Consider the following 288,358-nt stretch of genomic DNA (forward strand, 5'->3'; position numbering starts at 1 on the left):
AAATGACCCAAAGTCACACTCAGGCAGTCTGACCTAGAACATGTGCTTTTGACCACTAGGCTTAATTGCCTCCAAATTTTCAGATTATGGTCCTTTGTGCACATAGGTTAAATGAAAATTCTAGCAGCATTGCTTGTGAAAGGTAAAATTTTTCAAACGATGAAAAATTCCAACAAGGTTAATTAGGAAAGAACCAAAGCCCTAGCATACTACTATACTGTTGCTGACCTTTATAATATCAAACAAAATCCATTTTCTCAGAGAGACCCTGCATAACTTGAATTTTGTTTTTTCTGAATCTCTACAATTAATTCAGGTCCTCTTAAATGCTATTGAGGTGGCGTTTTGGCATGGAAAACCAGAAATATTCAGGGATACAACCCCACAATTAATCACTTAGTTCAAACCCAAATCTCAAACTTTATCACTGAAATGTGACAAGCACCCCTTCCAAGGACAGCGTAATCAAACCTCCAGAGAGCATAGGAAAAAAAAATTTCTTACCCCTTCGTTCAGAGCATGTGTAACAGAGACACTTCCAAGTTTTTACTAAGCTCATTTGTGTCCCTCCTGAGCTGTCCTTCCTAGTTTGGCACAGGTCTTGTATGTTTTGACTAGAAGAAGTTGGGGGACAGCGATGTGCATTACTTACCCGTCTTACCCACCTCTCCTGTGGTATCCAGTCTATGTATTGAAAATGGTGGTGTCAAATGGTGGAAGGAGCCCAGGCTTCTCCTGAATGACTGCCAATCTATTGGACTATGATGTGAAAGCAATTAGTTTTTACCAATTTAAGTCACTGCAGTCTGAGGATATTTGTTACTGGACCTTTGTTTTTTGAGGTGGCGTTTTGGCATGGAAAACCAGAAATATTCAGGGATACAACCCCACAATTAATCACTTAGTTCAAACCCAAATTTTTGTTCACCTACAGATTTTTGTTTGTTTGTTTTAAGCAAAGGCAAAATCAGATCAAGAAGACCTAGCCTGGAGCAGAGGCAGGCCAAGTTAGATCCGTAGGGAAGCAGGAAAGAGCAACAACCTCTGGATAGCCTCCGTTGTCATGACATTTTACCTACCTTCTCATCAACATGATCTAATTTTTCAAAAATTTATTCAAGAGTGGGCATTCCTTTGGCTTTGTTTCTGCTTCTCAGGTTAGGGTAGTAAACCTATACTGTGTTGGAGGAAAGGGGGGAAAAAAACAAGAAAGAAAACGAAAAAGGAATTGCTGAAAAGGGTCTCTACCCATAATTGCTAGGCCTATGGAAGAAGTTACCCCATTCCATGTGCTGAAATCAGATCGTTACAATCAGTTCTCTTACTCCTAGTGTGGGAAAGAGCCGCACAAAGGACAACAGGGAGAGAATGAACTTGTGCTCACTCTCCTGGGATGGTTGGTGATCACTGAGACAGAATGCCATGATGAAGTTCCGTGCACTGAAGCACATGAACAGGCTAAACCAGATTTCACCTCCCTCAGAAGAAAACACTAAAGCTTCTTAAAAGCACCATTCACATACCATAGCAAATATGTTCATTGTAGATCACTTTTAGCTGTTCATTAAGCCAAATCCCCTGGGGACATTTTATGCCAATGCTTTGGAAATTAGTCTTTGTTACTTTATGTAATAGAAAACAATAAAGCTCAGTGCCTGGTATACTTTTCTGTAATTTGAAAGCGGGACTCCCAACCTCAGGTCCTATCTCCAGGTCTCTCAATGGCCTCAGAGGTAATGATGGGAAACTGCACTATTTTCATTTTATCAGAAAACCTTATAGAAATGGGACATTTAACTTAAATCTCTATGAGCTAACTAAAGTACAAGTTTCTGGGTTATGACTGAGATTACATCAGTTCAGCACAATAGTTGATTGTCTCAAAGGATAATTGATTATTTCATGCTATTTAGAAACTCTGAATAATGGTCATTTAATGTTCTTGATTAGTTTAAATGGGATAAATTAATCATCCAATAAGACTTTCATAAGGAAGGACCTCTAAGAAATGGGCTCCATATAGGAAAAATGATTAACAACAGTTTAAGAATCTAGCCAAAAAGTGGAAATAACCCACATGTCTATCAACTGACAAATAGATAAATAAAATATAGTACTTATAATGGAATATTATTCATCCATAGAAAGGAATTAAGAAATGATACATTTTACAATATGGATGAATCTCAAAATGCATTATGCTTAGTGAAAGAAGCAAGTCACATTCCATTTATATGAAATGTCTATCAGAAGCAAGTCTGTAGAGATAGAAAGTAGATTAGTGGATTCCTAGAATTAGGATAAAGAGAATGGGATATGACTGATAATAGGTATGAGCTTTTCTTGAGGATGATAAAAAATTAGATTATGGTGTTTGTTTTAATCAGCCTTTTTTGCTGCTATGAGTAAAGGACCAACAGAACAATTGTAGAGGGGGAAAGGTTTATTTGAGGATTCACAGTTTCAGAGGTCTTAGTCCACAGAAGGCTGGCTCCATTGCTCTGTGCTCCAGGTTAGGCAGAACATCATGGCAGAAGAATGTGGCAGAGGGAAGCAGCTCTCATGATGATCAGAAAGCAGAGAGAGTCTCTACTTGCCAGGTACAAATATATACCCCAAAGCCTCGCCCCGATTCCCACCTCGGTCCAGCCACACCCCACCTGCCTCCAGTTATCACTCAGTTAATCCCATCAGGGATTAATTCACTGATTAGTTTAAGGCTCTCACAACCCGATCATTTCCCCTCTGATCCCTGTTTCATTGTCTCACATGTGAGCTTTTGGGGGATACATCTAAATCCTAAGTGTTTGTTACACAACTCTGTAAATATACTAAAAATTATTGAATTGCATACATAAATAGGTAAATTTTGTGATATATAAATTATATATCAATGGAGCTATTAATAATTTCCAGAATCATTCATTGAATTCCATATTTTTTATTTAACTTTGCCCCAAATTTGCCTGAATTAATGAAATCTAATAACCTGGGAATAACATTAGGATCTTATCTTGGAAATTGACAACAAAAGCAAATAACAATGGTATATTTTCCCTCAAGAGAGATTACTTGAACTTCAGCCCTCTCTTCCCTCTTGTACTCTGTTCCTGACTGGACCCTGAAGTTAGACTGTGGCTCAGGAGAAGCTGTTCCTCCCAAGAAGCTGTTCCTCCCAGTGCTCAGTAGGCATGAAGGGCTCAGAGACTTCACACATCTTCACTTCCTTGGAGATAAGAAGTCCTGTGGTCCTTCAGCTACCCCCAGGCCAACCCTCCCCTTGGGGATTTTCTCTTTCTGTCTGCAGTCAATCTTACCTTGTACTAGATCTATACATTTGATATCTTTCCTTGTTTCCCTTTGAGTCACTTAATAAATTTCTACCAAAGTCATCAAACGGCACAAAAGCAATCTCTTTATTGTTAAGTTGTAAGTTAACTGTGAAAATTTCAGAAAATATATAAAAGTATAAAGAGGAAAATATAACCACCTAGTAATAATCTTTAACACTTTGGATCATTTCTTTGTAAGATTTTATGTGTGTGTGTGCGTGTGTGTGTGTGTGTGTGCACGCACACGCGCGCATATTTCTTTCTAAGGTCTTTTAATACCTATATATGTACACATGTATTTTAGCTAGTTGAGATCATACTCTAAATTCATTTTTTTATATTCTAAGAATCACGTAACTAGTCTCCTGTTGGTAATGGCTGCTAAAAACCTAGAGTCAAAAGCACAAAACCTTACAACATTCACGTTGTAACAAAACACTTCTAGTTAAATTTTGCTTTTCTATTCAAATTTATTCTGTCCTACTTTCCATGTTCTCTTATTTCTATATTTAATTCAATTTTGTTATATGTATTTCTATAAAACACTCGAAAGGGTTTCTAAAATAAACAAAATTTTTCCATCATAACTACTGTAATTTGAATCTTGGATGTCCCCCAAGTGTTGAAAGACTGGTCCTTAGGCTCTGATGCTATTGGGAAGCAGTGAAACCTTTAGAAGGTGGAGCCTAGTGCAAGGATGTGTACCATCTAAGGATATTTTGGAATTTTAACTTCTTCCTTTCTCTCTTTGTTTCCTAGTCACCATGAAGTAAACAGTCCTCCTCTGATGCACACTCTGGCCATGATGTACTGTGCCACCACAGGCCCAAGGCAACAGAGTCAAGTGACCATGGCCTGAAACCTCTGAAACCATGACCTTTCCTCCTTAAGTTGATTATCTCAGCATTTTGTCATAGAAACAGAAAGTTAACCAACACTTTTTAAGTTCATAGTACAGTAATGTTAAGAATATTCACATTGCTGCAAAACAGATCTCCAAAACTTTTTCATCTTGAAAAAAATGGAAACATAGTCATGTGACCTTCTTGTCTAATGCCTCTTTGCCTCACTCTTATAAGGAGCTTTGTCATGGGATTTAGGACAATCTGGACAATCTAGGATGATTTCCTCAGCTCAAAATCCTTAATTTAAATTTGCAAAGGAGGTCTTAAAAAAAAAAAAAAAAAGGCAACCTTCATAGGCTCTGGGGACTAGGATGTGAACCTATCTTTTGGGGGTCCACCATTTAGCCCACTACACTTTACTTCTAGAATCTTGTCTCTAGCAATTGTGTTAGGGGCTTCATTATTCCCTGTTCACAAGTAAAGACATTGAAGTTTAGAAAGAATAAATATTGGCAAAGCCTCCTGGATGGAGCACCCTGAGGCTCCCTGATGCCTACAGACAATGCTGGCAGGATCTGTCTGTGCCTGGTCTGTCTATACAGTATAAATTAGTCTCAGACAATAGTATTCTCCTTGTGTACCTGCCAATCTTGACCTAAAAGAAGTAAAATCTTTGCTAGAGGAGTATTCAATCTAACTTAACAAGTGGTACTGTCAAGTGATTAGATGTACTTTTTCACATTCTATTCCAAATAGGTATCAACAAAACCTAAATCTAGATATCATGCAATGTTCCAAAAGTGACTTTTTTCCATTTTCTTATCTCTTTAAAAAGGACACATTTCTTTAGCTTAGTCCAGTTCATTCTCGAAATACTTGTTGAGTATCTACTATCATTTATGATATCATATCCCTTAATGTCCTTTTTCTCTGTTGTGGACATTTTTATTTCAGGGTAAGGATATATCTGAACTTACGCAAAAATAAGGCATAAAAATATTCTGGCATTCTCTACTTCCTAGATAATTTTAAAATCCAATTTATTAAATATTAGTTTTTATTTTGCTCCTTGCTTAAGTTTTTTAGATTAAGTAGCATTAAGAGTTCATATAACTGTTATTTATAAACATAATTTTTTACATAAAGCTATTTTTACAATTCAGATATAGGAATGGTTTGCAACAGGATCTGAGTAAACATTCAGTCAAGCCTATCAAAACTGTCATTAAAAGAATACCATGCTGCCTTTCAAAGGGAGCCTCTCCTGCTGAGGATGAGTTTCAGATACATCTCACATGGTTAAAAAAGTTGATAGTTCAGAATCACAGCACCTTTTAGGGAAGGGATAGATTTCTTGATAATATTGTGTGCTTAAGGAAATAATGTATTTAATGAACTCATACATGAAAATAGCATCTGTTATCGCTGATTAGGGATACTTAGTGGAAATGTAAAAACTGAAACGACATTAATTTGGTCACACCGGAAAAGATCAGCCAAAAAGACTCATGTTTAGATGCTTTAAAATGTAAATAGTGCCCATCAGGGGACCCAGCCCTACTTCATATGTGTTTTCAGATGAACAAGTAAGGGAAATTTGCACTAATTCTATAGGGGCATAATTAAAAATAATTAGATAGAAAAACTCCACATATTTTATAAAATAACTTCAAGAAAACAGAAATGATTTTACATTTTCAGAAACTAGTGATTGTGTATCACAGGGTTGGGGATCTGAAGTCCCAGTGATGTAAACTTCCTTCCTTGTGTATACCTGCCAATTTATTGGGGAAAAAAAAAAAAAAAAAAAAACTTACAAAGGCTTTCTCCAGGGAAGAAAAGGTATGTGTTTAATGACTCAGTCCTTAGCAACCATAAAAAGTATGCTAGTATAACTGAAGTGTATACATAATGTGAATAGATAGATACCTTATGATGAAAATAGGTAGAATGGTGATCACCTGGCTTTTGTTACAGTAACAAATAGTGTCCACATCTCTGAGCAACCACAGTCCTTGTTTCTTAGTTACATGTGGGCTGCTGGTTGACTGGGCTGGTGCTGATCTTGCTTAGGGTCTCTGTCTTCTCCTCTGGGATCCAGATGGAAGCAGCAGCCAGTATCCAGGACATGTAATGCTCATCGCAGAGGGCAGAAGTCGAGGGAGGCAGAGCCAAAACACACAAGGGGATTGAGATTTTCTGCTGAGACATAGCATACTTCTCTAACCTCACATTTCATTTACAAAAAAAAAAAAAAAAAAAAAAAAAAATCCAGAGTCAACAGGGCAAGAAAGTACATTGAATTACAAGCAAATATGGTAAGATGGAGAGAATTTTAAAATGGTGAACAAATAAAATAGTCTATTTCCCTGTGGTAGAGAAAACAATAAGATTAAATGACTGAATGTATATTTTTTTAAAAATTTTTTTTTAAATTATAGATGGGCATAATACTTTTATTTTATTTATTTATTTTTATGTGGTACTGAAGATCGAGCTGAGTACCTCACACATGCTAGGCAAGCTCTTTACCACTGAGCTATGACCCCAGCCCCTGAATGTATATTTTCAAAGAAAACGATATGATTATTAAACACTTAGGCAATTCAGACAGAAAACTCCAGCCAGTAACAGGTGGACACAAGTTTTATGGAATCCGAAATATGCAATTTTTATGATTCTTTTTAGGAAAATATGATCAAATAACATTTATACAAAATCAGGGGCCTTGAAACTTAAGCTCAATTAGTTTTAAGGTTAATTTTACTTTCATTAGTTTGTAATTGTAAAAATGCTAAAAAAGTCTAACTCCGTTGATCCATAAAATTGTGGCAAAAAAAAAATTCAAAACTTGGATTAGAACTATTCCTTGCAAATAAAACTATTTTTAATGGAAGAATTATTTATTCATTTGGACTGTAGAGAATAATAATATAATTTTCTGACCTCCTGAGGTCACCTAAGTGACTAAGAGGGACAAGGAAATTCATGGAGGTCCTTCTCTGAAGAAACCCAAATCTCTATGTTTTTATATATTCAAAGAATCTAAATTGATTGCCATGGTTAAATACTTGATGACCTACTTCATAGTGCTGTTTTAACAAACCTCAGAAATGATTCCTGAAAGTATAATCTTTGTGGTGCTATTGAATTAATTTTGAAAAGGATGTATGGACTCCTAAGCCAAAAAACAGCTGATATATACATACAAGATTTTTGCTAAGAATTAACATGCATTTTTTTTCAGTTAACACAAAAGTAATTTGTCTTATAAAATTTCCACACTCTTAGATATTATTGTTAATAGGGGAAATTATAAATGGTGTGGTTTTCAAACCAGGTGAGCTGAAAATAAACAATAAGAAAATAACAATAAGGGTTTAAATATGTTGGGGTACATAATGGCAGACCCCCATCCAGTCAGTACATTAAAATATGAGGAAAAGTTGAAAGATAGAAGCAAGAACAGCCTGTACCCTATGTCTCTATCATTCTACTCTTTACTTGGTGTGGTCACCAATAAAATGGTTTTCCCCAAAACTTTCATCCTAATCTCTAGGACCTATGAATAATGTTCCTTAAATGGCAAAGGAATTTTATAGATATGTTTAAGTTTACGCACCTTGAGATGGGAAATCCTTGAATATTCAGGTCAGCCTGATCTAATCACATAAGTCCCTAAAAACAGGCCCTTTTCCAGCTTTGTTCAAAGAAAGACACATTTCAACAGAAGGGTCAGGAAGAATGGACCTGCAGAGCTGGCCTCCAGAAAAGAACACAGCCCTGCCAATGAACAGATTTTAACCTGGTGAAATTCGTACTAGACTTTTACATAAAGAAATGTATGATAATTAATTTCTGTTGTTTTAAGCTACTAAATTTTTGGTAATTTGTTACTGTAGCATTAGAAAGCTAGCACACTTGGTGAAGCAGGGAAGTGAGTGACCCAATGATATGTGCGGGTGATGTCCTTAACTTCCTGGTGCAAATGCTCCAGGGAGATCCAAGTTCCCTCAAACCTCAGTGCCAAGTGTTCATCTTTGACTTTCACCCAAGTTTCTGAGGCTATCCCAGGTACATGCACTACCACTGTGCCCTGGCTCACCAGGCATTATTTTTCAACCCAGAAATCTCTTTTAGTTACTCTTTCAGTTTCCTCAATCTCTGTTTGTGAAGTGACATTTCAGATCCTCTTAGTTTGATTATTCTGCATGAGGTAAAGTGGCAAAATATACTTTAGCAACCTCATGGGCCACATTCTACAGCGTGATCAAGCTGTTTGCAGTGAATTGGGGAAACAATTTGGGAAGTATGTTTATTTTCTATTGGTACAGTGACAATTTGGCTTGTTCATATTGTTGAAATAACATATAATGTGAAGTTCTGTGGTCTTTGAAATATGGACATAGTTTAACTGTCAAACTGCATTCTGATTAAATCCACTTAAACCTTGTTGCAATACATGGCTATAATTTTGTTCTTGGCTGGACAGACTGCTGTGCAAAACAAGTATTTGTCTAACTCCAAAGGGGATACTCAGGAAGAAACCATACAAAGAGCCTTTAATTAAAAACAAAGGCAAAAGTGAGTCATTTGGGAGAAGTTAGAAAAAAGATATAGAATGTATGCAAAGGAAAGGAATGAATTGATTCCAAAACATTGTTTAAAATCATTTGAATGGAAATGGTCACTGACTAGACGTGAGAAACAATCACATAAACTATTTTGAATGGTTTTCTTTGCACATAAAATAGGGCAGAAAATGGATTCAAATAGCAGTGAAGGTGTGAAAAATAAATGGAGTAAATCTTCTGAGAAAGGAGCAAAAAGTCCTCCTGGAAACAGACACCGTGGAAGAATAAAGCCATTTGCCAAATAATGGGCAAGAATGATAAGCTTTGTATTAACTGACATTATGAAGTTATTATATAATATTTTAATATGCTTTAATTCATATTCTTTTTTAATATCAGAGGATTTAGCAATGTTGAGAAGAGTGTTGAGCAGCATCCTCATGGAGTTTAATCTCTGGATTTCAGCCATGCATCACTGAACAAACAGGATATTTTGCTAATGCAGCATTACTTTGCCCCAAATATTGACTATTTGTAATATACAGTCATTAAAAGGAGACACCAGTTTATTGACCCAATTTACATACCAGAGATTTGCAAAATAGAAGGTAAACTAGAGATATTTATCCATGTCCACTTTCTTTCCACAATAACCCAAGTAAGAAGCAACAAGAATGTATTATGTATTTTCCTTTGAGAACAGCTAAATATAACAGAGAATACTGGACTTGGTGCCAGAACACCTGGGTTCTAGTCCCCACTTCTCTGCTTCTGGCAATGGGAGAATGGGAGCACCAAGAGACCTCCCAGAGCCCTATTTCCTACCTGAAAAACAGAGATAATGTTACCTATTTTTTGTCTGATTGACAAAATGAGGTAACATGATACACTGCAACATGAAAGTGCTTTTGTAAATTTTTTAGAGTTCTATATATTGAAGTCTATATATATCATGAAAATATCAGTTCAGCTTAAATGTATATTGTTTTAACTTTCGGTGGAATTTTAGTTAAACTTAACCTCATGATAGTTTGGGATCTAGTCTTTTTCATCAACTGAGGTATGTGTGTTTACTGCATTGTCCATCACACACGAATATTTGGAAAATAAACCTTATCTTCTCCACCGTTTTGTGTGGAGCCAGCTGAGGTAAACTTGCTATTGTTCCCAAGTTGCCTTAAATTTCTTGTTGACAATCAAATCATGTCTTCATTGAGGTGAACAAATATCAAATTCACTGATTTAGGGATTAGCAAATATTAATCACTTATGTGTATGTTACTATATGAGGTACTTATTCAGTAAACTCAGCAAAATGAGCAGTTTGATTTTGTTTTTCCTCTTCTAAACTGACTAGCTCTTTGTCTGAGTTAATCAAATCAACCAGTAGGTTTTGGCTTCTGTAGACACAGCTTAAATGTCACTTTCTATCTTCAAGTTGCTATTCTGAGAATTGGTGATGTGTAGGTGGAAAACACTTTACTACTCAGAAATAGAGTACTATACAGTAAGGCTTATTAAACAGCTATTTTCATTTTGTAGGCTTATTTCATTTAGCTCTTTATTATGGAAAATTTTAAACATGAGCTAAACATAATTAATAGTATAATGAATCTCTACACATAAAGCAGCTTCGTCATTTAACAACTCATGGCCAATCCTGCTTTGTCTATTCTCCCACCCATCCCTGCCCTGCCACATATTATTTTGGAGTAAATATCACATAACCTATAATTTTATCCTTAAATGCTTCAATATATATCTCTAAAATATAAAGATTTCTTAAAATAACCACAATAGCATTACCCCATTCAAAACAAAATTAGCAATTTCTTAATTGTTATGTCATTTTTATAATGATCAAAGATTTAGTTTGTTAAAATTTCTAATGGTTTTGTAAATTTGTGATTTATTTGTAGTTTGTTTAAATCAGTGTCTAAAGAAGATCTATGCACTGTGATCTGTTGGTATACCTCTTAATCTCTAACTTTTTCTTTATTTCCCCCTTTCGTTTTTCTGGAGAAACTGAATCTTTTGTCCTGTGCCTTTTCTATGGCCTGGATTTTACTGAGTGCATCCTATCACAGAGTTATATTTTTCAGTCTTGACTGTTTCCTGAACATTAGTAGTCAGATCTAAAACTGTGCTGTTCAATATGAATCCACATGTAGCTTTGCTTTTAAAATAAGCTATTTTAGAACAGTTTTATATTTACAGAAAAATGTGAAGATCATACAGAAAGTTCACACCCAGTTGTCCCTACTATTAATAGTTTAGTTTGACACATTTGTTATAATTAATAAACAGATATTGGCACATTTTATTAACTAAAATACATACTTAATTTAGGTGTCCTTAGTTCTTACCTAATGTCTTTTTTCTCTTTCAAGAGAGGGAGGGGGGTATGAAAAATGGTGGAATGAGACAGACATTATTGCCCTATGTATGATTACACGAATAGTATGAATCTGCATTGTGTACAACCATAGAAACGAAATTATGTACCCCATTTGTGTACAATGAATCAAAATGCAGTCTGTAAAAAATTAAAAGCTAAATAAAAATGATAAAAAAAAGGATCCCACCCAGGATACTACATTGCATTTAATAGCTGTCTTCTTAGACTCCTCTTGACTGGGCCAATTTTTTAGACATTCCTTTTTTTTTTGATGACCTTGACAGTTTTGAGTACTGGTAAGATATTTTGGAGAATGTACCTCAACTGAGATTTGTCTGATATTTTTCTCATGATCAGACTAGGGTTATGGATTTGGGAGAGGAAGACCACGGAAGTCATCAAATCATATCAAAGATACATACTTATCATTGTTGATATTAGCCTTGATCACCTGGCAGGAGTGTGTTTGCCAGACTTCTCCATTATAAAGCTACTCTTGTTTCCCTTTTTCCACACAGTGCCCTTTCAAAGGAAGTCACCATATGAAGCCCACATTTAAGGAGTAGAGAATTGTGCTCCACCTCTTTTAGATGAAATGTTTACATAAATTGTTTGGAATTTGGCAGGAGAGATTGGTTCTTCTCATCCACTTATTTACATACTAAGTCATTTATTTATATTGGTATGAACTTGTGGATGTTTATTTTATATTTCAGAGTATAATCCTATGCTGCTTTGTTATTCAAATTGTTTTAGCTTTGGCCATTAGCTCTTTTATTTGGCTCCTATGTCCCTTTGTCGTATTCCTTTGGCGTACATTCTTTTTTTTTTTTAAATTGGTTTATAATCTTCCCATCATTCTTTTTTTTTATTGTATACAAATGGGATACATGTTGTTTTTCTATTTGTACATGAAGTCAAGGCATACCATTTGTGTAATCATAAATTTATATAGGGCAATGATGTTTGATTCATTTTTTTCCCTTCCCCCCCACCTCTCCCACCCCTCTTTTCCCTCTATACAGTCCTTCTTTCCTCCATTCTTACCACCCTCCTTATCTCTAACCCTAAACCTAACCCTAACCCTAACCCTAACGCTAACCCCTCCAACCCCCCATTATATGTCATCATCTGCTTATCAGCGAGATCATTCGTCCTTTAGTTTTTTGAGATTGGCTTATCTCACTTAGCATGATATTCTCCAATTTCATCCATTTGCCTGTAAATGCCATAATTTTATCATTCTTCATTGCGGAGTAATATTCTATTGTATATATATGCCACAGTTTCTTTATCCATTCATCAACTGAAGGGCATCTAGTTTGGTTCCACAATCTGGCTATGGTGAATTGAGCAGCAATGAACATTGATGTGGCTGTATCTCTGTAGTATGCTGCTTTTAAGTCCTTTGGGTATAGGCCAAGGAGTGGGATAGCTGGGTCAAATGGTGGTTCCATTCCAAGCTTTCTGAGGAATCTCCATACTGCTTTCCAGAGTGGCTGCACTAATTTGCAACCCCACCAGCAATGTATGAGTGTACCTTTTTCCCCACATCCTCGCCAACACCTATTGTTGCTTGTGTTCTTGATAATCGCCATTCTAATTGGGGTGAGATGAAATCTTAGGGTAGTTTTGATTTGCATTTCTCTTATTACTAGAGATGTTGAACATTTTTTCATATATCTGTTGATTGCTTTTAGATCTTCTTCTGTGAAGTGTCTGTTCATTTCCTTGGCCCATTTGTTGATTGGATTATTTGTATTCTTGGTGTAGAGTTTTTTGAGTTCTTTATAGATTCTGGAAATTAGCACACTATCTGAAATATGAGGGGCAAAGATATTCTCCCACTCTGTAGGCTCTCTCTTCACATTACTGAGAGTTTCCTTTGCTGAGAGAAAGCTTTTTAGTTTGAATCGATCCCAGTTGTTGACTCTTGCTTTTATTTCTGGTGCTATGGGAGTCCTGTTAAGGAAGTCTGATCCTAAGCCAACAAGTTGAAGATTTGGACCTACTTTTTCTTCTATAAGATGCAGGGTCTCTGGTCTGATTCCGAGGTCCTTGATCCATTTTGAGTTGAGTTTTGTGTAGGGTGAGAGATAGGGGTTTAATTTCATTCTGTTACATATGGTTTTCCAGTTTTCCCAGCACCATTTGTTGAAGAGGCTATCTTTTCTCCATTGCATATTTTTGGTCCCTTTGTCTAGTATGAGAAAATTGTATTTATTTGGGTTTGTGTCCATGTCCTCTATTCTGTACCATTGATCTACCTGTCTATTTTGGTACCAATATCATGCCGTTTTTGTTACTATTGCTTTGTAGTAGAGTTGAAGATCTGGTATTGCAATACCCCCTGCTTCGCTCTTTCTACTGAGGATTGCTTTAGCTATTCTAGGTTTTTTATTCTTCCAGATGAATTTCATAATTGCTTGCTCTATTTCTGCAAGGTACATCATTGGGATTTTAATTGCAATTGCATTGAATCTGTATAGCACTTTAGGCAGTATGGCCATTTTGACAATATTAATTCTGCCTATCCAAGAACATGGGAGATCTTTCCATCTTCTAACGTTTTCTTTAATTTCTTTCTTTAGTGTTCTGTAGTTCTCATTGTAGAGGTCTTTCACCTCTTTTGTGAGATTGATTCCCAAGTATTTTATTTTTTTCGATGCTATTGTGAATGGGGTAGTTTTCCTAATTTCTCTTTCTGAAGATTCATCACTTATGTATAAAAATGCATTGGATTTATGAGCATTGATCTTGTAACCTGCTACTTTACTGAATTTACTTATGAGTTCTAAAAGTTTTCTGGTGGAATTTCCAGGTTCCTCTAAATATATAATCATGTCATCAGCGAACAGGGATAGTTTGAGTTCTTTTCCAATTTGTATCCCTTTAATTTCTTTGGTTTGTCTAATTGCTCTGGCTAGAGTCTCAAGGATGATGTTGAATAGAAGTGGTGAAGAGGGCATCCCTGCCTTGTTCCAGTTTTTAGGGGGAATGCTTTCAGTTTTTCACCATTTAGAATGATGTTGATCATGGGCTTAGCATAGATGGCCTTTATAATGTTAAGAAATGTTCCCACTACCCCAATTTTTTCTAGTGTTTTGAGCATGAAGGGATGCTGTATTTTATTGAATGCTTTTTCTGCATCTATTGAAATAATCATGTGATTCTTAACTTTAAGTCTGTTGATATGGTGAATGACATTTATTGATTTCCTGATGTTGAACCAACCTTGCATCCCTGGGATAAAACCCACTTGATCGTGGTGCACTATCTTTTTAATATATTTTTGTATGCGATTTGCTAAAATTTTGTTGAGAATTTTTGCATCGATGTTCATTAAGGATATTGGTCTGAAATTTTCTTTCCTCAATGTGTCTCTGTCTGGTTTAGGTATCAGGGTGATATTGGCTTCATAGAACGAGTTTGGGAGGGTTCCCTCCTCTTCTATTTCATGGAATACTTTGAGGAGTATTGGAATGAGCTCTTCTTTAAAGGTTTTGTAGAACTCGGCTGAGAACCCATCTGGTTCTGGACTTTTCTTTGTTGGTAGGTTTTTGATGACCTCTTCTATTTCATTGTTTGAGATTGGTTTATTTAAGTTGTGTATGTCCTCTTCGTTCAGTTTAGGTAATTCTTATGTCTCTAGAAACTTGTTGATGTCTTTGAGGTTTTCTGTTTTGTTGGAGTATAGATTTTCAAAATAGCTTCTAATTATGTTTTGTATTTCACTCGTGTCTGTTGTGATATTTCCTTGTTCATTCTGAATTTTAGTGATTTGAGTTTTCTCTCTCTTTCTCTTTGTTAGTGTGGCTAAGGGTTTATCAATTTTGTTTATTTTTTCAAAGAACCAACTATTTATTTTGTTAATTTTTCCCATTGTTTCTTTTGTTTCAATTTCGTTGATTTTGGCTCTGATTTTAACTATTTCCTGTCTTCTACTACTTTTGATGTTGGTCTGCTCTTCTTTTTCTAGGGCTTTGAGCTTTAGTGTTAAGTCATTTATTTGTTGAGTTTTACTTCTTTTGTTGAATGTGCCCCATGAAATAAATCTTCCTCTAAGTACTGCTTTCATAGTGTCCCAGAGATTTTGATATGATGTTTCTTTGTTCTCGTTTACTTCTAAGAATTTTTTTATTTCCCTCCTGATGTCTTCTGTTATCCATTCATCATATAATAGTGTATTATTTAATCTCCAGGTATTGGAGAAGTTTCTGTTTTTTATTCTGTCATTTATTTCTAATTTCAATCCTATGATCTGATAGAGTACAAGGTAGTATCTCTATCTTCTTGTATTTGCTAAGAGTAGCTTTGTGGCATAAAATATGGTCTATTTTAGAGAAGGATCCATGTGCTGCTGAGAAGAAAGTGTATTCGTTCTTTGTTGGATGGTATATTCTATATATGTCTGTTAAGTCTAAATTGTTGATTGTGTTATTGAGATCTATGGTTTCTTTATTCAATTTTTGTTTGGAAGATCTATTCAGTGGTGAGAGAGGTGTGTTAAAATTGCCTAGTATTATTGTGTTGTGGTCTATTTGATTTCTGGAATTGAGAAGGATTTGTTTGATGTACGTGGATGAGCCAATGTTCAGGGCATAGATATTTATGATTGTTATGTCTTGCTGATTTATGCTTCCCTTAAGCAGCATGTAATGTCCTTCCTTATCCCTTCTGACTAGTTTTGGCTTGAAGTCCACATTATCTTAAATGAGGATGGATACTCCAGCTTTTTTGCTGTGTCCGTGTGCATGGTATGTTTTTTCCCATCCTTTCACCTTTAGTCTATGGATATCTCTTTCTATGAGATGAGTCTCTTGCAGGCAGCATATTGTTGGATTTTTCTTTTTAATCCAACCTGCCAGTCTATGTCTTTTGATTGATGAGTTCAGGCCATTAACATTCAGGGTTATTATTGTGATATGATTTGTATTCCCAGTCATTTGACTCATTTTTTTTTTTTTTTTTGACATGATTTGGTTTCTCCTTTATTTGGCTATTCCTTTAGGCTAGTTCCTCCCATTGCTGATTTGCATCGTTGTTTTTCATCTCTTCCTCATGGAATATTTTGCTGAGAATGTTCTGTAATGCTGGCTTTCTTTTTGTAAATTCCCTTAGCTTTTGTTTATCATGGAAGGATCTTATTTCGTTGTCAAATCTGAAAGTAAGTTTTGCTGGGTATAAGATTCTTGGTTGGTATCCGTTTTCTTTCAGGGCTTGGTAAATGTTGTTCCAGGCCCTTCTAGCTTTTAGGGTCTGGATTGAAAAATCTGCTGATATTCTTATTGGTTTTCCCCTGAATGTAATTTGATTCTTTTCTCTCGCGGCCTTTAAAATTCTGTCTTTATTTTGTATGTTAGGCATTTTCATAATAATGTGCCTTGGTGTGGGTCTGTTGTAATTTTGTATATTTGGAGTCCTATAAGCCTCTTGTACTTGGTTTTCCATTTCGTTCTTCAGATTTGGGAAATTTTCTGATATTATTTCATTGAATAGATTGTTCATTCCTTTGGTTTGTTTCTCTAAGCCTTCCTCAATCCCAATAATTCTTAAATTTGGCCTTTTCATGATATCCCATAATTCTTGTAGATTCTGTTCATGATTTCTTACCATCTTCTCTGTTTGACCAACTTTGTTTTCAAGATTAAATATTTTTTCTTCAATGTCTGAGGTTCTGTCTTCCAAGTGTTCTATCCTATTGGTTATGCTTTCTATGGAGTTTTTAACTTGGTTTATTGTTTCCTTCATTTCAAGGATTTGTTTTTTTTTGTTTTCAGTATCTCTAACTCTTTATTGAAATGATCTCTTGCTTCCCGTATTTGGTCTTTTAACTGTTGATTGGTGCGATCATTTAATGCCTGCATTTGCTCTTTCATCTCTTCCTTCAATGCCTGCATTTGCTCTTTCATTTCCTCATTTGCTTCCCTGATTGTTTTAATTATGTACATTCTGAACTCCCTTTCTGACATTTCTTCTGCTGTGCTGTAATTGGGTTTTATTGATATAGTATCTAGGTTTGTTTGGGACATTTTCTTCCCTTGTTTTCTCATATTGGTCAGATGTCAGTGGGACCCTGAGATATTGCAGATTTCCTCTATTGGCTTATAGTGTCCCTATAGATTTCCAGTGTATCACCTTCCAGCCTTCAGTCGGAGGGGGTCGGGCTGCTTGGGGAAGTCCCTGGCTGCCCTGTCCTGGTCCCTGAAGCCACTTGTGGGCCAGAGCACACTGCGCTGGCTCCGGGACTTGGAGCTGGTTCTGATCAGAAAGGTTCTCACTGGGGGGCCTGCTCCGAGATGCTGGAGAAGCTGGCCGTGTGGGAGGGACCCACCACCGGAGTGCACAGGGCTACCTGGGGAAGACTCTAGCTGCCCTGCCCTGCTCTGATAAGCCACCTCTATCCAGGCCTGCCGCCCAGGCCGAGCTTTACCCGGTGGGGGAGACTCACCCGTGGCTCTATTTTAGTCCGAGTCTCTCAATGCCTCCCCTTCTTGAATCCTGGGTTCTGGAGCGACTGGAGATGCAGTCACCCTCTAGTCTGCCATCTTGGATCACCTGGTGTACATTCTTATTTTCTGGCACTGTAAAATTTTTAAGGCTCATCATATATGTTTCCTGGCATACTAGAATCAGTCATTTCTACAAGGAGACTTGATTTCTTTTTATTGGAGAATGGTATTAGATCTATGGACTATGTTCAACAAAGTATTTTTAAATCATTCTTTTATTGCACTTTATTGATCTTAGAAATTTTTGGTTTTGTTTTAGTTATTTTAAATTTTTGATTTTTATAGTTTCAATTTTCAAGTCATCTTTAGTCTAAGATTTCTGCCTATATTGAATAGTAAGTCTTCTATTCTAAAACAAGGAAGTTATACATATATTTTGTATCCCTATACCTTCTTATTAAATTCAATGTCTGAAAATTTGAATTTTTCTACTTTATGCCAACTTAATCACTTCAAGTGTCTATTTGATTAAGTGATGCTAAATGTCTATGACCTTTGACTGTTTTTACAAAATTTTAGTGGATAGATTAAATATTTTGACAGCATGTAATCATAAAGTGCCTAGAGAAAGTGGATTACATGGCAAATATAATAAGGAATGATTATGTTTAGTCCAGTGGACATCATACAGTAAAATGCATTAAGACAAAGGTGAACTTCTAGAGTGAACTTTCTGAATATCTCGGTAGGCCAATAGCTAAACTTTTCATTATGAAATTCATGAAGTGCTTGTTAAAAAAATAAGGAAAAAATTATATAATACTTAAAAATTAAGAAAAAATTTTCAGGGATTGTCATTTCTACATAAAATATGCTAATTACCTCCTTTTATTTATTGATTAAATGTGTCTTTATAGAATTTTATTTTTCATGGATGGTTTTATGAAAGTTATACATTATGTTCCATAGTCAGGTAAACCTAGCAAAACAACCTATCAATATTTGACATTGGGCAAGTCATGAATCTTTCTATGTTGCTCCCTCCCGTGTAAAAATAGGTTGTTAAGATATATTGGTTCATATATGTAAAGCACTTAACATATATATGTAATACACTAACATATATGTGTATGTATATGTATAGACAGATATGTATGTATATAAAAATATATTGCTCTCTACAAAATATGTACAACCTATCCCTTTCAAATGCTCAATAACATTTGTCCCTTTATCATCTTTAATATTTTTCTCTCTATATACTTTACTATTGTTTTTATTTAGGAATAATTAAGCATTAGAGACTTTACTAATTCAGAGTAACTTTACCATTCAGTGAAAATGGTGAAATTTTGATGTAGTTAATGTTTTTTTCCAAATCAGCACTGTGATGGGAATATTTTGTTATAAGCTAATAATCTTTTCCCTTTTACATTTCTCAGTGTGTGAACTTCACTCTTCTGCCCTAATCTAGGGTTATATTTTAGCTGGAATACAAAAAATAAAGAGAATTTTAATATTCAGTTATTAATATCCAAAGCGGGCATTTGAAATTAGGTGGGGGGCAGGGGGGGTGGAATCCAAGTTTTGTTGAAAAAGTCAGCAATTTTCCAAAATTTTTTAGTTCTATGTTGACTTTGTTCATGGAAGATACCAGATGCCAGATATGTACAGAATTCAGGATAAGATCTAAGCGAAGACCTTACAACCTATAAAGAACAGTGAGGGGAGAGACTGGCTTCTTTTTTGATCTAGGAGAGAGTCACAACAAAGACAAGAGTGATAGAAGTAAGAAGTAAGCCCCATTCCCAACCATCCCTTCTCAGCGGAATCTTTGCCAGATGGGTGGTAAGTGAGATACGCTGGGGAACATTAAAAGCAGAAGGCCTTTCCTTTGCTGCCTCTATGGAATTCTGGTAGGAGACATGGAGTCAGTGGCCCAACAATGTCACTTGGAGAGAACTGTGTAAATCAAACAATCTGCTTCTTGGCTCTCCCGACCTGTGTGCAGTGAGCAGGAGATCCAGAAAGGCCTCTGCATCCTGGTGGGGAGAGGGGATATCCAGAAACACCCAGTGGACTGACAATATCTACTGAAGCACTGAGGCAAGTGAACCAGTGGTGGATGCAAACTGGCCACCAGCAATTGTCAGTTACGAACCCAGGAACCAGACTAGCCTCTCAACTTCAGAGACCAGTGAGGTCTTCCCCAAGATTACCTTCTCAAAACCACTGTCCCCATTCCCTCACATGACATCATGAAAATGTCTTAGAATTGAGTAAGGGAAAGAGAAAATCTTAAATAATTAGCATTTACCTAAAATAAATTGAGGGTCTCCAAAGAAATTGTTTAAAATACACATATACACATACACACAGTTATCATGAGTCCTTAAATTTAAAACACACTATCTAGCAGATGAGAAAGAGAAATTTAGTTGTGAGAGACAAAGTTGCTAAATTTACAACCCTGCTAGAAATATGAAAGGATTTGAAGTTGATGAATGCCTTCCTTTCCCAGGCTGCTGTGAGGATCAGATGGAACGGTTAATGGGAAGCAATACTGGAAAGTGAAAGTGCTCACTGCAGTTAATGATGATGGCAGCCACATGTCCTGTTCTGAGCATGCTGGGTCAGGACCAAACAAACAGCAGGCTCATAAGCTCCAGGCCAGAAGATGAGGGCACAGACAGGAAGCCAACTTCCGGCCAATTACAAGGTGTCAAGTAGAAGAAACTAGGAGCCAAGAGCAGCAGATTCAGAAAATCTGTGGAAGGGAAGCCAAGTGGCAGCAGAGGACCAAGTCTGAGCACAGTCTCCCCATGTGGGGTGGCACCATGGGGGCATGTTCTCCAGGAATAACAGGGCCTAGCACCATCTGATGTTTTCCTTAATTAAATGTATGATGTGAAAGACTGAATAGCTAAAAACTGATTCACTGAGATATGCAACAGAGTGTGCCTATAAGTCCCATGGAGGGAGACTTGAATTAAAATTAAGAATCACTTCATCAGGGTAGAAACATAGTAGACGTCTAAATCACGAAACTAGGTGAGATCAGGATAATTAACTTATGGAAATTTTTTTCCTCAAAGTTTCAATGTAATGGAAGAATCTCTACAAGAATGTAGAAAAAATAGATTCTGATGGTCTATATGTGAATTTATTCATATTTATGGTAAATAATGCCTACCAGGTTCTTTGATAGATAATAAAGAGGTCCTTGCTGACAATCCAATAGGAAAACCAATACACAGACAAATCTTTAAAATAAGTATAATAATAGGAGGTGGGGGGAGGGGAGTATAGGAAAAATGGCTAAATGAATGTGAATGCCTAAGGAGCTGCTGATAATAGTAACACCTAAGTTGAGCTGAAGAAGGAATGGACAGGGGCTAGGTGAGTAGGAGAAGGTGCTCAGGCTGAGAGAACATGGACAAAGTCTGGAAACCAAAGACACATGTACCTTGTAGGAACTGAGTGTGGTTCAGCGTTACCTGAGGACAGGCAGAAAAGTAGTAGGGGATGAGCAGGAGAGGTGAGCAGAGGCCACCTGAAGCAGACAAGGGGGACAGAAGGAAGAGAATGGATGCAAGAGATATTTGGTAGGTAGAAGTGACGGAACTTAAAGATACAAGTGGGCTTCAAGGGAGATAAAGAAGAGTCTGGAACTAGCCCAGTTTTCTGACTTGAGCAGCTGGTAGTGCATTTCACCTGTTGAGGCCATGCTGGTGACACAGTGAACAGTTGTTTGGGATGAAGGGATGTACAGTCAGCTGGGACATGCTGAATTTGACATTCCCACAAGAACTCCAAGTAAAGCCCTAGAGAAGCAGTTGGCTGTTTGAGTCGAGGGTTCTAAAAAGAGATCTGGCCAGAGATGCAAATTTGAAGTTGTCAGCATAACTCAAGATGCCTGATTATTGAAAAACAGGGACAATGTTTTTCTCTTTGCCTAAGTATAGCTGTACAAACTGGTCTTTATTTTACAATCTCATTACCCTTTAAAAAAAAGTTTAAAATATATTTGAGGTATGAATCAGGAATGTAAGTCCAGATATTAGTGGGCACATGGTAATTAAAAAAAAATCAGTTTACTGATTTAAAATGTTAGAGTTTTTTGAATGAATGACCTATTTTTTAACAAAAATAAGATAAGATGTAGTCTTATTTTAACTTTACATATATTGTTCTTTTACAATTTAAATCCTTTAATTTATTTAATTTATTATTAGAACCTAATTTAGTTATCTTTTAAAGCTGCAGGTCAAATTTTAATCATTTCTTCCAAAATTCAATCACTTTAAGATCGTTTCTTTACTGTGCATCTTCGTCTAAGCACACTTGAGCACAAACTTTTATTGTCAATAAATTATAAAAAATAATAATAGCGTGGAGCAACCATGATTGGTGTGGTTAGAGCCTAATTTTATAGCTGTGTGTAGTATCTTGCAGTTTAAGACTGGCAAAGTGCCATCATCTGGCAATGTCTTGGAAGATTTTATACTGCAGCAGGGTCATAACAATTATAAATATGCTGAAGAGACAGTGATTGTTATGCAACCTCAGAGGAAGGAATTATTTCTTATAAGAGTCTAGAAATAATTCCAAAGGAAAAAATTCAGGCCTCAGATTTAAGAGTTTCATTATTTAACAGAGATGGAAAGTTCTCTTCCACATGATCCCTCAACCTAGTGTGTGCTGTGTGACTCTATTGTGAAATTTTATATTCCATGCTATTTAAGTGTTAATGATTTTAGTCCCAATATTCTTTATCAATTAAAAATAATTTTTAAAAAACAAAACTAGCTTCATGAAAATGTATCTCCAGGTCCTGTGTGTACTATATTTATAGTTATGTAAATAAGTGCTACTAATAGAACCAAAGATACTGAAATTGAATAAGAAATTGTATAACTTTTTTTTTTTTTTTTTTTTTTGGTACTGGGGATTAAACCCAGTTCTTAATCACTGAATGATATCCCAGTCCTTTTTGTTTTTTAATTTTTATTTTTTTATTTTGAGGCCGTAAGTCACTTACGGCTTTGCTCAGTTGCTGAGGCTGGCTTTGAATTTTCCATCCTCCTTCCTCAGCCTCCTGAGAGGCTGGGATTACAGGGATGCACCACTGCACCTGGCACTGAAATTGTATAGTTTTTTACCTTAAATTTGAGGAGGAAACTGTAACAGGTTGTCCTATAATAGTATATTAATATATTTTCCTTCAGTTTTTCTTCAAATTCATAATTGTACTTGAGAAACTAGAAGCAGTGACTTTCACCCGTATTCCACTTGGGAATTATTACAAACCAGCATTATACTCTTTTTCTTCAAACAAAATAACCACACTTCTTAATTTTCAGATTTTTCCCAGTTTTATCCAAGTATTCATTTCCAGTCAAAGCTTTTTTCATAAAGGCTGAATTTGGGGGCAATTTAACTTGAGCAGTGGGTGGGGGATAGGGAAAGAAGCTATAAAAAGGAAATGGTGATGTCATTTTAGGAAGAATATTTATAACTGTGGGTACTAATTTATTCTTTCAAACTGGCTCAGTATTTCGAATTGGTCTAAAATAGATCAACCCTACTAAATTTATACTGGATGATTATTTGTTTAGCTATTACAAATGTGTAGAGAGGTGGCAAAGTTAGACTGTGGAGTCTGACTTGTCTGGGTTCAATTCTCAAACCTGCTGCAGGCTTGCTACCTTACCCTGGGCTGATTGCTTAAACTCGCTTTCATTTTCTCATCTGTAGAACAGGAATAATTATTGTACCTGCCTAAACAATAAAGTGGTACCTGGAAAGCAATTGGAATCATGCTTAGTAAAAGCAAACACTAAGTATTACCCTCTGGGATCACCCTGTTTTTATGAAGTGATAACTTTAGGAATGCTATTTCTTGATTTTTTTTTTCTTTCATCTAGTATGCCTTGCCTTTCCTCTCCTCCCTCCACTCTCACTCCCATCTCCTAGACTGTCTTTCATTTCCATGGCCATTCTCCATTGCCCAAGAGTGTCTTCATAAAGGTTTTCAACAAATGTTGAATGAATCAATTAACATATTCTATTTGTTTTTGAGTCCCTCCCTCCCCCAAACCATCTCTGCTTCTCTAATTCTGTCCTGCAGAAGTGTGCTCTCCTCCCTGCTCCCATAAATAACCCCTCTCTACAGTTAGCACATTGGGACAGGCTGATTTATGCAAGACTTGCTCTTTTCCTCAGGTTTCTTCAAGTTCATAAGGTCTTTTTTGTTGCATAGGACTTGCTATGAACTGGAATCTGTGAACTTCTTGAGAGTAGAGGTTCTTACCTTGTCCCCTAACACTTGATGCACAAAAGTCCTGGCAAATGACTGATTGATTGACTGAATGACTGAACTAAATAAATGAACTCATCCAAACTCCTCAGCAGAGGATGGATATTCTCCTGCTACTAAGCAGCTTCCAGGAATTATAAACACTCTACAGAGTGGCCTGACCCTGGGAAAGGGTGGCAAAAACCAGTAGCAGAGAATTCTGCCTGCTGTCATTAAACCACAGAATGAATGTTACAGCTGGGACTTATTGTATTCTCTCTCATTTTATGAATGAAGAAACTAAACCCTGGGAAAGGTTCAGTTAGCCAAGATCTCCAAGCACATTAGAGAAACAATGGGGTGTCTCCTGGCTTGTAGGCCATACATTGAAGTGTAAAGAACTCATCTAAATTTGCATGTTGCATTGAAAGTTTAGCAGTAATAAGTGGATGGAGGAAGGAAATAGGGTAAATAAGGAACATCCTTGTTTTTCTTACTTATTATGTTTAATGAAAGTCTTGCTAGTTACAACAGCCTCCCATATGGATATTTTAGCCATTAATTATTAAAGTCGTAAGTGGCAATTACAAATAAAATATTGTGGCAGTTATGATATCCTACATTTGAAATTCTAAGAACACACACTGTTTTTGCCTGCCCTAAAACTTTTCCCCTTTTTGGTAGCCACACTTAGCTTTTCCTTTGGGAATCTATGGCTTCCCAATTTGCCAGCCTTCTTTGTGGTAATGTCAGTGAAAATGTCCAGTCTACCCCCATCAAGATATGACCTTGTGAACTTCGTTAGGCTGATCAGAATCTCCCCTGGAAATCCGAATGCTAAACAAAGTGACACTGAGACAGAAAAAGGGCAAGGTGGATTCATTCTAATGAACTTTCTGAGGACACTGTCCACTGATTCCTCCCACCTAGATACTTAGAACTACTTTAGGATGGGTCCTTCTGTGGTTAGTTACTTATTGGTTTCCCTTCTGATTCTGTAAGCTAATCCATATTCTTCCAACAGATTTGTTTAAGTAGGCAGAGACTGTTCCCATTGTTTGCAATCTTTTTACCATGGAAATCTATATGTGTCTTAAAGATGATCTGGAATTTTAATATTCAAATGAGAGTTTTCTTTGCATGTTTAAAATTGTCATAACTCTTATAAAAATATATTCAATATTACAATTATGCATTTTGAAATTTTGGTTTCTTTATTAACTGACCTGACATATATTTCCCTTACTATTTAATATTTAAATTAACTAGTTTATTTATGTAGGTAATACTAAACCAATAAAGCAGATCATATTCATAAATTAGAGAAAATATGTAATTATGACTTAATTTATTCACATTTATTATATTAAGCTATAAATACCTTCTATTTTATGAATACTTAGATGCTTGCAAAATTCTGTGTAAATCATATGTTAATGATTTTACTATAAACTGTAGTTGTTCATTAATTTTAAGTTCCACTTAATAAATTAAACTAGAAAGTTCATAAAAAGTTCATTTAAAAAACATTTATGAAAAGCCTTTAAGAATAAACTTATAAGAATAATCATCTATTTTCTCTGAAAAATAATGATTTTTTTAAAGAGTATGAAATGAAGTTTCTCAACAAATATTCAGGAATTTTATCCCTACTTACACATATTTCCTATTGATTGCAAAATTTTAAAAAGTGTAACTATATAACTTTTCTCAGATGAATGTGTATTTTGCAGGTAGAATGTCAGTTACATCAAGCATTGGAAATAATTCTGAGGTACTATTTAGAATGGTAGCAAACAATTACCTAAAAATGTATTTATAACAGTTATACATATAACTCTAAACAATTTTCTAATAATGTATCAGCTTTCCTCTATTCTTGGTATTCTCTCTTTTTCTTTTCACTTATTTATTTTATTTTTATTAGTGCATTATAATTATACATAATGGAATTATACATGCACACAATATAACAATATAATTTGGTCAATTTCATTCCCAAATGCTTGCTATACTCTTGAATTTAAAAATACGCAACCAGAGGCAACACTAGTTTGTTCTGTTTCATTTTATTATTTTTGGTACTAGGAATTGAACCAAGGGGTGCTGAACCACAGAGCAACATTCCCAGCCCTTTTTATTTTTTATTTTGAGATAGTTGCTCAATAAGTGTATTTTGAGACAGTTGCTGAGGCTAGCTTTGAACTTGCAACCTTCCTTCCTCAGCCTCCCCAGTCTCAGAGTCTACAGGCTGGTGCCACAACACTCAGCACTAGATTTTATTTCTTCCTCAAGACAGGAGACACTTGCATTAAATATTTATACCTAAGAGGAAAGATAAAAGAAACACATGTCTTCCCTTTTTGAGGTTGTTTTCCATTGCCTTTCACAACCTGACCTATGTAGAACAGGTTGAAATGCATATCTTTAGCAAGGGTTGACACTGAAGTTATGTGGGTAATAGTTATTTAGCAAGTACTCTCTGATAACACTTAACAAAATAGTATTTTGCATATTAAAATCTTTAAGAGGACAGTTTTGCTTTCCTTAAATTCTGGACTTCTTGATTTGCAGAAGAAAATACACATATATATGTGCACACATGCATACGTACATTTGTTTGTGTGTTCCATTTATATACTTATTCAGTATTCCTCTTCCTCTCCTGCTTTCAACTGAGGGAAGAAGGTTACTTTTCTATTGATTCCAATATTCTTTCAGTTGTAAGGTACATGTTGAGATTTATAAAAATATACATGAAACTATTAATTTATGGTTACCCTTGATGGAGGAATTTGGGGGACAGGGCTAATGGCAAGGAAGGGTAGAAAAAGAAAAATTTTATTTCTGTCTCAGGGCCCTCATACTATTTGGATTTTTTTAACAAACCTGAATTACTTTTATAATTAAAAATAAATTTGAAAATGTTTGAAAAATATTGTTACTGTTACAAAATCCTATAAAACTAGAAAAATGTGTATTTTGCATTCATTCACATAGCTTCTGAAGTTTGATATTTTAAATTTTGATCAAGTCCTTTATCATCCTTTTGATAGATGAATAATTTAGTAGTGTTAATAATGATAATGGTGACAGCCAGGACTTGTGTCAAATGTTTTACATCTATTGTTTATTTCACTCTTGCGAAACCCTGTCAGTGGAGGCAGAGCTAGGTTTTGGGAGGCTTGACATTTGTATGATATAAGGGAGGGTGGATCTTCAAGAATATGATATAAAATTGTCATGGCCCCATAGGCTTCCTAATTAATACAGCTCTTCTCATTAATCATGTATAAGTTTCATTTTACTTATAAGAAACTGAGGTCTAGAGAGATAACTTACTCCAAATCACACACATAGCCAAGCAAGATAATTGCAATATTTTGTCATTTTAAGAAATCTCCTCATATCTCAGTGATGTATAACCTGAAATATTTTTAGTAGAGAATTGTAGAGAGAGTCCAACTGCAGCCCAGCTCTTATTGCTATGAATCTCCTCTTCCCTGAATTACTTGCTCCAGTAAGACACATAGAGGAAAGAGAGGAGGAAACTGGAAAAGAGGAGGGGAATGTGGAAAAGTGAGCAGGAGAGACAAGGAGGGAGGGGTTAGAGAAGCAAACTGTATCCATAGCCATGAGCCAGATCTCTTATGGCTGCCTAGTGGCTCCCATTGACTTTCTGGAAAAGGCAAGGGGAGACATGAGTCCAGCTATCTGAAGCAATGAGGGTGGTTCCTGGTTGAGATACACCCATGAAGACTTACATTGGGTAGAACAGAAGAAAAGATGACCATGTTATCATTTTGAAGTCAAAGAACATAAGAGAAATAAGAGAGCTCCAAAATAGTGCTGACCGGGGACTTGGTGCAAAACAGAGTTGAGGTAGCTGACACAGTGATTGCATCTAAAAGCAGCAGGGAAATTTGTACTTGGAAAAAAAGCAGGCAATCTCCCAAAAGATGTAAGTGGAAGGAAGTATATTAGGGAGTTTCCAATCTTATTTGAGATGCTACATATTTTCAACTTTCTTGCATTGCTAATAAAGGCAATAAGATCTTTGAGGGTTATCCCTTAGGACCATCCACTCCAAGGCAGCCCTGAAGTGCAGGTGATACCATCTAATTGCTATTTATCCTTAGAACCTTCACAAGGTCTTGCATGGGGTCTTTATACTATATTCAGGGACAGTGTTTGAATTAATCAATCAATAGATGAAACTCACCAGAGGAGATAACCTTAAGGGTAAACTCCTTAGGAACCAAAATGTTTTCTTACACTTCTCCCTACTGTTTTCCACCTCTCTGTAGGAAATCCCTCCCCTCTAGGAAATTACTACACATGATTGGAGTTCCAAAGTAACCCCTGAGAGAGAGTTCACTCTCCAGGTCTATGAAGATGCCCAAAAACCATAGGAATGGAAAGACAAAGGCAGGGAGGTTTTCAGAAATAATCAGATTTAAAGGTGTGTATGAAAATATGTAGGTATGAACATACACAGCTTTTTCCTTTTTGCTTTTACATGTCTTTCTTTTCCCTGAAACACTTCTTTTCACTCTGTTCTCCATTTAGATGGCATCTACTTATGCTGCAGGTTCCCAGTTAAACATCTCATTTTTGGTGAGCCCTTCCCAGACTCTGGGCCAGGTTGGGTCCCATTCCTTTATATTCTATCAACTTAGTATATTCGCTACATTGCATTTACTTGTTGAACATTTCTCCTCAGCTGTCTGTAAATTCCTTGAGGGCAGGAATATTTCCTTGTCTTCTTTACTCCTTTGATCTCAGGTAAGTCCTACCCCAAGAATCCACAGGACTCAGTTATCTCTATTTTCTCTCCACATTTTCTCTCCAAAACCTAGAGAATCTTGTAGTCTGGGAGGGGTTGAGAAACCTTCTCTTCTTACACTTCCTGCTTTTTCCAAATGTTTTGTCTTTGCTGAGGCCTAAGTTTTTGAAACCCAAAAGCAAAGAATTAATCCCTTTGTTCTCTAAATTCTGCAGTTTCAATCCCTCTGCCAACGCAATGGCAGATGGAATGGCAGAGAAGGAAAGGGTATAGGAATGTTTATGTGGGGGAGGAAGCCAATCAAATGTTATCTCAACTGTCAGTCTGCCTCACATTTATAGCCAGCACTTGACCAAAGGCTAACTGACATCTGTTCTCCATGACTTCTGAGGTGGATATTATGCTGCACTGCCCAGATTCCTACCTTACGTCTCAAGGTTTTATTCTCCCCAAACCTAGGAATTTTGCATGAGAATTTCTCTTAGCTGAAGAGAGCTGCCTTGCCCAGTTTTAAGCCTCTTCCCTAGGCATCTTACATCCAGAGTAAAGGCTGGCCCCTGGTCCTTACCTAATCCCAGGAGTTGGCTAATGTCTCAAGGCTACATCACAGACCATCTTCTTGGTCCTATCCTCCTTCCTTCCTTTCCCGTATAAGTGCTGATCCCAGGCATAGGCCCCAATAAACTTTCTGCACAGAAATTTCTACCTAAGAGACAACTTCCTGGGAGTCCTGTCCTTCAACAGCTACCTTTAGATTCTACATGTCTCTCTATATATCTTTCAGATCCAGAAATCTAAAAATGGTGGGGGGAATGTTAGGTTGCTTGGAGACTTCCCTCCAAAAATCACATGGGAAAAAATTCTACTTTATTTTCTGTTAATTTTAAAGTTAGAATACAATCAATGGAGATACTATTCGTGGGAGAGGAAGGAAGATAGTGGAAACAGAAATATTACATTTGCTTATTTCTAGGTCGAAAAGGAGAAAGAGAGAACAATTAAAACTAAGAAAGATGTTTGATTTGTAAGTACAGTTTTTAAGTATACATTATGAAATTTTACAAAACTCCCTAAAAAACACAACTTTTCTGGAAGAATAGAGCTGATGTTCATTGTGAAAACTGTGAAATAACATATTCTAAGATTTTAATATCAATAGATTTTTCACTAGAAAATTGAAGAAAACAATCAAGCTGAAAACCAGGTGTGGTAGTACATGCCTATAGTCTCCACTACTCAGGAGGCTGAGGCAGGAGGAGCACCTAAGTTCAAGAGTTTGAGACCAACTTCAGCAAAACATAGCAAGACACTTTCTCAAAAAAAAAAAGAAAAAAAGAAAAGAAAGAAAGAAATTTAAAAATTCAAGTTGGAAAAAAAAAAAAGAAAAGGTAATATTACTTTTTAGTGAGAATTGGAAGGATTTTAGAAGTTATACAATCTAAAGTTGTGAACAGTGCCAGAATATCTCCTGTGAGTTATTTTGTTTTTGCTTAGAGCACCCAGTTATATTTCTAGTTTTAATTTTATATTTCCCTGTTTAGACGTTTAATTAATAACCTTTGCCAAATATTAACTTGAGGGCCCATGCACTGCATTTGGTTTTCTTGTTCTTTGTGTTAATATTGATGCATTTACCTATCTTTTATTTAATTTTCCCCTGGGATCTATTACATTTAGTTGATACAGTGTCTGAAGTAGATAAATTGATTTACTTTGGTTTGCCTTCAGACTCATATTACACTTAACCCACGTTTATGATAGTTCAGAAGGTTTCTCCTCTTTGCTGAAGAACTACAAAACAGAGGTGGACAGTGTCTGAGTAATGTAGTATTAATTACTCCCTTGAGCATTGCCTCCTTATGAATGATGCTACAAAGAATGCATCTGTAATTTTTTCCCTCTGTGTGTGTATGTGTGTGTGTGCATATGCATGCTCATTAAGGGCAAAAGCTAGAATGTCCCCATTGCCATACAGTTTATTTATTTTATTTTGCCTTTTTATGAACAGAGTAGAAAAATTTATTCAAATATAGAAATTAAAACAAAGTTATAATGACCACTCCGTGTTTCCTTTGTCCCAGGCCCCATGCAGTGTATTTTAGACTCTTTTGACTCATAACCTTGTAAGCTATATTTTAAATGCTCACATTTTATAAATAAGAAAACTTAGGCTCAGGGAGATTTAAATAATTTGCTTAAATTCATATGGCTGGAAAGTACAGGTAATTTGATTTTCTTTAACCAGTTTTTCAAGATTTAAAGGTTTTTACTTCGGATCTTGACTGACTTCTCTAGAAACAGTTTCTCTACCCTCAATTTTCCCTCTTTAACCCAATTGCATAACTTTTCCCTGTCTTCATATACATGCTTCATGCACTCTTTTCCATTGCCAGGTCTCTTCCCCCCTCCCAACTACCTCTCACTTCTTCCCCGCACCGTCTTTCTTTTATCTCTCAGACCTTCCTAACTGGATGATGAGCTGCCAAATGAAATCACAGGAGGAAAAGATAAAGCATCTCGATTTCTCTTAAGCCTTTGCTCTCTTCAACTTCCTTGTCAGTGAGTATTCAAGTTCTCCAGTTTCCCCAGGCAGGCCAGCTCTAAAAATAGCCCACCATGTGTACAGCACTGGGTGGCATTTCCTGGGATACGAGAATCTGAGCAAGAACAACTGGTAAGAAGAGACGGCCAAATTCTGCAAGTGAGCGTGGGGACGCCCTATACCTCTCCCACTGCTGCGATGCTCAGACTTCCTCAGGAATTTATTCAGTCACTCCCAGACACAGATCAGAAGAAACTAGTGCATTCCTTCTCTCAGTTGAGAGTGGCATGACTTATCATTGTTTAAGGGCAAAAAAACAACAGTAGTCATTGAGTTAGAAATGTCATTCCAGGCTGGTGGGTCAACCATTCATTGTTCCAACTAAGCCGAGATGTTTGATGAAGAGTAAATGTTCATTGAACTGCTTAAGAACTACATGTTTATTCTCTATGTTCATATATGAATACATGACCAGTGTAATTCCATATCATGTACAACCACAAGAACGGGAAGTTAGACTCCATGTATGTATGGTATGCCAAAATACATTCTACTGTCATATATAACTAAAAAATAAAAATGAAAAACATGTTCAAAAATATTTAAATAAGATATATGAAAAAGTGTTCAACATCTCTAGTAATAAGAGAAATGCAAATCAAAACTATCCTAAGATTTCATCTCACCCCAATTAGAATGGCGATTATCAAGAACACAAGCAACAATAGGCATTGGCGAGGATGTGGGGAAAAAGGTACACTCATACATTGCTGGTGGGGTTGCAAATTAGTGCAGCCACTCTGGAAAGCAGTGTGGAGATTCCTTAGAAAGCTTGGAATGGAACCACCATTTGACCCAGCTATCCCACTCCTTGGCCTATACCCAAAGGACTTAAAATCAGCATACTACAGAGATACAGTCACATCAGTGTTCATTGCTGCTCAATTCACCATAGCCAGATTGTGGAACCAACCTAGATGCCCTTCAGTTGATGAATGGATAAAGAAACTGTGGCATATATATACAATGGAATATTACTCCACCATGAAGAATGATAAAATTATGGCATTTGCAGGCAAATGGATGAAATTGGAGAATATCATGCTAAGTGAGATAAGCCAATCTCAAAAAACTAAAGGACGAATGATCTCACTGATAAGTGGATGATGACATATAATGGGGGGTTGGAGGGGTTAGCGTTAGGGTTAGGGTTAGGTTTAGGGTTAGGGTTAAGGAGGATGGTAAGAATGGAGGAAGGAAGGACTGTATAGAGGGATAAGTGGGGTGGGAGGCGTGGGGGGGAAGGGAAAAAAATAATAACAGTATGAATCAAACAACATTACCCTGTGTAAATTTATGATTACACAAATGGTATGCCTTGACTCCATGTACAAATAGAGAAACAACATGTATCCCATTTGTTTACAATAATAGAAAAAATATTTAAATAAATATAACTATTTACCTTATACTTAACTTTTTATTTGTTATAATTATTTAAAATATAATTTTAAATAATTGCATATTGTTGAAGGAAAATTTTCTTTCATACATAATATTTTGGGAACCATTTTAGAAAGAACATTACATTAAAAAACAAAAAACAAAAAACTTCCTGCCAGGATATAGGTGAAAACAAAACAATAGATACATAAGTCCATACTGTTCCCAACTCACTATTGTAATAAAATTACTTTTTTTCCACAATGAGCACTACTTTGTCATTTTCCTGATTACAGAAAAAATACATTTTTTTCCCTAAAAGTTCCATTTGATATAAGGGAAAAAGTAAAAATTACACAAAATCCTCCATGGTAAGAAAACCAAATTTCATGACAATCCTTTCTTGCATATACCCAGGTCTAAGACAATCAATTAATTTTCCTCCTTCTCAGAATTCTGATATAAAGCCAGTTGGGGCCAATGAGATGTGAGAAGAAACTTGCTGAAAGCTTCTTTCCTCAGGCCAATGGAGGAAATTAGCTCCTTTTCTCCTGGTCATTGTCTGTGTAGGTACCATTTTCAGAAAAATGGGTAGGATCATCTTGCTACCAACTTCAGGAGGAAACAATTCAAAAAATTGAGCAAAGATGAGAGAATCAGAGAAAATGAACTGAACAAAAACACTGAGCTGAGTCCACCCTACCTCTGGACTTCCAACCCTAGGAACCCATAAATCCCCTGATTGTTTAAGACTGTAGGAGTCAGATTTCTTGGTACTTGTAGCTAAATGCATCCAAACTAACGCAGGTGGGGTTTTTTGTTGTTTTTTTAATGCCATAAAAAATTTTTGCTTAACATTTGTGTAGGATTAATCATGGATCTTTAGAAATAATTTCTGGGTTTCTAACTTGCTTTAAAAACTATCCCCTATAGGAAATGATAAATAAATAGGTATGTTGACTCTGATTTAAACATTACACAAAGTATGCATGTACCAACATCACATGGGACCCCATAAATACTTATAATTTTTATGTTTCTATGTATTAGTTAAAAAATAAATTAAAAATCTATAAGTAGATTACATGTGTGGTCTTCTAAATTTTATCATTTTGAAATTTTAGAATTCTATTTTTTAACTTTCAAGACGAATGCAATTGTTTTACAGATCCTATTAGGTAATGTTCCAACCAATTTTGTTCAAATGATTAATTGTGCTACTTACTAATATGTAAATAAAATGTGCCCATTTTCCAAATAAACTATTCTCTCCCCTTTAATACCACCCTTATCCTGTACTAAGTTCCCATTTATTCTGCAATGTTGTTCAGCTTATTAATCAATTAGTCTATCCCTAAGATAATACCCAATCATTTTGATTATGCTGTTATAGCATTTTAATATCTGGCAAGAATTCTCATCATTATTTTTCACATTCTTTTATTTCTTAGTTTCTCTTGGACATTTATTCTTCCATGTAAAAATGTAGGATAATTCAATTTTCTAAGACCATAGAGATTTTAATTGAAATTTCATTAAATATGTATAACAATTTAGGCAGAATTGATATACTTGTAATTTTAATATTTCTCATTCAAGAGCTGGGTATGTGATTTTATTTTTTTAGCTTACAATGTAACCCTTCAATAAGACTATCATTGTTTTCCTACAGGTCCTGTAAACTTTCTTATTACATTTATTTCAAAATATTTAAGGTCTTTGTACTATTACATATGTGTGTGTATATATAAATACACATATATAGTTTTTTCATATTTCTAATTTTATTGGATCAATTCTAGTAGAAAGTCACACATTTATTACATATACAGGCATACTACTAAATTCTGATGTACTATCTCTAAAATGGAATCTCCAGTGATGTTTGGTCTTGGATTTTGCATTAAGTAATATTTATTGTATTTGGGTGACTTCCTCCTATTCCTATTTATTACGGTTTCAGTAGGAATGGCTGCTGAATTTAACCCAATGTGTTTTCAGCATCTATTAATATGGTTTTAAGCAATTAATATACTGTGATAATAGATTATGGTGTTGAAAGGAGTCCTGACATGAGCCATCTTTGCATCTTGGCAATATATTATACTAGGTCATTGCTGATACACTGTCAGGTTTTATTTTCTAATTTTTTTATTAAGAATTTTGCATATACGCTTATAAGTGAAACTGAGCTGTTACTTTCATTTTCTATATTATTATCTAACTTTAATGTTAGTATTATGCCAGCTTTGTAAAGTGTATTAGCAAACTCAACATTTTGTGTGATTTGGACTAATTTAAATAGCATTGTAATTATTTCTCAAAACCTTGTATGTGATTAAATGTACTTATTTTTGTTTACATGATGAAAGAGCTCCATAGTCAGCTCTTGATTGAAACTTAGAATATATCGACTCTAAAAATACTATAAATGGACATGTGAAGTTGAGATGAACAAAAATTAAAAGCAAATCAATTCCCCATCTCCTACCCCATGGTGATAGCTCAGGGTTCGGGCTCTTCCCTCCCTCTTTAGGAAACACACTCTTCTACTCCCATCTGCCCTTACTGGTTCTGCCTTTTTCACAAGATGACTTGGTCAAAGTACCTCTGGAGTACCTCATTCACACATAACCGCAGATTTTACTTAATTGCATCTTCTTTCTTCTTCACCTCCCAGCATTGACTAACTCGTGGTTTTTCTTGGTACAAAGTTCCCTGAAACCTTTTAGAGGAGAGGTTATTCATTTTCTCATGCCCTTTGGGTCTCAGTGACAAACTGTAGGGGTAGAAAAATGTTCTGGAGGACTAAATACCATCCTGAAGCTCTTGCCCGGGTTCTGCACTCTTCACCCAACCTCACGGTCATTACTTCTTGACCTCACTACAGCAACTGAGCAGGTCCTACTAGCTCAGAAACTTCTCTTTGGCTCTCCTTAATAGCTTTGAGAATACACAGCACCCACATCGATCATCTGCCAAACCCCCACCTTAGAATTCCTTAACTTTGTTCCCTTTCCATTACACCTCAACGACCAACCTGTCACTATAATGACTTACCCTTGAGCACTTTATGTCAGCCACTATTTTAAGAACTTTATGTGTTGTAACTCATTTAATCATCACAAAGACCCTTTGGTGTAGGTTAAAATTTCCTATGAGGAGACTGAGGAAGACCAAAAATGTGACTAATTTGTCTAATGCCACATAGGTCATAAGGGACAGAACTGCTAGTGAAACATAGACAACCTGCTCTTAACCACTACATTATATTACTGTCTCTATATGAATTGCTCCTGTTTTTAACCACTTACACACTCATGCTCCTGCTAATTGTCCTTCAATCTCACAAAAACATCCAGTTTCTTATAGAACCTTAGTTCTCCCAGCCTTCTGGCTTCATTTTCCTTCTGTGCAATCCAGGTCACTTCAACTACCCTTTCCCAAATTTTCTTAATTATCTAGGGTTCACCTCTTCATACAGTAACTTATTTTCCAAGCTCTACCATATACACAACCTTTCATTTTTTTCTTGCCCCTTTCAGGATGGAAATCACTGCTGCAGAAGATGACTGACTCTGTTCTAAATTTATGAACTATAGACCCAGCTGGGCCTATTGCTCATACCACTGCTTTGCAGTTTTGTCTTTCTATCTAACTGGTTGTTTCCCATTCCTTTCAGTAACAATTGCCCTATAATTCTACTTTCTTCAACAATTGCTCTATACTTCTACCTTCTTCATTCTTCCCACTCACCTTCTCAGCAGAAGTCTTAATGTCTAACATCACAGGCCATCATGAATAAATTCCTTCAACTTCCTCCTTTTCTGTCTCCAAATTTTCCTATATTTTTCCTACATGTTGCAGAGGAAGAAGTGTCGCCACTTTTCTCTTAACCTATGACCTTGAATTCATTTTCTGTCTCTTTTGACTTGTATGGTCATTACAAATTGATATATCAGTTTGTGTTTTGGTCAAGAGCAGCTATGCTACACTGAAGTAACAATAACAACAATAACTAAATCCAGGGGCTTAATTAAAAAAATTTAAACTTGATTCCCTCTACCAAATCCTTTATGGATCTGGCTAACTTTCAAGAAAACTATCTTTGTTGTGACTCATGAATTCAGGCAGCTGTGATCTTGCAGTTCCCCATGTCAGCAAGAGGCCCCTTTGGTTCCCAGGACAGGAAAATAGAGACTCTGGGAAATCACACTGGAGCTCTTCACTGCCTCAGCCCAGAAGTAACACATTAAATATTTGCCCACAATTTATTCGTCTGAACTATTCATTTGATTTGCCTAACATGGGAGCGGGGGCTAGAAATGGAGATTTCCTTGTACATGGAAAGGAGAATATAAAACAAATTTGAGGATTATGTAGAATAATTTCTTTTACCTTGTGTATCTCTCTCTCTCCTCTCCTTCCTCTGTGTCTGTCTGTCTTTCTCCCTCTCTCTCCTCTGAAATTTTTGCCTCTATCACCAATTCTGCCAGAGTTTAAAAACACTTGAAAGGTGCCTTTCATAGATCCTGGCTCCACTCCACTAGACTTTTTGCCCTCCCTTTTACACAAAATTGTCAAATAACCACAATCTAATTTCTGCTCTTCTTAGATCAAGTGTGCTCCCAGACCCTTGAAAAAATGAATTAGTCATTTTCTCCCCTTCCTCGTCATTTCATCTGTGTACCTTCCCTAACACATTCCCCACACTCCGGCCACATTGCACTGCTTGATGTTACCCACATGGCCCATTGTCTCTCATGAGATTCCAGCTTCCTCCAATATAAATTCTCCTTCCTACAATACGCTTTCTACATCCCTGGCCTCTGTAGCATTCCTGATCATTCTTTAAATCCAACCAGAATTTTATCTTCTCTCTCTACTTTCCAGAAGTATTCCAGATGGAAAGAAGGCAATTTGTAAATAACTATTTGAACACATATCATAGTATATCATAATTATTTGTGTGATTACTTGACTTCCACATAAACTATGAGATGATTGAAGAATAATTTTATCTTATTTATCATATACTCAGAATCTTGCATCGTAGTGCCTGACACATAGAAGGCTTTCAGTAAAATGTTTGTTGGCTAGATGACTGAATAAATCAATGTGTAGTAAAAGTTCTGAAAACTGTTAGTGGAAGGTGCATGCTACAGTGTTTGAGGTATTAACATAGTATTATATGCTAGAGTACTGGGGGTTTTTTAAAGAGAAAACTATGTATAATTATTAATATTTGAAAGTTGGTAGCAGAGTAGCATGAAAGAAACAATTACTAATACTATTATGAAAATTAGTAATTATATACTATTATACTATAAACTAAAACTATTATAATATTTTTATATATGTAATGAATACAATATGGCACAAAACACATGCTAAACAAACTATCCATTGCAAGGAGCAGAAATATGTTTCAATATTTGCAATACAATGCCTTACAATAAAGACCAGGGTGCTCTGTCATATCTCCTGTGAAAGGTAAAAAGTTTATAGCATCAGTAACATAGAAGTGAATTTTAATATGCATTCCTGAGATGTTTTGAATGAATATGTTCCCTCCAACATATAATATTAATACTGGAAAAGAGTTGACTAACTAATAATAGTAAAGTCAACTAAATGTTTAAAAATGGTCATTTTAAATATTCTGAGGAAGTTTATAATTATTTTTCAGAGTTCTCTAAATTTAAATGTGAAATAGATGAGAAGGCTTGGCCTATGAATAAAACTAAAATACTTAGACATTATTTCAACTATTAATGTTGGGTGTTTCTATAATGCTTCTTCACATGATGGGTGCATTCTATCATTTGCATTAAATTTCAAGACAAAAGTTATTCTCTTCTGAGTCTTTCTTTTACTCTAAAATATATTGAAATAGACAAGGGGAACTTGGCCAAATAAAACAATGTTTTATTCACTTACTTATCAAGTGTTCATAAGTCATACTACATACAATTTAGTCAGAGAGAACCTCGCTTTTATTAGAAAACATTTTTTTAAACTAGGAATCTTTTATCACCTGTCTCCAAAATGGAGATTATCAGTAGGTTTTCTTCATCCATAGTAAGCTGGTCCATACTCTGGGACTGTTTGAAGGCAGTTGGGAAGGAGACAGGGAGCACTCACAAGGGGCAGCTAAGCATGCAGACACCCAGCCAGGTGTCCTGAAACGAGAGTCAGAAACCAAAAGGAGCCAGGGTGCTCTGGGTTAATACAGGTACAGAAAAATCCACAGGCCAGAGTCAAGGATCAAAGGCAATTGGGAGGCTAATGGTCATGGAGGGGGGAAAATGAGAAACAAGAAGAGTCCAGGTAGCCAAGGTTGGAGACAAAAACCAAGGAGAGCAGACAGCCCTTTGGGAATGTATTTGTGCCAGAGGGGCTACTCAGATAGCAAGAGTGCCTGTTCGGAATTCTGCTGGACATCTCATTCTGCTTCTACTTTTGTTTATGCTTAATCTCTCCATCCCAGTGTGTTTGATCCTGGGTCTTGAAGGGCAAAAAGAATGGCTTCTGACATTTTAACTTTAACAAACATTTTCTTTCTCTTTAAGAAAAAGTGCAAAGTTCTTAACATTTCAAAATCTAAAGGTAAAAACATGCAACTGATAATATTTTTTTTAAATGAATTCTTTAAAAAATTCACAGAGCCTTTTTTCTCTATAAGTTGTTTCATATTCCTTCCTACACTGTACATATTTCCCCACAGAGACAGTAGCCATGGACTTGTTAATCATTCTGTACGCTCTAGTCCCTCTCATTGATTAATTAATTCTACTGGTAGAAAAACATGGAAAGTATTCAAATCAACTTATTGCCATTTTGCTTATTTTGTAAAAGATTGTGGTACATTAAGAGAACTCACATATAAATCTATACAACTAATCTTACAGATAATTGTGATCCTGGCAAATTGAAACTTCAGATTTGTTTCCAGGAGGAAACTAGTGCCAAGGATTCTTCCATGGTAGAGATAAGCTTCAAGAGAATTCCCTCCTAGATAACAAAGAAAAAATATCCCAGGTGGTAACTATAAATGTCTGGAGAGAAGTGGATATCAGCTTTTCTGGGTGAAACTGGCAAACTGAAGTTGCAATGATAGATGCCTTCATTGGGCATCTATTCTGTACTAGGAACTGTACTTGAACTCTTATTTTAATCATCATCCTAGATCCTGATGATTAAGATTTACTACATTTACTACCAGTATGATTTAAGTGAACACAGAAGCTTGGGAAAGTTTAAAAGTTTATCAAAGGAAAAACTCATAAAACTATTGATTATAGTTAGGTTGCAGAATATAAGATTAATATATGAAAATCAATTACTGTCCTATATACCAACAATGAAAAAGTAGAATTTGAAATTAAAAACACAATACCATTTAATTAGTACTACACCCAAATTAAATGCTAGATTAAATCTGACAAAGTATGTACAAGATTTACATGAGTAAAACTACCAAACTCTGCTGAAAAAAAATTTAAGAAGAGATAAATAATGGAGATTTTAGTCCATGCTCATGGGTAGGATCTCAATATTGTCAAAATTCAGAATACCAATAATACCAATTGCTGGTGATAGCTCTCCTCATTCAATCTATATATTCAAATCAATCTCTGTCAAAATTTCAGAAGTTTATTTGTGAATGTTGATAAATTGATTCTAAAGTTTATATGGAGAGTCACAATGCAATGTTGAAGAAGAACAAAGTTGGAAGACTGAGACTACCGGACCCCACAAACTCACTATAAATCTATAGTAATCAATACAGTATGGTGTTGGTAAATGATTGGACAAATAGATCAATGGACCAGAATAGAGAGCCTAGATATAAACTCATATAAATATGATCTTTGGTAAAGATGCAAAGTCAATATAATGAAGAAATGGCAGTATTTTTAACAAATGGAATTGGATCAACTACACATTATTATATAAAATAAATAAATAATCTAGGCACAGAATCTACACTCCTAACAAAAACTAGCTCAAAATGGATTGTAGACCAAAATGTAAAATGTAAAACTATGAAACTCCTAGAATACAACATAAGAGAAAGTCCAAATTTCCTTAGGTTTAGCAATGAGAGTTTAGATATAACACCAAAAGTACAATCTATAAAACAAAAAAATTGATAAACTGAATTTCATTGGAACTAAAATTTCTGCTCTGCAGAAGACACTGTCAAGAGAATAAAAAAAGAAAGAAACTGTACACAGGGAGAAAATATTTGCAAAAAGTTGATAAAGGATTGTTATCTAATATATACAAAGAACTCCTAAAACTCAACAATAAGAAAATAACTTGATTAAAAATGAGTCAAAGTTTTTAACAAATATCTCACAAAGAAAGATATACAGATAGCAAAGAAGCATATGAAGAGATCCTCTGCATTGTATGTCATCAGGGAACTATAAATTAAAACTGCAATGAAATACCACTATATACATTTTTAAATGGGCAAAATGCAGAATACCAATAATACTAATTGCTGGTAAGATATGCAGCAGCCATAACTCTCATTCGTTACTAATGGGAATGCAAAATGATAGACACTTCAGAGAACAGTTTGGGTGTTTCTTATAAAACTAAATACATGGGCTAGGATTGTGGCTCAGTGGTAGAGCACTTGCCTAACACGTGTGAGGCCCTGGGTTCCAAACTCAGCACCACATAAAAATAAATAAATAAATAAATAATATAAAGGTATTGTGTCCATCTACAACAACAAAAATAAATTAAAAAAAACTAAATATACTCTTACCATATGATCTAGCAATCACATTTCTTCATTTTTACCAAAAGGAATTGAAAACTATGTCTACTTGAAACCCCACATGCAAGTGTTTAAAGCAACTCTATTTGTAATTGCCAAAAATCTGAGAGCAACCAAGATGTCTTTGAGTAGGTAAATGGATAAATAAACTGTGGTACATCATGAAAATGGAAAGTTGTTCAGCATTAAAAAGGAATGTACTATCCAGCCATGAAGAGACAAGGAGGAACCTTAAATACATATTAGTAAGGTAAAGAAACCATCTGAAAAGGCTGCATACTATACGACTCTAACTATATGATATTCTAGAAAAGGCAGCATTACATAGACTAAAAAATCAGTGGTTGCCAGCGACTGGAGGAAGGAAGGGATGAATAAGAAAACAAAGACAATTCTTAGAACAGTGAAACTTTGTGATACTATGATGGTGGATACCTGTCATTTTACATTTGTCCAAACCCATAGAATGCACAACACCAAGACTGAACATAATATAAACCATGGCCTTTGAGTGATGATGTGTCCATGTAGATGCATCATTTATAACAAATGTGGTAGGGGATGCTGATAATGTAGAAGACTAACCCATGTGATGGGGATGGGGGTATCTTTGTGCTCCTGCTCAATATTGCTGTGAACCTAAAACTGCTCTAAAAGTAAAGTTTATGTTTAAAACAATGTTTAACAAAGATATTGATACTAGAGAATAGTGCAATCAGAAGTTAACCTCTGACTCTAAAAGTCATGATTTTCATCTTGGTCATTAGACTTGTACTCTAAGCTTCAGTTTCTTCAATAGTCAAGAAAAATAGGAAAACTTGGTTATTAATCTAATGCAGACCCTGGCACATCCATACAGATTCAGTGTGAATAACAAAAATACTAGACAGCCTCTTCCAAGAGTAGGAAGTGCAGTAAACTCACACTAATCTTCAGACAGTGGCACTACCTCTCTAAGAAGCCCTAAGAAGTATTGGTTAAGGGCACAAGGCCTCCATTTCCTCATCAGTAATGTGGAATGCTCAAAGGGTTGTTGTGAGGAGGCAATGACATGGTGTGAGGGAAGTGTTCAGCTCAGAACTTACACGTAGCAATCACTCAAATGTGTTACACATTATCTACACCATTATTATCACCGGCCCTTCTCCATTACATCAACTCCTGATTACAATCACAAGAGTCAATATGGCAGTTAAGGAAAGCAACAAAAAGAACCAGCATATTTTATTTATTGTATTAGTTTCATTTTTGATCACTTGTGGAAACTGCCATGAGTCTCAGTTTCTCGGATGAAAAATTGAATACTGGTTCTTCCTGTAAAGAGTTATGTAGCTTAAATGGCACATCTCTCTGAAAACAGGTTTTAAAAATATAAAACTATTAGGTAATTGTAAGTTGTTCTTTAAAAATAATGGTTTGCTTATCCCCAATTATCTGGAGTATTTTGCTTTGGAGGAGCCACCCTTCCAAGTAGAGGCCACTGCAGATGGATGGTGATTCTTAAAAACTTACGTCCAAGTTTCTTGGTTCTGAAAATATGACTGGCCAGATTTTTGAGAATCAACTGTTTGTTAAAGGACTACCTGTAGGCTGAACATGGGGATTTAGAATGCCTTATTTTGCTTCCATTCCCATTCTTAGATTTCATTGAACTATGAATATTAGAGTCCAAGAACAGACATCTTTGATTTGTGCATAATTTGGGCCACATAAAATTTCCCTAATAAGAACCAAAAACAAAAAGCTCAGTGCCAATTCATCTAAGAAACACTTCTCTCTCTCTCTCCCCCCCTTCTCTCATTTATTAAAAGATGTTAAAGAGAAATAATATGCAAATATTTAGATGCAATCTAGGTTTTGATTTTGTAATTTGAATTGAGTCTATATGCCCAAAGTAAAACTGGAAAAAGAGCATGAGATATATTTCTAATATTGCCAGTCCTGTGGACCTCTGTATATAAATCAAGTTATTGTTGAATTAAATGACCCATTGTTTAGGATTGGGTGACTGGGAGTGAAAGTCCAAGTCATATTGTATATGTACATCAATAGTGAAATTTTATAGCTTTAATGAATAAGAAGAAGTGAAATATTTTACTACTTTCATCAAACTTTCAAAAGATCATACTTCTACTCATATTATTTATTATGATGATGATGCTTTTTATAAAGATCAAGTATGAATAACCTAAAAAAAGAAAAAAAAGTAAGCTGTTCCAAAGGGCATAACATTTAGAAACAACATATGGTTCCTGTGGTTGAGAATAAGTTTTTTACATCAGCCAAAGACATTCACAGAGAGATGAGAGATGAGGAAATAGGATCATGGGCAAGAGGGAAAAGCTTGCCATCTCTCTTCCCTCTGCTCTTTATCATCTTTGCCTGGATGAATGCAATTTTCACTTTATTCCACTTCTAGATATAAAAATAAAAACAGACAATGTTGCCTTAAAATGCAAGGTCTTCTAATGCATTCATCTCTTATTTAATTATTATATTAAAGTTTATTAATTTGGAAGGGTACACTATATTATAAAATGTAAATACTGCCTTAATTCATTCAATAAGCACACACTGGGCATCTTCCCTGCCAAGGCAAGGCCCTAAGTGACAGTACCTATTTGCTATTCATTATCACAACCTAGTTTCAAGGGGGAAGACAGACTGAACCTGGCTCCATTTTTAGTCTTGCTCCCTCTGATCTTTTTATTACCCCAAATAATTAGAAGATCACATTATACACCTGCTAAAAATCCTTTAACAGCTTCCCTGTTAGGAGAATAAACTATAGACTTGGTTTCTTTGATACAGTCCTATATAATACAGTCCTATATAATTGTGGCCTCTACCTCTCCGTTTCAGCTCTTGCCAGCAAGGTCCACAGACCTTCTTTCAGATTCTCACATCTGCGTAACTTCTTTTCACCTCAGGGCTTTATACATGTCTCTCCCCTGAAACAACACACACACCTTTCTCATTTTTCAATTTTCAACTTACATATCACCTCCTGGAGAGATTTCCCCTAAAACTCACATGTAAAGTAAGTCACTTCACACGCTTTCTTTTAAAACCTATTGTTTTCTTCATCAGATTTACTACAGTTTGTAAACATGTCATTTGCTTCTCCATTTTTATATTTCTCCCACTAGATTATATGTTCCATGAGGGCAGTAATGATAAACAGTATGATATTTGTCTTAGTAGATATGCAGTAAGTATTGTTGAATGAATAACTTAAATAAACAAACAATAAGGAAAGAATCTCAAGTCAGCATTTACACAAACTCATGAAAGCTTAGTATTCAATCTAGATGTAGATTTTAGGAAAGGTTTGATGAGAATGGAATCAAATTTACAGCAAGATCTTTCAACAGATGTGAAATAATCTAGCTTGCTAGGCCATATGTTCCCAGGAGAATTTTCTTCACTGATTTTAGTGATATGAAATTTTAAAAGAAGATCCTTTGTGACCACCATCCTACTCCCTCTGAATGCATAGGAGTGGTGCGGATCTGTGCAAGGAGCTTCAGGTAGGCAGGGTGTATTTTATAGGAGAAGTAAATTGAAATTTTCTGTGAGTGACACGTTTTCTAGCTAAGACCTAGAACCCAGGTTTCCTTCCAATTCCTTCCTGCCCCATTCTTACTACACTACTTCCTGAGAGTAGCAAATCACAGACTATTCACAGACACTTACGTATGGACTTTCTTACAATATGTTCTTTGATTTTCAGGTAGGGCATCTTATGCATACCTAGGCAGGAGGAGGTAAGGTATTTGCTTTTAAATTGTGCATGTTCTTTTTAAGCACTTGGAATTGTATTAATTTGCATCAGCAAGATTATCTGTTTTAAAATCTCAGTGTCATTGTCAAAGACTGAATACACTGACTTCAGACCCCATATACAGTCCTCTGTCTCATGTGTTGGTAAAAGTTTTGGAAGTAGAAGTATCTATGCATTTATCTTCATGTCCTTAAATTTCTATCAAACCATTATTTACAGATTGAACATACCTATAAACTACACAAAACTACATATTATTTGTCTTATATGCTAACAAAATTATTTTCTTTGTCATGGTTAGATTTCTGGTAATCAATTTTTAATTATAATTTCTAGAAGTAAGTAGGTAACAGAATTATAATACTTTAAAAGAGAATCAGTTGAATTAACTAAGTAAGGCACTTGCTTCCCACAAGATTGAATTAGGCCATATGAAAATTTACTTTACATAATCTTTTCATGACTTTGCATTTAATTTCAAAGTTAATATAGCTAACCTCTAATTTTAAAGGAATGTAGACATGAATTTATTATTTTCCCTTTGGAGAACTTCTTGACAAAAAAAATGGGTTGCTTTACTATTTAAATCTTGTTTTAGCAGTGGTGGGAAGTTCCAATAACAGCTTTCTCCAAGGATTTGAGGTTTGGCATTAACCTTAGTAGGTGTTGATTTACTTTTTAACTAGTTCCCATGGGAGGGATTTGGGGCTCGTTCTCATCACAAACCTAATAATTTTCTAGGAACAATGCCACTCCTTACATATATCATATGATTGGTGAGAAAAAATAATTTCTTTAACAAATATTTATTAAAGGTTTGCTGTGTGACCACTATTATAGTGGGTGTGGAAGAGGGAGAATTAACTAAGAAGGGAAAACAGGTATAGGAATCTCATTTCAATGAAGAGCTAGCTATAAAACAAGTATATAGAAGATATAAAGTTGGTGCAAAGTTCTGGAGCCATGGAGGTTTTCTAGAAAAGACACTTAAGCTGGGGTTAGAAGTGAAAGTAAGAATTTGCCCAGTCATATAAGGCCAGAGGGTGGATAGAAGGAAATTAGGAGAACTGGCATCTCAAGCAGAAGAAACAGTAAAATAAAAGTCCCAGGGTAAATGACAGACTGCACATTGCTCAGTTTGAATAGGTTTGGATGAATTGCATGGTATGAGAGGTAGTTAGTCAACAGGTGTTTACTGAGAGGTTACTAAGAACCAAGCATCCTGCTTGATTTTAAGATTCCAGAAATGAAAATAGCAGACCCTCAAAGAGATTACAGGTAATCTCAGAAGACAGATATTAAACAATGATTTCCATGTGTTATGTCCTTCAAGGAAGAAATAAAGGGTGCTATGAGAGAACTTAACCAAATCTGGAAGAACAATAATTTTGAAATACCAATAAAACTTCCACTCCCTCATGTTTGCTCACTTCCTCCATTAATGCCTCCTTTTCCTTTCTCCATTCCCCAACTCAAGTAGCTGATTTCATTACCTAAGAAGTATTCCTTGGCATTATGAAGAAAAGAAAGTCTTTAAGGCTTTCCCTGACTTCATCTTCACTGGTCTAATAATTGAAAACATGGAAATGGATGATTAACCTAGAGAGAGCAAAGGATGCAGAGTGAAAAAAGAGGAGGACCCAGTAGAAAGCTGACAGAGAGGGAGGGTGGGCACGTGAGAAGCAGGGGTGGGCAAGGCCCAGCTTATAAAGGACCATGAGAGGTGAGAGTTTTTTTTCCAAATGACTCCTTATCCTCAACAGGTCCTTAGTTACCCCTTCTTTATTGTCAAAACTAATTCATTCCTCTTGCCACTCCTCTATGGACACTTCGGAAAGTTCCATGTTTCCTTTGTCAACCCTTTCTCTGCCCACATTGATGGCTAATATGACTTAGCGAACTTAACTATGGGTCCTGTAGAGCCACACTGAAAGGATTTTCTTCCCCTACACCTCTTTTTTTATTTACTTTTCTCCATTAAACATTTTCATCAGTTTTATCGAAGTATAATTTACATAGTCGAGTGTAAGTGTATATTTCAGTGAGTCTGGACAGTTAGGTATGGAGTATAACCACCACCATAAGCACAATGTAGAACTTTTATCACCTCAAAGTTACTACACGACCCCATTACAGTTAGTTTTTTCCCTCTATTCCCTGGAAAGCATTGATTGATTCATTTGCTGACAATAAAGTTCAGCCATTTCTAGAATTTCATGTGATGAAATAGTACAATATGTAGTCTTTTGTATGTAACTTCGTTCACCAGTCATAAAGTTTTATAGAACTATCAATGTTGTATCAGTAGTTTGTTTCTCTATTGTTGAGTAGCCCATAGTATGGGTATACTACAACCTGTTAATTCACTTACAAATTAATGGTATTTTGATTATTTCCAGTTTTAGACTATTTGGGATAAAGCTTTATAAAACATTCCTGTACAAGTCCTTATGAAGACATGTGTTTATCTCTCTTAGGTAAATCCTGTTAGCAGAACTATTGATTCATATGAAAACGGCATGCTTGATGTTATGAGAAACTGCAAATTCTTTTACAAAGTAATTATATCCCTTTTCCCCTCCAACAGTATGTGACAGTTCCAGTTGCTCAACATTCTCAACAAAGCTTGTCAGTCTTTAATTTGAGCCATTCAAGCAGATGTGTAGTGGTAGCTCATTGTGGTTTAATTTGCATTTTCCTAATGACTAATGATGTGGAACATTTTTATGTGCTTATTTGCCCCTTGTATTTCTTTTTAGATGAAGCATTTTTTAAATCTTTTGCTCCATTTTTAATTGAGGATTTTGTCTTATTTCTAAGTGATAAGAGCTTTATATATTTTGGATATGTCTTCTCTCAGTTTGTGATTTCTCTTTTTATTTACTTAACAGTGACTTTTGAAGAGCAATGTTTTTTTTAATTCTGATAAAGTCAAATTTATCTTTTTTGTCTTTTCATATCCTAGTTAAGACATCCTTGCCAAATCCAAGGGCAATAAAAATTTGTCCTAAATTTTCATCTAGAAGTTTTATACTTTTAGCTCTTACACATATGTACATGATCAAATTTGAATTAATTTTTATATATGCTGTGAGGTAATGACCTCAATTAATTTTCAGATGAATATGCTATAATTCCAGGATTATCTGTTTAATGCTTATCCTTTCCCTGTTGAATTACCTTGACCACTCCACAGAAAATTAATTGATCACTTATTTGTATGTTTATTTCTTCACTCTTTATTGTGTTCCACTAATTTCATACTCCATTATCTCTTGATTATTATGAAATCAAGATGTATAAGCCCTTCTAGTTTCTACTCCTTTTTTCAAGATTGTTTTTGTTGTTTAATATGCTTTGCATTTCCAAATATATTTTAGAATAATTTTATGAATTTCAACAAAAGAAATGTGCTGGATTTCAATTGTAAATATACTCAATCTATAGATTGATTTGGGGAGAATATATATCTTAACAACATCCAATCCATATAATTTTTAGTTTCCAATTATTCATTGATAATATATAGAAATTAAATACAATGCTTTTATGGTAACTTTCTTGCCCTGCATCCTTCCTAAATTCACTTATTAGTTCTTGTAGCTTACTTATAGATTCCATTGAATTTGTTATATACATGATGATATAATCTGCAATTAACATTTTTATTTATATCTGTATGACTTTTACTCATGTTTATTGCTTTACTGCATTTATTAAAACCTCTGATATGATGCTTAATAGGTGTGGTGAAAGTGGATATCCTCACTTTATTCCCAATCTTAGGGGAAAAGGAGGCAAATCTGTCACCATGAAGAATTATGTTTGCTACAGTTTTTGGTAGTACTCTTTAGCAGATTCAGTATGTTTTCTTTACTCCTTAGTTTTCTGGGAATTTTATAATGGCTGGGTGTTTAACTTTGTCAAATAATTTCTTCTTTTTCTATTAAAATAACTCCTAACATTTTTCTGTTTCTTAATATGGTGAATTGCACTAAATTTTCTTTCTATGCCGAACCAACCTTGCATTCCCAAGATAAACACCACTTGGCCTTGGCACATTGACTTTTTTAGTATATATATTACTACATGCAGTTTACTGATATTTGTGATGAGGATTTTTTATACCTAAATCCTTAAGAGATACTGGTCTGCCAGAGTTCCTCACCCCTTGTAAACAAAATATGTTTATGTCATATTTTTACCAGGGTACTGACAGCCTTATAAAATTAGTAAGTGTTCTGCCCACTCCTACTTTCTGGATGAGTTTGTATATAGAGTTTGCATTATTTTATCTCTAAATTTTTGCTATAATTTGCTAATTAAGTCATCTGGCTCTGGAGTTTTGGAGTGTAGTTTTTAACTATAAATTTGTTTTCTTTAATAAACAATAGTTATTTCAGATATTCTTTTTTTCTGGAGTAAACTTTGATATTCCTTCAAAGAATTTGTTAGTTTCATCTAAGTTCCTAATTGGTAGGCATAAATCTGTTCATATGTTCTTATTAAACCTTAATATAGGTATGTTCCAGGCTGATGTCTATTTTGTATTCCTGATATCGTTAGTTTGTGTTTTCTTTCTTCTTCACCAACCTGGCTCTTCATTTTCTGAAAGATTCAGCTTTTAGAGTCATTAATTAAAAATATTGTTTTCCATTTTACTGAGTTATACTCTTAGCTTTATTATTTTCTTTCTTCACTTTACTCCTCTTAAGAAATCTTTGTTTTGTAAGGTGAAAGCTAGATTGTTGACTTAAGAATTTTCCTCATTTCTAATTTGAGAATTTAAAACTAAAATTTCCTCTAAATACTACTTTCACTGTGTCGCACAAATGTTGATATGTGTTCATTTTTACTCAGTTCAAAATATTTACTAATTTCATATATGACTTTCTCTTTAATCCACATTTCATTTATAATTATGTTGTTCAAGTTCCAGGTATTTGAGGATTTTCCAGCTATCTTTCTATTACTGATGAGTAGCTCAATTCCATTGTGGTTAGAGAACATACTTTGCATGACTTCAATTATTTTAAATTCGCAAGGGTTTGCTTTATGGTCTAAAATATGGTACATGTTGGTAAACATTTCATGTCCACTTTAAAAGAACAGATATTTTGCTCTTTGGGGGTGGAGTACTTTAGGTCAAGTTGGTTGATAGTGCTGTTTAGGTCTTTCCTACTGATTCACTTCCTAATTTTTCTATCACCAAGAAAGAGTGTTAATATATCTAAATATAATTGTGGTTTTGTCTATTTCACCTTTCAATTCTACCACTTTGTTTTATGCATTTCAAGATCCATTATTAGATACATATATATTATGTTGTCTTTATAGTAAATTGGCCTTTGATCATTATATAATTTTTATTTTTCTTATTCTGAAGTCTTTATCTGACATTAATATACTTGATCTATCTTTCTGGTGATTAGTGTTTTCACACTATTGTACATGTTTTCCCATCATTTTAGATTTTCTTCCTCCTTTTATGTTTAACTTATCTGTGTCTTTATATTTAAAGAGGATTTTTTGTAAACAGCATTTAGGAAAGTCTTGTTTTTTATCCAATCAGAAAGTCTCTGGCATGCAATTTGAGTGGTTAGAACTGCACTGAGCAATAAGGTAGCCCCTAACCACATGTGACTATAGAAACTTGAAATATGGATAATCTGAAATGAGATGTGTTGTAAGTGTAAAATACACATAGAATTTTAGTAAGTTTGTGTAAAAAAGAATGTAAACTGTCTCATTAATAACTTTATGTTGACTATATGTCAAATAGTGTTTTGTATAGATTCTGTTGAATAAAATATACTATTAAGAGTAACTTTATCTCTTCCTTTCTTTTTTTGAGACCAGGATTTAACCCAGGGGCGCTTAACCACTGAATCATATCCTAAATTTCTTAGAACCTGGTGGCTGCTCTTGGACTTGTGATCCTCTTGCCTCAGCCTCCCAAGCCACTCAGATTACAGACATGTGCCACCTTGCTTAGCTTATCTGTTTCTTTTTTTAATGTGGCTACTAGAAAGTTTTAAATTACTGCTTGGTGTGGTAGAGCACACCTGTAATCCCAGAGACTAAGAGACTGAGGCAGGAGGATGGCAAATTTGAGGACAACCTCAGCAACTTAGTGAGGTCTTAAGCAACTTAGTGAAACCCTGTCTCAAAATGAAAAATAAGAAATAAGAAGGGTTGGGGATGTGGCTCAGTGATTGTGTCCATGGGTTAGATCCCCTGTACCCCCCAAAAGAGAAAGTTTTAAATTAATTACCTTGTTTGCTTTATACTTGTTGGACAGCATTGATTTAGATTATTTTCATTTTGTGTCATTGGTGCGATGATATATTTAAAGTTAGCCATCTTGCTGGTTGTGTTCTATTTGTCTTATTTGTTCTTTTTTTACCCTTTCTCTGCTTTTGAATTAATTTGTCATTTCTTTTTTCTCTACTATTGGCTGATTATTTATGTATTTTTTAAAATTCAAAAAATTCCTAGGGTTTACTATGTGAATTTTTAATTCACCACCAGCCATCTTTAAATAATATTCTATTTTCAGTGGAGTGTAAGAATCCCCATAAAATAACAAATTTCTGCTTCTTTGCCAGCTTCATTTCTGTCATTTCCTTTTTTTTTTTCCTTTAAATAGTTGTTTCTTAAAATAATTTAGATGAGGGAAACGCCTTTTGCTGTTGACATTGTTTTGGTGCTGGGGATTCGGGCCAGACCCTTCTGCATCCTCAACATGTGCTCCTCCACTGAGCCCCACCCTCAGGTTGGACATGCCTTTTACATTAAACTTCATTTCAACTCTTCCTGAACTCTTCATTTCTTTGCATCTATCAAGGTTTCTCCATATATCATTTCCTTCTGCATGAAGAACTTCCTTTAATATTTTTTATTGCACAAGTCTACTAATACTTTCAGCTTTCGTTTTTCTGGGTAAAAAGTCTTTATTTTGCTTTTTTACTTTTGAAAGATATTTTTTCTGGGTATAAAAACCAAGTAAAATTGTTTTTCCTTCAACAATCTAAAGATGTCACTCTACTGTATTATTACTCGCATAGTTTTTTGTATGTAAAGTCAGCTTTAATTATCATCTCTATTCTTACATGTGTGACAGAAATTTCTTTTCCCCTTGAGGACTTCAAAATTGTTTCTTTTTGGTTTTACACATTTTGAAATTCCTCACGTGACCTCCTAGGTTGTTTTCCTTTTCAAATAGAACCTTAACACTTTATTGACAGTTATATTCTTTGCCTAATTTCCAACTTTTAGTCATCTGAGCCTGATTTTGTAAATTACTTTGTCTTTTCACAACAGACTGGTTTTTTCTTATGCTTTTTGTGTGTCTTTTAATTTTTATTGAGTACTAGATACAGTGCAGAGAGTAGTCAGAATTTAGATAAGGTTTTTTATGCATGTAAATCATCAACTCTTTTTCAACTGGACCATAAGTGTTGGGGTTGATTCAACCTAGTCAGAAGTTGAACTGGATTTTGGTTTTGTTGTTATGATTAGTCTTCACCAGTTTCAATTTCATCTAGCCTTACCTTGTGGTTAGGCTTTGGGATACTATACTGAATGGTTGTTTTGTTTTGTTTTTCAATGTTCCTGATCTTCCTTCAACATTAAGCTTTCCCTGCACAAGTATGCTCCATTGGAGATCATTCTCCACAATCTTGCCTCTTTTCCAGTGGTAGCCTACTATTGCTTGTTATTCAGAGCTTGCTGTGTGGGGGACAGAAGAGTCTCTGTTGTACTGATACAAATCAAGTTTGGTCATACCCTGGGAGCCTTTGTTTTTGGGGTACAGCTTTTATGTGTCCTATCCTTATGTCATGACGGATAAACTCTGCCTTGTGTTCTTAATTAGATTTGTTCAGCAGTTTCCTGAACCTCTCTTATGAGAAAGGGTATTTTTCTTTTATCTATGTAGTAGCCACAACACTACTTTATCTGAGAACTGGGAGAATCTGGATTTGCTCCTTCCATCCTTGTGACTTAAGGCTTTTATTCCATGAGGGTATGGGATCCAGGAGGTGCTCATGTCTTTTCCAGCAGCACCTAATTAATCCCTTTCAGTAAATATGTACCACTGAAAGAAGTTCTTTCTGGTCTTGTGTCCTGATGGAAACCCATGGTAAAGAGTTTGCAAGTTGGTGCAAACTTCCCCGGTGTTTGTGGCTCCCACACTCAACATTTTTACAAATTTCTTAAAATTTTAAGTGATCATCTTTTTCCCATGCTGTGCCACAGATGAGCTAGTGTTTATACATCTTCCCTCTCCTTGAGTGGCTAATCTGTTTTTGGCTTTCAAGCCTCTTTGTTGTCCTGTAATCTTAGTGCTCTTATGAGCTCAAGAAAATTTGTGAGTGTGTAACTCATTGTTTTTCATTGTCATAGTAAAAACATCACTCTTCCCAGCTTACTACATCCTAAAAGAATGCAAAACTTCATCTTCACTAGTGGAAGATATTTTTCTTGGTGTGTTAGTCTAGATTAAACATTTTCATTTCTTCTGGTATTTTGATGAATTTCCTTTGTTATCTTCAGACTTGGATGGTTTCTGATGAAAAGTCTGTTACCATTTTTACCTTCATTCCTCTGACCATAATATCTTCTTTCTCTGGGTGCTTTTCCTTTCTATGTTTTTTATTGATGCATTAAAATTATACATAGCAGTGGGATTTGTTGTTACGTATTTGTACACGCACAAAACAGAACAATAAAATTGGTGAATTTTGTTGCCCAGTCCCTCCCCTTTTCTTCTTTCCTCCCTCCCCTTGGTTCCTTTCCAGTATTCTGCTGGTTCTTTGGATGCCCATTATTTTCTAAAATATTTTTTGTTTTGCTCTCCCCTTCAAATATTAAAGTTATGCATATATTATGGTTTGATATCATTTCACAGTTCTTTTATTCTGTATATTTTTTACTCTTTTCTATTTCATTTTGAATTGCTTCTATTGCTGTGTCATCAAGTGTGCTAATCTTTTATTCTGCAGTGTAATATGCTATTAATCTCATTCACTTTCTTTTTGTTTCAAATTACATATTTTTCATAAGTAGTTCAATTTTTAAAATATCTTCCATTTATTTCATCAAGATCATATGTCCCTATAATTTCTTGAACATATAAAATACATTTATAAGTTATATACATTTATAAACATGTCAAAATGAGCCCCACTATTATGTATAAGTACAATGCATTAATTAAAACATTTTTAAATACATTTGTAATAGGTATTTTAGCATATTTGTCTGCTAGTTATATCATTTCTCATCTTTGGGTCTGTACATGTTCATTGTATTTTCTTGATTTGTGCATGCTTGCTTGATTGGATGGTGACATTATTAATTTTATTTGTTAGATGCTGAATTTTGTTGTACTCGTTTAAATATTGGGCTTTGTTGCTTGGAATCATTTTGATCCTTTCAAGATTTGCTTTTAAGCTTTGTGAGGCAGATGTAGAATAATATTTAGTCTAGGGCCAATTTGTCCTCATTATTGAAGTACTGTCCTTCTGAAACTCCGCTTAATGCCCAGGTATTAGAAGGTTATTATACTCTGGCTAACTGACACACAAACTGTGGCTTGCCCATGTGAGCCGGAGGACTGTTTGTCCTATTCCTTCCCAAGGGTGTCAATTCAACTTAGGTAGTTGCTTCCATGCATTCACAGACCAGGACTCAGCCTCAGAACTTATGAGGAACCCTTGGAAGATCTCTGGAGCGCTCTTTCTCTCACTCTAAACTTTTGCCTCTTCAGTATTTGCTTCACAAATTCCAGCAGCCTTCATCTCTCTTAACTCCAAGCTCTGTCTCTTTAACTGAGCGAGACTGCCAGAGTTTGTTTGCTTTTGCCTTACTATGGCCTGGAAACTCTTTAAAGGCAGTGGCTCAGTCAAAAGGCTCATTTATTAGTCTCTCTTCTCTCAGGTTCAATGTCCTATTGTCTAAATGTCTGAAAAGGTTTTCTTTCCCATTTTCTAATTGTTTAAAGAAAGTGATTAAATATACTCACTTTTACTCTGTCATTTGTAGAAATAGATGTAGCCTATTTAAAGGTTTTAAAGTAGATAGAAAATAGTAAAATTTAGTGGTTAAATCTTTCTGAGGGGCAAATGAAGTATTAACTGGAAGAGAGTGAAACTAGAGACCCAAATCAAGTTAGAGTGCTAATAGTCCCAGGAACAGATAGCAGGAGCATGAATTCTTGGCAGTAGACACTGTGTGGATAAGAAGTCATGGATATTATAAATATTTAGAGCAACAGAATCTAGTGACTGAGTGAGTCTGGGAAAATCAGATGAGATAATGAACAGAAGATCATTTTCAAACATCTATTTAAATATTCATTTAATAACTACTTGTGTGCCCAGTCTGGTAGGTTAGCAGACTACAAATATATATAAGACATGGTAACTGGGCCGAGAGAATTAACAGATTTATAAATATAATCATAAGCCAGTGCAGGGACTTCCCTAATGAAAGTATAAACAAGGTGCTGTATTATACAAACAATAGAGCAATTAGCAGTTGAGGGTAGCCAAGGAAACTCTGAAAGAGGAAGTCATATCTAAGGTAGTTCTGCAAAGACAATGGGAGCTTTTCAGGCAGGTAAGAAGAAAGAACTTTTTGGGGAAAAAAAGCAATAATTTGAGAATGGTGATTTCCAAGAACTAAGACTGTGAAAAAAAAAAAAAAAGATTAGAATAAGTTGTGTGATCAAGGTGTGTAAATATAAAAGTATACTACTACAAAAGCAAGATATAATTATACATTTCCAAGGATTATTCTATAGACATGTGCATGTATCATGAGAAATGTGGAAATAAGTTTTGCTTATGCCATATACTCAAAGCAGACTCTGTCATCAGTTACATAGCACAAAAGAAATCAATATTTATGCCTACTTCCAATTCAGGCTACAACAAATGCAATTACTTTAAAATGTCTGCACTCATGTACCAAGACAATGTTCAAACAATCCATGTACTTTAAAAGAAATAGAAATAAATATTTGAAATGGCTATAAGAAATAAAGAAAATGTTATACAGCATTCATTATTTTAAAGTTCCCTGTATGTGGGTGAATTCCATTGGAAATCATTGCTACACATCAAAATAATGTGTTTTTCCTGCTGTTGTTATTTGCCTCGTATCCCCTAGAAACATATAGAGGTCCTTCTTGATATTTTAGTTTTAAACAATATGATGTTGATTTTGACTTAATCTACCTGTTTTCCATTTGTAATTTATTTCCTCGTGTTCCTGTCCTCCTTTAGTCCACACCTCCTGCTTAACCCTCTCAGGAAAATAAGCCTCTGATTTGTTGTGGTGTGTTAGGTGTTTAGGCACTTGGCAGTGCAGAGGGGTGTCACTGATTCTCAAAAAGCATTTGGCCAAATCTATAATGGCCCAGTATTTACCTCCACCAGCAGAGATGCCAGACTACAATGCCTGATCCTTGGAGGTTGGGGTGAGTAGGAAATGGATGTGGGTTCTGCATTGTAAAGCAGGTTTCCTCTCTGCTCTTCCTATTGCAACCCCAGCTTTCCTAGGTCTAGTGAGTCAGCTGCCATGCGTCCTTCTTCTTTCTAGCTTCCTCTGTTCTGATGGTATTGTTTGGTTCTTGTTCTCTTTGACCTTGAGGGTTTATACATTGTTTTAAAAATCCATTTACTATTACTGGAGGGGTCCTTCAGGAGGGACCTGAAAAATGCATGTGTTCAATACTTCCTCTTTAACTGGAAGACTTTCAGCTCATTCTTTTTTAATATCTATGTTTGTGTATTTTATAATGTACATAATATATTTGCACAATGATACATGTGTATAATTTATAAATCAATAAATACCTACATATTACATTGCTCAGTTTAAATTATTTTTTTCTCCTTCTTACAAGTAGTAGTATGATTATAAAGGGTTGAAATATCCTGCTCCATCTGACCTCTAAAGGGTGTTGTTTTCCAGGGCTCAAAGTTTGGCATTTTTGTGTCTTTATGTCATATTCCTCCAAGGTAATCTCATTTAGTTAAAATGCTGTTGACTTCAAAACTGATATATTGAGCCCTAATCTCTAATCTCTTCATTTAGCTCCAGATGTCCAGATTTCCACTTGATATCATCTCTAGGATGCCTAATTAACTTTCAAAACCGAATTCTTGATGTCCATACCCCCACACCCATCACAAATTGCATCTCACCCAAGCCTCATTCAGCCCAAAGTTTGTATCAAATTTGATTCTATTATGATTCCAAAACCTGAGAATACAACAGTAAACAAAATCTGAAAAGACTATTGTCATACAGCTTACATTCTGTAGAAGGGCAAAGAGACAACAAACTGGGGGAGGAATATATATATATATATATATATATATATATATATATATATATACACTCACACACACATATATGTATACATATATATCTTATGGTTACATTTATTTACATTTATCTAGGTTAAGTGCTAAAATAAAGCTAATAAAGAGAAATGGATAGTCACGAGGAGGAATGTGCGCACACGTGTGGATGGATGGATGTGTATCATGTCTTCTTTAGAGCTTCTAAAATTTTGTCATTAGCATACCCTCTTTTGTGCTCTCTGTCTTTGTGAGTTTATGACATAAAATACATTCATTAATTACCACTTAGAGGAGTCTGAGGAAGATGTTGAGAGAAGGCATGTGTTCAACCCTCCATCTTTACCTGGAAGTTGAAGAGAGTTAAGGAAAGGTCTTCATGATAAGATGATATTCAAGTGAAGCCAGAAAGAAGTGAAGAAATAAGCCATGTAAATATCCTAAAGAAGAGAATTCCAGCCAGAGGGAGTATAAAAGACCCTAAATGAGGAGCGTGCTTGCTGTGTTCAAGGAACAGTAAGTCTAATGTTGTTGAAATGGAATTGAGAAGTGGGATGTAAAGGCAAGCCTGTCACAAAAGAAGATTGGAGTAGTGGCAAGGGGCCAGATCAATTATTGGAGTCCACAATGGAACTTCAATTTTTATTCAGAGTGAAATGAGAAACACTTGGAAGATTTTAAACAGATATTATTAAGAATACATTTTAAATAAATCACTCTTCTGTGACATCCTATAAAGAGACAAAATCTGAAACAGGGACATCAAATAGGAGCATGTAGGCAAGAGATGATGATGAACTGGAATGGTGGCAATGGATGGACTGAGGCCAAGCATGGTGGCACACACCTGCATTTCAGTGAGGCAGGAGGATTGTAAGTTCAAGGCCAGCCTCAGCAACTTAGTGAAATCTTTTCTCAAAATACAAAATAAAAAGGATTAGCTCAGTGGTAAAAAGACCCTAAATAAATAAATAAAATAGATAAAATCCCCAGTGTAAAAAAAATAGATATGTTGAGAAGTAATAGGATACTGCGTATGCTTTGAAATTAAAGTCAATAAGATTTTATTTTTGTATTGAACAATAGAAGGGTCCAGCATATTCCAAGATTTTGACAGGAGCAAAATGAAGTTATTTTGTTGTTGGGATGATACACACTGCAGATGGAATAGATGTGGCTGGGGCAGGAAGAACCAGGAGCTCAGTTGGATGCTAGGTTTGAGATAGTTATAAAGCAGTGAGATGGTGGTGTCAAGTGGTTGTTGAATATGAGCCTGATGTTTGAAGGAGAAGTCAGGTGGAAGATACTAATGGGAACTAATCAGTGTTTATATAGTACTTACAAAATTTGATTGAATAACAAAGGAAGTAGTATAGCTAGAAAAAGTGGATAGGTCCAATGACTCATTTACTGACTGGGAACACCAGGAAGAACCAGCTGAAGAGACTAAGAAAAGAGTGGCAAGTAAAAGAAGGGAACCAAGAGAGGATGGTGCTTGAATAACAAGTGAAGGAAGCATCTGAGAAGATGGGTGTGATCTACTTAATCTATTAAATTCTGTGAGAAGATGAATAAGATGAAGTCTGAGAAATGATCACTAGATTGACAGTATAGAAGTACTTGATGACCTTGACACAGGTAATTGTAGTGGAATGAAAGGAGTTAAATGTCTAATTGGAGTGCCACAGATACTGGCTGATAATTCAGGAAGAGTCATCTGCTGGAGTAATGTTTGGAGTAGAACCAAAAAAAAAAAAAAAAAAAAAAAAAAAATGGGTGCAGGGGGACTCCAGAGCTCAGATGAAGATAGTCTCTTAGGTAAGAGAAATTCATCCTTTGCAATTAGAGAGAAGGCAGGAGGTTCAGTTTGCAGTAGATTGGCAGAGGTGATCAGAGATGTCGAAGCTCAAGTTTAGTTGAATTAGGAAATAAGGTAATTATTAGTTGAGAAAATGAAGATCTGAGCAGTGCCTGTAGGTTGGAGAGATCAGTCACCTTGGACATGAGGTTTTTTTATCCACCTATGTTGCATTGCTCAGGTACAGGTAAGGAGTCAATAGAAATTTAGATTTGACCAGACTTAGGGTTTTTCCAAGATAGTTTAATGGAGAAGTGCAAGGGAACTGAAGGTGTGGAAATGTGGTGACTAGAGTGATGGCCTTCTCAGCAAATGCCCATTTAATCATTTGGTTGCTGTAGTCAAAAATCTCATAATCGTCCTTGATTCCTCTCCTCCTTTATTCCCAAACATTCCATCAGCAGATCTTATTGCTATCTATCTCCAGGGTATAACTGAGATATATTACCTTTTCTCAATCTCTATGAGTGCCATTTTGGCTAGTCAGTTGCCTCCTCATGGGTGCCAGTGAATAGACCATCTGTCTGACCACTCTGCCTCCACTCTCACCACTTAGCAATCCACCCTTTACATAGCAGCCAGAGTGAGTTTCTAAAGTCTTAACTAAGGCCCTTACTCCTCTACCCATTTCTCAAGGCTCCCCTAGTACTACTTTTTCTCATGGCCGCCCTATCACAGACACACTGGCTGCTTCTCTAGTTCTCAAACATGCAACACTTTTTGTCTCAGAAAGAAGAATTTCTTTCTCTATCTAACCTAGACAGGTCTCTCCTTAGCTATTTACCTGACCACTTTTACTCATTGCTCATGTCTCAGGTCAAGTTGTAACCGCCTCAGAGAACACTTCACTGAGCATGGTATTTATAAAGTGCCTCTGTACACATACTCTATGTCACATCACTTCAATTCTCTTAGCATTCTTAAATAATCCGATTTTACCTTTATTTATCCCTTCATCTGCATACAGCAACTAGAAAGAGAACAGAAACTTTGTTTCTTTCATTCTTATCTCTACACCTAGAGTACAGGTTCTCAAAGTTATTCATCTCAGGGAGTTCACACGCTTAAAGATCACTCAGTCAAGCAGCTCAGGAGGCTGAGGCAGGAGGATGGCAAGTTCAAAGACAGCTTCATCAACTTAGTGAGACCCTAAGCAACTTAGTGAGTTTCTGTCTCTAAATAAGAAAATAAAAAGGACTGGGGATGTAGCCGAGTGGTTAAGCACCCCTGGGTTCAATCCCTGGTTACAAAAAAAAAAAAAAAATTCACTCAGAACCCAAGAAGTTTTTTTGTTTATGTGTACTATTATTTGGTATTAGAAATTAAAATAAATTTCAAAAATATTTATGCATTCCTTCATTTAAAAATAATAATAAACCAATTGCATATTAACAAATAATATTTTTATGAAGAATAATTCTGATTTCTAAAACAAAACAATAGAAGAGTGGTATTATTCTTCACTTTACAAGTCACTTTAATGTCTGATTTAATAAAAGATGTTTGGATTTTAATATGTTTTCCACATTCATTTGTTGTGAATTGTTATGATATGGTTTATGGTCTTATGAAGAAAATCTGCTTTTATATGTATAGTGGGAAATATTAATAGATTTTAATGTAATATTAATAGACTTTTCAGATATTATGTATATCTTCTTTGATACTACACTAAATCTCAACAAGTGTCAGTTACATAAATGTTAGTTGCAATGTGGAATCTTAAATCATATCAATTAGCCTTTTCACTGTGCATAAATTAATTGGTCTATATTGAGATTTGAACAGGTCTTTTACTTATGCATGATTTTGTAAATTCATGTATTCATCACTAGGAAAATATTGATTCACTAGTTTATAACATGTTTGCAAATATTGACACTTTTTTAAATATGATATTAAAAATCCTGTTTTGATCTCATTAGAAAAGTCTTAAAGTATTAGAAAGCTGTCAAACTCATAGTAATGCATAAAAAATTTTCTGAAATTCTAATTTTCATTTAAAATTTTTGATTTTTTTATTGGCACCAAATATTGTCACTTGTTTCTTTTGAAATTACAGATTTTACTTTTTCATTTTTTGAAAAGTCATTTGCAAAATACCCAAGTCTAAATAATCTCAATTTGTCAGCCAGTTGTTCTCTCAAGTAAAAATGATGTTCCATTAAAACGAATGGCTAATTGAGCCTTCAAATGATAAAAGTGTTTTTCACTAAGGTGAGTATTATGCTTCATCATGCATAGTTTCTATTTTATCGTGAAATATTAAAAATATGTAGAATCAAGATCTGAGATTTAGGGCTGGGGAGATAGCTCAGTTGGTAGAGTGATTGCCTTGCAAGGAAAAGGCCCTGGGTTCGATCCCCAGCACCGCAAAAAAAAAAAAAAAAAAAAAAAAAAAAAAAAAATCTGAGATTTAATTGATAATATTTAATGCTTCAGCAAGGATATTCTTCAATAAATAAAGCTGATATTGTTATTTACTGTGAATGTATGTCAGTTAAGTATATAATCATCATTGGTACTGCTTGGTGACACTTCCTTGATTAATACTAAAATATAAACAGTTTGATCACCATTGCTTTTACACAATCAATGCAAGTGAACACAGTGGAAAAAGAAAAAAAATCTTAGAATTGTTATGAATATTGTTCTTATCTCACAGATGCCTTGAAAGGGTCTCAGGATCCTAGGCATCCCTAGATCATACTAGAATACATGGTAGCCTGGCACATGGTTAAGAAATCATAAAAATACTGTAATACGAATGAGGGACTGGATTATTCTACTACTTAGGCTTATTATTACTGATAAGGCAAGTTCTTATTTTCAAAGCAACTAACTCTTAGATTTTATCATTTGGTGAGATGCATTTTATAAGAGAAAATAAGAAATTATTTAATCAAAAGTGTATATCCATCTTACATGAAGCTGTGTAGACACTGCATAGGTTAAATTAAACAGACTTTTTTCTCTTGAGAACTTATAAGCACTACAGACTTAAAGGGTCTAAATAGGCCTAATATTGAACATGTGCTTTAAATTACTGAATAATGTCAACTTGTAGAGGGGTAGTCGTGTATTAGATAAGACATCATCAATGCCTCTTTGGAGAAAACTTAAAACCTTCCTAAATGACATTAAAGAAGATTTGAATGAATGGAAAGCTGCATTTAGATAGAGTGACTTAATGTTAAACAATCAACTATCCCTAAATTACTCTATAAATTCACTGCAAACCCAATCTAAATGTCAATTGTAATAGATAAATAGATGAATGGAATAGACAGAGAAAACAGCTCTTCTATAGAGGAAACTCCTCAAATGAACAAGACTGAAAACCTAGAAAGATAGGGAAAATGGTAAAGTTTGTGAATTAATAACAATTATATTATCCCAGTAAATATAGAAGAAAATCATTAGTGAGATACTACTTTATACCAATCAGATGAAGAAAATTTTCCCAGGTTGATCACACTAAATGCTGATGGAGAAACAAGAATGCCTTCCTACTTGACTGCTGCCATTTTGGAGAATAACCTGGCAAAGTAATTGCCCATATCCTGTATGATTATCTGATCCCCTCCTAAAGGGAAAGGGAGAGAAAGAAGCCTTACAAAAAGTAGCATGTAAAATAATACATTTTTTCACAACATAGTTTATGACGTGAAGAATTTGAAACCACCTTGTTGTCTGCCACTACAGGAACATGTAAAAAGGCTGTGGAACATACCATGAATACTACACAACAATTAGAAGCAACACAGGTCTTAAAAACATAATGCTGGTGAGAGATCAAGATGGCAGATTAGAGATAGGCAGCACTTTCCAGCTCCTCTGAAGCTCAGAATCAAAACAGCTGGAGAATAGCTTCTCAGTGAGTTGGGTAACTAAGGGAAAGCATTAAGTTTAATATAAGACAGTCAGACACTGGGAGACACCCAGAGATTCTGGTTATTGGAACAAAAGATCAAAAAAGTGTATAAGCACCAAGCCTATGCCATTGGTGCTGAAGTCTCATGGGGGAGAGATAACACAAAGGGAGAGAGACACAGTAAACAAAACTGGCAAGAAACAGCTATGGCACAAAGCAGCAGTCTGAACTTACCTGATCCTGGAGATACATAGCAGGCCAGTGCTTGAGAAGTGCTCTGTATTTCTCAATTTATAAGCATGATGCTATATCTGGGAGCCAGCTTGTGAAGGCCACCCTTGACCTAGCCACTTTGTGAAACATAAATCCCTACATTTTTCTCTTCTCTGGAAATAACAGCAAATACTACCACACTGTCCTGGCCAGCATTTACCTTGTGGCCCAATGTGGTCACAGCAGAGCATCACTGAAGAAGACCCATAGAAGAATATACATAGTGAGGTCACCCTCAGAGCCTGGTCTCTTCCATTGCCCAGGCAAGTGGCACTTCTCCTGCACCAAGGACTCCCCAGGTGCACACAGAACTACTATATGCACCAGGAAGGGATCTGGCCGCTGGGTCAGGGATACCCCAGTGCCACCTGCTAAGTGCTCTCACAGGCCCATTGTTTCTGAGGCATGCTGCATAGATATCAGAGCCACCAGGATGTGCCAGAGAAGGACCAGAAAAGGATCATGTGAAAGAGCACTGGAGTCTGAGCACCTCAAGTTTTGTGAAAAGCAGGATGCTGATCTAGATGTGAGAAAAATTAAATATACAGTAACTCCTTCTTCCATGTGGATCATGTTGGCTCAGCCACTTACTTCTTGCTTAGAGGCATACAGAGCATGTGCCAACACAGCTGGGTATCTGCCAGGCCTCTATACCTGACAGATTCCAAAACTGGAAGTCCCAGAAAAAAGGTATCTTGGCAAGGAAAAAGTTTAGTCTTTTTTCATTTGTTTTGCTTTCACATATATTGTGTTCTATGTTGTTTTGTTTTTTCTTATTTGTTTTTTCATACTTTGATCTAATTTTATGGATTTTTAAAATTCTTTAATTGAACTTTTCTCTCCTGTCTCAATTGTATTCCCTTCCATTCTCTTCTTTCTCTCTCTTGTTATTTCTTCTTCCTTCTTCCCTCTATCCACTTTTGATATTTTAATAATGGTTTTACTTTCATAAATGCCTATTTTTTGGACTATTCTATATTATTACATCCCTTTCTTCTCTTTAGTTAGTAGAGTTGTAAAGATGATTTTAATTAAGTTTTTGTTGTATGTTGATATCTGGTTTGCTTTTAAGTTTGTGTTACTGGTGGTCATTCTTCTCAAAGCAGTGCAGGGAATTGATCTTAGTGCTTTGAACACATTGGGTGAGTATTTTGATGCTGAGACACAACCCCTGCCCAGAGCACATAATAAAGAAAAAGCTACTCACCCAAAAGAACTTCACACGATAGGACAAGAGATACCCACTCCAATGTGAACATTTCAACACAGAAACACAAGAAACATTTAAAAGAAAAGTTCTAAGATGCCTCCAAAGGTTCATAATTCCCCAAAAAACCAAATTCATAAATATCAGAGTGAATGAAATGCCAGACAAATAATTCAAAAAATTGATCAGTAAAATGATCAATAAATTCAAACCAGATATTAAATAGCTATTATAATTAAGGAGCATAATGCAGAATCTGAAAAGCATTCAGTAAAGAAATAGAGCCTGAAAATCTATTTCCAAACAGAAATCTTGGAAATGAAAAGCTCAGTAACTGGGCATGGTGGAGCATTCCTGTAATCCCAGTGGTTCAGGAGCCTGGGGCAGGAGGATTGCAAGTTTAAAACCAGCCTCACCAACTTAGTAAGGACCTAAGCAATTTAGAAAAACCCTCTCCAAAAATAAGAAATAAAAAAGGGCTGGGGCTATGGCTCAGTTGTTAAGTGCCACTGGTACTTAAAAAACTTAAAAAAAAAAAAAAAAGAAAGAAAGAAAAGAAAAAGGAAAAAAAGAAAGCTCAGTAAATCAAATAAAAAAAATCAATTGAAAGTCTTTCTAATCCACTATATCAAGCATAAAAAAAGAATTTCAGGGATTGAAGGCAAGATGGATGAACTGGAATATTCAGAGAGTAATAGAGAAAAGAAAATAAGAATAGAACATGTAAGATTTGCAAGACATTGAAAGATCAAACTTAAGATTCGTAGATCTTGAGAAAAGAGTAGAGATAGAAGCCAATGGCACAGAAAACTTATTCAGAGAAATAAGAGCAGATAATTTACCTAAATTTGCCAATGAGATGGACATTCAGGTACTGGAGGCATTTCCACCCCCAAATAGACATCACTAAAAAGAAACTCTCCATAACACATTTAGTTAAAAAGCAAAAAAAAAAAAAAAAAAAAAAGGAAAGAATATTAAAAACTGAACCAACTCATTTATAAAGGTAAATAGGAAAGAATATTAAAAACTGTAACCAAAATTCATTTATAAAGGTAAACCCATCAAAATATCAGAATTCTCAGAATAAACCCTAAAATCCAGGAGGGCATAGAATGATGTATTTCAAGCCCTGAAAGAAAACAACTGTCAACCTAGATTATTATATATAGCAAAACCATCCTTCAGAATCAAAGAGGAAATAAAGCTGGGTTCAGTGGTACATGCCTATAATCCCAGCAACTTGGGAGGCTGAGGCAGGAGAATTGAAAGTTCAGTCAGCCTCAACAACTTAGAGAGGCCATAAGTAACTTAGACCCTATCTCAAAATAAAAAATAAAAGGAGTTAAGGATGTATCTCATTGGTTACACACCCCCAGGTTCAATCGCCAGTACCAAAAAAACAAAACAAAAACAGGAGAAATAAAGACTTTCCAAATTAGCAAAAACTAAAAGAATTTATGACCACAATGCCAGCTTTGCAGTAGATGTCTAAAGGAATCCTATGCACAGAAAAGGAAGATAAACACAACCAGGAGGGCACAAGAAAGGATAAATTTCATTACAATAGTAGATAAACAAAGGAGAATTAGTAATGAATCAAACATTAGAAAAAATACAAAATGATTAAAAATCAACAACAAAACAACAGAGTAAACTGTACTGTAGATCAAAACGAATGTTTCATCTGAAAAAAGCAGAATGTGCACTCTTTTCAACAGTTCACAGAACGTTCTCCAAAAGTAGATAAAAAACTTAAGCCATTAGCCAAGTCTTAACAAATACAAAAGTAAATGAAATAATTTCTTAAGTCTTATCAGATCATAATGAAATGAAGTTAGAAATCAACAGCAACAGAAACTATACAAACACATAGATATTGAACAATATGCTTTTGAAAAACCAGTGGATAATTGATTAAATCAAGGGTGAAATTTAAAATTCAAATTTAAAATAAAATTTGGGAGCTATGGATATAGCTCAGTTGGTAGAGTGCTTGCCTAGTGTGCACAAGGCCCTGGGTTCAATCCCCGGCACCACTGGAAAAAAAAAATGTAAAAAATAAAATTTGATTTTCTAGAATCAAATTAAAATGGAAGTACAACAAAGCAGAATCAGTGGGATATAGTGAAGTATCTTAGATACAGTTGTAAGAGGAAAGTTTATAATGGTGCTTTAAAAAGTCAGAGATCTCAAATAAAAAACTTAATGATATATCTCAAGGTTTTAGAAAAGCAAGAACAAACCAAACCCAAAACCAGTGAAAGGAAAGAAATAATAGATATCAGAGCTAAAATTAATGAAAGAGAAACTAAAAGAACATTGCAAAGGATCAATGAAATAAAGAGTTAGTTCTTTGAAAAAATAAAGAAGATTGATAAACACCTCACCAAACTAACCAAAAGAAAAAGAGAAAAGATCCAAAATTATAACATTAAAGATGAAAGAATGGATATTATAATGGATCCCATTGAAAACAGAGGACCATTGGGGAGAATTTTCTGAAAACTTATATTTCAGAAAATTGGAAAACCTAGAAGAAATGGATAATTTCCAGACAAATAAAACCTACCAAAATTGAATCTAGATAAAAGAAAACCTAAACAGATCAATGACAAACAATGAGATTGAAGCAGTAATAAAAAGTCTCCCAACAAAGAAAAGCCCAGGACTGGACAGATTCATGACTGAATTTTAAAAGACCTTTAAAGAACACTAATGATCCTCAAACTATTCCATGAAATAGAAAGGGAAGGAATGTTGTCAAACTCCTCCTACAAAGCCAGTATTTACCTGATACTAAAACTGGAGAGCAACACAACAACTACAACAAAAAGGGAAATTATAAACCAGTATCCTTCATGACAGATTTATAAAATTCTCAGTAAAATATTTGAAAACTGAATTCAACATTAAAAGGGTCATACATCATGATCAAGTTGGTTTCACCCCAGGAATGCAAGAATGTTCAAGATATATTAATTGATAAGCATAATACAGCACATAAATAGAATGGAGGGAAAAAAACACACGATAATCTCAATAGATGCAGAAAAAAAAACCTTTGACAAAACTCAAGATCCCTTCATGCTAAAAGCTCCAAAGAAATCAGGTGTAAAAGGACCTTACCTCAATATAATAATAACTATATACAACAAACCCAAACCCATATGATACTAAATGGGGGAAACTGAAAGCATTTCCTCTAAAACCATGAACAAAATAAGGACATCCACTCTCACCACTCTTACTCAATACGGTCCTTGAAATTTTAGTTAGAGGAATTAGGCAAGAGAAAGAAATAAAAGGGGCACAAATAGGAAAGAAAGAAGCCTAATTATCACTACTTGCAGATGATAAGATGATATACTTAGAAGACCCTAAAGACTTTGTTGGAAGACTTTTAAAATCTGACAACAAAGTCAGCAAAGTAGCAATATACAAAATCAACATACAGAAATAGATAGCTTTTTTATGCACTGATGATGAACCTGCTGAAAAAAGAAACCAGGAAAACAATCTATTCACAGTAGCTATTAAAAAATACCTAGGAATAAACTAACGAAGGAGGTGAAAGACCTTTACAGTGAAAATTACAGAACACTGGAAATAGAAATAAAGAAAACACTAGAAGATGGAAAGATCTCACATATTCATGGATTGGGAGAATTAAATATTGTCAAAATAGCCATATGACCAAAAACGATCTATAGATTCAATGCATTCCCTGTTAATATACCGTTGACATTCTTCACAGAACTAGAAAAAAGTCATCCTAAAATTCACATGGGAGAACAAAATACCCAGAATAGCTAAACCAATCCTGAGTTAAAAAAGCAATACTGGCTGTATCACATTACCCGATTCCAAAATATATTACAGAGTCATAGTAACCAAAACAGAATGGTATTGGCATACAAACAGACACATACACCAATGGATTAAAATAGAGGACACAGAAATAAACCCATGCAGCTACAGCCATATGATTCTTAACAAAGGTGTCAAAAAACATATGTTAGGAAAAAATGGACTTTAACAAATGGTGCCAGAAAACCTGCATAATCACATATGGAAGATTGAAACTAAATCCCTATCTTTCACACTGAACAAAAATCAGTTGAAAATTGATCAAAGACCCAGCATAAGGTCTGAAACTTTGAAAATGCTAGAAGAAAACATAGGGGAAACACTTCAAGATATAAGCATAGGCAATGTCTTCATGAATAGAACTCATATAAGGAGTTCTATGAGGAAATAATAGCAGGAATCAACAAAGGGGATGGCACAAAGTTAAAAGCATCTGCATGGCTAAAGAAACCATTAACAGAGTGAAGAGAGCCTACAGAATGGAAGGAAATTTTTGCCAATTATTCTTATCACAGAGAATTAATAGAATATACAAAGAAGAAAAAAATTAACACCAAAATAATAATCTAATCATCAAATGGGCAAATACACTGAACAGATGGTTCTTAGAAGAAATAAAAATGACCAACAATTATTTGAAAAACTGTTCAATATCTTCACCCATCAAAGAAATGCAGGTCAAAACTACAGTGAGATTCCATCAAAATAGTCAGCAAGTATACAAATAATAATAAATGCTGGTGAGGATGCAGGGAAAAAGGAACCCTTAGACACTGTTGGTGGGAATGTAAATCAGTACAGCTACTATGGAGATCAGTCTGGAGTTTCTTCAAAAACTATAAATAAAACTAACATATGATCCAGCTGCACCATTTCTTAGTATATACCCAAAGGAATTAAAGTCAGTGTATTATAGAGATACCTGCATACCCATGTTTATCACAGCATAATTCATAGCCAAGTTATGGAATCAGTCTAAGTGCCTGTCAACAGATGAATGGATAAAGAAAATGTGATATACATACATAATGGAGAATTAGTCAGTCATAAAGAAGAATGAAGTCATGTCAGTTGTAAGAAAAAGAATGGAATTGGAGATTATCACATTAAGTGAAACAAGCCAGATTCAGAAAGACAAGTATTACATATCTTCTCATATGTGAAATCCATCAAAAAACAAAAAAACCCACAGAAACACAAAAGTAGGAGGGATACTATTGAAAAAGAGAAAGGGAATCAAGGAAGAGTGAAATTGAGGATAAAGAAGTAAGGAAGGTGGTGGAACTTATGAAAATATGTTATATACTTGTAGGAATATGCCACAATGAATTCACTGTTCTGCATAATAAATCTGTACTAATTTTTAAAAATGTTCTATAAAGAACTCAAAAAACTCTACACCAAGAATACAAATAACCCAATCAACAAATGGGCTAAGGAAATGAACAGACACTTCACAGAAGAAGATCTACAAGCAATCAACAAAAATATGAAAAAATGTTCAACATCTTTAGTAATAACAGAAATGCAAATCAAAACCACCCTAAGATTCCATCTCACCCCAATTAGAATGGCGATTATCAAGAATACAAGCAACAACAGGTGTTGGCAAGGATGTGGGGAGAAAGGGACACTCATACATTGCTGGTGGGGCTGCAAATTAGTGCAGTCACTCTGGAAAGCAGTGTGGAGATTCCTTAGAAAACTTGGAGTGGAACCACCATTTGACCCAGCTATCCCACTCCTTGGCCTATACCCAAAGGACTTAAAATCAGCATACTACAGAGATACAGCCACATCAATGTTCATAGCTGCTCAATTCACAATAACCAGATTGTGGAACCAACCTACATGCCCTTCAATTGATGAATGGATAAAGAAACTGTGGTATATATATACAATGGAATATTACTCAGCCATAAAGAATGATAAAATTATGGCATTTGCAGGCAAATGGATGAAATTGGAGAATATCATGCTAAGTGAGATAAACCAAACTCAGAAAACCAAAGGACGAATGATCTTGCTGATAAGTGAATGATGACACATAATGGGGGGTGCGAGGGGTTAGTGTTAGGGTTAGAGTTAGGGTTAGGGAGCAGGGCAAGAATGGAGGAAGGAAGGACTGTATAGAGGGAAAAGAGGGGTGGGAGGGGTGGGGGGAAGGGAAAAATAACATAATGAATCAAACAACATTACCCTATGTAAATTTATGATTACACAAATGGTATGCCTTTACTCCATGTACAAACAGAGAAACCACATGTGTCCCATTTGTTTACAATAAAAAAAAAGTTTGTGAAAATGGAAAAAAGTTGTTTTTATGAAATTTGAAAATATACACATATGAAATGACACTACACATTACCAAAGATACATATAAATTTAAGAATATTTACAAACATATTAGAACAGTTATTCATTTGGACATCGATTTATTTATTTGTTTATTTTTTAAACTAGGAATTGAACTCTGGGATTCCTTACCACTGAGCTATGTCTCCAGCTTTTTTTTTTTTTTTTTTTTTTTTTTAATTTTGAAAGAGGTTTTTGCTAAGTTTCTGAGGCTAGTCTTAAACTTGCAATCCTCCCACTTCAGCTTCCTGTCTCCAGGATTGCAGGCATGTGCTACCATGCCTGGCTAGAAAGAAATCAAAATTTCTTTTGTGCCTTGCTCATTCAAAGATACTATGCTATAGACCAATGAGTCTACATCTATCCCACCTTACAGAAGGAAGGAAGGAATTACACACATTGTAGAATGGTAACATGTAGAATAGTATTCATGTAGTTTGCATATTTAAACAAGTATGATTAGGAAATTTTGCTACATACCTCTTTTATGATTGATCAGGAGAATTAGTCAGAGAACTGTAGAGTTCTTGAGATATGAAAGAAGATCTCAATCATTTAGATTACTAGTTCCCTGATTGAAACATCCCTGACAATACCAAATTGATTTGTGTCAATTTTTCTTTAAAAGTCATTAGCAAAGTTTCCGGTCTAATACCTAAGTCTTTGATCCACTTTAATTTGACTTTTGTGCAGAGTGAGAGATAGAGATCTAGTTTCATTCTTCTACATATGGATATTCAGTTTTCCCAGCACCATTTGTTAAAAAAGGCTATATTTTCTCCAACATATATTTTTGTCACCTTTGTCAAGTATGAGATGACTGTAAGTTTGGGGATTTGACTCTTATTCCATTGGTCTTCATGTTTATTTTGGTGCCAGTACCATGCTGGTTTTGTTACTACAGCTCTGTAGTGCAATTTCGGATCAGGTATTATAAAGCCTCCTACTTTATTTTTCTTGCTTAGTATTGCTTCGGCTATTCTGGATCTCTTATTCTTCCAAATGAATTTTAGGACTATTTTTTTCTATTTCTGTGAAGAATGTCTTTAGAATTTTGATGGGGATCCATTCAATCTATAGATTGCTTTGGTAATATGGCCATTTTGAAAATATTAATTCTGCCTATACAAGAAGATGAGAGGGGTTTCCATCTTCTAAGGTCTTTTTCAATTTCTTTCTTCTGTTTTCTATAATTTTTATTGTAGAGATCTTTTACTTCCTTGGTTAGATTTATTCCCAAGTGATTTTTTTTTTAGGTTATTGTGAATGGGATAGTTTTTCTGATCTCTTTCTCAACAGAATCACAATTGAAGTACAGGAAAGTTCTTATTTTATGAATGTTGATTTTGTATCCTACTAGTTTGCTGAATTCATTTATCAGTTCTAGAAGTCTCCTGGAGGAGTTTTTTGGGTCTACTAATTATAAGATCATTTCATCAGAAAGATATTTTGACTTTTTCTTTCCTATTTCCCTTTAATTTCCTTCTGTTGACTGATTGCTCTGGCTAGAGTTTCAAAAACTATGTTGAATACAAGTGATGAGAGTGTACATCCTTGTCTTGTTCCTGATTTTAGAGGAAATGCTTTCAGTTTTTCTCCACTCAATATGATGTTGCCTCTGGGTTTGTCATACATAATCCTTATAATGTTCAGTTAAGTTTCTTCTGTCCCTAGTTTCTCCAGTGTTTTAAACATGAATAGGTGCTAGATTTTATCCAAGACCTTTTCTGCATCTATTGGGATGATCATATTATCTTTGTTCTTAATTCTATTCATGTGGAAGATTAACCATAAACTTTGCAACTGCTAGAAGAAAACAGGGTCAATACTCCAACATATTGGGGTAGGCAATGACTTCCTTAACAAGACCCTTAAAGCTCAAGAAATAAAACCAATAATCAACAAGTTGGATGACATCAAAATTAAAAGCTTCTGCACAGCAAAGGAAACAATTCAGAACATGAAGAGAGATCCTAGAAAATGGGAGGAAACCTTTGCTAGGTACTCCTCTGACAGGTTATTAATATCCAGAATTATACAAAGAACTCAAAAAGCTTAAAACCAAAAAATCCAGTAAACCAATCAATAAGTGATCAAAGGAATTAAACAGATATTTCTCAAAAGAAGAAACACAAATGACTGACAAATATATGAAAAAAATGTTCAACTTCCCTAGCAATTAGGGAAATTTGAATCCAAACTACACTAAAACTTCATGTCACTCCAGTCAAAATGGCACTTATCAGGAATATAATAAATGCTATTGAGGATGTGGCTGGAGGAGGTGAGGTACACTCATACATTGATGGGACTGCAAATTTGTACAACCACTCTGGAAAACAGAATGGTGATTCCTCAAAAGAACTAGGTAGGGAGATATCTCACTCCTCAATATTTATCCAAAAGAACTAAAATCAGCATACTATCATGACACAGTCACATCAATATTTTTAGTACTGCAACTCAAAATAGTCAAGTCATGGAACCAGCCCAGGTACCCATCAGTAGATGAATGGATTAAGAAAATGTGGTATATATACACAATGGAGTTTTACTCAGCCATAAAGAAAAGTGAAATTATGGCATTTGCTGGTAAATGAATGGATCTAGAGAGCATCATGCTAAGTGAAATAAAACAGACTCAGAAAATCAAAGGTTGAATGTTTTCTCTCATATGCATAAACTAGAGCAAAATAAGTAGGGAAAGGAGGGAGGGGGTCAGATATCACAAGGATATAGGGAAGACTAGTGGAGTAGAAGGAGGAGGAGGGATGGGAAAGGGGAGGAAATGCAGAGTGAATTTGGCAAAAATTATGCTATGTGCACAGCAGTGAATTTCAACTTAATGTATATCAATAAAGTATCAATTAAAAATAAATAAATGGATGAAAATAAGACCAGTACAGTATAAGGAGATGAGGGAACATGGAAGGGAGGGAAAGTGGGACATTAGAGAATGAAATGAAATAAATTAAATTCCATGCATATATGATTATGTAAAAAATGAACTCTACTATTATGTATAACTATAATGCACTAATGAAAGCATTAAAAAAAGTCTTCAGCAAAGGAGACTCCACCTCTTCTCTTAATAGACTCTTTTAATATTTAACTAACAACCCTATCAGTAAAATCTTTCTTATGTCCTTACTGTATTTCCAGTTATTTTCAAGTCTTTTCTCAGAGGAAATGAACAAAAGTTGGTCTACCTCTTTCTTATGGTAATGCTTCAAGAATTAAGAGACAATTATTGTTTCTACACTAATTAATTCCAACAGCTTCCTTCTTTTCTCATGGGCCTGATTTATTCATCAAGGTGAGGAGATATAAACTGGGTGAAATAGTACCTCCATGATGGCGCAATGTTTGCCTAATTGTCAGAGATATTATTTCTAACTATTTCTGCCATGAGTCCTCAAGAATAACAACTAGTGACTGGGCAAGCTTATTGTTACAATTTGGATATGAAGTGTCTCCCAAAAACTGATGTGTGGAAGGCTGAGTCCCCAACACAGCAATGCTCATTACAATGGACTACTGGACATGGTGGAAACTGCAGGAGGTGGGACCCAGTTAGAGGAAGTAGGTCACTGGGGGCATGTCCTGGAGGGGTATTTCTTGTGCCACCTCCCACCCAGGTTTCTGGCTGACTTGAGCTAAGCATCTTTTCCTGTCCTTTACTACATTCCTCTGCTCTGATGGTCTGAGCAGAACCAAACAATGGAGCCCACCTACAATATACCAAAATCTCTGAAAGCATGAGCCAAAATAAAACTCTTTCTTTTAAACTGTTCTTGTCAGATATTTTGGTCACAATGACAAAAAACTGACTAACACACTCACCAACATTTTTCTTTGTGAATTTTAATAGCAGTCTTTTATATGTATAAATGTTACTATTTCAAAGCACTGTCTTATTTAATCTTCCAAAAACTCAATAATGACAGGAAGGCATCATTCTCTTTGCATAAGTGAGTAATGTGAAGTTCAAAGAGGTTAAGGAAACTCGGCTGTGGTCACTGAGCTTACAAGTGCAATAGGTAGGGTTTCCCCATCTAAGCATGTAGGCGGCATGCAAAGAGCCTGAATGGGAGGCTATATAGAATAAGAGCAAGAGCATAATTTGTGGCCAGAGAACTTAGATTCAACCTCTAGCTCTGCCTTTGGCAGCCATGTGACCATATCAGGATAATAATAGGCTTGATGTGAGCATTGTGGTGAAGGTGTAATGAACTCCATAAACTTTGGTTTTTATGTTTTTCTTGTTCTGATAAGTTGCAAACATCTGACTTTAAAAATTTATTATAATATAACTTTCCTTTTCTTTCCTGTTCCCACATGACCATTTTATTCTTCTTGACATTATGTTCCTTCTTATTGTTATTAGTTGTTTGGTTTTTCTTCCTTTTTCTCCTAGAGCAACACTTCTTTTATTTTTTTTAATATTTGTAGTTGTAGATGGGCACAATACCTTTATTTTGTTTATTTAGCTTTATTTGGTGCTGGGGATTGAACCCAGTGCCTCACATGTGCTAGGAAAGTGCTCTACCACTGAGCCACAACATTTCTACCACAGCCCCAACATTTCTTATATACTCTACTTTTTAGATACCATTAAAAAATTAAGAAATGGAACCACCATATGACCCAGCTTTCCCATTCCTCAGTATTTATCCAAAAGAACTAAAATTAGCATACTATAATGATACATGCATATCAATGTTTATAGCAGTGCAATTTGCAATAGCCAAGTTATGGAACTAGCCTGGGTGTCCACCAACAGAAGAATGGATTTCTTAAAATTTGGTGTATGTATATATACATACATACACACACACACACAATGGAGTATTACTCAGTTATAAAGGGAATGAAATCATGGCATTGCTGGCAAATGGATGGAACTAGAGAACATCATGCTAAGTGAAATAAGCCAAACTCAAAAAGTCAAGGGTCTAATGTTTTCTTTCAGATGCAGAAACTAAAGAGAGAGGTGGGGAGAAGGAATAAAAAAGGGATCTCATAAAAATAGAAGGGAAACCAACAGAATAGAGGAAGGGAGTTGAGAGAGATGGAGGAAAGGAGGGCATGGGGAAGTACTGGGGAATGAAATCTATCAAATTATGCTATGTCCATGTACAAATGTACCACAATGAATCCTGCTCGTGTATATCATTATAATACACTAATTAATAGTAATTTTAATAGATGGAAGATCAGAAGAGTTAGCAGACTAGGGAAGGGAGGAGAGGAGGGAAGGGAAGTTATTGTGGAATGAGATTGATCAAATTATGTGTGTGTACAAATATGATATAATGAATCCCATTATTGCGTATAATTATAATGTACCAATGAAAATATAAAAATGATACAAATAAGTAATTAAAAACAGGAAGTATTCACTCTGACACCTTCATCCTTTCCACCATATGATCAATCTAGTTTCAAAATATTTATAAATGAACCTAAAAATGAAGTGTTAGATTTTTTTACTCTCATATGGTTTTGAAGCAGTGATAGATGGGGCAAATTACCAGAGAATCTAGGAAGAAATATTTTTATATCAATGTAATTTTTGCAAGTCTATTGACTTTTTGAAACTTTAAAAGTTAGCATTAGCAAATTTTCATAATGTGTCAGTGAACTGCTATTGTGATGTCTTCCTTGATTGAACATAATCATTATACTCATATCCCAGATTTTTCCACCTGGAATGCCACAAGGTCTTCATAGATGATAAATAATGCGTAAACTTTGTTTGTGCTATGTAGGGGATATGTGGAACTTTCTGCCTAACACTCCTTTTCTAGAAAATTCCCTCTTTCCATCCACATAACTAACATTGGTCCAGGGCATCTCTCCACATTTCCAAAGTTCCCTCTGACTTAACTAGATTCCTGACTTCTTATGATTTTGTTGGTGTTCAGTATTTCCTCAGATTACATGAACCAACTTAATTCTCCTGTTACCTGAATGTGGAAAAGTTGATAATTACTCTTACCCATCCAACTAATATCTGTTTGCATGGTCTGTCAGTTGGGATGCTGAGCTGAGTAGGTCAAGTGGGAAAGCCTAGAGCAGGAGTTAATGACCTGGTAAAAATAACATTAAGCTGGCACAACAAATATCTCTCATCATTGAAAGATACAACAAATTTACCTAGTGAGTATAACAGAGTACATGGTTAAGGCATTAGCAACCTAGTATAGAAAGAAAAACCAAGGGAGCTTTCTGAGAGCTTGCTCTGAGATATTTCTATACAGTTGCCATTGATCATATTACAATTATTCATTGTATCTTCAAGCCTTTAGCCCTTTGCTTGTGCTGTCTTAGTTGTAACATTCAAAATTGTGACAGGAATATAAAAGACTGATATACAAAAGAGAAAAAAAATTTTGGAGACAAATTGTATTTCCTCAATTCTAGGTCATTTCTCTTCAATTAATGTGTCTAGGTTAGAATATATTTTACAGCGATATTTTCTTAAAAATTCATCAGCCATCGAGGAAAATAAGATTCAGTTGTCAATGTCTATGCATTTGTGAACTTGTGAATAAAAGGGATCTATTCAATTTGGTTATGTGCTGTTTGAATTTTAAGTTAAATTGGGATCTTATTTATGTAAAGTGAAAGGCTTTCACTAAAGCATTGAACATCTATCCATCAAAGCTTCCAGTTGGCTTTTTAGTAAAGCAAGTTTTAATTTACAAAAAAAAAAGAAAAAAAAACTGTGATTTTACTCAAATAAGATGTGCAAGGAAAAGAGTGATATTCTTCAATATGCCTAGAAATTCTTTTATCAGCACTAACGATGCTATAGAGGTCAAGGTTTGAGCATGGCTTATGAAATACAGTGAGTTATCATGATATCATCTATAAATGACAGTAGCCTAACATAATTCTGAAAAATTCTTAAATATCAGAAAAACTGAAGATTTACTCTAAAGTTATGATTGCTGAAAGAAAAAAAATCTACATAACTATATGGATAAAATAATAATATTGTTAGATTTCCCCCTCAAAAGTTACTGTAAAATGAATGAAGTGTGTCAAAACTGCTAGCAATGTATAATTGAGGAATTCATGTATTCTGAGTGTGTGCTTCTATCAGATCACAAGTTAAACTAGAATATGTTTTTCAAGTACATGTGTCTAAAAATTGTAGTGTTGGATTAACTACACCCAGGACTAATTGAATTGTTTGACAAATATTATTTCTTCACTCTCAAAACACTCCAGGACATGATTAGGTTATACACATTTTTGACTGAAGGCTCTGTAAGTTTCTACTGCATATTTTTAAGTTATCTTTTTTAGAAAAAGTATTAAAAGTTTTTATGAGATGTTTCCACCAGGAAGTCTATTAAGAATAATTGATGGCATTAAATTAGTTTCATTGCCATTTTAGGGGCTCTTTTTAAAACACTTCTGCAGATTGGAAACTGATTGGTATTAAAATGAGCAGAAATCTCCACCTTTAATACATTTAAAATGACACAGCTCTGTAAAACTGGAAAACATTTTGTTTTGAGGCTACTGATAACTAAGATGGCAAGAGCATCAGTATGCCAATAGAAAATTTATCTAGCTATGAAATGGTTCTTATATATCGTATCTTTTCTTCCATTATCAATTGACCTGACTGAGAATATTTAGGTGATCTTTAGTTCAAAGTTAAAACAGTGTTGAAGCTTTTTATTTTAGGATCTATAATTTTATTGGATTCCATAGCCTCTCTAGAATTTGTATTCTATGTTGAATACATAGCTTTCTTGTATCTTTCATATTTTTGATTTTACAAATAATTGTGTCATGATATGCTAATGTTAATATGACCTTTTGTAAAGCAAAGTTTCATTATGTAAAAATATTTAATTTTTAAAAAGCAATTGAATATTTTTGCTTATTCAGACCCTAGTAAGAAGCAGTGTAGAGTATTTTAGATCAATACTAACAGAGCAGATGCAATTTTTTTGATCTGCTTAAGTTTCAGAGATGGACCCTCAAGATAGTAGTCATATCATAAGATACTGCAACTTGTTATTACCACCTATGCCGCGAGGGGCCTGCCGTTGATCCAGAGAAGACACATGGAAGCACGAATCCACTGCTTCTACTTATAATTATTATTGTGGCCCACAAATTAATAGAATACATTTAAAGCATTTCCTACAATCATATACTACTTTTTAGATTGTAATTGCTGGTATTAAATTTAAATTCATTTAGCTAGACAGAAGGTTGAGGTGGTAGGATCACAAGTCAGAGACCAGCCTGGGCAACAAGTTAGCAAAAAGCTGCATTAAAATAAAAATGAAAAGGGTTGGAGATGTAACTAGAATACTTTCCTAGCAAGCACAAAGTCCTGAGTCTAATCCCCAGTACCACCACCAACAACAAAAAGAAAAAGAAAAAGAAAAAAAGAAAGAAATTATTTACTTTAGAATCCTGGTATTTTATATCAATATTGCATAGATATATTTTCTCCTTTGAGGAAGACAAAATTTCAACCAACACAATGGGGTATAATGGAAAATTAATTAAGTAGGTAAGTAAATTTATAAAAAACATAGAAAAGATAGTTTTTCACCAAAAAAAGTCACGTTAGAAAAACACAGACTCTGTAACTCTGTTTATGATATTGCATAATTGACAGGTTAAATATTCCCCCCAAACATTAATAATGTAGTAAAATGCTTCAGTGATCAAATAAAGTACCTTCAATTGAATTTTTTTTTTTTTTTGTATTTTGGTATATTATTGACTCTGCTGTCAGGAGAAAACAATTTTTTTGGTGTGCGTTATTTAATTCTTGCATTGAAGAAAGTGAAATGGGAAACTGCCAAATAGAAAACAAAGTATAATTTGAATCAGAGACATGGCATGAACAAGAAAAAATATAAAGGGATAACGAATTTCCGGGAATCAAAAATGACACCAAAGGAAACTTTTAATCAAAAGATGGTGCTTCAATAGCTAAACTATGGAACCAACCTAGATACCCTCCAACAGATAAATGGATAAAGAAACTGGTATATATACATAGTGGAATATTATTCAGCCTTAAAGAAGAATGCAATTATGGCATTTGCAGGTAAATGGATGGAGCTATAGAATATCATGCTAAGTAAAATAAGCAATCCCAAAGAACCAAAGGCTGAATGTTTTCTCTGATATGTAGATGCTAATTCATGATAAGGTGGAGGGGGAGGTGAAAGGAGGAAGAAGAGAGGTATTTTGGACTACACAGAGGGGAGTGAAGGGAGAGGAGGGGGCATAGTGGTAGAAATGATAATAGAATGAATTAGACATTTTTACCCTATGTGCATATGTGATTACATGACCTGTATAACTCTACATCATGTACAACCAGATGAAAGAGAAGTTACATTCCATTTACATATGTTGTGTCAAAAAGCATTCTACTGTCCTGTATAACTAATTAGAACAAATTTTTTAAAAAAATTTTAAAGACGTTGCTTACCCGAAATTAACCCATACATACATAGTCAGATAATTTGCACAAAAGGCCCCAAGAATACACAATGAGTGAGGTATAATCTCTTCATTAAATTTTTGAGAAAATTATCTACACGCAAAAAACCCCCACAAAACAAATGCAATTGAACGCCTGTATTACACCAAACACAAAAATCAACTCAAACTAGATTAAAGATTTAAACATAAGACCTGAAATCTTAAAACTCTCAAAAGAAAACAAAAGGGAGATGTGTGTGTGAATGTGAAGGTAGGAAGGAAGGAAGGGAAGAAAACCTAAGGGAAAATTTCCATGACTTGCAATGATTTTTTGTTTAATATGAGACCAAAAGCATAGGCAAAAAAACCCCAAAATAACCAAATGGGATAATATCAAAGTAGAAAAATTTCTTCCCAGGAAAGAAAATAATTTTAAATCTGAAAAGACACCCCACAGAGTGGAAGAAAATATCTGAAATCATATCCATACTATAAGGATCATACTATAAGGCATTAGTATCCAAAATATGTAAGGAACTCTTATAACTCAATAGCAATAAACCAATTAATGGACAAGGGACCTGAAAAGACATTTTTACAAAAAAGACATACAAATGGTCAATAGATATACAGGAAGGTACCGAACACCACTAATTTTCAGGGAAATGTAAATCGAAACCATAGGAAGATATTGCCTTACTCATATTAGGATACAAAAGTCAAGAGTCAAAAGATAGGAACTGAGGATGTGACTCAGTACTAGAGTGCTAGCTAGCCTACCATGTGCATGAGGTCCTGGGTATGATCTTCAGCACCACATACACACACACCCACCCACACACACACACACACACAAAAGTCAAAAGTTAACAAGCATTGGCCAGGATGTAGAGAAAAAGGAAGCATTTCTCTTATATTGTTGATGACAGTGCAAATTAGTATAGACATTATGAATAACACTACATAGTTTCCTCAAAAAATTAAAAATAGAACTCCTGTATGATCCACCAATCTCACTTCTGGGTATACAAAAAAAAAATGAAATTACTATCTCAAAGAAATATCTTCATGCCTATATTCATTGCAGAACTATTCATTATAGTCAAGATACGGAAACAATCTGCAAATTTGTCACAGATGAATGGATAAAGAAAATGTCACACACAGAGAGGAATATTATTTAGTCATAAAAAGGAAATCCTTCCATTTACAGTCACATGGATGAACCAGTAGACATGCTAAGTGAAATAAGCAAGATACAGAAAGACAAATATTGTATCATCTAACTTATAAATGGATTCTTTAAAAAGTGAATTCACAGAAACAGAAAGTGTAAGAGTTATTACCAGGGGATCAGGAGTAGGGGAAATAGGAGCTGTTGGATAAGGGGTACAAACTGGCATCTATCTAGAGACTTAATGTACAGCATGGTGACTATGGTTAATAATGTATATCTAAAATTGGCTAAGGGAGTAGATCATAAGTATTCTCACCACCAAAAATGGTATGTGGGTGATATATATATTAATTAACCTTATTTTGATAATCATTTCATAAGTATACACAAAACATCACAGTGTATAACATATGTAAATTTTATTGGTAAATTATATGTTAAGTAAATTATACATTACCAGTAAATTTTACATTACTAATAAATTTTATTGGTAAATTACATGTTAAAAGTTACTTAATAAGAACTGTTCAAAAATAAGAAAGTGGACTTTACCATGAACATAAGCTCTTTTAGAGGTTTTGATTTGTTAAAAATGACAGAAATAATGACCCTCCCCCAAACGAATCATGATAAAGTGAATTTTTATAGAATAGTTTAAATCACTAACCCACATTCTGAGATCTGGTGCTATTTGTCCAGAAAGAAATATAGCAAAGAAAGAGCCTACTGGTATAAAGAGTAATGTAAATTTTTTAAAAATCATTCAAGTCCTGATATAGAGTACAACTGATCTTATCAATTTGGCTTCATGATTTAGCATAAACAGCTAGTAAGCTAAAACCCAGTGGCTTTCACTTAAAACCCAGTGGCAACTTTGTCTTTAAAAAAAAAAAGTCTGTTTCCTAGAAATATTATATAGCCTTAAACGAAAGTTTCACTTGAGTATGTTTTTATTTTTTAATAGGAAAAAAAAGAAATAAAAACCAAATTCAAGATAGTTATATTTTGAAGCCACCAAAAGAGCTTATTATTATCAGCTACGATTTGGAATACGGCAAGAGATCAATGAGCCAATAGTGTCTTCTCTGAGACCTGAATGAGCTGGATTTCAAATTTATTCTCGTGAAATAACTGTATAGGAGTGCCATTCTATAGCACTTTGACAATTGGCCTGGTTGTCCTTTTTTTCCACTCTGAAAAAAAGATTACTTTAGCAATAAAAAAAATTATTTTTTAGTATTATCAGTTTGAATCCTGCATGTTCCACAAAGGCCCTGATGTGTTCAATGCCTGATCCCCAAGGTGGCACTATTGGGAGGTGGTGAAACATCTATGAGGTGGGACTTTGTGGGAGGTCCTTAGGTCACTGGGGTGTGTTTTTGAAGGGAACTGAGAAACCCTGGTCTCCTCTCTCATCTTTTTTCTGGCTGATGAGTGATTTTGTTCTGCTATGTGTCCCCACCTGGATGTGCTGCCTTGCTGCAGGCCCCAAACAATGAGGCCAGTGGACCATGGACTGGAACCTCCAATGCTCTGGACCAGAATAAACCTTTTCTCTTTTCAGTTAATTATCTCACTTATCTCATTAGCATGATAAAAAACTGACTAATAAAAGTATCAAATAAAAGCTGTGGATTTCAGTACAGGAAAAGATAACATGTATGGAAACATTTGTGTACAATTTCAAGATATTTGCAGCCTGTCCAAAGTTCCTGGGTACCTGGTGTTGGATTAATCAACTATTTTACAGTGGTACTATGCACCTGCTGTCAGCACAGTCTTTTCCCTGCCACTAAAGTTTGTATAACTTCTGTAATATGATATTCTTACCTTCAAGAGGATACAGTACTTGCTGAAGGATAGAACAGTAGAGAGGAGCTTTGCCAGCCTGTAGCCAACCCCAGAAGGTACACATCATCCCACAAAAGGAATGTATAAGCCCTAGGTATTAGAAAGTATGTCTCGCACAGCCCCTGAAGGAGTCAAACCTAAAATTTGTCTAATGTTCAAATTTTGTTACCTGATTTTACACTACTTTTGATAGATAAGCATATGCTTTATACAAGTAAATGCAGAAGAACTTCTAAGCTTTCTATTTTAAATGGTTAAAAAACATTTTTATGACATTCCAACTCACTCTGGTGGGGGAAAAAAGGACACAAAAGAAAATATGAAAAGAGAGAGAGAGAGAATATGGCTGGTTTTCGAGTCTTTCTGCAAAGAATAGTAGTACAGTGGTGAAGAAGAATTAGGCACAACAGTTAAGTCTTTTGCTTAGATTTTTTTTTTTAACAATTAAGGAATGCATTCACCAAAGAAAGTCTTACTGTCAAATTGATCCCAATAGCTTACACTGAAGACCTTTTATGAAGCTGATGGGTGAAAATTATATGAGTCAAGTATTGAGCTGAATAAAACAGTAGAAAGCTTCCTTTCTACTCCTCCCAGAGGAAAGTTGTATTGTTTTAGAGTGTCAAAGTCTTAAGGTATTACTAAGAAAAAAATAAGCACAATGTAAGAGTTGTTCAAATTTGGGTAAGATAAATATTTTAAAAGTTGAAGTATGAACTGGTGTTTCCAGCCAAGTCAAAATGACAGGGACTGAATTTACTTTCCTTCCTGAAACAAATTTTAAAAATATAAATACAAATACATTTTAAATATAAATATAAATACATTTAAAAAAATAAAATATATGAAGGATAGGTTTTCTAGAAACTGGACATCAGGCAATGAATAACAGTGATTCTAAGAGAGCAGAAACAAATGAGATGAGCACCAAAATTGTCCTAATTTATTGTCTAGAAATGTTTCCAGACTGTGGTGCAGAATTGAGGAGTCCAAATGGAGGCTGGCATTGTCCCTAAGTTCAAAATGGGAGTTAGAAGTTCAGAGAGACCAATGCTGTTACAGTTTGAAGGCATGGAACTATAAAAAATTGCATAAACTAACAAAGCTCATGCATGAAGAAATATCTTTTTTTTTTTTCTTGGTGGTTCTGGGAATTGAATCTAGGAGTGCTATACCACTGAGCTATATTCCCAGACCTTTTTATTTATTTCAAGATGCTAAGTTGCCCAGGCTGGCTTTGAACTCATGATCTTTCTGCCACAGTCTCTGGAGTGGCATCTGCCACCCTTCCCAGCTAAAATGATTTTATTTCTCTTTTTGGTGGTGCTAAGGATTGAACCCAGGACCTTCTTCATGGTAAGCAAGTGCTCTAACACCAAGCTACATTCCTAGTCCAGAAATAGAGCATTTTAATAGTTACATATCTATTTAAATAGATTCATTTTTTTTGCTAAAAATATTTCCATAGAGAAAATATCCAGTCCAGATGACTTTGTAGGTGAATTCTAGCCAAACATTTAAGGAAAATAACAATCATTTAGAAAACTGCTGGAAAATTAAAAGGAATGAAATACTTACCAACTCATTCTGTGAGGCCAGCTTTACTCAATTCCAATAACCACCCAAAGGCTCTATAGGAAGAAAAAAACACACTTATGTTTTTATAAACATATATGGAAATGTTCTTATAACAAGATTGTGGCAATTAAACCAAAAAGTGAACTTCAGTGGATTTCCCAAAAATGTAAGATTGGTTTAACAGTGAAAAATCCTTCAAGGTAATTCACTGTATTAATAGACTAAAAAGGAAAACCATGTGATCATATCACAAGGTGCAAAAAAAAAAAAAAAAAAAAATTGAACAAAATCCACACCCATTCTGATTAAAATTCTCAAACTAGGAAGAAAATGCCCTTAACCTGGGAAAGAGCCTCTATGAAAGCCCACAATAAATACCAGACATTATGGTGAAAAATGGAAGGGCTTTACCCTGATGTCCACAAAAAGGAGAGTGTGTGCTCTCAGCATTTTTACTCAATCTTCTTATTGGAGTTCAGAGTAAGAAAAAGAAAGAAAAGCCATGTAGATCAGAAATAAAGAAGTAATTCTGCTTTTTTAACATGTTTATCCTATGTGGAACATTTTGTTACATCACAAAAAGCCTGTTAGAACTACTATAGTTCAGTAAGTTTGCAGCATAGCAGATCAGTATACAAAACTCAATTGCTTTTCTGTATGCTAGTAATTAAGAATTTAAAAAATTATTTTTATTGTGTTTCTTACAAAAAAGCAAAAGAAATCCACTGGCCTGAGAATGGATGTAACCATGGATGCTATTCACTACAAGCCATTCTCAAATAAGAAAAGTCCATGCTTATGCTAGGATGACATGAAAACTGCTCATCTGGACTAGTGGGTGAGTGAAGTACCTACTTTTGGTCACTCAATTTGGGTTTTCATAGCAAGGGAGTTCTGAAAAGGAAGTATCCCTGGAGTGAGCTTTTAAAGAGAATAATATAGGTACTTCAGGGCATAATATGACCTAACCTCAAAAGTTATGCATCACCATTTCTATTATTTGGAGCAGCCAGAGTCTATGTAGATTCAAAGGGAAAGAATGCAGATTCCAGTTTTCTTGTTTTTTGGGGTATTGGAAATTGAACTCAGGGGCACTCGACCACTAAGCCACATCCCCAGCCCTATTTTGTATTTTATTTGGAGACGGGGTTTCACTGAGTTGCTTAGCCCCTTGCTTTTACTGAGGTTTTGAACTCGCTGTCCTCCTGCCTCAACCTCGAGCGCTGCTGGGATTTCAGGAGTTACCAGATTCCAGTTATGATGGGGGAGTAGCAAGGTCACATTGTAGAAAAATATGTGGAATGAAGATATCTTGGCATGTCTCTTTGGAGATACAACTTGTTACTAAGAACAACAAATAAGTTGTTTGTTTTAAAATCAGATATAATAAAAAGTAAATGATAAATTAATGGAAATGGTGTCTGGTTTCCATTGATTTGTTAGTGGGAAATGAGGCATTTATGTTTTAAGGCTGATTTTCCCAAACATGAGATATTTAACTGTCCCATAGCTTACTCTCGGAAGCTAGTTCACTCATTCTGGCTCATTATTAGCCATAAGCAAAGGGTAGAATTCAAATTGCAAGACAGATAGTAATGATCACCACTTTCCATTGTGGGTAGAGAAGGAGGACTTATTTTTCAGTGTTTCTATTGACAAGTTTCTTGAGATAACCTATGCATTATTTAAAAGGTTAATGATACAGTACATCCAATTTCTTATTCCCACATATCTAAAGTGGGTTTGGTTTATTTTATTCTCCTAGCTTATTTGCTATGCCACAGTAGTTTGATTATTCTTCTTAATCTATATGAGGTCTTCTTTTAAACCTTCCTATATTAAAAAAAAATTATAGTGGATCAAAGACTTAGGCACTAGAACAGAGACCCTGTGACTATCAGAAGAAAAAGTAGGCTCAGATCTTCACCATGTTGGCCTAGGATCTGACTTCCTTAACAAGACTCCTAAATCAAGAAGTTAAATCAAGAATCAATAAATGGGATGGGCTCAAACTAAAAAGCTTCTTCTCAGCAAAAGAAACAATCAATAATGTGAAGAGAGAGACTACAGAATGGGAGAAAATCTTTACCACAAGGGCCTCAGATAGAACATTGATCTCCAGGATATATAAAGAACTCAAAAAACTTAACACCAAAAATAATAATAATAATAATAACCCAATCAATAAATCGGCTAAGGAACTGAACACACACTTTACAGAAGAAGATATACAATCAATCAACAAATATATGAAAAAAATGTTCAATATCTCTAGCAATTAGAGAAATGCAAATCAAAACTAAGATTTCATCTCACTCTAATCGGAATGGCAATTATCAAGAATACAATGTTATAAATGTTGGCGAGGATGTGGAGAAAAAAGTACACTTATACATTGCTGGTGAGAATACAAAACGGTGCAACCATTATGGAAAGCAGTATGGAGATTCCTCAGAAAACTTGGAATGAAACTACCATTTGACCCAGTTATCCCACTCCTCAGTTTATACCCAAAGGACTTAAAATCAGCGTATTACAGTGATGCAGCCACATCAATGTTTATAGCAGCTCAATGAGTAATAGCTAAACTATGGAACCAACCTAGGTGCCCTTCAACAGAAGAATGGATAAAGAAAAATTTGATATACACGTATATATAATATAATATATTATATATGTAATATATAATGTAATATTATATATATATATATATATATATATATAATGGAATACTACTGGGATTATCATGCTAAGCGAACTAAACCAAACCCCAAAACCAAAGACTGAATGTTTTCTCTGATATGCAGATGCTAATTCACCATAAGCAGGGTGTGCTAGGGAAGAATAGAGTTACTTTATATTAGGTAGAGGGGATGAAGGGAGGGGAAGGGGTATGGGGGTTAGAAGAATAGTAGAATGAAACAGACATTATTACCTCGTGTACATATATGACTACATGACTGATGTGATCCTATAATATGTACAATCAGAAAAACGAGAAATTATACTCCAATTATGTATGACCTACCAAAATGTATAAATGCATTCTACTGTCATATACAACTACTTAGGACAAATAAAAAATAATTTAAAAATTCAATAAAAAACATTTATTATTTATTTAACTATGAATTAAGTACTTTGCTTATGCTAGAGGCATGGCTGAATGTTACCTACCTTCCTTCCTTGTGGAAAATAGGTATCAAGCAAATAGTTGGTTAGAATATGGTAAAGGCTATGAGGAACTGAAAGATGGATGCCATGGGGGTATGTAATGGGAAGTGCAATCTAGTCTTTGAGGTAGTTTGTGATAATGGGAGAGAACAATATGTTATGGAGAGTAAGGTTCATGTATAGGAAAGATCACAGTGCCTTTAAAGAACAGAGAATGATATTTGGCACCTTTTATATGCTTATTGGCCATTTGAATTCTGTCTATTGTAAAATCATTTTCAAGTCTTTTATCCCTTTGTTTATTAGGTAGTTTAGTTATTTTTTTAAATTGATTTATAAGAGTTCTTTAAAATTATATTTGGAACTGGGCACAGTAGCAGGAGACTGAGGCAGGAGGATCACAAGTTCAAAGCCAGCCTCAACAATTTAGCAAGGCCCTAAGAAACTTAGTGAGACCATGTCTCTAAATAAAATATAAAAAGAGTGCTGGGTATATGGCTCAGTGTTTAAGAGCCTGTAAATTTAATCCCTGGCACCCCACCCCACCCCCGGGGAATATATATATATATATATATATATTCTGGAGCCAGGAATGGTAGCATATGCCTATAATCCCAGTGACTCAAAATGCTGAGGCAGGAGGATTACAGATTTGAGGCCAGCTTGAGCAACTTAGGGAAACCTCGTCTCAAAATAAAAAATATAGAAGGGCTGGGGGGTGTAGCTCAGTGGTAGATTACCCCTGAGTTCAATCTCCAGTACCACAAAAATAAAAAAATAAAAATATATTCTGGATACAAGTCCTTATCAGAGGAAGGACTGATAAGTATGTTTCAAATACATTCTCCCAGCCCGTAGCTTACTTTTTTTTTTTTTTTTTTTTTTTTTACTGTTTGATTTTGTTTTGTTGATGAACAAAAGCTCTTAAATTCAGTCAGTAATATAATTTATCTCTTTTATTTTTATGACTGGCACTCTTTGTGTTCTGTTTTCTCACCTACCTCACAATCATAAAGACATTTGTCTTTTCAAAGAAACTTTATGATTTTAGTTTTGCCATTTAGATCTAACGATCTATATTAAATTAATTTTTAAAATGAAAATACAGTTACACCAGAACAATTTATTTTAGAGAACTCCATTTTCTCCATTTTACTGAATAATGGGCAACACAATTGAAAATCAAGCAACTGCACATGTATAGGTCTACTCTCTGGGCTCTGTTCCTTACTTTGTTCATGCTGGTAGCTTTATGGTTGGTCTTGAAATCTAGTAGTACAAGTCTTCCAACTTGCATCTTATTCTTCAGTATCATCACCAGTATTCTAGATCTTTTGTACTGTCACATAAGTTTAGAATAGCCACATGACTTTTTCACTAGGGAAATGCCAATTAGAGGCATAATGAAATTCCACGTCTACTAATATTGCTAAAATTAAAGACTGAAACTAGTAAGTGTTGGTAAGAAAGTGGAACAATTGGAACTCTTATAAATTGTTGGTAGCAGGGTAAAAATATACAACCACTTTGAAAACCTTTGGGATTATCTACTAATGCCCCCACACAAAAAAGAACTACCTTCTAATGCATCAATTCCATCCCCATGCATATGCCCAAGAGAAAAGAGCACATATTTCCACAAGGACTTGTACATAATAATCATTCATATAATTATGGTTATTCACAATAACCATTTTATTCATAGTAACTACCAACTAGAAACAAACCAAATGTCCATCTATAGGAAAATGCATAACAAAATTACAGCATATTCATACAATGAAATACCATACAGTGAAATAAAAGCATAAACTATGAATATGTGTAGTAACATGGATGAATATCTGAACAGTATGTTTGGGGAAAGAAGTTAGGCACAAAAGAAAACAATACTGTATGATTCATTTACATGAAAATCAAGAACAGGCAAAATTAATCTACAATGATAAAATTTAGATAGTGGTTTCCTTGTAAATGGTATTGAAAGAACTCTGCATGATATAAATTTGTTATATTTTTATGTGGGTGGTAGTTATATAGGTATACACATTGATAAAGTTTCAGCACACTATACCATTAATATTTCTGTATCACTTTATATATATTATTCCTTAATATAAAAATAGAGAAAATTGCAGTAAGACTGAAGAGAAATCAAAATGGAAGAATGAAATGAAAATAAGCTAGAAAACAATATCAGATCATGTAGAGCCCTGTAGAGAATATAGAGAATATTCTAGATCATGTAGAGAATATTCTACCTTCTGATGTGAGAATGATAATGAAAACATGAAATTGGTTGTTAAAGGAATTATAAGCACTAGTTGACCATCCTTGATGTTAACTAAGCTGGGCACATCTAACCTGCCACTAAATGGTGTGTTAGAGTCTTTTTGTTTACAGGTGGCAGAAACCAAACATAATCTTTCTTAAGCAAACAGGATAATTTATCATATGAATATTGGGCTGTTTCACACAACCTAAGGTTGGAAACTTGTTTCAAATAGAACAAGAGACTTGAAGAATGTTTGGTCTGGCACTTTTCACTTGGAGGAAAATTTAATAAGTAGCAAACATAATCAAGTAACTGATTAGTTTATACAGAAGACAGGGTTTGATTGTCCAAGTGAACCACTCTATTCTTGAGTCAAATCAAGGATTTTTTCTTGCCCATAATGACAAAACTAATAATTTATAAGAATTTATCAATACTTATAACAATACTAAAAGGTAAATGTTATCCTTCCCATTTTATAGATGTGGAAAATATAACTTACAGGAGTTGAATTACTCAAGTATAGGCAAGTATCTGCACAGTAGCAATATTAGGGTTTAAATTATTCTTGCATCCAAAATCCATATTACTTTTATCATCATGAAACAGTAGCAAAAAGTAAATTTCAGTTTGGAAATTTTGGAAAAATTAGTAATTTTCTATATATTTTCTGCACTTTATATCTATTCAAGTTTTAGGGACTTTAAATTGTTATGTTAAAGAACTATACACTCAAGGTCACTAAAAATATAGGTAATTCAGGATTAGCCTATGTTGATATATAAGTCTTCTCAAAGATTTTTAAAGTCTCTTCAAATGTATTCTGAAAGCACATTCAGAATCAATGTTGCAAATGCCTAACAGACTGGGACTTGATGTTGTGGATGAGGTAGACATTAGAAAATACCATTTTTAGTCAAGTTAGTAGCAAAGTCAGTATTCTGACAGTAATGTCAAAAGATCTGTGGAGAGGCATACTCACCCCTTTATATCACCTGCAAATAGAGACATCCTGGAGCCTTTCTTGATTTCTTAACAGATTTAAATTTTATGGAGTAAGGCCTCCCATTTCAAATCTTTTGAACCAATGATACTACTTCCTTTGTCTGCTCTGAAAATACAGTAGGATGTCAACAGTTCTAAATCTCTCCAATTTCAAGTTTTAAGAAGTGTTTGAAGAAAGGTACACTCATACATTGATAGAGGGACTGCAAATTAGTACAACCACTTTGGAAAGTAGTATGGAGATTTCTCGAAAAACTAGAATGGACCATGTGACCCTACTTTCCTAGTCCTTGGTATTTTTTCCAAAAGAACTAAAATCAGCACACTATAGTTATAGAGCCACATCAATGTTTATAGCAACACAATTCATAATGGCCAAATTATGGAACCAGTCCAGATGCTCATCAATTAATGAATGCATTAAGAAAATGTGGCATATATACACAATGGAGTTTTACTCAGCCATAAGGAAGAATGAAATTATGGCATTTACTGGTAAATGGATGGAACTGGAGAATGCTTGCTAAATAAAATAAGACGGACTAGGAAAATCAAAGGTTCAATGTTTTCTCTCATATGCAAAAGTTAGAGTAAAACAAGAGGAACGAGGGGGGACTGAATATCATAAAGATACAGGGAAGATCAGTGGAGTAGAAGAAAGATTGAAAGGGAGGGAGGAGGGACGGAAGAGGGAAGGAAATGCAGAATGAATTTAACAAAATCACATTATGTGTATGTATATGTATGTGGTGTATTTCCATAGAAAATTTTGCCTTTATGAATATATAGAAAGCACCAATAAAAAATGAATAAACAAATAAAAGGAAGATCAGTAGAGTAGAGGAAGGAGAATGTGGGAGGAAGGAGAGGAAGGGAAGATGGGGGCTGAAATAGAGTATATCAAATTCTATGCATGTATGATGTTGTCAAAAAGAAACCAACTACTATGTATAATGTCTTAATCTTTTTAAAAGTGCTTGCAGGATACAACAATACCTATGTAGTATTCTTGCCCAAAATCTTTAACATTAATCAAATCAGGAAGAAACAATTAGTGAAACTCAAACTGAGCAACATTCAACAAAATACTTTTCCTGGACTCTTAAAAAAGACTACCAATACCGTGAAAGATGAAAATAGGCTCAACAACTGTTCCAGACTAAGGGGAAATCAAGTTCTATCAAGTAAATGTGGTGTGAGATAATTCTTCAGTCAATATTAGGTATTCCTTTCTTCTTCCATATGAGAAAGTATAAAAATAGTAAGAGCTAACATTTATTAAGCCCTTAATATGTACTTAGTTCTGCACATGGAAAAAGGTTTGTGCATATTAATAATTAGCCCAAGAGTCAGGAGATTGTCTAAGTGAGGACTCTGGAGCAAGTACTCCTAGTTTTGGTTCCTGTATTTACAAATTACTAACTCCATGATATATGACAAGTTACTTTACCATTCTATGCCTCAGTTCTCTCATCTTTAAAGTGAGGGTATAACAGTACCTTTGGGGGTTGGGGGAGGTTTCTGAGGATTGAATGAGACAAACACTTAGAAAAGTGTATGACATGTACTAAGTATCCAATCTATGATAGGTTTTATTATAATTAATACTATTAATACACCAGTCCTGACTTAGGTAAAAAAAAAAAATATATATATATATATATATATTTATATATATTTATATATATATATATATATATTTATATATATATATGACTTAACCAGGGGAGCTCTACAAACATGTTACTTAAATTATTTGTGGAAAAACGATAAAAACAAGTTGAAATAATTTCCCCCCAAGGCCACTCAGTAAGAGATAGAATTAGGACTTGATTCTTATCTTTAATTTCCCCCAATTTCTCTCCAAGCTGATTTCTTACAGAGATTGTTTGAATAATCTCTGATATGGAACCTGTCGAAAAGCTTTTTGAAAGTTTAAATATAAACTTGCTCTCTAGATTTACTTAGTCATGCTTATTTATTCCCTGAAACAACTCTAGTGAAACCAACAAACATCATTTCTCATGCAGAAATCGTGTTGACTCCTTCATGATAAGTTATTCTCTTTTGATGATTTGGCTCTGCTGTTTATATAATCTTGGAAAAATCGCAGAGGCTGTGAGCTTGGACAAATCATCTAACCTCTTTGAAAGAGGATTTGGACTAGACAATCTCTAAGGTTATTTCTAGCTCTATTTGGTGGTCCTATGTGTGGAATTGCCACAGTGGTAAGCAAAATGACCTAGACTCTTTTTGCCAGTAGGTACACAGGGCCCTGCTGATGCACCATTCCACGTACATGGTATCCTATTTACTAGATATTTGTTTACCTCTGATTCTTAAGTATTCAAAATATAAGGTGGAGATAAAATATATGTAAGAAAATTGTACTAAATATTTAAGCGGCAAAAGACAATTTGAGGTGGTGGAGGAAAGAGAAGTGATGTCCATCACTTTAGATTAGGACCACAAATTTGCCACTATTAGGTCCATAATATGCTTTTATTTTGTATTCTGTGACCTTCTTTCATCAATCATAGCATTCCTTCATTTTATATTCAAATAATACCATTATGAAGACTGAAAGGGTAGAGCGAATATCCAAATGTCACATGATTTTCTGTTGCTTCTTTTAAATACAATGCATTCTTTGTTTCCTTCATTTCAATGGGAAAACTATCAATGGTTTCATGTGCCACTGCTGGTCTTGTGAAATCATAGCAAACTAGGGTCATTGTTAGGAATCACCCTAATATAACTCTAGAAATGACCATGGTTTATTTACTTGACACACACATTCTGAGGAAAAAAAAAACTCCACTGAATTTATTAAGTTCCTACTGTATATTCTGAATTACTCCATATCATGGGGATACAGGATTCCAAAATTTAGGGATCATCCTAAAAATCTCTTAGTTTAGTGATTCAGAAAAATATAAAGTTAAAATATATCCAAATGCTGTGCTACTCTAGAGATATATAGAAAGTTCTTTGGAAGTACTAGTTGTTTGCTCTCTGGGAGGAAAGGGGTAAAGTAAGGTTTCCCAGAGAGGTGATGATTACCTGCTTTGGAGTGAAGATTCCAGAAATAGAGTCCAGTATGGGCAAAAAATAAAACAGACATATTTGGAATACTAAATATTTTCATGTAGAAGGACTGTAAAATGATTGTGGTCAAGTAGATAGAGTTGAGTGTAGAGAGTTTGATGGGGGTAGGTAACTAAGGATCTCCCATGTCATACTAAAGATTGACTGGGAGTCATAGAGAAGCACCATGGATTGCTTAAACCCATTTAGCAGTTGAGTAATACAATTCTATTTGTTAGCACTTTACAAATTCCAATCACCAGAGAACTTCTTAAAAACGGTTCCAATGACCTGACCAGCCGATCAATTTTCATGGCTTTAATGCAAAGTCTAGAATATGATACTACACTCAACAAGTGTATAATATGAGATAGTAAATAAATAGTTCCATCAATCAATAAAGAAAGTAAGGAATTTGCTTCTGGAGTACACACCAAACTTTTTACAGGGGTACCAATGAGATTTACTTTAAACTTTCAATCAGAAAGGGGGTTAGTTGGGGAAGATAGATAAAACCAGATTGTCAAAATGTGGGTAATTTTAAGTACTGGAAATTAGGTGCCTGTGGGTAGGGGTTGTCATCTTTCTATTCTCTTTACTTTCTAAAATGTTTGAACTTTTTCCAAAATAAAGAGTTGTAAAATTTTTCTCCTAATTTAAGGTAACTTGATTTCTAGAAAGATATCTTAATAGGAGACAAGTAAACTTTTCTTTTTTCTTTTGCAGTTTTGGGGATTGAGCTTGGGGCCTTGACCATGCTAGGCAAGTGCTCTACTATTGAGCTACATCCCAGCCCAAGATTACATTTTTAAACAACTACAATATGTTTGTAACTTTAAAAACTAAAAGGAAAGGAAAAACTCTCTATATCATACAATTTTCTGAGCCAATGCAACTCAACTCTAGTTTGTAAGTTTTAATATAATTGGGGCTTAGAGGACTTCTTGACTCAAACCTCTCCAGGTTCAGTCATACAACAAAAGCTAACTTGTTAGAAATCAGTAATTAGTTTTGAAAATATGAAAATCATACCCTCACTCAAAGTGTTTTTTAAAAAACTGCATGAATCTATAGCACACTCAAGTGATTATTTCGCAAATTTTGTGTTAATTTGCAGTTGCTAAAATTAATTTGGTAGACTTGATTCCTGCTAGAATTTGTAAAATATATACATTTTGTACCAAAATCAATTAAGATACAAAAACAGTCTATATGTAATAAGTACATTCATTGTCTGTATTTTAAGGCATATGAATTTTTTGTAGTTAAACTGAATTCTAAGTACATTGACACGTCTCTTGCAGTCCATTCAATAAATTGAGTTATTGTTCCTAAATAAAGTCAGATTTTAATAATTGATTATTTCTGGAGACTGGCCAGACTATCACTGAAACCTCTGCTTTCCACTTGTAGCCTGAAACAATCTGGGACCTGAAACTAATCTGCTGCCTCAAATTAGCTCTTATACCTTGGATTAGCTCTAAGTGAGTTGTGTATCTCTGTGTGGAAAAAAGTGAATAATGTGGGTCAAACTTCAGCTGACACACAAAGAGGAAATAAGAATGTTGCCATGAAGATACCATAATATTAAGAATAGTTGGGCTGGGGTTGTAGCTCAGTGGTAGAACACTTGCCTGGCATGTGTGAGTTGCTGGATTTGATTCTCAGCACCAACATATAAAGAAATAAAGGTCAATCAACAACTGAAAAAGTGTTAAAAAAAAAAAAAAAGAATGGTATATGGGCACAGTGACAGATGTTAGAGATTGACTTGATGCTTTTGTCAACTCAGTTTTGCCCAGGCAAAAGAAACGACTTCATAGAAATAATGGGTCACCTGAACTGTGACAGATGTTCTTACTTATTTTTTTAACATTTAGAAAACAATTTATATTAAAATATTTTTAACATTTAGAAAGGGAAACAGGAAGATAAAATAATGAAAAAGAAAATAAATGGGGTGATTGAAAGAGGAAATGACCTTTTGTAATTATTATTCTAATAGAAAAATGCCTTTTAATAGTCATTAGGGGAAAAGATCTTCACTACTGAGCCATGGAAATTTGCCATCAAGTGTACAATACAAATTGCTTTTTAATTTTTTTTTTTTTTTTTAGGTATAATGGGATCTGGACCTGAAAATTAAATGAGTTTCCCAATCTAAATATATTAAAGAAGTGAAGTTAAGCAATATTAATCAGAGAGAGGCTTCAGTCAATATAAGTCCTGGGAACTTCACAAATTAGAGTCTGAGAGATGCAAAATAATTTTTACAAATACAGTACATTCTCTGACTAAAATCTTATATCTGAAGAGGCCATGTTTACCTTGACTTTAGCAAAGGTGTTGAAATAAGAAAAATTTAATAATACAAAAATGGATATATTGCACAAGCAGAAAATGCTTCCTCTTTAGCACTTGATTTGTTTTTCCTTACTGAAAAGCAGAGGAAAGAAGGAAGACTTTTCCTCCTTTTGATACCAATTGAGTAAATTGTTTCTCATCTTTTGTATAGTAACCAGAACATCTGAAAATAAGAGATGTTGAAGATTTTAATGTGACAGTCCCAACTATAGAAAGCAAAGAATAAATTCATCTTTGTATTTTTAGAGTTCTTAATATACAATAGGGAATTTTTTAAGTTAATGACATACCTTATTTCTCATATTTGGTTGGCCATTATAAACTAAAGTTTCAGTGATGAAAGAGAATGAAAATTTATAGACACTTTGAAAAAACTGAAAATGTGGGAATATCAGGGAAAGATGGAAATCTCATACATGCTTTTACCAAAAAGCCCAAAATGTTGAATGATGAAAATATGTATAAAGTATAACATGTGCAAATCAGAGAGGTGAGGGTGGTAGAATAAAGATAATATATTTCTTCCTTTTTGTATATTACTACTTACTCAGCGTTGTTAGGAAAGATATTTCCTAATGATGTCCAATGATATTACTTCTGTTAACTGTTGAGAGGAAATAGCCCATATATTCTTACTACAATACACTACTTAAAAGTCATTTTAGTTTGTCTGTAAACCAGTCATTTAGTAATTTTTGATGAGAATTTGAAAATCCATTATAACCATTTTTATCTGCACCTACAATTTTATGCACTCAAAAGTAAGCATAAAACTTGTGAGTGCAATGGAATTTTTACATGTAATCTCAAAATGAAATTATAAACTTCTCTTAAAATTTAGCACACATCTCAACTGAAAGAGCTACTTGCTACCAATATTATTTTAAATTTCATAACTCTAGGATAGAACTTATTCTTTGTGCTAGTTAGCTAATCATTATTTCGATAAATATGGAGGAGCATATCCATCAAAGCGACTATAACAAGTCAAGGTGATTTTTGCCAAGAGAGTGTGTGCACGTACACACATGTACTGATATGTATGGGGGGCAATTTATAAATAGGATTGTATAATTAGGTGTCATAGGAATTCTAAAAGTGAAAAGAACATTTTTTTAAATTACATGATCAGTTAAATCTAATTTTGGTCTCAGTTTTGAGTTGGATGTTACCAATGAACATTTGACAGTTGAGATCTTTTTCTTTCAAACCATTCTTCTTTCTTACCAACAGTATTTTAACTTTGGTTCCTAATATTTTTTTATTTTTTATTATGTACAGATTCAGACTTGTCAGATAAGTTTCTACTTCTTTTTCCATAACTAATGATTTTTCTTTTGGGGGGTTCTTGAAGTTTATGAATTCAAGCATAGGTAAAGGCAAAAGACTATTTAACTCCTATCCTCAAATTCTATCTTAAAATCTCATTAATAATAGTAAGCTTTATTTGAAACACAATCACCTGCAACGTTACAGAGTCTCTGCATTCTCCAACCCCCTATGTCTACCTTCTCTTCTTCCACTGTTCTCCTTTCAGCCCAGCCCACTCCCTGTCCATCAGACATCTTCCTATGATAGAATATGCCTGCAGACTTCTCTTTTATGTTTCCTGCCATCTGGAACAGCTTTTTCTACTTCATCCACTGTGTTGCTCCAAATCTAGGGGAAATATGTTCTAAAATTGATTTTCTCCTTTAATCTTTGTAATTGTACTGTTAAATTCATGAAGTGACTTAGAAAAAAAGTACAAATTACTCCATGAAGATGTGTATTTCTTTTGCAAATGAAAATTTATAAAAATTCTAAACTACTAGGATTATTTAATTGGGAGGGGAAAAAGGTTGAGTGAATTACTAACAACATGTAAATACAGAAGGGATTATATAATCTTTGGGGACCAGCTAATCTTTGTTACAGATTAAAAGAAAACGTGCTCTTATTAAAGGTTTCTCAGTGAGATGTCAGGGAAAAGTGTTAAATAATGTTAAGTAATAACAAAAATTTAAATAATTTATTAAAATTGGTTATCCCTGTTCTTTCTGTAGAAGTCAAATAGTATATCTATTCAAGTGCTTCAAATTTGATAAATATTCATGCTTTGTGAAGGAAGAAAAATGTATGTGTTGAGAGAAAGTCAAGCATGGACAGAGACACACAATATCGGAGAGTAAGCCACAAGGAGAAATGTGGTTTGTTAAACAAGACCCTATTGACAGAGCATTTTTAAAGGTATTTTGTGGAGAAAGATGTCATCTATTTCTGTATTTCATAGGGCAAAAATTTTGCTAGAGAAAGCAGCATTATATCAAGACAGAAATAAGATTTAACATATGATTTAACAAGTTTTATTTGTAGACTTTTGAAGTTATATATTATTTCCCATACTAGTGGAAACAAACTATATTTCATAAATGTAGTGGAATTTTTCAAATTAAAAAATTCCATCTCATCTTATTCTAGAAAGGATGGACCTAGCAAAAATTTTATTGAAATAATGGCTTATCAAGACAAAAATTTTTATAAAATGTTTACCTTGTTTCATATGATGCCATGTGAAAAGTAGTGATTAATTTCACAGAAACTTTTACATTTTAAAAAAGTTTATAATTCTCTTAAAGAGATTGTATCATAAAAATATTAGTTGTTGGTTTTCCAAACTTGAACTATTTTTCGTTGGCCTTCTTATTTAAAATGCATGAAGATCTTTTTAAGTTGACATTTTATTTTTGAAATACATAAAAAGTTAAGATAAATAAACAAAAAGGGATATTGATGGAATCTGAATTATTCTTAAATGCAAAAGAGTTAGCTAAAAAAAGAACTGTAAAGGTCATTACTTTTTGAACTACAATATAGGAATTCCAAATAAGATTTTCTTTCTATTTGATATGTATAAACTTTTTGTGTACATACACATAATGAATTGATTAATAGACTCTCTAGTTAATTGATGATACCAGAATTCAGAAATATGTTTTATGTTTAAAGAAATTAAAAGGTTATGTGGAATATTGTTTTTAATTACACTTGAAGGACTGGGTAAAGTTCAATTTAATATCCATTGCTAAAAACAATTAGTTTATTTGGTTGAAGAGAAGTTTTAATTTTTGTCAGGAAATGTACATTTTCTTAAAACAACCTTATAGCAATTAGTTCAAAGGCAGTGTTAAAACTATTTTCTAATTTAACATTTTAAAAAGAAACTAAAAATATTGTCAAAGATTAGTAAAATTGACAGGAATATCATATTTAAAAAAAGATGACTTTTCATGAACTTTTTTTTAGAAGCTTAGTAGCATATTTAAGAAGAAGTTTTAATGGCTTCTCAAATGAAAAACATACATGAGACAATCAAACTAGCTTTCCATGTTTATATCACACCCATAAGATACATATTGAGAACTTTACTCAGAGTAATTTTATATTCCTTGTTATACTTTGGTTTATTTTCCTTTACAAGGATACAATATCTATTGGTAAGAATCAAACTAGTATCATTTCAAACTAATAGCATTTCAAAACCGGAAAATTCCAAATAGAATTTTTAGTTCCTAAAATTGGTTTATTTGAACAACAACACAATAATGTAAGATATCATGATTATTTAAAAAACATACTTTTAAAAAAGTTAAGATAGCATCAGAGAATAAGTACAACTGCAAAAAAAGCATGTAAAATATCTATATTTTGAAGCCTAACAATAGAGAAGTAGGTTACTTTGCTTATAATAATTAGAATAGAATCAAATGTTTTTAAAGAGGCAAATATTTTCAGAAATCTAAGATAGCTATGTCGAGAAATAATAGTTATTCTAATAACTAGACTGCAATAGGACAAATCATGGTAACTTCCCATTTTTATTTTGTTATGATAGAGTTGCAAAAGGTAATTTCACATCCTATTATTCCAAAGGGATAGAGACTTTTTTCCTTCTTCCTTCCATGTATGATGATTTTTGGATGTTTTAGTATAGGGCATTACAACAGTGCAGTCTGTAGTGCACAGCCCAAGGCAACTGCAGCAAGTATTTCCCACTAGGAATGTAAGGAGCTAGGAGGGTACAAGGCTTGAGGAAACAATCTAGAAAATCACAATACAGCTTGTTGGTCCTTTCCTCACAAATAACCTTTTAAAACCAAACCCATAAAACGCAGTTTATCATCTAAGAATTTTATGGAGAATCTTTTGTTAAATGTTAACAAAAGAATGACTACCCTAATTTCCTTTAAAATGCAAACCTTTAAAAGAATTGAACTCTCAAGTCTTTTTGGAAAGTGCTTAAATCATCCGGAGATAAATATCACTTGGTGTCCTTGTTTTCTAACAAATGGCTTTTTCCATTGTTTCCATTAATTTCACCCATATTCGTTTTTTTAAAAAACAAGGCCCTTATCCTCATCAGCAAAACACAGATGTATGATTTAGCATATAAAACCGGTAATTACATACTGATTTACGAAAGATTAATTTTTTCTCTTTTCGTCAGTTTTCAAGAAGTCTTTTCATGATTAACTGTAAACAGGAATGGTTTACACCTCAAATTAGAAGCCATTAATTAGCATGACGAAGTCAACTGCAAGATACACAGATAATTTAAATTATTTAATCACTAATCACCTTGGCTAAACTGTAGTATACTCTTTCAGTATCCTTCGGGTAGGTTATCGATCTGTCACTAAATTACCTCCAGATCAGTAAAAGATAAATATTAGCGTCCCTTCCTTTCTCTCACATTAACATTATCCCTTCTTGTAAACATTTTTAAAAGCTTTAAGGTTCTTTAATCCCAAATCCCTAATTAGCCATCACTAGCCTTTTTGTAATCAGGAAAGAGTATCTGAAGTACAAATCAGGAGTTCGCTTTGCCGTGGTTTAACAATAAAAAAAAAAAATCTTAAAAAAACGTACGCTTAAGGCAATGGTAGTAATAAAAGAAATATGCAGAGGTGGCTTCAGCAAATAACGGGTTTCCAAAACGCCAAGTGCTTAACAAAAAGCAGCCCAAACCTCAATTTCAATATACAGCACTCCAATAAATTACACAACACTTGCATAGGCTGCAGAAATAACGCAGGACAAGACTTACACAGATGCCAATCCGCAGCATTTATACACATGCACATGGCAAGAGACAGAAACCAAACACTATCATTCAACTCGGGCAAGGCAGTGCGATCCCGAGTTTGCCCAACGTGAGAGTGCTCTCTGCGTGTGTCTGTGTGCGCGCGTGAGAGTGAGACCCATCCTCCGGGCATTTCCCCTCTTTGGGCAGTTTTGCTTCATTTGTTTCCTATTTCTGCTACATAGAAACTAACTTCCATCTCAGCCCCAGCCAGCGCCGCTGAATAGACCCTGTGCTGCGGCACCGTGTGCGTCAGATCCCTCCGCGAAGCCTTCCCGGCCCCCTCCCTCCCGCTATCGGCCTCCACAGAGAAAGCGCCTTCCAGCCAACCGGCGGCTTCGGCTCCGACATCTTCTCCGATTGGAAATAAATAAATAAATCGCACTCCCGACCGGGAGGAGGGGCGAGAGTCGCGCCGTGGCGGGTGCGGGGCGTTGGGGCCGAGGGGTCCGGAGCACCTTTTTTTTCTCCCCGGGGTGGAGAACGGGGGCGCGAGCCGAGGACTCCGGCGAACCCCGGGCCGCGAAGGCAGCGGACTCCTTTCTGCGGCGGAGGGATCCACGGCGGAGGCGGCTACGGCCGTAGCCGCTGCCTGAGAGTTGTTGTTTCCTCCTCCTCCTCCTCCGCCTCCGCCGCCGTTGCTTGAATGGTGGAGCCGAGGCTCGGCTCGTGAACACACACTGACAGCTATAGGGCAGGCGGCGGCACCATCCCCGCTTCCCTTCGGCGGCGGGGTGTCCCGCCGGCGGCCCCGAAGTGACCCATAAACATGTCTTGTGAGAGGAAAGGCCTCTCGGAGCTGCGATCGGGTAAGTCGGGGGGCTGCGGGGCCGCTGGCACCGGGCGATTCCGCCCGCGGTCCCCCGCCCCCCGCCGCCCGGCCGCTCAGCCTGTGTGTCTCCCCGTCCCTCTCTCCCGCGCAGAGCTCTACTTCCTCATCGCCCGGTTCCTGGAAGATGGACCCTGTCAGCAGGCGGCTCAGGTACGGCGGCGCGCGGCGCGGGCCGGGCCGGCGCTCGCCGCTCGCCGCTCGCGGGCGTGGGGGAGGGAGGCGGCGGCGGCGGGGCCGCGGCCCGGGGCGCGGGGTTTAGCTCTCCCCGCTTTGTTGTTGCAGGTGCTGATCCGCGAGGTGGCCGAAAAGGAGGTAAGGGCGGCGGCGGCCCGGCGCGTCCCGCCACCGCACGGCCGCCCCTGGGCCGCCGCTCCGTCGCCGCCGCCGCCCGGGCGCGGGGCGCGGGGCTCGGGGTCCCCGGCGGGGCGCAGGGAGGGCGGGGGAGGGGATCGGGCGGGCCGGGGCCGGGGGCCGGGCTCACGGGGCGTCCTCTCCCCGCAGCTGCTGCCCCGGCGCACCGACTGGACCGGGAAGGAGCATCCCAGGACCTACCAGAATCTGGTGAGGCATTCACGTCGCAGAGCAAAGAAACTTTTCCCTGAGTCGAATAAAAATTGAATTTCCCGCAATTTTTTACAGAGACAAAAACTTGGCCCTAGAACGTGAAAGCTTCAAAGGCTACGGGGAGGGTTGGGAGGCCCGTGTGAGGGGTTCGGGGGGCAATGGCTGGGGGAACCCGCACCCCCGGGCCGCAGGGGCTGCGGACAATTTATTTGTGATATTTTGTTAATGTGCTAGAAATAAAGATACGTCATGAGTGTTGTGCAGTGCAAGGCCGGAGGAGGAGGGGCCGGCGCGCGCGTCCGTGCGGGCGCGGTGGCGCGCGCGAGGCGGCGGCAGCGGCGGCGAGAGCGGCGCGAGGAGGGAGGGCGCGCAAGCTCGCTTGCTTTGCACGCGCGGCCGGCTCGGCTTTCTCTTGCCCTACACAATAGCTGGTGACTAACTGCTTCGAAGTGGCATTAGCATTTCACAAGCAGGCTATTCAGCCACAGCGGAACCTTGGCAAGACTTTTCTTTTTCTTTCCTTTTCTTTCTTTCTTTCTTTTTTTTTTTCGTTAATTTGCTCGTCCTTTTCTTTTGCTTTCTTTAAATTAAGAGCTGGATTTTTTATTGGAGGAGTTCGGTTGTGTGATGATAGTTGGCTAGCGGCGCGTTTTTGCTTTTACCAGAACATACATTTGCCTAATTGTAAAACCAGACGTTTTAACAGGCTTTCATTGATTTTGTTAATTTTCTTTGTATGCCCCCCCTTTCAGTTAAGGAACTATTATTGAAAGACATTGGGAGTTTTGATTTTTATCCATATATCTACTGTAGGATGGAACTTGGCTAATAAAAAGTTTTGTGTATGTGTTTATATTGCGATATATTTTGTTTAATAGCTTGGAAAATACCTGTTTCTTAGTTTTGTGGGTTTTCAAAGTGAATATTTTAGTAATTTCTAAAAATTGCTTCCCAGAAGTGACCTTCCATTTTAGCATTGTGAATGGAAAAGTAGTTACTGTAAAGTTTAAAGGAGCTATGCTTTCTATAGTATTTTCTTTACCTAAACTGATTTAGGTTGTTTATAGTGTGTTTAGGACAATTAAAAGCAATCACACCAAAGCATACCATGCCTTTGAAATTTAGGCAATGCATTGAGTTTATGAGATATTGTAACTGCTTTGAGATACTTATGGTGTTACCTCATCAGGGCCCCTGTAATGATTAGGAAGTTTCACTTAGCTCAGAATGAATACTGTGAGGTGAAGTCATGGGCATGATTTTGTTAGCTTTTGTTTTATTTTGGATATAGTACATCTCCTAGCTTTTGTGTGCATAAATCTCTTAAGATTCAATGTCAGTTATAGATGACTGCTCACAGCTGTTGAATACACAAGGGTACTTTAGTTTAATAAATCTAATGTAGACATAACAGTGTATTCATTTCCACACTTAAGGTGTGTTGGTTTTCAAGTAGTGATTTAGGGTAGTTTTATTTAATACTTAGCCAAAATGAGTTTGAAGTAGTTCAAGATTTACTAACCAACATTTGAAATTTTTAATGTTTATAAATATTTGACAAAAATTGTAACTGGATTTCTTTGTATTCCTTGCTATTTGAGAAAATTATCACAGGTTGATAATATTCCATTTTAAAGATGGGGGGCAGGTTTTACAAAACTCATCTTTGCATCTCTTTAAAAAATCAAAAAGTCCAAGTCACTGAGAATTGCTGTGTTTTCTTGAAGACTTTCAGTAATTTTACTTTTTTTTTTTTTTTTTTTTTTAAATGAAGCAGCTAATGGTGTTTGGCCAAATTATGGGAATGTTTGATCCTTCTAGGAATCATTTAAAGTTTTTGATTTTGATTTAATTATTAGTAAAATGAATTTATATTCCTAGTGTGTTTTTCAGATTTAAAGTACAATAAGAATTGTCTAAGTGTATTACTTATCAAAATCAGCCTGTTTTGCATGGAAGTTGTTTTTCTTGATTGCAGTTTTCAGCTTATCAGAACAGTCTTGTTGGCATATTCTTTTAAGACTGTTAAGAGTTCTTATTAGAACTTGGAGTTTGATTCGTTTTCTTTTTATTCTTTCAACATATTGCTTACTGTGTATACTGGATGCAAGGCACCATTGAAGGTGCTTTCATATCCCTCCAACTATATATCTAGGTGTGTGGCTATCTGGGTTAATTTCATTTGATATTTTTTGAGTCTTAACTTTAAAAATGTTTTGGATCACCAGGTTTCTGATGATTTTTGTTTAATAGATCTTGAAATTGTATGTCTAAGTGAGCACATGCTCATTTCTTTTGCAGTATTTTCTGTTGTTTTAATTTATTCTTCAGACTTAAATTTAAGTTTTACTTTGTTGTGCTTCATATTGAATTCATTTAATAATGGTTTGAAGACTATTTGGTGAGTGAAATTAATTTTTGTAGCTTCTGCTTCTGTCTGGGAATGATTTGTTGATATGTTAACTGATAAATTGAGCCGCATTTTAAATGGGAAAATCCAAATGTCAAATTGCAGGTTCTAGAAAAATAAGAAAATTAGCAATTTAGGAAGGGGTGTATATTTGTACTCATGAGTTAAAAAATGGGGTATTGGTCAGCATCTTTAGTTAACTTGCAGATAGAATCACAGTGATTGGATTTCAGTTAAAAAGAATATGCAGTTTAAAGGGCAGTATTAAATTTGATAGTTTAAAAAAATTAAATTGGTGCATTTATTTCAGGTGTGATTGAAAAAGAGAATGTTCATAATCCAAGCATTATTTTTGCTTTTGGCATTATAAAATATGACTAATTGTTACCATTTATGTTAAGTTTTAAAACATTTTTAACAGTTAATGAAATTTGATAGGATATTAAAATTGGTTTTTAACACTGGTATAATTTTATTCAGATTCAGAAATATTTTTTTAAAACACGAGATTGAGTTTAAAGCAGAAGGACATTTTTCAAGCATTTGTCAGAATTCTTATTTTTTAGATGGAGCCAAGTATAGGCAAACTTTTTATAGACTAAGAAAAAACAAATATTTTTTGGAGAAAGGTGAACTTGTAATTTGTTTCTTAGTTCAAGTAATTAAACTAGTTGGTTTATTAAGTCTACTTTCTAGTTGTCACTTTAGAGGCATCTGTATATTTATGACATGCCCAAAATTTCTAGCATTTTTATCAGATTGTAGATGCTTTGATTGTATTTTTCTCTAAGCCATAGTTATTTTCAGAATTGGGTTCATGGTTTTTTAATTTGTTAAAATGATGTAATATTTACTTTTTTAAAACTAGTGTTATTTGCTTTTTAAAAATTATTCCTTTTAGTATTAGAATTCTTTCAAGTAAAAGAATTGAGTTGAGTTAGGAGATGTGAATTGGGAGTCTTAAGCCCTGCTGACAAATTGCAGGTAATCTTGAAAAAATCTTGGCATTTCTCTTTTCCTTAGTTATCTTATTTGTGAAAGAGTGGATTGAAATTTTTCTAATCTGAAAATCTGTGATTTTGGACTAGAAATAGTAATGTTGTTTTAAGTGCTCAACCCTGTTGCATTCTTGAAATTTAATTTTCCAAAATAGAAAAGTAGACCTAGAGAAACCTTGCAGGTTAGAAAGTTGAATAAACACTTTTCATAATGTTATTCTTTGATTGTAATAATTTTTGTAAAGATGAAGATTTTTGAGGCACTTAACCATGTTGTAGAATACATTTTTGTTGCTCTGTAATTACATTTTCCACGTGGCTTAAGTATTGGTTTTCATAGATTATTGGTAGTCTCAAATTCAGAGTTGAATAGGAACTCTGAATAGGATTTACTTAAGTATATATCTTAGGTCTACGTTTATTTAGAGGAAATTGATTAATGTGAAAGTTAAGGTTTAAAACCTAGGAGATGAATTTTAGAAAAATAGGTAACATAAGACAGGTTTTTGAGTCAGGAATTCCTATCCTCTATTGAGGTACTTTTAAGACTTAATCCCTGTTAGTCTTTTTTGGAGGGGTTGGAGCAGCATATGCTGAGGTTCATGTGGCTTTTTTGTTTGTTTGTTTTTGTATTATCAGTGAAATAGAAACTTAACTTGGTAGGCTAAAATAGGGCTTTAATATCTCAAAAACATAGTGAATAAAATATTAAGTGGGAGTAGTAGCTGAAGGAACAGAACTAAATCATTTCTTCCACGTTTATTCTGTTGGTACTTGTACCTTTGAAATTTTTTTTGAGAGATTTACAAAAATGATAAGTGAAATATGTTAAGATTCTTAATACTTTTGACTCAAACTACAAAGTCGCATGAACATAAAAGGGGAGTTGAATTGTTCTTACCTAACCACGTAATGGTGTTTTGTATAATTTTTAGGAGATAGCACAGTATTGAGAGGGTCCATTTTTTCTGATCTGTAAAATGGGCTAATAATGGCCTACCTTTTAACGTTCTCTGAGTAGTAATTGGCAAGAATCATGTGCCATGTAGGGTTTGGGTTTGCCGTTACCAGAACTTTAGTAATGGTAGTAAAGGTTGTTCTAATTATAGCTTTAGGGTGTTGTATTAAAGTTTTCCTTAAAAATATTTTTATTTCAGGAACAACTATGTGTAATTTTTCGAATATAGCAGTGGTAGTATCGACAGCACCACTTCAAAAACATCAGAAGGTACTATTGGTTTACTGTATAATATCAGGAATGAAATGATTAAACCTCGGAAATAAGGGGAAAAATTGGTAAATATAAAGAATAAATTGTGTTGTGGATAGACTTTAGAAAAAATATGCTGCTAATTCTAGCTATGACTTTTGATGTGGAACAGTGAACAGTAAGGAATATTTGATTGGTTGAAATATCCTGAGTTGATGAAGCTTTTTTCTGTTGGTCATGATCACAAGACACAAGTATATGAAGGAACCTTGGCTCTTTCATCTCTCTGCTTCTGTATAGAAATTTATGGAATTTAAAACCATAATAACTTGTATTCTATTTGGAAATTGTTGGAGAGATAATTCATTTTGTCAATCTGTTTAAAGATTGTATGTTTTAAACAATTTAATAAAGACTTTTGAATTAATTCTTAGGTTAGTTTTAGGGTAAATAAGTCCAGAGTCAATTTCTTTAATCCAGAATTTCTTTGTAAGATAGACCACAAGCTTTTAATTTTGTTGTGCTTGTTTTGATCTGGAAATTCCTCTTATCTACTGAAGTCATTCTTCTCTTACATCAGTGTTGTGATTATCTGTTATGTCACTGTGGAATTGTAAAAAAAATTGTATCCTGTGCAAATTACTGGACAAGTAATACCAAACAGGTTAATTTCATTCTTACCAGTATTCATAGAAAAATATCTATAATATTAAGCCAACTGACCTTTAGTTAGCAGAGAGTACTGAACCATATCCATTTAAAGTAACTTTCTGTTTTGGTAAACTTTTTATTGACTTCAGGAAAATCATGTATTATTTAAGTATATTAGAAAAAAATTGACGAACTTATTCTAGGATTTTAAGTTACTTTTCTAATTATATCTAAAAACAAAGAATGTTAAATAATAGGAGTTAAATTTACCATTTTAGAAATAATTTTAAATTTGTGAAGATTTTTAGTTTTGTGAGAAGCTCTTTTGGTGAAATTATGAATAATTTGGTGAAAGTTAATTACTTTGTAATTAAGAAGTTATTAAGTATACGGGATACAAAGCAGTGTCAATATTCCCTAGCAAATTGGGTGAAAATGGTAATTTTTTATTTGTATGGAATTTGAGAATGAAGTACTGAAAAATCAAGAACAGTTATACTCTTGGAAGCTTTATATATACATAAAATTGAGCATCTTTGGTTATTACAGAGGAGGCAGTCATCAGTTGTTTGCCATCCATACTTAAAGCAGTCTTACTTGAGATTCAGTTTCACTGATGGAAAAGGATAGTTGAAAGAAAAATTATGGTATTAAGAAAATTTAGGTGACTACTAAGTCTGGCATAACTTCTGCTTAAGTTAAAACTGAATTGTAATGAGATTTATAGTATAGACCCTAGGTTTTCTATGGTGGTGGTGAAGATGTTGGTAACCTATTCCAGAGGAAGTACTAGAGAATCCATGGGTTTTGAATGTTAACTGGCCTGACTTTTGGTCATGTTGGTATGACCTACTTGATTTCTTTCACTGATAAAAAACAGGCACACAGCTTGTCTTGGCAGAGAGTATAATATAAAAATGCAAACAAATAGATATCTTTACATATATTGCCTTAACTCTGATTTAGTTCTGGGGTGTGGTAACACCAGATTATAGGCGATTTGGTGAAACATGCAGTGTCTGAAACAATTTCATTGTATGTGAAGTAATAGTTATTTTGAGTGTTGAAACTGAAGCATGACTAAAAATGAAACTGGTTGTATTCTTAAGATTATTTACATTGATATTTTAAGAATAGTTTAAGGATTTTCCATCTTTAAATTAGTAGACAGTGATTTTTATTTCACCAGATTCAAGTTCATGATGTCTTAAAAACGGTTTCTTATTGCACAAATTTTGCTTAGCAAATATGACAACTTAAAAACAAAATTTCAAAATGTTATTTTAAGAAGTTAAATTTTGTTGTTTGTGTATTTATTTGTGTTTTAAATGAGTTTTAATAGGGCATCCCTAATTTGGTTTGTGGGAACCTTGATTCTGAATAGGCTTTTGGTTTTGTTTTATAAGCAAGACATAATCAGATTGTAATGAATAAAATATATGAGTTTTGCATTCTGTTCAAATGACAAATTTTTATTGATAATATGAACTGCATTATTAAATGAGTTTGTAATGGTTGACTAAATTGTGGAAATAAGTCTTTCAAGCTGTTTTTTTTTTTAAATTCACAATTGAGTAAATAGACCTCTGAGTTTAATTATAATATTTTAAGATTCTACATTAATTTTCACACATTTCTAAAGAAATTATAGGCATCTAAGAGTTCTGCAAATAGCTTAGCGGACTTGCCTTGTGTAGGCTGTAATAAGTTTTTAGTGATCAAGCTTGTGTGATGATGGGGGGAAACTAAAGTTCTGAGAAGGAATCAGTAATGTAATAAAAATAGTAAACTTGTAATCAGGAAACCTGTGTTTGATTAATTTTATATTTTCTAAATGTATGTCCTTTGACAAATTGTGTTATGTTTGGACTTCAGTTTTCTTATGAGATAGGCGGAATCCTTCAGTTTATTGGATTATGATGTTTAAGTTTGAAAATAGTGACACAAATTAAGTTTACTGCTCTGTAGAGTAGCTTTTACAGTTAAAAAAAAAAAGTCAGAAAATACATACTAGTTCTAAAGATTATAGATGAAAATTAACTCATACTTTGTTATAATAGTATCAGATTTATAATCCTAAAGTTGGAAATTTCAAGAATTTTAGGGACTGGTGTTTTAATCTTGTGCCTTATAGAATAATTAAATAGCAAATAATTCGTGATTTTGTTTGTATATTAGAATAGTCATAAAAATAAGAATTGTATTCATACTGATGTTTAGAAATTAAAATGTAATGAACAGCAGAGGTTTTTAGATTGGACAGAATTGTGAAAAGAAAGTGAAACGTTGGGCTGGGGAATGTAGCCCAGTGGTAGAGTGATTGTTTAGCGTGTTCAAGGCCCTGGGTTTGATCTAGCAATGAAAATAACAACAACACAAAAGTGAAGAAAAATTGGAAAAATTGACTTTTATGAGTATTGCAGACATAAGAATGAAGTGAATAGCCTAGTAAACACAGATCATACTGGTGCCACACATTAATTGGATCTTATTTTCATAAAGTCTTAATTGATCTACCCTCATTTTAAACAATTTGTTGAAAAGATACTCAAAACTTTTCTCCCTGTTTGAAGAAAGATTTTTTTGCCCCCCAACATAAAGGGTCAACATGTAGTTCATAATACAGAATATAAAGTAACAGCCGACTCGTACGTCAGGTTCAGTGGTTAGAACATCATATGATAAAAATTATTTATTAAATTATGACTACTTTCTGAGGTAATGGCTGTTGCTTACCCTGTCATATAGATGAATACACTGAAGGTTAAGAGTTTTTTTTCCATGCTCCTGGTTAGTAAGTTTAAACCTGGCATGGTTAAATCATATATCCTTCGAAATTACTGACTTTTCTTTAAAAATTAGTAAGGGAAGTTCTTAATGATATTATGTCTAGTGGAAATCAGTGTCTTTCAGGTCCTTTATTATGTTTTCTTCCCATTGCTAACAACTTTTAACAATACCTTATGATAATGGCAAACTTCTCTTGGCTGTTTATATGAAATAACATACAAAAAGAAGTTTGTTTAGCCAGAGGTTCAGGATAATAAGCCATTTAGCTTGGTATCTTTCCATTTTCCTTCTGGGCTACACAGTTCACATCCTCAGATGATCATATTATTCAAAATCTAATCGAAATTCTAGAAATATTTTTATGTAAAATCTGAGAAAGGAATGATAAATGCCTATGATTTGAGCCAAAGATGGACAAGGAATGAACAGAGTAGACTGTATTTCACAGAATTCTGTAGTCTTTGAGTGTTTTTTTTTTTAATATAATATAAATAGTAGATAGCCCCCCAAATTTAAAATCTGACCCATGCTTGCTGACATATACTTTGGATCATGTAGCAAGAATTTTTTTTAAAAGGATACCTTTATTTAACCCATATTTTAATCATTAATTATGGACAGGTAACCAAAGATTTATTTTACCACAGCGGGTGATTCTCAATTGAGAAAGGGGTTGGAAGGTATATAAGAAGTTTGAAGAAGTTCTCAGGAACCATCCAGTTAAACAAGTAGTGTAGTGAATCTCAGTGGGGTAGCATCAGGGGTTCCATCTATGAAGTAGGCTCTTGCTTCGTGGTGGAAAGAGATAAAAGTGTTTGTTCATCAAAAGGGATGTGTTAAAGTTGAGCACAACTAGTAAATGGTCATTCGAAAAATTTTCAGAGTAATCAGATTTTATCGTATTAGTGACTTTAATCCATTTATACCATATAAATTTCAAATTAAGGACTTAGAAAAAGTAATCTTAAAAATGTTGGGTTGGTCACATTGAATTTTTACAGCCATTTTGGGAGAGTATTTAGGATTGTCAGCATATCATTGTAGTTATATTTCTACTTTTATCCTTAGATTAAAAAAAAAAGGCATTCCCTTTTGCCTGTAGGAATTTGTGCTTTTATTCTAATTTTTTTTTAGTAGTGAAAGTGAAGGATAAAATATTTATTTTTCTGGCTTAGTTTCATGTCTGTGTTGACAGCTATTCAAAATGTTACTTGTTTTTCTCTTGTCCATTAATACATAAATATATTTGAGACAACAGGTAATTCACAAGGCAGTATGAATGTAAGTTCTGATCCTAGAATATCTTGATTTGACTCTATACCATATAGTTATTGCGTGTGACCATAGGAAGGTTGCTGTATTTTTTGTGAAAATTTTCTTTATGGAATAGGAATAGTAACACTATGTACCTTTTAGGTTTGTTAAAACAATTAACTGAGTTTTTACATGTAATACTTAACCACATTTACTGTAGGGCCTGGCATGTAGTGTGGAATCAATATGTTTGCTATGTTAGTGGGTTATTAATCATATTTATATATATTTAATCATATGTATTTATATATTTAATCATATACTTATCATACTTAGCTTTATAATTTGGTCATACTTTTATGTGTTGAACATCTTAAAAGTTGGGCTGGGGCTGTCGCTCAGTGGTAGAGCACTTGCCTCGCATGTGTGGGTTCGATCTTCAGCACCACATAAAAAAATTAATGAATAAATAAAGTGTCCATCTATAACTAAAAAAAATTTTAAAAAGTATGAAAATAGTTATGATTCAGAAAATAGAGTCTTACTAAACAATAATATATAACAGATTACTGAGAATCCAAATATAGTCATGGATTGATTTTATTACAATGTATTTAAAGTGTTCCTTTTAATAATTTGCTAATAAAATAAGTTAATTTAAACTAAAAGTCTTAAGTTAAAATTGAAGATGAAGTTCCTACTAACTTGGAAATTAAAAGTCATATGTATAGCCATAAACAATTTTAACTTTTAAAATGTTTTATTTTTAAGTGATCATAGTGACATAGTTTAATATTATGAAGAATATGATTCATATGTTTATAAAGATTGTTTAGAAAAAGGCAGTAGAAAATGATACTTTTATTTTTAAAAATATTTATTTGCTATATGTGTGTGTCTGTGTGTGTGTGGAATAGTTGAGAGCAAGAAGATTCATGACCCCTGTTCTTTTGTTTCTGATTAAATAGAGAAGAAAAACATCAAATGTATGATCTTAAAATCAAGTGCATAATCACAAACTGATGTGAATTAAAAAGGAATCATAAAGTGTGCAGCAGAGAAAACTGTGAGGAAAAGAGGGTCTGGATTTGGACTCTGGGACCTAGGACCTTAAAGAATTTTCATTGAATGGCTAGGTAGAAGATGGTAAGCCTATAAAGGACAAAGAGAAGGAATGGTTGAAGAGGTAGGGGGAAAGCCAAGGAGTATGGCAGATGTCAAGAGAAGGCAGGGTTTGCAAAGGAGGAAGTGTTCAACTGGGTTAGAGATACTAAGACAGTAAGTAAGGTATAGATTTGTCAACAAGGTTAACTTTTAGTAAGATCTCTTACGTTAGAAGGGTGAAAGCTTGTGTAGAGTAGGTTGAGGTGAGAGTGGGAGATGAAATGAGATTGACAATAGACCATTCTTTAAAAACCACCTGTTTTTGAAGAGGAAAAGAAGGGGAAAGTGGTAGCTGGGGGATTGATGTTGAAAAGTATGGGTAATAGAAGTCACCAGGATTTTTGTTTTTTGCCCAAGTTGGAAGCAGAGTGAGCATGTTTAAATGTAGATGTTAAGGGAGTGAACGTAGGGAGTGCATAAGACTAATTTATAGTTTAGGATTTCCATTAAGTTAGAGAATTTGGTTATTAGTATAGTTCATATAGATGTTGGTATAAAATGCCTGTGAGTTAGGATTCTAAGCATTAGGGAGGTTAGATCTTAGTTATCAAGAGGGACAATTATGTTAATAAGACACAGGATAAATACAGATGTAGGTAGCCATATAGATTTTATGAAAAAACAAACAACAAAACAGCTTCAGCTTTTCCCCCTTGGATAACTTATTTTGAGAAAGTCAGGGTTGGGGAAGAGAACTGACTCAGAAGAGTTCATCTCTTAGGAGAGCAGTGATTTTATATATATATAATATAATATATATAATATAAATAAAATATATATAAAAATATATAAAACATTGTTAGTCTGTTTTCACCATTCTAGAGATCCATTTGTGATCCACTTGTGGCTAATAACCTCAGAGAGTGCTAGAGGAACCAAGTATAGAGTCAAGATTGAGATTTGTATCCCTGATGCCACTTAAGTAAGAATGCATTCATAGTACTTGTAACTTTGTTTTGTCTAAAATTTTGTTTGGAGATTTGTTTTGTGGCTTTAAAGAGTGACTAAAACCATTAGAATAAAACATTAGACTGTATAAATATAAAATAAATTTTTTTCTTTATGTGCTAGAATACTGACCAAATGTTTTGGTTGAGTTTTTTAGTGAAGTAGGAATTTTTACATATTCTCATGTGTTCATTTAATAATTTATTAAGCACTTAACTACAAGTACTGCATTAGATACCATGTAGACAGGTAAACAAGGTCTAATCCTGTATCTTTTATATAGGACATGGACAAGTTAACCAGCAATTTTTAGTGTTAGTGCAAGAGTCCATTGAATCCTCAGATAGGGCTAGAACCTGTGTATTTCTGTGAATGAGAATCAGTTATTAGATTTCCACTGAGGTTTAAGAATCAAATTATATTAAGAACAATTAATATGATAAATACTGCAAAATGCTAGGGGGAATAAAGGAACCTTTGAAAGGAATGTAATGTACTATAGGAACATGAAGAATGTACAAAAACAGGGGCAGAGTCGTGAATAGGTCATGGAAGTCAATGAGGCATGTGGATCAAAACATGAGAGAGATTGAGGTGTGGAAGTGGGTGGGTAAAAAGAAGATTGCCAGCATAGGAATCAACTTCTATAAAGTCTCAAAAGCTGGAGAAAATATGAGAAGTTTAAGAACTGAAGTGAAAGTTGATTTTGAAAATTTGGAATATTTATATTTTCAAAGAAAGCTTTAGACAAAGTAGATTCATAATATTTTATTAAAAAGAATCCTGCAGTACAGAATTTTAGGCTATGTACCTGAAAAGGTAGTTTTACCAGCAGATGATAAAACAGGATCATCACAACTGAAGTTAGTAAGTAATGAACTTTAGTTTGAAGTATAAATTTGGGGAGTGGTGGGTCCTGGGGGTTCAGCTCAGGGGCACTTGACCACTGAACCACATCCTCAGTCCTATTTTGTATTTCAGTTAGTAGAGACAGGGTTTCACTTTTGCTGAGACTGGCTTTGAACTTGAGATACTCCTGTCAGCCTCCCCAGGGATTACAGGTGTGTACCACAGCACCTGGCAGAAGTATAAATTTTTAAAGGAATTTTGAGCATTTAAGAAATTACATTAAAATAATCAGCACATATAAGTTTGCAGCTGAAAGGGACCTTAAAAGTATTCTAAACTTTTTCATTTAAATTTTATCTTTTACCTTTTATAACTTTTAAATTTTGTTTTTAATTGGCACATAATGTTTCTACATATTTATGAGGTACAGTATATAAGGTTTTTTTTTTTGTATTAGGGATTGAACCCAGGGTACTTTACCACTGACATATTGATATACCCAGTCTTTTTTAACTTTTTATTTTGAGATTTTGAGACAGTCTTGCTAAATTGCTGAGGCTGGCCTCAAATTTGTAATTCTCCTGCTTTAATCCCTTGAGTTGCTGGGATTATAGGTGGGCACATCCCACCTGGCTAGTGTGCTATTTTGGTACATATATACCTTATGTGATGATCAAATTGGGGTATTTAGCATATCTATCACCTCATACATCTATCATTTCTTTGTGCTAAGAACATTTAAAGTCCTCCCTTCTATTTATTTTGAAATACTTGGCTAACCATATTCACCGTACTATGCAATAGAGTTCAAGAACATACTGGGAAAGATCAGAGAAAAATATAAATAGAATTTTAAGATCTTGTATTACAGTATTTTCTTCTAAATACTTTTTTTTTTTTTTTTTTTTTTTTTTTGCGGTACTGGGGATTGAACTCAGGGCCTTGTGTTTGTGAGGCAAGCACACTACCAGCTGAGCTATCTCCCCAGCCCTAAATACTTTTTAATGTCAGTTTTATTTAATTATTAAATTAGTGGTTTCTGAAATATGTTTTAAGTGTGAGTATGGTAGATATTGTGGAAAAAGATGTTGTAGCTCAAGTTAAAAATTGTGGGTGAAATAAAATTAAGTTGATGTATCTGAATATTTCTTAGAAGTTTTAATGTCAGTAGACTTTTTAAATCCAATTAGGTACATAGTGTGCAAATTTGCATTATACATGTTTTATTAGAACCACTTTTGTAAAGTTATTCATTCTGCCAAGACTTTTTGACTACCTACCATAGGCCGGACTCTGCAGTTTAAAATGATCAAAGTGTGCCAGTATGACTCCATGTTATCCACAACAGGAGTATGTTCTGATGAAGAGTAAGTTGGGTTTCTCTTTTTGACTCCAGCTTAGAGAATGTGTATGTATTAACCAACTTTTAAAGAATATGATTCATGTTCTTTTTCAGTTGAGTATAATATTATAAAGGATGGAATGAAATGGTTTGACTCCTTATCTACCCCCTCATCAGTCTTAGCATAAGAAATTCATTTTAAAAACTTACGAACTGGAGAGTAGTTTTGAAACTTCTTGGTCTCAGAACCCCTTTACACCAAATTTTATTTGGTTTATGTGGGTTATAATTTATTGGTATTTACCATAATAGAAACTTATCATTTAACACATTAGAAACCTAATGAATACTTTCATGTTAATACAAATAATGTAAATATTATAAAAGCATCTGTGAGGAGAGGCATTGTTTTACATTTTTGTCAGTCTTTAATGTCTAGATTAATAGAGGACTGTCAGAGTCCCATATCAGTTTCTACATTCAGTCTTTGTGATATCTCAAGTCATGAATGTGGTTAAAAAAAAGGAAATGCAGTATGCAGTATTAAGGTTATTCATAGTTTTTACCTGCAGAAGCTCCAGGAGTTCCCAGAACATACTTTGAAAAACACCTTTAGTAGTGCAGTTAGGTACTTAAATGAGATATTTGTACCTTAATAGTTGAATATCAAGTGGTAAAATAGTATAATTTTGTTCTAATTTAATTCAAGTTGTGTGAATGCTGCTTACATTTCTTTAAAGACAAGATAATAAAAACTTAACATTTCATAATGTAGTTTGAAATGCTGGCAAAAATTAAGCAATGTTTTGGAGTTGTTCCTAAAATGCTCAACTTTTTATAGTAGGTAGATTATTTCTATGTTTGAAATTTGCCTAAAGCAAGAGTTGGAATTTTGCCTTCTATAAAAGAGTTTTGGTAAATTATAAAATTCAGTGTAGATATTAAGTGTTCTTAAATTTTCTAATGAGAATATAAACTTATCAGTTATTTAATTCTTAATTATTCTGGAGATTTTCTTCATGATATCAGGGTCTCAAAACATTTATTGTCTTTTTTAGTTGATTTTTTTCCCTTTGGTTGTCTCTTAAAGTTTTTGAAAAGCCCAGTAATAATCTGAAATATATAATGCCATATTTTTCATTTTTTACTGACATTAACCAGCATCTGTTAATTCATATAATTTGCTACAATTTAAGTTACATTAGGTTTTAGCTTTTTTTTGTCCTCAGTGGACTAAATAATGGTTAGTGCATCTATTTTTGGGTATCTAACCAGAAGAGATTATATATTTTTAAGGTGTATTTTATTTAATGTAAAGAATTATATCACTTAACATAGCAAATATTTTTGTGTTTGTCTTTCACATAATAGGTGAAGTATTATAGACATCTAGCACCTGATCACTTGCTGCAGATATGTCATCGACTAGGACCACTTCTTGAACAAGAAATTCCTCAAAGTGTTCCTGGAGTACAAACTTTATTAGGAGCTGGAAGACAGTCCTTGCTACGTACAAATAAAAGTAAGAAAATTCTCTAGTACAGTTTAGACATTCTTTTTGTCACTTTGTTTTTGTGTCCTATCTTTGTATGCATTAAAATATGTGTATTTAATAGGCTGCAAGCATGTTGTGTGGAAAGGATCTGCTCTGGCTGCACTGCATTGTGGAAGACCACCTGAGTCACCAATTAACTATGGTAGCCCACCCAGCATTGGTGAGTCGTTTGAGTTCACTATATAATTGATATTCTCTTAGTAAAGAACTTTTGAAAATAAAAAATTTTTTAATTACTGTGATATCACAGAACCTCGTATTATGTGCATCAGCATTCAAAGAGGAAAAACTCAGTTTTTTTCTTTCATTAATAGTTTTTAATAGCAGTAATGTGTAATTATGGAATGTATACATTATTCCTTGTGTAAACTTAATTAGCTCTCTAGTGTTTTATTTTTACAAACTTTTTTTTACTAAAGTGGATGTTATTAGATTGAGTTAGTAGGTGTCAGTATTCAGATTAGTTGTTATAGAAAACAAAAGCAGTTTGGTTATCTGTAAGTTCTGTGCATATTTTTGTAAAGTTCCAAAGGAGAACTGTTGCAGATAGGTCTTCCTCTTAAGTTCAATGTTCCTTTCACCTCAAATATTTCCAGACCCTTGTCTTACCTGGATTGATATACCATCATCTGAGCAAAACTTATTGCTTCCATTTTCTACCTTTCTTCCTTCCAGTGTACTACATAACACTGTAATAGTAATCTTACTCAGTTCTGCCTTTACTGTGTCTTTCTTCTCGAGAGTATGAAGAGGTTAATTGTAATATTTTAATAATATTATATTACCCCTACCACTAAATCAACTCCTGACTTTCAGAGATCTTCATGTTTTAATCATGGTCTTTCCCCCACCTCTACCCTCCTGCTTGCCTGGGAATGTTATGCTCCTTCTTTCTTCCACCTATCCAAATCCTATTTCTTTATTTTCTGGATAATTATTTACTGGTAGTCATTAATAGTTTCATGTTTATGTTTACATATATGTCTTTTCAATAGTTTTTCTTTTGACTTTTTTTTCTTATCTCTTAAAAATGGCATAAGAAGTGGCTTTAAAAATAGGATAATCTTTGTACTTTGTGTGGAGCATTTAGTCCTTTTCATGTAATTATTGATATGTATGTATTTAAATATTGTTATTACTTTGAAAGTGATTCTCTCTTTGCTTTAAAGATTTTTCTTTTCCTCAATTTTCTGCAGTTTGACTACAATATGTCTTAGTGTCAGTATCTTTTAGGTATCTTGTTATTAGTCTTTTTGAATCTGTAATGTCGTCTAAGAAACTGAAAAGTTCTCAGCCATTATCTTTTAAAATAATATGCTCCATTCTTCCTTCTCTAAGACTTCAGTTAAACAAATCCAAGACTTTCTCATTTTAACCTTTCTTTTGCCCTCTTTTATGTGTTTTACATGGATTTGCTTTTTTGTGATGTGTTCTGGCTCATTTCCTTTGACTTATTTTCCAGAGGTATTTTATGTGATATTTGCATGGTGGATAATGTAGATGATCATGTTTTGTCTTTTTAACATGATTATCCTGGTTAAATAGTAATTTAAATATATAATTTACTCGAGAACACCCATTTAAACAAAAAGAATTTGAGGCACTAGTGTAGAAATGTACTGTGAGGTAAAATAGGCTTCCTGAAAGAAGGGAAAGTTAGAATATTATAGGAGCTTTCCCCTTTAGGGAAGTTTATCCTCTCTGAAAAACCACATATCTATCTAAGTAGGTGTTGTGCTTATTCTTTCAACACATTGTCATGCAACCTTGTAGACAGTGGAAGTGTAAAAATGATTGACAGTAAATGTTTCTTTTATCATTTACTATGTGAGTAATTATTGTGTGCAAGGCACTATTCAAAGCATTTTGCATTTTCTCTTTTGAAATATTAAATGATCTGTAGGTAGGGACTATTCTTGTTTTACCGAGAAAGAAACGAAGGCATGGAAAGATTTGGTAACTTGACCAGGGTTACAAATTTATTGAAACATGAATCCAGAATTCAGTCTAGACTCTTTCATGCTGTGTTTTATTTCCAGCTAAACTTTTTTTTCTTCTTTTTTAATTTTTATTTTTACAGATTGCATTTTGATTCATTGTACACAAATGGGGTACAACTTTTCATTTCTATAGTTGTACACAATTCATGTAATCATACTTGTACATAGGGTAATAGTGTCTGTCTCAGTCTACCTTCCTCCTTCCCCCACCCCTTCCCACCCCATTTTCCTCTATACTGTCCAAGGTTCCTCTACCACCCTCCCTCCCCGCATTGTGTATCATCATACACTTATCAGAGAACACATTCCGCCTTTGGTTTTCTGGGCTTGACTTAGTTCACTTAGCATGATATTCTCCAACTGCACCCATTTACCAGCAAATGCCATAATTTTATTCTTCTGTCTGAGTAATATTCTATTATGTATATATACCAGTTTCTGTATTCATTCATCAATTGAAGGGCATCTTGGTTGGTTCCATAATCTAGCTATTGTGAATTGAGCAGCTATGAACATTGATGTGGTCCAGTTAAAATTTCTAATAACACTTGGCACTCAGGAAAATTGGTGTTACTCTTTTTTTTTTTTTTTTTGGAAAAGGATACCAAATATTATCAAATCAGATGAAATATTTTAGACTTAAGTCATAGATGGCCTGATGAAAACAAATATCTGACATTATCCATGTAACAGGGAGTACTATATAAATATGACAAAAATAATGAGTTTTTATAGCAAGGATAGAAATGTGACTAGTTAACCTCAGGCAAAAGCCTTAATTACCAAGCTTATCATTGCTGTTCCTTTCTGAAAGACTATTTGGTTGTTATGGTATTCTTTTTCTCTTCCATTCAGATTTTCAAGAAAATCTTTATATTAAGAAAATTCCTTTACTAGAATGCCAATTTTGCCTACTTTTAAAAAACTCTTTATATGAATATTCATAAAATTGCTAAAGAGAAGCTGGACTGGTCAAAGTGACTATGTAGTCATAGATTAGTGTCATGTCTTAACCACAGTTCACCTTGGTGTACAGTTTGTCAGTCATTGTTATAAAGTTGTGAACAGGAAGATGATGGAAAGAAAAAATTCATTGCCTTTTTTTGGCTTAATAGTTTCCTGCATAATGATGCAATGTATCAATTCAAGCTGTCCAAGTATAGCCTGAAAGAATTTGTTGTAGAAAAATGAGCATTTGTCATATTGACTCATTTCTTTGGTTGATTCCTCTTTGCCATTTTCTGACTACCTTTAAAGTTTCTTTGTTCTTTCTTCATTCATTTTAGTATTACCAAATATTAATGGAAGTAAGGAAAACGTCAAGATTTTAGCTTTTCTTAAGGTTTAAATATTTTATATAGATACCAGATATGAAATTTTGATAAATTTGAGATAATTGGGTTTTTAAATATAAACTTTAATTTGGAGTAAGAAATGATTTATTGAAAAGTTGCATTGGTAGTTCAAAGAGCTCTTGTATTCTCCTCACACATTTTCCCCAATGTTATAATTTTATATTATCTAGTATATTTCTCAAAACTTCTAAACCAACTTTGGTACGTTGTGGTTAACTGAAAAGCAGACCTTATTCATATCTCACCAAATTTTCCACTAATTTTATTTTTTGTTCCAAGATCCATTCCTCAGTATCATTTATACTTTGGGTCTGTTCATTTTTTTATTGAATGTCTTGTAATAACTCAAGAGGATTATTAAGATCAGTATGATGGCTAAATTGAATTTTCTGAGATATTTTCAAACTTATATGCTAACTACTGGACCTTCCTATTTGAATATAACACATTTGCCTTAAACTAAATAGAATTTTATCTCTCTGAAACGATATTCCAAAGCAGAATCCTGGAAATCATTTTATTTTCAGACTTGTTGCTTAAGAGTTTTGTATCACTCATTTATTCAACAAAGGAGTGCTGAGTACCTGTTACACCTGGCACTGGGCTAGGATAAGGAGTTGCTGGCTAAATAAGAACATAATTTTTGTTCTAGAATTGATAGGCTACTTGATCCCCTGTACTTAATTTTTATTCTTATATCCTTGAATTTATCTCTGATCAAGGTTTCTTAACCTTGGCAGTAGTGACTATTTGGGATCAGTTAAATTTTTGTTATAGACTGGTGACATTGTGCACTGTGTAGGATGTATTATCAGCATTCCTGAACTTCACGCATTAAATGTTGGTAGCACCCTCTCCCCAGTTGTCTCCAGACAATGTTAGTATTCCTAGGACAAAACTACCACTTCTCTATCTAAACTTTTGAAATGCAATATGATCATGCCTTGCCTCTACTATTCTCCCCAAATGACTTTAAATAGTCTCAATTGTTTTAATGTGGCACAGAATACTGACCTTTTCTTGCTGTTTCCTCACCTGTACTTAGTGCTCCATCATTGTACAACTCTTTGAGTCAGCCATGTTTTGTTTTTATTCCTTTGTCTCTTTACATCTTGTATTTCTCTCTGAATTTTCCCTTATTTTTTTGTACATTCTATGTACATCTTTTAAAACTTAGATGTCATTGGGTAGAATTAAGTGAGTATAGTTAATTCTTTTTTTTTTTTTTTTTTTTTTTTTTTTTGGGGGGGTGCTAGGGATCGAACCCAGGGCCTTGTGCTTGCAAGGCAAGCACTCTACCGACTGAGCTATCTCCCCAGCCCCTAGTTAATTCTTTACTAAAGCTTTTGTCACATGGTTTCATGTATTTATCTTTGTTTCTTTTTACTGTTAGGTTCTACAGAAGAGTGAGTTGTGTTTTTCCTCTTTATAAGCTCAGCCCCTCAGCATTTGTAAATATTAAATGAAAGGCATTAGGTAATTGATGTAATTGATGCATTAGGGTGGCACAAGAAAAGGTCAGAGGTAGGCAGGGGTTAAAAAAATGGTATAATTGGTAGGAAGAAGAAAGATAGTCAAAGAACAGCTTTATAGTAGCGGGGGGAAACCTGTTTTTTAAGACATTATGGTTTATGAATTATCAGTTTATTATACTTGGAATATAAAACCATACCAATACAATGTAAGAACTATACCTGTCTCAATGTTTTATATCATTTTATTTTATAATTTACTTATAAATCCTGACTACTTTATACCTCCTAGTCCTTGATTTAAATTCTGAAAGTCAAACTAGGGTTCAATCTTCATATAGGACCTCCAAAGTGGTCAGTTCTTTTCTTGCACTCTGGAATATCCTTTAATATTATTTTCAAAACAAAAGCCATAACAATAAAAAACAACCAAAAAATTACAGCAATCTGTTCTTTTTACTAACTTGTATTTGCTGTATAGGAGCTAAGTAGCATAGCCACATTTACTTTCAAAGATATGAATTTCCAATAGTACCTTTTCTATTACCTCCTTATCTACATTATGCCTATTTTCACCTATAGTTTATTCTATATTTGCCTATATATAATTTTACTTCAGTAATAAAAGAATCATGGGTAGAGGGAAATCAGGAAAGAAGAGACTTAAAATATATAGAGAGAGTTTAAAGTTAAATTTGTATACATGAAAGCAAACTAAAGGATTTCATTTCTCTTACATTTACCATATTACCAAAATAAACGTTAAGTTTTAGGTCTCCCATTTCTTATCTTTTTTTGGCACTTTTTTTTTTAACCTATATACTTAACCTTGTTTTATTTATTTATTTTCTGTGCAAGGTTGCTGTTAAAGTTCTGTAATCTTAGTGGGTGAGAATAATGAGTTTTGGAGAACCTGTTTCTTAGAAATGTTGGTAGTATAAGGAAGTAACTTTGCCTTAAATAATATCATTATTACCCAAATATCTAATAAGTCTGAAATCCTATCTACATTTATAATTCTGAGATTATCTGAGGAAACTAGTTTGAACAAAGGCAACAAGGAATCACTTAAAACTATATGCAAATTTTTGAAGAGAAGTCACTTCTACCTTCTCATTTTGAGTGATATTTTGCCATATTTCCAAAACTGTCTTTGAATTATTCTGTGATTGGTAGTTTAACATTTATTCAATCAGGAAGTTTTCTTCTCTAGACCCTTAGATTTATTTAATATTTTTGTTATATATTTCTTATGTGTTAGAAAGATTGTTTCATATTATAAATCTATAAAGTTTAACATAATTTTAACATGTAATATGTAATTTGACATTTAACATCAGTAAATAATAAGATTTTTAAATGTGTTTTTATTTCTTTATCACTTATTCTTTCTCTGATATTCTCTGTTCAATCTTTTCTCTTTTTTCCTTTTATTCAGTTCATACTTTATTCCTAGTTAGATATCTACTTATTACTTATTTAAATGCATTATTTTTCAGTAACAATTTTTTCTTTCACTACATTTTCTTGTGCTTTCCTAGTTATAATCCTAGTGTAATGGTTCTATAATTTGTGTTTTTGTCTGATTATTTCTAATTTAGATATTTTCTTTTTTTGTCTTGGTATTTTTTAATCTTTAACCTAAATGATCTTTATATTTCCATTTGGCATGGTTTTACTTTTCTTAACTTTCTTCTCTCTTCCTTTCTTCTGTAGTCTCCTATTTCTTCTCTTTTTTTCCTTTCAGAAACACATTTCCAAGATAAATTTTTTTGGGGAAGGGAGGTTTGTTTGCTTCAGGGAAATAAAGTGAATGTTCATTATGACAAAGTACCAGATAAGGAAAGAGACTTTATTTTTTTTGCTTAAATTTCTTTTCAATTTATCATTGACCAAAAAAGGGGTGAAACTTTGAAGAATGACAGTTTCCTAAAGTGAACTTAAATTACTGATCTTGTAGCTGCGTGTTAATTTTTTTGTTAAATAATAAAATCAAATTTGCTTTTAGGTTATAGACATGGTAAGGGATGCTCCATCCCCATGATTTATCTGGCTAGCAGTTTCGATAGTAATTAGGAAACACTTGCCATCATATATTTCCCAGAATTACTAAGTTTTATGTTCAATTTTATATCTTTGTAAATGAAGCAAATTATTATATTCTAATAAGTTCTCTTTTTATTTTGAATTACTTCAGGGACCTTTGAATTAAAGGATTTGAACTTTTTTTATATACCTTTTGAAACTAGGAAGTTCATAATCAGTTTGAATAGATGTTTATATAAATAAAGCAACAATTTTCAGCTCCTTTGGGAAGCTAGTGGGGTATAAAGGTATCTCTCAAAAGTCTGTTTTGTTTTCTCTCTCTTTTTTTTTTTTTTGGTACCAGGGATTGAACCCAGGAGCACTCAACTTCTGAGCCACATCTCCAGCACTTTTCTTTTTTATTTTGAGTCAGGGTCTCACTGATTTGCTTAGGGCCTCTCAAAATTGCTGAGACTGGCTTTGAACTTGGGATCTTCCTGCTTCAGCCTCCCAAATTGCTGGATTACCAGCATAGGCTACCATGCCCAGCACAAAAGTCTTAAAGTTTAGAAGAGAAACTATGATCAGATAGATTTACTTTCTTTTTAATGTATACATTTTTTAGTTGTAGGTGACAATATCTTTATTTTATTTTTATGTGGTGCTGAGGATCGAACCCAGGACCTCATGCATGCTAGGTGAGCACTCGACCACTGAGCCACAACCCCAGCCCCCTGGATTTACTTTTATAATACCTAATGATTTGGTTGTTGAGGGTCAGTACTTATAGAATGTTGGCATAAAAACTTTTGAGTTTGCAAAACTTTTTGTACTGTTTGCCTTTCATAGAACTCCATAATGTACCCCCACTTTATTAATGAGGAAAACAAAGCTTAGAGAAATAGTAGTAAATTCAGTTAGTTCTCTGGTTATTTTGCTTTAGATCGTACACATTTAACTTTATATCACATTTATATAGTCTCTTTTGCCTTTGTTAGTTTCTTTTTTTTTTTTAATTTTTTTTAGTTGTCAGTGGACTTTTTTTTTTTTTTTTTTTTTAGATTTACTTATATGCAGGGCTGAGAATCAAAACCAGTGCCTCACACATGCTAGGTAAACACTCTACCACTGAGCTTTGACCCCAGCCCCCTTTGTGAATATCTTTATGCATTAATGTTGAACCAACTATGTCAGTTTTTTGATTTAGGTATAGCAAGTCCTTTGAATTGTGCCTCAATATATGAACTCAAGAAACAATAAAGCATGATATGCATGATATATTCTTTCAAGTTTATATATTGCCAGACAGATACTTAAATTTGAGAGGAGATATTTGATTCCTTGAGAAAACTGTAAGAATCTTGGTATCAAACCCAATAAAATTTTTTCTGAAATGAAATTTATTTTTTGAACCCTCTAGTTTCTTTTGCTAATTTTCTTTTGCTTTTAGTTATATCCTTTCTGATCCTTTCTTACTGTGGTCAAGTGAGAAAACTGCAATTAATTATCCCAAAGCAAATCTTATATTATTCCATTCTTTTCTCCCAAAAACTCTTCAACATATTGCTGGAATTTAGTAAAAATACCTCACATAACTTAGAAAACATCTACATTCTGCCCTACCTTCTCAGTCTCTTCAACACTTGACTTCTTTATGCTGGTTTAGTCCTATGCTCTTTCCATCCTCAGTTCATTGTACATGCTGTCCTAAACCTTAAACATGCTCCCCTCTCATCTTCTTTGGATGTTTTTCAGGTGTTAGTTTAAATGTTTGCTTTTCACAGATGTCTGCCTGGACTCTCTTATAAACTGTCTCCCATATGTTTAGAATCCTTTGCTTTATATTTCAAGATTTCCCTTTATCTTCTGTTTGATAGCACTTATGACTGTTTTAAGTCCTTGTTTCATGTCTTTCTTCCCTAATAGACTACAGTCTCCATGAGTGTAAGTACCATGTCTTTCTCTGTGACCGCCCCCACCTTTGCATCCTTTAGCCCATAGTTGGCTTATAGTGTTCTGTAAATGTTTATTGACTCCAAAGTGAATGACTGAAATGTTTGACATAAAACTACATAACTTAAAATACTTTTTTATTTAAAAGAAAAATGTGTGTTGTTAGGTTTACCTCAGTAGTGGAGTATATGTTTAACATGCACGTGAGGCCTTGGGTTCAGTACCTAGCACCACCAAGCTAAAAGGAAATTTTAAAAATACTAAAGGGAATAACTGTAAAAAAGGTATAATACTGCAAATATTGTACCATTGTAGTTTTTTGAAATAGCAACAGACTATTTCCAGGAAATTATAGTGTTTGCCCTTTTTTTTGATGTTCTTGTTATGTACTGGGTTCATGAAATTTTTGGCTTAATTCTTGAGATCATGATATCATTACTTTTTTGTATTTTATTTCAGAGAGTATTTCAGTTCACCTTTTAATACATTATTCATCTTTAATGGTACCTACCAAATTTTAAAAATATGATATTTTTCAAACAGGTACAAGTAAACACTAAAACTGAAAATAAGAATATGAATTATTTGGAGAGTAGTTACTGTGTGTACAAATTATTTTAGTTAGCAGAGTAAAATAAGGAGAGAAGCATTTATTGTTGTGTTGCCTAGGTGATCATTTCTCGTTACCCTTCTATTCCCCATTACTTGTCCCCCTTTTTTATGAACAAAAAACTAATTACAGGATTATCCTTCTAATGTTGCTTTCCCCTTCTACTTTGACTGAAGGTGTTATTTTACTTGTCTTGCTCCTTTGTTGGTCAGTCGCTAATTGCTGATAAAGAGACTGAATGGTGCTGTAGAAATAGACCAATTTGTGTTGAATTATTTTATAGATACTTCTGACCCTTGAAATATGATTATTTAGTTGTCATTTCCTGCTAATACATATTAGTAACCTCAAAACTTCTTTGGCAGACTTCTCTATTGTGGCTCTACAGTGAATTATATGTTCTTCCTTACATAGTTTCCTCCTAAGTTATCTTTTTAAAAAATATTTTTAATAGTAGTTGGACGTAATACCTTTTTATTTATTCATTTTTATGTGGTGCTGAGGATCTAACCCAGTGCCTCACACATGCTAGGCAAGCTTTCTACTGCTGAGCTACAACCCCAGCCCCCTCCTAAATTATCTTTAATATTTCTCTCTTTTTACTTTAAAACTCAGTGGGAGGGCTGGGAAGTAGCCAAGCATTTATGAGGCCCTGGGTTCAATCTCCAGTACCTCATAACAAAACAAAACAGAAAACTACCAATGGGAGGGATTTTAGTGTGTGTGTATGGTTCTAGGGATTGAACACAGGGTTACAACAAAACCTAAAAACAAAATATCTTTTGCTTTCTAACATCAAAATATGTGAATTCTTTCTTTATAGAATCTTTTTTCAAGCCATCGTCAAATTGGCAATGGTCATACTCTGTAGTATAATACACATTCACATATTTTGTATAGTTTTAAAATTTTTAAATGTTTAATTTTTGCATCTTTATCCCTGGGTCTGTTTTTATTAGTCTTTGAATTTAAGTTGATCTCTTCAGGCATTTTAGATTTTTCTTACTGCCTTTTTAAGTTCCTTGAAGTAGATTGAGCTGTATTTAATTTAAAAAGCGAATTAGAATGAATATGTGCCCAATGAACAAAGCTTGGAAAACAGAAGAGTTCCAAAATTGTTCTTACTGGTTATCTTGTATTAATACTTCAGAATGTTTTCTTTCAGTTTCTTTCCCCCACTAATATTAGGGTCCATTGCCACCCTGTAGTAATTAGAGAACATATTTTAGCATCTTATTGCTTGTATCAAACCTGACCTTCACCTCTGGGAAAGTTATGTTTTATCCTTCAGTTGTCTTATTGGTAAGAATAGTCCCATATTGGGGATAATGGATAGTACTTATCTCCAAGGGTGGTTTAGGATTAAATGAGAATATATGTAAAGTGGTTTGAATAATGCCTGCTATAATATAGCACTCAGAAAATGTTAGCCATTATTATGCAAATCTGTTGTATACCAGAATTGTGTATGTGCTATGTATTTTTCCCTACATTGTATTTCTTATTGTATTTTGACATTGACTAACCTTATTTATATCATCTAATTAGTCTTTCTGTCATCACATTCTTGAAGTCTTAGTAAGAACCTCTTAGTAGCTTCACATCAGCTTTCTTTATTCATAGCCATTTCTCAGGTATTTGATCCTGGCTTTTAGCATAACTTCTGTCAGAGATTTATGATTAACTGTGTTTTGTTGTCGCTTGATGATATTATGTTTTTGTGTGTGACCCCATATTTATATCTGCTTTTCATTAGAATACTTTTGTGGTTATTTAAAACAAATAACATTTCATGTAATTTTCTGCCTGTTAAATACTTCATGCTTTACAGAATATTTATGTGAAAGAAATTCTGAAACCACCAATACATATGACCTTGCAATGAACTTGGAAGTTCATTTTTATAAAAATTGCTCTCTGAGTGTCTGGTTATAAATATAGCATTATTTCTCTGGAAATCTTATTTAAACATCTAAATTGGGCATGGCATTTATAAGAAATAAATTCAGTTGAAATTTATTTTCATGTACTCTTCTTTTCATGTACTCTGTTTTTAATTACTATTTTTGCAGTTCATTCAAGTTTAGTTTTATAGATTTCTTTGTCTTATAGTAATGTCTTATTAGTTTTATATTTAGAAAATCTTTATTAATGCAGATTGTGGAAATTAAAATGAAGCCTAGTTACTGATTATCCAGAATTCACTCTTTTGTATTTTAATTGAGGAACATTTTCTGTGTTTATATATATCATCATAATTACTTTTACATTTTACTTAAAGAAAACCTGGGAGCCTTTATTCCAATTGTTTTCTTTAACCAGAAGCACAGCTAGAATAAAATTAGTCAACATGTAATTAAAAAATGATTTTAATAAAAATTCTTTCAAACAACTGTCTGGTGAAATGTCCTGATGTTGTTTCTTATTTGAGCATCGATTTTTCTACATCAGAAAAGGCTCTAACTTATATTAAGATACCTTCTGACTTAAATATTCTGTCTTCCTGTTGCCTCCTCATCTAGTTTTCTATCACAAAAATTGTGTCTCCTGGTTTTGGTAATCTAAAGCTCATGCATTTTGCATTCATTCATTAGGTTACCAGCAGAACTGTTTTCATGAGTTGGTAGAAGTTATAGTCACTTTTCTTGGGCTCTCAAATTCTGATTGTTAAGGTGAAACAGCTTTCCTATGTTGGAGTAGGTACTATATAGCATATTATTGGCCTTAGCAGTTACAGAATAACAAAATAGTAAGCTCTGCATTTTTGTTTATTGATAGTGATTTTAATTTTTCCAAATTATCTTTTTAAAATTATGATTAATTTTGATCTTGAAAATTTTATTTTGGTTTAATCATGCTTGTACATTTTATACAGTACGTGCAAAAGGAGGAAAAGTACATATTTTGGAGGAAGTTGATGATGGTATTTCTGCATTAGTACTTGCTGATTTTTATCATGTATTTTTCTACTATCTTCAAAAAGGTAATTGCTAAGGTTATTGTAGATGCTCTTTTAGGGTAGCTACCACCCTTTTTTTTTAAACTTGTTTCATATGGAACATATTTGTATAGTGAGAGAAACTAGGGCAGCTTTGATTGATTATGTTAATTTTTTTATGAAATAATTTTCATTGAAAACTTGGATGCATCTATAGGAAGAAAGCACCATGTTCCTGGATTTAAAAAATGTCAATTCTGGGACTCAGATTGTGACTCAGTGGTAGAGTACTTGCCTAGCACGAGTGAGGCACTGGGTTCAATCCTCAGCACCACATAAAAATAAATAAATAAAATGAAGGTACCGTGTCCATCTACAACTTAAAAAAAAGAAACTATTTAAAAAATGGCAGTTCTAATAGGTATTGACGAGGATGTGGGGAAAAAGGTACACTCATACATTGATGGTGGGGTTGCAAATTAGTGCAGCCACTCTGGAAAGCAGTGTGGAGATTCCTCAGAAAGCTTGGAATGGAACCACCGTTTGACCCAGCTATCCCACTCCTTGGCCTATACTTAAAATCAGCATACTACAGAGATAGAGCCACATCAGTGTTCATAGCTGCTCAATTCACAATAGCCAGATTGTGGAACCAACCTAGAAGTCCTTCAATTGATGAATGTATAAAGAAAATGTGGTATATATACAGTGGAATATTACTCAGCCATAAGAATGATAAAATTATGGCATTTTCAGGCAAATGGATGAAATTGGAGAATATCATGCTAAGTAAGATAAGCCAATCTCAAAAACCAGAGGACGAATGATCTTGCTGATAAGCAGATGATGACACATAATGGGGGGTGGGAGGGGTTAGTGTTTGGGTTAGGGTTACGGAGGGGGGGCAAGAATGGGGGAAGGAAGGACTGTATAGAGGGAAAGAGGGGTGGAAGGGTGGGGGGAAGGGAAAAATAACAATCAAACAGCATTACCCTATGTAAATTATGATTACACAGATGGTATGTCTTTACTTCATGTACAGAGAAACAACATGTATCCCATTTGTTTACAATAAAAAAAGGATCAAAATGGCAGTTCTTTGCCAACAAATGATTTTAGATTTATATTTCCAATAAAGTATTAAAAACTTTGCTGTTATTTTCAAAATTAATAATCAAGAATAAGACATTTAAATGGACTCATAATGAAGAGGAATACCCAGATATTAAAACATCATTAAGTAGAAAATTGAAATTTTGATAATGGTATATAAATAGACTTTAAGGCCTTGTGTGTGTGTGTATGTGTATAAACTTATCTATCTATATATAAATGTAATCACAGTTTAACAGAAAAGAGAATTAGTAAATGGAAGGATGGAAGGGCAGGAACCAAATGGTCGATTATTTGGGGGAGGAAAAATACTTTTAGAGACTGAATAGTGTGTACTAAAATCACAATGTATTGAAAAGTTAAATGAGAAGTTTTAACCACAAAAAAATACAAGGAAACATTAAATGGATATTTATTGTACTATTGTCTAGTAGGAGGACTCTTCATATTCAAACTGAAGAAGAAATCACAAAGGAAAGGAAAAGTATTGATTGAAGTGACTGTGTAAAACTGTGGTATGTCAAATAACAACAGAATATGAAAGCCAAGTGTATTGTGGAAAATGGAAATGTTTCCCTAGAATATGACTGGAGAAATTGAAGTTTAGAAAGAGTAACTTTCATAACATCTCCACAGTGTCAGATTATAATACAAATCTGTCAAGCCTTTCTCTTATTAAGGAATATAGCATAGCTATTAAAATGCTTTGGGACTGAGGTTGTGACACAGTGGTAGAGCGCTTGCCTAGCATGTGTGAGGCACTGGGTTTGATTGTCAGAACCACATATAAATAAATGAATAAAATAAAGGTCCATCAACATCTAAAAAATATTTTTTTAAATGCTGTTTATGAGGAAACCCCTTTCAGAATTTATAAAGTGATTTCATTGGGTAGTAGAATTAAGGATTGTTTCATTTATGCTGTTATTTTCTAAATTGAGCATGCATTGTGATTAGAGAAATAAATCAATTATTGAAAAACAACTAGATATGAACTAATAAGAGGTGACTTGGGAGTTTGATTTATCATTGTAATGCCTAGAGAAGTACTAGATAAGAAGCCACTGACTAGAGATACTTATCTTTATAGCTAATTATGTTTAAGAAATTGTGGGTCTTTTATCTCTACTAATTAATTCTGTAGAGTTGTGTATATAGACTATTTTAAAGACTGCTTTGAATGATTTTTTTCACTATTTTGTTCCTTTTTTACTTTAGACTTTAAAGAGACTAATAGTTTAAATGAGTAACAGGGATTTCTGAAATTTTTTAATTTCATTTACTGATGTATTTTCAGATAATTGTTTTAACCAGCTTTTTGCTGCTGTGACTAAAAGGACCCAACCAGGACAATTATAGAGGAGGAATGGTTTATTTGAGGGCTCATGGTTTCAGAGGTCTTAGTCCATAGACAGCTTATTTCATTCCTTAGGGCTTGAGGTGAGGCTAAACATGGCGGGGACATGTGTCAGAGAGAAGCAGCTCACATCATGATCAGGAAGCAGAGAGAATGAGTTTCTATTCTCCAGATACAAAATATATATCCCAAAGCCATGCCCTCAAGTCCCCCAACCTCCAGCCACACCCTACCACTTCAGTTACCACTCAGTTAATCCCTGTCAGGGGATTTATTCACTTATTGGGTTAAGACTCTTACAACCCAGTTATTTCTCCTGTGAACCTTCTTGCGTTGTCTCACATGTGAGCTTTTGGCGGAGAGCTCACATTCAGACCATAATACGTATTTACCTCTGCTCCCTTTTGCAAGTTTATATACATGTAGCCAGGGCAGTTGAAATGAAGCACTAGTTAGAAACGTTTTGGAGTTTTAACTCTTGTCAGGTAAAGAAATCCTCCATTTTTGTTTCAGTCCTAAACCTCATTGTTTTATTACCATGTAATTTATTTATTTGCTTGATATACATGGATCATCTGTTAAACACCAGCCACAATATTCAGCTCTTCTGGTTCAAATAGAACTACAAAAAGAACAACAAATAGAACAACAAAAAAATCCTGCCCATATTGAGTTTGTTATGTTGTAGTGGGAGGAGGCAAGAAACAAGAAAGGTACATAATAAGCAAATAAATTTATAGTATCAGGTGACTAGTGATAAAGAACCAAATATAGAGCTACAGAAAGGTGGGTCAAGGGAGTTATTAGAGAGTAGGCTGCAATTTTCAAAGGGCTGAGTTTAGGCTTAATTGAGAGAGTAATAAACATCTGAGAGAAGACTTAAAAGTGGTTAGCATTCTAGACAGAGTCAAAAAGCCAGTTCCTAGGTTAGGAGCATGTCTGATGTTTTGGAAGAATGGGGGTGATACGAATGGATAGAGTAGATCAAGGGGAGAAGTAGCAGATGAGGTCATAGAGGTACTAGGAGACAAGTTTATGCAGAGTCATGTTAAGTCGATGGCTAAGGAAGTTTGTGCTTTCTCTGAATGAAATGAAAAGCACTGTAGTTTTGAGTGAGAAGTGATGTTAGAGGGCAGCAAGTTAGGATGCATTTGAAATTCATCAGTCTTCCTGCATGAGGTATCTTTCTGACCCTGGAGGGTAAGAAAGAATTTGTTGAGTAAAAAAGATTTTAGAGTTGCTTTGTTCTAAGAATATTTCCCATCACTGTACTTAGGATAGTATATGTACTTTTAAAACAAAGTCATACGTGATACTTAATTTAAAGTGAAAACTATAAATAATGTCATATAAATAACTTAATCCTTTGTGTCCTTTTATATGTTTAATCATGCTCTTTTAAAAATTAACATTCTAGTTCAATAAAATTTAAAGAATTCCTACAATCTAAGAGACACTTCCTTTTTTTTTACTAAAAAATTCAGTTGTTATACTCTTATTAGAATAATCACCGTTTGCTTTTTTGCCATATAGCTGTAAGATAAATTGAACCATTTTGTGTATCTTAACTAAGATTCATTTATATACTTTTTTTGTTTAAATGACTGTATACTCAATTGTGAGAAATACAAGAGAATTTCTGATCATTATTAAAGTAGTTAAGTTCTAGTAGTGAAGACTGACATTACACTATTGATGTATAAAAGAAAATGTGAGTCCATTGAGTGTGAATCCCAGGTTATTCTCCTTTCTTTGTAAAATTATCTACTTATTTGACTTGGTTAGACCTTCCTCAAATTCAGCATTATTCAGTTGTACTTCAAGTTCCGAACAGTACATAACATTTATCATCTAACACCAATAGTTACAGTTTGGGAATCTCCAGCTAATTACCTTGGAACTTTATATATTATTCTGCCCATATGGCATATTTTAGTGCTATTGCACAAGTTTGTAAATTGGTTTAGTGGAGGACTCTGTTAGTTACATTCTTATAGGACAGGTTCATAATATAGTTACTCAGTAGCTCAATAGTTAACTGGTAGCTAAGCATTATAAAGGGTAGTGTACAGTATAGTTTTAATTATGTTTCACTTATTTTTTTGGTACTGTGGATTGAACCCCGGAGTGCTTAAGCTCTGAGCGCTTAAGCTCTGAGCTGCATGAACCACATCCCTAGCCCTTTATATCTATATCTATCTACACACACACACACATTTTATTTTGAGATGGTCTCACTAAATTGTTGAGACTGGCTTTGAACTGGTGATCCTCTTGCTTCAACCTCCCAAGCCACTGGAATTAAAGGTGTGTTTCACAGTGCCTGGCCTGTGTCTCACTAGTAATGGGTTTCTGAAAAGTTTTATTTGAACACTTGACTGTAAAGTGATTTTTTTGAAAGGGATATTGTTTTTTTGTTTTTTTTTTTTTCAATTGATTCCCAAAAGAGAAATGAAGATTTAATTTTAGCTCAGCTCAAATATTTAGTAAAAACTATTTAGGACAGCAGTAATGTTTTCTTATGTGTAAAGGAATTTTTTTTTTTTTTTGCCTAGACAGTACTTTATTAACTCTTGAGTTTTAAATTGTTTTTATAATAAACTTATATGAAATTTTTAGTGTGCATACTTGTGCTTGCTCATTGTAAAATGATAGCTTTAATGTTTTAATTATCTCCAGCATTTTCATACCCCAGTGGTGCTAAATATTTTCATAAAATTTGGCATTTTGAGAATTTTATAAATTTTTAATAGAAGGAATTAAAGCACATATTGTAACACTGTCAGTATGTGTGGTATGTCATCACTTATTTTCTTATAGAACAGACAGGAGAGTCTGAGATGTCAGTGGTCCTTGGTATTTGAATAAGATGATTCGAGTTCTCTTTTGGCAGAACAATTGATGTCTGTGGTATCATGTGATTCTTGCATGAAATGAGTTTGGAGTCCAAGCATTGAAGAATGTATTTTACCAATTAATTTCTGTGCAAAAGGAAAATATGTCAGAGGCCAATCTGTGATGGAAACTAAGTCTCTGTAAATTATTGTATAATCAGCTTAGCACTAAACATACCAGTTTGCAACTGTCAAACCTTGTCTTAGACATTCCCAGGTATTAGAATAGATTGTTATATAGAATTTATATGCTAACAGAAAGAGAAATATTATTCTCAGAATATAAAGTGATTGTTAAAAAACATTTACGCTTAAGTGTTCTTTGAGATATTCTTGCTTTAGAACCTAATATTCAGCATCCATCTTCATCTCTCTTCATCAGATCCCAAGATTTTTTTTTCTTTTGACTTGCAAATGCAGTGTGAGCCAAAAATGTAGTGAATATGGAAAAAAAGTACTGAGGTTCTTTTCAGTACACCTGAAATATTTATGTTTCCTCGACTTTTAGGGCATAATTTTGAGGTCTAAATCTGAGTTAAGTGTTTTGGACATATATTTATTTTTCTTTGAGACTAAATTCAAGTAAGAAAGTATAGTGCTAAATATATAATGTAGGTGGTATATCAGGCACAATATCTTCTATTAAAAGATAATCTGTAGGTTATCAATATGCCTACAGATCAGTCATCACATATTTATTGAGCACTTTCTTTGTCCATAAGTTAACAGTGTAAAAAATAAATACAGTAGTAATTTAGACAAAAGAGATCATTTTGGGGTAGAGTCAACATATCCATCTTTGAGGTGGAAGGTAAGCTTCAGTCACATCTTGAAAAATGGTTAGAATGAATGAATGAATTGAAAAGTGGGAGCCAGTGGGTTCACAAAAAAGGAATTATTATACAAGTGTTTGACAGGATTCCTAATTTAATTATTTTTTTAATAATGCAAGTGATTTATTTTTCTGCCTTCAATTGTTTCAGAGTCTTCTTAAACACCATTCTGTGTGGCATATGTAGAGTATTCAAATATTGGTAGATCAAAAAAAAATCTCTAAACTGCAGTTTTAACAGCTTTTGTAAGAAAATCTCTCACGAGACTTTTAAAGAAATAATATAAAACTGCTTTTTGTTCTTAACTCTAGACAGAGTCAAGAAGTCTGGGTTTTAACAGGTCATTTAATTGTGTTTGCTAATTTACAAAATGAGAATAGTTTCTGACTAAACTTACTTCAGGTGAAATAATGTTTTTATTGACTATTTTTGAGACTCTTAACCAGGAACAATATGTATCAGAAAGCATTTTATTTTTATAAGCATATGACAAATTGAAATATGTGAATTCTGAAAACTTGGTAATGTAAGAAAATTAATTGTTTTATATTAATTAATTTCCCCCCATTTTCTTGGTAGCGGATACTCTGTTTTCAAGGAAGCTGAATGGGAAATATAGACTCGAGCGACTTGTTCCAACTGCAGTGTATCAGCACATGAAGATGCATAAACGAATTCTTGGACACTTGTCATCTGTATACTGTGTAACTTTTGACCGTACCGGCAGACGTATATTCACTGTAAGTAATTTTGAAAGTATTATCTTTACTCCCATATGGGATTTAAGAAACTTTGCTTATACCAGGTATGGTGGTGCGTGCCCATAATCCCAGCAGCTTGGGAAGTTGAAACAGAAGGATAGCAAGTTCAAGGCCAGTCTCAGCAACTTAGTGATACCCTGTCTCAAAATAAAAAGTAGAAAAAAAGGGCTGGGAATGTAACTTGGTTAAACACCCTTGGGTTCAAGTCCCGGTACCAAAACCAAAAAAAAAAAAAAAAAAAACAAGCACCGCTTATAGGTGAAAGTGAAATAAAAGCTAATGGAAAACTGGAAATCCAATTAAACTACAATTTAATGTACAGTAACAGACTTTTCTTAAATTTGGACTTCAAGTTTGGAGATTTCTTAAAAGCCATGTTGTAGCAGTCACTGTTATATTATGGGCCTACATGATGAATAAATGTAGCTCTCAACATTATATCAAACATGTAGTTTGACATTTTATAAAATGTCATGCAGTAATTTTAATTCTATACTAAGGGCACTTCCCAACTGAGTTAAGCAAATTTGTAGGAGATTATTAAAAGTACCATTTTATATTATCCATAGAAAACCATATGCTACTCTGGGAAAATTTCCTTTAAATAGTGATAGAAAAAATTCTGAGCATATCTAATACTCTGCTTATGATCTTCTTATCCTTAACACCTTACTCTTTAAAATATCTAATGTTGTGGTCTTTCTTTCACTACATAAAACAACTTTTATTTCTAGTTTTTTTTTTTAATTATTTTATTTGTTTTAATAAGTTATACAAGACAGTAGAATGCACTTTGATACATCATATATAATGGAGTATAATTCCTCATTCTTCTGGTTATACATGATGTAGAATACCACCGGTCATATAGTTATATATGTACTCAAGTTAATAATGTCTGATTCATTCTACTATCCTTCCTACCCCCATAACCTATCCCCTCCTTTCTGTCCCTCTACCTAATCTAAAGTAACTCTATTCTTCCCTAGCCACACACCCCCATTGTGAATTAGCATCCACATATCAGAGAAAACATTCAACTTTTGTTTTTTTGGGATTGGCTTATTTCACTTAGCATAATATTCTCCAGTTCTATCCATTTAGCAGCAAATGCCAGAATTTCATTCTTATTTCAGTCTGAGTAATATTCCATCGTATATGTATATACCACATTTTTTAATCTATTCATATGTCGAAGGGCACCTCGGTTGGTTCCATAGTTTAGCTATTATGAATTGAGCTGCTGTAAATATTGTTATGGTTTCATCACTGTAATATGCTGATTTTAAGTCCTTTGGGTATGAACCGAGGAGTGGAATAGCTGGGTCAATTGGTGGTTCCATTCCGGGTTTTCTGAGGAATATCTATACTGCTTTCCTCAGTGGTTGTACTAATTTGCAGTCCCACCAGCAATGTATGAATGTACCTTTTCCCCACATCCTCACCAACTTTTATTATTATTTGTATTCTTGATAATTGCCATTCTCACTGGGGTGAGATGAAATCTTAGAATAGTTTTGATTTGATTTCTCTAATTGCTAAAGATGTTAAACATTTTTTTCATACTTTAGTTGACTGTATTTCTTCTGTGAAGTGTCTGTTCAGTTTCTCAGCCCATTTATTGATTGGGTTATTTGTTTTTTGGTGTTGAATTTTTTTGAGTTTTTTTTTTTATCCTGGAGATTAGTGCTCTCTCTGAGGTGCATGTGGTAAAGATTTTCTCCCATTCTGTGGGCTGTCTCTTCACATTATTGATTATTTCCTTTGCTGAGACAAAGCTTTTTAGTTTGAATTCATCCCGTTTATTGATTCTTTTACTTCTTATGCTTTAGGAAGTCAGATCCTAAGCTGAAGATTTGGTGAAGATTTGGGCCTACTTTTTCTTCTGGTCTAGTGCCTAAGTCTTTGATCCACTTTGAATTGAGTTTTGTGAGAGATAGGGGTTTAATTTCATTTTGTGGATTTCCAATTTTCCCATCGCCATTTATTGAATAGACTTTTTCCCTAGTGAATGTTTTTGCTAATGTTGTTTTCAAAGAAACTCTTTGGATTTTTTAATGTTTCTTTTAAATCCCCTCACCCATTCCTTGGTGCTAGACTCTCAGGACCTTAAACATGGTAGGCAAGTACTTTACCACTGAACTAAACCCCCAGCCCTCTCTCTTAACTCAATGAATGTGTAGAAGTAAAAGTTTTATAGCTTTAAGTGAGAAAATTACTTTTGAATATTTTAGTTTATTTTCAGGTGGGCACCTGAAACTATTTATGGGTGCCCCATTAAGGGTAATACTTATTACACTACTGTAGTTATACTTATTGTTAAACACTACCCTGTGGGCTGAAAATATGCATTCATTCATTCATTCATTCACAAAGTCCTTAGTTGCCTTTGAGATTAAAAAAGAAAAGTGGGAAATAGAAGGTAAAATGGTAATTCTCATTTCTGTCTTTGAAGAGAGCAACTGCAAATTTTATAGTCATGAGAATTATAGATTCCTCTTTTTAGTAAATTTGCTTGTAAACTGAATATATGTACCTTCTTGTCTTCTATCCATATGCCCAGTATTCAATAAAAGATGAACAGCAGGATGAGGAAAAAAAAAATTTCATATACTTCTTTATTATTGACTTTAATCCATTAGGTATTTGTAGATCACTTTCTTCATCATTATTTTCCTTTTCACCTTCTCTTCTCCATTGTTTCTGTGAAACAAAAGTTAAATTTTCTAAACTTGGACAAGTTTTTATTTTCAGAGGAGAGAGTAGACATCTCTGTATTGTGCTTGATATATCTACAGTAGTAATTTGCTCTCATAGTAAATGAAAATTAGTCAGTTTAATATGCTAATGTTCAAATTCAACTCTCAAAACCTAAAGCAAATTTGGCATTCCTAATGTTTAAAAGAATTCTTTCAAAATCAGTAATAATGAGAAAGAAGCATTATATTGTGTTTCCACTTCATTTTGTTGATGATAAAGTTATACCACTGCAGTGAGGTTATAAAAAAAATACATAACTTCTTTAGTTTTGATGTTGGTGATATATATTGTAGTATTTCTTTACATATGATAGGGCTGGGCATAGTGGTGTATGCCTGTAATCCTAGCCTTTGCGGAGGTTGAGGCAGGAGGATTGCAGGTTCAAGGTCAGCCTCAGCAACTTAGCAAGGCCCTAAGCAACTTAGCAAGACTCTGTCTCAAAATTAAAAATAATTAAAAAAATGGAAATGAGGATGTGGCTCAGTGGTGACGTGCCTCTAGGTTCAATTCCTGGTACAAAAATAAAAGGGATTCCAAGCATTTATTTTATTTTCTGAAGCATTGTGTTTTGATATGAATCTGCTGCATAATCTCCAGAGTTTTAAATGCAATGAAATAATGTGCTTGTTATTATAACATGAGTTAGTAGAATGGTAGGTACATAGTTGGAAGAGCAGTTTGAACCAAGGGTTCAAACTACTGTCTGTGGGTCAATCCAGTCCACCACCTCTTGTAATAAAGTTTTATTGAGACACGTGCACACTCAGCTCATTGAGAGTGGATGCTTTTGCACTACCACAGCAGAGTTGAATAGTTGTGATGGAGACCATATGGCACACAAAGCCTAAAATGTTTATTATTTGGCCCTGTACAGAAAAAATTTGCAATCTTCTTCTAGATATTTAATTCCTACTTGAATTTGGGGAACAGGAAAAGTATGTGAAGAGGAAGCTGATCTCTGATTGTTTTCTTTAGTTGAAGGCACATAAAAGGAAGAAAAGTAAGTAACAAACACTGTACTTTTTTTTTTTTTTTTTTTTTTTCTTGTTTTGGTACTGGGGATTGAACCCAGGAGGGCTTAACGACTAAGCCCCATCCCCAGCCCTTTTTAAATATTTTATTTGAGACAGAGTCTTGCTGTGTTACTTAGGACCTTGCTAAGTTGCTAAGGCTGACTTTGAACTCTCCATCCTCCTACCTCAGCCTCCTGAGCTGCTGGTATTATGGGTGTGTGCCACCATGCCCAGCCATTCTACTGTTTTGTATGATTTTATCAAGATTCTGATCTGAAAGATATTTTTATTTTAAATATGTGATGTAATTTTCTGATTGTGCCAGAATCATAATTTCATTTAGAATTTTTTTACTAGTAATTTGCAGTTATAGATTCTAAAATATTACCTTATGATAAATATAAAGATAGGGCACTATTTTTAAAAATTTTTCTGTTTTTATAATTATCACTATAGATGGCAGTAGGTTAGATATGTGCTCTTTGTTTATATTTTCTCAAAGTGGAATGGATGCTGGGTGTTCTCTTATTCAGTGAGAAACATGAGATAGACTTGTGCTCTGAAAATCTTGAAAACTGGTAGTATAAAGCTTTAGGATAGTGGATCTTTTTTTTTTTTGGTACCGGGGCTTGAACTCAGTGGCACTCGACCCACAACCCCAGCCCTATTTTGTATTTTATTTAGAGACAAGAGTCTCACTGAGTTGCTTAGTGCCTCACCCTTGCTGAGGCTGTCTTTGAACTCTCAGTCCTCCTGCCTCAGCCTCCCGGGCCGCTGGGGTTACAGGTGAGCCCCACTGCGCCCCACAGATTAGTGGATCTTGATTGACTAGTGAAAGATACATACGAGTGAACACTGTTGTTATTTATTGGAATAACAATTCAGTAATGGACTAACCAGTACTTCCTTTTTAAGTCTTTAGTACTTTAAGACTTTGCGGGTTTCTTTCTAAGTTACCTGTGCAGATGTATTTGGAAGCATCTTCCAAAGGATTAATTCTCTTGAGTTTTCTGAATAGTCATAGCTATAGACAGTGTCTAGTACTGTGATTAAGAGCATCAGCTTTGGCATTGGAGACTCTTAGTCACTTAGTTCTTAGTAGTGAAACTTTGGCAGATTACTTCACCCCTTTAATCTCTACTTTTCTCTTAGAGGAGAGTAGATAATAGTGCCAACCTACTAGAGTTTTTGTGGGTGTACATGAAATAATGCCTATTTAGTACTGATTAAGGTATATAGAAAACACTCAAGTTTTACCTGTTGTTGCTGCTAATTTTATGGATAGATTTAAGTAAATTTTTATCTATTTTTCACCCAATTAAACTCTTATTTATAGTGCTACATAGGCTTAAAAGGAATCATTCATTGTAAATGATAAGTGAAATTCTATATAAGGAAAATATATCATTATTTTGTGCTAGAATATTTTAATAATGTTTTCCCAGAAAAATAATGAGAAAAACCTAAGGAGGGAGATAGCATAATATAAAGTCATATTAAACTCCCAAATTCTTTCTTAACCTTTTAATTTTTTAACTTAGTTTCTGTATCATTGCCTCCAATTATGTTTACCAAAGAACAGAGTTAATGAATTCTTAGGACTAAGGCAACAGTTCAGAAGTTCATTAAGTACAATATAAAAGACTGAGATTCCCCCCCTTTTTCAGAAACTTAAGTATTTTTATCATTTAGATTAAAGTGAAGGAACATAAAATATTTCCATCAAGATAATAAATTACAGTGGAGAGTATGAGTTTATGTATTCTTTTAGTGAACTTACGAGTTGTCTTTGAACCAGTAACTCTTCTAGGCATTTAGAATACAGAATTGAAAGACATATCATCTGTTCTTGAAAACTTCACATGGTAAACAGACCATTTAATACCATTCGATAAGAACCTTGATAGAGGATACTCAAAATACTCTGTTTAGATCTATAGGGTCTTATAGAGTATCTGGTGCATACAGTAGGCATACAATAACAACAAAAGGAATAAACATACAGACATCTATAAGACAAGTTTTCTGCTCTTTTGTGCTTCATTTTCACTGTTCCTCCCACCCACCATTCTCTGCCCCATACTTCAAACATGGAAAACCTCTTTATGGCCAAAATCTTTCTGCTAGTTATTCCTTTTGCTTGTGATTTTTCTTCAAAATATTCATCCAGTGAATTCCTTTATTATCAGGTAGAGATTGGTAGAGAATATCTTGCAGTATGTTCCCCCAAGATATCAATTAGTTAAAAGGAAAAATTGGAGGGGAGAAAAAGGGAGAAAGTTTGGAAAGAAACTTAAGTTTCTCTGATGTGATGCAAGGAGAAAAGAACAGTGTCTTACCTATGGCATTTGTGCAAAGACAGTATGACCTGGATCTGGTCACAAAGAAACATTCTGTAGACCCAGTTCTGGGTCATTATACAGACTTTAAATTCTGTATTCTTTGTGTTGGGGTGGGGTATGGGGGGTGAATACTGGAAATTGAACCCAGGACTCATGCATGCTAGATAAGTACTCTGTCAACCACCGAGCCATATCCCCAGTTGTAATTCTATATTCTTTATTAAACTGATAAGGACATGAGTGAGAAAGTGTTCTAGATTGAAGAAGAGTGAAGAGACATGATAGTTAAATGTAACATGTTGCTGTCTGGAGTTGTGTCCCAAAAGGAAGAGAGAATATTATCTGGAAAACTGACAGAATTTGAATGGGCCATGTGGATTGAATGATAGTGTTATCTATATTGGTTTTCCAACTTAGTAGGCAAATGTCTTTGCTTTAGAGTAATACAGGAATATTTAAAGGTGGTGGGTCATCCAGTCTACAGATTTGCTTTTAAGTGACTTAATAAAAAGCCAGTGGTATGTGTGTGTTACATTGAGATGGAGGGTGAAAAAAGGTGGTGATGGGAGCAAATACAGTGAATTGTGAAGAGTTAAAGGATCTAGACGATGGGAGGCATTTATATGATACTTGAAACTAATGTAAGTTTGGAACTTAAAATGATTTTTTAAAAGAACAGTTTGTGTAGAAGTGATTATACTCTATTCAGCATTTTTTTGGGTAGTAATGGTAAAGAGAGCCAGAGTATGGTAATTTAGAGGAAGATGAATTGTGAAGAAATTGTGTAGGTTAGGGGAAGGAATTCAAAAGAGTAAACTTGATGATGTGAGAGGAAATCATCGATATGCAGTGGTTTTTAAGGAAGAAGGATAGATGAGTAGATGAGGGTGAGATGTATAACAATGTAGTTTATTTGGACTGTTATTTAATTAGATCCATAACAGATTCTATTTTATAATGTGAAATATTTTATCTGATGAGTTCTGTTTAGTGGTGGAAATGGGTTTTAGAAGTGATAAAACCTCCCAATAGAAAAGACTATGGAGTAGAGACCAGTTAGGAAAAAGGATTGCTGGTTAGGCTTAGCCTCCCAAATAAATAGGGGATTTCTGAATTAGCATGCTTATATTAATCTTTACCATGATCCTAGCTTCCTAGCAGCAGGATCAGAGCTAGTGATGGTGGTTAAGTTGATGCAGTGAAATCCATGACCGGTATAGATAAACAAGAGGGCAGGATAATTGGGCATATGTTGAAATGATTGACACGGTAGTTTATGTTAATTTGTGAGGGAAATGAAATAGGGGTCTGATAGATTGCTGAGAAAGAAAATCAATGGCCTCTTCTTAAAAAGTTGAAATAAGGATAAATTATAAGCAGTTTTTAGTGCTGCCTGAAGAATAAACTGCTTTTTAGCTTGTGTAAGAAAATTCAGTTGTAGTATGCATGTCAATATGCGTGATGTGTTTTACTTTCTTCTAGTAACAGTAATTGATGAGATTTCTAATTTACAAAATATTTGATACCAGCAAGAGAGATTAGAGTTTTTTGTGGACTCTGCAAGATAACAATAGGCTTTTAAGGAGCACCAAATTCTCTTAAGATGTTTTAAGTTAAAAATCATATAATTGCTTTTTTTTCATATCGCAGTAGTAATCTTTGATTGATCTGCATGATTGAAGCTTCTCTTAGCAGACCTACATTTTAATTTAAAGAACTAACATTTTAATTTTAGGGTCATCTGAGTGAGCAAAAGTAATGTTTCTAAATGTATACAGTTTCTGCTTACAGAAAAGTGAACCATTCTTTGTCATTTACTGCTACATCCTGTAGTGTATATTCTTATTTAACGTTTCACATAGTTGTCATCTTTAGTTATCTAGCTCTTTGTTTTTTAACAACATTTGTAATTGACTTGAAAATGTATTTCATTTATGTAGTCAGAGTATCTGCTGAATGAACCAAAAGAAGTCTACCAAGTTGCTCTGAAAGTTCAACTTTATTTTAAATAAATAATAAATAGTTCAGTTAAGTTCTTTAAAACTTACCTTCCAGAAACCAACTTACTGAATTTGGGGGACATCTACTAGAATCTGTTTTGTTTTCACCTACAGATTTATGGGATTCACGGCCCTGTATTTGAAGTTGTTTCATGAAATTTTTGTGTCAGTAGGTAGACCATTTTTTTCTGGATTTTTGAGAGGAGAGTTAGGAAATTCAGTGTATGACAAAACAAAGCCTCATCGTTCTGTGGTGTTTCTTCGTCAGAACAGCAAATTCTGATGTGTTACCAGACCTTGCCTAGGCTTTATGTTCATTGTTTTTATTTTATGAGTTTTACCTCTCAGACTTTTTATTTTGAAGAAACATGGCAAAGGAATTCACAATATTTGAACTTTTTTTGAATAGGAATTCCATTCAGTAAGAGATCTAGTTGTATGCTGTAAGCAAAGGTCATGGGGTAACCTCTATTTACATACTGTATGTAAAAAAGTATTAGAAAAATAATAGGGATTCCACAGCAAATACCTGATTTTTTTCCTCTGTCTTAAACTGCAGAACCTATTAACTATTTAAAAGTCTAAACATTTCTTTATCATAGTATGTGTGGCTTCTTTAGATGTAGCATCGAAATGAGCAAACTTACAGGGTACTTAAACCAAATTCTTAGGTTTGGGTAAAGTTATGTTTTTTTTAAGTCAAACCTTTTCTCCCATGACTTCTTACAAATAATGTCTGTGGTGTTGTATTTTCTGGATAAATAAAAGATGTATTCTGTAATTTTCTTGGTTTCATCCTTCATTGACAAGATATTTTGATATTTAAAAAACGCTATACCTGTAATCCCAGCAGGAGAATCACAAGTTCAAAGTTAGCCTCAGCAAAAGTGAGGTGCTAAGCAACTCAGTGAGACCCTATCTCTAAAAAAAGTACAAAATAGGGCTGGGAGTGTGACTCGGTGGTCAAGTGCCCCTGAATTCAATTCCCGGCACTACCCCTGCCCCCCAAAAACAAAAAACAAAAAACAAAAAAACACTGTAAATTTGGTGTCTTGTTTTGGGGATGATTTAAGTAAGCCAAAAGCTACATAAACTTTATTTTTGTTATTTTTCTAGCATATGCTAGGTTTGATGTCAACAGAGAAATGATAATATGTCAGCACTCTAATGGTCATTATAGTTTTAAATTATTGAAAAGTGAAACTAGTGATCCACTGTTCCTTTGTTTGGATTAAACACTAGCTTAATGTTATAATATGATTTAAAAATGAATTCCAAAAGAGCATTTTTAATTTTCTACCCAGACAGATTTCTTAAAACCCACTCGCGGTTTCTTAGATAAAAATCTGCACTCGATGCTGTCTCTTTGCAATCTCTTCTACGGTTACTGTTGCAGCTACTAACTATAAGCTAACAACACCCAACTTTCTATTTCTAGTCTAGACCTTCTTTTGTAGCTTCAGATCTATAGTACACACAGACACTAGAATGACTTGGCTAAAATATTGTGACCTTGTCTTGCCTCCTAAAATTCTCTAGTAGCTACCTCACCCCGTTAAATCTAAGCCTTTCAACAGGCATTTAAAACCCTCTATTATCTTCCTCAGGTAAAACCTATCCAACTTTGTTTCTTGTTACTTTCACTTACACTTACTCTCCACCTTTTCTTACTTTGCCAGTCCCCAGCCCTAGTGGTATCGAAAAGGAATGACTACTTTGTTTTCTCCTGGGCATTGGAACTTTGCTGAAAAAAAAACTATGTCAGTTGAGGTATATCTAAAATTAGGCTATCTAAATTTAGCAGATTTTTCACTATTATTTTCGGAAAAAAAATTTTTTTTTCCCTTTCTCACTGTTGCTATTCTACTATATTTGCAAACCTTTTCCACTTTTTTGGTTCATTCCTTTGTTACCTCCACTGCTCCCTTTCAAGGAACTAATCCTCAGATACTTGTTTTGACTGAGGGCACAATTATATAATTTCTTTCTGATTTACATTAAAATTTCTGTCTCTGCCCTATTTTCTTCTCCTTCATACTTCTTTAGGAGAAGTATATTCTATATTGTTGATATCACACCTTTTTGCCATTTCCATAACATTGCTTTTAATATCCATAATGCTGCTTTAACATTTTCATTTCCTTTGACTGAAAAACTATGATTTCTTACTCTTTATTATTGAACTTAGTAACATTTATGGAACTGAAATTAGGCATATGGGAAGAAAGTTTGTTTTTAATTCTGTTCAACATTTTGGTCTTTTTTAGAAGAAGAAATTTTAATTTTCAATTCATCCTACATTCATTTAAAACACATTTATAGTACTTTAAAAATGTTTTACTAGTAAATTTCTTTCAACTTAATGAAAGGAACAGAGGCAACTGTTTAAATTTCTGTTGGGTCATCTTTAGTTTCAAGTAAAATAAATAAGTGATTATAAATAAGTGATAAATAAGTGATTATAACTAATAATGCATAAAGTAGAAATTGCTTAAGGATGCTTAAGTGTTTTGTTTGAGATTCTGCCAGGCATTCTGGGGTGTGCGGTTGAGGATTGGGGCAGCAAACTATTCTGTAGGTCATGAAAGAGGATAATAGAGATTTCCCTGAAAGGGTAATCAAAAATTTCTGTCCTGTAGTTTGATAGATTAATTGGCATAATGCACATTTGAGAGAGAATATGCATTGCTTTTTGTTTTTAGCACTTTTTAAATAGAGAAGAATTATAAAACAGTATTAAATTGATAAGACTACTAAAATAAACAGTAGTAATATAATGGGACTTCTTAGGTTTTAATTGGTGAAAAATTGCTGAAACAATTGCCTCTGTTCCTTTTATTAAAATAGACCTTTTGGTCCAATAGCTGGAATGATTTTTCTTGTCAGCATGGAAAATGTGAAACACCTAGTAAATGTAAAGCAAACTCTTACTCAGATTCATAAGCACAAAATGAATTATATCATTTTAAAGCATAAGTAGATAACATGACTTTTCTTTTGTCATGTAGTCTATTGATGCTGGCATACTTAAAATGTCATTTTTGTGCTGAATGCAAGTCAAAACCAAATATAGTTAGTTTTTTCATTGAAACCTGTGGGGATTAGTTGCAGGACTCCCAGGGATACCAAGATCCATGGATGTTCAAATCCATTATATAAAATGGCATATCCATTTGCACACCTGCATACATCTTCCCATGTACTTTAAATCATTTTTACTTATAATACTTCATACAATACCAGTGCTATGTGAGTAGCTTTTATGTTTTATTGGTTAGGAAATAATAACAAAAAGAAGGAGTATGTACATATTTAATACAGGTATGTTTTTCTCCTCCCCCATATATTTTCAAATTTGGAAGGCTGACTATATACGTATTGCCTTAAATTTTGGAAATTAAGCAAATGAAATGAATACATTGACTTGGTTTATGGAATTTTAGAGAACTTGACTTAGAGGAGTGCTTTAAATAAAAGCTTTTTTATTTAAAAAATACCTAGCATTCTTTCACATGCCATGTGATATTGTACACCATATTTCTGGAAGTCATAGACTGCTACTGTTCTTTCTTCACTTTCCAGAGATAATCAGTGATAAAGTCACTATCCATTTTGTTTCTCATAACCATCTCTCCTTATTTTTCTCTTCTATAATAAATCAAGTTTTTTTAAAGCCACTTATTCTTACCCACTGTATTATTTTAGCAACTTTGAATTGTTCTTCTACACTTTTAATTCACAGTGATGACAGGATGCTCTTTGAAAACTAAGTTGATTGTAGTACTCAACTGCTTGATATTCTTCATTGATCCTCGTTATATACCATGTTCCTTCATCCTCACGCCCTTCACACACTGAATTAGCTGGCAGATTATTTACAATTCCTTAAACTATTCACCTTGTTTCACAGTTGCTTGCCTTTGATCATACTTTTTCTTCTAGTTGTACTTTATTAAAATAAGAATACTGCAGTCTTGAGATATGATTTATTCATAGAGCACTTGCCTAACATGTGCATGATTCTGGGTTTGATCCTGAGTAGTGAGGGGAGAAAAGCAAAAACAAAGAGTAAGAATACTACCAACAGCACAATTGATTATATTAGTCTATATATATATCTTTTACCATGTGCCAGGCAGTGTCTTAGCTCTCCATATTAGTTGACTTATTTTGTTTCTACAACAACTCTGAGAAAGGTACATATGTGAATATTAAGGCATAGGAAGTGGTCATGCCAGGTCATGAACCCAGACATTTGACTCTGGAGTCTGATCTAAACTGTATACTATGTTGCTTTCAAAGACTGTTTAAGCATCATTGCTTCTGTGTTCCTTCCTAGACCTTTTCTTTTAGGAAAAACTGACTTTTCTCTTGTTTGAATCTCTACTGATTCACAGAATAGCACTTAGAACTTGATACTGCTTATATACTTTTGCTTCTCAAAGACAAGAATACTATATCTTTGAATATTATCCTTCTCTTGCCAGTCATTGGCACATTCTTAATCAAGAAGCAGATGGATAAATGATTGCATGAATCACCAAATTTTAAAGGTACAGGAAACCAATTTAATCTTTTTTTTATAGATGAAGAATCTGAGACTAAGTATATGTGGTGGGAATGCCAGATTTTAATGTGAGTGGTTTAACAAAGTTAAGTTTCATTACTAGAATTTTAGTGGTTGGTAACCCACTAATTTGCCTGAAAGCTCAATCAGAAGAACTGATTGTATAGCTAATTGGAGAGCGTTTTGTATGCAGTATTGTCAGAGTCTGGTTTAATATACCTCATGTAACATATATTGTAAGAACTGTGTTTGTGATCATTTATATGTCAAATCTGTATCTTTTCTTGGCATGAAGTAGAAAATTTGGGTCATTTGCCTTTGTAGGTTCTCTGAGCACTCAAAGATTTTTTTCCCCTTTTTAGTATTAGATTGGAAAATCATAAAGACTTTTTACATGAAACATTATTAAAACTATATCCTGCAAAGCATTCAGTAATTTTACAAATGTTTGTGTTTCCTGTTTTAACTTGATGTTAAAGACTAGAAAATGTTGTAGAAATACTGATAAGTGTTGAACCTGGGGGATTATTATATGTGAATTAATGATACTATTCTTTCTACTTTTTAAAATATTTGATATTTTTAATACAAGATAAAAATAAGGCATAGAAGCTTTGATCTCTACTTCGGTTGTATGAAATAGGAATGTTTATTTCCAAATGTAGGTAGTAATGGGAAACTCCATATCCTTTACAAGTTTCTTCTGAACTTGTGTTACTATAGCAGAGTTTAAATAAGTAACTTATTCATTTTTATTGACCTCATACAGATAAGGGTCATCTTTTTTCTGATAAATGGTATTATGTAGTGTGTTTAGCCAAAGATCAATGTTGGGAAACTCAGACAGTATTATGTTTCTAGCTTCCTGGATGAAGCCTCCCCCAAATGAGTATACATTTCCTTTTAACAAAGTACCATAGATCATATTGGTTATCAGTGTACATTATATTTGATTTGCAGCTATAATTTTGTGTTACTACTTCAGAGATTCATATTCTTTCATAAGATTCCAGGTAAAGTTTACCTTGGATTGATAGGTAAGGGACCCTAGGTGAATGTCAATTATTGTCAACATCGTACTTCTCTAGTTTTCTGGTGGCCACACAGATATTTTTTCAGTGATTTAATTTACTAAAATAAATAACTTAATGACAAAGAAAATTTCTAACAAGAATATTAACCATATGAAGTGCGTAAAAATATAATTGTTGGAAAGTGGGCAATAATAGGATTTCTTTATCAGTGTTTAGAATTTTAATTAAAACCTATAGGATTAATTATGCTAATATTCATTTGTATTTTAAGGGTTCTGATGATTGCCTTGTGAAAATCTGGGCAACAGATGATGGGAGATTATTAGCTACTTTAAGAGGACATGCTGCTGAAATATCAGACATGGCTGTAAACTATGAGAATACCATGATAGCAGCTGGAAGTTGTGATAAAATGATCCGAGTCTGGTGTCTTCGAACCTGTGCACCTTTGGCAGTTCTTCAGGGTCACAGTGCATCTATTACATCACTACAGGTAATTGTTTTAATCCCTTCTACAAACATTTTGGTTATAATTTAAAGTAAGCTTTAAGAAACTCAGGTTTTATAATCAGCATAAAAGATTTACTAAAAATAAAACGTATTTGTTTTCTTTATAAAAGTATGTGTTTTGAATAATGTAGTCATGATCTTGTTCTATTCTGGGCATTTTCTGTATTGTTAGTTGCTATTGGTATGGTAAAAAGTGAGTTTATTATTTGTGCTGTATCACTCTTAAGTAAAGATTTTTATTTTTCTGTGATTGTTTTTCAGTTCTCACCATTGTGCAGTGGTTCAAAGAGATATCTATCATCTACTGGGGCAGATGGCACTATTTGTTTTTGGCTCTGGGATGCTGGAACCCTTAAAATAAAGTCAGTTGCTATTTTATTTCATAAAATGTGTTTAATGATTGAACTTGCAAAGGTAGTCAACAATAGAAATCAATTTATTTTTTTTGTCTTGAGTAAATAATAGAAATTCCTTTTGCCTATTCACTGACCTTTGATTTGTAAGCTTCCCCCTGTTTTCATGTTTCAAAGAAAGTTTTCTCACCATATGTGTGTGTGTGTGTGTGTGTGTATGTATATATATGTATATATATATATATATACACACCCCCCTCGTGTCTATGACCTTGATCTAGTTCTTTCCTTCAGGATATACCTGTTTAAATACTATTCCTTTCTGTGTGCTATATACTTGTGTCTCAGTATTTCTGTTTGGTGCTGAGAATATGTTAGAGTTACTAGTTTTATTCTTCAGAATAATTTTAATTGTTACTGAATCTACCAATATTAGATTTTTTTGTAGAGCTAGGGAAAGTTTGGAAAACAAAGTTTCACTAAACTTCATCAAGGTAGATAGGTGTGCACATATAATCACATTTCATTTGTGCCTTCACCTATATTAAAATCTTGGTTTGTCAAAACAAGTTCACTGGCAGTTATCTTTTTGATTAAGGACACTGAGGTGAAGAAAGGTTAAAATGATTTTCCTATGGTTAAAACAAGTTTTTTTTTTTTTTTTTTTTTAATGGCAGAACCAAATTATAGCACTTCTTTGCTTTTTGGTCCTGTGCTTTATATACCATTCCTTTTAAGTAGATATACTGAAGAGAAGTGCTTGTATTTCTCCAGTGATCCCACAGTGTCTAAAATGGTTGTTTCTACCATTTAAGGAAAGAAGGTCATTCAGATTAGAAGGTACATTTCAGTAATTATCTGTTTATACATTGTCAACCCAAGTTAAGTAATAATTTATATATACTTTTGTATTTTAAATGATAGTGTTTACATAATTATTTCCAATATAAGACTTGTGTCTTAAACTTTTGTGTATATGAGCACTCCTGAACGATAGTTCTTATAGCAGGGCTTTAGGACATGGTAACATGAATAACATAAATATAATTCATTTGAAGAGAAGATTGTGATAAAAAAGATTTCTTTGGACAAAGTAAGTTGATTTAACCTTAATTGTGTTCTTTATATTTGATGTCTTTCTATAAGCATTTAGATAAAGGTTGTACTATTTTACTTAATTCATTTCGACAGTCATAAGTAGTTGTTACTTTATTTGAACCTCCAGATAGACCTGATTGCCCTTTGTTTATTTCTGTCTTGTTTTCTTAAAGAAGAAAAAAGTGATTAGCAGTTTTCAGATTGGGATTGGAACTTTTTTTTTTTGGTGGTACTGGGGATTGAACCCAGGGCCTTGTGCTCGGGAACATGTTTTAAAAAATTTCTCACCTCATTTTTTTTTGAGAATTCCAATGCTACCTACAATAATATTTTGTTTCTTTATCCTTGAGAAGTGAATTTTTGCATATAAATGATTTTTTTTCCAGAATCTTTATGGAGAATCACATATAACTCACTCCCTGAACATAATATTTTAATTGTTTTTATATAGAGAGGAATTATATAATATTCTACTGTTGGTTTTTTTTTATTTTAGGCATTTCTTATATTTTTTATCTATTTTGGCAGATTGGTATGAGGGATTGAACCCAGGGGCCCTCTACCATGAAACTGTTATCCACAACCCTTTCTACTTTCAATTTTGTGACAGAATCTGTCTAAATTGCCCAAGATGTCCTTGAACTTGCCATCCTCCTTACCAGCTTTCTGAGTCACTGGGATTACAGGCATGTGGTACCATGCCTGACTCTGTTAATTTTAATAGCTATATTATGTTCTATTTAGTTGTTGTTCTACAGTTTGCTCAGTGATCTTTCTGTTTTTGAACACTAAACTTTTCTAGTTATTTCTAAGTAGCATGCTTTTCTATTTGCTATTATAATTACCCCTGTAAAAATGTCAAGCCAGTGTCAGATATAAAAATAAGAGTAATCCTTTTCTCCTTAGCTAGAGGGTTTGGCTTAGCTAGCTTGTTTTTCCTTTCTGTATTTACACATGGTTGATAATTGCCAAAAAATTTGGCAGCATATAGTTTTGTTACTATAGTTATATCAGACTCTAATACTCAAAGGCAAAAATTATATTGAATGGTGATGTTTGTATAATCTGGAAAAGTAACTTCATAAATCCATCTGTCTACATTAATTGAAAAAAATCATTTGAACTTTGATAAATTCACTTTTATGTAGGGCTTATGTGTATGTTAACAACTCCCACTAGTAAAGATGCTGTTTTTTAGATGGTTAAACTCAGTGTCCAGGTGACTTCAAAGCTAACTTAAGAGATTCTGGAGCAGGACACCACATGCCTATAATCCCAGTGACTCAGGAGACCGAGTCAGGAAGAATTCAAGTTCCAAGCCAACCTCAGCAACTTAACCAGGTCCTAAGTAACTTTTAATGAGACCCTGTCTCAAAATAAAAAAAAGACTGGGACTGTGGATCAGTAGAGAGCCCCTGGATTCAATCTATAATACCCAGAAATCTGGGTAGAAGAAAGTTGTGTGAGTATATTTAGACTAGGTATAAGGAGAACAGGAATCATACAATACGCAGATAATAATGATTACAAATTTTTATTAAGCTCTTAGTCTGCCAAACTAGTACTAATCATTTTACTTTTGTTATCATGTTAGTTCTTGTAACAGCCCTTTGGTGAGGTACATACAGTTATTATCCCTAGTTTAAATATGTGAAAAAACTGGGATGTAGGCAGGTCACACAATTGGCCAGTGGTGATGGAACCCAGATTTGCATACCATCAATACCCTCTAAACAACAGTTATTCCTTGATTAGACTATCTAGAACTTGTTGAACAGAATTAAAATATTAATATTACTGATATTTATTGAGTTGTGCACTATACTAAATACTTTACATGGATTAAATGCATGTATTTACCCAGCAACTCTGAGGCAACATCTTTTGTTACTCCCATTTTACCGATGAGAAAACTCAGGTTTAGAAATGTTATTATCTTGCTTAAGGTAACACACCTGATAAATGTCAGAGCTGGAAACTTGAACATAGGAAGTCTTGAATTCAAGACCCTCTTTTAAAATTTCTTCAAAGGTGCATTTAGAAATAATTTTTTTGTATATGTTTATTTTTTCCCCTTTTAAAATAGAAAATGTGGTTTATAATGACAGTCTGTAGGATTATTTGCATATTCTGGTTGTGTGTTTCAATTAAGTGGTTCCTTGGCACTTATGAATAGTTGTGCAAAACAAAAATTCAGAACTAGGGCTGAGGGTTTAGTTCAGTGGTAGAGCCTTTGCCTAGCACATGTGACATCCCAGACAAATCCCTAGAACAACCAAAAAAAAAAAAAAAAGACTACAATCCATAAGCTTGTGTGAAAGTAGCACATTTAGTTGCCTCCAGTTAATTCACTTAAGTTACAATTGGTTTAATTTTGCTCTGAATAAAGTTCGATTTTAAGGGTATTTTAATAGATGTCTATTTCTTTATAAGTGGTTTATCTATTTACAAATTTATTTCCAGAATTTTTAGTAAATACTTTTTAGTGCGTTCTGTATCAATAAGAAAAACTCTCCTCATTGTTCAGTGTATATGATTGATAAATCAGAAATATTTTATCTGTACATTTTCTCCCCAAATGATCACAAAACTGAAACCACTCTATATTTTAATGCTATGAATTGTGAAAGTTATGTATTGCACTAGGTTTAAGGGCCTAATTATTTTTGCGATTTCTTCCCTTATAGTCTGAGAAAAACTAGGTTAAAATGTATAGTAAGTATATTTTCAAATATAATCCATGTATTGGAGCATCATATACATATTGGTTAGATATACTGGATATAGCTATAATCTGTAATGTAATTTTCTTTCTTTAATATGGAAGATTATAGCATTAAACATTTAATGTCAATTGTATTGATGTAAATACGGTGGAATGTAACCTATAGTGGAATAGATCCCTATTTTGAATAAATTTTATAGTTCACATGAGAGTCATATAGCCTTCAGATTGTCTTTAGGATGACATTCTTGGTTTTTTAAAGAATACTTTATTACATTAGAAGGTACAAGAGAAGCTTAATATCTAATACTGAAAATGTTTAGTTTTTGATATAGCAGTGCATAAGCCAACAAGGAGCACCTATTTGCTAATTTGTTCATTTTTATAAATAACTTAATTTTCTTATATATTTGTATGTTGCTCTTCTGCATTCATATTCTTAGTATGAAGAGCTGAGACTTGCTAAATTTGGTTGGAAGTTAGTATAACTAATAAGTACATGTCTGGTGTGCTAGAGACTTTGGGATTGTTCCCTGTGCAGGAGGACCTATGAAATCTTTCTTTAGAATTTCTACAGGATCTGATCGTGACACACAATAATTTCAAAGTTGTTTTTTAGGAAGAGAGCCATCTGTTGCTTATTTAATTGTATCCTTCTGTGATTATTTTTTGAAACAACTTATTTCTGGTGTGCTGGTCCCTTTAAGATATTTTTAGTTGTTTATTTTTTGTATTACAGTCCGAGACCTGCAAAATTTACAGAGCGCCCTCGACCTGGAGTTCAAATGATCTGTTCTTCTTTTAGTGCTGGTAAGATCCACACCCCCCAATCCCTTTTCCACTTAAAGTTGTACATTAGAAAGCTTCTAGATTGAATCTTTAAATGATTCTTATATTGGTAATAAGTATTTTAAATCTGGTTTACATCTTTGTGGATTTTAAAGGTGTTCCATAACTAAGTAAAATAAATTTGATTAATATTTGTACATGCTTTATTTACTTTTCTTCAGATTGTTCTTATTTGTTCTTTAAAAGATAGCAGCATACTGCTGTGTATGATGGCACACTTCTGTATTCTCAGCTACTCGGGAAGCTGAGGCAGAAGGATCACAAGTTCCAGGCTAACCTGAGCAATCTAGCAATACCCTTACTTAAATAAATAATGAGGGCTGGGGATGTAGTTCAGTGGTAGAGTACTTGCTTAGCATGACTGAGGGCCTGGTCTCCAGTACTGGGGCAAAAAAGAGAAGAAAAAGTAACTGAATAGCTATACTAACATGTTAATTACTTTTTGAATTTCTGCAACAGCATTCTGAATGGGTGTTAGTTTAGATATTTGAAATGAATTGAAATATGAATAGCTACACTATCTAATGTTCTAATACCTATTCCTTCCACGTTTATTTTCCATTTTACTTTATTCATTTCACGATGTGGTTAGCAGTATTAAGTGAGTTAAGGGATAGTAAACTAAAGTGAGTCTGTTTTTGCCTTAATTTCAGTGCTGCTGAAAGACAGTGTTCCTTTTAGTAATAATGCAAATAGGCACAATACCTATGTTTATAATACTCTGAATTGATGCTTTTCTTCCAAAAATAATTTGATTCATTTTATGGGTCCAATGAGTAGATCATTTTAGCAAAAGTACTTAAAAATTTCATTATGTAGAAGGATTTGATTTTGTGGGAAAGCTATGCTTTAAAAAAGGAATAAATTTTGCGTATGATAATGGTGATGCAAAGTAGAATGAATAAGGCAAAGTCTTAGGTGAGTTTGGAGGCAGACAGACTCATTTGATCACCACGTTTGGAAAGACTAGTTACTGAGGGCTTTGAGCCTTAGAAATTTGGTAAGATTTTTGACTGATGAGAAATGGGACAACAGAAGGATATCAGTAGTGTCAGAGTTGATCGCTGTGCTTTCTAGAGTGAAGATGACTGATCATTTTAACATGGTAAGATTATGTAATCTATTACTACAAATTTTAAAAAGATTATGTAATCAGTGAAATTATTTTTAGAGGAAGTCTTTACTTCTGTAAATATTGAAAAATCCATCCTAGTTCAAGCTATATTAGCAAACCTTTTAAATTGCAGTTACATTTATTATATATTTAGGGTAAATATGAATGATTTTAGAGTAAAATTTATTTAGTACATCTTGTAGTTGCTTGAATTTTACTTAATTTTCAGAGATTTAAAAGTTGTGTTTTACTCATAAATGTTTGCTGTTACTTTATAGGTGGAATGTTTCTGGCCACAGGGAGCACAGATCATATTATTAGAGTTTATTTTTTTGGATCAGGTCAGCCAGAGAAAATATCAGAATTGGAGTTTCATACTGTAAGTATTGGTGAAAGGAATTAGATGAATATAACTTATATGAATCTGATAGTTTATATTCAGCTTCTGCTTTTTTATCTGTTTATATATAGGACAAAGTTGACAGTATCCAGTTTTCCAACACTAGTAACAGGTAAAATATCTGTATTTCTCTAATTTAATTCTAATTTTAAACTTAGGCAATAAAGATAATTCTAGTAGTTATATTTTAAGCTATGTAGGCATTAATCACTAAAATAAAGATCTTGACCAGGTATACTTAAAAGTGAATATGGCCTTCATGTGCATGTAAACATGTGTCTTTTTGTCTTATTTATAGTAATGTTAGTTTATTTGAATGCTTTTAATAGTAGAAGCTTTATAATTCTACTCTATATCTTTTCTACATGTATGAAAGTATAGAGAAACTTTTGGTAGAGACTGGAAATGCATCACAGTGCAGTATTTGAGACAGATGTGTCTATTGATGATACAAAATGATACTTTGTAAATTTTTCATCTTCATATTTTAAAAGGAAATAGAACTCCTTGGCACTTTGAATAGAAAAATAAATTCATTATTAAAAGGAAAAAAAAATTTTTTCCTCCTATATCATTAAAAAAAAATCCACTTTCTTTCTGGGGTGGCCTTGAATCTCTCTTGAATTTTTTTTTTTTTCCTCTTTGTAGTACTGGGGATGGAAACCTGGACCGCTTACTGGCTAGGCAGGTGCTCTACCACTGATCTCTAACCCCAACCCTTGAATGTTATTTTTGAGACCTAATTATGTTTATATATAAAATTTTTAAAGTGTGTAAGGTTTCAGAAGTTGTTGGATTTATAGATAGGAATTTCTGTGTTATTGGATAGAGATTGAGTATTGTCTTTTTAAAACAGAATTTTGGTGCATTTTGTTAAAGCATGTGTGATTTGGGGGGTGAATTTCTTTAAAATACAGGTTTGTAAGTGGTAGTCGTGATGGGACAGCACGTATTTGGCAGTTCAAACGAAGAGAATGGAAGAGCATTTTGTTGGATATGGCTACTCGTCCAGCAGGGTAAGAAATCAAATTTGAAATATTATATCTAGATTATTTAATGTATGTTCTGTTGCACTTGATGTGGCTGTTGTCTATAAAGCCGTATACCATTTACAGTGATTAATTTTCAGCAATAACTAAAGGTATTATAGAAGGTAAACACTATTGATTGATTTTTATGAAATATTTCACTGCCATGTACTGGAAGAACTGAATTATTATTTTTATTTTATTTATTTATTTATTTATTTTGGTACCAGGGCTTGGGACTTGAAATCAAGGGCTCTTGACCATTGAGCCACATCCCCATCCCTATTTTGTATTTTATTTACGGACAGGATCTCACTGAGTTGCTTAGTGCCTCACTTTTGCTGAGGCTGGCTTTGAACTCTTGATCTTCCTGCCTCAGTCTCCAGAGCTGCTGGGATTATAGGCATGCGCCACTGCGCTAATTTAAAAAAAATTTTTGTTAAAGGGGATTCTAATAGTCCTGTAAGAATAGTTCTAAATGTTAACTTTTATTTTTTTTTTTTAGAAGCCAGACCATACTATAATGTTCCATCTATCCTAAAGGATGATGCTGTATACTCTGTGGCTTTCTTTAGCCAACAAAAATTATATTACTTGTTGTAACCACTACTTTTTAAAAATATTTTTATCATTTTTCACTAGTATTTGTGTGTAGTTGTCTCACATGGATGGAGAGCAGTACACTAAGGAGGGCATGACACCATCAGTAAAAGGTGGAGTGAGCACCATGGTACAGAATTCTGGTTCTAGAAAGATCTATAGCAGTGATACTTACCCAAGATCATCTGTTCCTAATGTTTTATGAGTGCCACAATCCTGGAAATCCTGAATTTTCTGATTAAGCACAGAAACTTTTGTTTTCATTCTGTGTTTATTTCAAACTATTTTCATTTTCTTTGAAGTGATATATATCCTTGTTAATAAATATAACTTACAAGAAAATACATTTTGGGTTTTGTCACATCAGTATTTTAATAGTCAGTGTAAACAAATGCTGTCTCCTTCACTTTCAGCCAAAATCTTCAAGGAATAGAAGATAAAATCACAAAAATGAAAGTAACTATGGTTGCTTGGGATCGACATGACAATACAGTTATAACTGCAGTTAATAATATGACTCTGAAAGTCTGGAATTCTTACACTGGTCAACTTATCCATGTCCTGATGGTGAGAAAATGGACTTTCTTTAAATTTTGGTATGACTAAAGCTGACTTTAGACTGTTGTTTTCATTAAGGCATAAAATATTTTGTTAGGTAAAACCTCTAGCTAGGGTAACAGGGTTTTGTGGGTGATTAGGAATAATTTTAAAATGCAGTTAAATGGTTTTGTTTGGAAATACATTGTAGCTGCTTGTCCTGTTTTGGTGTTTAGGAATTCATTAATACTATTCTCATGTTTCACTTAGTGATAGCAAAGCCCTAGCCAGTGCAATTAACTCATTTTCATTATTATTTATAAACTGACAGATTTGACAAGTTTTGCCAATTTTAATAATTCTTAAAATTCAGTTTCTAGAAATGTTACTTTTGTCAGTGTTTCATTAAACTTTTTCTTTTTTTAATGTTTATAATCTTTTGACACTTCAAAAATATTTCAGGGTCATGAAGATGAGGTATTTGTTCTTGAGCCACATCCATTTGATCCTAGAGTTCTCTTTTCTGCTGGTCATGACGGAAATGTGATAGTGTGGGATCTAGCAAGAGGAGTCAAAATTCGATCTTATTTCAATATGGTAATTATCAGTCTTTTGTTTTCATACCTGTTAAACCTTTGGGAATTTTTGACAAAAGTACTCTGCATATTACAGAGGAAATCCATTTAAAAATTAATTCATACATTATTTTGACCTTAAGTTTTCACCAATAAAGAATTATTTATTTTATACTTTAATTGAGATACTAAAATTAAAATTAATTACATGTACTACATTGCCTATCTATTATAATAAGTTTTATTAGATTTAGCAGTGAAACCTTGACCAGAAATTCATGAATATGTAGTATAGAAAAATGTTTAGAAAATCATGTGAATAAATTATTAACAAGTATTTGTTGCATTATTGTACTTTATTAGCTATCTCAGAGCAACAGAATTTGATTAAAATACACTGACTTTAAAATTAAATCCAAAGAATCAGGCAGTTCTTGACTTTAATCATGTTTTAATATACTAAATTTTTATTTGTGCTTATGACCTTTTCTCTCCACATTTTATTACTTACATGGATTTTGGCATATTTTGCTGAGTATTTGAATTACAGTGGTTTAGTTTATTACACTTAAAGCTTACTCTGTGCAGTGTTTTCCTTCACTATGACCACTGTATGAAATATAAAGGGCCCCTCAAATGCTGCAGTTAGTGTAGTGTAGACACAGAATTTAAAAGTCTACTTTTTTATATATTAGGAATACCTTTTTACAAAAGAAAGAAAAAAAAAGTGTTTCCACTATTTCAGTATATTTAGATTTTTAAAAATCACTTTTTAAAAAGTGATAGAAACCTTAAATAATAGGTGAGAAAACAATAAATAGCAGGTGGTCAGAGTTCTCTTGCAAGACATTATTTCACAGTAATAATTATTTGTGAAATATGGTTTGGGAAAATAATTGCATGAAAGCGATGCTATATTTGATAATCAGAGTAAAAAACTTCTACGTGGTCAGTAAACAGAAGAAAAAGGAAATTTTATTAGTGAAGAAATTAACTTTGGCCATCATTTTGTCTTGTAATATGCCTTAGTGTTCATAAGGTAAGAAATAAAGATTGTAAAATTATCATTTTATTGAAAAGATAGTGCTATTTGTTCTTAGTGATGGATGGATTTCCTTTGTGATTGTATAGAGATTTTTAGAAAAAACAAATCCACAAATATCCTGGTACTAAATTTTTTCTTTCTTTGTGGAACATATCTCTATTCAAAGAAAATTAGTCATTTCTCAGTTCATTTTTATAGCTTCAAAGGAAAGCAGTTAAGAGCTATATATATCAGTGGCTTCATTTAGTAATTTCATATATTCAAAGAGCATTATTATACTATTCTATATATTATTATAGAATGTGTGAAGGGAAAGTTCTTTTTTAAAATTGAATACTGCTTTCAGTTATAAAGGTGAATTTTCATCAGGTAAGTTGGTCACATAAATGTTGCACCTTTTCAGCAAATATAAATCTTTCAACACCTTGAGATTGAAGTGATTGCTCTTAAACCATTACAAATTAGTATGCAACTGGAGGTCAGCTATAATATATAGTTTTTTAAATTAGATAAGAAATTAGTTTCTTAACTGCCTTAAAATTATTTATTGTTTAGAGTTTTAGATGAGAAAATTGTGCCATTCTTTCTAGGATAAGAGATTAGAAAAACCTCTAAAGGACAGTAGAAATAAATTTATGTACTAGATAGTATCCACAGAATCTTCAAACTGTTAGAAAAACAAAAAATAAACTTAAAAAGATAAAAAATACGCTGCATTTTTAAAAATGAACAAAAAGTAGTTATCCTTTATTTCACTAAAATAAAGGTATTCCTGTTTCTAAAATGTTTCCATATTTCTTTATTTCATTCAGGTCTCATGAAAGCCTTATATAATTAGGGGTGATTTTATTATTCTTTTTTTATAAATAGAAAAACTATACATTAAAGAGATGAAGTGCTTTTCCCAGGTTTACCAAGGTCTCACAGTTATTACGTGGGCACATGGGGCTTATTCCCATGATTTTTGTCTGTTGGGAATGTATCCTTAAGTCTAAATCTAGTCATGGTTAGTTTTTTTTTGTTGTTTTTTTGTTTTGGTTTGTTTTTCTGTTTTAAAGTCTTTTCAGTGTCATTACATAGCCATCTTCAAGTTATACCCAGTTAGTGATGTATGTCAGGGTGGGGGCATGGACAATTTTTGTGAGGGTATTAACTGTGTGTGGATCTTTAAAGGTATTAATCTTTTAGTTAATGAATTTTTTTCCTATCTTTAATTTATGTCGTATAAATGCCCAACTTCTTTTTGTTCTTTACTCTTTTTTTCATTTGATTGCTTGTTTATCTATGGGAAGATGAAACACAAAGCATCCAAACTGCTATTAAGAAAATAAGGAAAAACAATTGGAGGGAGGAACAGAAACTTGTCTTATGAATTTTGAGCTTTGACTACAGTTGTAGTTATTTGACTTTTTTAGCTAATCAATACATTTTGGAGTTAATAAAATACCATAAAACTCTGAGTCCAAATTCTATCCCTGATGTTAAGTTTTACTTTTAATCACAAATTCAATTTAGTAAATACTTTTTGAGCACCATTTGGAGGGTCTGTTCATTCTTCCTTAGAGAATTTGAGAATGAATAATTTTCATAGAATGCTTCATTTTTAGACTAGAAATAGTGAAACTGTAGCTGAAATATTAAGTACATTTCATGGGAGTGTTAAAATTGAAGCTTATAAAATAAATTCACCATTTGGTGTACAGCCAGAAAATAAGAAATGTAAACTATAATTTTAAAAGAACGAAACTTTTAAACATAAATTTTGGTTTTTATTAAGTATATTTTGAGAATATTGCTTTAATATGTATTCCTGTTTTTCAAGTAATTGAATTTTCAATTCGAAATGTGTATATCTTTGTGAAAGATACTGGAATTTATATGACAAATCAATATTCTGGAGTAATCAGCATTTTACAGTTTTCTTACCTATTAGAGAAATTAAAATTCTTTTTTTGAGATCTTAGAAATAATAAAAAAAACTATTAGGAAGATTTTCAAGCGAAAAGTTGAACTTTTAATTTCTTAAGTTATAGTAATTATGTTTTAATAAATTTTAAATGGTGATTATATTATGAGATGTTAATATTGTAATGTATTGATAGGTATCATTCAGGTAAATATTTTTCCCCACATGAAGCCATGACTTACACTTTAAAAATTAAAAGATAAGAGATTGAGAATTCAGATAAACATATTTAGCTCTTTTTATGTTTAAACAATTTCATAATTGTTTCTAAATCTTATAAGTGGATTTTCAGTTTGCTAGTAGTTTTCTTCAGAAAAACTGATGGGATTATTTTCTTTATTTGTGTTGCTAGCGTTCCTCTTAATAGAGGATCTGAATGATAAAAGCATTTGGGAGGTGGGTTTATTTTTATTACTTATAAAACATATATGACAAATGAGATGATGTTTGAAAAAAGGCTAATACAGGCCATGAAACTTAATAGATAATACATGTTCCTTGTATTCCTCCTCTCTTCTGTTGTCTCATCTTTAACTAAAAATAATCTTGAACTTGTAAAAGCTCTCTCCCCTTTCCCTTCCCCTTATCTCACTCTGTTTCTCTCTTTCCTTCTCTCTCCCCATCTCTTTTTCTGTTTCTCTCACCGAACCAGGAAAAAAAAAAAAAAAAAAAAAGACTAAATAGAATGTCATAGGGAAAATGGACAACTTTATTCCTGTTTTTAAAAAACACCTGATTCTGGGCCTCAAGTTTTTCTTAATTTAAGTTCTTTAAGAAAACAACATCAGTTATTTGTGTTTGAGCTGAATAGTCCTTGCATAACTTGAGTAGTCAGGGAAAAATAGTATATATTTGCATATTTTATTGAAGCACATAGTGTATATTAAGAATATTCCAAACCAGTTTAGTTTAGCTTAGCAAGCCCACATTTTTGTTTGGCATTGACAAGAGGAAAACATTAGTATAGCTTTGTTGTGATCAGAGTTGTTCTGTGCTCTAAAGTCTTTAAATTCCACTTAAATACTAAAAGGCAGATAATTTATTCCCAGAAATAACTTGAAATTGTGTGTTAATTCTCTGGACTGAACTTGATGACCTTGTGTTATTGCCATTCCCTGAAAAGAGATAGGCAGAAGTTTAGAAGTTTACTAAAATCTTAAATGTTCCTCAAAGCAAAGTTGTTCTAGTTGTTTTGGACTTTATTTCCTCCTCTAAATTATCACAGAGTACAACTAAGATTTAACAACAAATTCAGTTGAATCCATATTCAAAAGATATGAAAGAGATCTTCACATTTTTTAGTATTAGACTATTGAATACTAGATAGTAAATAAAAGATGTTTGAAATGAGATTTGTAGACTGCATGTTAGCAACTTTTCTCACATTTCCAGCACTTTTGCTTTCTGTCTTGCTGTTTCTTTTGTCTGTAGTCCTAGCTATGTCTCACTCTTTCTCCATATCTTTCTATTTCTGTCATGTTATTCAAAGATGTAGTTTGTTGTCTCCTGTCTGGTTTTAATTTTAATTGAAGAGTATAATACGTCTCTTGTGAGAAAGCGGTTTTATTGAATTTGATTTTTGCTTTACTTTTGTTGTTTCATGGGTAAATTCCAAATAACAATTTTTATTTAATTAAAGTTTTCCTTATTTTTATAATTGTTCTCTTAACTTTTCTTTTACTTAAGAGATTTTTAAAAAAATGTTCCAGTGTCCACTAATCCAGAACAATATATTTCTCCTTGCAACGTTCCAAACCAGCAGAGGCTGCCAATCTACCACTCAGAATTTTTACACATGCATAATTCTTCTGACATTAACATGTTCTCAGTGTTACCCATACTTTAGTTTTAGACAATTACAACTGCATATATCTAAGAAAGAAAGAAAAAGAAGCTCAAAATAGGTATAGGTTATATTGTGGTATTACTTGTGAATAAGAATTTCAAGTCAGTTTATCTTTCTTCTTTCTCTCTCTCTCATTTGTCATTATTTAACAAGATATTACTATATTTATATTCTGTGTATTAAAAGGACTCTGAAGGCTTCTGGTCCTGGTTTCATCTTGTCTGGCTAAGGAATTACCTTTAGTCTTCTGATCATAAAGTTAGGTAATGACACTTCCTCTTTTCTGGGGTTCTTTAGATTCTCTTTTTTTGTCTCTTTCTTGGTACCAAAAACATATTTAAGATTTGTTGCCATAAGTGTTTGTCTTTACAGTTTGTCATAATGTATTTTATTTGATAAGTTACTTTGATGTAGCAATTCTTAAAACATACTCTGTGACCCACTATCACAAGAGTGTTCGAGATTTGATAGTTAACAAAACAATGAGAAATTATGTCAGATTATATAGAATGGCAACATGCAAGTAAAAGACATTTTGGCTAGCATAAATTTGATGCTTACTTTGTGTTAAGCACAAAATATGAGGACCACAAAGAAGAGAAACATGACTGTTTTCAATCAGTTAATGGTTAAGTTGGATATTGATAGTTTCAAATGGTAGAATGACAAATGAGAATAGACAATTTCTATATCTAAAGATTTAGGGATCAGTTCAAGATTAATAGAGAAAGTTTTAGTAAAAAGGAAGAATTATGGCAGGCACAGTGGTACACACCTGTAATCCCAGCACTTGGGAGACTGAGACAGGAGGATTGCAATTTCAAGGCCAACCTCAGCAACTTGGTGAGTCTCTAGGCAATTTAGTGAAACCCTGTCTCAAAAAATGAAAAGAACTGGGGATATAGCTCAGTGGTAAATTGCCTCTGGGTTAAAGCCCTAGTCCCCACCCCTGAACACCAAATTAAAATAATTAAAGAATTAGAACTGTGTTTTGTAAGTAGGAAAAACATTGTAAACATCAAGGTGAATGTTAAAGTATGTTTGAAAAGTAATTTAGCATATTACTTTTGGAAGTATTGTGTGATAAAATGAAAAACATAAGTTGAGGTAGGTTTTCAGTGGCCTCAAGTGATCTTGTAAGCGTAAGAAATAGTGAACATTGTGATGGTTTTAGTAAGTTATAGGATATTCCAGAAATAAGAGAACAATACTTTGGTTGCTAGTCATAGCATCTCAGATATGAAACTCAGGATAGGTGTGGGGAGAACTACTTTAATCAGTAAAGGATGAAAAATTATATGGGTAGGTAGTGGGAAATTTGTAAAGGAGGAAAAGTACTGTGTAAGACTTCATGTTTTGTGTCTGGTACAAGACTTGAGACTGGACAGTGGGAGGGAGAAAAGATTTAATAAATATATTCAGAAGAGTGTACTTGGGAAACTTGATAACAAATGTATTCTTAATGGAAATATTAAAATATTGAGGAAGAATTGATTTGGGGGTGTGTGGATACTGGGATTGAACTGAAGGGCACTTTACCACTGGACTGCAACCCTAGCTTTTTTATTTTTTATTTTGAGGTCTCCCTAAATTGCTGAGGCTGGCTTTGAACTTATGATCTTCCTGCCTAAGCCTCCTGAGTCACTGGGATTACAGGTGTGTGCCAGTATGCCCAGGAAGAATTGATTATTTTATTAATTCATTTTTAGTGTATGTTTACTATATTGAACTGCCTATGTGGAAATGGCCAACCAGAGGTTGGAGACAGACTAGAGGGACTAGGAGTAGAGAGAAAGAAATGTTGAAGTGTTACCATGTAAAATGTTTCCTTCTTCATAAAAATAGGCTATCTTAGAAGGCTTAGAACTAAAGTGATAAATATTCTTACTTAGTGGAGTAGAGAAGAGCTCAAAAACCATAGGGATATAGGTTGGGAAGACATCTTGTTATATTGTGTTAGAGAGACCAAAGGAGAGTTAAGTTTCATGGAGGCTTAGTGAATATAATATCACCATCTTATCCTTAGTATCAGATTATAGATAAATAAAATGCTGTTAAATTTGAAGATGAATTGTTTTTATAATATTTTTCTTTTGATCTAGAGCTAATCTACTGATTTTTTTATCAAACCAGGTATAGAGCATTTTTAATAATTTCTTTATCTTACTATCACTTGTTTGAAACAGCTGTCCTTAGTTAATATGTAAATGGTGTTACCATAAAGAATTTTCAGTATTGTTTATTTAACTTTTGAAGTTCTTTATACATAAAGAAGGACTTCTAAGGACAATGCTTAGTATAAATTCCACTTCTTAGCCATTTGGTTCTTTGTATATGAATCTACCATAAAATTATTAGCATATATTAAAAGATGTATAATTTAAAATTTTGAAATGTTTTCTAGATAAAATACTTCCTTCTAATTAATGTTTTTTTTTTTAAATGACAAAACAAGAAAAGTGACTACAGTCATAGAATTGAAATAATTCCTTAACAGTGTAATTCTGCCTAAGATAGCCTGTATTTTTAAATTTTCCTGTTTTGTGTTGAGACCCTCCAAAAGTACATACTTCTCAATGCTTAGATCCGTTTATCTGTATGTTTTTGATGATTGAAATAATTCAGACCCTATCATTTTAGCATGTATTCAGATGTATACTTCACTTCCACATTCATCCAGTTCTTCCAGTAAGCCTTCTTTAACATCAGATAGTAGTATATTAGAATTGGGTAGGACACACTTAAGTGTTCTCTACATCATTCCACAGACAGATTAGATGATTTTGTCCACTATTGGTCAACAGATCTCTTTGGTCCTAGACCTCATTTCTATGTCTCCTTTAATCATTGATCTTTCTGCTTCACATAAATTACATTAGAAGTTGTAAATTCTTTCATAAATATAATAATTTTATTAGAACTTTCAAATCATAAACTTTTGTATTGAATTAATTTTTTTAAGTGCAATGTCAATCTCCAAACGTTCTAACAAAGGTTATACTACTCATTTCTTGTTAATCGTTCTATAATTCTTTAGTCTTAATAATTTTCTAATAAAGGAATCGTTATTTTAAAGTGTGATCCTCTCATCTTCTGTTTTAAAAAAGTATATATAATTACCAAGCATATTTTTTCTTTCTTTTAACTACTCCTATTCTTTAAATTTTTGCAGTTCTTGGTAAATACTATCTCATGACTTATTCCTTAATATTATTTAATGTATATGAGTTTCTTATTTGTAATCTTTATTTTTATATGCCCTGGGTAATGTATAATGAGCATTTTTAATTTTATTAGAAGAGTAATTCATCTAAAGATTCATTTGTTTTGAAAATTTGTCATTTTCTGTTTTGTTTTTAGAATTATTTTACTATAGCGATGCAAGAAATCCTAGTATAAGCTATGTATAATATTAAATTTTATGTTGACACATTGTCTTGTTAGGCATTACATTCAATTTTATGATAGGTTCATATTCCTTTCATATGAATAGAAAAAGTATTTTTCTTTTGATTTTGGAAGGTGTATTCCTTATTGTTTTCTATTTATGCATATGTATTCAAATAGTACCTTTATGATTAATTTTTTTCCCTTGAGAATTCTCATTCATAAATACTTTGGTTTAAAAAGATGAAATTCTTTTTAGAGAAGAATGTTTGACTTTCTTATGACTTTTTAATCATAGTACACATCATCAAAACTGTAGTTATATAGGGAAAATAAAATATTTGTCTCCTTTGCATCATCAAGTGTTGGGAAAGTCTAGCCTGTGTTCGATAAGTATGGATATTCGTTATGTGAGGAGCCATTAATGAAGATAAACTTGGTTTTTAAATATGTTTTTAGGTACCTTTTCTAATTTGTTCATGTAAATTTTCTTGTAATGCCTTCTTTAATGAATACTAATTAATCCAGATAATGTAGTTTACCTTTTTTCTTATATGATTGAAATGTACTTTCATTTTCTTCATATAAAAGTCACTGAGGATATAAACAGATGCCTGACACTAAAAAAATTAGTTCTAGCCTGCCATATTTACAATGGAATGTGTTATATAGAACGCATGATGATTTAAATTTATTTTTTCTTTGCAATTTTAGACCTTTATAAGTTCCATCTCTCCCAAAGTATTCTTCTAGAGATCTGCTAACTATAAATGTGACAATATTGATAAAGAGTTGATTAGACCCACCTACTCCCCCCAGAAAGAAAAATACATAGCACAATAGCTTTAAACATAACAGGAAAGATACCATGCTTAGGAAAATCTATTAGTTTCCTTTGGCATTGCTGAGTTGGACTACTTTCAAATATCTTCCTTTCTACTATGGTATACTTAAAATTGTAAACCTAGACTGATAATAGTATTATCATTCTGGTAGCATTTACTAGAGTGGATTTATAAAGTAGTTGTTTTTTTGTTTTGTCTCTTGTTTTTGTGAAATTTTGAGTGGACTAAGATAAATCATTTAACAACATATAGCTAAGGGAGTTTCTATAATTTTTAGTTTTTGATGTAAAATTCTGTTTAGATGTAAACTTTGTTCATGTGGTTAGTTATTTATAACAGTTCATGTAACTTTAAACTCTGTCTAGAAAAACATTCAAAAGCGAAATCCTGACATTTCTCCTTGTAGTCTATCTTTTTTGGCAAATGTATTTGGCTACTAATGCCCTTACATTAATCAGGAGAAATTGTTCTTTTCCTTCTTGTTTTTGAATTGTTTTAAAGTAGACTTAGAATCACTTACCTTCCTTTGTTATCATTCTCCAGTTTTCTTCATATCCAATAAATAAATCTATTCACTTATGGTTCTTTTTATTTTTGTTATGGTAAGTTTTTATGTGTATTAGACGTTAGACAAGCTTACTAGCTTTCTTGATTGTGATTATATTTTAAGAAAAGTTATTCATTCTTTTCTATTATCACCATCCAAAACAACATTAATAAGAACCATTATATACATTTCTTCTTTTTCAGTGAGCAAAAAGAAAAGTTAGTTGTCTTTTGAGGCAGTCCTGTTTGCAATATTAACTTCTTAGGCAGAGCCCTTCTTTTCATAGTGATGTTTCATCTTTTTGACCAAGATACAAACTTTCCTTGAGAAACAGTGTTCTTCTTCTGAATTTTAACTCACTTGTGCATTTGGTGAACCGTGCATCCATCCTTATGCCAGATTTTTAATACTAAAGAAAGAAAGTTACCACTTGACTCTTTCTGATATTTCCTGGGATATTACTAATAATACTCAATTTGTTCTAGATCAGTGGATACCGGAACAGAAAGGAGGTATTTCTTACCTGATAATGTGTGTGTGTTCCGATTCTGCTAATCCAGAAATCCAAATTGCATTTGTTGAAAATCATCCTTATTGTTAGGGAGTCAACTCCCTATTTCAGTTGTTTCTGAAATTCAATCCCTAGATGTGCTTTAGATAGGGTAGAGTTTTTACCTCTTTCAGAACACTGCTAAAGAAGTTTTCAACTGGAACATAGTCTGAAGAAGCACTGAGAACAAAAAATTCAGAGTGGTGATTGGCCACCTCTGTTTGATTGACAGGTTGCAGGGAGAAACCCATTCGTTCTGGATTAATGGAACTGGAAAACAGAAAACAATTATCAGGTAAAAAAAACCTTTTCTTTAACCTTTGAAATTCACCATTTAAAAGATGAGTCAGACCACCAGGGAATTTATTACCAAAAAAATGAATTTTAGTGTCTTATAAGCAGTGATCTCTGACTACTGATTCCAAGAGTTATCCAAAAATCGCTACAGTTACTACATTTTTGTCAGCCTTTGCAGAAAGGGCACGAATGGATGGAAATAGATGAAATGTATGGCTTAATTACATTTTAAATCTGGGTTAAAAACGTGAAGCAGACTTCAAAGGGTGGGGGAGATTGGCGTTCTTTTATTTCTTGAATTGTGTATGGTCTGTGGATAAATAGAGTTCTTTGGTTTTCAAGGCTGTTAATCTGGCACTTTTCATGAATATTCACCAATTTTATTATTGTACTGTGCTTGTGCTCGTTATACTTAATCTTCACTTCATTAGGATGTATACTTATACATCTTTTATCATAAAATTCTAGTAGTATTTTAGTGGGAATCTTCTGATTGTTGGTTAAATATATTTCAGATTGAAGGCCAAGGACATGGTGCAGTATTTGACTGCAAATGCTCTCCTGATGGTCAGCATTTTGCATGCACAGACTCTCATGGACATCTTTTAATTTTTGGCTTTGGGTCCAGTAGCAAATATGACAAGGTAGAGTATAATAAATATATATCATTTTCTTACTTATTTATATCCATGGGTGATTAGGAGTTATATTATTTTGGAGTGGGTGAGAATCAATACAAAGTCAATATAAAGCTTAAATAACCATATTTTAACTAGTCTGGCCATTTATGTTTTAGAAAGGAAGGTGAAGATAGTTGTTAAAATATCACTCTTCTGTAATTAGGTAATGAGTATGTTAGAACAAACTGTATTTGAATCTTTAAGAACAAACTAGATTTGAGTTCTTAACTCAAGATATCTTAACTGGAGATGAAAGACACTATCCATAGAGGTACTCTTTGAAATTATGGGAAATGTTTGTTTATATAGACAGTATACATTATATCTAGGATATGAATCTTTAATTTTCCTATGACTCTCTAAAAATGTTCGACCCACTTACAGTAAATAATGTTTCTCTTTTTTGTTGTTTTGTTTTTACTAAAGATCTTGTCTTTAAAATTAGTGGATAAAAAAATTACTTGTGGCGAAGCTGAATAAAAGGTTAGAAAATAGCAAAATTTTAGTAGTCCATTTATTTGATATTACAAATTAATAAAATTTTGACATCAGATGTATCAGGGCTGAGCACATATTAATTTTACATTACCACAAAAATTTTAGAGAAAATCCTCACTAACTCTTAGAATATCTTATCATGTTAGTTTTTATATTATTACAGAAATCATGGGGCTAAGCGTGTAACTCAGTGGTAGAGTATGTGCTTATCCTGAATGGGACCCTGGGTTCAATCCCTAGCTCCCTAAATAAGTAAATAAACCATGCTTACTATATGCCTAAGGAATTAAGATAAGGTATGGTAGCTCTGAGAAAGTAAAATTGTATGGTTTATGCCTAGATTTGAGTTTACCATTACATTTAAAATTAAATAACTTATTTTTAAGGGTAACTCTTTGATATATACAGTCTGTTCCTTGTTCCAGAGAAAATAACATCTTTTCTGATCATAAAATTTAATGTGACAAATACAAAGATTTGCTTACAGTTATTTCAAGAAAAGAAATTCTTTTTATTGGGCCAAGGCCTCATTTTTTGATGCTTAGCAAGCATTTTACATCTGGGCCCCAGAAAATGCCTTTAAATTGTTGCTTAATGTCATAATTTGTACTAAAATATTTTTCACTAGAAGTTTTATAGATCTTTATAATACTAAATTTTAATTTTTCCAGTCTTTTATGAACCTTTCTTTTTACAGATAGCAGATCAGATGTTCTTTCATAGTGATTATCGGCCTCTTATCCGTGATGCCAACAATTTTGTATTGGATGAACAGACTCAGCAGGCACCTCATCTTATGCCTCCCCCCTTTTTGGTTGATGTTGATGGTAACCCTCATCCATCAAGATATCAGAGATTAGTTCCTGGTCGTGAAAACTGCAGAGAGGAGCAACTCATCCCACAGATGGGAGTAACATCCTCAGGTAAGTGCTTATTTTCAGAGACAGCCAAATTTTGTTTTTTTCCACTGAACTATTAAAAATTCGCTAATTGAGTACACTTGTTTTGAGGAAATGAGAAGTAAAAATAGTGTTTTATACTTTTTTTTAAAGTTCTTTGAATAATGCTTAAGAATTATTAGATAATTAAAATGGAGATTTAAGACAATAATTTTGGTTTATATCCATTTACAGCCTCTGAGGACTAATAGACTTGTCCCTATATTTGTTGTGTGATGAATCAATTCACTTATTTCATTCATTAAGCAGCATTTATTGAGAATATCCTCTGTTTCTGACCTGCTAAGTCCTGAATATTCTGTAGGAAATTAAATAAATATGATTGATACTGTCATGGAGTGGGTTAGATAGATGAGTAAGCATAATTATAAACAAGTGCATAGTGAAAATTTGTGATTGATATTATTGGAGGGAATAATAGTATGTGACAAAAGTTATAACTAGATTGCCTATTCACATTGAAGAGTATTTTAAGAAGTGATCAACTTTTAAAGGATTATAAGCAGTAACATACGATTGAAGAATATTACCTATTTCAGTGAAGTAATGGAGTGTAAAAGTCATATTACTTGAAGAATTGAATGGGAATTAAAATAATTGAGACAAGGTCTACAAACTCCTCTCCTTATTTGACAAGTATAGCACTGATTTATTAAGTGAAAATAATGGAGAAGCTCTATAAAAAAGATTAAGCCAGTTATATTATTATGCATTTTTCTACTTTCAACTAGAAAAATTTATGAAAATATTTTATGTTTTAAACTGGCATAATGGACAGAACCTCCAAGTAGATTTTGTGATGAGTAAGAAATGAATTTACATTCTGTAAGCACAGTAAAATCAATCCCATTGCAGTGTAGCAAACCCATCTTATTTTTTTTGTAAAGGATTGGTTATGAAATTGCTTTGAAGATGGACATAATGGATAGAAAGGGCTGCTCTTGGAATGACACATGCATGCCCACTTAGAATGGAGGGTAAGAAAACACATTAGAAGTTTTGTCCTTACTACTACTTGTACAGAGGAGTGTAGACTTGAACATCCTGAGTATGTGAAACTCATGTGACTCAGCACATGGATACTGCATAAACTCCAAAGAATCTGAGAACTAGTATTTGTCTAAGCAGATCTTCAGGTTACAGAAATCTCAGTATTAGAGAGGTGTTGGTTATAGGACTAAAATCAGGAAGAATGCCTTCAGTTTGTGGTACTGCAATTGGCAAGAGTCAGATTTTGCCCAGGTCTCAAAATAGGTATATATAGGCTGGGATTTCAGGCATAGGGGAAATAAGAAAAAGACTCATTTATTAAAATTCCAGTGCTCTTTAATTATTATCATTGCTTTTTTTTCTCCATATAATAATGTTAACAAAAACTTTCATAGATAATATTTAATTCTTTTATCTATAGTATTTTTTGTCCTAAAAGTTGACAAAATGAAGTTTAACAGTATTGTGTCACGGAATCACAGACACTCTTACCTCTGCTTCTTGGTTCATTGTTCTTTCTTTCACACCAAGCTGTTCTTAGAATATAAAGCAAAAATGAGCTCAAATAAAAGAGAAACCAGTTTTATTAGAGGATCACGGTGGAACCTTTAGCAATAATTGTGGCTTCATACTGAGTCACAAAATTTTCAGTGTTCTGATTCACAGAATTCAGAATAAAAAATAGTTTTGAATTTCTTAAGTACAAGAATAGAACAAAAGAAAAATTTTTTAAACCTGTAGCATCATTATGAACTATATTTGTTTGCAAATCCAGATCAATAATAATTTCTTATTAAAATACAGAGTTAGGTAAAAGTAAATCCTGGGTATTATAATAATAAATTGATTTGAATGCAGTTTTGTTGCATTGACACTGGACAGCATACTTTTTATGTTTCCTCAGTTGTAAGCTTGATCTGTACTTATTACTCATCAATATTCAAACATGGCATGTTTTCCCAACAGCAAATCAGGAAAGATGTGTGGATATTTCAACTTTACCTCTGTGCTTTTATAATTTTCTAGCCTTGTAATATGGGATAAGTTATTTATTTTATAGAATTAATTTTTCTCTTTTTTTATAGTTTTCTCTTATAAAATAGCATATGCTTAGTATGTAGTTTTTTCCCCGTACCTTTCTTACCTCTACATTTAAAATATTCTTGTCTTCCCAATTTAAGTCTAGTTTTAAATTGCAATTAACTCTTACATGCCTGCACACCTAATATTAATTGCTCTTGTCTCTACTCCCATGGCAATATTTTTCATGTCTTATATTCTTATATTGTATTCAGCATCATCAGATTTTTTTTTTATGTCTAGTATTATCTTTAGAAAATATTAAGATTCTTTTTTTTTTTTTTTTATACTTTTTTTTTTTATTTATTTTTTTTACGTTTACATAGGGTAATGATGTTTATTATATTTTTCCCCTCCCCCCCACCCCTCCCACCCCTCCCACCCCTCCCACCCCTCTTTTCCCTCTACACAGTCCTTCTTTCCTTCATTCTTACTGCTCTCCTTAGCCTAACTCTAAACCTAACCCTAAACCTAATGCTAGCCCCTCCCACCCCCCATTATATGTCCTCATCCGCTTATCAGCGAGATCATTTGTCCTTTAGTTTTTTGAGATTCGCTTATCTCACTTAGCATGATATTCTCCAATTTCGACCATTTGCCTACAAATGCCATAATTTTATCATTCTTCATTGCGGAGTAATATTCCATTGTATAAATATGCCACAGTTTCTTTATCCATTCATCAACTGAAGGGCATCTAGGTTGGTTCCACAATCTGGCTATGGTGAATTGAGCAGCAATGAACATTGATGTGGCTGTATCTCTGTAGTATGCTGATTTTAAGTCCTTTGGGTATAGGCCAAGGAGTGGGATAGCTGGGTCAAATGGTGTTTCCATTCCAAGCTTTCTGAGGAATCTCCACACTGCTTTCCAGAGTGGTTGCACTAATTTGCAACCCCACCAGCAATGTATGAGTGTTCCTTTTTCACCACATCCTCGCCAACACCTATTGTTGCTTGTATTCTTGATAATCGCCATTCTAATTGGGGTGAGATGAAATCTTAGGGTGGTTTTGATTTGCATTTCCCTTCTTACTAGGGATGTTGAACATTTTTTCATATATCTGGTGATTACTTGTACATCTTCTTCTGTGAAGTGTCTGTTCATTTCCTTAGCCCATTTGTTGATTGGATTATTTGTATTCTTCGTGTAGAGTTTTTTGAGTTCTTTATAGATTCTGGAAATTAGCGCTCTATCTGAGGTATGGTTGGCAAAGATATTCTCCCACTCTGTAGGCTCTCTCTTCACATTTCTGATAGTTTCCTTTGCTGAGAGAAAGCTTTTTAGTTTGAATCGATCCCAGTTGTTGACTCTTGCTTTTATTTCTTGTGCTATGGGAGTCCTGTTAAGGAAATCTGATCCTGAGCCAACAAGTTGAAGATTTGGACCTACTTTTTCTTCTATAAGATGCAGGGTCTCTGGTCTGATTCCGAGGTCCTTGATCCATTTTGAGTTGAGTTTTGTGTAGGGTGAGAGATAGGGGTTTAGTTTCATTCTATTGCATATAGTTTTCCAGTTTTCCCAGCACCATTTGTTGAAGAGGCTATCTTTTCTCCATTGCATATTGTTGGAACCTTTGTCTAGTATGAGAAAATTGTATTTATTTGGGTTTGTGTCCATGTCCTCTATTCTGTACCATTGATCTACCTGTCTATTTTGGTACCAATACCATGCCGTTTTTGTTACTATTGCTTTGTAGTAGAGTTGAAGATCTGGTATTGCAATACCCCCTGCTTCGCTCTTGCTACTGAGGATTGCTTTAGCTATTCTAGGTTTTTTATTCTTCCAGATGAATTTCATAATTGCTTGCTCTATTTCTGCGAGGTACATCATTGGGATTTTAATTGGAATTGCATTGAATCTGTATAGAACTTTAGGTAGTATGGCCATTTTGACGATATTAATTCTGCCTATCCAGGAACATGGGAGATCTTTCCATCTTCTAAGGTTTTCTTGAATTTCTTTCTTTAGTGTTCTGTAGTTCTCATTGTAGAGGTCTTTCACCTCTTTTGTGAGATTGATTCCCAAGTATTTTATTTTTTTCGGTGCTATTGTGAATGGAGTAGTTTTCCTAATTTCTCTTTCTGAAGATTCATCACTTATGTATAAAAATGCATTGGATTTATGAGCATTGATCTTGTAACCTGCTACTTTACTGAATTCACTTATGAGTTCTAAAAGTTTTCTGGTGGAATTTCCAGGTTCCTCTAAATATATAATCATGTCATCAGCGAACAGGGATAGTTTGAGTTCTTCTTTTCCTATTCGTATCCCTTTAATTTCTTTGGTTTGTCTGATTGCTCTGGCTAGAGTCTCAAGGACGATGTTGAATAGAAGCGGTGAAAGAGGGCATCCCTGCCTTGTTCCAGTTTTTAGGGGGAACGCTTTCAGTTTTTCACCATTTAGAATGATATTAGCCATGGGCTTAGCGTAGATGGCCTTTATAATGTTTAGGAATGTTCCCATTACCCCAATTTTTTCTAGTGTTTTGAGCATGAAGGGATGCTGTATTTTATCAAATGCTTTTTCTGCATCTATTGAAATAATCATGTGATTCTTAACTTTAAGTCTGTTGATATGGTGAATGACATTTATTGATTTCCGAATGTTGAACCAACCTTGCATCCCTGGGATAAAACCCACTTGATCGTGGTGCACTATCTTTTTAATATATATTTGTATGCGATTTGCTAAAATTTTGTTGAGAATTTTTGCATCGATGTTCATTAAGGATATTGGTAGAAAATATTAAGATTCTTAAAGACAGTCCACGTTTTTGAGGAACTATTGGGCTTTCCTTTATGTTACATACTGGACTGAGTACTATGATGTATAGATTGGTATGGAATTGAAAGAGGTTTGCAGCTAATTCTATCAGTTAGTTTGGGAGGATTTTACAGAGTAAATATTGGGGTTGCATTTTTAGTTGGTGCTTGAAGGATGAGTTAGATTTTATTAAGCTTATTGTTAGGTGGAAATTCTGTTGTCGAACAGTATTTCCTGTTAGGAATGTAGAAGAGTCAAATGGCCCTTTGAGATTATTATGGGTAAAAGTTGATGCTAGAAAAGCAGGATGGATCTTAATACACAGAGTTCTTTTGTATCTCAGAGCCTTTGAATTTCTTGCCTACCATCTGGAGTGAACTTAGTTTTAACTTTTCACATGGCTAATTCAAGTCTCAGTTAAAATACTGACTTCTTAAAAACAACTTCTCTAACTTCCAACTCAACACAGGTATTACCCATCTCTCTCTCTCCCTCCTTTTTCAAGAATCTTATCACCCTCTTTAAAATCTTTCACATTCTGCTTTTATCTATAGGTATATTATTTACTTTCCCCATCTGGATGTTAGCTCCTGCAGGGCAGGGATCTCGATATTTCTTACTTATTATCACAGTATCCCCAGTACTTACCATCATTCCTAACACATAGTAGACAAAGAGTTGTTGCATAAATGAAGCTGTAAAGTTCTTTTGAGAACATAGGTAATGAGATTTGTGTTTTTTTAAAGAAACTACTCTAAATGGAAAATTTACTTTTGCTACTTCCTCGATCTATGACTTTGAATGGTAAATTTTGGTTTTTGTTGTCTTTAAAGTAGAATTAATAATACATACCTAACTGAATTACTTAAGGATTATGAGTGCTTGAATCATGGTAAACACATAGTAAAAGCAGTTATACTCATTCTCATCATTACCATTAATGGGCTAATATGGGGGTGTGTTATGCTTTCTCTTGTTTTTTGTCCTTCTTTGCTTTATCATTTATAGTTGTTAATTTTAGGTCTTTTAACCAACAAAATTTACATTTAATTATGGACTCTAAGGCTGATGAGTAAAATGGTTTGAACAGTTTCTGAAGTATTCGTAACATGTTTGTGGTATTGCATAGGATTGAACCAAGTTTTAAGTCAGCAAGCAAACCAGGAAATCAGTCCTTTGGACAGCATGATTCAAAGACTACAACAAGAACAAGACCTTAGACGTTCTGGTGAAGCAGGTATTGGTAATACCAGCCGCTTGAGTAGAGGTAAGCAAAAGGTTTTATTTTAAGTGAAATATTTTAAATTCTGAAATAATCTAAGACTTAACAGAGAAGTGATTAAATTGTGGTACATCCCTAAAATGAAATATGGGGCTGTCAAGATGATTATAATTTTGTATATTGTTTAATGATCTGAAGAATGTTCATAATATGAGGCATTAAATTATAGATAATAGAATTTTTTTAAATGTATGCATTTTTTTTCAAATTTTCTGTAGTAAAACATTAGAAATGAGATTTTTGTTTTGCAGCACTTGGGATTGAATCTTTAGCCTTGCACATGCTGGGCAAGTGCTTTACTACTGAGCTATACTCCCAGCCCAGAAAAATATTTAAAAATCAGTTTATTCAGTAATTTCTGGAACATAGTTACAGCCACATTTTTAATAACTCATCACCCTTATTGTTGCATATTATAAAGCTTGAAGAAACCAAAACAAATTACTGAACCATAAATGTCCTTCAGTTTCATTTTGCTTCCTATGAAGTAATGATTTTTACTTACAGTGCTTAGGGCTTAACAGTCCATACTTATGATTCATTGAATTATCAATTGAATAACCATGTTGTGTTTTCATTAACCTTTTGTCTGTGATTTAGCTCCTGATTTGATAATTTAATTACTGGCTTTAATACTGAGTTTCATATGGACAATAGAGTAATTTTGATTTTTCCCCCCATTACAAACTAATGGAGAAGTAGGTCTAAATAGAACTTACTATACTAATTTTTTTCCTTAGGCTCTGTAAGTTCTACCTCAGAGGTTCATTCACCACCAAATGTAGGACTAAGACGTAGTGGACAAATTGAAGGTGTGCGGCAAATGCATAGCAATGCACCAAGGAGTGAAATAGCCACAGAGCGGGATCTTGTAGCATGGAGTCGAAGGGTCGTAGTACCTGAGCTATCAGCTGGTGTAGCCAGGTAAGGGAATTATTAATTTGTTTATCCCATAGTTGCTTGCTTTCATGTTGAATTATAGTCTTTAAAATATCTTTTTAGCCTTGCAATTTCTTTTAAACTTATCTGAAAAGCGAGTATTTTAAGCTATTTATGACTGTAGAAAATTTTCTAAATATGTTGCTTTTAGGAGTGAGTCATGTAAATAGTATGAGATGGAATGTGTTAACATGAATGGAAGGAAAAAACATTAATTGGTACCAAACAGATTTTATTGAGTAGCTTAAGATTGGTATGTAAATCTTAGTTTGTCTTGTTTGTATCTTAAACACATTTCATATAGTTTTTTGTAATTAGGGGTTTTAGTGAATTTTACTAATTATATATTCCATATTATTCAGAAGCATAAAGAAAAAACATTTACTGGCATATAAATATCTTGTCTATTAAAATAATTCTTTTATTGTAAAATTTATATCTAACTCATACATTTTTAGTTGACACCCAGTTTTTTGATTCTAATGTTGAACGGGGTTCAATAAATAACACCCATCTTTTCAATACAGATTCTGAACCAACTGAAAAATAACAGAGGAGAATAAGACACATAGGAAATGAGAATATTATTTTTTTTACAGTTTTAAAGGATGTGACTTTTATTTGCAGGAGAATGTACTTCTTAGTACTGAACCTTAAATATAAGTAGCCGATGGTCACTGTATTTTTCCTGGTATGAGACACCTGGTTATCTGTTGTTGTTGTTTTGTGCCAGGAATTGAACCCAGGGGCACTTAACCATTGAGCTACATCCCTAGCCCGTTTTTATTTTTTGTTTTGAAACAGGGTCTCACTTAAGTTGCTGAGGCTGACTTTGAACTTGTGATCCTCCTGCCTCAGCCTCCCAAACCACTGGGATGGTTTGCTTCTTAAAAGTGCAAAGCAGAATGTATACAATTGCAATTAGTTGCCACAGGACTGGGCCATCCTAAGCTGGGTTTTCTTTCTAGAGCATACAAGTTAATTAGTTGATGCTTCCCTTGGAGAGGAATGAGAAAAGATGTGTGATTGATACTTGGCTGAGGTTCTGCACATGGAAGGAAACTTGAGGAGTAAAGATTTGTTTCTCTTTAAATACTCTACTTTTTTTTCTCTCTTTACCATTGTAGTTAACCATTAAGCCTAAGGTCAAGCAAGGCCAAGTCTTTCTCTTCAAGAGTTATTCTTACTTTGGCCTTTGTAGAGCTTTGTCCCCCACACTTACTACTCTTCCTTTGGGGATCTTTTAGAATTCCCCCCTGGTGGCTAGTTTAAAGTTTGCTTCTAAAAGACTCTGAAATAAACCATACTAGTACAGTAAATAAAACTAAATCCAATCGCATATTCCCCAAAAGGGGCTGATATCTTTAACATTGTAAATAACTTTTAAAGCTCAATAATAAGTAAAACAATCCAGTCAGAAAATGGGCAAAAGACATGAATAGACCTTTTACTTATGAGAATAGCAAATAAGCAACTGAAAAGATAATCAAAATCATTAGCCACTAGGGAAATACAAGTTAAAACCACAATGAAATTTCACTACATACCTCTGGCTAAAATTATAAATAAGTGATAGTATCAAATGCTGGAGAAGATGTAGAGAAAACTGGATTACTCACGAATTTTTGGTGAGAATATAAAATAGTAGAGCCACTCTGGAAAATGGGTCAACACTTTCTTAAAAACCTAAATATGCCCTGTGACCTAGCTGTTGCTTTCTTGGTACTTTATCCCAAAGAAATGAAAATTCGTATTCACACAATAACCTATATATAAGTGTAAGACAGCTTTCTTTGTAATAGCTCAGCACCAGGAAAAACTTAAGATGTACTTCAGTGGATACATGGTTTAATCAGCTATGGTACATCCACACCATAGAGTACTCTGCTATAAAAAGAACCTATGGATACACAAAACAATCTTAAAGGTTGTATACTATACAATTCCACTTATGGAGCATATTTTAAATTATGAAAGTGAGATGAAGAATAGACTTGTAATTGCTAAGATTGGAGGGAGGCATGACTAAGGTGATTTTGATAACAAAAGGATACCACAAGTAATCTTCCTGCTGATGGAAATGTTCTGTGTATTGACTGGTGTGATGGATTTTTCAAATGTACACTTAAGATAAATTTTTGTAGAACAAACACAAGTGAATGGAAATTAAAGTGAGAAATCTGAATGAGATTAGTGTGTTGTATCATCAGCAGCAGCATCCTGGTTGTGCTATTATATTATGGTTTTGGAAGATTGAGGGAATAAAGGATACAAGAAATATCCCTAAATTGTTTCTTATAATTGTACCTGAATCTATGATTATTTCAAATAAAGAATAAAGAAAGTTAAATCCAAGGCCTGTTGTTTTCACAAGATTTTAATTCACTCATTTCCCATTTATAATTATAATCAGACACATTGGAGAAGTTACAGTTAAGTAAAATGACAATAATATCTAGTCATAAAGTATCAGCAATATATAAGTGCTCTAAGTTTGAATATTAGTCCCTTCCCACTTCAGTTCTCCTGGGAGAATTGAAAGTTTAAATGGCAGCTTAAAAACTTTGAAGTTGTAAGGAATTAAATTGAAAAATAACATTCTGTTTCCCTGTGAGTTCAGGTTTCATGAAATTGAAGTTTAGAATGTCCCTCAGTTTTTTCTGTTCAGTTTCATCTTGATGCCTGAATAGAGTTTGAATATTTTTAGTAGTTCTTACCTAACTTGTGTCTCACTGGAAAGAAAATAATTTCTTTCAGATCTTAAAGGGTTACATTAGTTCAACCTTAAGAGACTGTTATGCCTCGTTTTTTAAGATTTCTGCTGTCTATGTGGCGTACACAATTATCAAAGTACAAACCCTGTACTCAATTAAAAAAAAAAATCCAATTTCTAACCCTTAGGACAATTACCCTAAGAGTAACTGTGGTCCCAGAATCTAATACTTGATTTGCCAAAAACCATAGCAGAAGCAGTAATTTCTTGTAGTCAGCCTCTTCCCAGTATTCCAGTCATTTAATGCTGAATGTCCTGAGCCTAAGAATTAAGAATTTAAACTCAGAAATCTTTATCACATGCTTCCATACAGAAAACATGAGTAGCATAAAAATTAACATTCCTTCTAGAGGAATATTAATTGTGAAATTAACATACAGAGCTTTTAAAATTCTCTTCCAGTCGGCAGGAAGAGTGGCGAACTGCAAAGGGAGAAGAAGAAATAAAGACTTACAGATCAGAAGAGAAAAGGAAACACTTAACTGTTGCAAAAGAGAATAAAATACTTACTGTCTCAAAGGTAAATATTAATTGCTTTGATGTTTGTTTGCTGTGTAAGTATGATGACTTTCTTTTTTTAAAAAAATTTGTTGTTTTCAGATATATCTGACAGTAAGTAGGAGGGTGTATTTTGACATACCTACATGGAGAACAGCGCTTTTCAATTTTTATCCCATTCTGTGGTTTTACATGATGTGGAGTTAAACTGGGGATGGCCATTTTAAGGCCCCTTTTTCAATTAAAAATGTTAATACTCTAAGCAGAATAATGAAATAAAATTACTGTAATTCCTGATTATCTCTTTGTATTCTCTGTTTACCATTAAGTTTTTACATTTTGTTTCCTGTCTTCTAGCATGCCATTTCTTCAAATGCCAATTTGTATATGTATTCATTGTCTAATAAATTATAATCTGCCTAAACACAGCTCTTTAGTTCAGTCATTGGTTGCATACTCTAGAGCAATGTTTTGTTTTGTTTCTTTGTTATATCTTTTTTTTTTTTTTTTTTTACTTATTTGTTATTATACAGCTAGTTCTGCTATAGAAGTTCTTAGTTTTTCCATTAAGAGGGGCGTATTGTCCCTCTTTTTTTTGCCACTTTCTGTCATCCTACTCTGGCAAAATTTTTGGATCCAGCGGATTTCAGTTGGTCATCCCCTAATCAGAGAAAGATATATGTACTTTGTTGTCAAGGATTCATAAAGAATATATTGCCCCGCCTACCTTCCCCTTAGCTTGAAAACCTTTGAGTCTAAAGTCAAGGAAAATTATCTGAAACTTGAGGTCCAAGAAAAAAGTTAACTGATTTCCTGACCCAGCTCACAGTGGCTTAAACAAATAATATACCAATTTCTTAAGTAAATAGTCCAGGCCTGATATGGTACCCTAATTGTTGAGGACTGGAATTTTTTCATTTTTTTGCTACTCTCTAATTGTTGAGGACTGGAATTTTCTTTTTTTGTGACCCTCCTGGATTTGACTCATGCCTTAATATAACAACATCCTCATTTTTAAGATTGTAGAATGGATGATCAAAAGAGGAAGGTGCAAAGGGCACATATGTTCTCCTGAGGAAGGCTATTTGATGTTGGTCAGTAACATCATACCAGATTCCCCATTGGCCAAAAATGTAGTCACACGATAACCTAATAAAGCAAATTTTTTTTTTTTTTTTTTTTTTTTGTGGAAAAAGAGGAGAAGAAATATTGGTTGCCAGCTGGTTTTCTCTTTCACTACATCATTTATCAAGGCATTTAAAATGTTTATGCTCTTTGATTTGGAATTTATCTTATAGAATTGGGTATTATAGATAAAACTTTAAAAATGCAGCAAATAGTAATTTTTAATGACAGATTTGAGTAAGTAGAAATGTTTTAACAATGGATTAGTCAAAATTTGTGACACTGTCATTGAACATTATTTCCTTTTTGTACCTTCATATATTTCCCATAAGTTTTACAAAATTACAGAACCATTTAGTAATTCTTTTAGAGAGGATCTATGTGGAATAAATCTTGTTTCCTTGTATGTGAATACTAATTGTACTCTCAATTGTGAGAATATAATTACAGCTTCAAAGTTATTTTCTGTCAGCAATTTAAAGGTACTATTCCTTCTTGTTGTGTAATAAGTCTTATGTCAATTACATTGTTTAAAGAAAATCTTTAGTGTTTTTATTTATGTTTATATTCTCAAGTTTCACTATGTCCAAATGTATTTTTTTCATTTCTTGTATTCTGCTCCGAAAGCTTCTTTATTATAGCTTGTTTTTATTTGATGCTTTAGGTAATAATGGTCATCCTCTGTTTCATCTTCCAGCTCTGTAGTAGATATGTCAGTTTATGTGGTTAGTCCACTGTCTTATTCTCTAAAGTTCATGTTTTTGTTTTTTTAATTTCAAGACCAATTGATTTTTTTTTTCATAATTGTCTAGTTTTTCTACAAGACTGCACTTATTTTACGAATATGTTGCTTTCTTATTTGCTTTTGAGGTTGCTTTATTTAACTTATTTTTCAGGTACATATCCTTGTTTGTTGAGTTTATCTCTGTCACCGTGGATTTTGTCAGGTTTTTGATTATTGGTTGTGTTCTCATCTGTTGCAGAAGGCTTCTCAGATTTATTGCCAGCAAAAGAGACATAGGATAGTGTTTCGTTTTGTTTTTTAAATCACTATTTTGGTTTCCATTGGCTTCTGTCTGTTATACCCCACAGCCCATTGTTCTTTTTCTTGTATCAGTTCTATAGATTTGGTGTTAGTACAGAGGTGTTCATTGTTTATCAGTCTTATATCATGAATCTTCATGTTGGTATCACTTAATTGGAAAAAAGATATTTTAAACTTGTTAATTAGCAAGTAGATTTCAGTGTATTATTATCTTGTGATTTAACTTGATGTAATGTTGAAATATTTAAGTTGATTTATAATCTAGTTCATTTCAGTGATAAATATGAACAAATTCTTTAATAATTTTTTAAGTGTACTGTGAATAAATTTTATTTAATTTTTTCCAGAATCATGCTCATGAGCATTTCCTGGATCTTGGGGAATCCAAAAAGCAACAAGCAAATCAACACAATTATCGTACAAGATCTGCACTGGAAGAGACTCCTAGACCATTGGAGGAGATAGAAAATGGCACTAGTTCTTCAGATGTAAGATCTCAGCACTTTCATAAATTTCTCTATCCATTTTTTTAATATGTCTTTCATTGATATAAATTTAACTCAAAGATGACAAATTAAGTATTATATTATTGATAAGTTCCATTCACTGAAGACTTACTTCTGGGCATGGCACATATATTCATAATCTTAAATCCATAAAACAAATCACATTGCATGTGAGTTCTGAGGTTCAAAGGTGTTTAGAATTCACATCCACCTAACTATTAAATGTTATAGCAAGGATTACTTGCAGGTTCCCTTTACTCTAAAGCCAGACTTTTAAAATAATAACATGATGTTATAGTATAACTGTGAGAATGAATCAATAGGCATTTGACAGTTTGGGTTAGTGTTTAATCTCAGTACCAGTTTAAAACTGCATTGTGATTTTTTTTTTTAAGTATTCATCTTTCATAATTGCATCCATAAGTTTTTCCATCTAAATTATCCATTCTCTTAGCAAAGGTCATCAGTTTGTAATCACAAACCAATGTTATTCAGTACTTAAAACCATGTCCTTATTCCTTCTCTCATCATTTCTCTTCCCCTTAGTCAAGTCAGAGTTTCAGAGATGTAGTCACTTTATATATTGAGAGCTATTCACTTTTGGAGCAGTGTTTTCTCTTGTGGTATTAGACATATATGAATATTCTCTGAGTATATTCTCTATGAACAAGCCAATATTAATTTATTGAGATTGCTTGAACCACAATTTAAAAGTTAGTCATCAAGCTTGGCACAGTGGTGTGGACCGGTAGTTTTCAGAACTTTTTGGAATGGTCCTAATTCATGTTTTTTGTTAAAGTATCAAAACGGGAAAATTTTTCTCCAAAATATATTTTATTTAAATCATAAATGAATATATTCCATTATCCTCTCGAAGAATGATCCAAATGTGCCCAGCAAGTTTTAACAATGAACCATTTTTATAGAAAGTCGTCAAACGTTTGGAATAAAATGACTTGACTTCTCAAATTAAGCTTATTGCTTACTACTTGTGCTGCCTCGGGCAAATTTCTTAACCTTTTTAAGCTATGGTTTCTTTTATTGAAACAGCTTTTTACCACCAAAACAGTTTTGTTGAGACAAAATGGGATGATACAGACAAAAGTGCTGAAGAGTCATTTCTGACATGCAGTAAAAGCTTAATAAATGTGAAGGGCTGTTGTTATTGGAGCATAGTTTATTTTAGCAAAGAAGTTATGTAAGATTTTGTGACCAAAAATCTGACTTTTTGAAGAAAATATCTTCACTCATAATATTCAGTGTTGGCTCATTAATATTTACTAAGGAAAAAATAATGTCTGGCTATTTTTTAATCCTCTTCCATTTGGATAAAACAATGGATTAGCGTGTTTTTTATGGCAAAACTATTTTAATAATAATAGGTAAAACATACTGTGCCTAATTTTTATATTAGGAAAGTATATACAGAAAAAAAAAATGCTTAATTTTTTTAAAGGCCTGAAAAGTAGAAGTTAATTTCAAATGTAAACTGGAACTTGATATCATTCAATTTAGAAGATATAAAGCTTTAAAAATGTTAATCTGAGAGATACTTTGAACCTAGTATTATTAAGTATTATGCCTTTGTACACATTAATTCTCACTTTTTTGAATAAAAATAAAAGCTGTTAAGGTTTTTAATTTAAATGTTCTAATACAATGGTATTTTATCATTGATATTTTCTATAATCATAGGACATGATTTTCTAAAATAATTTAACAAAGTCTTCAATGCCCCTTAGGAAGGTGAAGTGGTTGCTGTCAGTGGTGGAACATCTGAAGAAGAAGAGAGAGCTTGGCACAGTGATGGCAGTTCTAGGTAAATAAATGAATTTTGATTTTCCAAATGTTACATAAAATCTCTAGAAAGCTAAAAAAATATTTTTCTAACTAGCAAGACATTTCAAAGACTCCTTGTGTTTAAAGTTAATTCTTCTTCAAAGATTCTTTCAGTTTTTCAAAATTTAGGAAGTTTCTTTCTCTTTTTCTCTATTGAAAAATTATTTTGGAACTTGCAATTAGATCTGCAAAATGATGCATTTAACAACCTACTTGGTATTGTTTTTTCTGAATACTATTATTTATATATAATGCTGATTATATGCTAGTTTTATTACTGATTTTAAGACATGTTTAAGCATCAAATTATGAAAGTAATAATATCTTATAGAATTAACTATCTTATATAATGGAATTTATAGAATACTATCAATGTATTCTCTTCTAGCAATGGGAATAAACTTTTTCTATTATTTTCATCTCATTTGACCACATAAGTGGGGATTGCTTTGATATTGGTGGTTGGAATTGTTAAAGCATTGATGGCCACAACTGACCTTGTAAGGTCTTAGTGGCAAGAAGCAATATATGCTTGGGGGATGATAATTATTCCCACCTCAGTGGCTCTTAAAATAGAAGTGCCAGGGGGAGCATTAATTGGAGGCCATAAGAGTTAATTTTATTAGTCCTAGAATTGAGGGCTTTCCTATTTCCACAGTAATGAATACTACCAGTGATACACAGGTGTATATGGTTATGTCTAACAGTTTTCTGTGTTTGAAACATTGCAGTGAAGGAAATTTTTTGCTTTGTTTTTGTTCAGTCGTGGAAAAGAATATCTCAAACCATAAGACTACAGAGCAATTCTTTCTTGTATTGAGTGCTGTTAACTTTAGTAGTTCAGGACATTTGTTGTAAAGAACAGTGGGTATGGGATTTGTAGTTTACACTGGCAGAAGATATTCTATAAAAGCTGAATTCTGCTGAGGGACAGACAACTTGAGATTTTTGGGATGTGCCATTTACAGTGGCTGAGAGTGGAGTTAGTGTAAATAAAATGCTCATAAATAAATTGAGGCAAGCATATTTTGGGATATAGTATTTGAAAACATTTTTTATTTAAATTTTTAAAAATCATTTCAAATTTCATAATGAAATCATACTACAAATATTTTAGTTATTTGATTTTTGACTGAGAAGATTATTTCAGGGAAGTTCAGAGAAATGCCTATAAGAAACATGTAGACTCTAGGGTAAGGGTAGCAGTGGTGGAATAAAACTCCAGAAACATCTGTTCTTGCAATGTTAGCAGCACTATTTTTAGAGGTGTGAGATTAGATATCACCAAATCTAGGCACTAAACTATTGATTTGAGCATAGTGTAACTTAGATTTCTTTAAGACCTTTGTATTTATAAGATTATTCAAAATGAAGTAGTTAAATATTCTCATGTACTAAAATTAAAATAGAAGATAACACAGTTAGATTATTTTGCCACAATATCACTTCAGTAAGACAGATGTCTGAAAGTTAACAGAAAAGAAATGGCAAACATGATACATAAGATGTAAGAACTATATTTTTCCAAATCATAGCATGCTTTGAAGCATAAGATGTTCCTAAGGTGCAGGGAGGTAGAGTAATCTTATCTACATGAAATATCCTTTTTTTACATGGCAAGTAAAGTTTACAAGTACAACCTTTCTATACTTCTGATCCTACCAGTTCAATATCTGGCTACCCTGAGAACTTGATCAGGAATTCTAGCTCTTCTCAAAAAAGGAAATCCCTGCTGGGCACAGTACACTTGTAAACACAGCTGCTTGGGAAGCAGAGGCAAGAGGATGCCAAGTTTGGGGCCACTCTACAACTTATACTCTGTCTCAAAACAAAACAAAACATAAAAGGGCTGGGGATGTAACTCAGTGGTAAAGAACTTTGGGTTCTATTCTCAGTACTACAAAAATTTAAAAGGAAATCCTTATGTCTCTTCTTTCATCTTGATACCTTCTGTGCTCTTCAATGCTCTTTCTGTTGTTGTGAGAACCAAGGAAGGTAACACCCCTTCTTAGTTTTGTTTGTCTGATAATACTATTAGCAAAATTCAGCAATCAGCATTTTTCTTAAGATCACAGAAGGTACTTAAGTGTATTTTTTTTACTTAAAGCTGTGACCTTATTCAAAGTTTTGAGATATTTAAGCCACAGAATTATAAGAAACTTGAAAATTAAGAAAATATTTTAGATCAAGTGTGTACTATTCTATCATTCCTTTTTCTATTGTAATCTTTTCCTTTATATAAAACAAAGTCTTAAACTATATCCTCTGTTTATATATTATATATTGGAAATCCCTTCTTTCCTCTTAGTGACTACTCAAGTGATTACTCTGACTGGACAGCAGATGCAGGAATTAATTTGCAACCACCAAAGAAAGTTCCCAAGCATAAAACCAAGAAAGCAGAAAGCAGTTCAGATGATGAGGAAGAATCTGAAAAACAGAAGCAAAAACATATTAAAAAAGAAAAGAAAAAAGTAAATGAAGAAAAAGATGGACCAACATCACCAAAGAAAAAGAAACCCAAAGAAAGAAAACAAAAGGTTGATTTTTAGAAATTGTAAATTTTGTTTTCTTATATGAAAATGACTTAAAGTATGCATTTTTACAGCATAGTTGAACTTAAACATTATTAACCTTAACAATATCTATTAGCAAATAGTAATAGAAAATACTTGGATGGGACTGGGAATATAACGTAGTTCATAGAGTGCTTGCCTGTCAAGTATAAGCCCTGGGTTCAATCCCCAGCACCGCAAAAAAAAAAAAAAAGAAAGAACGAACGAACGAAAATACTCAAACTTGGATGTATAAAGTATACCAAAGTACATTTAGGTTATACAGACTTTTAGATGTTTAACATGTAATGATGTTTACTTACAAATATAAGTAAATATTGAACATTTTAATTTTAATACGTGAACAGATTTTTTTCTAATACATGAACAGATTTTTTTCTTGGGACTTATTTATGTATTTTATGTAAAAAATAGTGCTACAAAACAAAGTATTTTTCTACTTGATTGCATGTTTAACCACTCTAATTGTTATTGCTAAAAATAAACAAAGTCTAGGGAAAATATCATATATAATACAAATGACAAAATTGTCGTAGTTGACCACAGAGCAAATACGAATCCAATGTTGAATTTTTAAAATAGTCTTGTAACAAGTCTTCATTTATTTACCTAGTGTGTGAACCATAATTTTTCAGTCCTTATATGACAGTAGTATTGATTTGTTAAGTCTGTGGGTAATTTTAGAGAGAGCAAAGAAAGAAAAAATAAATTTTATGGAAAAAAGATTAATCCACTCTCATGGAGTTGAAATTCTTTAACCAGTGAATAAAAATAGGGACTGTTTAAATTTCGCTCTAAAGTACATGCAACATGAGGGACATGATGTTTGCTCTTTAAAATAATATAATAGGGAATCATATTTGGTTGAGTTCATGTTTATTTCAGCTTTATAATTATGAATTACTTTAATTTGGATTCCATAACTACTATTCTTATCACTTTCTTTGCTTTTGTTTGGGGAAGCTTTACTAAAGAGAATGCCACATTTGCCCATATGTTTTTTGTTTGTTTGTTTTTCCTGAGAGTGATGATAAATATATTCATTGTTTTATGTGGTAGAAAGATTGGTTAAAGAAAACTGATGTAGCCATGTGTCGGGCTAATAATGTAAATAATCTTTTTCATCAGTTTTGATGAACTTTTGAGATTTGCCAGCAATATATCACAGCAAGAACATAATTCTTTGATCCCAAGAGTACCGGTTCCTTTATCTCCCTTAGTTTGATAGTTGTCTACAAACTAATACCATGGTTTCCTTTGTTCATGGTCACATTTGAATCTTCTGTTAACTGTTTGGCATATTTTAATTTCACTGTTTGCTGTGACAATGTGTCATGAAAGGAGCTATGCATGGAACATACTTTAATAAGGTTAAGATGCTACAGCTTATTGCCTTGAGTTTAAATTTTGTTCACATGCCTACCAGTAGCAGTAGATGGACTTATTTTTATTACTTAATCTTTAACTTATATCCAATAACACAATAGTATTTCTATTTATTTTTATATATTTATTTCTGAGTTGGAGTCTTGCCATGTTACCCAAACTGGGCTTGAACTGGCAATCCTATCTAAGCCTCCGCAAGTAGTTGGGATTACAGGTGTGTGCCACAGGCCTGGCTTAGTATTTCCCTTATGCACAGTTATAGAGTTAAAAAGTGGTTAATATGTTATTGCATGTGTAAACAAATAAAAACATTTTCCCATATGGCTAATTCTGTTATAATTAAGCCAAAAAAAAGGTGAGGGAGTATAGAAAATGCTAAGTAAAAATAGAATTCTTCAGAGACGTAGTAAACCTATCTTAGGTGACGTGCACACACACACATACATCTATTTCTCATGTCATTTGGAGTTCTGGAAACTATGTAAGACATAATATTTATTCTAAATATGATGTGTGCCTAACAAGATGCCCCAAGATAAAAAGAGGAAATGCTACTTGATCTATTAACATTTATTTCATTGAGAGATTAATTTTAGAGATAACTAAAAAATTAAATGGGAACATTTTATATTAGGGTTTCAGATAAGATCTCAGAATAAAAAGAGATTTGAGCTGGGCTTAGAAGCATTCCCATGAGTGGAGAAGAAAAGGAATCAGTTGGCTGTACATCCCCAAATAATACAATCTCAAATCATGAAGCTGGAAAATTTGAGAAATATTCAATTTTCAGCACCACACACTGGCATTAAAGTCTCCAACACATGAACTTTGAGGGCACATTGAAGATCTAAACCATAACAGGGTTATAGTATGTATGTATATGTATATATAGTTATAGTACTATACTTAATGAATAATAGAGTGACTACTTGATAACTGTTGACAAATCATATAACTGGATAGAATTTGACTTAATAATGTATCTCAAATCTAATATATACAAAACTTACTTCCTAAGCTAGCTTCTCAAATATGCTCTACCCTACCTCTCATCACACTGATAACAACTCCTGTCTGAGTTTTATATACCCAGACACCTGAAATTATGCTTAATTCCTTTTTCTGTTATATTCAACATCCATTCTATCAAGGAATTAATCTGGCCCTGTCTTCTAAATTTATTCAGCATTTGACCATTTTGTACTGCTTGCACTGCTGTTACACTGTTGCAAGCTTCCATGAACTATTGTATTACTACAGTAATCCCACAACTGTTTTCCTCCTTCTGCCCCTTTCTTCCTAGGTCTAGTCTCTAAAGCTGCGGATGATAAACTTTTTTTTATATAGGACCAGCCACTCTGCCATTATAGCCTGATAGAAGCCTTAGATAATACATGAATGAATGGATACAACTATATTCTGATACAACTTGATTTATAAAAGCAGTTGGCAAACTGGAGTTGAACTGTGGACCATGATTTGCCAGTCCTTGTTCTGATGCATACATAGTTATGCTCTTCTAAAATACTCTACCTCCAATTCTCCATCGAACCCATCTCACATATAGGAAGTACCTAAGGACTTTACTTCTCCCTTGTTTTCTAAGATGGGATTGTTCCTGATGTGTTTGAGAAACTTCACAGTGTGATTAATAAAAAGAAGAGGACAATGTATAATGGGAAGCAATTACAGAAGTATCTGCTGCAGTGCTGGGCATGGTGATATGCACTAAGGTCCCAGCTACTTGGTGGGCTCAGGAAGGAGGATCACAAACCAAGGCCAGTCTGGACAATAGTGATGTCCTGTTTTAAAAAAATTTACCTGCTGCCAGTAGTGTTCATATCTAAGGCATTGCTTCATTCAGTAAACGTTCATTAATGTAGTGATAACTGCTTCCTTCAAAAAAAAAAACTCGACAGAATAAAATTTAGAAGACTTGGTGCATAAATACTGAACCACAACATTTTAAATCAATTGCACAGTTTTTACATTTATAATACTAAGTTTCACAGACTCTCTGTCCATTTTTATTAAATCTAAGGTAGCAATAATAATGACCATTAAGGCTGCTTGTAGGTGTTCAGTAAAGTTAAAAAAACAAAACAACCACCTTTTCTCAGATGCATAGTTTTATTTTTATCCATGAAAGTTAAAAAGTAAAGGACATGGCTTGACAACATTTCATTTGGAAAAACAAAATCTGAGTTTATTTTTTTTAATTTTTTTTTTTTGGAAGGAGCTTAACATGAACCAAGAGTGAAATTGCTATTTAAGAAAGGGAGAGTAGGACTGGGGTATAATTCAGTGACAGAGCACTTACCTAGGATGTTTGAGGCTCTGGGTTTGACCCCCAGCACTGCAAAAAAACAAAAACAAAAACAAAACAACAACAAAAAAAAAGGGCAAAAGAAGGGGAGGGGAGCATTCTCCGTCTATTTAGAAGTATAATTTCAAGCACATGGAAATAATTAGCTCTGTATTTTGTAGGAATACCTAACCCGTATGAGAATATATTCTTATTTCTAACACTAAGAATAGGATTTTTTTTAAAAACTCAAATTACATTATGATTTGTTATAAGTAGTGTCTGTAAAACTGATAGTATTTTTAAAGGGCAGAGACTACACATAGCTTACACTTGTGGGGATGTCTCATCTAGTTTTGTGAATGTTGTCTATAGATTTTGGTTTTGCTGTCTAGTTTTTATCAACAATTTGGATTAATTGAACAATTGTTGCGGCTGCCATCATTTTCTAGAATAAGGCTTTTAATGTTTAAAGAATATAATTTTTGTACAAAGTCTCTTTCCTTCTTTTCTTTAATGATCTCTATTGTGCTGTTTTGGATAATATAACTTTGTAATGTTCTAAACTTTCTTAGAGATTGGCTGTGGGAGAACTAACTGAAAATGGTTTGACATTAGAAGAATGGCTACCATCAACGTGGATTACAGATACTATTCCCCGTAGATGTCCATTTGTGCCACAGATGGGTGATGAGGTACTTTGAAACTTTCTAATTACTATTTGTTTTTGTTTGTTTATTGTTTCTTTCTTTTCTTTCTTTCTTTCTTTTTTTTTTTTTTTTTTGTTAATAATGACAACCTGGAACATTTTATAGCTCTTGAAACACAACTATAGAAGATTGCAACAGGTTCATACAGATATCTCATTCTAAATGTTCATAGCTGTGTATGGAGAAAGTACAATTAGGAAAGATTTAAGACTACTATAAATTTGTAATCATCTAAATATTATAAGAGAATGGAAGCTTTGTGTGTAATCCCAGCAACTCAGGAGGCTGAAGCAGGAGGATCACAACTTCAAGGCCAACCTGGGCAACTTAGCAAGACCCTGTCTCAAAATAGAAAAGGCTGAGGAAGTAGCTCTGCGGTAGAGTCCTTCTGGGTTTAATCACCAGTGATGCTTTTTTTTCTTTAAAAAATTTTTAAAAAATTTTTTAATAAAGATTTTATTTCTAGTTTTCTTTCTAAAGAAGTATATTAAACGGATGTTAATATATTTGTTTCTCAATTTAAAAATTAAATATATAGCATGTTAAAAATGAAATTTAGCACTTTTTTGCATGTAATTTTATGTCAAAAAAGTTTCATTTACCCATATGTTCATAATTTGTTTCTAAATCTACGGTCTTAGAATAAGAACTATTATTTATTTTATTTAAATTTTTATTTTAGGCCGAGCTGGGGCTCAAACTCAAGGCTGCACAGCAGTTAGGCAAGGGCCTTACTACTGAACTATATTTCAACCCTCTTTTTTACTTTTGAGAAAATAAGATGGGCATCCCTTGCCTGGGCATGGTGGTGCAAGCCTGTAATTCCAGAAACTTGGGAGACTGAGGCAGGAGGATCACAACTTCAAAACCAGCCTCAGTAACTTAGTGAGACCCTGTCTCAAAATAAAAAAAGGGCTGGGGATGTGTCTCAGTGGTTGAAATCCTCCGGGTTTAATTCCTAGAACCAAAAGAAAAAAAATGGCACTCCCATTTTAGGCTGTGTACTTATAAACTTAGAATGAAAATGTAAGGATTTAGATCAAAAGTTCTCACTCAGGGTCATGTTTCCTTATTTTATACATAGAGATATAGTGTTATCTGGTGTCTAACAGTGACAGTAATAAAAACTGAAAAGCTGCTTTCATAAAGCACTCTAATTTGTGCTAAAGTGGTAACTGACAGTTAAAAAAGAAAAACAAAAACTTTAATGCAAGAGTGACTCTAAAAGACAGTCTGGAATAATTTTTTTAGAGATCCTGTTTGTGTCAAAAGATTTGAGGAACCTGGAGCATTACACACTGTTATGGTATAAGTGAAATATAATGATTGGTTCTACAGATCCTGCAACATTAAGAAGAGGCTAAATTATATTTACTATTGTATTTCAAGATCGTCAGAAAGTTTATAACTCCTCATTAAATGATTTCCTTTCAAATTGTTTACGTTGTATTTTGGGTATTGGTGTTTGAACAGATAAATCCTTTTTATTCAGCACCATTGTTCCATTTGAAGTTGCAGATAACTGAAGTAGTAATGAATAGAGTGAATGTAGTAGGAAAAGTGGCTAATTCAAAGTCTTAATAGCATTTTTTCAACAAGCTTTTTAAATTTTTAGTGCTGAGAATATTACTTGGTGTCAAATTATTGTGTTCAACTATATGGCAGTTGTTGGAAGTCACCTAAATTTGACCTTCATGAAATGAGAATAAGCAAATGCTGTGCTATCTTACTAAGATTTTTATGTTAAGGATCAAGTTAGATAAAATATATGTGAAAATACATATTTTATTTTTAAAGTTTCTGCATATATATAAAGTTCCTGCTAAAAATGTAAGAAAAAAATAGGTGAACATAAACTTATGATTCCTGGTTACAAGTGACTTTATTATGCAAGAGAAATTAAATTACTTTGAACTAAGAATAGAATGTTGAAATAAAAACTTAATGCCCCATCTTAAATTTCTAAGTGTATACCAGAGTAGTGCTATTTAGAATACTTTGGTTATGATTAAGTGGTGCTAAAACAATTTGAGGAACTGAGCGGGGAAAGTCAGTATCAGAATTTCATTAGCTTAGAAGACAGATTTTGGGGGCAATTTTATATCTTGCATCTTGGAAACATACTCAGGTTTTTAAATTGTGGCTTTTATTTACTTTTTAGGTTTATTATTTCCGACAAGGACATGAAGCATATGTTGAAATGGCCCGGAAAAATAAAATTTATAGTATCAATCCAAAAAAACAGCCATGGCATAAAATGGAACTACGGGTATGGTATTCATTATGTAACCCCAAAGATTCATTGAGGGGTTATGGAGAAAATTGTATTAAGGGTTACTATTTTCACTATAAGAAACTGTATAATGAAGTTCCCTTGTTTAATTGAAGTGGTTCTGGAGATTAGGAGGGGTTTGACTTTTCAGTCAAAGAAACACAAGATCAAGTTTATATTCACTGATATACTTTATAAATTGGGTACAAAATTTGGTCAGAGTGAAAACTAGATAACACTAATGTCTAAGGTAAATTTTGTATTTGTCATTTGATCAGTGTCTCTAGATTTATCAACAGGAGTTTGAAATTATCTAGCATTCTTTGAAACTAAGTTGGAAAACTATTATATTTCATAAAAAAAAAAGCAGTGCAACCTGTAAACCATAAAGTGCACAAATCTTAAAGACACATGGCTCAGTAAATTTTTTTATATACATAGTAATTACCACGCAGATTAATATTAGCAATCTGTTTTGTAGTTTACTTTGTATATGTGATTTCTTATTTTCTATATCTTAGGAACAAGAACTGATGAAAATAGTTGGCATAAAGTATGAAGTGGGATTACCTACACTTTGCTGCCTTAAACTTGCTTTTCTAGATCCTGACACTGGTAAACTGACTGGTGGATCATTTACCATGAAGTAAGGATTATTTAAAGTCAGTGGTTTCTTAGTATTGTAGGTTGTTTTTAAGATTCAGATAAATTTGAACATGTTTTGGATATTTTTACCTAAAATATGATCTAATCAATTTATTTCCATTTGTAATTAGGTACCACGATATGCCTGATGTTATAGATTTCCTAGTCTTGAGACAACAATTTGATGATGCAAAGTATAGGCGGTGGAATATAGGTGGGTGATACATATTCGAAGTCATGGATGTTTGGTGTCTTCTTTTCAACCTTATTATTGGTTTACTCTTTTTCATAATTAGAAAAAGATATCTTGCCATTCATAATAATGTTAACAACAAAGTATGATATGTATTAGAGGTATTTTTAAGTTTTGTTTAAGATTGAAAATACTTTAGTTGATGCTTAAATTTCATACCATTTTATCTCTTACATTTGGTAACTTTATAAGATTATAATTTTTCAACTATTTTACATGTTGAATTAAGTATTTATCCAAAAACATTAATAATAACAATTCATGTTTGCTATCAGAAGAAGCCTTAACAAAATGAGTGATAATTTTTACTGGGACTAAAACTAAACTGACTTTATTATTTTTTTTATTATTCTTAACTCTGTTATAATCTTTAAAAATAATATTTAAAATATTGTAACAAGTTTCAAAAAACTTGGAAATCATAAATATCTCCAGGCATTTAAGTTGCTTTCGTTTATGTACAAATGGATGTCATATGTATTAAGTAGTTCTTAAGAATTTGAGATAAAGCCACTGTCATCTTGGAGTGCAGTCTGGTGTATAGATGATACATATGGCTTAGCAAAACACATCAATTGATATATTAGTTCCTCCAGTGTCATTGGAAGACATTGGCATAATGATTTATCATTTATTGGTCTTGGTAAACTTGGTTTAAAAAAACAGTTGTCCAGGTGCTCTGATGCATGCCTATAATCCCAGTGACTGGGGAGGCTGAGGCAAGAGGATTTAAGTTCAGGGCCAGCCTCAGCAACTTAGAGAGACCCTATCTCAAAAAATAAAAAGGTCTGGGAATGTGTCTCAATGGTAGAGTGCCCTGGGTTCAATCCCCTTCCCTCAAAAAAAATGAATAATAATTTTTATTTTAGCCTTTCCTCAGAAACGTTTTAAGGCTTACTCTGAGAAAGTAGGCTTCATTCTTTGCTTGACTTTATTATTAGTCTACAGATACTGTTCATTATGGTTAAGCTTGCATTTTCCAATTCTTCCTCTTTAACTTAATATCATCAGTCTGTGTAGGGTCGTAAGAGGTCTGTAAAACTCATAATTACCTTTGCAGGAAAGCTTGTGGTGTCAAGAACACTATTTATAAAATTATAAGGATGCATATTAAGTACCTCTCCCCCCAGTATTGCTGGTTTAACTTATTTTTTAATTATGTGGATCACTTTCTATGTTGCATTTTCAGTACCTTAGACTTATACTTTAGGAAAAAGGCAATTAAACACAACAAACACACATTTCAGAGTAATGAGACAGCCTTTGCTCTTGTGCAGGTGACCGTTTCAGATCAGTCATAGATGACGCCTGGTGGTTTGGAACAATTGAAAGTCAGGAACCTCTTCAGCCTGAATACCCTGATAGTTTGTTTCAGTGCTATAATGTTTGGTAAGGAAATACTTGTGTTTTTTTATTAGGCCTATCTTACTATGAAGTAGTTCTCCATCTATTAAGAACGGGATAAAGGTATTTCTTGCAAATACTAAGGAAGTTATTTTTGTTATTTATAAAAATTGTAAGATGTATATTTTTTAATGTAAAATTTTTCTTTTCTTAAAGCTGGGACAATGGAGATACAGAAAAGATGAGTCCTTGGGATATGGAGCTTATACCTAATAATGGTAAGTGTATGTTAGACTTTATGCATCAACCTTATGAAGTTGATTTCTTAAATAAGAAATGTGATTTGTTAACTCACTACCGCATAAGGTTGTTGTGAAGATCCAACAGGAAATATTAATTCAAAAAATATTTGCTGTACACCCATTATTGACCCAAAAGGTTAGGGACGCCCAGCAGTAAACAAGATAGACATATTCCTTGCCTACTGGAATTCATAGTTTAACAGGGAAGATTGAAATTAATTTATTACAACAAAATATGAATGTTTTTTATTAGTTATTATTCAGCCCTAAAAATGAGCATTTAGGGACATTTTTTGTAACTCCAGCAGAATAATTATATAACATAATAGTTAAAAGGTCATGCTTTTGAGTTAGACTTAGATTCATATGCTCGTGTTGCCATTTTCTATGTGATCTTGGCAAGTTCCATAAAGTCTAAGAACCTCAATTTCTTAGGACTCAGCCTTTGATTATTTAAACAAATACCTTTCTTATAGGGCTGCTTTGAGGATTAAATGGCATCATGTGTATAAAGTGCTTATTATAGAGCCTGACACATGTAAGAGCTCAATGAAGAGGTAGTTGTAATTAATAATAATCATCATCTTGCATATTGTCTGACACACTCAGGATTTGGGAGTTAGCCCTAGGCAGTGAGTATGACATCTTCCTTATACTGAGAAAAGGTGGGTATGGCTGAAGCATGTAGATTCCATTTTCTTTCTATCTCATTACCTGTTTTGTTTCAATTTTTAAAAAATACAACACACACAAATATGCCTTTTTAGGATCAAAGTGACATATCGTAGATTATTAGTGATTATAGAGGGTGAAATTATGAGGACTTCATAAATTACCTTTTACATTTTATATTGAGTTTTTAATAATACATTACTTTTACTGTCAGATAAAAATCAAGATCTTTAAGAAAGAATAAATGTCTGATTTGTAATATGGTAGAAATAATCATTTATAAATGGAATTGCTGAGTAGTTGTGCTCTAAAATGTCAGAAAAGATAGACCTCTTGGGGAAGTTAACAGTCTGGAAAATCTTAGAAATGAGAAAATGGTCATATTGATATCATTTGTCTGAGATTAGTTTTTTGCACAAATTATCATTGAAAATTTAATACCAGTAAGATATTTTTCATCTCACTGCTAAATTAAAGCTGTTTAAAACTATAAAGTGTCTTAATTTGTAAACATGTTACATGTCTTATCTGGTTTTGCCTCTTTCTTGTGAAAGTTTGAATTCAAAGTTGAGTTTAATAATAGGGCTAATATGAAAGTAGTGAAACTGGTGTTCTAACCTTGGGTATTTATAAATGAATTAGTGACACTGATTAACTATGCTTTTCCTATCTAAATATATCTCTGTGCGTGGTGTTGATGGGTTGTTGTTTTTGTTGTACTTGTATACATGGAGTTTAGTTACAGTGTAATGAAGAAGAATTTTATACATAATCTTTGGCATATTTCCCAGATGAAGTCTAGTCCAAAGGAATTACCTGGCAAATTTGTAGATTTTGTCACCACCACCCTCAAATGATTTTCTTAGCTAAAATGTTAAAACTTTAGACATGATAAAAGCTTACTTTTATCACCTCAGAGCAAAAACAAGAACTATCTGTTAGTATTCACAATTCTGTTTCTACATTAGAAAATTTTGGGATTTGATTAAAGTATTCTTGAAAAATGTTTTCTTTAGTTCAGTTTCACCTTGTGTGGTTTATTAAAGCAAATGTGGCAATTAAATTAAAAAGTGATTTAGAAAACTTTGAGATTTGCATCTTTTTATAGAAATGTTTTCTCTTTCCTGTAACTACATTACAGAGAAAGTTTTTAGGTATAATTTTGGAGAAGTAATCATGATCATTTAGAGGATAATTTACAAATTTAGTATCCTTTAAAAAAATTTAAATTTTATTAACCCTTGAAATACATTTTCCTTTATGAAAATGAAGAATGTACTTACCAAATATTTATAAAATCCATTTTGCTTTCTAAAGGTAACCTAAACATTAATTGCCAAATTTTCACTGACCTTCTTTTCTACTTTTCAGCTGTATTTCCGGAAGAACTAGGTACCAGTGTTCCCTTAACTGATGTTGAATGCAGATCATTAATCTATAAACCTCTTGATGGAGAGTGGGGTACCAATCCCAGGGATGAAGAATGTGAAAGAATCGTTGCAGGAATAAATCAGTTGATGACACTAGGTAAATACCAACAACATAGAAGTATAGAAATGGGGAAAAGGCAGAAAGCAAATTACAGTAAAAATACTATGCCAGCAAAAAACAAAACAAAATTCTACAGTGCTTTTCAAGCATTTCTAATGGGAATCTTTGTTTGAAGGAGATCTAAACATAGGATTTAAGTATCTAAACAGATATAAATCAAATTTCTGTGCTGAATTTCAGAATAAGAGCATCTGATAAATGCCAGAGGTATCGGAAAAATTTGGATCCTCCGCAATCAATTTGAAAAGCCTTGGCATATTCAAACTGACATGATTTAAACTGGAGAGGAGTATAGGAAGCTAAGTTTTAAACATATAAATAGTTGTGCCAGTTTTCCCCCAACTGTATTACACATACATAAGATAATCTTTGTAAGGGGAGAGAAGAGGATGTATGAACTGATAGGCATCAATTTTTTTTTTTTTTAAAAAACAGTAACTACAAAACTCTTATTATCTAAACTCTGGGCTTCCAAAGTAACTCTCAGCTCGTTTGGTTTATAGCAACGCACTCTGGCAGCAAGCAATTAGCTTCAAAGAGTTTAGGGAGAAATAAACATGAGTAAGAAGAGCTGAAGATAATAGAGATACAGATTGTAGGATATCCAAATCCGAAGGCTATTTTAGGTAAGAAGTAGTTTTACATATGAGTGAGTTAAAAAAATAGGGGACAATTTTAACTATATTATGGTTTATGCTCTACCAGTTTACTTTGTGCCTTTGAATCAGTTATACTGAGTCAAAAATTTCTGAATCTGTTTTCTTCTGTCTCATTGCCTGATATTTCACAGAATAATATAAAAATGAGGTAAGGTGGTAAGATTTGAGAAAGGTCATGTTTAAATGCAATATGCTAATGGCTTTATCAAATATGTAGATTCAGGGATCACCAGCTATCAGTTGTAGAAATAAGTGTGTTCTTAATAAGTCAGTTTTAGGTATTTTTTTTATAGACTTACTAGGGTATTTATTCATCTCATCCATTCTATGAATAAAAAAATTCCCAGAATTTTGCAATGTAAATGTAATAAAAAGTAAGACTTTGTTAAACTATGTAATTTAATGAAAAGACAGTGCCAGACTGATGTTTATGTGAATTAGGACTTGGTCTTAATTTGAGCAGAGTTCCTTTTGAATTATTTTGAACATACAAATATAAATTTAAAAATTTATTTATTTTAGATATTGCTTCAGCATTTGTGGCCCCTGTGGATCTGCAAGCTTATCCCATGTACTGCACTGTAGTGGCATATCCAACGGATCTAAGTACAATTAAACAAAGACTGGAAAACAGGTTTTACAGGTTAGAACCATTTGATGTGGATGCTACCAAAACAAAGCTGAATGATCCTTTCACTCTTTGGCCAATCTTGTACAGCTTTGTTTCTTGACTTTATATGTTTACAAATGTACATATAAAACACGTGGGGATCATGTTGAAAGGTAGGATCTGATTTAGTAGGTTGAAATAGGACATGATATTCTTTTCTAACAAATTCCTTATAATCTTGATTCCGCTTGTTTATTTGAACGTGATTCCGGGATATAATTTTTTCTAGATATGATATGACTTGGTGATCATTTTCTTCATACGGTACTTTATAAAGCAAGCCAAAGTTTTAATTTTCTTTTAGCATATGAGAATTTTTGTTTGTTCATAGATTTTTCTTAAAATATCAAAAATTATATCTTTGCTTATATTCAACTTATGAATACTTTTGAAAAATGCAATTAGAAAAGATTGTTTTTCATAATTGAAGACTAGTATGCAAAAGAACTAGAGTTAAAAAGCTAGCTGTAATTTCAGTTAAATTTGTTTTTTCCAGTTAACTGTCTTGATAAACATTGAGTTCTTAATCTTGGAAAATTTTTTGCAAGTTTTTTCTTCCCCCCAAAACATTACCTGAAATGTTTTGTCAAAACTGAGTTTAAATCTGTAGTTTTCACATAATGAAATTGCATTTATAGTTCTAATTTTTCTTGTATGACTTTTGCCCTGGCAGGCCAACAACATTTTAATTCAGATAATATTGCACTAGAGCTTTCTTTTTATGACTAATTTTAAATCCTGCAGTTCTTTGTGTTAACTTAGGGAGTTTTTATTCATAATCTATACTCATACTTTTCTGTATAGAATATACCTTTGTTTTTTTTTTTAATTACTTGAACTGTTTTTGGGTACCTGGCACTGGAAATGCCATTTGTTCTTCCTTATTAACAGGGTTTCTCAGCAGCAATGTGTTTTTTTTTTGTTTTTTTTTTTTATTGTAAACAAATGGGATACATGTTGTTTCTCTGTTTGTACATGGCGTAAAGGCATACCATTTGTGTAATCATAAATTCAGCAGCAATGTTAATGGCATTTGGGGATGGATAATTCTTCACTGTGAGGGGCTTTTGTGTACTTCTACCCATTAGATGCCAATAGCAACCCCTAGTGTTGAAGTTTAAAATGTATCTAGACATTACCAAATGTCTTCTGGTAGGTGGGGCATTCCTATTTGAGAACCACTGCAGTAAAGAAAATGAAGATGACAGACTTCAGGTTTAAAAGATTTTTCTGGTCTCGCTAGGTATACCTGCTATTGCATGATCGATAATTTGTCAAAAGCAAGAGATGTAAAGGAGATCCCCTATTACCCCATGTTATGTGTCACTCAACCATCTACTCTAAGCATACTTGTCTTTTTCAATATCATATATAGAAGTTTAAGACAAAAATGAAGAAATTCTTAACTGTATTCCTAGAACTAAGTTATTAAAGGTTAAGATTTATACCTAGTACTTCAGAAATTGGAACAAGACCTAGGAGAATTAGAGAGAATTATTTCTATACACTGGTGGTTGGACTACAGCTGGAAAGATAAGGAGCTGGCATCTCTGTTGCTGTAGATGTTCTTTCTCACAGAAACACTGCTGAACATGGTAATTGCTAAAGTGTACCTTATTTCAACGTACATATAGCTTAAATAGGCTTTTTTAGCATTAACCAATTTGAAACTTGGTACATACATAAATTAAAAATCACCTGTTTTTCAACCTGATAATATAGTTGTAAACTTGAGTTGTGTTCTTACTAATAGAATGATGCCTTCATATTGTATTTCCCAATTACATTTTTTTTTCTCTTAAAGTTTGTGTTTTTCCCCTGTGATATTTTTCATTCAGTATCTGTGAAACTACTACTGTCTGTTTGCCCTGCGAGTAATATTCTAGTGCCTTATTTTACACAGTTTTCTATGTGGTACACTGAAGATGTCTGTGATTCTTTTATTAGAATGAGCCTTGTGAATCAACTTGAAATGTGCTATTTCTCTATATGCTTCTATATCCACAACTATATTTCACTTTTTAATTCCATGTAACTATTTTTGTTTACAAATCAGCCAGATAATTTTTTTTTTAAATGTGTTCTTTATTAATTCAGGTCACATTGGATGATATTCTCAGAATTCATCTTTGGATTTTTCTTTATTTTCAGAAGTAAAATTATAAAGCATCAGAATAATTTAGCATTATCTATTAAATGTTTAGAAAATAATTCTCAGGTTTCTTGTAACTCATCATATTTTTGTTTTTTTTAAATCTTGTAATCAGGCTATTGATTACCTTCTCATTTTTACATGTCATTTGATTACTAGCACTATAATTAGATTAAAATTGTTTCCTTTTATATATACAAGTTAGAGGTACTTATTTTTTTTTTAAAGGTACCATACAGGACAGAAATATGTAAAGCAAAAACTAAAAACTTTTTGCTCTGTCTCAACTCCTACCTGTTCCCCTATAGACATTTCCTCTGCTGAAAAGAAGGCATTGTTAATGTCTAGTGTCTTATTCTAGATACATTTTCTTTAGAGGTAGATGTCACTCCTCTTTTTGTCCTCTAAAACAAAGGGGATTATGCTTTTTTGAAAAGAGCTATTTAAGGTGTGAGTGATATAATTGGATTAAGACTGAAATTCACAAGTTAGAATGTCTTCGTTTTAAATTGTGTACACATATTTCTAAATGAGATTAAGACTTATATCTTTTGGTTTTTTTAAAGGCGGGTTTCTTCCCTAATGTGGGAAATTCGATACATAGAGCATAACACTCGAACATTTAATGAGCCGGGAAGCCCAATTGTGAAATCTGCTAAATTTGTGACTGATCTTCTTCTACATTTTGTAAAGTGAGTTACTTATTCATACTTAATTATAATAGTTATTGTAATGGCACTATTTTAAGATGTAAAATGTCAGATTGGAAAAATAACAGTAATTTTTTACATGTATAATGCTGTCACATATATATAGTTCCTCAAAATACAAAGCCTGTGTCTTAAGGAAAAAAATTTTAATGTAAAAGAAGTGAACTAAAAACATTTAGTTATAAAATCATAAAAATGTATTACATTTGTATTCTGTAATTAAAAAATGTGGATCCTTTTCTCATTTCAGTCTGTTGGATAGTAAAAAAATTAACATAATTTTTTATCTTCATTAGCTCTTTCAATCTCACAGGTGGGAAAGATCATTAGCTAAAATATTTGATTGAGTGAACTAATTGGAGGTTAACTTGTACAAGATTGTGAATATATATTTAGGTAATCCAGCCAGATACTGAATTTTCAAGAGTCGTCTTCTTAATTCAAGTTTATTTCCTTGTTCATTGATTCTATAGCAAGAGTGGTAACTACAGTTTAAGGCAGAAGTACCTTTCTTTCCTTACCATGTGGATTTTATGTAGCCACAGAATGAATTGAGCCTTCTAAACTGAAGCCAGAGACTTGAATCATGTTTTGGTGCAATCATGATTTGGTGCATGTTCTAATTTTGTATTGATGTTACTTTTTATATTAATTTATATTAGATCCCCCCCCTTTGGTTAAGAAGAGGCAACAATGTATTTAAATACCTTACTTAATTCGGTTATTGTCAACTTTCACTTTTACATTATTCAGGGGATTATTCAGGCTTTAAAAAAAAAAATCCATCTTCTCATTTTTTAAAATAATCTTAGGATCCTTTTTCCTGAGAATATTTGCTAAGGAAACAGCAAAACAAAAACAATTTTTAAGATAAACTCTGTGTCCTTCCTCTACATTATTCTCTTAAAAAGAAATCTTTTGCTTTCCAAATGAGTTTAGGGATTTCACTTGCTTTTTTTCAGTGAATTTAGTAATCAGACATTACTTTGTTCTAGAAAACTCTTTTGTCTGTAATTTTGCAAGTTATAAGTATATGTGTGTACATCTTTTTTCAGAGATGAATTCATAGAATCAATCATATAAAATATTCATGTTTCAGTGAAATGATTTAGATGAAGATTGTTTTTATATTTTAAATAGTCTGAAAATGCATTTCTGTCATATATTTTGAAATGCAAATTAATATATTTCAAGCATGTATACTATGTATTTTTTAAAAATTCCTGGTATGTATATAATTTGTTAAACATTTTTAGCTGACAGTAATTTTGAAAATGTAAAGTATTCCTTGAAATTTTGATCATTGTGTTTTTTAATTGTTTTGGGGCAAAATTACATGCACTCAATATAAACAAAGTGATATAGTGTATATTTGGAGATGGAAATAATCATATTTTTACCCTAATACGATTTCCTGAGCCAGTAAACATGAAGTTGGAATAATATAAGGAAAACTGTGATAAATAACACAGGAAGTGTATGAAAGTTTAGATGAGGACAGGGTCACTTCTGGTTTCCATAGTGGAGGTTCAGATACACGGAAGTATGTTAAGATGTTATGGACAAGGTAGATGCTGATATATTCAGGATAAGTTAGATGAAAAAGTTAAGCAGTAGCCTAAAGCAGGAAAATAGTCATTAAGTGTAATTTCAGTTGGTGAAGTAGAAAATATAGCAGTAGAAGTTGTAGGAATATAATGCTAAGTTGGGGACACATCATGGCAGCAGGCATTGAGTGCCAACCTAAGGAACTAGACTCTATCTATCTATCTATCTATCTATCCATCCATCCATCTATCTATTATCTGGCTATGTAGGTACCAGGGATTGAAGGCAGGGGCACTTAACCACTGAGCCACACCCCCAGCCCTTTTTAAAATATTTTATTTAGAGGCAGAGTCTCACTGAGTTGCTTAAGGCCTTGCTAAATGCTGAATCTGACTTTGAGCTTGAGATCTTTCCACCTCTGCCCCTGAGTCTCTGGGATTAAAGGAGGAACTAGACATTTTTAAAATAAGATTCCAGGAGCAGTATTTGAACATTAGAAGAAGTTGTTTTACACTGTGGTTTAAAAACATTCATTTGACTACAATGTCTAATGTTAGTTTATCAAGAAGAGACAAAAAACAAAAGTAGCAGATTGGCTTCTACAGGCAACCAAAGAGTAAGTGATGAGGGCATAATTTATGGAAGTGAGAAAAGGGCAGATGCCAAGATATTTTTGAGACCAGAGTTCAGTCTTGACTGCTAATTGAGTTTTGAGAAAGCAAGGGATGAATATTAAAAACTCAGGGTTATTGTTACTATTAGAATGGTGTGCTGTTTAAAAAAAAAAAGAATTAAAAGAGGGAGAGATTGGGGAGTGATAAGTAGGTATAGATGTGGAATTTTAGGTGGTGATGTCGAGAGAAGATGTTTAAGGACAAAAATTTATGGAATGCCTCTTTAAGAATGAACAAAGGAATGAGAAGATGTGAGATGTAATTAGCTTCACCTTGAAGCCAGAGGAATGGAAGATGGCATCACAGGCATTGCAGTAACCTTAGCAGATTCAGGGAGTCAAAAATTGGGCCTGACACAATGAAATAAGCCAGAGGGAAGGGATGACATGGTGTATTGTGTGTTTCTTGGGTATCCAAGTCAGCAAATGGGGAAATGCTTTAACTTCGATTTTACTCTTAAAATCTGGTTTTAAGAATAAAGGAAAAAGCTCATGGCTTTAGTCTTAACATGTTAACATTTTCTTGCTATTTAGGGATCAAACTTGTTATAACATAATTCCACTTTATAATTCAATGAAGAAGAAGGTTTTATCTGACTCTGAGGTATGTAATATTTCATTATGATTATATTAGTATTGTTACATATAAAAAGAAATTTACATATATTACATATTACAATCTTCAAGTAAAAACTTCTGAAAATTATTTTTTGCCTAGTACTATTGTTAACTTTTTAATAAAATGGTATTTGGTATTTTCTTGTTAAAGTTACAGAAAGGGAGACCTGATGGGTCAGTAAATTGACCCAGCTTATATATTGAGTTTTCTAAAGTATAAAAGAAAAAATTTCTAAGTAAACTATTGAGTGCAGTGACACCTACAATGTTTTTTAAATTTGATCTATTTTTGCTTTAAAGGAAGAAGAGAAAGATGCTGATGTGCCAGGAACTTCTACCCGAAAAAGGAAGGTAATTAGTTTTTGTTTTTTGCAGAGATACTTTATATGAATTAAAAATATATTAAGAGCCTTTTTGTTTGTTTGTTTGTTTGTTTTTTGTTTTTTTTTTGTTGTTGTTGTTGTTGTTTTTGGTGGGGTTGGGTACCAGGGATTGAACTCAGGGGCACTTGACCACTGAACCACATCCGCAGCCTTATTTTGTATTTTATTTAGAGCCAGGGTCTCACTGAGGTGCTTAGCATCTCACTTGCTGAGGTGACTTTGAACTCAAAATCTTCCTGCCTCAACCTCCCGAGCTGCTGGGATTACAGGTGTATGCCACCGTGCCCAGCTCCTCTTAGAAGTTTTAAAGGCAGATTAAGTATTTCTTTCAAATCAGTCTCAGAAAATTCATGTTTTTCAGAACCAGTTGAATGGTATGGATTTTTAAAGAAATATTTTTTAGTTGTCTTTGGACTTTTATTTTATTTGTTTATTCATATGTGGTACTGAGAATTGAACCCAGTGCCTCACATATGCTAGGCAAGTGCCTCTAGCCCTGATTTTTTTTTCTTTATTTGTATTACTATATGTTACAAGTTGAGCATCTCTAATTTGAATACAAAACTCAAAATCTTCCACATGCAAAATTTTTTGAGCATGGGTGCTCAAAAACTTTTGTATTTTGGAGCCTTTTGGTTTTCAAATTCTTGGATTAGCAATGCTCAACCAGTGAAGTCTGCAAATATTCCCAAATCCAAAGCACTTCACTGTTTGGAAACTAATTTTTATATATTCTTGTTTTATCTCCATAACCCTGTAACAAAGAATTATTATTTTTGTTTCCTAGCTATGATAAAATTCTTGGAATTAATATGTGGAAGAGAAGAATTAGGAAAAAAAAATAACATGCAGATGGGAGACATGTGATTTGCTCCAAACTGAAAAACTAGTTAGAGCAAAACTAAGACCCAAGCATTTTAAGTATGGGATACTCAACCTGTAACTAATTATGTAAGACTTCATTAAAAATACAAAATTAAGTCACATGATGTGGATCTTGCCTGTGCTGTCACATACTCCAGAGGCTGAATCACAAGGATTGTGATTCACAAGTCTGAGGCCAGTCTGGGCAATTTAGGGAGATCTTTTTCTCGAAAATAAAAAGGACTGGGGGTGTATGTAGCTCAGTGGTAAAATGCTTGCCTAGTATGTTCTAGGCCCTGGGATCAATACCCAGCACTTGGGGGGAGGGATACAAATTGTATTGTGTAAGTGCCATTTTATTAATATATTTGGATGTTTTTATTTCAGGACCATCAGCCTAGAAGAAGATTACGTAACAGAGCTCAGTCTTATGATATTCAAGCATGGAAGAAACAATGTCAGGAATTGTTAAATCTCATATTTCAGTGTGAAGATTCAGAGCCTTTCCGACAGCCAGTAGATCTCCTTGAATATCCAGTAAGTTATTTTTGAAAATAGTATCTGTACTTTTAGTTTGCTGCATATTTTATATATAATAATTGATTATTTTTATGCCTATAGTTTATTTCTTCATTATTTTATACATGTTCTTACTATTATCCATTTGATTATATATAGAAGCTAAGTTAAACAGTATGATAAAATGGAAAGAGCCCTGACGTAAGTATCCAAAGAATTGTATTGTGGTCTTAGTTTTGCTCTAAGTTTTTCAGTTTGGAGCAAATCACATGTCTCCCATCTACATGTTATTTTTTTTTTCCTAATTCTTCTCTTCCACATATTAATTCCAAGAATTTTTTCATAGCTAAGAAACAAAAATAATAATTCTTTGTTACAGGGTTATGGAGATAAAACAAGAATATATAAAAATTAGTTTCCAAATAGTGAAGCATTATATACAAATGTAAGATGGCATGTTAAATTTAAGTTATGCCAATGTATGATCTTTATGGATTACATAGTAAAAAGTATGATCCAAGTATTTACTTTTATGCCATCATAGCAATCCAAATTAGTGGTTTTTATTCCTTTAATAAGTTATTAAGGATTGTATAGTTCAGATAACATGCATGGTTTCAAATGAAAATATAAATTGATTTATAAGGCATCATAACCTTGATGTGGTATCATCTGTTTTCTTTTTTTATTGATCCTTTTCAGTTACATATAGCATTAGGATACATTTCAACATAATCACATAATCACAAAGTGTGGAATATAATTTGCTCTTACTCAGTCCCCAGCACTTCTTCCTCTTTCCCTCTATTTCCCTTGCTCTACTCTACTGATCTTTCTGAGATGTATTTGTACTTTGATTTTTTTAAATCAGTGTCTTGTGGATATACTTGATGTTGGGATTCACTGTGCTATATTCATGTATGTACATGTAAGTTTGGTTAGATTCATTCCATTTTTTTTTTTTTTTTTGGTCCCTCCTTCCCCTGCAATCCTCAATCCCTTTCATGTATTCTACTGATCTTACCTCTAATTTGATGAAATCCTCACCACCTTTTCTTCCTTTCTTTCTTTCTTTTGTCATTTTTAGGTGACTTGATATGGTCAAAGACAGTGTAGTTAGACTTTGCTGAAGATGTAGTGGACTTTTCTTTTTCCCAAAACCTCCTACTAAAAAATCTGTAGATATTAGGTGTAAAACAAACAATATTCTGATAGGTGGTGAGGAAAGTAGATAGACTGAGATCTTAGGACCAACAGAATAGTGAGTTCCCCTGGGTTTGCTGTCTTGTTACATATATCCCACTCAGGATATTGGAGAAGCCAGCAATCTAAAAATGCTACTAAATACTGATGATAAAAGAACCTTCATTTTGCTCTCTTTATTTCTCTAACTGAAGAATCAGCAAAGGGGCAGACTAGCAATACAGATATCTGATATAAACACACCCTGCTCTACTTTAGCCAAGTAACAGAAAAATAACTGTGCCCCTTACTCCTTTCCCATTAGAAAAGGCTAGTGGAGAGGCCGCCTTTTCTTCCTTCAGATACTGTATGAAAACACTAAGAGAAATCTAAACTTCCACCCCCATCTGGCAGTAATGGGGTACCTTTCCTCTTCCTCTCTTTGATGGCATCAGTAGAGGTCTAGTGGAGAGTCAAGTCTTTCAATCACCCATAGTGTGGGTGGAGGCCATGTAGGGAGCAGTAACAAAACATTCTCTGTCTCACAACCTAGGTGTTATCAGTGGAAACCTATGAAGGAATATGAGCTTCTTTCCTTTCCTAGCAGTAACAATGAAATCCTCTTCTCTAGAACCTGACTTCCAAGGCAATATTCCCTCTCTGTCCCTGCCACCAGCATACGCAGGAGGCTACCTACTAAAATACAAGATGTTTTAAAGATTCATTTTTATACATAAAATGTTCAAGTTTCAATAAAAAAAATCACTTATTCCAAGAACAAAGACAATCTCAACCCAGTTGAATGAGAATAGATAACAAGTATTTTTAAGTAGCATTATGAAAATGTTTGAGTAGTTAAAATCATCCTTGAAACTAATAAGAAATAGACTCACCAAAAGATCAAGAAGTAAGTGAAAATAATAAAATTACCCACAGGAGAAAACAAAAAAATCTGTGAACTTGAAGATAAGGGGAGCAAAAGTTTCCGTATTGCACTTAAACTGGTAAAATGTCCTTTTTGCTTGAATTAAATATAATTTTAAAAGTTATATTTAAGACAGTTACATTGTAAATGAGAAGAATAAAGGAATGTAAGGGATGATTTGGGGAGGGTTCTGTACTTCACTTGAATGGCAAAATTTTGATTCCAGTAGACTATATATATATAATGTATTAAAATATATATATATATAATGTATATATATATAATGTATTTAAAATATCTAGAATAACTTTAAAAAGCAGAATAATCTCTTTGAAAAGAGATGGAGGCAAAAACACTAGCGATAAATCAAAATGGGAATTCTAAAACTTGTTCAAGTAACATACAGTAAGGTTGGGAAGAAGTAAAAGACAAAAAGCAGAACAAAGAGAAAAGTAAAATGACAAACTTCATTGGAATGGTACAAGGTGTTTCTAACCACAGTGAAATCAAACTAGAAATCATTAACAGGAAAATCACCAAGTACGTCCTAATGGAACAGAGCACTTCTAAATAATCCATGGATCAAACAAGTCTCCTGGGAATTTAAAAAATTATGTCTAACTCAGTGAAAATGAATACAACTATCAAAATTTGTGGTATGCAGTTAAAGCAATATGGAAAATTTATAGCACCACCCTGGGAGCCAGGTTCGGGTGATGCAGACTCAAGTTTAATGCGCAGACTTAAGTTTAATATGGAAACATACAGTTTTTATATTCTGAAGCAGCGGCAAGAGGAGTGCCTTTTAGCGTCTGGGTGTTAGCATGTATCTCTTGCTGAGCTTGTGCTGAGCTCATGCTCACTCCTTAGAAGGGAAGAGGATGTGCCTGCAGCCAGTGTGCCTGAAAGGAGTTTGACTCACAGCAGAGGTGTGCCTCCTGCTTCTGAGAGGACACAGGTGTGCCTGTTCCATAGTCAAACATCTTCCTTCAATGCTAACCACATGGCTTAAGATTTCCAAAGCTAACATCACATGCAGTGACTTGTGCCTATAGTTTGACCTACTCAGGTTGCTGAAGCAGCAGGATTGCTTGAACCCAGGAGTTCTAGACCAGCCTGGGGAACATAACAAGACCTTCCTCCCTCCCCCAAAAATGATTTATAAAGCTAAAAAGAGAGAAGATGCAAATTGCTAATATAGGGGATAAAATAGGGGATAGCTTCATAGACATTGCACATGTCAAAAAGATAATAAAGGAAACATTTAAACTACTATAAACAGATTTGAAAACTCAGATATAATGGACTAATACAAACTACCACAACTCACTCACTCAATATTAAACAGATAATTTGAGTAGCCCTATAACTATTAGGGAGTTTAACTTGGATTTTTTTGTGGTTGGTTGGTTGGTTGGTTGGTTGGTTGGTTGGTTGGTTGGTTTGTTTTTGGCCTGGGGTGGTGAGGTGGGGGCGGTGATTCTGGGGATTGAACCTTAGAGTCCTCTACCACTGAACTACATCCCGGCCCTTTTTATTTTTTATTTTGAGCTGGGTCTTTCTTGCTAAGTTGCCCAGGCTGACCTTGAACTTGGCATCCTCCTGCCTCAACCTCCTGAGTTGCTAGAGGTGCCAGTGTGCCACCATGCCCAGCAGGAAATTTAATTTGCAATTTCAAAAACAAGAAATCATTAATCCCAGGGGACTTAACTGGAAAATTCTTCCAAATATTTTAAAGAATAATTAATAAAATTCTTCACAGTCTCTTCCAGAAGATAAAATAGAAGAACATGTCCTAACTCATTCTGTAATTCTAGTATTATCCTGCTGTCAAAACCAGACAAAAATAGTGCAAAAGAATAAAATGCAAAAACTCTTATTAACAGCAAGTAGAATTCAGTAATATAGAAAGTGATTATATACTGTGACCAAGTAGTATTTATTCCAGAGATGTAAAGCTAGTTCATTATTAAGAAAGCAGGAAGTATAATCCATCATTTTAAGAAGCTAAAGAAGAAAAACCACATTATCAATCAATACCAAAAAGGCATTAGACAAAATTTCATACTTAATTCTAAGAATGTACATTTTAGATGTGGTAGGGTAAAATCACTGTGTCTGTAAAAGCAAATGAGAACAAGCTTGAAAGGAAGAAAGTTATTGTACTTGTCCCAGAGAATGGGGGGTCACCATATACCATAAGTAAAGCACCAGGTTTTGGTCAGGTGACAGAAGACAAGAGCTATGAAAAAGCGTAGGGACCTTTTATGGGAATTTCTCTGGGAGAGGCAGTGCAAATCAGAGTAAACAGCTTAGGGATTAAATCCAGGGGTGCTCTGAGCTGCTATAACCCCAACCCTAGTGGGCTCTGGAGTATGCATGTGGTCTCTAGTTATCTGGTCTTGGCCCTGGGAGGATTTAAGGATGATTTAAGGGCAGAAGAAATGTTGACCTGATGTTTGAGAGTCAGAAAAGGTGGCAGTTGGGACGCTGTATTCAGAATCGATTGGTTTGCATGTGAAAGACATGTTCTCAGTTTAACCCTTCACTGTCTCTTATAGCTCAGTGGTAGACCACCCTAGGGTTTAATCCCTAGTACAAAAAAATAAAAAGCATTGGTTAGCCCTGTAAGGCCACCAGATGCCAAAATATAGACAATATAGTTAACAAAATTGGTCCTGTGATGAATTAGATGTCAAATAGACAAATACAGATTCTTTTAAAAACACATAACACCCTTCATGATAAAAACAAAGAAAAATAGAAATAAAGGGCAACATTCACAAAGCCATAAAGACCATCTTATTAAAAAACCCATTAGCTAACATCGTACTTAACAGTGAAAAACTGTTCCTCCCCTTTTAAATGGAAAACATTTTAACTGTTGGTTTCAACATAGTGGAAATACTAGCTAATATAATAAGCAAGAAAAGGAAATAAGTATATATATTGGATAAGAAGAAAAAAAAATTATAAAGGTAATGATCTCATCTTACATTGCCCCTTCACTTTATGGTCAAACATATGATCATACTTTAAACTTGATGGTACAAAATATAATTGTTTTCCTTCAAAAAATATATAATTAAATATTCAAGCCTATTGAAAAGATGCAATACTCTTTGTCCTTTCTAAAATATATCATATTCAGATAATTTTATAATCTTATACCATATTGTGATCATTATCTGTTGCTCTTCTGCTTTCACTTGTTTCTTTTATTGCTTCCAGTCTTTTGCCATATTTTACATAAAATTGAGCAAATAGATACCTTGGGCAATTCAGTGCTACGTGGAATCGAGTACACTTTGTGACAGTTGTTTACATTCATACTTCTTGATTACTTCAAAGCTCCCAATAGTTATATTGAAGTTGATGTTATTAAAACTTTAAGCCTTCACATCAATGGAATATTAGCTTGCTTTCATTCTTTGTAGTTTCTCAGTTTAACAGTTGTGTTTCAGTGAGTCAACAGCATTTAAAATTTATAGGCAGTATAAAGTTTTAGGGCTTTTTTTAAAAACAAGGGCAGTTATTAATAGTTCTAGAACTTCTACTCAAGTGCCTATGTGAATCCTTTTACTGAAAGTAATGCTTTGTGGTAATAATGTTAATGCTGTCTGTCTTTTCTCTCCTAGGACTACAGGGACATCATTGACACTCCAATGGATTTTGCTACTGTTAGAGAAACCTTAGAGGCTGGGAATTATGAGTCACCAATGGAGTTATGTAAAGATGTCAGACTTATTTTTAGCAATTCCAAAGCATATACACCAAGCAAAAGATCAAGGGTATATAATTATATTTACATTTGTCTAAAGGAAAAGTATGTTATATAGCCAAATGTTGCCATTTAAAAAAAAAAAAATAGAGTAAAATTAACTTTCTGTTGTGTCCTTATTAGTGTCCTGCTACTCCTTTCTACTCAATTCCTCTATAAAATAATACTGATGTCACACTTTAATGTTTTCTAGAAATGGCTATTTTTCTTAAAGTATCATCTACCTCTTTGGCCAAACAAGACATCACGAAGGATGATAAGGAGACAGTGTAATGAGGAGGAGTAGATGCTAGGTCTAGGTAGCAATGGAAAATGATTGTAAACCCTTAGGCATGGTTTTGATACGATAAAGTTAACAATGAGGAGTTTTGTCAGTATGAGCCATCTGAATTCAGAGTAGAACTTTTCTTTAACAATCTCAAATCTTGGAAAATCCTAATACAAACACAAAAATTAATGGTAAAAATTTTTTAGTTTACTTTTCATCAGTAGAGATTGGAAAAGTAATATAAAAGCAATATTTAAATCCTAAAAAAATTATTAGAAAAATATTTAAATTATGATATTTACTAAATGGACATTTTCCTTTACGGAGAGTTTGAACACAGTGTTGTGGGTTGTTTTCTTTCCATAGATTTACAGTATGAGTTTGCGCCTGTCTGCTTTCTTTGAAGAACACATTAGTTCAGTTTTATCAGATTATAAATCTGCTCTTCGTTTTCATAAAAGAAATACTATAACCAAGAGAAGGAAGAAAAGGAACAGAAGTAGTTCTATTTCCAGTAGTGCTGCATCAAGGTATTTAATTTCTTTTCAGTGGCATTAACTGATCTATAACTTTGTCATCTAAATGATAGAATTTGGTGTTTTTTAATACTTCCTTTACTATTCCCTATATTGCAGAATGATATATTTGACATGCAAGTTCCTATGATGTGGAGGATTTTTAATCTTTTAAACTAAAGCTTTACTAGTGTAAGTGCTTAAATTCAAACTGCTAAATCTATACAGTAAAACAGCATTTTTAGGATAGTGATGGCATCATGCTTTCTGTCATATAACTGTAGCATTTATGGCAATCCTTCACTAAATATTCACTTTCAAAGGCTCACAACCATATGAAATCCACTACAAATCTCATATTTTAACATATTTCATAATAGCACAAATATTGAATCCAACAGTATTATGAAACTATTTTATTCACTCATAGAGCTGTAAGAATGATGAACAATGTGATTTTAATTTACAGCCCTGAAAGGAAGAAAAGGATCGTAAAACCCCAGTTAAAGTCAGAAATCTCTACCTCTCCATTCTCTACACCTACACGATCAGTACCACCAAGGCACAATGCTGCTCAGATAAATGGTAAAACAGAATCCAGTTCTGTGGTTCGAACCAGAAGCAACCGAGTAATTACAGATCCCGTTATCAATACTGAGCAACCATCTACTTCATCAGCTGCAAAGAATTTTATTCCAAAAGCTAATACATCTGCAGTGCCAGGGAAAACAAGTAAGATAGTTTCTAAATTGAAGTGTGTATGATGATTTTTTTAAGATATTTCTTTGCAGTGGGTTTGGGTAATTTCCTGCAGATGCTGTTGTTTTTGGCTTTCTTTGTTGTTTTCTCCATTTAAAAAAAGTTTTTAATAAGAAAAAGAAAATTGACATTTAGGAATATCAATGTAGAATAATGCTTAAAAATAAAAACAAACTGCTCCAAACTGCCTGAATTTAAATTCTAATACATAGACTTCCTAGCAGTTTGCCAAGGCTTGCTTTCATAATCTTGACTGCACCTTCTAATGAGGCTGCAACTGTTAAGACTGTCTATGGGATATGTCTTTTTCTTATTAGAAAGTAGATTTCTTAGACTGGGGATATATCTCAGTGTATGTAAAGCATTTGACCCTCAGCAAAAGGTCCTGGGTTGGATCCTTAGCCTGCAAGAAAAAAAGAAAAAAAAAGAAGAAAGAAAGTAGATTTTCTGAGGAAGTTATAAGCATCCTTTGTTTTGGCCCTTTGAGTAATTTAAGCAAATCATATTAGCAGTCCCAAACTTTTTGCTTATTTTTAGACTCCACAAATCTAAGCTTTTAATTTTCTCTCTCTGTGTTTTAGTACTAGAAAATTCTGTGAAACATTCCAAAGCCTTGAACACTCTGTCAAGTCCTGGTCAATCCACTTTTAGTCCTGGCACTAGGAATAATACTGCAAAAGAAAATATGGAAAAGGAAAAACCCGTCAAACGTAAAATGAAGTCATCTGTACTCTCAAAGGCATCCACTCTTTCAAAGTCATCACCTGTCATTGAGCAAGGTAAGATGTTACTTGTATCCTTTTGAGTATGGTAGGTTCTTCTTACAAATGATTTTTTTTGTTGTGGTTAGAGGTATTCTTTATATCTACTTTTTGCCCGCTCAAAAATCACAGTCTATATTAATTGATAAATATAGTAAGACACCCTTTGATTTGCAGTTTTATGTCAAAAGCAAACTATTGTCATTAAATTTTTTAAAACAAAATATGAAAATAATAACACATACTAGAATAAAAAAGCTTTTATATCGCTAAATATTACAAAACCTAAAGAAATAGATCCTATGAGTTTAAAGTAGATTTAGTTAACCCAATGTAACATTCTACACTTTTCTAGAAAAAATTTGTGATCATTATTACATCACAAAATATAATACACTAACTGGCACAGTGGCACATGCCTGTAATCCCAGCGACTTGGGAGGCAGAGACAGGAGGATCATGAGTTCAAAGCCAGCCTCAGCAATTTAGTGAGAACCCTGTCTCAAAACACAAAAAGTACTGGGGATGTGGAGTGTCCCTAGTTTCCATCCCTGGTTAACCCCCCCACCCCACCCTACACACACACACACACAAAATAAAATAAAAAACAATACACCAACCTTTACTAATTCATCATGGTTGTCTACAGTCAGGCTTCTATTCTAATTATATAACTTTTAGTTCCTTATAGTTATGCTGCCAAGTTCTGTTAAGTGCAGTTTTTTTGTCCTAAAGGTCTTCTGTTTGAAAGATGAAGAGAATAACTTGATACACCATATGGCATGTTAAAACAATGTGTATTCCTCACCTCAGACAGCCCAATAATAAACATTTTTGTCTCATGACTTCCAAACTGTGTCTTAAGACATTTCTTCTTCAATGTTTTTTCTAGAAACCTCACTCAAAATTTAATTTTATTGCTGAAATGGCCTTATTTTGATTAATGGCATTGGGATCTCCCATTTGCATAAATTTATAATAAGGGGGTCATCCTAACCTTCTCTTCAGCATCCAGATCTGTTCAGTAGTCTTTAGTTTTGTTGTTTCTGCCCTATTACATAGTTTAAATTCATTCTCACTTTTGACCTTAATTAAGGTCTACCTAATTTCTTGCTTAAACTATTTAAGATCCCTAATTGGTCTTCGTGTTTCACTTCTCAGCTCTTTCTTATCTAGTCCATCTTCCACATTGCATCCAAAGTAATCTTTCTGATCACTCACTATTCTTCAAGCACTGTGCACATATACAGAATTAAAATCATTTCTTGCTCAGTAATACAGGGAATCAGATTTTAATTTTTTCTTTCTCTACTATTAAACAAAACTTTTCACTCCTTGACTCTTGTCTGACATTCCAGGCTTCCTTACATTATTTCTCCCATTTATGTCCTAGCCATCCTAAACCTCATGGAAGCCCCTAAATATCTTTGTCTTTTTTTTTTTTCCCCATCTTTGAAGTGTCTTTTTTCCTTCTAGATTTTTAATGATCTGTTACCTTTCAAAATTTGAAATATCACATCCTGGAATCCTCCTGGATCTTTTTAGACAGAATCAAGCAATTTCTTCTTTGTTTCTGGAACATCCTTTTCACTATTTTTATGGTACTTAAAATGTTGACAAAATTATTATTTTTCATATGTCTTTGTCGCCAGAAGACTATGGGCTCCTATGTTTAATTAACTTATTCTTAAACCACTTTTATTTGGGATATGGTGGATAATAAGCGTTTGAATGAATAAGCAAATGACTTATGAATGTTTGCATTTTTTAATCCATTTGCTTTCCGAACCAAATTTTGAATGGTTTATTGGCCTTGCTTGTGTTAGTCCTGAATCCTAGAGAAATCAAATGTATAAAATGAATCAGTTTTTAGCATTGCAATAGTGGAACTCCATCTCAAGGCCAGTTTGATTTATAATTTTTGAGTATTACAAATAATCAGATATATGGCAGTATATGATACAGATGTAAGATATTTAGCTGGGCATGGTGGTGCTTGCCTATAATCTCAGCAACTTAGCAAGACCCTGTCTCAAAAAGGTCTGGGTATGTAGTTCAGTGGAAAAGCACCCCTGTATTCAATCCCCATACCAAAAATATACATATATACTCATTAATAGTGATTTTTAAATATTGGCACCTGATAGAAGTAAGTGACATTTACTGATTCCAGCTGTCATCTATTACAGCATTAACAGGTTATTATTTGCTCTGAGCTTTATTTCCCTCATGAGGTAATCATTAACCATTAAGAATCTTTTTTCCAGCTGTTAGCCCTTTGTGAATTTTTTTTGTCATTTAACTAAAACAATTTGGATCATGTCATTACATATAAGTATACCAGTAGCCTTATTGACTAGTTTGAGCATCAAACCCAAAAAAGCAAGTCGATATATTAAGTGTGCTGTTGTTCCCTTTTAGGAGATTGTAAGAACAATGCTTTTGTACCAGGAACCATTCAAGTAAATGGTCATGGAGGACAGCCATCAAAACTTGTGAAGAGAGGACCTGGAAGGAAACCTAAGGTAGAAGTTAATACCAGTAGTGGTGAAATTATACACAAGAAAAGGGGTAGAAAACCCAAAAAACTACAGTATACAAAGACAGAAAATGCAGAACAAAATAACATGCATCCCATCAGAGATGAAGTGGTTCCTTCTTCAACATGCAATTTTCTTTCTGAAACTAATATGGTTAAGGAGGATTTGTTACAGAAAAAGAGTCGTGGAGGCAGAAAACCCAAAAGGAAGATGAAAACACAAAAACTAGATTCAGATCTCATAGTTCCTGCAAATGTTAAAGTACTAAGGAGAAGTAACCGAAAAAAGACTGATGATCCCATTATAGATGAGGAAGAAGAGTTTGAGGAGCTCAAAAGCTCTGAACCCCACATGAGAACTAGAAACCAAGGTCGAAGGACAGCTTTCTATAATGAGGATGACTCGGAAGAGGAGCAAAGGCAGCTGTTATTTGAAGACACCTCTTTGACTTTTGGAACTTCTAGTAGAGGACGAGTCCGAAAGTTGACTGAAAAGGCAAAAGCAAATTTAATTGGTTGGTAACTTGAACCAAAATATTTTACTTCGAAATCTATAAAACAGGTACAGTTAAGGAATAAGTAGAGCTAACACTTCTGCTTCCTTGCTGCTATGGTGGATTAGGGAATGTTATGATTTGACTTGCAAAAAAAAAAACAAAAAAACTTAGAAGACACTTCACTTCTTTAAATGAATATATATATATATATAAATATATACATATATATTTTAAATGTTTGCTATTTATTGCCCTTAGATAGGTTATACATTTCCACATTCATTTCATTCACTGTTTGAAACATAAGAAATTGAGGACCTATAATGAATTCCTGATTTATTTATGAAAGAGACAGTTCTGCTACACTCTTAAGGAGCATACTATTCCTAATGATAGAGCATTTCATGTTAAAATGAATTATTTTTAACCAAGCAAGGTACATTTTTATTGATACAGAAGTCATGCCCCTAGGAAGACAGATGTTACATAGAGTAGCAGTAAATTTAAGGAATGTGTTTCCTCTAAAGATAAAAGTCCTACCATTTGATTCCCTAAAAAGTTTAATTTTAGTTATAGAATGTTCATCTACAAAATATCTAGAGAAGGCTTTTGCTTTATTCCATTTCTGCCAAACTAAAAATAAAATGTGCTGATGAAAAGGAAACATATCCACATTGGAAAACATTTGACTGTCTAATTTTTCAGACCTTGATTCTTATATCAGTCTCTCAATCTCTGTTTATTGTGCCAAAGACTGAGAATCAGTGCAGTGGAAAGCCTGTTTTTGACTGTCAGGACAGCATACGCTTTTCAATATTGGAAAGGATATATATTCTAAAGAGCAAGTTATTAAAGAGTTATGCTGAGATATATTCTTTTTTGGTACTAATAGTAGAAAATAATGCACTGGTGGGTCCTTTGACAGAGATGTCTTAGAGAAAATGTTTTAAGTGGTTAAAGGATTCAAGGAAAATACAGGAAAAAAGGTATGAGATTTGATGTTTACTTGTTGATCTGGATTAATGTCATTTCTAAACTTTAGACATATCTGATAGGCTAAAATGACTTACAAAGAAATGTGTCTGTGTGTGTATGTGTATATATTGATAAATGGGTATAATGAAATATATATACAAACACATACTTATATACTATTACCCAGGTATAAATTCCTTTTTTCAGGATTTTTTAGATAGTGGTAGAATAAAAATAATTTTAAAACGTCATACTTTATAGTTTAATTTTAAGGGGAAGATTGGTTATTTTCAATTATTAAAGGTTAAAATAGGCCAAATCACTTTTTATGCAATCATGTTTTATACAGTGGTCTCATTGCACATTGTGTTTTTTCTGCACTTTTTACGGTATCCTTATCACGCTGGTATGTCAATATACACCCTAAAGAAAAACTCCATTTAATGATTGTGCCTTGTATTCTATTATTTTTTGCATCATTAGTAAAATTAAGTTGTCTATTGTAAATGATAACTATATGACTTAGGAGAATGTATTACTGTATGTACTGCTATGGAAAAGGAAAGCAGTTATTTATTTGTTTATGGTACAGTTAGTTATTTTATACCTTAAAAACCAACATAAATACCATTTCTATTGTTTAAAAATTATTGTCCATTTTTAAAAAAAATTAAAGAATGTAGTATTTTCTGAGGACTGATATGGTACAAAAATGTAACCGAAATTTTCAAATACTACATTTTTAAAAAGCAAGGATTGGAAAAATATGTATCAGCATGACCCTGATGTAGAAAAATAAAGTCTTTAATTGAACCTTGGCAAAATATATAACATAATTATTTCTTTACTTATTTCCAATAAGATAAATGTTAACTGTCATTTAACTCTCTTAAAGAAGATTGAAAAGTGATGCATTTTGGCTTTTTAGATTGTTTGTAACTAAATTTGTACAGAAATCCTCCTGTGAAATTAAGTAAACCATTTTCCAGATCTTGACTGGATTGCTGTGATTTTGCAGTTGAATAATTTCAAAATTTTCAGGTTTTTTGTATATTTATTTTTTTCTAACAGATATATTTAACTATATAATTGAAATTCAGTAGTTAATCCTTCATAATGCAGAAATGTTGGCTTGGTTGTATAGAAAAATGAATCTTTCAGTTACACCATTATTGAAATCGTATGTTTGAAATTTAAGGCATTAAAATGATTAGTTGCTTTTGAAGGCAATCTATTTGAAAATATAATTTCCTGATGTTATCTGCATTGTGTTAGAAAAAAAGAATAGACTATAAAATCCCATTTTTGTAAAAAAAAAAAAAATGTGTATAGTTTCAAGGTGTGTACAGAAAAAGGAATAGTGTGCACAGTCTTAGAGTGAAATACCTCTATGTGGTGTATGAATTAGCTCCAACTCTTGAGCAGAAAAATGAGTATTTACCATCTTTCTTATAAGAAGTAAATATATTATACCTATTCTAAAGACACTGTATTAATGACCATATTTGGACATTTTCACACACTGGTTTCTTAGTAAAGCAAAATGACTTGGATCAGATTATTTGTAACAGAAACACTTAAAATGTATTGGTAATACCAGACATATTTATATTTTTATAATTTAGCTTCTGTACATTGCAAAAAATTGAATCAAGAAATTTAAGTCATTGCCATATTTTTGTTTTGTTTTATCACTTGGAAAAATACCCTCATTAAGACAGTAACATCATATATATACTGTTTGTAAGCCAGAGTGAGATGTTGGCATTTGTGTTATAGGTGAGCAATATAAAAATCTCAAATTTGCTGCAAGTTTCAGAAAGATAACTTATTACATGCATGGAATATGGAAATTAATTTCCAAGTTGATAAATACCCAGGCCTAAATGTTCTCTCCCTCTTCCCCTATATTCTCAAGCCCCAGATGAATCTTATAAAATTTGAATGTTGCCACTGAGTAGTTTAAATATGCAGTCTAATTATAGTCTTACAACCTTTTGCAATAGATATCTAGCATCTTAAAATTATATCCTTTGCAATCTGCTATTACAGCATTGAACCATTTTCTCTATGTATTTATGAATTAAATAAGACCTTATTTTCAATGTTTTTATTACCCAACTTCACTACAGATTTCAAGACTGGTGGCATTATTACAAAACTGTCTTCTTCCTTAAATTTAATTAGAATAACCATAGAGTGTGTGTGAGCTTGTTTAGGTCGCATCTGAGAAATAGTATTTACTGAATTAAGTATCACCTGGAAATCCATTAAGACAGTGAGCGAAGATCCTCATGCAGCTCTATGTTAATATCCGAAACTGTCCCTTATCTGCACTGTAGCTAGCAAGCTATCTAACAAATGTATTGAAATGACTTTTTATTGTTTGGTATTAGCATTTACCTGTTGTAAAGTATTATTCCCAATATAGTTTCACCACTTAAAAGTGCTTAATTTTGACATTCCATTTTATACATTGACACCTATATATTTCTCTCAAGTATAATCTGGAAATAATTTTGATTTTTAGTTTTCTATCTAAAGAAAACATTATTCTGAATATTTTTGTCCACCTGAAATTTCCTGAGTAGGTTGAAAGGACCAAGATACTTGAGTGATTAAAGGGCTATATAATTGTTCACCTTAAATGTAGGAGGTGTATAATTTTAAAAGTTATAATAGGGGAATTACTTTTATCTTCTGTGCATTACAGTTCCCAACTTACATAGAAAATGTTTCTAACATAATAGGTTGGGCAGTGGTTTAGTTATATTTAGGTAACAATTTATTTTCCTATTAAAGTTGGAAAAATACACCTTTCCTTGCTTCCATCTTTGCACTTCCATTTACTTTCCCTGTTTCCAAGTGATTTCAGCTAAATTAATATTACATTTACTAAGAAACTATTTTCTTAACAAAACACTCCAAATGAAAAGTCATTTTGAACTATGTACAGTACCCAGGAATAGGTCATTGAGTCAGAAGACTGTAAGTACCACTTTGAGCACTCCAGCGATAAGCCTTGTACACACTACAATAAAAGTTAGTAGAAAATCTGAGCTATAAATATATATTTTTAGTTTTGATAGCTGTTTTGGAATACTTTTTTAATGCAGATAAAATTATCAGGAAATTAACCTTATATGGCACAAACCAAATACATAATATTGTGTGACTGAGTTTCTACATTCAAGGAGCTAAGAAAATAGGTTCAAGATGGTATATAGTACACAAGCATATAAGGCAGATGCATACAAATGCATACACATACTGGTTACTCTTAAGAATGTGTGTTTATTTATCACAATGATAGACTGTAAAATGAAACAAAATACAAAGTTACATTTTTGGACCATATTAAAACTGCAAGAAGACAGGTCTTCTAAAAAGATCTTTTAGAAAACTGTTAAATCCTGTCACGGATATTTAGACATGTGTAGAATGTAGCTCAATTTTAAAAAGTAACTGACCTAGAGGGTTAAGGTTGAAACTGACACATTTTCAAATTAAAATTATGCTTATTTTGTACAGAAAACAATGTTAAACACAAGCAAAACTGTTGTATGTAATAAGTAACAGTTAAAAACAAATTATTATTTAGCTTTATTGAGGTTTTGGGGTTTTTTTTTTCCTTCCAGACCTGGAGTATCATGTTATAAACAACAGTCTCACACCACAATAGCAGTGCCCTTTCTTTTTGTACATATTGATTGGACCTTTCTTTACTGTTACGTGGACACTTTCTATGTTAGTTTTGATGCATAATTCTTTGAATCCTTTTATACAAACTAGAATGTATGTGTAAGAATTCCTGTCCCTGCAATGTAGTAACTATAAACTTATTTTTAAATAAATAGAAAACTTGTTTTTCTAAGTTTTGTAAAGTCTCATGATTTCTTTACTTACTTTTTTATTTGCTCTTTGTAATACATAAAGCTCTTGATACATAATTTTAACGGGCAATTTACCAAAGTGGTTGTTTGGCAGAAGCCATTATATTATTAATGCTTGTTCATTAGAATTTCCGATGCTCTACTTAGTGAAATGTTAAAATCACTATCAATTAAAGAAATTGAGTATCTGAATGTAATTTAATTACAAAAATGACTGGAGATTAAAAATAAAAACTCGAATTGCCCTTTTTATGCATTCATTTAAAATAATTTTATTGACTTGTTAGTTTTTTGCAGGTTACTGTAGTGGGTGATAAATACTTTGATACTCGTATTTTTGTTAAGATATGTCAAAGGAACATGCTGCATAAATGTTTTCTCAAGCATGAAATTTCTGGGAAGAGTTTTAAAGAATGAGAAAAGTTTAACTTATAAAGCAGTGTGCAGATATTGAGATCTACAAACCTGTTGCTATTTTTTTTTGCAATTTGTTCAGATTGGTATACATTTTTATTAACATCCTAAGAATCTCCAATTTTCATATGAAGAATATTAGATATAAATATATAAGAATATGTGTCTGTAACAGATAATTCAAGTTAAGCACATAAGGAGGAATTTCTAATTTTGTGCTACTAATGATCATTTTTGCCTAAGTAGTTTTGTTTAAATGGTTTTGTGTAAAATAAACACCTAAGTTAAGGAAACTAGGGACTTTTTTTCCCCTAAATTATGTAGATACTATTACCAAGTATATACTTAGAAGAACCAGCCAAGTGAAATGCATTTTTAAGCAGCTACTTTTTTTTGTTGTTGTTTGAGATAGGGTTTCGCCAAGTTGCCCCATCTGGCATCAAATTTGTAATAGTCCTGCTTCAGCATTCTGAGGAGTGTGCCACCACCCAGCAGCTAGCAACTGCTTTGTACCGATTTCTCTTTTGTTACAACATAAACTATGATCTGAGTTTCCCCAGTATTTAAGACAGTAAAGACCAAAGCACTAAAGCTCTGATCCTTGTAATATGGTACTTAGTAACTCTGCATTCAACATATTCACTATATATTGATTACTGTTTTGGTGGGAAGAATAGTGGAAAGGATTCAATGAGATACCTTTCTACCTAATTAGACATGTTAGTACACTGAAAAGCACTGGACTTGGAGTTAGAAAAATGGAAGTATGACTTGCATTAGTGACAGTAAAGAAGTAGAATAACCTCAGCAAGATCATTACATCTGTGAGCTTCATTTTCCTCATGTGTAAAGCTTTTAAAAGTTGATTAGAATATTGAAAAGGCCCAATTAAAATAACCTGTGATTACCTAATTTGTGTATTATCCTCTGTTCCCGTGATTCAGTCTTGACTTTTTTATTTAGTCCCTATAGAAAATAGATTAACATAAAGCTTCCAGACAAGCTGTGTCTTATGGCCATGAACTGATTATAGTAAATGTGAGATTTGCTGAATCCCTGGAAGGAGTTTTGACTGTTGCAAGACTATTGTTAAAATTGTGAGTCATTTGAAATATTTGTTTGCTACTGATAAGAAAGTGAAATTAATCACTTAAAAACATGGTTGCCTAAGAATAAGTTGGTTTTCTTTCTATTCAAAATGAAGTAAAATACTTTACTATAAATATAGAGATGTTAATTTTAAGGAAATATATTTTTTTAACCTGTGGAAAACTTGCTTTTTGTCATTTTGGTCTTTGATACTCAAGGAGATACATCAAAAAAGAAACAAAACTATTCTTAGGAGATACAGAATCTGCTACCTGAACAGATTATAGAAAGATTGAAGAGTAACTCAATCTCCTTTTAAGAACTTTTTAAAAACATTTTTAAGTTTTATTTAATTAATTAATTTTTGGCAGTGCTGAGGAGAAATCCCAGGACCTTGTGCATGCAAATATATAACCCACAGTGGCTGTGAGCCAAGGGGCAAACAACACAGAGAAGGAAAAACTTGGCAGGAAGAGGCTGGGGAAGAAGATACAAGGGAAAAGAAAGGCTTTGAGAAGCTACCATGCATAATGGGGAGTCTAGAAAGCCATGTACATGCCTTGTGCTAAATGCTTGAGACCTGAGAAAATCCTGAGTGTTCACCTCTGACCTTTAGGCTGCATACAAGCAGGAAGTGAAAGCTAAAAGAGTTGTAAAATAGCTTCCCTAAGCATTGAATTAGTCCTCCAACACAGAGCTAATCTGCAGTTAATGTGGAACTTAGTCTGGGACCTTTACCATTAGAGTTAAGGGGAAATAGCTTCATATGTTAGCTAAAAGCTTGCTCCCCAAAATTTGTTAAATTTAATTTTATCAAACTTTTCTCATAATGTAAAGATGAACCCTATTAAGTCACCATGTAGAAGTTTGCAATACAAAAACTCAAATTTGGAGCAAATGAAACAAGGTTCTTTTAATATACAAATAAATAAATTTGGGCCTTTCTTAAACCACTCTTATTTTCTGACCTGTTTTCACTTAGATGTAGATTTTCTTGCTTTTTTTTTGAGAAATTTGTATTTTATATTGTTCAGTTTGCATTGTATTTTTAAGTCCCCCCCCCTTTTTATTAATTGGTGCATTATAACTGTACAAACTGATGGGATTTGTTGTTACATATTCGTACACTTCCCTGTCTTTGCAAACTATGTATTCTGAAGTGCCAGACCCTCATTGATAACAACAGTGGCTAATGTACTAATTAACTACTGTCAGGTACTATTGTACATTTTGTGAGGGTCAGGGTGGTACTGGGGATTGGACCCAGGGCAATTACCACTGAGCTACACCCCAGCCCTTTTTATTTTGAGACAGAATCTAAGTTGCTGAGGCTGGACTTGAACTTGTGATTGTCCTATCTAAAACTTCCCGAGTTGCTGGGATTGCAGGTGTGTGCCAAACACCAAACCTGGGTTTACTGCATACTTTACATAGAGTAATTCATTTAATCTTCACAATTTCACGAAGTAGGTACAATTATTATTACCATATTAGAGAAACTGAAACATTAATTAACATTGTTCTATGCCAATAGATTTATTGAATTAGTGTTATTTCTACTTAAGGATTATAGTAGTGTAAAGACAATTCTAAGATTTGTTCTTAATATAAAAAGCCAGTGTATAGATCACTAGGAGGACCATTTTGTACTACCCATAATGGTTTTCTGATATTGGATTTAAAACATCCATCAATCTAGCATGGATCTTCATTACTTTTAATTGAATCCCCAACACTATATCTAGACTTCATTCATGACTTCAAAAAGCAGATAGCAAAATGGGATTAAATGCAAGATTTTTAATAAAGGAAACACTCGTGAAAGGAAATGGGGAGGGAGCCTGCAAAATCCACCAGACTATAATGCAGGTCTGACCTCCAAATGAAGGAGGGAGGGGAGGAAGGTTGGGTGAAATATCCTCAGCCGCCATGTAGCCTAAGGAATGTTCAGCAAGGCTGTTGGGTCAAAGTGGACTATCCAGGGAGTCACTAACTCCCAGGTGTGCATGCACCTGCATGTTCAGCATTGACAGAGCAGTCTAAGGGAAGTGGGAATCACACAGTGATGGATTTCAGAATGCAGCTTCTGGGGTCCTGGTGGATTAAGCTCCTGCAGATGGAATTCTGTGCAGCACATTTTCATGGCCACAACAACATGCTTTAACATCTTAAAACTTTTTGGCTTTATTTTAGTCATGAGGTCACTTTTTATTTACACTATTTGCAACCTCTTGATGAATTACATTGTTGGAAATGCTGACTCAACAGTCTTTGAATCATTTTCTCTGCCAATTTCAGTTCATAACTAATGCATCATAAGCAAATTAGTGTACAGTGGTCCACATGATGTGGACAGAAGTTCACATTTGAGTCATGACAATTGCCTGTAATATCTAAGGTATAAAAATCTGTAACTTAACCTAGGATTAATTGGTACCTTTAAAAATGTATTGAGCCTATTAAGCCAAATGTCATAATCATCAAAGAAGGAACTTATTCATTATATGTAGGTAATGGACAATTTATTGAAAATCTTGCAAGTAATTTATGTAAATGCTGTACTTCACAGAAAGCCTTGAAATTGTTTTAAGAGTGTTGTCTTGAATTAATTTTTACATGAATGAGGTCATCAATCAAGTGACAGCAGAATGGAATCTAGGCAAAACAACTCCACTGAACACAAAACAGATACGTCAGATTCTGTGTAAATAGACCATGAACTCTATTTTCATTCTTTATACAGTTTGGGTGCCTATCAACCAACATCCCTGGCATGCAAAAGTAAAACATTTTTGAAATGTGAAAGCATGATGAATGGATAAAAAAAAGTGTATATATATATATATATATATATATACATATATATGTATGTATGTATACATATATATATGGGGGGTGTTGGGAATAATTGTGTTACTTTAGGTAGAGGTAAGTGAAGGGGGTATGAAGGTAAGAAGGATAGTAGAATGAATCAGACATTATTATCCCATGTACATATACAACTATATGACTTGGGATTCTACATCATGTATATATAATCAGAAGAATGAGAAATTATATTCCATTATATATGATGTATCAAAGTGCATTCTACTGTCATGTATAACTAAAAAATAAAATTTTAATGTGCTGGATGTTGTGATATCACAACTCAAATAATGGCTAATCTCCAAAATTGAGATTCATTTTCAGGCAAGATTTTAAAAGAAGTTACGTTTTGGGTTAACCTCTTCATCATGCTTGTCAGTTGAAAGGCAAATTAAGGAAACCTTTTTTCTCAGGTTTTGAGAAAAGTTTTCAATGTTCTCTTGCAAGTTATTAGCATTACTTAGGAGTTCATTAATCCCCACTTAAAGCAAAGTTAATTTAGTTTAGGAATAGTTTAAATGATCTATAAAAAATGAAATTTTATCTGGGAACATTTCATATGAATTAAGCATTTTGGCTTAGTGTAATATTGTGATGATCACATATATTAAATTGTGATTACCACAGAGCAGGAGAAAAATGTCAAAAAAGAAAATATCATCTGCTCACTTCCTATTTTATCCAATATCAGTGTTTTCAAGAAACCTAACCTTTAATAAATAGTTGAAATATTGCTAGGGAAAAAGAGGGTTCACCTAAAATATGTATTATTTAAACCATTCTCTTTTTTTAGTCTAAAAACTGTTTAAAAGATGTAGTCATCTCCCCAATGATGACTTTTGTGCCATCACAGTTCATTTTAGACAATGTTTTCATAGCATATGTACAAATGTGCTTACAGATGCTTGTGAATTATAAACATCTAAATATATCTGTAATAAATTGCATATGCGGTATGCAAGTGTAAATACAAATAGCACATTTAACAAATCAAGAGCCTGAGTGCTAATATCTTTGTTCTCTTGGTGTATACTATGTCTCTTCATCCAACAATAATTTTGTAATACTTCTCAGGTTTGTTCATGTGTTTTACACAAAGTATAATTCATTTTAATTAATGAATAATATTTATTGTGTGAACACATCACAGTCTAACCATTCTGTGGCCAGAAGATATGGTAGTGGTTTCCACTTTTGCTATTATGAACAACCCTGCTATGGACATAATTTCCTGTGTTTGCTTTTTGTACCACTTGAGCCCATTGCCCACACTGCTGGTGTAGTGGTGGTGATGGTGTTCTATATGTGTATATACATGTGTATGCATGTATCCTATAGGACTAATTATGATTTTGTTTCAACCTTGTGGTTTGGAATAACCACCTAGAATAATGTTCTAGATGATCTAAAAGGATCTCAAGATACATAATTTTCTAATATAATAATTGCTACAGTCACTGGCAATTCCTTTGGAGGCTATACATGAAAATAGTGATGTTGCAAAGTGTGTTTGCTGCTTCTCTTCCTTTTTTTCAACTGAACCTAATGGCTATGAAGTGTTCCTCAAAGACTTGTGTGTGGAAGACTTGGTCCCCAATGCAGCAGTGTTCAGAGGTGGGGATACTGAGAAGTAATGGGATCATGAGGGTTCTGACCTTCATGGATTAATCCATTGGATTGATAATTTGATGACATTAGTGGGAAGTGGTGGAAACTGTTTAGGAAGTGGGGCCTCCTTGGAGGAAATAAGTCATTAAGGGCATGCCCTGGAAGGGTTTTTCTTGTCCCTGGCCGCTTTGTCTCTCTCTACTTCGAGGTTTCCATGAGGTGAGGAGCTTTCCTATCCAACTCCCTTCTGCCATGATGTTTCTGCTTTTGAATCATCCCACCATGGACAGAAACCCATGGAACTGTGAACCAGCATACATTTTTCCTCCTCTACGTTGATTTTCCCAGGTATTTTATTCTAGCAATGAAAAGCTAATACACTATCCCTGTCCGTCTCCACTCTGAATTCTGGTACTACAGATGCTCTCAATCTGGTTAGATGTGACAATCACTTACCGCCAAAGTTTTCCAGGGAAAAAGAAAAAAAAAGTCTCTCCTGGGAGGTTGTCCCAGAGAAAGTTAAAACAGTGAAAAGAGCATGAGAGGAGTCAGTAATTCCTAATTGTTGATCATGGCACTACCAATTATGAGCTGTCAAGTCACTCTGTAGGTCTTCTTGCAAACCTAAAAAGGGCAATTGTGATTCTTGTATAATCTTGTATAGCCTTCCTTCTAGAGTGAGGAAGATAAAGGGAAAAAATAAGCCAAAAAACTTCCATGTATTCCACAAACATTTAATGAACACTTAGTATATGTTCTATATATACTATAGAACATACACTAAGTTTTTTTGCTGCTGTGACCAAAGGACCTCCCACAAACAGTTTTAGAAGAGGAAAAGTTTATTTGGCATTCACAATTTCAGAGGTCTCAGTCCATAGATGAGTGATTGCATTGCTTTGTGCTCCCGGTGAAGCAGAAGAGTGTGGCAGAGGAAAGCAGCTCAGGACAGGACAATCAGGAAGCAGAGACTTTACAGACTTATCAGGGACAAAATATATACCCCAAGGGCAAGCTCCCAATGATCCCCTTTCTCCAGCCACACCCTACTTGCCTACAGTTATCACTCAGTTGATTTAATCCCTAGTAGATTAATGCACTGATTAGGTTAAGGCTCCCATAACTAATCATTTCACCTCTAAACTTTCTTGCATTGTCTTTAGGGGGACACCTAATATCTATACCATAATACTATGTCCCAATTACTGTGCTATGTGCAGAAACAAAACATATGGCCTTTTGTCTTAAAGGATCTTACAGACTGTAGAGTGGTTTTTAGTCCTGGCTGCACACTGGAATCATATAGAGCATGATTTTTTTAAAAAAGTGTGGGGGGAATTCCTATCGGTGTTCCCTACATCCTGGCCATGTGAAATTAGACAAATCCACTCCCATGTAATGACATTTTGATCAATGACAGGTAACATATAAGAGGTTGGTCCAAACAGGCATGGTGGCACATTCTTGTAATCCCGGTGACTTGGGAGGCTGAGGCAGGAGAATCACAAGTTCAAAGCCATTCTCAGCAAATTGGCAAGGTCCTAAACATCTTAGCGAGATCCTGTCTCAAAAAAAGGCTGGGGATGTGGTTCAGTGGTTAAGCACCCCTGTGTTCAATCCCCATTACAATAAATAAATAAAGAAATATTGTTCCATATAGCCTAGATGTTTAGTAGGTTATACCATTTAAGTTTGTGTAAGTACAATCTACAATATTCTCACAACAAAATTGCTTAAAAAACCATTTCTCAGAACAGATAGTATACCTGTCCTTATGTAGGAAATGGCTGTACTTAAGCTCTCTTAGCTTGTACTCCATGAGTATGTTGAAGAAAATAGAAGCTAGTTCACAGGACAGTTTTAAATATTCCTTACCGCAGCCCTTTCATCTCTCGGCCATGGCCACTAATTCAGGAAAAGAAATTGGTTGGGGGTGATGTGGGGGGCAGGGAGGTGAAGAAAAGACAAACAGACACACAGATACAGAAAAAGGTTGGGTCCTGCTCTCTGATGGAGAAGCAGTGACCTAGAGCTAGCTCAGCATGTTTACTATATAGGTTTCATCAAAAGGTTATTTGTGAGAAAGTTTTAGCAAAACAGGCAATCTGAAGAACACAGGACTGGTGAGACGTTAGGGTCATCTTGTTATTCTCAGTATTTTCTATCTCTGGGAGTTGGTGCCTGAACTCAAGGTCCCGACTGATAATTCTGTCTTTGCAGTTTCCTCCCTGGTGTCACCATAGCAACTGGGCCATTTGACCTGCACTTTTGACAGGCAGTTCCCAGTGCAAACACAGCCAAGAGTCAGAAAGACCATGATTCAAATCACCACTCTCCACAATTCCTAACATTGATTTACTCTGTGCCTGGTACAGTGTATGCCAGTGACAGATAGCTGAGAGTGAAGTGGAATAGAAAGGTAACCACATTGCTGGAGTAGTGTGTGATCTTGTTACAAAGAAGAGAAATGTGAAAGTGCAATGAAAACACAATAGGGTCATCTAACAACTGAGGTGGCTATTCTGGAGAATATGATGTTAAGAGTTTTTAATTTAACGGTGAGTTTATTAGTTGGACAAGCCCCACTGCACGGGGGCAGTGCAGGAGGAGAAGGAATTAGAAACATCCCACACAGTACAATGTGTTCAATTCTCCTGGAACATAAGGGGAGTGCAAGGATCCATTCTGAAGGGATTTGAAACCACAAGAAAGGGTTGATCTTGATGATGTTGGCTATCTACTGCCACCAAAAAGTTTTAAGCTGGGAAGAATGTGATTAGAACTTCATTTAAGTTAGGATACTGAATCCTGGCAAGTATTTATGGTGACGTGATTTTGGAATAGGGTGATCAGCAGAGGCAATGATCTGGTCTCATGCAGTCACAAGAAGAAATGGAGTGACTTACAGGGGAGAAAGAGGTCAACTCTACAGCCATTGGCAGCAGAAAAAGGGTGAGAGATGCATAGGACATAATTATGCCATCCCGACCCTGGTACTAACTGGTGAACGAGGGAAGTGCCAAGACCTAGGTATGGGGATCCCAGTGTGGGAATGAGGCTCTGACAAACTTTGGCAAGGGCCAGGTGAGTCTGAAAGACCTGGAGGCAGGTTGTCGGAGCAGGTGCAATTCAGACCCCTGCAGCTGCGCCCTGGTGGTGCCAGTCCCCGACCCGCTGAGTGTGCGCGGTGGTCCCAGGGCGCACCGCGAGCTCAACCGCCCTGTCCGAACCAGCGGCCCGCAAATATTGGGGGTTTTGTGTGCTGGAGACTCCCTGTCGGTCCCAAGCACGAGTCAAGCTTCCGCTGTCCCTCAGCCGCTGTCTCTGCACGCCCAGAGGTGAGGAGAGGGCCCGGGCCTGCACCGCGGGCGAAGGCTGCTGGCCGGTTCACCGCAGGAGAGACTCCGCCGCGGCTCGGGAATGCTCCGGCCCCTGGGGCTCTGCCCGCGGCGCCTTGATTCTGACCCCAACAGGAGGCACGCGCCGCTCACCGCCCAGCACACGAATCGAGACCCCGGGTCAGACAGACAGCAGGAAACCGGTGCTCCTGCGCCTCCGCATCCGAACTTCACCAGCGACAGGTTTGAGGAGTAAATACGGTGAGGACAGTATCTTGGTCTGTGTCATTCTAGGATATGTGGGCGGAGAGGAAGGAGAAAGCGCGGTATATGATTGCTGTTCCTGGAGTCTGAGGGAGAGCCAAGTTTCTGTCCGACTTACTCATGGTCATTTTGGTTGACTTTGTGCTTTTTCATTTGCACCTTCGTCTCCTTTTGCTTATATGTCGCTTTTCTCTCCTTTTGTTACAATCTATCCAATTTCTTCAGGCATTTTGTAGCTGTTACAAATCTAGGTCAACTGTATGTTAATAATTCTTCAAACAGGAGCTACTGATTCAATAGGAAATCGATTTTTCTGTCAAATATCACCACTAAGCGAATACTTTCCACAAATAGTTCACTCCGCTGATTCTGTTTTGTTCTGATGTTGTTTCTTGAATTAAATTCTGGGATTTGTATTTCCTTTTGACTATTCCACAATACCCTGGACGTGGTAGACTTGCAATATCTTGATAATCACTCAGGGACTTCTATTATCTTCCTCCTTCCTCTTGAAAACTGATTGACACTCCTACCACCTGTCCCCACCAGCAACTAACTCCAATTTCTCTCCATTCCAGTCTAGCAATTTACCTCTCCTGTGGAATTCTAAAGGTTCATCGTTCTGTCACCCAGATAAATATCAAAGCTGTAGTTGGCTTCTGCCTGTCATTCAGATTCATGTTCATCTTGTGTGATCTACCTGATTTTATTTCATCCTTTCTACCTTTTTCCTATGTTCTTGTCAGAAACAGCATACTATAATAAAAGATGTCATTTATATATAAATATATACATATATATGTGTGTGTATATATATATATATATGAAAAATATCAAGCACACAGAAATAACACCAAAAATCTCATTGGTATTCAAATTTTTAAATGTCTCCTGCTATAAGTATTTTTGTTGCTTTAATGTGTTTGAGGATCCAAATAAACTCCACACATTGCAACTGGTTACTGTCTTTTAAATAATCCATAGTCCCCCTGACCCCCAACTGGGATTCATGTTGTCAAATGTACCACTGGAGTAAATTATTTTTAAGGCCCTTCTCTTAGTGAAATGTGGGGGACCCACCAGTGATGTTCAGGTTTAGAGTTGTGGAATTCTGCAGTTATGCCTTTAAAGCTCAGCTTTTTGACTGAAAAAGAGTACATGAATACAGTCTCTTTAATTATGCTTTCGTTTAAGGGGAGCCTCAGAGCACTTTATGAAACTCACATACACATATATGACACAGTGGATTTGCCAAGAGAAACTAAGTTAAAATCTTTGTCTTTCAGGGAAAGGGAAGAATATGCTAACCTTCAGGCCAGTCTTTTATTTGCTTGCTTTCCATCTTAAATCGGCAGTTTTCCCCTCTCAATATATTCTCTAGTATCAAGACCAGCCTTCCATGCTACTATTCCTTACAGTTTTCTATCAATGCTCTTTAATAGCCAAACACTACATTTTAGTAAGCTTTTGTGTCACTGTGATCAGCTGAGGGTGGTTTAAAAAATTATCACAGGGTAGATAGTCATAGCAATGCACAATGTATACATATATGGAAATACCGCAGGGAAATACATTAATGTGTGTGAATAATTATAATAAAACTATTGCAGCTGTGAGTTTGGCTTAGCAGTAGAGTGCTTGCTGGCATACTTTCTGGGGCTGATCTTCAGCACTGGGGAAAAAAGTCATTACACATTGATTTTCTACCCCATTACATGTCTAAAACCAGAAGTTCTTTTAGTAGATGTGCACACTGAAGCAATACTATAGCCACGTACTGAACACTGAGTAACAAGTGCTATCTCAGTTACCAAACTGAAAATAGACCAACTCTGCAAAAAAGGTCATTGTAATGAGGCTATCTCAACTTTTTATTTTTGGTGTATATGACATACAAACCCATAAAACATTCTTAGTAGTGACTTCTAAACTTCTATTGTTTTTAACACAGAAGATATGGCTTAAATGGATCTCAGAATTTCAATCCCTCCTCAAGTAAGGATCTTCTGTTCCTAGCAAAGGAAGCTTTTCTTGTGGTGTAAAGCTTTCTCTTTAAGTAATTATTTTTTTTACAAATATCAGGTGGGCTTTTATCTGAACACACAAATTGTATGTAAACTAAAGTTTTGTGGAAATTTTGGTGCTTGAATCAGGGTTTTTATCATTTATTTTTAGAAGAATAGTTGTAGCTGTGAAGAAATCAATAATCTCATAATGTTTCCTATTAGTTTTCAATCCAATACCAAAAAATGAAAATTGGTCAGCAATTGACTCAGACAGTGGTAATCAGGAAACATACCCAGTGTTTCCAGTGTAGATGTTGCTAAAGGAATTTTCCCATCAAAGTTAGTAAACTTCTTTTTCTCCTTTTTTTCCCCTGATGTATTACATGGAGATGTACTTTGGAAGTCTTCATTGTGGAGAGGTCTGCAAAGAGTATAGTAATGGTTTTGCAGATCTATATTCTGCTAGCAGCGCCATCAGCATGGGGTTTCATCTCTCAGGTGTATGACAATGAATCTGTTCAGTCTTCAAGGAATAAAAAGATTTCACTATATTGTAATGTTCTTATTTTCTTTTATTCTTAAAAAATAGCTACTATTTTTAATAATAATACCTTTTCTGTACATACTATTTTACTAATGTATTGAGTTAGTAAACTTTATATTCTCATTAAAAAAAACTACTATCTTTTGGAGGTGACCTTACTCATTATTTAAGATAATATTTTGGGTTTTCAGGGACAGAAGGAATGTGATTAATCAATGTAGTGGTTTTTGGTAAATAAAAGTTAGAAAATGATGCACATTTTACCACTTATGTTGAAAAGTGAAGTACTGGAATAAAAATTCCCTACAGTTGTGATATAATCATCTCTGTAAATATTTGAAAAAATCGACTAATTTGAGATCAATATGCCTTCTCACTTTGCAGAGGAAGTTCTTTAATGAAATAATAATCCTCTTAGCTTTTTCTTGGGGAGGTAGGAGAAGTTGACTCAATAAATTATAGTACTACATCTACTTGTTGAGATTAGTATATACTGTTCAACAATATTTTAATGATTTGAAGACTTAAAAATTTGCAATTAGCTTAAGAACAAATAGGAACACTTTAAATCTTCAAAAACTGCTTTGAGTACTGGTGGGAAAATGAGGACAAACAATTTTGGAGAAAAATAAGGTCACTTAGTAAGCTTAGAAGATAAAATGTGATTTTTGAAAAATATTTATTTTTAGCTTTTTGTTAAAAATGACGATGCAACAATGATCTCAGTCTGTTCTTTGTATACTTTCTTTCCTCTGAAATATCTCTATATAGTTGGAAAATGAATGAGGTTATTCAGTAAAGAATAGTTAACATTTAATTTATTCCAACATACATAAATTCTTCTAGATCTTTATTTTTACTTAATCTTTGGGAGAAAGGAATCACTGAGTTACTATTTATTTAAGACAGACAATGTGTCTCAGGGCTGAGGTAAAGTATGTTCAGTTTTTTGATCTCCCTGAGTCAGAATTCTACCCTGAGACTTCATGATTTCATTTATAATTTTATGAACTTGTGGGACACAAGAGAACCATATTAAGATATTATAAAAATCACACTTTCAATTCTGAATATTGTTATAGGACTTAGAATTCTTTTTACTATTAGAATACACCGATTTTGACTACATAGGAAGAAAACTCCAAAGTGTTCTAGAGGTGATTGATTGACCTATAAAGCATATTTCACTATATAAAAAGTGTCATTTTAATTTTTTCCCAAATATAAATTTAATCCAGTTAATCCAGTTTATATTCCTTTTAAACATATACAAAATTAGAAAATGCTCATTCATAGAAAAAATAAATTGACTGTAAAGAATAATAATTATAATAGGAATGCTGAAAAATGTTATGTAGACAGATTAAAAGATTATGTTCTTATGATAAAATAATCTGAAATGGTGATATTCTAAGGACAACTGAAAATTTACAGGGCATGACAAGGAGTATATGTTGGTTGATGTATTTTATAGTCTTGTTTCATGGGGGAGGTCTATTTTCTTACCTTTACACAATAAACTCCTCATAGTTGTATAAATGACATGAGATTTATATGATATCAATCTTCTTTCAGATTTTGCATTCAAATCCTAATCTGAGTCCTAATTTGTATATACTCTTTCCAGAATATATGTTTATTAAGATATTTTATAAAGAATAAAGGAGGGGCTAGGGTTATGGCTCAGTGGTAGAGCACTCTCCCAGCATGCATGAGGCCCTGAGTGTGATCCTCAGCACCACAAAAAATAAAATTGAGGTATTCTGTGTCCACCTACAACTCAAAAAAAAAAAATAAATAAAATAAAATAAAAAGAATAAAGGAAGTTAGGAAAGTTCTAACTAAAAACTTTAAAGGCCAGGTAGCCATTATTTTCTGTTTATAAAGAGGCAGCTGGGTACAGTGGCACATATCTGTAGTCCCAACTACTTGAGAGGCTAAGGTTTGTTTACCCAAGGAATACCAGGCCAGCCTAACTAAAGTAGATAAAGAAAGGAAACAATCAGATTCACATGCTTTAGGTTATAAATATCAGTAATGATGGAGATACGTCAAAGGAGTAATTCCTTTCTTTTTTTATAACTTTATATATCTATGTGTCTAAATTTATGCACATATATAAATGTTTATATAAAATTTTTAGATAATAGTGTAATCCAATTTAATAGTATCAATACCACTTAGAAATAATTACTGGCATAGGACATTACTGACCATAGGCAGCTAAGAAACAGATGGTTTAATGGATTGGACAAATGCAAGATAACTATACAAAGTCCATTTCAAGCCTTAAAAATAAACTTATTTTTTGGCATTTTCATGCTGATTTGATTCAGCATGAGAATGAGAAGAACTGGGAAATAATTAGGTAAGTTGACATTTATTTATTCCAATATTTGTCCCAGATTATTTTAGATTTGACTGGAAAAGAATACTTACTTTGGACAGAGTATAGAACAGAAAGAACAGGATAATGTTCTTACTTTCTGTGATTAGGACTTGACAAAATGATAGTTTTAAAATCACAAAATCCAGTCCCCCACCCCCCAAATCAGTAATGAAAACTTCTACATCGATAATAATTTATCTTCTTGGTGGCAAAAATAAAAACATGTCTGGCCTCACTTGCCTCAGTTACGATATAGCAGCCTCAATGGTGTCTCACAGGCATGTGCAAGCTTTGGACTGTTAGACTAAATATCAGAAAAAGCATTCTTGAGAAACAGCAACTTTGTTTGTGACCCGGATAGGAAGGGGAGAGGGTATTCCAGAATTTCCTTTTTAAACTTTTCCCTTAATGAACAAAATCCTAAATAAGGCTTTGCTAATTATCATGTGTTTTATTAATTTCAAGTGTTTTAGTTCATAAATGCAGTTGCTTGCAAGTGTAGCATTACAACTAACTACATTCCATAGCACGCCTGAGGCCTGGGTTCAATTCCATGATTCTGAAAAATTCTTTAGATCATACGTGTTTCTTTCTAGTTCCGATACTCGCCTAAGTATCAATGGGTCTACAAAAACATGTGTAAGAGTTGTGTTGAGTGGCAGACTGAACGCAGCACTGGCAGTACTACCGCCACGTCTGCTTCTGGAAATGGTGCTGTGGGACCTATCACGCCAACTGTCTTTCCAGAAGTTTATTATTCTGTCTGCAGCTGCCTGTCTACCCCTTCTGGAATACTCTCGTTACACAGAGAAGCAGTGTGGACACTGCTGTTGTCTCCACTCTTCTTGTCAGTGGGGCAGCTGCCCTGGGGTGATGGCTGTCACCCGTCCAGTTCTCAAAGCGGCAGGTGTTCTCACGGTTGGGTGGTGGTGGCGGTGTTGTTTCCAGTAGTCACTGAACAGTATGGCAAAGCGTTAGTTAATAGTGGTCAGTGAAGTGTCTCACCATTTTTGTAAACCATTTCTAAAATGTTAGATTTCATACTGAGATCATCGACTCTCTATTTCTTCTTATTCAAGTTAGGCATCGAATAATTGAACATTTTGAATAAGTGTAAGGTTTAAGAGGAATACTATATCGAGATGCTCTGAATTCTCATCATTTCTACAGAATAAAGCCAATATAAACATTCTTCAAATATATGCTGACCTTTGTGGTTTACAAATAAATGCTTTTTAAAGGTTTCAGCTGCATATTCAAATTGATTTAGTTGCAGACCACATGAATCGGTATCACTGAATCTATAATTTTAGGAATAGGCACAGTGAAGGCGAAGTAGAAATATTTACTTTGCAGATATTTAGTTAGGGAGGCATTTGATAAATTAAAAAATAATTTTTTTATTTAGTTGACATTCAACTTTGAATTAATTATACTTTACATCCTGTTCCATATAGAATGTAATACCTTGAACTTTTCATGATTAATTTAACATAAGTGAAAAAATTTCTGTTGATGCTATTTACTTACTTGGGCTAGAGTTGATTTATTTGGATCATTACACTAATTCTTTTAAAATGAAATTAGAATATATATGACTGATTCAATAGAAGGAAAAAATAAAACTGTTTTGTGTGTGCTGCACATTCATTATTGCTATAACGTACAAATATGATTTTCTAAAATAAGTTTTGGAAGCAAAATTAATGCCAATGGAAACTAATTCAATTAAAGCATTTGTTTATTAACAGTTATAAGTAAAATGAATTTATTAGACGCAGTTTTAAAGTGGCTATGGTCAGAACTTCAAAAGCAACTTTCTCTAGGCAGAGAGTTGTAGCCTACCTGCTGGTGAAAATGTATGGCACAATTGATACTCACCCTCAGTGGCAATAGGAGGTAAAAGACAAAAAGATGCATGTGTATAGCCAATGCAATAAGATTGAAATGAATATAGGTTTTTTGTTTTTGGTGGTGGGGAATGGACCCAGGACCTCATGCTCGCTAGGCAAGTGATCTACCACTGATCTCTACTCTTAATCCACAGATTCCTTTTTTAAAAAACTAAGTTTTGGAGAAATAATAGCATGCCTATCAACATCATGCTTGAAATACTAGCCAGACCAATTAGACAGACTAAAGAAATTAAAGGGATACGAATAGGAAAAGAGGAACTCAAGCTGTCACTATTTGCTGATGACATGATTCTTTATTGAGAGGATCCAAAAACTCCAGAAAACTTCGAGATCTCATAAATTAATTCAGCAAAATAGCAGGTTATACAATCAACACGCATAAATCTAAAGCATTGTTATACATAAGCGATGAAACATCTGAAAGGGAAATGAGGAAAACAACTCCATTTGCAATAGCCTCAAAAACAAAAAAATACTTGGGAATTAATCTAACCAAAGAGGTAAAAGATCTCTACAATGAAAACTACAAAAAAGAAAGAAATTGAAGAAAGAAATTGAAGAAGACCTTAGAAGATGGAAAGAGCTCCCAGGTTCTTGGATAGGCAGAATTTATATTATCAAAATGGCCATACTTCCAAAGGTGCTATACAGATTTAACACAATTCCAATTAAAATACCTATGACATTCCTCAGAGAAATAGAGAAAGCAATCATGAAATTCATCTGAAAGAATAAAAGACCCAGAATAGCCAAAGTAATCCTGGGCAGGAAGAGTGATGCAGGAGGTATCACTATACCAGACCTTAAACTCTACTATAGAGCAATAGTAACAAAAATGGCATGCTATTGGCACCAAAATAGAAACTTAGACCAATGGAATAGGATAGAAGACACAGAGACAAACCCACATAAGTACAGTAACTTCATCCTAGACAAAGGTGCCAGCAACTTACAATGGAGAAAAGATAGCCCCTCTTCAACAAATGGTGCTGGGAAAACTGGAAATCCATATGCCAGTAAATGAAATTAAACCCCTATCTCTCACCCTGCACAAAACTCAACTCAAAATGGACCAAGGATCTAGGAATTAGACCTGAGACCCTTCACCAAACAGAAGAAAAGGTAGGCCTGAATCTCCATCATGTTGGCTTAGGACCAGCCTTCCTTAACAAGACCCACATAACGCAAGAAATAAAAGCAAGAATCAATAAATGGGATGGATTCAAACTAAAAAAGGCTTTTTCTCAGCAAAGGAAACAATCAATAATGTGAAAAGAGAGCCTACAGAGTGGGAGAAAATCTTTTCCACACACACTTCAGACAGAGCACTAATCTCCAAAATTTATAAACAACTTAAAAAACTACAACCAAAATACAAAGAACCCAATCAATAAATGGGCTAAGGAAATGGGCAGGCACTTCACAGAAGAAGATATACAGGTGATCCACAAACATATGAAAAAGTGCTCATCATCTCTAGTAATTAGAGAAATGCAAATTAAATCCACCCTAAGATTTCATCTAACTCCAATTAGAAGCAAGAATACAAGAAATAATAAGTGTTGGCATGGATGTGGGGGGAAAAGACACACTCGTACATTGCTGGTGGAGTTGCAAATTGGTGCAGCCATCTGGAAAGCAGTATGGAGATTCCTCAGAAAACTTGGAATGGACCCACCATTTGACCCAGCTATCCCACTCTTCGGTTTATACCCAAAGGACTTAAAATCAGCATACTACAGTGATGCAACCACATCAATGTTCACAGCTGCTCAATTCACAATAGCTAGATTGTGGAACCAACCAAGATGCCCTTCAATTGATGAATGAACAAAGAAACTATGATATGTATACACAAGGGAATATTATTCAGCCATAAAGAAGAATAAAATTATGGCATTTGCAGGTAAATGGATGGAGTTGGAGAATATCATGCTAAGTGAAATAGGCCAAGCCCAAAAAACCAAAGGCCGAACGTTTTTTCTGCTAAGTGCATGACAATATATAACAATGGGGGATGGCGGGGGGAGGAGAAGAATGAAGGAACTTTGGATGGTGTAGAGGAAAAAGGGGTGGAATGGAAAAACAGTAGAATGAAACAGTATTACCCCATATATATGTATGATCACATGAATGGCATGAATCTACATCATGTACAACCATAGAAATGAAAAGTTGTACCCCATTTGTGTACAATGAATCAAAATGCAGTCTATAAAATAAAAATTTTTAAAAATCACAATTGCTACTTTCTGAAAGACAAAAGATTTTCTTTTCTAATTAAGATGTTTGAAACAGACTCACTATATTCTAGGCTTCTTTTTAAATTATTGGTACATATTAATGATACAGAATAGTCATTATCATTTGTACATACATATAAATAATTTGATCAGTTTCATCCCCCAATACCCCTTCTCCTCTCTCCTCCTTATCCCCTTTCTCTACCCCAAAGGTCTCCTTTGTTTTTCTTTTTTTTTTGTTCTATTCTTTTTTTATTAAAATATTTTTTATTTTTACAGACACATTTTGTTTCATTGTACACAAATGGGGTACAACTTTTCATTTCTATGGTTGTACACAATGTAGATTCATGCCATTCATGTGATCATACATATATATGGGGTAATACTGTTTCATTCTACTGTTTTTCCATTCCACCCCTTTTTCCTCTACACCATCCAAAGTTCCTTCATTCTTCTCCTCCCCCCGCCATCCCCCATTGTTATATATTGTCATGCACTTAGCAGAAAAAACGTTCGGCCTTTGGTTTTTTGGGCTTGGCCTATTTCACTTAGCATGATATTCTCCAACTCCATCCATTTACCTGCAAATGCCATAATTTTATTCTTCTTTATGGCTGAATAATATTCCCTTGTGTATACATATCATAGTTTCTTTGTTCATTCATCAATTGAAGGGCATCTTGGTTGGTTCCACAATCTAGCTATTGTGAATTGAGCAGCTGTGAACATTGATGTGGTTGCATCACTGTAGTATGCTGATTTTAAGTCCTTTGGGTATAAACCGAAGAGTGGGATAGCTGGGTCAAATGGTGGGTCCATTCCAAGTTTTCTGAGGAATCTCCATACTGCTTTCCAGATGGCTGCACCAATTTGCAACTCCACCAGCAATGTACGAGTGTGTCTTTTCCCCCCACATCCATGCCAACACTTATTATTTCTTGTATTCTTGCTTCTAATTGGAGTTAGATGAAATCTTAGGGTGGATTTAATTTGCATTTCTCTAATTACTAGAGATGATGAGCACTTTTTCATATGTTTGTGGATCACCTGTATATCTTCTTCTGTGAAGTGCCTGCCCATTTCCTTAGCCCATTTATTGATTGGGTTCTTTGTATTTTGGTTGTAGTTTTTTAAGTTGTTTATAAATTTTGGAGATTAGTGCTCTGTCTGAAGTGTGTGTGGAAAAGATTTTCTCCCACTCTGTAGGCTCTCTTTTCACATTATTGATTGTTTCCTTTGCTGAGAAAAAGCCTTTTTTAGTTTGAATCCATCCCATTTATTGATTCTTGCTTTTATTTCTTGCGTTATGTGGGTCTTGTTAAGGAAGGCTGGTCCTAAGCCAACATGATGGAGATTCAGGCCTACCTTTTCTTCTGTTTGGTGAAGGGTCTCAGGTCTAATTCCTAGATCCTTGGTCCATTTTGAGTTGAGTTTTGTGCAGGGTGAGAGATAGGGGTTTAATTTCATTTACTGGCATATGGATTTCCAGTTTTCCCAGCACCATTTGTTGAAGAGGGGCTATCTTTTCTCCATTGTAAGTTGCTGGCACCTTTGTCTAGGATGAAGTTACTGTACTTATGTGGGTTTGTATCTGTGTCTTCTATCCTATTCCATTGGTCTAAGTTTCTATTTTGGTGCCAATAGCATGCCATTTTTGTTACTATTGCTCTATAATAGAGTTTAAGGTCTGGTATAGTGATATCTCCTGCATCACTCTTCCTGCCCAGGATTGCTTTGGCTATTCTGGGTCTTTTATTCTTTCAGATGAATTTCATGATTGCTTTCTCTATTTCTCTGAGGAATGTCATAGGTATTTTAATTGGAATTGTGTTAAATCTGTATAGCACCTTTGGAAGTATGGCCATTTTGATAATATAAATTCTGCCTATCCAAGAACCTGGGAGCTCTTTCCATCTTCTAAGGTCTTCTTCAATTTCTTTCTTCAATTTCTCTTTTTTGTAGTTTTCATTGTAGAGATCTTTCACCTCTTTGGTTAGATCGATTCCCAAGTTTTTTTTTTTTTTGTTTGTTTGTTTTTGTTTTTTTTGAGACTATTGTGAACGGAGTTGTTTTCCTCATTTCCCTTTTAGATGATTCATTCATCGCTTATGAATAAAAATGCATTAGATATATGTGTGTTGATTTTATATCCTGCTATTTTGCTGAATTCATGTATTAGGTCTAGAAATTTTCTGGTGAAGTTTTCTGGATCCTCTAAATATAGAATCATGTCATCAGCAAATACTGACAACTTGAGTTCTTTTCCTGTTCTTATCCCTTTAATTTCTTTGGTCTGTCTAGTATTTCAAGCACAATGTTGAATAGAAGTGGTGAAAGAGGGCATCCCTGTCTTGTTCCAGTTTTTAAAGGGAATGTTTTTAGTTTTTCTCCATTACGAATGATGTTGGCTGGAGGCTTAGCATAAATAGCCTTTACAATGTTAAGGAATGTTCCCACTATCCCTATTTTTTCTAGTGTTTTGAGCATGAAGGGGTGCTGTATTTTGTCAAACGCTTTCTCAGCATCTATTGAAATAGTCAATTCTTGATTAAATCTGTTGATACGATGAATTACATTTATTGATTTCCAAGTGTTGAACCAACCTTGCATCCCTGGGATAAACCCCACTTGATCATGGTGCACTATCTTCTTAATATGTTTTTGTATGCAGTTGACCAGTATACTGTTAAGGATTTTTGCGTCCATATTCATCAGGGATATTGATCTAAAGTTTTCTTTCCTTGATGTGTCTTTGTCTGGTTTTGGTATCAGAGTGATAACATCTTCATCGAATGAATTTGGAAGGGTTCCCTCCTTTTCTATTTCATAAAATAATTTGAGGAGTATTGGTATAATTTCTTCTTTGAAGGTCTTGTAGAAGAACTCTGCTGAGAATTCATCTGATCCCAGGCTTTTCTTGGTTGATAGGCTCTTGATGGTTTCTTCTATTTCAGTGCTTGAAATTGATCTGTTTAAATTGTGTGTGTTCTCCTGGTTCAGTTTGGGAGGATCATATGTCTCTAGAAATTTGTTGATGTCTTCGGTATTTTCTATTTTATTGGAATATAGATTTTCAAAGTAGCTTCTAATTATGTTATGTATTTTGATGGCGTCTATCATGATAGTTCCTTTTTCATTGTGAATTTTAGTAATTTGAGTTTTTCTCTTTGTTTGTGTGGCTAAGGGTTTATCTATTGTGTTTACTTTTCAAAATACTAACTTTTTGTTTTGTCAATTATTTTAATTGTTTCTTTTGTTTTAATATTGATTTCAGCTCTGATTTTAATTATTTTTTGTCTTCTAGCACTCTTGATGTTCTGTTCTTCTTTTTCTAGGGCTTTGAGATGTAATGTTAGATCATGTAATTGTTGACTTTTTATTCTTTTGTTGAATGTGCTTCATGCAATGAATTTTCCTCTTGGTACTGCTTTCATAGTGTCCCAGAAATTTTGATATGTTGTATTGCCTTTCGCATTTACCTCTAAGAATTTTTTTTATCTCCTCCGTGATGTCTTCTGTTATCCATGCTTCATTCAATAGCATATTATTTAGTCTCAGGTATTGGAGTAGTTTCTGTTTATTTTGTCATTGATTTCTAATTTCATTCCTTTACGATCTGATAGAGTACAAGGTAGTATTTCTGGTTTTTTTGCATTTACTAAGGGCTGCTTTATGGCAAACTTATGGCCTATTTTAGAGAAGGTTCCATGTACTGCTGAGAAGAAAGCGTATTCACTCATTGATGGGTGGAATATTCTACGTCTGTTAAGTCTAAGCTATTGATTGTGTTATTGAGTTCTATGATGTCTTTGTTTAGTACTTGTTCGGAAGATCTTTCTAGTGGTGACAGTGGTTAAAGTCACCCAGAATTATTGTGTTGTGGTCTATTTGATTCCTGGAATTGAGAAGCATTTGTTTGATGTACATGGATGCACTCTTTTATTGGGCATAAATATTTATGATTCTTATGTCTTCTTGATGCATGGTTCTCTTAAGCAGTATGAAATGTCCTTCTTTATCCCTTCTGACTAGCTTTGACTTGAAGTCCCCTTTATCTGATATGCATATGGAAACCCCCACTTTTTTACTGAGTCTGTGTGTGTGGTAATTTTTTTCCCCAACCTTTCACCTTTAGTCTGTGTATGTCCTTTTCTATGAGATGAGTCTCTTGCAGGCAGCATATTGTTGGGTCTTTCTTTTTAATCCAATCTGCCAGTCTATGTCTTTTGATTAATGAGTTAAGTTCATTACCATTCAGGTTTATTATTGAGATATGATTTGTAAGCCCAGTCATTTGGGCTTATTTTTGGTTTCTCCTTTGATTGGTTTTTCCTTTAAGGTAGTTCTTCCCTTTGCTGACTTACATTGTTGTTTTTCATTTCTTCGTCATGGAATATTTTTCTGAGAATATTCTGTAGCGCAGACTTTCTATTTGTAAATTCTTTTAACTTTTATTTATCATGGGTGGATTTTACTTCATCTTCAAATTTGAAGGTTAGTTTTGCTGGGTATAAGATTCTTGGTTGGCAACCACGTTCTTTCAGAGCTTGAAATATGTTGTTCCAGGGCCTTCTAGTTTTTAGGGTCTGAGCTGAGAAATCTGCTGATATCTGTATTGGTTTCCTTCTATATGTAATTTGATGCTCTTCTCTCACAGTCTTTAAAATTCTATCTTTATTTTGTATGTGAGGTATTTTCATTATAATGTGCCTTGGTGTGGATCTGTTGTGATTTTGTGCATTTGGTGTTCTATAAGCTTCTTATATTTGATTTTCCATTTCATTCTTCAGGTTTGGGAAATTTTCTGCTATTATTTCATTGAACAGGTTGTTCATTCCTTTGGTTTGTATCTCTGTGCCTTCCTCCATCCTGATAATTCTTAAATCTGGTCTTTTCATGATGTCCCATAGTTCTTGAAGTTTTCGTTCATGATTTCTTACCACCTTCTCTGTGTGTTCAACTTTATTTTCAATATTAAATATTTTGTCTTTACTGTCTGAGATTCTGTCTTCCACTAGATCTATTCTGTTGGTGATGCTTTCTGTTGAGTTTTTAATTTGGTTAATTGTTTCTTTCATTTCAAGTATTTTTTTTCAGAATCTCTATCTCTATTGATGTTCTCTGTTGCTTCCTGCATTTGCTCTTTTAACTGTATTGAAGTGATCATGCATTGCCTGCATTTACTCTCTTTTCTCATCTTTTGCTTCACAGATCGTTTTAATTATGTACATTCTAAACTCCTTTTCTTTCATTTCTGCTGCCGTGTTGTCATTGGATTCTATCAACATAGCATCTTGGTTTGTTAGGGATACATTTTTCCCCTGTTTTTTCATATTGTTTCTGTATATTCCTCTCTAGCAGTGAAGATCTGTGGTATTGCAGCTGCCCCCCTATAGGCTTATAGTGACCCTGTAGTTTTCCAAAACCTCTTTTTTAAGGGGGAGATAAATATTAGCAGCACCCAGTTGTCAGGGTCTTAAGCCCCCTTGCTCTTCTCGACCAGCGACAAGGGAAGGGAGCACTCCACAACAAGGTCAGACCAGGATAGGTAGGACCGACTGACCACCCGCAGCCAGCCCTCCGGGCGGAGGACAATCAGACGTCAGGGAGACCAGTCACAGCAGGAACTCATTTATTGAGGAAGTCACACAGCTTTTATGTAGGGTGGAGGCTAGGTGGGAACCAATCAGCTTAAAGGTCAGCAAGGCACAGGGGGTTCACGCAGGCGAAAGTCCCATAGGACTATATGGCAAGCACGAGCTAATCATGTTGGCGGAACTGTCGTTAACCAATCCCTGACGGTGGTCCGATTTATCATCATTAACTTTTGAAACCACCTTTGAGGCCTTGATCTTGCTCACTCACCAGGGAGTAAGGAGTCAGCCTGAGTTAGTTAACGTGTCATTAGTCCCAACACACAGTATAGACAGTATGCAGTCCTAAACCAAATAGCCCCTATGAAGATGTTAACAATATTGTCATAATAAACAGAGAGGATGAATTCAATTATCTTCTACTGTATAACCAATAGATTTGCAATGAGGTCTGCAGTTTCTAATGGAGGACAAAGAGGATGGGGAAGGGTGTAGGATGAAACTGTTAATGGGATAAGAAAAGATGATACAGAGGTTCTATATTGTAGAAAGAGTGAAAGTGTAATCAAAAGAAGTTGGTTGTTATCATGAGAAAATGGAGAAAGAGACTCTGAGGAAACAGGTAAACAAAAGAATAGAGCAAGAAAAATAAAGAAATAAAAACTTAAAAATTTTCAAAAAGGAGAAAAGAAAAATCTACCCTATAGTGAGTCTAACTACAGTCATACACTATTCAAACCTCCCAGTTGTCAGTAGCCTGGTGCACGAGAGGTACCTGACAATTAGCTTCCAATCTCCAGCAGGCATCTCAGGATGGGATTTGCTCCACTTAAAGATGGGAGCTTCTGCTTCCAGGATAATCCAAGATGGCCACACTGGCTTTCGAATGTGTTGGCAAATGGGGAGCTGTCTTTTGGGGAATGGGCTCGGAGTCCATGTGGGGTGTGGTTGGTCCAGCTAGGGGTCCTGGAAGTAGAGTGTGGTCAGTTGGGCTGGGGGTCTGGCAGGTCCTGGCTGTTGCCCTAAAATGGTGGCAGCCACATGTAACCAAACCTAGGGTACTGTGACAGTGGACTTCCAGGCAACAGCAGGCAGCTGGCAATCTGATGGCAGTCTGCAGTTGATCTGCAGGTTACCAGTGGATGATTGGCAGGTGGACCTCAGGCGGTGGGTGATGGGTAGGTGAAAGGCAGGCGATGGGCAGGCAAGAGGCAGGCAAACAGGCAAATGGTGGATAATAGGCAGCAGTGAACAATCTGCACTCAAAAAGCAGTTGATATGCTGGCACACTGTGGATGATCAAGGTGGACAAAAGGGGTAAACAGCAGGGGATTGGTAAGTAGCAAAGACTGCCTTCAGAGGAAGATTTTCCTCTGCTTGGAACCTGAGTTATGGAGCGACAAGGAACACAGACTCCCTCTAGTCTACCATCTTGGATCTCTACAATTGTAATTTTTTAGTTTTGGAAAGGTTTTTTTTTAATTAATTATTTATTTTTTAAAGTTGGTTCTATCATAAGACATTCAGTCAGGATTAAGTTCAGGAAAAGATTTATTCCAGTAGGCTTTGGTTATTTAGATTCCCTATATAATTCATTGTGACTCTCCAGTGTATGCTATGTGTCAGAAATTAACTTTATCAATTGACAACTAATTTGATACCTTTAATCTATGTATACAGGGTGCCATAGATAAAACCGGTCTAATTTTTGAAGGATTTCTTCCCTAACTGCTCTGTAGAAGTGCAGGATTACATTCTACAGATTTTTTTTCTTTGAAGCAACAATCTTTATTCTTTTAAAAAAGTGCTTGCTAACTTAAAAATATTTTTCCTTAGGTATTTCATACTAAATTGATAACCTTCTTTATCAAATATGATGGAACCAAAATCATTATGGAGCCATGGCTAAGAAAAATCTGCCCATGATTAAATTTTAATTATTTCAGGTCTACTTAAGAAAAGTAGGTAGTGATGAACACTATATCCTGGAATATTTTGTTGGGAAGAAATATTGATATATGAATATCAAGACCTATCAAAGGAAAAGTCCTATGTTCTAGATGTATGGAGAGTGGAAAGCATATGCTGTAACAGACTTGTGATAAAATCACTTGAAGATAATACATAGTGCAATAGCAATGGTACTTGTTAAATAGCTTAAGGATCATTATATAGCAGTGACCCTGCATTGTTCAAACAAGTAAGCAATAGCTTCCTATGCTCTCAAGTACTTCAAATGTGGCAGTGTAACTAGGGAAGTGCATTTTAAATTTTGTTTAATTTCAAAACTGATATTTGATCTAGTTACTGGATCTTTTAAGCATGTTTGGAACAACTTGGGCATGTGAACCAATTTTTCTGACTGTACATTATAGGGATTTAATACAGATCAGGTATTTATGATAAAAATTTAGCATCTGAATTGAGATGTGCTACAATGTAAAAGATACACTGGATTTTAAAAGACTTAGTAAAAACAAAGAATATTAATCTCAATTTTTGAAATATTTATTATATACAAAAATGATAATACTTTGGATATAGTGGCTAAAATAAAATACATTATTAAAATTAGTTTTAACTGGTTTTACTTTTACAATGCATATACTAGGATATTTTACATTACAGATGTAGTTTGTACTGTATTTGTATTATGTGGGTGCTAATATCATCTAAGAAGCCCTGTGGAAGAGTCTAATTCATGCATTATGTCAATTTGGGGCATCACAGTATTTTCCTAGTATATCTCATTGTCCTTTTATTCAAAAGTGTTGTTTATCATTCTTTTTGTTAAAAGTTGTGAAGTTGTTGATTTGCATCTTCATAAAGTGGTCTGGACCTAGTAAGAAAATTATTAGATATATTGAGAGAGTCCTCTGTGAATTTCCTCCTCCATTTTTTGCGAGGTGTGGCAAGAATGTAAGACTGACTACTCTTGACCTGAGCTATTTCTCAAGATTGAGTTTATAGTGAGATTCTTTAAAGGATGAAGCAATGTCTCCTTTCAGGACAAGAAGATTTGCTTTTGTTCATAAATTAAAAAGCAGTGAATTTTTCAAGCTCAGTAGTCCTCAGCTATAAGAAACCTGCTGTCTGTGTAGCCATAATGTTTATGGCCATATTGTGCTTCCCTATGTAACTCAGGACAACGGGAAGCAATGACAATTTGCTGATGTTCATGCTCCTTGTGCCATGAGTAATAGAACTGTGTTTGTGCCCCAGAGTCTCATGTATTCTGTCAGCATCCAAGAAACATAACAGGCTAAATTGCTAACTTGTAAATAGCTAAAATCATGAATTTGGAAAATTATTAGTTTTGATGGGATGCAAGAATTCCTTTTATATGTAAAGATTTCTGTCTTTAAAAATTTTAATTTGTGGAAGCCTAGTTTTTATATAAAAGTGTGGTGTCATATAAAACGGATGAACTAAACGTTTTTTTCCTATATTGAAAATATTATACATGCACTTGTATGAATTGTTGGAATACAGAAGTGTGCACATATTACATTTACTTCCCAAGAACATTTCTCAGTAAGTTCTTGGAAGAGAAAAGGTGAACATTCTGTAGGACTATATTCAAGGACTGAAAGATCTTATAAAGAAACAGTTTATCTACTAGAAATGGAAAACTTTATAAAAAGTATAAAAATAGATTAAAAAATACAAATACAATATATTTTGTTTGGAATTTTAGAGATGTTTTTTTTTCTTCTCTTTCCCCTTTACCTCAAAAGTTATAAGTACTTTTGAAGCAGCATGTATTGTTGAATTTTTGATTTTTTGTTGTACAGTTAATGAACTTGAGAGTGTGGATGACTGGTGATCATCTGGTTGGCCATCCCACTCTTTTGTTTCTTCTTCTTTGATTAGTAAAGGTTTTCCTAGGGTTTGGCCAACAAGGTTACAGACTTCTCGAGCTTTGCGCCATGCATTCTCAACAGCAACAAGACAGGCCTGCCGTCTGAGGAATTAAATGCAGAGATTATTAATATGACATTCAGTGAACTGCAGCATTGAATAGTTTTGTTTAAGCAATTAATAACTTAGTTAAAGATTGCTTACACTTACCGAAGATTCTCAACAGATCCTGGAGTATGATAGAATTGGGGTGGGCTTATGACAACAGAGCTATCCAGCTTTTCAACAAGGAAGTTACAAATATTTTGCATTTTTCCAAATTCAGTAAATGTAATGCAAACCTGTAAATGAAATGACACTTGGTATTATTTTCATGTCTGATGTACTGCTTCAAATTTTTTCTTTAAAATATGAGTGATAAAAAGTAAAGCTAGATTACAAGGTCCTTTTATTGTATATAATAAGAAAGACTATTTGATATTTCTTTTCACACATTGCAGTTTTCATTTCTGGGAGTTTAAGACTTTAATCTCTCTTCTGTCCCTTACTTAATTTTTGAGTATGTAACACAGTTCTAATAACTTTCAATGACATTGTCATTTTAACATCTGTATCAGTTCTGGGGTAGTTGGACTCTGTTTTTTCCCTTATTATGAACTCTATTTCTCTGCTATTTTTCAGGCTGAAAATATAGATCAAATCTACAGGCAAATTTTTTTAGAGGCAAATATAAAATCCCACAGTTCATTTTGAATCAGCATGAACAAAAAGATGGAAGAAATATGATTTATTTATTTATTGGGAGAAATATGATTTAAAAAGCAGCATGTGAAAAAGACTGTAATTACTGACCACGGCAATAAACTAAATAGAACAAAGTGATACAAATGCCAAAAAGTTAATTAAGTCTTATGTGTGTTACTAGAAAAAAACATTTTAGAGTAAGGATAATAATCATCGTCCTCTAACATGAACTAGTCAATCACAGTAGGACACTAAAGTTGTAGATTCTTTAGGAGGAAATTGACTAAGGAAAGAGTTTGTCATATAGTAAACGACCAAAGAAACTGAGAATCCTTACCACTAGAGAAGACAAAAGTAGCACCCATATGACAGTGAACTTCAACTATAAACTTCAAAGAAATATTAGCCTTTCTTTTTTCTTCTGGGAGAGATACACTAACAATGGACAGGTATAGTAAGTCAATTTTGATATAGGTTAGAAAATGTGTTTATTATAGCCGCTCTAGAAAGCAGTGTGGAGATTCCTTAGAAAACTTGGAATGGAACCACTATTTGACCCAGCTATCCCACTCCTTGGCCTATACCCAAAGGACTTAAAATCAGCATACTACAGAGATACAGCCACATCAATGTTCATAGCTGCTCAATTCACAATAGCCAGATTGTGGAACCAACCTAGATGCCCTTCAATGGATGAATGGATAAAGAAACTGTGGTGTGTGTGTGTATATATATATATATATATATATAATGGAATATTACTCAGTCATAAAAAATAATAAAATTATGGCATTTGCAGGCAAATGGATGAAATTGGAGAATATCATGCTAAGTGAGATAAGCCTATATCAGAAAACTAAAGGATGAATGATCTTGCCGATAAGCAGATGACACACAATGGGGGTTGAGAGGGGAGCAAGAATGGAGGAAGGAGGGACTGTATAGAGGGATAAGAGGGGTGGGAGGGGTGGGGGGGAAGAAAAAATATAACAGAATGAATCAAAAACTATTATCCTAGGTAAATGTATGATTACAAAAATGTTATGCCTCTACTTCATGTACAGAGAAACAAGATGTATTCCCATTTGTTTACAATAAAAATGAATTAAAAAAAGAAAAAAATGTGTTTATTAGATATCTGAAATATAATGGGTGTTATATATTCATGTTATGTATAAAATATTTTGAAAGAAGAATGAATAGTTAAAACAAAGATTGGATGAGATAATGGATGGAAAATGCTTAACACATGTTACCAGAGTCCTAGGCCAGGTTTCTGACTCCAGGGGTCCCAAACACAAAAGAGAAAAGGTATATGAAAAGCAGGAAAGGATAATCAATAAAGTCATACTGGCAAGACCAAGTGAGATCCAGCTTCTAAGTCCTATCTTCAGGGCACGCATGAGCTATAGGTATAAACAGAGGATGGAATGTGGCAGGGCACAAGAGGTCTGCATGATTAAGCAGATTTGGTTAAACACTGGTCTGTTGATCATTCTCTGAGTTGTTTCTACTAGGTAAGTGCCAGAGAAGTCTACCACTGGAGAGGGCAATTTCCTCTTGTTGCTCAGGATGTTTATCCCCCAGACCTGTGATACTGGAAGGGGTACTTTTAGTTATGGTATGGATAACTGCTCCTGCTTGGTTGGGGTGGGGGAACTCATCATGGGATATTATGCTTTAGCTATGAAGTGTCCCCCAAAAGCTCATGTGTGAGATAATACAAGAACTTTCAGAGGCAAATGATTGGGTTATGAAAGCCTTAACCTAATCAGTAGGTTAATCCACTTGAATGGATTAACTGGGTGGTAACTGCAGGCTGGTAGGGTGTTGTTGGAGGAGATGGGTCCCTGGGGATGTGCCTTTGAGGTTTTTATTGTGTCTTTATTGAGCAGTGTCTTCTTGGTGTCCTGAGCTGCTTTCTTCCACTACACTCTTCCGCCATGATGTTCTGCCTGACCTCAGGCCCAGAGCACTGGAGTCTGCTATCTATGAACTGAGACCTTTGAAATTGTGAATGCCAAATAAACTTTTCCTCTAAAATTGTTTGTCATTTTTTGGAAATTTCATGGAAGGTAAAGGACAAGGGTTGAAGACTTATGGATGCCACTCCAGAGGTCTGAAACAAGATGGTGTAAATGTTGTCTGTCTTCAAGAGGAATAGATAGGTAAGGTAAATTTAGGGCTAATAAACCCTGAAGTACTAGTGGTTTTTGTTTGTTCTTTATAGATATACATGACAGTAAAGTGTATTTTGATGTATTGTACATACATGGAGTAAACTTATTCTAATTAGGATTCCATTCTTGTGACTGTACATGGTGTGGAGTCTTTGGATGAACACTCCTTAGAAGATTAACATGCTTATGTGCAGAACTAAGCAGGAACACAATCCAAAGTTTAATAAAGGAAACAAACACAAAATAAAGGCAGAGAAGCCAAGTTTTCTCTTGCTTTCAGTTATGCATGAGAGCAACTGCAGACCTAGGTAAAGAGCCACTGCTTTTAACAAAGGCAGCCTCTCTAAGTCCTGGTTATAATGGGAGGCATTAAGGAAAAATAAGCGAGAACAAGGAGGGAGAAAACTATTATGAGTGTTATACTACTTTTTCTTTTGATATACATTACTGAATGTCTATAATACCTTAGGCTTTAAAAATTTCTCTTAAGATTGTGATTATTGTAAGAAAGAACAAAAGGAGTGGCAAGTGTACCAATATAGGAATCTCAAAGCCAGGGTTTTTAATCCAACCCTCACTTCCCACACATATTCACTCACCTACTTTAAATGGAGACATTTAGAAACTTTCTAACCTTCAACAAGCTTATCCCAAAGCCAAGGTAGGTGGGTGGTTAGCTAAAACATCTTTAAAATGCCTTTCGGAATGAAAATTTCAGATAGTATGTGGAAAAGTAATGTTCATTAATCTTTTTAAAATTTACAGCTTTATTGAAGTACAATTGACAAACCAAAAAACTGTACACATTTAATATATACAACTGATGAATTTTATAGTAACCTGTTATCATTACCATAAGCAACACAATCAAGGCAATAAACCCATTTATTACTTTCCAGAGTTTTCCTGAATTATTTGCTATTTTTTCTTTTTGTGGTAAGAACATTAAAACATGAAATTCACCCTCTTAAATTTGTAAGTGCACAATACCATATTAACTATAGGTACTACGCTGTAGAGTAGATATCTAGAATTTAGTCATCTTGTATAACTGTAACTTTATATCTGTTGAACGAGATCTTCTAGTCCCCCCTCCTACTTTACTTTCTGCTTCAGTTAAGTTTGAATATTTAGATAGTATTTACTACTGGTGCTAGTCTAAGGGCAATCATGTATTGGATTATATAATATAATGTGAATTCTGGTTGCCAGATAATTATATCTTCTTTTAAGAAAACTGAATATAAAACATTAGAAAGGCAAGTTAAACTGAAGGAAAAGGATCAGGGTTCAGCCAAATCCTCATTTAGTCATGTCTTAAAACAAGCAGCTCTAATGCACTCTTTGTACTTGAAAGTTCAGTCTCTTTAACAACTCAGTGGTCTGAAAAATAGGTCAGTTTTTCATGAAGTCTGGGACTATTTCTTTTTCCTCCTTTCTCTTTGGTATACTCTCACAATAAGCCTCCTTAACTAAGACAACTTTCTCCTCTGTATTTGTTACCATCTGAAGCTCTAACAGGTAATATCTACTACTGAAATGCTATAGTATACTCTCAACTTTCAACCTCTGTAATTTGGAATTTACTGGACTGTTCTTCATTCTGTTTTTAAAGGTGTTTTTTAGTCCCCACTACCATAAAATACTTTTGCCAAATATATCACTAAAATCATAATGAGTAATTTTAAATTTCCTTGAGATAGTTAAATTTTAAATGGTGAAATCACCATTTAAATCACTATTAACGGGGTAACAAACAGAATATTGTTTACTAGCTCGAGATAAAAAAGCCAGGATTGCAATTTTCATTCTAATTCTTGTTTTATGACCTTTAAGATGTCTAGGTCTAAGTGATCTAAACTTAATAGAAAAATTAGAGAAAAAAATAATCTATCATCTGCCTGGAGATAGGACTAGGTGATACTTTGAGGTACTTCCTACCTCTAAAAAAAACAAAAACTCTCTGACTGGGTAAACAAGATTCCAGTCTAACCCCACTGTTCTTTTTCTCCTGTGACAAGGAGGCAACATGAATTAAGCACATACCCCAAACATTTGCTGTCAGAAACATACTATGATATTTAAAAAATATCCTAATCATCAAATCTGTAAAGGAAAGTAAAAAGCTCTGGCAGTTGTAGGCTCTAAATAATGTTATCATCAATAAAGAGTACTTAAAAGCTTCCCTTTTTTTTTTTTTTTTTTGGTGCTGGACACTGAACCTAGGCTCTCACAGGCAAGTGCTTTACCCCTAAGCTACATCCCTAGCCCCTTCTTTTTAACTTGTGTAAAGGTTAAGTGGTTATTATTTCCAAATAATACTTAACTACAACACAGTAAAGTTTCATTGTGGAATAAAAGAATGTTAAAAAGTGTCTCAATCCTTTATGTCATGACTTTATTAATTTACTTTTAAATTTTTATTTGTTCTTTTTAGTTATACATGATAGTACCGTATATTTTGAGATATTTATACAAACACGAAGTATGTCTTATTCTAATTAGGATCCCAGTCTTGTGGATGTACATGATGTGGAGATTCACTTGGTGTATTCATATATACACATAGGAAAGTCCCGTTAGATTCATTCCCTTTTCTTTCCTATTCCTACCCCCACCTTCCCTTCACTCCCCTTTGTCTAATCCACTGAATTACTATTCTTCCCCTCCCTGTTTATTTACTTTTCATCTATGAGAAATATCCCTCCTGTAGTATTTCCTGCTCAGCAGGCAGTAATTTTATTAAAAGTTTATTCAGGTGGTATTTAACTATTTTCCTGTTGCTACTTTTATTCCATTTTAAATAATTTCTCTTAAATCTCATTAAATATAATTTAAAGGATCATCTACGTAACATCAAAAATTACTTTGAGAAAAGTAGTCTTTTATCAATACTATGGTAAGCATGTCTCTGGTACATTTCAGTGCAAGAATAAAACTAAATGACAAATTGTCTCCATGAAGTCATGCTGTTTCCAATTTTTTGCTAAGTACATACTTCTGCTTCCATATGATAAGCATTTTCCACTCTTCTAAAATCCTTTGTCACAGTTACATTTTCTGCCTGAAACAGAAAGTACAAGAGGATGATTATGAAGTGTGTGGCTATTAAATATAACTACTCTCAGGCATAAATTAGAAACTTGAACTTATTAAAATTAGGAAGACATAAGTATACAAAAAAAGAAAAGCCCACAAAAAACTCTGCTTTGCCTGATATTTTAAAACTGTCCTAAAAGTGCCACAAAATAAATTAAGAAACCTATAAATATTTGCTTAAATTTTGATCATAATTATATATAGTAGTAATTTAATTAGCATATGAAAAAGTATTAACTTATGGTGTCATATATATATATGAGGAATTGTTTGTACACACTGTACAACATATTTAATGTTAGAGGAGTCAGTATTTTTAAGAATGTACTTATAAATAAAACAGAAAAGTACAAACTTACTGAAAACCTATTATGTGTACCTTCTGGGCAAGTTACTCAATTTTTTTGAGCCTTAGTTTCTACATTTATAAAATCAGGTTAAAATCATGTATACCACATCGAATTGTTATAAGAATTCAATGAGAAGCCATATGTAAAGTACTTGACAGAAAAGCCACTCAGCAAAGTAGATGCTATACTATAATGATAAAAATGTTTCTGAAACACTGAACTTGGTTCTGCTAGTTTTTAGAAAAGTAATATTAATCCTTTTCGATTCTCTATGTTAATACAAGATATATGATTCTGATGAAAAAGTTAAATTTCTCATTTATTTTTCAAAAAGGTTTGTAAATTCATCCTTGGGAATAAGTATAACATTTTATAATTTTTTTATATCTTTCTAAATATATGTTAAATAAATATATAATAATTGTTATGTCAAATAATTTAATTGTTAAGTTGTAAGGAAGATGGCTGTATCTAAGGTTTAAGATATAAACTAATTATAAGCAATTAATGTTTTCCAGAAAAATTCTAAAAGCTTTAATCTGAATATATAAACTGAAGTTCTAATTGTAGCTCTGTTATCTGTCACTCGCATAAAAATAACATGAATTTTTAAAATTATAAAGGTAATACCTGTTCATTGTAGAAAATTTAGAACACAGACACAGATAAGTATTAAAAAGCACTGTAAATACATATATATGGTTTATAATTTTTTTCACTGATTTAACAAGTTATTTTTCTGTCATTTAATATTCTTTTGTAACATAAATATCTTTTTGTTCCACTTTTTGATGTTTATTTTTTATCTACTTCATATATATAAGACTTTTGATTAAAAAGTTATTATAGAAATAGTTTTAGGAAAGGAAGCTGGAAAGAAAACATCTTATTTTTAATAGAGTTATTTTAAAAATATAAACATGTTCATTAAAGAAAGTCTAATACTAGAGACAAAGACAAAAAAAATCTCCAAACCCCATTACTATTAATATTTTAGTAAACATTTTACTAAACCATCTATCAGTGCATATAAATATATCTAGATCAATGTCTAGACTTCTTTGTTTTTTGGTGCTGGGGATTTAATCCAGGTAGCTTAACCCCTGAGCCACATCCCCAGTCCTATTTTTTATTTTTTATTTTGAGACAGGTTTTCACTTAATTGCACAGAGCCTCCGTAAGTTTTTGAAGCTGGCCTTGAACTTGAGATCCTCCTGTCTCAGCCTCCTAAGACACAGGGATTACAGGTGTGTGCTACCATATCTGGCTAGACTTTTTCATAACTACATTCTACATACTATTTTGAACCTTTTTAAAATGAAACTTTCTTGTTTGGAATAATATTAAATTTACAGGAAAGGCTGAGGCAAGAGAATCACAAGTTCAAGACCAGCCTTGGCATGCTAGTGAGGCCCTAAGCAATTTAGCTAGACCTTGTCCTAAAATAAAAAATAAAAAGGGCTGGGGATATGGCTGAGTGGTTAAACATCCCTGGGTTCAATCCTCAGCAGCAAAAAAGAAAAACAAAAGTTGCTAAGCTAGTATAGAAAGTTCCCATATACTTCAGTTTCAGACTTCTCTGATCTTATTATCTTAAATTATTTTAACAGCCAGGCTCAGTACCATGCATCTATAATTCCAGCAACTTGGGAGGCTGAGGCAGGAGGATTGTAAGTTTGGGGTCAGTCTCAGCAACCTTCAAGAGCCTGTCTCAAAATAAAAAATAAAAAAGGGCTGGGGACATGGTTCAGTGGGAAAGTGCCACTGGGATCAATCTCCAGTACTAAAAGAAAAAAAAATTACTATAATGGATTTGTTGAAACTAAAGAGCCAACATTAGTGCATCACCATTAACTAAGCTCCAAACTTGATTTGGATTTCATCAGTTTTTACACTAGTGTCCTTATTATTATTCTAGGATCAAATCCATGATACTGTATTACATTAATTCATTATGTCTCCTTTGATCTGTGGTAGATTCTCAGTCTTCCTGTTTTCATGACCTTGAAAATTTTGGTCATGTATTTTGCAAACCTCAACTTGGGTTTGTTTTCTATTTTTCTCGTGATTAGACTGATGTTATCTTAGGAAAGAATATGATAGAAGTGAAAGGCCTTTTCATTACAATGTATCTACATAACATTACTCAAGATGTTAACCTTGTTCACGTGGTTAAGGTAGTATTGCCAGGTTCCTTCACTATAAAGTTACTATTTTTTCCTTTCCATACTTTATTAATTGGAGGCAAGACATAAAGTACACCCCATACTCACTCAGTAAATACTGACCTTAGGATGTGAAGTTGGCTCCTATATACCTCTGACATACTTCTATCCTTTATTTTTTGAGCACTTCTTTTTACTTTCTGGTACAATGTGTCAGGCTCATGTACTTTCCCTGTCCTCTAAAATTGAAACTCTAAAACTTTCTCCAAGAAGCATAGTAACTTCTGAGATTGGTATTTAGGACCAAGATCTTATTACTACAACTGTTTACTACCATTGAAGAGTCATTCCTTCTAGGCCCTCTTAGTGGAAGAGCTAGATGATGCATCATCCTAATGCACACATACATACTTATCTACGATTGTTTCTGTTATCTTTCTGTTTCTAGGAAGGTAAATGTGGGTTCCTGCTGATTATTTCAGCTTTAAGTCAGAATCACAGAGTTCATTATAACTCTTCTTTCTTTAATAATGAGAAACCTGGTCCTCACCATCCACCATTCACTTATTTATTCAACGCTAGTATACATGTAAAGCAGTTTCAGAATTGTTAATGTATACCCTCTTTAATTTCCAGTTCAAACATCATTTTCCAAGGTTACTTAGGACACTTCCCTCCTGGAACACTTTCAGTGCAGTTATGTTATTCATTTGTAATAGAATTGGGTTCATTTGTCACAGACTGAATTCTACTCTTAGATTGATCCTCTTATAGACTGTTTGATGCCTTTTTTTCCCCCACTTCACATATGCTAATGTTCACTCTTTTTGATCTACAACTCTTCGGTTTTTGACAAATGCATGCACTTATGTATCCACTACACCAGTACCACGAAGAATAGTTCTTTCACCTTAAACATTCCTCTGTGCATCCCCTTTATAGTCAACCACTTGCTTCTTCAACAGTCCCTGTCAATCACTGATCTGATTTCTGTCACCACAGTTTAGCTTTTTCCAGAATATCACATGGATGGAATCATAAAAATAAACCTTTTGGGTCTGGTTGTTTCCACTTAGCAATATGCATCTAAGATTCACTCATGATGTTCTGTGAATCAATTTCTGTACCTTTTATTGCTGAATAATATTCTTTTGCATAGACATAGCACACAGTTTATCTGTTCCCCTGATGAGAAACATCTTGGTTCCTTCCAGTTTTAGCAATTATAAATAAGTTGCTATAAACATTTATGTGAAGATTTTTATACGGACATAAATTTTTAATTCACTTGGATAAGTTACCCAGAGGTGCTGGTTTCTATAAGTCAACATTTAACTTTATAAGAAACAATAAAACTATCTTCCAAAGTAGACATCATTTCACCATCTATGACTGAGAACTACTGTTGCTCTACATCCTCTCTGGCATTTGGTACCATCATATTGGTTTTTAGCCATTTTAATAAGCATATAGTGATATCTCATTGTGGTTTTAATTTCCATTTTCCTAATAAACAAATGACATTGAACATATTTTCATGTATTTGCCATTTGTATATAGTCTTTGAAGAAGTGTCTGTGTAGATCTTTTGTGAATTTTATTGAGCTGTTGTATTATTGTCAAGTAAGTTATATATATATATATATATTCTTGAAGTCCTTTGTCAGATATGTAATTTACAAACATTTTCTCCTAGATGGGATTGAACTCAGAGCCTTATGCATGCTAGGCAAGTGTTCTACAAACTAGATTACATACCCAGCTCCCTAACACTGTTTTTCACAAAGCAATTTTTAAAAAATTTATCTTTTTGTTTGGTTCCTGGATTATGCTTTTGGTAATATATCTAAAAACTCATCTTCAAACTCAAGGTCACATAGACTGTTTTCCTTTACTTTCTCCTAGAAGTTTCATGTTTTACTGTTGTTTATTCAAGTCTTTAAGCCCCTACTCACCTCTCTGAGAATGGGCCTTGGGTCTGAAACACTTCCTTACAATAGATAAAGTACCCTCATCGCTTTCCTGGGAACTGGGCTTACCGCCTTGCATGGGAATCTTTTCCTATTTAAGACCTAATGTGTAGGTAGTCCTCTGTTCCAATTAACTGTGTGTATCACAAGGCTCCTGGACAACTCCACTGTTATAGTTGTCCCCATTGGGGAAGGGATGGGGTCTTTTTATAGCAGCACAAGAGACAGACATGCTGGCCAATTGCCCTGCATCAGCTGCAGAGGGATCTGCTGACTGTGGGAGATTGATACTCACTGATGCTCATTTTGCTGTCTATTCTTGCTGTCTATTTGAGTAAAGTGTTGCTTTATCCAGTGCTTGACTGCTTGTGTTTTCTTAGTGACTCCAACTCCAAGATGCAATGGAAGAAGTACTCAGACTTCTATTCTGATAATAAGCAATAGATGTCACTTGCTTAACATTTACACTTAAGGTCTGTTATCCATTTTGAACAAATTTTTATCTAAGGTGTTAGCTGTCATTCATTTCTTGTACAAGGACATTTGACTATTACAGAAAAGACTATCCTTTCTCTACTTTAGACCCCATTGTCTTTCTCTCTGAAAAAAAAAAATTCTTAGAAACAGTAAAATACTTCATTTAGCCCAGTGATTCATAAAAGGAAGCATGAGCAATTTTGAAAGCAATCTATATAAAATACCTATCTTGCTTATCAATATAGCCACATATTTGCTAAATTTTGAAATACAAATAATATAGGGAATGGGGAAATGAAAATTGCCTATTGGCAATCAGACTGAGAAGGTCTAAGCAGAATATAAACAATGCTTCCAATAGAATATAAAAAGAACCCAAAGTTTTAAACAGAACCACAGTTTCTAAGTTTCTAATTGAAAAGAACTAACTGCATCCACAACCTGCAACTTTTTACTGCTTAATTATTGAGCTTCAACCAAAGGCAGCTCTAGACCAACTTTAATCCTCTGGGTTTCCTATGGGGGAAAAAAGAATAAAACAGCAAATCACCATGCTGTCCTTGTTTTACTGATCCTTTTTCAGAACCACTTAGCACCAGCCTAAAACCTATTAAGAGACTCCACCTGACTCCACTTTAGTTGTGAAATACTCCTCAAGTCCTCTGGGATGCATTCTTTGCTGTACCATGGCTAAATAAACTTGAGTCTGTTTCCCCATAGTTAAATTCCTGGTAGTTTAGCTGGTGGGCTCCCACAGAAAGTATGAGATCTGTTGTATAAGATCTCATAAGTATAAGGCAGTAGTTCTCAACCAGAGGATGACTTTGTCCTCTAGGAGACATTTGTCAATGTGTAGAACATTTCTGATTGTCACAATGCAAGAAGGAAAGCACACTGCCATTATGTAGTAGTTAGAAACGGTGACCAAGTGATCCTGTTAGTCTGGAAGTGAGGAGGTTCTTAAGATATGGGAAAAATCAGTTTCAGGTAAATAGGCACATTTTGGTTACCCTATGGATAGGGGCCAGGAATGCTGCTGAACATCAATGCATAGCCCCAGATGACAAAGAATCAGCCAATACAAAATGCACACAGTGACAATATTGAGAAACCATGAGAAAATCAAGTACAAATTAAAAAAAAATTGAATTGTACGAGTCTAATTCATTAAGTTTTCCCATTTAAGCACTTTAATAAATAAATACAACATAATGGCCATTATGGGAATATCTACTTAAACCACAGGAAGAAGGTTTACATTTTCAATAACCATAAAAATTGTTTTCATAGAAATGAACTCAAAAAAGTAAACATAAACTTCACAAAACCATAAACTTTACAGAAAAAAAAACCAAATAAATGGACTGACACAATACTGTAAAATCAGTGATTATTCTAAAACTAACATATAAATATACAAAAAAATGAACAGAAGTCTTATTTGTCTTGGAGAACTTCCCACCATCTAGAAATTCTGACTGTATTTCCATTTTGTCATTTAACATGTCCTGTTCCTTGCAGACAGGAAATCATTCAGGAGAACAATAACGAGGAGAGAATTCCCCCTCAAAGATTTTTATAAAGACTTAATTTAAATAGTGTGCTACTAATATAATTCAATTTGAAAACATCTGAAGAATGCAAAAAACAATAACCTGGTACATTTTAAAACAACAGGCAAAAGAGGTAATATGAAATCTTCATATATTATGCTCCTACTCCCTCAGAGTGGTTTAGGGAATCCCCAATAGGTCTTTATTGCCTTGATATCATGTCTGACTTGCCACAGGATTAGGTTAAAAGATGTACAGATATCCAAATCTAAGCTGGTCTATGGCATTTCCCTGGTCACAAAGACAAGTTTAAATTATCCAGTTACAGTAAATTGCAGTTTTTTTTTTTTTTTAACATGGATGCATTTATAAGTACAGTTGTCTTTTTAAGATATAGTATGGTATAAGGCTTAGGACTGTTGTAGCCATTTTGTATCATGTGGGAAGAAGCAGGTGAAGCCAAGGGAACTACATCAAAATAAAGTATTGACCATATCATACTTGATAACCCATGTTACAACTTTTCAGTTATGTAAAGAAATAATGTTTTAATTAGCAAAGGCAGTTTGAGATAGATTCTTGAAAATACAACAAAGGAATGATAGACTTTAATAAATTGCCTCGGTACAGTTATTTACAGTCAAGAGAAAACACAACTCTTATTCTTATACTAAGGTAAATTCCAAGCATAGCATAATGCACTATCAAGGGTCCCTAAGGATTTTAGACACAACAGTTAATGGCTATAAAACATCAGGCTTAGGAAGGACCCAATAAGCAGTACATTAAAAGCAGAAAACATACAGAAAAGATGAATTAATTTGGCTAAATAAAACTTCACAATTTTGAATGTTCACTAGTATAAGCTAAATTATATGGCAAATAAGAAACTGGGAAAAAACTTGTGCAACATATAATAGACAAACTTTTAACTATTTTAAGGTTCTTATAAATTAAACAGGAAAAGACAATGGAAAAATAGGCAAAGTATTATGATCTGGAAATTAATATTTAAAAAGTTTAACTTTAAAGGTTAAAAAAAAGTAACAATCATTTTTCTTTTAGACTTAATGAATTGGCAAAATTAAGGAACAAAATAATACCTGCCATCCAGATGGTGGTAAAACTTATTTTCCTAGACTGCAATTTTTCATCAAATGTCAAACACACACACACACACGTATCCTAGCAATTAATATCCAAAGAACATTAACTAAGGATTTATATAAATATGTAGCTAATATATATGTTCAATCTGTTCCTATTATTCTCTGTGTTAACTTGGGTGAGCCCAGGAACAGATCCTGGGACAAGGAATTAAGTACAGGTGATTCTGAAAATGACCCCATAGAATACCAGGATGGGAGTGGGAAGAGAGACAGAGAAGGAAAGTAAGTCACTGTCAAGGAAATTACCCAAGTGTGACTCAAATATAATCCTATAGAGAAACTCTGCAACTGGGGTGGAACACATGTGTCCAAGTTATTGTACTCAAGGGGAGAGGAAGCTGGGGTCTCCTCCTCTTAGTCATTCCTGTTTCATTTAAGCCTTCAATTGAAGGCTGCTAGGAATGAGGGGATAGGAATTTTAATTCCCAAGCATATTGTCTGACTTTATATGCAGGCAAGGTGAATTCTGGCGGCCAGGGAAAACTTTCATTTCCAGGCAAATAATTGTTGCCTGGAACATACGTTGGCAGATAGATGTTGGGCCTGCAAGCAAACAAATGTGAAAAGACAACAGATAAAAGTGGGGGCTATTAGTATCATCTGCTCAATCATCCACTGCCAAGAGAATAAAGTAAGCAACATACTTTAGTAGTCAAGAGCATGGGCTTGGGGGTCAAAGTTCATGAAGTGTAAACTCTGCCACCTCCCAGATGTGAGCAAGCTATCTGTCAGGAATCGCTCTGGTCCTGAGAGTTCTCATCTGTAAAACAGCAATTGAAGTACTGATTTTATAGGGTAGGAATACTAAATGAAATAGCACTTTGTAAAAGGTCTAGCAATAAGTAGTTTATCATCAATAATATCTAAACTCTTCAGTAGGGCACATAAGGTTTCCTCCAAGTTCTGCCTTTAGCTTTCTTCTTCAGTCTTATCTCTAATTTCCCTTTATGTCCCCCAGGTCTTCTGTGTCCTAGTCATTCTAAACTGCTGGTAGTACTCAGAACATATATGCTTGCTGAATTTTAATAAGGAACAGGAATGCTTTCCCTTCAATTATTGTTTAATATTTGACAGATGTGTCATTTCCTTTAAGAGATCTTACTGAAATTCCTCAAGAGAACATTATTTCGTACTCTACTGTATTATGTACATACTTATATTAGTCTGCTCCATTCTTGAGACTCTTCAGCAGATTGCCCTTATTAGAGGCTCCAGTGAACTGCCTTGCCCCTTCACTATGTATACCTAATGTGATGCAAGTGAACGTAACTCATGAATGCAAAAAAGGCCTCTGTTTTGGAGAGATTCAGTATATAAGACAAGTAAATCAAGAATTAGGGTGATGTTTTATTGAGGAGTGGAGTATCATATGGTAAGGATTTGTGTTATATTAGGAAAGGAATGCCAAAGAGGTGTGTTTGGTCTAGTTCCTTTTTTTTTTTTTTTTAATGGTTTGAACCCAGGGCCTTGTACATGCTAGGCAAGCACTTTACTAACTAAGCTATATCCCCAGCCTTGGCCCAGTTCTTAAAGAGAGGAAAAGTTAGCTAGACAAAGAGGAGAGAAAGATGACAGGAAATGAAGAGAGTTAAGCTCCTATATATAGTAAGCAAAAGTTTAGACTGTGAGGAACCTTTTAAATAGGAGAATGATGTTTATAAAACTTACAACCTGGGCTGGGGATATAGTTTAGTTGGTAGAGTGCTTGCCTTGCAAGCACAAGGCCCTGGGTTCAATCCCCAGCACCGCAAAAAAAAAGAAAAAACAAAAAAACAACTTACAACCTAATATTCTGAAGTTTAACTTTGTGAAGACAAGTAATTCACACTGAAAAGCAATATAAATGATTTTTATTTGCTGAACAAATCATCTACATGATTGCTTTCCTTCATTAGCAGAGAACTGGGAGATTACTATCCTTTGTCTTGCCTTAAACATTGAATCTTAATGTAATTACTGTGAGCTGGACTTAGCAATTTATTTTGTTTTACATATTAGAATTCAGAGAACATGAGCTCAGTTTATGTTTTATGTAAATGATTTAATTCAAACAGGATTAACCTGTTTAACCTGGTAGCAGGATTAACCTGGTAGCAGGTTTTTAAGAACTATTTTTCTATATATTAAGCCCACTTATGCACATTATTTACAATTAGCATTTGAATTCTTATAAATTGTAAAATCTCTTGGAGAATTTTTTTTCTAAATGACTTAATAACTTTTATGTTTGTAAATGCAATACAACCATGTTTTCTTATTAAAATACAGACTTGCTTTTCAGGGATTGGCATTTCTAGTAATAGACTGGAAGAAATGACTGCACTTATACAAACTCAATTTTCCTCTGCATAAATAACAACTTTGGTCTTTAGGGTTCAATTACCTTAAAATGATGAAACAGAAACAGTTGATGTCTATGGTTTCTAATTTTCTTTCTAATTATCTGGAGCCTGGCATAGTTGGAAGCAACTTAGATTCTGATTTCAGAACACACAAGTCCAAATACTGCTCTGCTAAAGTTCAGGGCATTACTTAACTCATTAAATCTAGAAAATGGGACTACTGAAACATGACTAATAGGGTTGTTGTGTGGCTAAGATAAAGCTGGCTCAATTTTTTCTTTTCTTAGGAGTGGGATTAAGGTAAGATCAATTAAGATTTATTTTTGGTGGGCATCTCTGTTCAGTAGAGGTGTTTTGCATGTGTCAAATCCACAATACACTGGTTTAATTGTTCTAAAGAAGTTGAAACTAAGAATGTTTAAGACTTTGGGAGGCGTTTTAATAAACTTAAAGTGGATGCTACCCCTTCCCCCGCTCTGCAATACTGTTTACAAAAAATACTGAAGAACCACGCCATACAAAGCTTTAACACTCTTGGGAGGAAGCAGGTCATGCTCTTAACTTGCCAGTCCCTGAGGCAGAATAAAAATGACAAAAAAAGAAAAAAGGGGGGGGGGGAGAAAAGCAAGTTTAGGGTCTAGCTTTCTACTTAGCCAAATATTTACATCCAACATTTCAAGTTTTAACATTTCATCAAATGTAAAAACCAAATCGCTGCGTATACTGCCAGATAAAAACCTACCAAATCTGCATTTTTTTCCCCAAGTTTACTGAGTCAACAATTGCTTTCATCGAGGACATGAAAAGGTCAAAGAGATTCACTTGAGCGGGTCCTGGTGCCTTCACACATGCTGCAAAGAAGAGGTTCTAAACGCCCAAGAATCTCCACACCCGCACTCCCGCCAGTGGTCGGTCGGGCCCACCCAGCCACCCAGCCCTTTGTGCGATGCGGCTGGAAGTTTCTGCTCCGCTGAACTCTCACCTGAAGACCCTGCTGCTGGAGACACTGCGTGATGTAGTCCAGGCGGCGGCTGACACTCTTCTTGGCCTCGGACGCCGCCGCCTTGGTGCTGCTCACCCGCACTTCCACCCGTGCCCGGTCGGGGCCAGCAGACACCTCCGCAGTGCCGCTCACGTGCACTTCGCGGGTCGCGGCGTGGGCCTGTGCTGAGGAAAGGGGGCGGCAGACATCCGGCAGCGTTTCTCCACCCGGGACCAGACTGTTCTCCCGAACCCGATCAGCCCAAGGAACCAGTTCTACGAACACACGCGACGGAGGAGCCCGCTGCAGCGACATAACGAGGGCCGCTGGGTTTCCATGGCAACTCCCGACTGACGGCGGCCGACTGGGCGGTGCACCGCGCAAAGGATGCCGGGCTGGAGTCGGGGGCTGGAGCTTCCCCCCGGCGTGCGACTTGCCTTGTAGAAAATCTTCCCGCGGTTTTTTTTTTTTTTTTTTTTTTTCCCCTGAGGTTTCGGCTGGGCGCCTAGGTATAGTTAACACGTTCACTTTGTGGCCTTAAAAATCTTAGCGCGCTTTCCCTGTGGCCTCCCTCGCAGTTGGCTCCGCCCTCCACATAATCTCGGCGTCAGTCCTCAGCCTTCCGCGCCCCGCGGGGAAAAAGCGAGAAGAGGGCTTGAGGGGCTGCGCCAGGGTTTCTGTCCTGAGTCTGGTTGCCCGAAGCCTGGTTTTCCCACTTTACTGTGCCGGCTCGGGCTCCAGCTCTTTGAGATTGCCATATATATTGTAGCTCAGCTGCATTTTTAAAAATTTTAATTTATTTGTTCGCCAAAGGTTTCTGTTGGGATTAATCACTTTCTGTCAGTGTAACTTGGGCAGTTTGTGGTTCTTCCAGTCTGTTCCTCCAAAGCGATATTGGTGGTTATTTTTCACATTTGCTGTGTGGTTATGAGGTGCTCATTGGATGTAGTATATATGGCTTATGGAAAGCAGAGTATTGGATTGTTATTCCTCATAATAGCTAAAACTTTTGCAAATGATTTCCTCTCATATTTTCTCCAAAATCCGTGGGATGGTTCAGGAGGCGAACATGGATTGGAGAGCCCCACGTGGTAGCAAAGCACATTCGATGTGAGCGTTGCTGGGCGTGTACAGCTTAGATTTTATTGTGTTTTCAAAACTTGTGTAACATGACGCTCAACTTCCTCTTCTTCCAAGGCCCCACCATTGGGTGCGTCCTTTTCTTACCACCAAGCAGTGCTCTTTGTGAAAACAGCTCTCCTGACTCACCCCTCATTACTGTTGGGATTGTACCAAGAGAATAGGGGCGGGGATAATAAAAATGATGGTAATAAAAGATTAGAATGCGTCTCTTAAAGGAATCTGAAAAAGCCAATTAACAATCCTCATGTAGTTCATCATTTTTCTTTTTTATTATTTTGATAATTCTGCAAAATCTGATGGTATCTGCCGTTCATTTGAGAAGATATTTTTGTTATTACTTGACATGATGAAAATGTACTATTTTAATTTAAACACTAAAACTTTTCCTATTCTAAAAAATAATATTTTTTCACACTTTAAGACGTTCAAGATGTTTCTTAAACTTGGAAAATTCGTTTTGCCCGATGATGATTGTGAGAGAATATATTCTCCACAGTGAATTACTGAATGAATGATCATTATAAGCAAAAAGCAACAGAAGTTTGAAGTATATTTAAGATATGAGAAAAGATTTCGAATCAGTGGGAAATGATTGAATAAATGGTGTAGGGAATTGGTTAGCTATATTAAAAATTGATCTGTGTTTTACATTATACGCTGAAAATAGCATTTCAGTGACCAAAGAGGAAAAAATAGAATTGGAAAAACATATAGATAAGTATAATTCTGAGGATGTGAAGGGTGTTCTCAAGCATAGTTTCAAATGCAACAGCCATACAGGAAAAGTCTGAAAAATTTGGCTATGCTAGCAAAAATTTTTAAATGACAGTATGTTAAGCAAAAGAGAAAACAGTTGAAGGGGAGAGGAAAATAAATTGGAAAAATATTTGTAACATTTATTATGTATGAAGGGCTAAGTTCTTAATATTAGAGTGCTATTACCTGAAGAAACAAATCAGAAGAAAAATAAGAAATACAGAGGTAAATTGCTAGTATGTTTGGGCTGCCATGACAAAATACCATAGATTGACTTTGAAACTTAAACAACACAAATTTATTTTCTTACATTCTGGAGGTTAGAAGTCCAAGGTCCCAGGATCAGCAGGTTTGGTTTCGAGGGAGATCACTTTGGGTTGCAGATACCTGCCTTCACTTGACCTTGCCTTATGACATTACTTGCTTCTGTAAAGGTTTTGTCTCCAAATACAGTATTGGGGTTGCACTTCAGCATATGAGTTTTGGGGAAGGACACAATTCAGAGCCTACAGTCTAAAAGAGCAAAAATACTAATAGTCCTATAACATGAAAAAGTTTATCTTCATTAGTAAAGAAATGTGAATTTAATCGCAGTGAAATATATATCTTTTGAACTTTCATTTTGGCAAATATAGTCATAATGGAGAAGGAATAGATAAAAGTATGTTTTAAAGAAGGATGGATGGATGACAGAACTACATAATAAATAAAAACAGATATGCCTAAGCGATTTAGATCTTCAGAGGAGAATTAATGAAAATTATTGAGTTTATTTTTTTAGTCTTACAATGACCTAGTTCTCTATGAGTCAAGGCTGAGCCCCTAGCAACCACTCTGAATAAGTAACTCTATCAAGTTGATTGGACCAATAATAGGCATCTATTTGAAACTTGGCCAGTTGGAAGAATTGTCATGAGAAACTAGAGTACTCTAATTTTCAAAAATTCCATCTCTCAGTTGCCTGGACTGTGATACACACACACACACCTGGACCACAATACACACAAACACACACACACCCACACACAAACACACATCCATGAGAGAGGCCATTTTTCACATACATTTCTCTTAGAAAACTTGAGTATATAATGAAGAGAGAAAGCAAATCACACATTCACAGAGGTACAGAGATGATATGGAGAAAGGCTCCATTTTTAGAATTTTCCTTAGACCTGGCTTCATTCCTGTCCTTGAATTTTATAAAACATTCCTGTATCCTTATCATAAATCCCCATATTTTCATAAGAAGTTTGACTAAATTTTATGTTATCTTAAAACAACAGTATTGTCTGTTAAGGGTAGATAATGGAGAATACAAAGCTGACTTGTAGAACTCTTAACCTTAAGGAATCTGTGGAGTTCCACACAAAGCAGATCTTTATGTATGTACAGAACTCAGAGCTTCAGCATTTGGGAAAGTTTTTCTTCTCCACTGTCATTCAGGAGCATCCTGAGCGTTACCCTTACAGTTGCTTTCTGTTTCTGGCACTTGTGTGACAAACCACCCTATGCATAACCTATCCATAGAAGTTGGACCTTTTTCCTCCTCCATGTGGTCATACAGTAACTCTTATTTCCCATATAACTTTTTTTCCCCTAGTGCCATAATATATGTGCTTTTTATTTTTAAAATTTTTTTATTAGTGCATTATAGTTATGCATAATAGTGGGATTTATTTTGACAAAAATCATACATGCATGGAATATAATATGCACCATTTCAGTTCCCCCTACTTCCACTTTCCTTTTTCTCTTCTCTCTGCCTTTTCCTCTTCATTCATTCTACTGATCTTCTTTCTATTTAGTTACTGGTTTTTTAATTGGTGCTTTATAGATATACATAAATGTGGACTTTGTTGTGGTATATTCATATATGAACATAGCATAATTGGGTCAATTTCATTTGGCAGTTTCTTCCTTTTTCCTTCCCTCCTTCCTCCCCCTCTATTTCCTTCCTGTACAGCACTGATCTCCCTTCTGTTTTATTTGGATCACCCCACCACCTTTCCCCCCTTATTTTGCTCTAGCTTCTGCATATGAGAGAAAACATTTGATCCTTGACTTTCTGAGTCTGGCTTATTTCACTTAGCATGATGTTCTCCCTTTCCATCCATTTTATCAGCAAATACCATAATCTCATTCTTCTCTATGACTGAGTAAAACTCCACTGTGTACACATACTACATTTTCTTCATTCATTCATCTGATGATGGGCATCTGGACTGATTACATAACTTGGCTATTGTGAATTGCACTGCTATAGATATTGATGCGCTTATATCACTGTAGTTTGCTGACCTTGGTTCTTTTGAATTAATACTAAGGAGTGGGATAGCTGGGTCACATGGTGGTTCCATTTCTAGCCTTTTGAAGAATCTCCATACTCCATTCCAAAGTGGTTATGCTAATTTGCAGTTCCACCACCAATTTATGAGTGTACCTTTCCCCCCACATCCTTGTCAGCATTTATTATTGTTTGTATTCTTGAAGATTGCCATTGTAACTGGAGTGAGATGATATCTCAGTGTGGTTTTGATTTGCATTTCTCTGATTGCTAGGGATATTAAACTTTTTTTCATATACTTGTTGACTGATTACATTTATCCTTTCAAGAAATGTGTGTTTAGTTTTTTTGCCTATTTGTTGATTTTTGTTTTTGCTGTTCAGTTGTTTGTGTTTTTAATTTTCTTCCATTATTTTAGCTTTTTTTGGGGGGGGGTACCGGGGATTGAACTAAGGGGTACTCAACCACTAAGCCACATCCCCAGTCCTATTTTTTTGTATTTTATTTAGAGAAAGGGTCTCACTGAGTTGCTTCATCCTCCCAAGCTTCTTGGATTACAGGCATGTGCCACTGGGCCTGGCTGTTATCTTTTTCTTCAGAGTCTTAATTGTTTCCTTTGCTGTGCAGTTTTAAATTTCATGCCATCCCACTTTTTGATTCTTGGTTTAATTTCTTGAGCTTTAGGTGTCTTTTTAAGGACAGCGTCAATATGTGCAGTGCCAGTATGTTAGATAATTGAGCCTGTTTTCTTTTAGCAGTTGTAGAGTTTCTGGTCTAATTCCTATGTCCTTGATCCACTTAGTTTCATTCTTTTACATATGGATATCCAGTTTTCCCATCATCATTTGTTAATAAGACTCTTTTCTCCAGCACATGTTTTTGGCACACTTGTTGATTATCAGGTGACATGTGGGTTTGCCTTTCTTCTATTCCATTGGTTTATGTGTTTTTTTTTTTTTTTGATGCCAACAACATGTTATTTTTGTTGCTTTAACTCTGTAGTATAATTTGAGATGCTTCCAGCATCACTCTTCTTTCTCAGTATTAATTTGGCTATTCTAGGTCTTTTAGTCTTCCATATGAATTTTAGGACTTTTCCCCCTAGTTTTGTGAAGAATTTCATTGATATTTTAGTGGAGATTACATTGACTCTGTATATTAATTTTGTTAATATTACCATTTTGATGATATTAATTCTCCTATCTAAGAACATTGGAGGTCTTTTCATCTTATAAGGTCTTCTTCAATTTCTTTCTTTAGTGTTAGACAGTTTCTTTGTGGGGGCCTTTTACCTCCTTGGTTAGATTTATTCCCAAGTATTTTTTTGAGATTATTATGAACAGGATAGTTTTCCTGATTTCTTTCTCAGCAGATTCATTATTGGCGTATAGGAAAGCTATCAATTTTTGTATGTTGATCTCATATGCTGCTACTTAGCTGAATTTGTTTATAATATTTTGAAGTCTTTTGGTGGATTTTTTTTTTTCAGTTTTTGAGATATAGGATCTCTTTGCTCATGAGCAAAGACAGATAATTTGACTTCTGTTTTTCTATTTGTATCCCTTTAATTTCCTTCTCTTGCCTGATTACTCTGGCTAGAGTTTCAAGAACTATATTGAATAGGAGTGGTGAGTGTGAATGTTCTTGTTCCTGATTTTTAGAGGGAATGCTTTCAGTTTTTCTCCATTTGGTATGATGTTGACTTTGGGTTGGTTGTATATATCCTTTATAATGTTGAGGTAAGTTTCTTCTATACCCAGTCCAGTTTGTTCAACGAATGGGTGAGTGCTTAGTTTTGTCAAAGGCTTTTTCTGCATCCATTGAGATGGTCATGTGATTCTTGTCTTTAATTCTATTTATGTGGTGAATTACATTTATTGGTTTGCATATGTTGAACCAATCTTGCATCCCTGGAATGAAACCCACCTTATCATGCTGTACTATCTTCTTAATGTGTTTTTAAATGTGATTTGCTAATATTTTATTAAAAATTTTTACATCTGTGTTCTTCAGGGATAATGGTCTTTAGTTTTCTTTATTGATCTGTCTTTGTCTGCTTTTGCTATCAGGGTGGTACTGGTTTCATAGATGAATTTGGGAGTGTTCCCTCTCTTTCTGTTTCATGCAATAACTTGAGGAGGATTGGCATTAGTTCTTTTTTAAATGTCTGGTAGAATTTCAGTGAGAATCCATCTGCCCAAAATTTGGGCTAAATTTTGCGATCTCCTTCACTGTCTTTGCTGCCCCTTGTCACATATTTAACTTGCTCTGCTTTTATTTCCATTTGTTTTTAAGGAAATAAACTTACGGTCTTTTCTTCTCCCTCTTTTAATTTTTGTTTCCTTTCCCTGTGACCTCACCCTGATTAGGATTCAGGGTCAAGGAACTCTTTATTTTCTGCTTTGCTAACCAAATTCCAAGTTCCTCCAAGCCTCAAGCTGTCCAGTATTGACTTTTAGAGTGTTTACTCTGTAACCCACCTCTCTGCCCAGCTGTTCTTTCACTGTTTTTTTCTGGACTGTGGAAAAGTTGACTGTTGCACAGGTTTGCTCTGCCATCTTCTGAGCTCTGCCCATATAACTTTTTGTATGAGTTGAGAGAGGTGTTTGGTGCAAACTTAATGGGTGGTGTGGGAGTGTAGGTACCTGCTCATACATCTTGCTCTCTGGTTCATGAAATGCTTGGTGTCCCAGGTATACCATTTTTATCTTTTGATAGATTTCTGCTATGCTGTCTGACTTTATGATCTGGAGAATGAGGGCAAAGTAAAGATGTTTTCAGATGTAAATTGAAGGGAGTTTCCCACTTGCAGACTCTCACTAAACTGTTACCATAGTACATGCCTTTGAAATATTAATAAACTGAAAAGGAAGGCATGAGACAGAAGAAACAGTTATAATATTTAAACTTATTAAAATACCCCCAATAAATTTAACTTAATTACTTAGTAAAAGTGATTTCTTGTTTATGTGTAAGTGGTTAAATAAATCATGAGACTGAAAAACTAGACAATTAACATTGGAGGAATGATATTCATTGAATCTGGTTCAAGCATCTTAAAGTCCTTGCTCAAAAGATGCCAGAGGTACTGAACCACTTTAAACTTTGTTATAATACTTTGTAGTCAATTACTTATGAAGAATATATATTAGTAAGTGAAAAAATAAAAGGAGGCAGAAAAGAGGGCTCACAAAAGCAAGAGAAGATTAAAATAGCACAATGTTGTAGGACCATAGTTTATAAAGTTGTCAAAAAGAAAAAGTGATTCATAATATCAAGTAATAAGACAGGTAAAAACTTGAGAATAGAGACATGCCTGTTCAACTTGGTATTTATCAGATTATTAGTGACTTTTCCAAGAAAATGGTAATTTGGAAATAGAACGCAAAGGGTTAAGGCATGAGTGGGTGTCTGGAAAAGGGAGAAAGAGGTAAATATTTGTTAATATTGTCTACAGTGAGTTGGGCTTTTTTTTTTTTTTTTTTTTTAAGAAAAAGTAATTGGATTCAGACTTTCCAGAAATGAAGCGAGATAATATCCTATCTTATCTCACAAATACTCTGGGCACTCTAAATAGCTCTTCTTGACTTCTCTTATTATTTCCAGGTTTTTTTCTTGCTTTCTTATGGGTTGCAGAAATTTATCTTCTGGTACTGTAAATGATACAGGTAGGATAGGACAGCAGTAATAGGGTGTGCAGGGTGGGCCATGAAGATTCACCAGTCAGGCTTATTTACTGTTTCCTCTGCTCAGAGAGTCTGAGTCTAATGATGTGTCTTCACCTTGAAAGTTACAACCTCATCCAGAAAAAGTACTCTCAAGTACATCTCTGCTGTCTGAGGGAAAATAAACATAAATTGGCCTACCCATTCTATCATCTTGTTACACTGAGCTGCCCTATATTTTGTTGCTGGGTTAGATCTTACCTGATTTTGTGTATGTGCTTGACTGACCTCTTGGGTACTTCTATTTTTCAGATAAGCTTTGGTTTCAGTATTTTCTCACTTTGGTCATGTTCTCCCCAATTCATTTTACATCACTGGTTCGATTTTGTATTATCTGGCTTATTATTCTTGGTTTTCATGTGTTTAGCTGCATAATGTAATTACTTGATATATTAATTGCTTGTGCAAAGCACTGAATGTCCATTTAATTAAGGAGGAATTAATTTTGAAATGAAGTTACTACAGTAATAATAAAAATCATTTGTTGTAATTTCATTCTACATTTTATACAAAAGAATAAAAATGTTTGGCAACTTGTGAACTTATTCTGTGAAACTGTTCTTTGGGTTAGACAGTTTTTTTGTTTTTAAAAATATTTTTATTAGTTGTTGATGAACCTTTTTTTATTTATTTGTAGGAAATGCTGAGAATTGCCTTCCACATGCTAGGCAAGCACTCTACCACTGAGCCACAATCCCATCCCTAGACAACTTTTTAATAATTACTCTCTTTGAAAGCAGTGGAGTAGAGGTAGCTTTGTTCATAGATATTTTAACCTCCAAAACTTAAATTCCAAATTCTAGTAGTTTCCAAGCTGATTGAGTATTGCAATATATAAATTGATCAGGGAGGAAAATTTATTTAATTTCTTAGTTTCTACAGAATAAATGATCACATTATACTGCAACATCCTGTAAAATTATAAAAAAATCAAAGGACTATTTACATAAATTGTTTCTTTGCTCACAGATTCTACAAGTTGATTTTTTATTCTTTAAACTTGAATTTAATTTTTTTGTAATTCTTTGTAATTTATTTGTTCTTATTTTTATATGACAGTAGAATCCATTTTGATAAAATTATACAAACATGGAATGTATCTTATTCTAATTAGGATCCCATGCTTGTGGGTAGGCACAATGGTGGGATTCACTTAGGTATTTTCATATGTGTACATAGGAAAATTATGTTAGACTTATTCTCTCTTTCCTATTTCTTCCCCTATCCCTTCCCCCATTTCCCTTTGTCTAATCTACTGAACTTCTCTTCTTCCCCTCCCCCCATTTAACATGGTTTAGCTTCCACATATCAGTGAAAACATTCAATCTTTGGTTTTTGGGGATTGACTTACTTTACTTAGCATGATACTCTCCAGATCCATCCATTTACTGGCAAATGTCATTAAGTCTTTCTTTTTTTATGGCTGAATATTATTCCATTGTGTATATATACAACATTTTCTTATCTATTCATCTGTTGATGGGCACTAGGTTGGCTCCATAGCTTAGCTACCGTGAACTGTGCTGCTATAAACATTGATGTGGCTGCACTACTGTAGTATGCTAATTTTGAATACTTTGGAGATATAATGAGGGGTGGGATAACTGGATCAAATAGTGGTTTTTACCTCTGGTTTTCTGGGGAATCTCCATATTGCTTTCCAGAGTGGTTGCACCAATTTGCAGTCCCCCCAACAATGTGTGAATGTATTTTTCTCCCACATCCTTGCCAGCATTTGTTCTTACTTGTATTCTTGAAAACTGCCATTCTGACTGGTGTGAGGTGGAATCTCAGTGTAGTTTATATTTGCATTTCTTTAATTGCTGGTGGTGATGTACATTTTTTCATCTATTTGTTGACCATTTGTATTTCTTCTTTTTTTTTTTTTTTTTTTTTTTTTTTTTTTTTTTGCGGTACTGGGGATTGAACCCAGGGCCTTGTGCTTGCAAGGCAAACACTCTACCAACTGAGCTATATCCCCAGCCCTGTATTTCTTCTTTTGAAAAGGATCTGTTTACTTTCTTTGCCCATTTATCGATTGGGTTATTTGATTTTGTGGTGTCAAGTTTTTTGGGTTCTTTATGTATCCCAGAGATCAATGCCCTATCTGAGGAGCAGTTGGCAAAGATTTTCTCCCTTTCTGTAGATTCTTTCTTCACACTCTGGATTGTTTCTTTTGCTGTGAAGAAGGTTTTTAGTTTAATGCCATCCCATTTGTTCAATTTTTTATTTTATTGCTTATGCTTTTACAAGTATATATTTTTAAAATTTATTATAGCTTAGCTCTCTAAACATGCAGAAGGTAAATGAAATCTTGGTTAGGATGGACAATCATTAGAGATATAATAAGGTATAGAGAGCTAGATGCTAAATAAATTAGCAAAATTGTCAAAGAAAAATATGATATATAAAAAAAGTGAGATAAAATGCTTTAAGAAAGAAAATACAGAATTTGGAACTCTGAAGATACAGTCTCATTTTTACAGATGAAGAAACCAGAACCCAGAAAGTTTTAAAATTCATGTTTTTCAGGTTATTGGCAGAGCCAGTCCACATATGCTCTTTCTATTCTGTCTGGTTGCCTTTGAATAATCAGTGATTATTTGTACTACTTCAGGAGTCTATTGTATTGGCAAAGCTCGCTCTTAAACAAATGAACAAACTGCTTCACCTCTAGCATCCCTTGCCTTCTGTAATACTCTTCTTGTTCTACATCCTTCTCTCTAGTTACTTCTTCCCCCCCTTTTATCAGTGCATTATAGTTAGACATACAGTGGGATTTATTGTGACATATTCATATGTGCACACAATTTAGCAGTATAATTTGGTTCAGAACCTCCCCTTTTTCTCCCTTATGCCCTCATCCTTGTCCTCTTCCTCTACTTTACTGGTTTTTCTTCCATTTTCATGAGATTATCCCCACACCTTTTTTCCCCCTTTTTTTCTCTCTAGCTTCCACATATGAGAGGAAATAACCATTCACTTTCCAAATTTGCTTATTTCTCTTAGGATGATGTGTTCTAGTTCTATCCATTTACCAGCAAATGACATAATTTCATTCTTCTTTATTGCTGAATAAAGCTCCATGGTGAATATATACCACGTGTTCTTTATCCATTCATCTGATGATGTACAAGTAGATGGTTCCATAATTTGACTATTGTGAATTGTGCTCCCATAAATGTGGTTTTGTATGTACTTCTGTAGTTCTGGCTTTAATTCTTTAGAAAAAGTACAAAGGAGTGGTATATCTGGGTCATATGATGATTCTATTCCTAGACTTTTGAGGAACCTCTTTACTGATTTTTACCTATTTAAAATCCCATCAACAGGGTTAAACTACTCCCCTTTCCTCACATTCTCTCTAGCATTTATTGTTATTTGTATTCTTAATGACTGTTATTATAATTGGAGTGAGATAAAATCTAAGTGTAATTTTGATTTGCATTTCCCTAATTTGCTCTAAAGATCTTGAATATTTTTTAATATATTTGTTGGCCATTTGTACTTCTGAGAAGTGTCTGTTCATTTGCCCACTTAAAGAGGCTTCTTCAATTCTCTCTTTATATAAATAAGAAAATCAAGTAAGTGCAGGTTAAAACTGAATTCATGAAGAAGACAGTAGAAGATGGAAAGAACTCCATGTTCATGGATAGGCATGGGTTAATTTTTTTCTTGGTACTAAGTTTTAGGTTCTTTATGTATTCTGCATATTAATCCTCTGTCAGAAGACTAGCTAGCAGAGAATTTATCCTATTCTGTAGGTTCTCTCTTCAAAGTTTTAACTGTTTCCTTTTCTTTTTATTTGATACTATCTATTTATTGATCTTTACTATTATTTTCTGAGCTTTATAAATTCTATTGAAGAGTTTGTTGCCTGTGCCTATATGTTGGAGTGTTGACCCTAGCAGTTGCAAGGTTTCTGGTCTAATTTCTAGGTCTTTGATCCATTTTGTGTTGGGTGTGTGCAGGGTGAGAGATAAGGATCTAGTTTCATTTATCTATATACAAGCATCCAGTTTCCCAGCACCATTTGTTAAAAAGGCAATCTTTCTCTAATATGTGTTATTTGTACCTTTCTCAAGGATCAGACGACCATATCTGTTTGGGTTTTTCTCTGAGTCTTCTATTCAGTGCCATTGGTCTTTGTGTCTGTTTTTATGCCAGTACCACGCAGGTTTTTGTTACTGTAGCTCTGTAGTATAATTTGAAGTGAAGTATTGTGATGCCTCCAGCATTGCTTTTTTGGCTTAGAATTGCTTTGGCTGTTCTGGGTAGTTTTTGTCTTCCAAATGAAATTTAGGACTGTCTTTTTTTCTAGTTCTTTGAAGAATGTTATTGATATTTTGATAGGGATTGGATTGAATATGTGTACTGCTTTTGGAAATATGGTCATTTTAACAATATTAATTATGCCTATCCATGAACATGGAGTTTTTTCCATTTTCTACTGTCTTCTTCATGAATTCAGTTTTTAATCTGCACTTACTTGATTTTCTTATTTATATAATGAGAGAATTGAAGAAGCCTCTTTAATTTTAAAAGCAGAGTCAAAGATAATACAATATGATGGATGTTATCAAAGTCTTTTTTTAAAAAATGACATTGTCTAAACAGACACTTCATTAAGGACAATGTAGGAATTGCATTTAAACACATTAAAATATGTTCTGCATCATGTCACTAGAGAATTGCAAATTAAAACAATGATGAGATACCTTATGCACATAGTAACAGAACCAACATTCAAAACAGTAATGATATTAAATGCTTGTAAGGATGTGGAGGTACAAGAATGCTCATTTATTTTTGGTAGAAAAGCAAAATGACATAACTACTTTATAAGGCAGCCTGGCAGTTGCTTTTAAAACTAAGCTTATTCTTACCATATGGTCCAGCATTTACACTCCTTGATACAACACTGAAAATGAATCCTAATGCAAATTGTAAAGGATAATAATGAATCAGTGTAAGTTTATTGATTGCAACATATATCCATATAGTGCAGGATATTGATAGTGGGGAAGGTTACATGTAAATGGGGAGGTGGGAAATGGATATATGGGAACTGTATTTTCTGCTCAGTTTTCTTGTGAACCTAAAACAGGGTTTTAAAAACAAGTTTTGTTAATTAAAACAAATTCAAAATACTAGCATTGTGTCTTAATGACACAGGCATTTAGAGTAAAATGGTCTGAATTTTTAAGATATGTGAGCTGTGAAATTTCTCTCCTCTGGGTCTTAGTTGCCTTCTTTTTCAAATTAAGAATTTCTCTTGTTTTCTATACAAATATCTGTGTGTTTGTGTATGCCATATTTATGTACCTTTGTGGTCACCACACACACACACACACACACACAGAAATTGTAGGAGAAATGCAAGAAGGCAAGAAAGAATATAGTTGGAGAAAAAGCCATACAATGCAGATAGGAGGCTGGATCCTGTGGAAAAACATATAAAAATTCCCTGGTGTCATGTTAGCCAAGAACTTTAAATACCATGGTTAATTTATTTACAATATTTAGTTGTTTTGGAATTTTGACAATGTAACAACACATTGTATTGAATTAATTGTGTGGTTTGAGAGATCAAGGTAAAAAGATTCATGTGGAATAGAAAGATGGCAGCTATAAAAAGTGAGATGTGTGGAATCAAGAGTTTAGCAGAAGAGCTGCAGTTGTTCATGAGAGTGCAAATTCACAGGATTAAAAGCAATCATATTTCCCTCAGAAGCTTATCTCAAAGGATGATTTTCCAGTTGCCAGATAAGATGACTGGATTAATATGATGGTTATTTAGATATTTTTGAAGGTATGCTGCATACTGCTTGACACATGATAGTATATAAACTTAAGTAAGCACTGAACTCAATGGTCTGGAATAGTACTGCATGACATTTGGAGCTGAGACAGGCTTGACTTTGAGAATTATCTCTGAGTGAGACAATGGGGAAGCTCTGATGGAACAAAACTCTTACATGATACCTAGCAGCATGTTACCTAATGAACATGCCATTTACCCAGTGAAAGAATAGTACTTGTTAACAGAAAATGTATAACTCAAGCCAGGTGCCCACAAATATGGACGTAAGACATATTTTCTTTTTTTCCAGACTTGTAGAAATCATGCTTATCACATTAAGCTTAGAAAACATACATTGTAATACAGTACAAGATCATTCCAAGAAGTTTTGAGATTGGATAAATAACATTATGAGAATGGAAATAGAACTAAAACATAAAACTAATCTCTGAGAAATATGTTCATAAATTCAGTAGAGTCAGGAACATTGACTAACAAGATATGGAATGCTTTAGAGATGTAATGAATATACAAATAGAGAAAAAAAACATAGTGAATATCTAGCATCTTTGGATTTCTGCCTTTAAAAAATTTTTTTCCTGGTAGATTTGTTGCAGTTTTACTGTGGACCTAGAGGAAAGGTTTAAACAATTTGTTTTCCATTAAAACATAAACCAGAGGGGGCAAATTCAAATATATACATTTTTACATTTTGTTATGCTAACAAGTCTTTTAGAGCAAATAATTTATTTTTAAGAGCACACAACACTTGATTTCTTTTCCTCTTTTCTGTCTTCCCTCTTTTCTTTTCCATTTTTTCTTTCCATTCTCTCTCCTTTCCTTTTAACTGTGATTTTTTTTTTTTTTTTTTACACCACCATAGTCACAGTCACTGTCTTTCTTTTTTTTGGGGGGTGCTGGGTATCAAACCCAGGGCCTTGTGCTTACAAGGCAAGAACTCTACCGACTGAGCTATCTCCCCAGTCCAGTCACTGTCTTTCTAAAAAGCTTTCCTTTCTCTTTGTTTCCAGACTTTCTCTCCTCAACCAATGGTATAAACCAATAACCAATAAAAGAAATTTGATCATTAGCATCAGCAATTTGATCATTGGCATCAGCAGCAATCTTAATCTTAATGTGATCTTTCATATAAAATTCAAATTACAAATCTGTGAACTTCAAGGTCTTCTATGACTTATTCTGGGCTTTTTTTACCTAATCTTTTCATGTGCTGTGATTTCTTTTATAGCCAAATCAGTTTAATGATTCTCACATCTAGCAATTTCATTTACACTTAACAGCCAGCTCACTAGTCATCTGACTATGAAGAAAATGCTCCAATTTCATATTAATCATTTCATGTTCTTTCATTCTCTCAAATGCAATTAATTTTCACTTGCTTAGAAACATTAGGAGTGGGGTATTTGGGGATGAAATTGACCAAATTATATTTTTGTATTATGTACATGTATGAATATATAGCAATGAATCTCACTATTATGTATAATTATAATGTATCATTTAAAAAAGTAATATCAGGGGATGAAATGA

At 33.9% G+C, this 288,358-nt stretch overlaps 2 protein-coding genes and 1 non-coding gene across 5 annotated transcripts; 1 reads left to right on the top strand and 2 right to left on the bottom strand.

Annotated features, from left to right (window-relative positions):
- The first annotated feature begins 102,636 nt into the window (after nt 1-102,636).
- Nucleotides 102,637-225,407, top strand: Phip (pleckstrin homology domain interacting protein). Of its 2 annotated transcripts, XM_047557576.1 has the most exons (40): nt 102,639-102,981; nt 103,096-103,154; nt 103,287-103,316; nt 103,506-103,565; nt 118,556-118,706; nt 118,801-118,899; nt 137,869-138,029; nt 152,038-152,259; nt 152,538-152,638; nt 157,192-157,262; nt 158,694-158,794; nt 158,887-158,927; nt 159,733-159,831; nt 160,857-161,010; nt 161,443-161,577; nt 172,554-172,682; nt 173,914-174,139; nt 180,141-180,278; nt 181,034-181,217; nt 184,408-184,525; nt 187,021-187,161; nt 188,922-188,998; nt 191,327-191,558; nt 195,861-195,980; nt 198,157-198,264; nt 198,789-198,913; nt 199,044-199,126; nt 200,443-200,554; nt 200,726-200,787; nt 202,855-203,010; nt 204,216-204,336; nt 207,082-207,207; nt 209,981-210,050; nt 210,365-210,415; nt 211,699-211,848; nt 217,576-217,728; nt 218,353-218,516; nt 218,971-219,233; nt 219,842-220,039; nt 222,443-225,407. In XM_047557576.1, exons 1-40 carry the CDS (start codon nt 102,942-102,944, stop codon nt 223,081-223,083), a joined length of 5,472 nt encoding a protein of 1,823 aa, XP_047413532.1. In that variant the 5' UTR covers nt 102,639-102,941; the 3' UTR covers nt 223,084-225,407. The 2 variants fall into 2 exon arrangements, with proteins under 2 accessions (XP_047413533.1, XP_047413532.1); XM_047557577.1 differs by lacking the exons at nt 219,842-220,039; nt 222,443-225,407 and adding an exon at nt 218,622-218,693 and having other exon boundaries at nt 102,637-102,981; nt 218,971-219,100.
- Nucleotides 225,408-254,683: 29,276 nt separating this feature from the next.
- On the bottom strand, nt 254,684-273,528 carry Irak1bp1 (interleukin 1 receptor associated kinase 1 binding protein 1). 2 transcript variants are annotated; one of them, XM_047559131.1, is made up of 4 exons: nt 273,094-273,528; nt 261,985-262,050; nt 256,273-256,403; nt 254,684-256,165 (listed from the first exon to the last, which is right to left on the bottom strand). In XM_047559131.1, the coding sequence occupies exons 1-4, from the start codon at nt 273,406-273,408 to the stop codon at nt 255,895-255,897; spliced, it is 783 nt and encodes a 260-aa protein (XP_047415087.1). In that variant the 5' UTR covers nt 273,409-273,528; the 3' UTR covers nt 254,684-255,894. The 2 variants fall into 2 exon arrangements, with proteins under 2 accessions (XP_047415087.1, XP_047415088.1); XM_047559132.1 differs by lacking the exon at nt 261,985-262,050.
- A 9,384-nt stretch (nt 273,529-282,912) lies between these two features.
- Trnaa-ugc (transfer RNA alanine (anticodon UGC)) lies at nt 282,913-282,986 on the bottom strand. Its single transcript has one exon. It is a non-coding gene; the product is annotated as a tRNA-Ala (tRNA).
- Nucleotides 282,987-288,358: the final 5,372 nt, after the last annotated feature.

The sequence above is a fragment of the Sciurus carolinensis genome, chromosome 7 (genome assembly GCF_902686445.1).
Source record: "Sciurus carolinensis chromosome 7, mSciCar1.2, whole genome shotgun sequence".
Taxonomy (NCBI): Eukaryota; Metazoa; Chordata; class Mammalia; order Rodentia; family Sciuridae; genus Sciurus; species Sciurus carolinensis.

Excerpts from the sequence above, each read along its gene's own strand:
- Phip (XM_047557576.1), top strand. The coding sequence starts at position 102,942 with ATGTCTTGTGAGAGGAAAGGCCTCTCGGAGCTGCGATCGG. Across the intron at positions 198,914-199,043 it reads GGTGGATCATTTACCATGAA|GTACCACGATATGCCTGATG; the intron begins GTAAGGATTATT and ends ATTTGTAATTAG. Across the intron at positions 218,517-218,970 it reads TCCAGTAGTGCTGCATCAAG|CCCTGAAAGGAAGAAAAGGA; the intron begins GTATTTAATTTC and ends TTTAATTTACAG.
- Irak1bp1 (XM_047559131.1), bottom strand. The coding sequence starts at position 273,408 with ATGTCGCTGCAGCGGGCTCCTCCGTCGCGTGTGTTCGTAGAACTGGTT. Across the intron at positions 256,404-261,984 it reads CTTATCATATGGAAGCAGAA|GTTTGCATTACATTTACTGA; the intron begins GTATGTACTTAG and ends TTTCATTTACAG. Across the intron at positions 256,166-256,272 it reads GGATCTGTTGAGAATCTTCG|ACGGCAGGCCTGTCTTGTTG; the intron begins GTAAGTGTAAGC and ends TTAATTCCTCAG.